General features: G+C 45.9%; 1 protein-coding gene and 2 long non-coding RNA genes across 8 annotated transcripts; 1 reads left to right on the forward strand and 2 right to left on the reverse strand.

Annotated features, from left to right (window-relative positions):
- The first annotated feature begins 84,934 nt into the window (after window positions 1–84,934).
- Window positions 84,935–87,371, forward strand: LOC144097367 (uncharacterized). Its single transcript, XR_013306993.1, has 3 exons — window positions 84,935–85,015; window positions 86,283–86,361; window positions 87,294–87,371. It is a non-coding gene; the product is annotated as an uncharacterized LOC144097367 (long non-coding RNA).
- A 25,211-nt stretch (window positions 87,372–112,582) lies between these two features.
- Window positions 112,583–227,333, reverse strand: LOC144099452 (uncharacterized). Of its 6 annotated transcripts, none has more exons than XM_077632759.1 (5): window positions 227,237–227,333; window positions 225,584–226,175; window positions 116,933–117,526; window positions 113,715–113,880; window positions 112,583–112,920 (listed from the first exon to the last, which is right to left on the reverse strand). In XM_077632759.1, exons 1-5 carry the CDS (start codon window positions 227,284–227,286, stop codon window positions 112,733–112,735), a joined length of 1,590 nt encoding a protein of 529 aa, XP_077488885.1. In that variant the 5' UTR covers window positions 227,287–227,333; the 3' UTR covers window positions 112,583–112,732. The 6 variants fall into 6 exon arrangements, with proteins under 6 accessions (XP_077488885.1, XP_077488882.1, XP_077488887.1 ...); XM_077632756.1 differs by having other exon boundaries at window positions 113,703–113,880; XM_077632761.1 differs by having other exon boundaries at window positions 112,784–112,920; window positions 113,678–113,880.
- LOC144099453 (uncharacterized) lies at window positions 173,460–196,104 on the reverse strand. Its single transcript, XR_013307402.1, has 2 exons — window positions 195,901–196,104; window positions 173,460–173,580 (listed from the first exon to the last, which is right to left on the reverse strand). It is a non-coding gene; the product is annotated as an uncharacterized LOC144099453 (long non-coding RNA).
- Window positions 227,334–272,835: the final 45,502 nt, after the last annotated feature.

A 272,835-nucleotide genomic window follows, 5' to 3' on the forward strand; every position in this document is an offset into this window, starting at 1 on the left:
ACATGCTCTATGTAGAGAAGCATTGTGGTAAACACGAATACGCTTATATGGCAGTACAAAAAGGAGTGAGCGAGCTGTCGTTTAGCGTACGCCATTTTATACATGGGCGTGCGCTAGAGGACAGTTTACTCTCTTCGTTTACTTTTTCATGTTTAATGTGTAGAGCGTCGAAAAGGAGGTAGCGCTGGCCTCTGCCAAACCGAAGCGAAAAAAAGTCATTTGCACTTAAGTCTGCTGATGACCCGAAATGCGAAAGCCTTTCCCTGTCCTCTGTTTCTCGCTGCAATTGTCATTTTTTTCTATTTTCTACATTTTTATTTCTATTTTTATTATATTAATTTTAATTTTATTTTCAATTCGTTCTTGTTTTGATTTTATTTTCTGTTCTTGATTGTTTCTTTCTCTATTTTTCTTTGATTTTATTTTTGTCTTTATAATTTGTGTTTACTATTTGTATTTTTTTTTGCCGTTTTATTGACAGGTGGAGTGGACACTTCTTGCACTGCACGTTTCCTGTGCACACACAATGAGCCAAGAAATGCTTTCCCCTTAATTGCAGTTACATCCGACAACACCGCGGATAGAGCGAATGCTGATCATAGGCAATCATAGACCAGGCTAGGGTGCAATGATTTTCCGGTCTCTTTCAAGGGCAGTGGCTTTAAGACTCCATCCAACGTGGAGTGAAGAGTGACGGTAGGAGTATTGCCGTATGTGGTGCAGATCATGTTAGTGTTTGGATTTACTACCACGAATGCTGGCTTGGACTGCTACAGCTTCCACTTCAGTCGACGGTCTACCTGCACGCCTATTGATGAACTTCGCCTTGGAGTCGGTATTGTTTCATTTTTAATTCGAAAATAAAAGATCAGCATAGCCGTAGATTACAAATCCATTTAAACCGAAGGCTACAGTAAACTGACTAAAAAATGCATGCTGTTATAATATGGTCAAAATCATAAGATGCTTGTCTCCTACCGATAATTCTTTTGGGCGAGGTGGCAAGTCTCGCTCTTGTAATGCTTAGCAAGAACACAGACACCCCACTGCTGAGTGTGCTTATTCTTTCTTGTCGGCTTTCCTCTCGCTCTAATGTTGCAAGACATAGATAAAAATTGGAGAGGACAGCTAAGCTGCGCCCTAAGTGCATGACACGATAGCGTAGCGGGTTAGGCTTTGTACTGTGAACAAAATTTTCTGCAGCATTTTTCGTGTTTTTTCCAATTGTTTCAATAAATAATTGATAACTTACATTGCAGGATTCCTTAATTTGTATCTTCTACGAATAATTTTTCGCTTTCTCAATTCTTTAATTAACAAATTAATTAGAATGATTCCATTCGTTATATAATTTATCATAGCTTACTAATTAACTGTCAATCACTAAAATCGCAAATTGCCATGCTACTATTTTTTTACGCAGCCCCCGATTATTTCCGACACGCGGTGCCGACTATGCGACGCCGACGGCTTTTTGACCGACCAAGCTGTACACGATGTCCTGTAGAATTTGTCATTACGTAGACAGCTAAGCGAAGAATTTTCCCAGGTTTTTATATTCATTCTGTCAGAGAAAATGCGCAAAAAAACACAAGTGGACGGTTTTGATGAAAATTGCGCACTACAGCAAAACATGATATCGATCTTGCAGTACCTTGAAATAAATGTTCGCTGAAATGAATTTTTATATCTCAAATTAAATTTTGCTCTATCAAAATCAAGACGCAGCTACACATTTTGATCAAACAAAACAAATGTCAGGAATGTGATTTGTCAACGGCACCCCATTCCTCAGCCCATTTTCCGGTACAGGTCTTCTGCGCGTTGGGCTGCACGTTATTTTCTCCGCGTAGAGAATTAGGCCGTAAGAGCAAAGAAAGCAAATGCATTTTTTACTACAACCGCTGTAGAAACCTTTGTGCGGAATTTTCTATGCGCGCATTTGCGCGCTCCTCGCTGAAACTCTAAAGCAGGTCCTGGTTTTGTCGCGGTTGGTGTGAGTAACATTTTCTCGTTCAGAAGAGCGACAACGTAATTCTAAATTACAAAGTTATGCTTTCGTTTATGTGGGTTTAACATCCCAAAGCGACTCATGCTGTGGGGGATGCTTTAGTAAAGGTCTCCGGCATTATTTCGGCCACCTGGGGTTCTTTAATGTGCAATGACACAACTAAGTACACGGGCACCTAGAATTTCTCCCACAAGAGGAGAGCTTTTCCTCTATGGGCTATTGCATTTAGGTAACCACAAGTTTCTACGCGCGCATTAGTGCGCTCCTTGCTAAAACTCTATAGCAGCTAGGTCCTGGTTTTCTCGTGGTCAGTGCGAGTAACATTTTCTCGTTCAGAAGAGTGACAACGTAATTCTAAATTACAAAGTTATGCTTTCGTTTATGTGGGTTTAACATCCCAAAGCAACTCATGCTGTGGGGGACGCCTTAGTAAAGGTCCCCGGCATTATTTCGGCCCTCTGGGGTTCCATAATGTGCAATGACACAACTAAGTACACGGGCACCTAGAATTTCTCCCCCAAAAGGAGAGCTTTTCCTCTATGGGCTATTGCATTTAGGTAACCACATACTCAACCCCGCATCTTTGGCTTGGTCTTGAGCTTGCTGCTGGGACTGACGGAGCGACTTAACATAGTGCCGTGGTCGCACACTGATTGGATGCATGTCTCAAGAGCTGGAATGTCGGAGACGCGTGACCCAACGGCACAGTGATCCACCAGGTTCCGCTGAAGGCTGTTTCCATGACAACGACGTGTGCCGGAGTCTGGATCCAGACCTGTAGGAGCGCAGCAATGCAGGGCGCGTGTTACGCTGTATTACAGTTCGTGTTACTGGTTTTACGAGCCATAACGCCTCTAAGCGACTCAAGGTGTGAGGAACGCCGTAGTGAAAGGCTCCGAAAATTTCGACTACCTGGGGATCTTTAACATGCACTGACATCGCAAAGTACACGGGCCGCTAGAATTTCCCCTCCAACGAATGTGACAGCCGCGGCCGGGATCGAAGCCGCATCTTTCGGTTCAGCAGCCGAGCCACCGCGGCTGATGAGTACGGCTCAAAGCGGTTTAAACAGACCTGTGCCAAACTGGCTTCTTCTAGAACCCTCAGGATCGAATGCACCAGCTGAAAGACGTAGATGTGGGATGAAAAAAAATTGGTTGATGATTACGGTAATCTGCAGTGCGTTATTTGAGCACAGCTCTTCACACGTCACCTGCTATCGCTGGCAGGTACCGTGTTACGTTGCTAGCTACGCTGCTAGCTAAGCTGCTAGTTATGCTGCTAGTTAAGCTGGTATTTATGCTGCTAGCCGCGATCTGTCTAGCTCTCGCCTTCATGTTGTGAATTCCTGCGCTCTCTGCGTGGCAGGTTGTGCTTTGCTCTGCTACTACCTGCCAACACGGCACCTGTCAGGTGGTTGGTTGCGGTGAAACTTTCAATCGCGATGGTAGGCAAGTATGTCGGGTTAAGCGTCACGAAGGAGCCCCTGGGCTACTAAAGGTATACTCACCGCAGTAGACGAGTATGGATTCATTTGGACCACGTGAAGTTCTTTAACTTGTATTTGCACATCGCAGTACAACTCTTGGCTTCAGCCAGGTGTCAGGGAGGACGCGATGCTACTCGGCTGTTGGGCATTCGCGGTACTGATTGCGATGAGCATATAAGGATAACATGCTGGATTGCCCCGATGTGCTGGGCGTGTATTCTAATTCTGAAGCTGAGCAGGGAGCCACATACTCACCAACGTCAACTTGCGTGTTGCTGCGCGGGCTGCCGCGGATGGCACGCTCTTCGTGCTGAGCAAAGAGGAGCCTCTTTGTTCGTGAATACGTGGAAGCCGCCAGAATCAGCGTGGAGATTATGCAGCCTGTTTCCATGACAACGGCACCCTTTTCTGGACCTGAAGGCGAGCAGGAATGAATTAGCGCGTTTGTAAGCACAGTAACTTCTCCGTGTCGAAGAAACCGAAAACATAGTACCGCTAGCTGCCGACGAGTGTTTCGTAAGCGAGTATTTCCGCGACAGACAGCAGATAACAGCATCAGATAAAAAAAGACCTTTAACGTGAAGTCTTCAACCGGAAAGCTATCACCCGAAAGACCTTTAACCTAAAGCCCTTCACCCTAGAAGCATTCGCGACATCAGTCTGCTGCTAAATAGTAAACAAATATTGTTAACCAGCAGCCCTCGAAGAGACGCAAATATTTCGCTTTTACAGCACGTAAGTAGTCTCAACTGCCCTCCGTAATTTTAGCGTCTACTGACATAAAAAAAAGCGCCCGTGTTCTGTGCAATTGCCACATGGCCGAAGTTAGTCCGGAGACCACAGCCACGGCATCTTCGAACCCTTAACTCACGGCGTGGTCGTGATCTCCCACAATGAGTGAGACAGTTACTGCAGCTTTCCTCTCATCAAAAGCAATTTTCAGATGGTCACCGAGTAGTGACAAAGTTAATGTGCATTTGCTTATGAGAAAACATTTAACGTCCCGGTGGGTGAATGGTTACACCGCTTGGTTGCTGCTCTTCACACAGCTCTTCACAGCTCTTCACACGTCACCTGCTATCGCTGGCAGGTACCGTGTTACGTTGCTAGCTACGCTGCTAGCTAAGCTGCTAGTTATGCTGCTAGTTAAGCTGGTATTTATGCTGCTAGCCGCGATCTGTCTAGCTCTCGCCTTCATGTTGTGAATTCCTGCGCTCTCTGCGTGGCAGGTTGTGCTTTGCTCTGCTACTACCTGCCAACACGGCACCTGTCAGGTGGTTGGTTGCGGTGAAACTTTCAATCGCGATGGTAGGCAAGTATGTCGGGTTAAGCGTCACGAAGGAGCCCCTGGGCTACTAAAGGTATACTCACCGCAGTAGACGAGTATGGATTCATTTGGACCACGTGAAGTTCTTTAACTTGTATTTGCACATCGCAGTACAACTCTTGGCTTCAGCCAGGTGTCAGGGAGGACGCGATGCTACTCGGCTGTTGGGCATTCGCGGTACTGATTGCGATGAGCATATAAGGATAACATGCTGGATTGCCCCGATGTGCTGGGCGTGTATTCTAATTCTGAAGCTGAGCAGGGAGTTGTGATCGCTTGGGAGAGGAGATGGACTCCAGCCGATTCATTGGTAATGAAAACTTTTAATGAGGAGTTCTGATCACTGGCCAAGGTCAAAAAAGGTTGAACTTTTGACGTTTCAGGAGCACTACAGCTCCCCTGTTCACTATCACTCCCTTGTTCCCTAGATAATGAACAAGCGAGCCGTAGTGCTCCAGTGACCAGTGATCATCACCATGATTCCTGACCAGACGATATGCCGTCAATCCCTCGACTAAATGAAAAAAAATGTAAGCTGGCTAACAGCAAAAAATTAATCACTGATATGAAGAGGCAATGCACCGCAAATAACCCTGTTAAGTGCACTTGTAGTTTGCATCGCTCATAACTTATCTTCACCCTGCTTAAGCTCACGATTTCTAAGCAATTATATCAAAGAAGCGGTTAAGTTAGGACATACTTTTCGTTAGACTTATGATATAATACACTATGCGACACTCAAAGAGCTGATAACAATAGCATGCATGTGGAGGCACAAATTTGAACAAGTGGACTGGGGAGGATAGCCTGTCTTCTGATCGACGTTTGATTGCTAACATCTCGGTCAGGTGAATGCGAAATATCTCCCAGCAACAGTGCGGCTGCTTTAAGAAGGACCCTGCTCTTTCAAACAAATTTTATAATTAATGGAGTCACAATTATGCATTCTTACGGCAACATGTATTTTGTGTTCTGATTCTAAATATGTCATTTACTTTCATGTAAAACATGTCCTCGTGCAATCATTCAAATTTTTATTGAAGTCTTTTGGAGAGAGAGAATTTAAGTAAATCTGCAGCAGGGAACGTGTCGCAATGCATTCACTGGTTTGTCTTAATATCTTCTTCCTGCCTATCATAGAATTCGAACAATGAGGTTTTGAAGTCACTGCTTCAGAAACAGGAATCAAAGTGTGTAACGCCATTTTCTAGAGTGGCAAGAGATTAAGAAATAAAACAAAAAGCGGCAAGATGTCTAATAAAAACAATGTGCTGGTAGTAAAGCGCCGGCTCCTTATCCTAATAATCGTGCTTTTAAACCTCAATGTGGGGGGCAGCGAATTACATAGTTTACGACGCTTAAACTTCCTGAAAAGAAAAATCTCTCGTTAGAGTTTCAAAAGAATCACCAGTCTTATCTTCGGCAATGCGGATAACCTGAACGCATCTCTGTATTATTTGTATCTTTGCCGCTAGAGCTGCGAAGGACTAACATTCTTATTTTCGGGACTCCTGAAAGTGTGTCTTCATTTTTTGTACCTTTCTCTTTGCGCAGGTGAAGGTGTGAACAGAAATCAGAAATTTTTTCAACCGGCCCAAAATCCGGTTGAACGTCTATAGCCGCGATGCGCTAACAGCATTTATGTGGTTTGCACATTATGAAATAACAATGTTTTAATTTTCGCATTTCAATTTCTGTTTATTTAATTTTGATATATACTAAGCAAGCCTTCCCAAGCATTTACATCGTTTATCCTCGAATCACAGAGGCAACACTTGCTTAAAACACTACATTTGTTTTCATTATTTCAGATAATAACAAATTTAAATTCATTAACCAAACTTTTCTCATTTCAAGATCTACTCACGCACTACCTAACCCAGTCAAACTTTTGCATATATATTTATCACCAGAACGACATAATCGTGGGGATGAAATCTGCGGACACTCTTTCTGACGCGACATAGTCGTATAATGCTTTCGCATTAATTACTCAAGGGTGTCAGCGCGCAATAGCAGAGGGGTAAAGGTACTTATACAATCTTTAGCAAAAGTAGCCAGGCTAGACGGCTTGCTTATCAGTCGCTTATTGAAGTCATTATACCAGCCCTCATGCTCTGTATGGTAACAAGAGCCCTAGTCTTCCCCTTCAGATATCTTCTTGATCTTTAGAAAAGCCATAAGGGTTCCACTATTCGAAAGAGAAGCAAACCGTGCAGCCCAGTTACTCTTGGCAAACGCTGTACATGCACTGCTCCAGTCGAAACTTTCCTTACCAGTTCTCTCCCGCCCTATACTCGCCGGCAGAAGGCGGTTCTCGTTGGTGGCGGGATGAGATGCACCCACACGACGAAGGCACCACGGACCGAGCAGGCGGCCCCGTTTTTGCTCCCGACACCGGACTATCTCCAGTACTGGATCTATAAGCAATTAATGAAAAAGAATTAGGGAAGGCTGCCGTCAAGGGAAGTGGAAGGTTATCGCACTAAATTTGCAGGAGGGTGTCTGGAGGTGCGGGTAGTTCAAAACATTCTAGGAACAGGCGAGGCTAAATTCATGCTGTCATTCGGACACAATGCGCTAATAAATTATACATAGTAACAAAATATTTTCATCCTCATTCTTTTCTCGTACCGCCGCCTACTGGAACAACCTTGCAGACGACATTGTGGCAATATTCTCTGCCTCGAACTTCGCGCGCGAAGCCAGCAGCTATATAATTAGAGCACACGACTAACAAAGATTGCAGGATTGCACTTAGGTCTGCTCAAGAGCACAAATGTGAAAGCCTTTCCCTGTCCTCTTCCTACTTTCATTTTTCTTTTTCTTGTTTGTTTTCCTTTTGTTTTGAATTTTCTCGTTTTTATTCCTTACTTAATTTTATTCTTTTTCTTTTTATTTCTGTTTTGTGTTTTTTATATTCCTGGCTTCTTTCAATACATTTACGTTGCTTAAGAACAGTTGCTTAATCAACTTTTACATTTCTGTTTTATTTACCGCACAACTTATGAATGAGAGTTCGTGTCAACAACTTCCGTCTACTACTTCTGTCTACAACTTCCGTTTACAAGTTCCATCCAAGCCACTTATGAGACAAGAAAGCCTTTCGCCTTGTTGCATACAACTCATTGTACCCACCACTTATTTATAGCCCCTCAAAAATGTGCCTTCACGAAAATGAAAATTAATGAATTAATGAACAAATCGCTTAGCCAACCTTTAATGACTAATTCGCATAATACATGGAGAGCATACGGACATACATTCTACAGACTAAGTCGGTTTTTCGTAAGTGACTACTGACTTAGACATTGTGGGGGCTCACCGCATGGGACGGAAGTGGCCGACGGACTATTCGTACGTGACACCACTAGTTCATACAAGCCAGATTGCGTTTCCGCGCTGTCGTATTCAGTGTAAGCAAAAAAAGGAAAGCTGAACTCCGGAAACTAGCGAAGCAGCAAAATCGTAACATAAGGAGGAATCCATGGGTATAATAGCTAGAGCCTTGTTATCGTCAGCCTCAGTTTATATGCGCCATACCAAAGTGACGAATCTCGAATTCAGTGTCATAGAGGGTTGGTGCTTGTCATCATCGTGTTCTGGAACCTAATTTCACTAAGACTTTTCTTTTTCCCTCACCTACGAGGGACTAATAAATAACCCTCTCTTGCCCTGTCCTGTAGTCCAACAGACGGTACTTCTGCTCTACTCCCTTTCTTGTTCCTTGGAAATTCGTTTGGTTAGTGCGTGCTCAAAGTCCCAAAGTGAGTGAGTCTACTGGGGGACGCGGTAGTTGAGGGCTCCTGAAATTCCACCACCTGGGGTTCTCTAACGTGCACTGGCAACTTCCGATAAATTCGATGTGAATGAGACAATCACCTTCAGTGCTGCACGAGATCAAACCAAAATTAAATGCCTGGTGGCATGGCCCAATCTAGGGCTGTATGGCCACGTGATCACATGACTGACCATTAGATGCCCGACATTCACCCCTGACTTTGTCATTTGATTTGAGACATTGGAGGCCATTCTTAACACAGCTTTCTCCAGTGTGACTAGGCTCAAGCCACGTTGAACCCCAGCGATTTTTGGAGAAGCGTAGGGGTGGCACAAAGCTATAGCTTTAACTCACGAAATGTTGCACAGTGCTCAGTGAGAATGTGGGAGTTTTTAGACATGGTGAAGCAGATCAGAAGGTGAACATATATTTAGAATGTGAAAAGTGACCGGGCCAGTCGCTTCCACAACAGTCCAGTGTCAATCCTGCTCACCTCCACCCCATCCCTGTTGCACTGGGGGAGAACCGGTGTCGCACCCACTTGACGAAGGCACTCCAGATGGTGCAGTCTGCCACGGCTGTTGCTTGCATATTCGGCCCCGCTGGTTCCGCTGGTAGAGGACGAAGCGAGCATTATTAAAGCTTTCTCGCTACGACTAGCGCTGTGGCGACATGCGCCGAGCAACATGCTCTATGTAGAGAAGCATTGTGGTAAACACGAATACGCTTATATGGCAGTAAAAAACGGAGTGAGCGAGCTGTCGTTTAGCGTACGCCATTTTATACATGGGCGTGCGCTAGAGGACAGTTTACTCTCTTCGTTTACTTTTTCATGTTTAATGTGTAGAGCGTCGAAAAGGAGGTAGCGCTGGCCTCTGCCAAACCGAAGCGAAAGAAAAAATCATTTGCACTTAAGTCTGCTGATGACCCGAAATGCGAAAGCCTTTCCCTGTCCTCTGTTTCTCGCTCCAATTGTCAATTTTTTCTATTTTCTAAATTTTTATTTTTACTTTTTATTATATTTAATTTTAATTTTATTTTCAATTTGTTTTGTTTTGATTTTATTTTCTATTCTTGATTGTCTTTTTCTCTATTATTCTTTGTTTTTATTTTTATGTTTTTATAATTGCCGTTTACTATTTTTTATTTTTTTGCCGTTTTATTGACAGGTGGAGTGGACACTTCTTGCACTGCACGTTTCCTGCGCACACACAATGAGCCAAGAAATGCTTTCCCCTTAATTGCAGTTACATCCGACAACACCGCTGATAGAGCGAATGCTGATCATAGGCGATCATAGACCAGGCTTGGATGCAATGATTTTCCGGTCTCTTTCAAAGGCAGTGGCTTTAAGACTCCATCCAACGTGGAGTGAAGAGTGACGGTAGGACTATTGCCGTATGTGGTGCAGATCATGTTAGTGTTTGGATTTACTGCCACGAATGCTGGCTTGGACTGCTACAGCTTCCACTTCAGTCGACGGTCTACCTGCACGCCTATTGATGAACTTCGCCTTGCAGTCGGTATTGTTTTATTTTTAATTCGAAAAAAAAAGATCAGCATCTCCATAGATTTCAAATACATTTGAACCGAAGGCTACAGTAAACTGACTAAAAAATGCGTGCTGTTATAATATGGTGAAAATCACAAGATGCTTGTCTCCTACCGATAATTCTTTTGGGCGAAGTGGCAAGTCTCGCTCTTGTGTAATGCTTAGCAAGAACACAGACACCCCACTGCTGAGTGTGCTTATTCTTTCTTGTCGGCTTTCCTCTCGCTCTAATGTTGCAAGACATAGATAAAAATTGGAGATGACAGCTAAGCTGCGCCCTAAGTGCATGACACGATAGCGTAGCGGGTTAGGCTTTTTACTGTGAGCAAAATTTTCTGCAGGCATTTTTCGTGTTTTTTTCAATTGCTTCAATAAATAATTGATAACTTACATTGTAGGTTTCCTTATTTGTATCATGAAGCATTGGCCTTTGACTCTAAGCATTTTGACACCTTTGAACTTCTTCTACGAATAATTTTTCGCTTTCTCGATTCTTTAATTAACCAATTAATTAGAATGATTCCATTCGTTATATAAATCATCATAGCTTATCACACACTAATCAACTGTCAATCACTAAAATCGCAAATTGCAATGCTACTATTTTTTTTACGCAGCCCCCGATTATTTCCGACACGCGGTGCCGACTATGCGACGCCGACCGCTTTTTGACCGACCAAGCTGTACACGATGTCCCATAGAATTTGGAATTATGTCGACAGCTAAGCGAAGAATTTTCCCAGGTTTTTATATTCATTCTGTCAGAGAAAATGCGCAAAAAAAAACACAAGTGGACGGTTTTGATGGAAATTGCGCACAACAGCAAAACATGATATCGATCTTGCAGTACCTTGAAATAAATGTTCGCTCAAATGAATTTTTATATCTCAAATGAAATTTTGCTCTATCAAAATCAAGACGCAGCTACACATTTCGGTCAAACAAAAAAAATGTCAGGAATCTGTTTTGTCAACGGCACCCCATTCCTCAGCCCATTTTCCGGTACAGGTCTTCTGCGCGTTGGGCTGCACGTTATTTTCTCCGCGTAGAGAATTAGGCCGTAAGAGCAAAGAAAGCAAATGCATTTTTTACTACAACCGCTGTTGAAACCTTTTGTGCGGAATTTTCCATTTGCGCGCTCCTCGCTGAAACTCTAAAGCAGGTCCTGGTTTTGTCGCGGTTGGTGTGAGTAACATTTTCTCGTTCAGAAGAGCGACAACGTAATTCTAAATTACAAAGTTATGCTTTCGTTTATGTGGGTTTAACATCCCAAAGCAACTCATTCTGTGGGGGACGCCTTAGTAAAGGTCCCCGGCATTATTTCGGCCACCTGGGGTTCCTTAATGTGCAATGACACAACTAAGTACACGGGCACCTAGAATTTCTCCCCCAAAAGGAGAGCTTTTCCTCTATGGGCTATTGCATTTAGGTAACCACATACTCACCCCCGCATCTTTGGCTTGGTCCCAGCTTGCTGCTGGGACTGACGGAGCGACTTAACATAGTGCCGTGGTCGCACACTGATTGGATGCATGTCTCAAGAGCTGGAATGTCGGAGACGCGTGACCCAACGGCACAGCGATCCACCAGGTTCCGCTGAAGGCTGTTTCCATGACAACGACGTGTGCCGGAGTCTGGATCCAGACCTGTAGGAGCGCAGCAATGCAGGGCGCGTGTTACGCTGTATTACAGTTCGTGTTACTTTTTTTACGAGCCATAACGCCTCTAAGCGACTCAAGGTGTGAGGAACGCCGTAGCGAAAGGCTCCGAAAATTTCAACTACCTGGGGATCTTTAACATGCACTGACATCGCAAAGTACACGGGCCGCTAGAATTTCCCCTCCAACGAAATGTGACAGCCGCGGCCGGGATCGAAGCCGCATCTTTCGGTTCAGCAGCCGAGCCACCGCGGCTGATGAGTACGGCTCAAACCGGTTTAAACAGACCTGTGCCAAACTGGCTTCTTCTAGAACCCTCAGGATTGAATGCACCAGCTGAAAGACGTAGATGTGGGATGAAAAAAAATTGGTTGATGATTACGGTAGTCTGCAGTGCGATATTTGAGCACAGCTCTTCACACGTCACCTGCTATCGCTGGCAGGTACCGTGTTACGTTGCTAGCTACGCTGCTAGTTATGCTGCTAGTTAAGCTGGTATTTATGCTGCTAGCCGCTATCTGTCTAGCTCTCGCCTTCATGTTGTGAATTCCTGCGCTCTCTGCGTGGCAGGTTGTGCTTTGCTCTGCTACTACCTGCCAACACGGCACCTGTCAGGTGGTTGGTTGCGGTGAAACTTTCAATCGCGATGGTAGGCAAGTATGTCGGGTTCAGCGTCACGAAGGAGCCCCTGGGCTACTAAAGGTATAGTCACCGCAGTAGACGAGTATGGATTCATTTGGACCACTTGAAGTTCTTTAACTTGTATTTGCATATCGCAGTACAACTCTTGGCTTCAGCCAGGTGTCAGGGAGGATGTGATGCTACTCGGCTATTGGGCATTCGCGGTACTGATTGCGATGAGCATATAAGGATAACATGCTGGATTGCCCCGATGTGCTGGGCGTGTATTCTATAATTCTGAAGCTGAGCAGGGAGTTGTGATCGCTTGGGAGAGGAGATGGACTCCAGCCGATTCATTGGTAATGAAAACTTTTAATGAGGAGTTCTGATCACTGGCCAAGGTCAAAAAAGGTTGAACTTTTGACGTTTCGGGAGCACTACAGCTCCTCTGTTCACTATCATTCCCTTGTTCCCTAGATAATGAACAAGCGAGCCGTAGTGCTCCAGTGACCAGTGATCATCACCATGATTCCTGACCAGACGATATGCCGCCAATCCCTCGACTAAATGAAAAAAAATCTAAGCTGGCTAACAGCAAAAAAAATTAATCACTGATATGAAGAGGCAATGCACCGCAAATAACCCTGTTAAGTGCATCTTTCATAACTTATCTTCACCATGCTTAAGCTCACAATTTCTAAGCAATTATATCAAAGAAGCGGTTAAGCCAGGACATGCTTTTCGTTAGACTTATGATATAATACACTATGCGACACTCAAAGAGCTGATAACAATAGCATGCATGTGGAGGCACAAATTTGAACAAGTGGACTGGGGAGGATAGCCTAAGTCTTCTGATCGACGTTTGATTGCTAACATCTCGGTCAGGTGAATGCGAAATATCTCCCAGCAACATTGCGGCTGCTTTAAGAAGGACCCTGCTCTTTCAAACAAATTTTATAAGTAATGGAGTCACAATTATGCATTCTTACGGGAACATGTATTTTGTGTTCTGATTCTAAATATGTCATTTACATTCATGTAAAACATGTCCTTGTGCAATCATTCAAATTTTTATTGAGGTCTTTTGGAGAGAGAAAATTTAAGTAAATCTGCAGCAGGGAACGTGTCGCAATGCATTCACTGGTTTGTCTTGATTTTTTTTTCCTGCCTATCATAGAATTCGAACAATGAGGTTTTGAAATCACTGCTTCACAAACAGGAATCAAAGTGTGTAACGCCATTTTCTACAGAGGCAAGAGATTAAGAAATAAAACAAAAAGCGGCAAGATGTCTAATAAAAAAACACGTGCTGGTAGTAAAGCGCCGGCTCCTTATCCTAATAATCGTGCTTTTAAACCTCAATGTGGGGGCAGCGAATTACATAGTTTACGACGGTGAAACTTCCTGAATACGAAAATCTCTCGTTAGAGTTTCAAAAGTGTCACCAGTCTTATCTTCGGCAATGCGGATAACCTGAACGCATCTCTGCATTATTTGGATCTTTGCCGCTAGAGCTGCGAAGGACTAACATTCTTATTTTTGGGAGTCCTGAAAGTGTGTCTTCATTTTTTGTACATTTCTCTTTGCGCAGGTGAAGGTGTGAACTAACAGCGTTCCTTATGTGGTTTGCACATTACGAAATAAAATTTTTTTAAATTTTAGCATTTCAATTTTTGTTTATTTAATTTTGATATATACTAAGCAAGCCTTCCCAAGCGTTTAAATCGGTTATCTTCGAATCACAGACGCAAAACTTGCTGAAAACACTACATTTGTTTTCATTATTTCAGATAATTAACAAATTTCAATTCAACCAAACTTTTCCCATTTCATGATCTACTCACGCACTACCTAAGCAGCCAAACTTTTGCATAAATATTTATCTCCAGAACGACCTAATCGTTGGGATGAAATCTGCGGACACTCTTTGTGACGCGACATAGTCGTATAATGCTTTCGCATTAATTACTCAAGGGTGTCAGCGCGCAATAGCCGAGGGGTAAAGGTACTTTTACAATCTTTGGCAAAAGTAGCCAGGCTAGACGGCTTGCTTATCAGTCACATATTGAAGCCATTATACCAGCCTTCAAGCTCTGTATGCTAAGAAGGGCCCTTGTCTTCAGCTTCAGATAACTTCTCGATCTTTAGAAAAGCCATTAGTGTTCCACTATTCGAAAGAGAAGCAAACCGTGCAGCCCAGTTACTCTTGGCAAACGCTGTACATGCGCTGCTCCAGTCGAAACTTTCCTTACCAGTTCTCTCCCGCCCTATACTCGCCGGCAGAAGGCGGTTCTGCTTGGTGGCGGGATGAGATGCACCCACACGACGAAGGCACCACGGACCGAGCAGGCGGCCCCGTTTTCGCTCCCGACACCGGACTATCTCCAGTACTGGATCTATAAGCAATTAATGAAAAAGAATTAGGGAAGGCTGCCGTCAAGGCAAGTGGAAGGTTATCGCACTAAAGTTGCAGGAGGGTGTCTGGAGGTGCGGGTAGTACAAAACATTCGAGGAACAGGCGAGGCTCAATTCATGCTGTCATTCGGACGCAATGCGCTAATAAATTACACATAGTAACAAAATATTTTCATCCTCATTCTTTTCTCGTACCGCCGTCGACTGGAACGACCTTGCAGACGACATTGTGGCAATAACCTCTCCCTCGAACTTCGCGCGCGAAGCCAGCAGCTATATAATTAGAGCACACGACTAACAAAGATTGCAGGATTGCACTTAAGTCTGCTCAAGAGCACAAATGTGAAAGCCTTTCCCTGTCCTCTTCCTACTTTCATTTTTCTTTTTCTTTGTTTTTCTTTTGTTCTGGTATTTCTCGTTTTTATTCGTTATTTAATTTCATTCTTTTATATTTTTATTTTTGTCTTTTGTTTTTATATTCCTGGCTTTTTTCAATATATTTACGTTGCTTAAGAACAGTTGCTTAATCAACTTTTACATTTCTGTTTTATTTACCGCACAACTTATGAATGAGAGTTCGTGCCAACAACTTCCGTCTACAACTTCTGTCTACAACTTCCGTTTACAAGTTCCATCCAAGCCACTTATGAGGCAAGAAAGCCTTTCGCCTTCTTACATACAACACATTGTAACCACCGCTTATTTAATGCCCCTCAAAAATAGGCCTTCAGGAAAATGAAAATGAATGAATGAATGAACAATTCGCATAGCCAACCTTTAATGACTAATTCGCATAATTCATGGCAAGCTTACGGACATACATTTTACAGACTAGTCGGTTTTTCGCAAGCGATCACTGACTTAGACACTGTGGAGGCCCAGCGCCTGGGACGGAAGTGGCCGACGGGCTATTCGAACGTGACACCACAAGTCCATACAAGCCAGATTGCATTTCCGCGCTGTCGTATTCAGTGTAAGCAAAAACAGGAAAGCTGGACTCCAAAAACTAGCGAAGCAGCAAAAGCGTAACGCATGGAGGAATCCATGGGTATGATAGCTAGAGCCTTGCTATCGTCAGCCTCAGTTTATATGCGCCATACTGAAGTGACGAATCTCGAATTCAGTGTCATAGAGGGTTGGTGCTTATCATCATTGTTTTCTAGAACCTAATTTCACTAAGACTTTTCTTTTTTCCTCACTTACGAGGGACTAATAAATAACCCTTTCTTGCCCTGTCCTTTAGTCCAACAGACGGTACTTCTGCTCTACTCCCTTTCCTGTTCCTTGGAAATTCGTTTGGTTAGTGCGGGCACAAAGTCCCAAAGTGACTGAGTCTACTGGGGGACGCGGTAGTTGAGGGCTCCTGAAATTTCCATCACCTGGGGTTCTTTAACGTGCACTGGCAACTTCCGATAAATTCGATGTGAATGAGACAATGACCTTCAGTGCAGCACGAGGTCAAACCAAAACCAAATGCCTGGTGGCATGGCCCAATCTAGGGTAGTATGGCCGCGTGATCATATGACTGACCATTAGATGCCCGACGTTCACCCCTGACTTTGTCATTTTATTTGAAACAGTGAAGGCCATGCTTAACACAGCTTTCTCCAGTGTGACTAGGCTCAAGCCACGTTGAACCCCAGCGATTTTTGGAGAAGCGTAGGGGTTGCACACAGCAATAGCTTTAACTCACGAAATGTTGCACAGTGCTTAGTGAGAATGTGGGAGTTTTTAGACATGCTGAAGCAGATTAGAAGGTGAACATATATTTAGAATGTGCAAAGTGACCGGGCCAGTCGCTTCCACAATAGTCCAGTGTCAATCCTGCTCACCTCCACCCCATCCCTGTTGCACTGGGGGAGGACCGGTGTCGCACCCACTTGACGAAGGCACTCCAGACGGTGCAGTCAGCCACGGCTGTTGCTTGCATATTCGGCCCCGCTGGTTCCGCTGGCTGAGGACGAAGCGAGCATTATTAAAGCTTTCTCTCTACGACTAGCGCCGTGGCGAAATGCACCGAGCGACATGCTCTATGTAGAGAAGCATTGTGGTAAACACGAATACGCTTATATGGCAGTACAAAAAGGAGTGAGCGAGCTGTCGTTTAGCGTACGCCATTTGCACTTAAGTCTGCTGATGACCCGAAATGCGAAAGCCTTTCCCTGTCCTCTGTTTCTCGCTCCAATTGTCAATTTTTTCTATTTTCTAAATTTTTATTTTTACTATTTATAATATTTAATTTTAATTTTATTTTTAATTGGTTTTGTTTTGATTTTATTTTTTTTTTCTTGATTATTTCTTTCTCTATTATTCTTTGTTTTTATTTTATGTTTTTTTATAATTGCCGTTTACTATTTTTTATTTTTTTGCCGTTTTATTGACAGGTGGAGCGGACACTTCTTGCACTGCACGTTTCCTGCGCACACACAATGAGCCAAGAAATGCTTTCCCCTTAATTGCAGTTACATCCGACAACACCGCGGATAGAGCGAATGCTGATCATAGGCAATCATAGACCAGGCTTGGGTGCAATGATTTTCCGGTCTCTTTCAAAGGCAGTGGCTTTAAGGCTCCATCCAACGTGGAGTGAAGAGTGACGGTAGGACTATTGCCGTATGTGGTGCAGATCATGTTAGTGTTTGGATTTACTACCACGAATGCTGGCTTGGACTGCTACAGCTTCCACTTCAGTCGACGGTCTACCTGCACACCTATTGATGAACTTCGCCTTCCAGTCGGTATTGTTTCATTTTTAATTCGAAAATAAAAGATCAGCATAGCCGTAGATTTCAAATCCATTTAAACCGAAGGCTACAGTAAACTGACTAAAAAATGCATGCTGTTATAATATGGTGGAAATCATAAGATGCTTGTCTCCGACCGATAATTCTTTCGGGTGAGCTGGCACGGCTCGCTCTTGTAATGCTTAGCAAGAACACAGACACCCAACTGCAGAGTCTGCTATTCTTTCTTGTCGGCTTTCCACTCGCTCTAATGTTGCAAGACAGATAAAAATTGGAGAGGACAGCTAAGCTGCGCCTTAAGTGCATGACACGATAGCGTAGCGGGTTAGGCTTTTTACTGCGAGCAAAATTTTCTGCCGGCATTTTTCGTTTTTTTTTCAATTGTTTCAATAAATAATTGATAACTTACATTGTAGGTTTCCTTAATTGGTATCATGAAGCATTGGCCTTTGACTCTAAGCATTTTGACACCTTTGAACTTCTTCTACGAATAATTTTTCGCTTTCTCAATTCTTTAATTAACCAATTAATTAGAATGATTCCATTCATTATTTAATCCATCATAGCTTATCACAAACTAATCAATTGTCAATCACTAAAATCCCAAATTGCCATGCTACTATTTTTTTACGCAGCCCCCGATTATTTCCGACACGCGGTGCCGACTATGCGACGCCGACGGCTTTCGACCGACCAAGCTGCATAGGATGTCCTATAGAATTTGGCATTATGTCGACAGCTAAGCGAAGAATTTTGCCAGGATTTTTTATTTGTTCTCCCAGAGAAAATGCGCAAGAAGACACACAAGTGGAGGGTTTTGCTGGAAATGAAAAGGGTTCAGCTTAAGTTAAAGACAGCACAGCGAGCACTGGAAAGGAAAATGATACGTGTGCTGCGCACACGCGAGGAGCATTGACGTCCATAAGGTGAATAAAAAAAGCCCTTTGTCGAAGCTGGGAATCGAACCAGGGCCTTTGGCGTTTAAGGCGGAGACGGACTCCGCCACGACGCCTCGATGTGTAACCGTAAATAAAGGCGCAAAATATATAAGCGCAAGGTGCATCTTGGAGAGCCGTGCATCCTGGTACGCGTTCCACCAGCTTGCACTGTCAACAAGACGCTTAAAAGTCCTGCGAAAGGTGCGGATAAGATGACTTGCACAGACAAGTGAACGCTTAATATCGGCGACAGGTTCGAGCCATGAAACGCCAGGAGTGGACGAAATCTCTCCTCCTCTATAGGCGCCACGGCACGACCGAACATTTTCTGCCTATTAATCAACAGTCAGGCCTCTTCCTTAAACAGCAATGACATCATCAGAGACCCACAGAAGCCACATTTGTCCGAAGAGCCACATACTCACCAACGTCAACTTGCGTGTTGCTGCGCGGGCTGCCGCGGATGGCACGCTCTTCGTGCTGAGCAAAGAGGAGCCTCTTTGTTCGTGAATACGTGGAAGCCGCCAGAATCAGCGTGGAGATTATGCAGCCTGTTTCCATGACAACGGCACCCTTTTCTGGACCTGAAGGCGAGCAGGAATGAATTAGCGCGTTTGTAAGCACAGTAACTTCTCCGTGTCGAAGAAACCGAAAACATAGTACCGCTAGCTGCCGACGAGTGTTTCGTAAGCGAGTATTTCCGCGACAGACAGCAGATAACAGCATCAGATAAAAAAAGACCTTTAACGTGAAGTCTTCAACCGGAAAGCTATCACCCGAAAGACCTTTAACCTAAAGCCCTTCACCCTAGAAGCATTCGCGACATCAGTCTGCTGCTAAATAGTAAACAAATATTGTTAACCAGCAGCCCTCGAAGAGACGCAAATAATTTCGCTTTTACAGCACGTAAGTAGTCTCAACTGCCCTCCGTAATTTTAGCGTCTACTGACATAAAAAAAAGCGCCCGTGTTCTGTGCAATTGCCACATGGCCGAAGTTAGTCCGGAGACCACAGCCACGGCATCTTCGAACCCTTAACTCACGGCGTGGTCGTGATCTCCCACAATGAGTGAGACAGTTACTGCAGCTTTCCTCTCATCAAAAGCAATTTTCAGATGGTCACCGAGTAGTGACAAAGTTAATGTGCATTTGCTTATGAGAAAACATTTAACGTCCCGGTGGGTGAATGGTTACACCGCTTGGTTGCTGCGCTCAAGGACGCGGGTTCAATCCCGAACGCGGAGTTCGCATTTCGATGGATGCGGAACGCTAACCGCGCCCGTGTGCGGTGTGTTGAAAGCACGCAGTAAAGAACACCAGGCGGTCAAAATTATGACCCCCCCCCCCTTCCGCCACCGCGGCGGCTGCGTTTTTATGGAGGCAAAACGCTAAGGCGCCCGTGTGCTGTGCGATCCCCAGGAGGTCGAAATTATTCCGGGGGCCTCCACTACGGCACCACTTTCTTCTTTCACTCGCTCCTTTATACTTTCCGTTACGGCGCAGTGCAGGTGTCCGCCGATATACGAGACAGATACTGCGTCGTTTCCTTTCCTCAAAAACCAATTATTATTATTATTATTATTATTATTATTATTATTATTATTATTATTATTATTATTATTATTAATATTACTCCCCCTACCCTCACTTCGGCGCTCCCTTTCGAAGCGCGAGTTTTACTACGGCATGTCTCCACGAGTTTCTAAGCTATGCTAACTAGTAGGCTGGCTAACTAATATTGCATAGTCAACTTTTTACCTATTACTGCTGGGCTTCTTAATCACTGAGAGGCATGTAGTCCACCGTAAGTAATATCGATGTCAATTTAATCTCGAAAACGTGGTCACCCTCGGTGGTGTGGCCAAGCAAATTTTGTCTATTTCGACGAGTACGTGCACTGGAGGGGCTACTTTGCCTGCATGGCTTCTAAAACACGAATGAATTTTGGCGTGACGAAGCCAACACCTGTTGAGCCAGAGTGCCGAGTGTAATCGCATTTTCTAAATGCTAAAAACAGATATACATATTACTTACGGCAGGTTAAACGTCTCTCAATTATTAAAGAGCATAACAGTAATAGTTAAAATGTTTACATAAAATTTGTTAACGAGCCTGTAAGCTAGCAAATTTTTAGCAAATTTTCGAAAAAAAACTTGAATAATGGAAAATTGAAAGATGCCGTTACGGAAATTTGAATGTAATAGTTCGTTCTTTTGACATGTAGCAAAATCTGAAGCGTTTTCATAGAACGCATCTAACAGTTAAGGGGGCCATACAAAACCAATGGGGATTGTTTTGGCGACAGCCAAACCGTTAATAGAAAAAAAAATCAACAGTGACGTCTGGTGACCTGCGGATGTATTGTCACAGCGAAATCTTACATATGAAAAAATACCGTTATAAACTGTTTACCGCTTAAAAATGCTTTTGCCCAGAATTGTTATCTATGATACAATGAAAAGACTCTCGCAATAAACGGGAAACAGTAAACTAGTTGGAGCGACACCTTGCGAATGTATACGGACTCCATATTTATTCAATATTTCTTCCCAGCTCGACGGGGCGGGGAAAAGGAACGAGGTACTATAACAACTTATCCAGTGACTCTCCGGTACAGATTAGGTCGCTTTTGCAGCAAAATGCTTCCCTACGCTAGCTACAGCAGTCGTCGCGGAGGCCGGAGAGTGACCTCTAACGACCTTCAGCTCAACCACGTTTAACCCTTCCTTACGGTGCGGTTCGGGTGTCCACCGATATATGTGAGACAGTTGCTGAGCCATTTACTTTCCTCAAAACCAATTATCAAAACCAATGTTCAATTTTCTTCGAATATCTTGTTTTCTTCGAAAACAGAGGAAAGGCGGATAACTGGCCCCCTGGAACAGTAGACACCTCAGTCGCGCTTTAACCTACGTGGCGGTAGCGACAGATTTGCGCTGCATGCGTTGGTGTACACAACTTTGCAGCAGAAACACGGCATTGAAGCTATAGGTCACCTGCGCTCATTTTGTTCACTCTCGTTGGCGTTGGCAAGGTGAACGTTCTAGACCGAGATTGCGCATAACTAGAAAATTGATTTTGGGGGAAAGGAAATGGCGAGTATCTGTTTCACATATCGGCGGACGCCTGAACCGCGCCGTAAGAAAAGCGATAAAGGAGGGACTAAGAGAAGAAGGAAAGAAAGAAAGAAAAAAGAAAGGAAGTAAGAAAGAAATATTGGTTTGGTTTATGGGGGTTTAACGTCCATAAGCTACTCAGGCTATGAGAGACGCCGTGGTGAAGGGATCGGGAAATATCGACCACCTGGGGTTCTTTAACGTGCACTGACGTCGCACAGTACACGGGCCTCTAGAATTTCGCCTCCATCGAAATAAGAAAGAAAGAAAGAGAGAACGAAAGGAATAAAGAAAAAGAAAGAAAGGGGTGCCGTAGTAGTGGAGGGCTCCGGAGTAATTTTGACCACCTGGAGATATTTAACGTGCACTGACATCGCTCAGCATACGGGAGGGAGCCTTGTGCGTTTCGTCTCCATTGAAGCGCGGCCGCCGCGGTCGGGTTCGAAACCGGGTACTCCGCTCCCTGGAAAACTGGACGCCTTGATCGTGGTACGTGGCGGTGAGGTACGTGGCGGCGGTGGAAGAAATGTGGACTGCATGCATTTGCGCTGGCAACTTTGTTGCAGAGACGCGGCACTGCAGCAATCAGCAGCAGCGTTGATTGGATGACCAACCTCTCACGGTCAACGGTTAATCTAACTGCCACCTGACAAGGCGGCAGGGTGGGCACACCGCCTATCCAGTATGATGATGATGATGATGATGGCCTCTGGTTGAATGGCACGTACCCACGGTGGGCGACTGGCCAGGGTACATTGTTGATACAAATACACACATGGGTAAGGAGCGGAATAATTGGATAATTTTGTGAAGAAGGCGCAAATTTGAAGCAAAAGGAAATGTAAAAGCCGTGAATTCGCATTTTAGCATAAGAATCTACCTGATGCAATTATATACCCGTGAATGAAATCGCACACAGATTTCAAGGCATACCCCTTGGCGCTTGCCCCAAAGTATAGTAGTATCGGAATAGATAGAGCCCCAGTCGAGCGAGGGGGATCTCCAAGTATGTTTAACGGAGTGAAGTGAGCCGCCGGCAAAAGAGGAAAAAGTGATCTATAGACTATTTCGCCACAAGACTCACAAGGTTGGTCAGCGATAACCCTGATTGGCATAAATGGAGGTTTAGTCGCGGCATTCTGCAACGCAAGAGAGTCATGGACACACCACATTTCCGCAAAGTGCACATCCGCACTCTGCAAGGAAATGCCAGGTGTTGAAAATCCGCTACAGAAAGGAGAGGCTCATGGCTCAAGTATTGGAGGCGCTGGAACCGTTGGAAGCGCGCTGCAGTCAAGAAGACAGTATTGAGTACGAATAAGACAATAGGTCTCCCAAGGCCGGATTTGGCTAAAAAATCAGCCCTCTCATTACAGACAACAGTGCCCAGAGACCCAGTGCAAATGAACTTCTGTAATATTTGGTGCAAGAAAAAATCGAAGGGAGCGGCTCATAGGGGTATCCCTAGATTTTTAGAGTGCTGTCAAGATGGAAAGGCTGTCCGAAAGTATAATAACCTGAGAGATATTGCAAGGAATCCTGGTTAAGGCCACCTCAATGGCGAGAAACTCGGCTACAAGAATAGGGGTATAGTCTGGGGCCCGAAATAAGTAATTCCAATCGAGGGCCATTGAGTAAATGCCGAGGGCGGCTGCCTTTTCATTTTGTTGGGAGGCGTCTGTAAAAACGGAGATATGGTCAAGAAAGTTATCCAGATACTCCTCAATAAGCCCTTTTAATACACTGGGAGGCATATCTTTCGCATTTCCTGGGAGGGTGTCATCACAGGAGATCACAGGGTCAGCGCGGTGGGGGATAACTGGTACTACAGAATTTATTGACATGAAAATTTTGAAAGCAGGAAATTAGTGAACACAACCTGAGGAATCGTGTACCTAGGCCAAGAAGTACAAAAGAATAAAGATGTGTTCGTTGTGAAATTGGGGTTAGCTAATCTAGGAACATGCTCCAGAGACCTTAGAAACGTCCTCACAGTAAGAAGCTGAAACCTCGAATGAAGATCAGGTATCCGCGCCTCCAAGTACAGCACAGCATTCGCACTGATTTAGGCAGACCTAAGCAAAAGCGCAGAGCACGGCGTTCCATAACAAACAGTGCTTGAAGCTTGTACTTCGGGCAGCCAGAAAAGAGAACAGAGCCGTATTGAAGTACTGGCCGCACATAGGCCATATAAAGAAAAAGCAAAGTGTCCCGACGCTTACCAAATTTTTTGTTGGTGATCCTAACCAACAGACCGAGGGCACGCTCATCTTTAAGCACTATGCTTTTAATATGGGGCCGCCAGAAGAACTGCGGATGTTATATTATACCCAAATATTTAACCGAATCAACTTGTGGGATTGGGAAAGAATGATACGACAAAGAAATGTAGAGAGGGGATGACGGTGGAAAGACAAGAGCGGCACGCTTGTTGACATTTTAGGTGAACATCAGGCTGTCGAGCCAAACTTCAAGAGCATTTAAATTCTCCCACAACAGTTGATACAGGATATGAATATTTTTGGCAGAAGCGAAAAAAGCAATATCATCGGCATATACATAAACTTTGACCTCCAGGTGAATAGGGATATCACGCATTAATATGTTAAACAAGAACGGCGAAAGAACTGAGCCTTATGGGACACCTCTAGACTGGACTTATGTGTTAGAATTTACTGTACCCTTAGAGCAAAAGAAAGATCTGGTCCTTTGGAACTCCCTTATCCACGCAAAACGGTACGAAGGAGGTTTCACATCAGCTAGTTTTTGAAGCAAGATGCTGTGTTCTACGCTGTCGTACGCCTTAGCAATATCTAAAGTAACCAACGCAGATACGTCTTTTTGCATCATAGCAACCCTAATACGGCTCTCCAAGTCTATGTGCGCGGTCCAATTTGAGCACCCACTGCGAAAACCAATCTGAGCCTCACTGAAGCCTCGAAGAGACAGAACATGATTTGTGAGGCGGCTGAAGACTACCCGTTCTACAAGCTTAACCAAATTTGACGTAACAGCAATCGGCCGAATATTGTCGAGCTCATACCTCTTTGTCTGGTCTTTTAGGAATAAAATTATTTTCGCTGTTTTTCAATTTTGTGGAATCCAGGCTTTTCCCAAAGACGAGTTGACTATCTGCAAGAGTTCCAGGGCAAAGTCTTGCGTTAGTATCTTCAGCATGCCAACAGTCACTCCGTCAACCCCAGGGGCAGCAGACTGGAGACAATTTACTATAGACGTTAAATCAGATACAGTGATCTCAGTAAAATCTGCACTAGAATATGATGGGGTCGAAGGAAAGGCAGTGCGAGCATGAAAACGCACAGCAAGGCCCTGAGCTATGGACTCCAACTGTTTTTCATCCCAAGGGGGCAACACAGCGGATAGAGCGATAGGGCAGCACGTTAGTACGTTCCATGTATCTATAGAGACATTTGCGATTGACTGGGTCGGACAAATAAGTGCTCATATTTGCACTGTAATCATCCTTAGCCTTAGATATGGTTCTTTTAAAGATGCTGCAAAGAATTTGTAATTGATCCAGTCCTTAGGGCACTGGTTATGCGCTATGCTCTTCCATGCGGCTTTCCTCTGATAATTTTTTTCGCATGCTTCGTTCCACCAGTTCGAAGGAGTCTTGTTTTTAACGGTTGACTGAACCGTAAAGACTGATCGCCGAGTGGCGTCTAACACTGAAGTTAAAACTTGAGGACCGCGGTCAGAATTATCCGAGGAAACTACCGACGAGAAGGCCTCACCTAGAAGTCTCTTGAATAGTGTAGTATTGAAAAATTTATGTGCGTTACCAGTCGCCCTAAGCGGGCTGCATGCAATAGTGAAAGTGATTGGATAGTGGTCACTTGACGTACCGTGGTCAATAGTAGACCACGAAGATACGCCAATACCATTGACAGCTAAGGTTAAATCAATAGCTGACCGAGAATTTGCCCTCATGTAAGTTATGGCGCGACTGTTATAACAGCACACACCATTTACTGACATCCAAGACCAAAGTAACTGCCCGCTGTAGTATGTCCTGACACCCCATAAAACATGGTGCGAATTGAAATCCCCAGCCATAACTACATTTTTTTCTGTTGCGCAGTAAAGCATCTAGCCCGTCCGTGCTGCGGACACCGGCGGGGAAGTAGATATTCACAACTGTAACAGGGGCACACTGCGGTACAACGATGTCAACTGCAAGAATCTCACAATCAGGTTGCATTAATATATGACATACTTTAGCACGATGGTACAGTTTTGATAAAATCAATGTTACCAAGACGCCACCCCTGCCGTTTGGGCTATCAGCTCAAAAAACAGAGTAACTTTGAATTGCAACAGGACGATTTGGAGAGAGCCACGATTCTTGTAGTAAAATAATGTCTGGAAAAAAATGAAGAATAAGTTGGTGTAAACCTTGGAAAGAAGACGCGATAGATCGACAATTCCACAGCAGAACCAAAATACCCGCCATGATTACTGCATTGAAAATGAGGCAGCAACAGCCTCTTTAAACACATCTGATTTCTCTGCAGTTCCTGACGAACCTTTCTTGGTCTTGACATGCAGATGATCTGATTTAGAAGGAGAAGAGGAAGCACGACGCTTCTGAGATTGAGTTGTCATTTCAATATCTGACTCACAAGCATTAGAGAGGAAGACTGGGCCAGAGACATTTACACTCACAGGCGTGGAGGCAGAAGGGGCAATAGGTTAAATATTATCAGCAGATAATTGGATGGAGAACCGGGTGACGAGGCTAGGTTACCTAACGCCGATGAAACAGCCTGCGCGGAGATTACCTGACATAATGCATCATTGAACGTATTAATCATGCGATCAAGTACTCCAGCAACGGCCTTCTGTATCGCAGCGACTACCGACTTTGTTAAGATTGTCTCCACATCGGCAGCGGTCTTGCGGACAACATCTGCGTACGAGTTCTGCCGTCTGTCAAGAAGGGCATAAGCATCTACGCGTGAGCACCGTTCGCGTTCAATAATGTCCAAGACAGACTTCTCATCAGCGCGCTTCGGGCAGGTGGGATCGTCAGCTGTGTGATTAGAGTGGTAAAGGCAACACCTAAATGACTCAAGAGCAGACTTCGGAAGCATGATCACCGCTGCAAACGCGGCAGCGCGTTGCGGACTTGCAAGATTTCCCAGTGTGACCAAAACGCCAGGAGTTCTTGCATTGTAATGGACGGGGCTGCAGTGGGTCGACACGGTAGACAATGGGCCATACTTTGATTTCAAATTGTGCAAGGGGGCCCCGCAAAAGTCGCTATAACTGACTCAGTATGCGGAACGCACTCAACGTTAAAGACGCCCCAAGCCGTGTATAGTCTCCCGATACTCCACAGACGTTTGCCATATCAAGGATACAAAAACAATAAGAAATAAAAATAAAACATAACTTAAAAATTACAACAAACAAAATGTAAGTAAAACAAAAAAGAACAATGCCTACAGGCGTCGTGGAAAAAAGCCCGCGTTCTCTAAAGTTTCATGGTTTTGCATTCCTGCAAGTATGCAAACTTAAGTACACCCAAAATTTTGAAGATCGCTTTGGGGAGCGTCCACCGCGGAATACCATGTTAATGAGTTAACGCTGGTGCGCGAAAAGTGGTCCGGAAGAACGCCACGTCGCGCCTGCAAATGACCCAGTCTGGTGGGTGCCAAAGTGCTCGAAGGGAGGGAGACAAAGCTCACTGATCGAAGGGTAGACGAAAGAACAGTTACTAGACGCGGACATTCATATATATACCACTTAGTCTCATCACAACTAATAAGCCGATTACAAAAAGTTGCACACGTATATAGAAAAGACAATCCACTAAGCTTAATCTAAGAATGAAAACAATCTAAACAACATGACTATGGTTTGACTATGTCGGTTGCCTTGCAGCCAGACGCACTGCTGACGCGGACGGCGTTGAATATGTCCTCTAAGTTGCACTAGCGCGTCGAACACCCGAGCGTCCGCTACGGTTTGTTTATACCGCGTCACAATACGGTCACCTGTCGAGAATACAGTGATGATCCCAGTACCAGTAGTCTTTGATGGACTCTCTCAGACGCCACTCCCAATATGAAGTGGTCGCAAGGCATCTCTGAGACGCGGCATAGTAGCACGCATTCACTAAGCCCCGCAGAGATACAAAAAACTTGACAATTTTCACCCTTAGCTCTTGCGATCTGCATTTGAATTGGTGCCGCTGGATGACGACATGTGACAACAATAGGGAACATATTTGCTTTAGAATGGCGACCGTAGCTCTTCTCGTCTGGGGCGCATGGGCCCGTTGCGTTCGCCGTCGTTACAGGTGCTGAGTAGCTTTGCGCGCATAATAAATGAACCGCCCTAATCATCGAGGGGATAAATGAGTACACCTTGTGATCAGCTGGCAGTCCTGACCCTCTTTCTAGCGGTCTTTGGTGCCAACTAATGAGAAACCGGGACCTAAGGCTGGCCCGGCTACAGTAAGAACGGCGGTAGCGGCTGCACGTTAATCTCGGTATTACAGTGTACAGAGAACATTTCTAGAAAACTCATCAAAACAGTATTCCCCGAAGAAAAAAAAAGGAAAGTGAACGTCTGTTTTTTTATGAACGCCGACCTTGCATGTCTACTACGCGGCGTCTACATTCACTTGCGCTTCATGTTTACATATTCATTTTGTTTCCCTAAAAAACTATTCTGTGCATGGCCCTATCCTTCTACTCGTCCCTCCATTACGCCTTGAATTAAGGTCGCTTGGTTGTATTTTCTGTCGATGCGAGTGGATTTTAGAACTGGGATCTTCCATGCCCGTTCTCATGAGACGCCATGTTGTGCGCCGTGTAAGAAAACGTGTCCACGGACGCCAGCTATTCAAATGAAGCACTCAATACTAATTTTATGGTTTCCATTGAAAATACTCGTAGCTAGACAGTAGGCTTTGTATATCCTCTCTCTTGATCACTTAATTTATGCTGTAAGCCGGATCTATTTCCCGATGTTCATGGATTTCGAAGTGATGCCTTCGCACCGCTGTTACCGACGCATACGAACGATGCCTGCCAAGGCAACCTCGAAAACGAAAAAAAAACTCCATGAAAAAGAAGAATGCAGATGGGCCAGCTACTTGAAACGGAACATCCCTGTAATGAATCATTTTGATCCCAGCTGAACGGCGACGCTCAGTCCAGTCGAACAAAGGAAAATGATGTGAAGGACTCACATTTGCTGTGGAAGTTGTGCCGACGAAGCTTGAAGTGGCACCCGAAGCAGAAATATCCAAGGAATATTAGTTGCCATTCCAGCGACTTGTGCCGTGCGACCTAATTATAAAACTCGGTACCAAAGTCCGTGATATTCTGAAAGCAGGCCTAGTCAGTCAATGCAGAAGCCTCCGAAGGGACGGCGACGAGGCTCAACTGGCAAGTGATATATGAAAGACGCGTTACGAGACGAGGACAAGGGTGTGACATTCCCGTAGAGCCAATGGGGACGATTTTGAAATGCGACGGTGGCGGTGCCTGGGAGTTGGCGGTAAAAACATAAATTGCTCAAAACTTTGCTCGCTATGCTTGCGCCGGTCGCTGTCGTCTGCTGCCACTGCGCTGCAGCGTTGCCCGCGGCGGCACTGGCGGCGCAGACGCGTTGTGTCATTGACTCCAGCCGCGTTTGCTGCCAGATACCAGGATCGCTGCAATCGTTCCGACCGTGGCGACACTTATGGCGCGGACGCGCAACTTGCAACATGCCACAGCACTGACGAGGACGCCAATATATATACCCTTTAGTCACGTGACTCATTATGAGCCAATTACAAAGTACACACCTACAAAGACAAGACAATCCACTAAACTGAAACAAGAACTAAAACAACCAATACAACAAAGTGAAGAATTTATTTTAACCCTCAATTTTCATCCCAATCTGCTCAAGTCTTTCAAAGTTTCTTATTCATTTTCCCTAGATAAATTGAAATTGAAGATTGTTTTGCGGAAAGGAAATGGCGCATTATCTGTCTCGCATCTCCGAGGACACCGGAACCGTGCTGTAAGGGAAGGGATAAAGGAGGGAGTCAAAGAAGAAAGGAATAAAGAGGTGCCTTAGTGGAGGGCTTCTGAATAATTTCGACCACCTGGGGATCTTTAACGTGCACTGAGATCGCACAGCGCAGGGGCGCCTTTTGCGTTTTGCCTCCATCTAAACGCGGCCGCCAAGGCCGGGTTTGAACCCGGGTATGCTGAAGCTCAGTAGCCGAGCGCCCGAGCCACTGAGCGACTGCGGCGTGTTACAGAAGTAGCAGATAAGATTTATTCCATAAATAAATTAAGCAAAATAGTTTCGAGTTAGGGTAAGCGTCTGTTCTTTGTCCCCGGGTTACCTGTTAGTGTTTGTACAGTAATTTATGTGGGGGGAGAGTAGTTCTGGTTAGTTTCTTTCTTGTTGTGATCTCATTGCAGGTTGTGAATGGCTCTTCTTGGGTAATCCTGGTTGTAAGGGGTGTCACCAGCTTGTCACTGGACCAATGCTTGAAAATCTGCATGAAAGCAGCCGCTGCGGCCAGGATTTGCTCCAGCGACTTCGAATTCAGCAGCTAACCCCTGTAACCACTAAGTCAAGTCACTCCGAAGGGTAACCTTCGAACTAGTCTAAACGCGAAGCTTGAGCGACCTCTCCAGCCATAGTGCTGCTGCATCTAGCCACACTTATTTAAGATCATGCATTCGATCAAGGTTTAGGAGGCTTCGCATAAAAGGAGCGATGGTTTTTACCTGTAACTGCCCGGAAAAATCTGAGTACTTCAAAGCGCAAAGCCACATAAAACTTCTCTCTCACACATTTTAAAGCGAAAACTTTACTACGCCCTTCCGTATCTTGTTCGGCGTGTTAGATTCTCTGAAACACTGCAGACGCTGCAAAGATTCGCGGCAATATGGCGTTGAACCAAGGAGAAGCACGTGTCATCGCCTTGTCGCAGCTATGGCGAAGCAAAATAGGGGGAGCTTCAAAACCAAGCGAAAGGCGCATAACTGGCCCCCTGGACAGTGGACGACCCCTAAGTCGCCCGTTGAGCTACGTGGTGGTAGTGACAGATCTGCACTGCATGCTTTGGCATTGACAACATGGCGAAACGCGGCACTGAAGCTATATTAGCGGTCGGCGTTCATTGTGTTCATTGGCCTTGATGTTAATAACGTGCAATAGACCCCGCTGATATAGAGGATAAGAAGGCGCATAACTGGCTCCCTGGTTCAGTGGATGCCTCAGCCGCGCTTTGAGGTACGTGGCGCTGGTGAGAGAGAGATGGGGGGCTGCGTGCATTAACTGGTGCTGACAACCTTGCTGCAGACACGCGGCACTGCAGCAATCAGCAGCGTTCATTGGGTGACCAACCTCTCGCTATCAACTTTTATTTAACTGCCACCTGTGAGGGTGGCAAAGTTGGCGCTCTAACAAGGTTAAGCAGAAGTTATACCGACCCGCCGCGGTGGTGCAGTGGTTAAGGCTCTCGTCTACTGAGCCGGAGTAAGTAATAATAATAATAATATTGGTTTTTTGGGGAAAGGAAATGGCGCAGTATCTGTCTCATATATCGTTGGACACCTGAACCGCGCCGTAAGGGAAGGGATAAGGGAGGGAGTGAAAGAAGAAAGGAAGAATGAGGTGCCGTAGTGGAGGACCCCGGAATAATTTCGACCACCTGGGGATCTTTAACGTGCACTGACATCGCACAGCACACGGGCGCCTTAGCGTTTTTCCTCCATAAAAAACGCAGTACCGATGCTCGATCCGAACGCGGTGGCCACGTTTCAATGGAGACGAAACACAAAACACGCCCGTGTTCTGTGCACTGCCAGTGCACGTTAAAGATTGCCCCCACCATACGGGTGGCAGAATTCGAGAAATCTCCCCATGTAGCCACAAGAGAGAGACGCTAAAGATCCCAATGTGGGTCGCAATAATTCCAGAGCCCTTCACTACAGCACCTCTTTGGTCATTTCTTCTTTCACTCCCTCGTTTATCGCTTCGCTTACGGCGCAGATAAGGTGTCCGCCGAGATACGAGACAATTACTGCCCCATTTTCTTTCGTCAAAACCTAGCTTTAACGCGACAGCGTTAGGAGCTCGTGTATCAGAAATCCCGGTGTCGGCGACGTTGGCTGTAAGCAAAAAATCCGCCTCCTCATCCTCGCAATGTACGCCACTGCCCTAACAGATAGCGTGGTTCCTTCGCTCACTCTAACCCCCTCAACCCGCAGCGCAGCGCGCGGCGAGCACTAGCCCTCCTTTCTACCCTACTCCTCCCTCCCCGCACAGCGCAGCGACCATCCTCTCAGAAGAGAGATAAATGCACGCTCTCTGTTTCCTTTCCACTCCCAACAAGAATCGCAACTCTCGCGACGGCAGCGCCTCCCGCTCGTCTCTTTATGTAGTGGTCAATCCCCAGATTTTCCATCAGGTTTTCCATTGCGCCTGACCCGGACACTTATTGAAGGTGAGGTCCGGGCAGGTGACGGTACTGACACTGTTGCCTATTCTGGTCGGAGTCCTCAGGGTCTGTGAGCAAATTGTAGCCTGCAGTTTCTGCCGCTTCCGCTAATGTCTTTCCTTTAACACTGAAATTATTGTATCCCCGGCTTTTATCCCGGGCATTAAAATCGCCTAACACGACTAGCGTGTTGCCATTTGACAGTTTGCTGGCGCCTTGAAAAAGCACTTGGAATTTGGCTTTCCTCTGTTTCGGCGGCTGTAGGTATTATGTTGAAAATGGTGCCCCTTTTCCTCTGTTTCTGTAGAATAATTTCTATGATCACATGCTCTATGTAACAATAATATTAATTGGTTTTGGGGGGAAAGGAAAAGGCGCAGTATCTGTCTCATATATTGTTGGAAATTACCTGAACCGCGCCGTAAGGGAAGGGATAAAGGAGGGAATGAAAGAAGGAAGAAGAGGAGCCGTAGTGGAGGGCTCCGGAATAATTTCGACCACCTGGGGATCTTTAACGTGCACTGACATCGCACAGCACACGGGCGCCTTGGGATTTTTCTCCATAAAAACGCAGCAGCCGCGGTCGGGTTCGAACCCGGGAACTCGGATCAGTAGTCGAGCGCCCTAACCACTGAGCCACGCGGCGGGTCATGCTCTATGTCCGTTTCAGCTATCCTGTCGTGGCTTGTGGCTGTGATCGCTTTGTTGGCTAGGATTGCCGTGCTTCCTTTTCCCTGGGTTTCGTAGCACGTGTATCCTGCTAGGGATGCTCTATGTCCGTTTCAGCTATCCTGTTGTGGCTTATGGCTATGATCGCTTTGTTGACTAGGATTGCCGTGCTTCTTTTTTCCTGGGTTTCGTAGCACGTGTATCCTGCTAGGGTTGGGGTGATGCCCCGTTTCCTGAAGCACTATAATGTCGGGTTGCGTTTGCTGTGTGTGAATGTATACTGTAGAAGTAGGTCTTGCTTCCTCCTATAGCCTCTGTAGTTCTATCGCCAAATTTATAGGTTTTCTTTTCTGCTTAAGGTTTTGTTGGCCATGGAGGCGAAATTCTACAGGCCCGTGTGCTTGGCAATATCAGTGCACGTTAAAAACCCCAGGCGGTCGAACTTTCCGGAATTCTTCACTGCGGCATCCTCATAAAAAATGAAATCGGTTTTTGAGGAAAGGAAATGACGCAATAGCTGTTTCACATATCCAGTGATATACCTCACCGGGGACATCTAACATGTGAAGAAACTCATACATGACTGCGGAAAGCACTAACAGTACGCGCATCCAATAGCCCGCGACTGGCAATTATATATATTCTCGGGCACGAAGGGGTCTCGGGCACACTGCACGCAGATGAAGCCACCTAAGCAGTCTTCTCCCGGAAGCCCAACGCCCTACGCGCGAAAGCCCTGACACCACCTGACATGACCTACTCTGAAATAACAAATAAATACTGTGGAGACAGGAGAACCCTTCCCCCCCCCCCCCCCCCCCCCCCAAAGCCAGAATCCTGGACACCGTACCTCAACCACACGGAAAAGACCACAGACAAAGAAGAACCCCAACCTGCACATACTGAACAAGGTGCACCCATCCAATATCCAAAGAAGTCTATGGTACGACGGGAAACTGACCCTAGCCCATGCAATATGGACGTACGGCGAACAATACTGCCAGATGCCACAATAAAACCTACAAGGAAGGAGATGTTGGCCAGAGATGACACTGCCGCCCAGGCCTGCCTAGCGTACAGAGCAGAGCGGCTGGCAGTCTCCAGTGGAGCCCTGGAAAGGTGACCCACCTATTGAGTATTCAGATATCACCAGTAATAAACATTTTACTCTATTTCTCTCTGTGACGGATGTTCGAGAAAAGTGCGCGCCGTAGGATGCTTGTAGGTTCGCCGAGCCGGCAGGTGTGGATATTACTCATTCGGGTAGAAACTTGGGCGAGTCGGTAACGGTGATCCATGGAAAGTGAGAGTAGCGCAAAACGGGACAAAGGGACAGGGAAAGACAGACACAACACAGGCGCTAACTTCCGACTGAAAGAAACCAGGGCGGCCAAGACGAACGTAATCCGTGAGGGGAAACAGGCGCATGCGCCCAGAAAGATAATGAAAAACAGGTGAAAGAGGATCTACGGATGTGCACGATTCAGCGTTTCTTTAAGAAGGCCAGCTCTCTTTTGGACAGGGAGATAGACGGCTTGCTTACACATTTATCGTCCAAGGCAGCGATACGAGCTGCTTCAATAATCTCTCGCGTTAACTGATCCCGGTGTCTGGCAACGATCGAGCACTTGTCAAGAAATGGCACACAACCACACTCCTTGCAGTGTAAAGCCAGATTACTGCCAGTAAAAGTTCTCAAGTTATTTTTGTGTTCGCGAAGTCTCTCATTCAAGCACCGACCTGACTGACCAACATACCGCTTACCGCAAGAGAGAGGGATGTCATAAACAATGCCTTCAGTACATTTCACGAATTTCTTTCTGTGGTTAATGGTGCACTGCAGCTTTTGGGGACGTTTATCAGCGGGCAAAGTTTTTTTGGAAAGCGCACTTAGTTTTTCAGGGGCAGAAAAAACGACACGAACATTAGCTTTTGTCCCAATTTTCTTGAGATTGTGGGACAGGCAATGGATGTAAGGAATAACGGCAATTTTGTCTTTTTTTCTTTCTGAAGGCACGGACGGCAGTTGACCTTCCTGGCGCTTCTTCTTGAGTATGCCTTCGGCGACAGAAACACAAATATCAGCTGGGTAGCCTGCTTGATGGAACCTTGCGAGTTGAGCGTGAAAGCTCTCGCTGATTAGGTGGGGGCATGACTTTTACAGAGCATTCTTCAAGCATAAATTAATAATGCCCCTTTTAACGAGTTTAGAATGGGCAGATATATAGGGGAGTAGAGGTTTGTTTGCCCGAGGTGCATAGCTCCAACACAGGTGGTTGTCCATGAATTTAAAACGGATATCAAGAAAGCGAATCTCGTTGTCGGTTGGCATTTCGTTAGTCAATAGCAGCGGTGAAAAACACTCTTGTACCTTAGCTAAAATACCGGATGCAACTTGCTCTAAGCACGATGGCGTACACTCAACAAGGAAAAAGAAATCGTCAACAAAACGAAAGATCTTGACGACATGAGGGCTGGTAAGCCTCTCTTGGAGGCTCCTGTCAAGATGTGCCAGATACAGGTCACTAAGTACAGGGGCTAGACAAGACCCAATGCATATTCCCTGTTTCTGAATGTGAGCAGCGCCTTGCCAGTTTATGAAAGTGGAGCTGAGATAAAAGTGTAGCAATTCTAAAAAACCACTGACGGATAAACCGGATTCATTCTGAAATGACACAGCGCCGAAATGATGGATCGAATCTTCGACAATTGTAAGCAGGTTATGATGGGGCAAGGAGTAATAAAGATCTTTCACATCAATTGAGAAACCAAGAAGGCTCTTGTCAGAAAGCGATTTCACAGCACTTAACACTTCCTCTGAACTACGTACTAGAAATGGGTCATCTATCGTCAACATGTTTAGTTTTTCTTTTAGAAACACAGCGATTGACTTTTGCCAAGTGTCCTGTTCGGAAACGATTACCCTTAAGGGAACGCCAGCCTTATGCGTTTTTGCGCTGAAGAACACTTCTAGGAAGAGGCGCTTACTACTTTCAATGCTGCTGGCTAGTCTTTCGAGATTAAGCTTGAGACAAAGTTTTTTGCTTGAACCTTAAGTTTGGGAAGTGAAACACTTCTTCCACATTTAAACACTTCTGTTATGGCATGATTGGCTTTTTCATTGAAAACACCGTGGGGAAAGACAGCAAACCCGCCCTCTTTGTCAGAGGGGATGACGCAAAGCGACTGTTCGGCTAGGTAGGACACGACACGATCCACACGAACTTTTGAAGGACGAGGCTTACAGTACTGTAGGGCGTCTACGCCATCGGAGGTGCACCGGCCAGAGTCCTCTTTGTCGGCTAGGCGAGACACACGTCGCACCATGGAAAGTAGCTCATGCGGAGTCTTCGAAGTCTCCCTTGCAAATTTGGGTCCAAGGGACAACAACCGGTTGACGTCCTCAGGAAGGGTGACTCCTTCGGAGACGTATACGCTGTTGCATTTTCTCGACCCCTTAGGTGGGCAGAGGGATCGAAGGGATCGGAGTTGAAGTTGCCACAGGGCTTCAGTTGTTTGGTCCGCTAGAAGCAGATACGCTCGCAGCTGACGTTTAGCGGCGTTAGGTTCCAGTGCCTGTTGGAGTTGCACGGCTAAGTGCTCCCTCAGAAGACGTACATAACGATGACATTCAGATTTTACAATCTTGCATATTCTGCGGGAGTGCCCAGTGGAGGGGTTGAGACCATTGAAGAGAAGTCTGACGTCGTCGGGTAGAATCCCGGAGCGGAGGCAAAAAGCTGCAGCACGTGCTTTGCACACAGTGGCAGCAATAACGGACACGGTCGCACATGGGCCTTGGGAAACACGTAGAAAGACGCCCGAAGCAAGCCGTCTATCTCCCTGTCCAAAAGAGAGCTGGCGTTCTTAAAGAAACGCTGAATCGTGCACATCCGTAGATCCTCTTTCACCTGTTTTTCATTATCTTTCTGGGCGCATGCGCCTGTTTCCCCTCACGGATTACGTTCGTCTTGGCCGCCCTGGTTTCTTTCAGTCGGAAGTTAGCGCCTGTGTTGTGTCTGTCTTTCTCTGTCCCTTTGTCCCGTTTTGCGCTACTCTCACTTTCCATGGATCACCGTTACCGACTCGCCCAAGTTTCTACCCTTGTGAATTAGGTTTCTAGTTCTTCGGGCGTCTTTCTACGTGTTTCCCAAGGCCCATGTGCGACCGTGTCCGTTATTGCTGCCACTGTGTGCAAAGCACGTGCTGCAGCTTTTTGCCTCCGCTCCGGGATTCTACCCGACGACGTCAGACTTCTCTTCAATGGTCTCAACCCCTCCACTGGGCACTCCCGCAGAATATGCAAGATTGTAAAATCTGAATGTCATCGTTATGTACGTCTTCTGAGGGAGCACTTAGCCGTGCAACTCCAACAGGCACTGGAACCTAACGCCGCTAAACGTCAGCTGCGAGCGTATCTGCTTCTAGCGGACCAAACAACTGAAGCCCTGTGGCAACTTTAACTCCGATCCCTTCGATCCCTCTGCCCACCTAAGGGGTCGAGAAAATGCAACAGCGTATACGTCTCCGAAGGAGTCACCCTTCCTGAGGACGTCAACCGGTTGTTGTCCCTTGGACCCAAGTTTGCAAGGGAGACTTCGAAGACTCCACATGAGCTACTTTCCATGGTGCGACGTGTGTCTCGCCTAGCCGACAAAGAGGACTCTGGCCGGTGCACCTCCGATGGCGTAGACGCCCTACAGTACTGTAAGCCTCGTCCTTCAAAAGTTCGTGTGGATCGTGTCGTGTCCTACCTAGCCGAACAGTCGCTTTGCGTCATCCCCTCTGACAAAGAGGGCGGGTTTGCTGTCTTTCCCCACGGTGTTTTCAATGAAAAAGCCAATCATGCCATAACAGAAGTGTTTAAATGTGGAAGAAGTGTTTCACTTCCCAAACTTAAGGTTCAAGCAAAAAAACTTTGTCTCAAGCTTAATCTCGAAAGACTAGCCAGCAGCATTGAAAGTAGTAAGCGCCTCTTCCTAGAAGTGTTCTTCAGCGCAAAAACGCATAAGGCTGGCGTTCCCTTAAGGGTAATCGTTTCCGAACAGGACACTTGGCAAAAGTCAATCGCTGTGTTTCTAAAAGAAAAACTAAACATGTTGACGATAGATGACCCATTTCTAGTACGTAGTTCAGAGGAAGTGTTAAGTGCTGTGAAATCGCTTTCTGACAAGAGCCTTCTTGGTTTCTCAATTGATGTGAAAGATCTTTATTACTCCTTGCCCCATCATAACCTGCTTACAATTGTCGAAGATTCGATCCATCATTTCGGCGCTGTGTCATTTCAGAATGAATCCGGTTTATCCGTCAGTGGTTTTTTAGAATTGCTACACTTTTATCTCAGCTCCACTTTCATAAACTGGCAAGGCGCTGCTCACATTCAGAAACAGGGAATATGCATTGGGTCTTGTCTAGCCCCTGTACTTAGTGACGTGTATCTGGCACATCTTGACAGGAGCCTCCAAGAGAGGCTTACCAGCCCTCATGTCGTCAAGATCTTTCGTTTTGTTGACGATTTCTTTTTTCTTGTTGAGTGTACGCCATCGTGCTTAGAGCAAGTTGCATCCGGTATTTTAGCTAAGGTACAAGAGTGTTTTTCACCGCTGCTATTGACTAACGAAATGCCAACCGACAACGAGATTCGCTTTCTTGATATCCGTTTTAAATTCCTGGACAACCACCTGTGTTGGAGCTATGCACCTCGGGCAAACAAACCTCTACTCCCCTATATATCTGCCCATTCTAAACTCGTTAAAAGGGGCATTATTAATTTATGCTTGAAGAATGCTCTGGAAAAGTCATGCCCCCACCTAATCAGCGAGAGCTTTCACGCTCAACTCGCAAGGTTCCATCAAGCAGGCTACCCAGCTGATATTTGTGTTTCTGTCGCCGAAGGCATACTCAAGAAGAAGCGCCAGGAAGGTCAACTGCCGTCCGTGCCTTCAGAAAGAAAAAAAGACAAAATTGCCGTTATTCCTTACATTCATTGCCTGTCCCACAATCTCAAGAAAATTGGGACAAAAGCTAATGTTCGTGTCGTTTTTTCTGCCCCTGAAAAACTAAGTGCGCTTTCCAAAAAAACTTTGCCCGCTGATAAACGTCCCCAAAAGCTGCAGTGCACCATTAACCACAGAAAGAAATTCGTGAAATGTACTGAAGGCATTGTTTATGACATCCCTCTCTCTTGCGGTAAGCGGTATGTTGGTCAGTCAGGTCGGTGCTTGAATGAGAGACTTCGCGAGCACAAAAATAACTTGAGAACATTTACTGGCAGTAATCTGGCTTTACACTGCAAGGAGTGTGGTTGTGTGCCATTTCTTGACAAGTGCTCGATCGTTGCCAGACACCGGGATCAGTTAACGCGAGAGATTATTGAAGCAGCTCGTATCGCTGCCTTGGACGATAAATGTGTAAGCAAGCCGTCTATCTCCCTGTCCAAAAGAGAGCTGGCCTTCTTAAAGAAACGCTGAATCGTGCACATCCGTAGATCCTCTTTCACCTGTTTTTCATTATCTTTCTGGGCGCATGCGCCTGTTTCCCCTCACGGATTACGTTCGTCTTGGCCGCCCTGGTTTCTTTCAGTCGGAAGTTAGCGCCTGTGTTGTGTCTGTCTTTCTCTGTCCCTTTGTCCCGTTTTGCGCTACTCTCACTTTCCATGGATCACCATTACTCATTCCTATGGGAAAGTTGAAGGCATGTTGATATCCAAGTTGAACTCGCAAGACCGTGCCAATAACCTTGATGCTTGTTTGTGAAGCGGCGAAGCCCAGCGGCCGAACGAGTTCGAAACAGAGAGGCTGGGCCATGTACCTAAACGTGCCCGAAACATAGAGGCCACAGCCAAGTAACTAAACATGCTCGAAAAGAGAGGCAAAGCCAGGTAGCTAAACCTGCTCTAAAGAGAAAAGCAAAATCAAGTAGCTGTTCGTGTGTCAGGTTGGCTCGTCGTGTGCATGAAATGTCTGTAAATATGCTTGTACAGCGCTACAGTCCTTGTTGTTTGCATGCGCCAGATCGACCTTGCGCGCCGGAAACGCCTCTAATTCCAACCAGCTATCGCTGGTTAATACGCTACGCCGGTACGCCGAGCTCTTTTAATTTTTGTCTTTTTTTTGTCTCGATAGTAAAATTCCGGAGAAGCTTCGTCGAGAGAATATTTTGCAACTCTATAGTGTTGAGCTCCAAGGAGCGCGCAAGGCACTGAATCACATCGACCGAATTCACCGCGCACCGGACGGCGGCTCGCTGCTGCAGCGTATGCGCTCGCACCCGCGCTCAGCAGCATGCGAATACCTGTGCACTTGGATTCACAGAACATTTGGTTCACAGAACTGACGCTTGCTCGGTGGACGTGAAGGATCTTCACTCTTATCTTCAGCAGTTTTCCGAGGGCCGACCGTCGCGGACTGCCGTCTTCTTTCGTCGGTGAGGCCGTTCCAGGTGTGGGGATTTTGGCCAGGTTTTTTGCTTTGCTGCTGTTCCGATAGTTAGGGGCAATATCCCGTTAGGCCTCACGGCATGTCGTTAGGTTCCACGGGTGGTGATCCGGCTCACAGGTTCGCCAGTCTGCCGGCCCAAAGTTTGCGCTTAGATGCTTTCAGTAGAAATGGTGTCACGGACATCCCAGTGGCAATTGTACCAGTTGGAGACGGGGCAATTACACTGAAAAATTCTAAATTGATTCAGAAACTGCTGCAGGCTGTCACCAGCCACCACTTAGAAATATCTGAATTGCGCCCTTTCGGCCGTAGAGGCATATTGTGCCGTTCCTCGGATGTGCAGTGCGTGTCAGAGTTGCTACAAAGCACATCCTTCGCATCATTACCAGTAAAACCCTTCATACCAGAACAAATTGCATGTGCGAAAGGAATCATCCGCGGCGTGGACCCATCGGCGTCTCCGCAGGAACTACTTGATGACCTACAGGACGCCGGTGTTGTTAGGATATCAGTTTACCGCGGCGCCAGGGATGCTAGTGGATGACGTGTACCGAGAGAGTCGGTGATCGCTACATTTCAAGAATCAACGTGCCCTCCTGAGCTAATGGTTTGGCCCATTGCGTACCGCTTCGACCCGTTACCTCCTCGCCCATTGCAATGCCGGAATTGCTGGCGATTTGGCCACAGCAGTAAAGCTTCCAAATCTGCGACGCGTTGCCGACTATGCGGGGAAAACCATTCCGCAGACCTCTGTGCATCTGAAGTACCCATTTGTACTCTATGTGGCGGCAACCATCCGGCTGGTGATGCTGGCTGTCCTGAGCGTTCAGAAGAGAATGTTCTGAACATTATTCAGCAGAAAAGCACAGTATGATGCGGGTATTCCTCTATGTGATCCGAGAGAATACCGTATAAAATGTTTGCGAGCATGTGTGTCGCATGAGATGGGAAGATGTGCTCGAAATAGAATTCCACTGCTGCAGGCGTATCATCAACCCACTGCAAAGAACTGAGATCAACACTAATCGGTGTTAAAAGGTTCTGCGTTAACATGATTTCTGGCATTTGATACCGTGGCCAATGATGAGAAAAGAATAAGGCCGGCTGAGGCACAAGAATAGGAGTACTGCCATCAGTCACTGGGTCCGTCGACCTGAGGAAAGTTCGCACCGTGAGTATTTGAAAACGGGAAGTGAGATCACGGTTACGGGCTTCCAGATAAAGCAGGGCGTTTGAAACTAATTTCGGGAGACCAAGGCAGAGGCGGAGAGCCGCCTTTCCAGTAAAATTAAGGGTTGAATCCTGTAGCTTGCGCTACCAGAGAATAGAATGCAACCAAATTCAAGTATAGGTCTTACGTAGGCTTTGTATAGTAACAATAACGTGTCGAGGCGCATCCCAAACTTTTTATTGGCAGTTCTTGTCAGCCGGCCTAGAGCACGTTCTCCTTTAAAGGCATTGTTCTTTATATGAAGACTCCAATCAAATGCTGGGTGATAAGAAACACCCAGATATTTTACGGATTCCTCTAGAGGAATCTGGAGACAGCGATGGACTAATGATAAATGTGCAAAGGCCTGTCTGGAGAAAATACGAAAACTCCGCATTTGTCAACATTCAGGGATAAATTAATACCCTGCAACCATACTCCAAGAGCATCCAAATATCCCTGCAGAATGTGGTAAAATGAGTGGATATCCCTGGCCGAGGCGAAAAAAGCTATGCGATCTGCATACACAAAAACTGGTATATCAGGACGAATGGGTATGCCACTGACCAAAATATTAAAAAGCAGAGGGGATAGCACCAATCCTTGCGGCACACCTCTTGATTGATAATATGTATTTGAAGAAAGGGTTCCCTCGGCGCAGAAAAAGAATCTGTCCTTCAGAAATTCAGATATCCACGCATAAATGTAGATTAGAGGATGTAACTGAGCCAGTCTGTTAAGTAAAATAGTATGCTCTACACTGTCACAGGCCTTTGCTACATCAAGAGTGATCAAAGCTGAAAGTTCTCTTCTGCGTAGCGAGAGCCGGATTCTGCTCTCCAGATCCACATGCACGGACCATATAGAGCATCCACGACGAAAACCAATCTGGGCTGAACTGAGACCGTTGATGTCATGAATATGTTTTGTGAGGCGACTGTGCACTATTCTTTCTATTAATTTGACTAAATTTGAAGTCAGCGCAATTGGCCGAATATTATCTAAGACATATCCTTTTCCTATATCTTTCAATAATAAAATAATTTTCGCCGTCTTCCAAATGCTTGGAATCCATGCATTTTCCAGAGAAGCATTAACCATATCTAAGAGGGCGCTTGTAAACTCCAGGGCTAAAATTTTAATCATACCAACTCTGACACCATCTGGTCCAGGAGCTGCAGGATGCAACATTGCCAGGACTGAGAGGAGCTCTGATGCATCAACCTCGGTATAATCTGAAGAGGGTGAAATTGTGCACAAAGGGACCTTTCTCTGAGTCTGGAAGCGTAACGCCAATCCCCGAGCAATACACTCCAGGCTCTCTTGCGCCTTTTGTGGTGATAATACCGTTGAACTAGTGAGAAGAGGGATGGAAGACCTCTTGTTACGTTCCATGAATCTATACAGGGCTTTCCGATGACGATGATTTAAAAGATATGTGTTTAAATTTTGGTTGCACTCCTCCTTGGCTTTTGCAAATTTTCTTTTGAAAGATGCAGAGAAGAATTTGTAATTTAACCAATTAGCCGGGTGAATAAAGCCGCGACCTCTTTCTTCTCCATTGCCATCCTAATTCTACTTTCCAAATCCAAGTGTGCAGTCCAAATCGTGCACCCCCGACGAAACCTTATCTGAGAAGCACTGAAGGCTTGTACCACTAGAACATGATCTGTTAGACGGGTGTGCACAACTCGTTCAATAATTTTAACTAAATTAGACAAGAGAGAAATGGGTCGAATGTTGTCAATTTCAAACCCGTTTTTTGATCCTTATGAAGTCAGATTATTTTCGCAATTTTCCATTCAGGAGGGAGCCTAGATTTCTTCAGAGAGACATTAACCACGTGCAAAACATCCGAGGTGAATTCTTGCACAAGAGATTTCAACATACCAATAGAGATCCCATCAAACCAGGAGCTGCAGGTTTGAGGCCAGAAACAATAGAAAATAATTAAGAGGGTGTAACCGCAGTGAAGTCTGCGCGCGGAGGGGGTAGTACGAATGGAACCGCCAACCGCGCCTGAAAGCGCAGAGCAAGGCCTTGTGCTATCTGGTCAAGTTGATCTTTTGCATCCTCTGGTGATAAGACCACGGACTGTGTGACCTGAGAGGTCGGAGTTGTATGGGTGCGTTCTATGAATCGGCGCAAAGCTTTGCGTTTATTAGGGCTGGATAGATTACTGTTCAAATTCTCGTTGTACTCCTCCTTCGCTTGACCAATGGTCCTCTTAAATGAAGGCGCTAGAAATTTGTAATTTATTCAATTCCGCGGGCAGTGGTTATGAGAGAGGGTTTTCCAAGCAGCTTTTCTAAGGCGATATGCTCTCTCACAGTCATCATTCCACCATAGGGAGGGCTGTTTGTTCTCAACCGTAGACTGCACCGTGAACACGGAACGCTCGGAGGCCCCTAACACAGAACCGAGAATTCGGTTAGCGCGATCCAAGTTATCCGATGACGCAATGGAGGAGAAAGTGGACTGTACAAGTTTTTTTTAAAAATTGTGTGGCTTACGAATTTTTGTTGAGACGCAGCCGTCCTTGGGGTAGAAGCTGCTATTGTGAAAGATATCTGAAAGTGGTCACTGGAAGTACCACAGTCCACGGTAGACCTGTGCCCCGTTCACAGCCAGTGTAAGGTCAATGACAGACTGAGAGTCCGAACTCAAGAAAGTTACTCCTGGACTGTTACAGCATCGCACGTTCCTTGCCGTCATCCATGACCATAGAAGCTGGCCACATGCGTCCGTCCGAAAACCCCAAATTACGTGGTGGGAATTGAAATCTCCAGCAATCACCACTCTATTGTTGGACCGCAAAAGAACATTTAAATGATCTGTGCTGTGGACACCTGAAGGAAAGCAAACATTAGCAACGGTAAGGGGAGCACACTGTGGAATTGCGATTTCAACAGCCAACAATTCGCAGTCAGGTGTTTGAATTTGGTGCTTTATCTGCGCCCGATGAACAAATTTAGTAGAAATTAATGTTAACAAGCCGCCACCCTTACCGTAATTACGATCGGCTCGGAATACCCGGAAATGTTTGAGAGAGAATGACCTAATAGAAGTAAGCCAAGTTTCCTGAAGTGAAATTGTGTCGGGGTCTAATTGTGAGACAAGGCGGTGTAAATCGTGAACAGAAGATACCATTGAACGGTTAATTCCACTGTAGTACTTTTAACCCCGCCATTGTTATTGTAAAATCAGAGAGACCGTGACAGCCCCCTGTAACAAATCAGCTTTATGTGGAATTTCGTCGGAACCTTTCTTGCTTGGGAGGGCGGACTTCGAAGGAGAAGCAGCACGACGCTTCTGTGAAGGGTTCCCCATCTCTACGTCCGTAGAGCAAGCAGTAGAAGTGCTGGTATCCCCGGTATCACGTACAGGCACAGACGAGGATTTAGCAGGCATAGGAGCCATGGGAGAGACATCAGAGAGGCTATGAGAACTGGTTGATGGAACCGGAATGCCAACAGTTGGATGCGCAACCTGATTTGCAATAACCTGGGACAGAGCTTCAGTGAATGTGGTCAGCACGCGGTCCACAACACCTGCAAGTGCCTTCTCGACCACTGACACCACGGCCTTTGTTAGCAACGCTTCTGCCTCAGAACCAGCTGATCATGCCATGCCCGCATATGCTTCTTACGGTCTAGTTATGCATAAGCATCTGCCCTAGAACACCTTTTCTGCTGAATAATGTCCAGAACATTCTCTTCTGAACGCTCAGGACAGCCAGCATCATCAGCCGGATGGTTGCCGCCACATAGAGTACAAATGGGTACTTCAGATGCACAGAGGTCTGCGGAATGGTTTTCCCCGCATAGTCGGCAACGCGTCGCAGATTTGGAAGCTTTACTGCTGTGGCCAAATCGCCAGCAATTCCGGCATTGCAATGGGCGTGGAGGTAACGGGTCGAAGCGGAACGCAATGGGCCAAACCATTAGCTCAGGAGGGCACGTTGATTCTTGAAATGTAGTGATCACCGACTCTCTCGGTACACGTCATCCACTAGCATCCCTGGTGCCGCGGTAAACTGATATCCTAACAACACCGGCGTCCTGTAGGTCATCAAGTAGTTCCTGCGGAGACGCCGATGGGTCCACGCCGCGGATGATTCCTTTCGCACATGCAATTTGTTCTGGTATGAAGGGTTTTACTGGTAATGACGCGAAGGATGTGCTTTGTAGCAACTCTGACACGCACTGCACATCCGAGGAACGGCACAATATGCCTCTACGGCGCAATTCAGATATTTCTAAGTGGCGGCTGGTGACAGCCTGCAGCAGTTTCTGAATCAATTTAGAATTTTTCAGTGTAATTGCCCCGTCTCCAACTGGTACAATTGCCACTGGGATGTCCGTGACACCATTTCTACTGAAAGCATCTAAGCGCAAACTTTGGGCCGGCAGACTGGCGAACCTGTGAGCCGGATCACCACCCGTGGAACCTAACGACATGCCGTGAGGCCTAACGGGATATTGCCCCTAACTATCGGAACAGCAGCAAAGCAAAAAACCTGGCCAAAATCCCCACACCTGGAACGGCCTCACCGACGAAAGAAGACGGCAGTCCGCGACGGTCGGCCCTCGGAAAACTGCTGAAGATAAGAGTGAAGATCCTTCACGTCCACCGAGCAAGCGTCAGTTCTGTGAACCAAATGTTCTGTGAATCCAAGTGCACAGGTATTCGCATGCTGCTGAGCGCGGGTGCGAGCGCATACGCTGCAGCAGCGAGCCGCCGTCCGGTGCGCGGTGAATTCGGTCGATGTGATTCAGTGCCTTGCGCGCTCCTTGGAGCTCAACACTATAGAGTTGCAAAAAATTCTCTCGGCGAAGCTTCTCCGGAATTTTACTATCGAGACAAAAAAAAAGACAAAAATTAAAAGAGCTCGGCGTACCGGCGTAGCGTATTAACCAGCGAGAGTTGGTTGGAATTAGAGGCGTTTCCGGCGCGCAAGGTCGATCTGGCGCATGCAAACAACAAGGACTGTAGCGCTGTACAAGCATATTTACAGACATTTCATGCACACGACGAGCCAACCTGACACACGAACAGCTACTTGACTTTGCTTTTCTCTTTAGAGCAGGTTTAGCTACCTGGCTTTGCCTCTCTTTTCGAGCATGTTTAGTTACTTGGCTGTGGCCTCTATGTTTCGGGCACGTTTAGGTACATGGCCCAGCCTCTCTGTTTCGAACTCGTTCGGCCGCTGGGCTTCGCCGCTTCACAAACAAGCATCAAGGTTAGTGGCACGGTCTTGCGAGTTCAACTTGGATATCAACATGCCTTCAACTTTCCCATAGGAATGAGTAATATCCACACCTGCCGGCTCGGCGAACCTACAAGCATCCTACGGCGCGCACTTTTCTCCAACATCCGTCACAGAGAGAAATAGAGTAAAATGTTTATTACTGGTGATATCTGAATACTCAATAGGTGGGTCACCTTTCCAGGGCTCCACTGGAGACTGCCAGCCGCTCTGCTCTGTACGCTAGGCAGGCCTGGGCGGCAGTGTCATCTCTGGCCAACATCTCCTTCCTTGTAGGTTTTATTGTGGCATCTGGCAGTATTGTTCGCCGTACGTCCATATTGCATGGGCTAGGGTCAGTTTCCCGTCGTACCATAGACTTCTTTGGATATTGGATGGGTGCACCTTGTTCAGTATGTGCAGGTTGGGGTTCTTCTTTGTCTGTGGTCTTTTCCGTGTGGTTGAGGTACGGTGTCCAGGATTCTGGCTTTGGGGGAGGGGGGGGGGGAAGGGTTCTCCTGTCTCCACAGTATTTATTTGTTATTTCAGAGTAGGTCATGTCAGGTGGTGTCAGGGCTTTCGCGCGTAGGGCGTTGGGCTTCCGGGAGAAGACTGCTTAGGTGGCTTCATCTGCGTGCAGTGTGCCCGAGACCCCTTCGTGACCGAGAATATATATAATTGCCAGTCGCGGGCTATTGGATGCGCGTACTGTTAGTGCTTTCCGCAGTCATGTATGAGTTTCTTCACATGTTAGATGTCCCCGGTGAGGTATATCACTGGGATATGTGAAACAGCTATTGCGTCATTTCCTTTCCTCAAAAACCGATTTTCATTTTTTATGAGGGATGCCGCAGTGAAGAATTCCGGAAAGTTCGACCGCCTGGGGTTCTTTAACGTGCACTGATATTGCCAAGCACACGGGCCTGTAGAATTTCGCCTCCATGGCCAACAAAACCTTAAGCAAAAAAGAAAACCTATAAATTTGGCGATAGAACTACAGAGGCTATAGGAGGAAGCAAGACCTACTTCTACAGTATACATTCACACACAGCAAACGCAACCCGACATTATAGTGCTTCAGGAAACGGGCATCACCCCAACCCTAGCAGGATACACGTGCTACGAAACCCAGGAAAAAAGAAGCACGGCAATCCTAGTCAACAAAGCGATCATAGCCATAAGCCACAACAGGATAGCTGAAACGAACATAGAGCATCCCTAGCAGGATACACATGCTACGAAACCCAGGGAAAAGGAAGCACGGCAATCCTAGCCAACATAGCGATCACAGCCACAAGCCACGACAGGATAGCTGAAACGGACATAGAGCATGACCCGCCGCGGTGGCTCAGTGGTTAGGGCGCTCGACTACTGATCCGGAGTTCCCGGGTTCGAACCCGACCGCGGCTGCTGCGTTTTTATGGAGAAAAATCCCAAGGCGCCCGTGTGCTGTGCGATGTCAGTGCACGTTAAAGATCCCCAGGTGGTCGAAATTATTCCGGAGCCCTCCACTACGGCTCCTCTTCTTCCTTCTTTCATTCCCTCCTTTATCCCTTCCCTTACGGCGCGGTTCAGGTGTCCAACAATATATGAGACAGATACTGCGCCTTTTCCTTTCCCCCAAAAACCAATTAATATTATTGTTACATAGAGCATGTGATCATAGAAATTATCCTACAGAAACAGAGGAGAAGGGGCACCATTTTCAACATAATACCTACAGCCCGCCGAAACAGAGGAAAGCCAAATTCCAAGTGCTTTTTCAAGGCGCCAGCAAACTGTCAAATGGCAACACGCTAGTCGTGTTAGGCGATTTTAATGCCCGGGATAAAAGCCGGGGATACAAGAATTTCAGTGTTAAAGGAAAGACATTAGCGGAAGCGGCAGAAACTGCAGGCTACAATTTGCTCACAGACCCTGAGACTCCGACCAGAATAGGCAACAGTGTCAGTACCGTCACCTGCCCGGACCTCACCTTCAATAAGTGTCCGGGTCAGGCGCAATAGGAAAACCTGATGGAAAATCTGGGGATTGACCACTACATAAAGAGACGAGCGGGAGGCGCTGCCGTCGCGAGAGTTGCGATTCTTGTTGGGAGTGGAAAGGAAACAGAGAGCGTGCATTTATCTCTCTTCTGAGAGGATGGTCGCTGCGCTGTGCGGGGAGGGAGGAGTAGGGTAGAAAGGAGGGCTAGTGCTCGCCGCGCGCTGCGCTGCGGGTTGAGGGGGTTAGAGTGAGCGAAGGAACCACGCTATCTGTTAGGGCAGTGGCGTACATTGCGAGGATGAGGAGGCGGATTTTTGCTTACAGCCAACGTCGCCGACACCGGGATTTCTGATACACGAGCTCCTTAACGCTGTCGCGTTAAAGCTAGGTTTTGACGAAAGAAAATGGGGCAGTAATTGTCTCGTATCTCGGCGGACACCTTATCTGCGCCGTAAGCGAAGCGATAAACGAGGGAGTGAAAGAAGAAATGACCAAAGAGGTGCTGTAGTGAAGGGCTCTGGAATTATTGCGACCACATTGGGATCTTTAGCGTCTCTCTCTTGTGGCTACATGGGGAGATTTCTCGAATTCTGCCACCCGTATGGTGGGGGCAATCTTTAACGTGCACTGGCAGTGCACAGAACACGGGCGTGTTTTGAGTTTCGTCTCCATTGAAACGTGGCCACCGCGTTCGGAATCGAGCATCGGTACTGCGTTTTTATGGAGGAAAAACGCTAAGGCGCCCGTGTGCTGTGCGATGTCAGTGCACGTTAAAGATCCCCAGGTGGTCGAAATTATTCCGGGGTCCTCCACTACGGCACCTCATTCTTCCTTTCTTCTTTCACTCCCTCCCTTATCCCTTCCCTTACGGCACGGTTCAGGTGTCCAACGATATATGAGACAGATACTGCGCCATTTCCTTTCCCCAAAAAACTAATTATTATTATTATTATTACTCCGGCTCAGTAGACGAGAGCCTTAACCACTGCACCACCGCGGCGGGTCGGTATAACTACTGCTTAACCTTGTTAGAGCGCCAACTTTGCCACCCTCACAGGTGGCAGTTAAAATAAAAGTTGATCGCGAGAGGTTGGTCACCCAATGAACGCTGCTGATTGCTGCAGTGCCGCGTGTCTGCAGCAAGGTTGTCAGCACCAGTTAATGCACGCAGCCCCCATCTCTCTCTCACCAGCGCCACGTACCTCAAAGCGCGGCTGAGGCATCCACTGAACCAGGGAGCCAGTTATGCGCCTTCTTATTCTCTATATCAGCGGGGTCTATTGCACGTTATTAACATCAAGGCCAATGAACACAATGAACGCCGACCGCTAATATAGCTTCAGTGCCGCGTTTCGCCATGTTGTCAATGCCAAAGCATGCAGTGCAGATCTGTCACTACCCCCACGTAGCTCAACGGGCGACTTAGGGGTCGTCCACTGTCCCAGGGGGCCAGTTATGCGCCTTTCGCTTGGTTTTGAAGCTCCCCCTATTTTGTTCGCCATAGCTGCGACAAGGCGATGACACGTGCTTCTCCTTGGTTCAACGCCATTTTGCCGCGAATCTTTGCAGCGTCTGCAGTGTTTCAGAGAATCTAACACGCCGAACAAGATACGGAAGGGCGTAGTAAAGTTTTCGCTTTAAAATGTGTGAGAGAGAAGTTTTATGTGGCTTTGCGCTTTGAAGTACTCAGATTTTTCCGGGCAGTTACAGGTAAAAACCATCGCTCCTTTTAAGCGAAGCCTCCTAAACCTTGATCGAATGCATGATCTTAAATAAGAGTGGCTAGATGCAGCAGCACTATGGCTGGAGAGGTCGCTCAAGCTTCGCGTTTAGACTAGTTCGAAGGTTACCCTTCGGAGTGACTTGACTTAGTGGTTACAGGGGTTAGCTGCTGAATTCGAAGTCGCTGGAGCAAATCCTGGCCGCAGCGGCTGCTTTCATGCAGATTTTCAAGCATTGGTCCAGTGACAAGCTGGTGACACCCCTTACAACCAGGATTACCCAAGAAGAGCCATTCACAACCTGCAATGAGATCACAACAAGAAAGAAACTAACCAGAACTACTCTCCCCCCACATAAATTACTGTACAAACACTAACAAATAACCCGGGGACAAAGACAGACGCTTACCCTAACTCGAAACTATTTTGCTTAATTTATTTATGGAATAAATCTTATCTGCTACTTCTGTAACACGCCGCAGTCGCTCAGTGGCTCGGGCGCTCTGCTACTGAGCCTTAGCATACCCGGGTTCAAACCCGGCCTTGGCGGCCGCGTTTAAATGGAGGCAAAACGCAAAAGGCGCCCCTGCGCTGTGCGATCTCAGTGCACGTTAAAGATCCCCAGGTGGTCGAAATTATTCAGAAGCCCTCCACTACGGCACCTCTTTATTCCTTTCTTCTTTGACTCCCTCCTTTATCCCTTCGCTTACAGCACGGTTCCGGTGTCCTCGGAGATGCGAGACAGATAATGCGCCATTTCCTTTCCGCAAAAACCAATCTTCAATTTCAATTTATCTAGGAAAATGAATAAGAAACTTTGAAAGATTTTGAGCAGATTGGGATGAAAATTGAGGGTTAAAATAAATTCTTCACTTTGTTGTATTGGTTGTTTTAGTTCTTGTTTCAGTTTAGTGGATTGTCTTGTCTTTGTAGGTGTGTACTTTGTAATTGGCTCATAATGAGTCACGTGACTAAAGGGTATAAATATTGGCGTCCTCGTCTCGTAACGCGTCTTTCATATATCACTTGCCAGTTGAGCCTCGTCGCCGTCCCTTCGGAGGCTTCTGCATTGACTGACTAGGCCTGCTTTCAGAATATCACGGACTTTGGTACCGAGTTTTATAATTAGGTCGCACGGCACAAGTCGCTGGAATGGCAACTAATATTCCTTGGATATTTCTGCTTCGGGTGCCACTTCAAGCTTCGTCGGCAGAACTTCCACAGCAAATGTGAGTCCTTCACATCATTTTCCTTTGTTCGACTGGACTGAGCGTCGCCGTTCAGCTGGGATCAAAATGATTCATTACAGGGATGTTCCGTTTCAAGTAGCTGGCCCATCTGCATTCTTCTTTTTCATGGAGTTTTTTTTTCGTTTTCGAGGTTGCCTTGGCAGGCATCGTTCGTATGCGTCGGTAACAGCGGTGCGAAGGCATCACTTCGAAATCCATGAACATCGGGAAATAGATCCGGCTTACAGCATAAATTAAGTGATCAAGAGAGAGGATATACAAAGCCTACTGTCTAGCTACGAGTATTTTCAATGGAAACCATAAAAATAGTACGGAGTGCTTCATTTGAATAGCTGGCGTCCGTGGACACGTTTTCTTACACGGCGCACAACATGGCGTCTCATGAGAACGGGCATGGAAGATCCCAGTTCTAAAATCCACTCGCATCGACAGAAAATACAACCAAGCGACCTTAATTCAAGGCGTAATGGAGGGACGAGTAGAAGGATAGGGCCATGCACAGAATAGTTTTTTAGGGAAACAAAATGAATATGTAACATGAAGCGCAAGTGAATGTAGACGCCGCGTAGTAGACATGCAAGGTCGGCGTTCATAAAAAAACAGACGTTCACTTTCCTTTTTTTTTCTTCGGGGAATACTGTTTTGATGAGTTTTCTAGAAATGTCTCTGTACACTGTAATACCGAGATTAACGTGCAGCCGCTACCGCCGTTCTTACTGTAGCCGGGCCAGCCTTAGGTCCCGGTTTCTCATTAGTTGGCACCAAAGACCGCTAGAAAGAGGGTCAGGACTGCCAGCTGATCACAAAGGTGTACTCATTTATCCCCTCGATGATTAGGGCGATTTCATTTATTATGCGCGCAAAGCTACTCAGCCACCTGTAACGACGGCGAACGCAACGGGCCCATGCACCCCAGACGAGAAGAGCTACGGTCGCCATTCTAAAGCATATATGTTCCCTATTGTTGTCACATGTCGTCATCCAGCGGCACCAATTCAAATGCAGATCGCAAGAGCTAAGGGTGAAAATTGTCAAGTTTTTGTATCTCTGCGGGGCTTAGTGAATGCGTGCTACTATGCCGCGTCTGAGATGCCTTGCGACCACTTCATATTGGGAGTGGCGTCTGAGAGAGTCCATCAAAGACTACTGGTACTGGGATCATCACTGTATTCTCGACAGGTGACCGTATTGTGACGCGGTATAAACAAACCGTAGCGGACGCTCGGGTGTTCGACGCGCTAGTGCAACTTAGAAAACATATTCAACGCCGTCCGCGTCAGCAGTGCGTCTGGCTGCAAGGCAACCGACATAGTCAAACCATAGTCATGTTGTTTAGATTGTTTTCATTCTTAGATTAAGCTTAGTGGATTGTCTTTTTTATATACGTGTGCACTTTTGTAATCGGCTTATTAGTTGTGATGAGACTAAGTGGTATATATATGGATGTCCGCGTCTAATAACTGTTCTTTCGTCTACCCTTCGATCAGTGAGCTTTGTCTCCCTCCCTTCGAGCACTTTGGCACCCACCAGACTGGGTCATTTGCAGGCGCGACGTGGCGTTCTTCCGGACCACTTTGCGCGCACCAGCGTTAACTCATTAACATGGTATTCCGCGGTGGACGCTCCCCAAAGCGATCTTCAAAATTTTGGGTGTACTTAAGTTTGCATACTTGCAGGAATGCAAAACCATGAAACTTTATAGAACGCGGGCTTTTTTCCACGATGCCTGTAGGCATTGTTCTTTTTTGTTTTACTTACATTTTGTTTGTTGTAATTTTTAAGTTATGTTTTATTTTTATTTCTTATTCTTTTTGTAACCTTGATTTGGCAAACGTCTGTGGAGTATCGGGAGACTATACACGGCTTGGGGCGTCTTTAACGTCTTTAACCCGGTTCTCCATCCAATTATCTGCTGATAATATTTAACCTATTGCCCCTTCTGCCTCCACGCCTGTGAGTGTAAATGTCTCTGGCCCAGTCTTCCTCTCTAATGCTTGTGAGTCAGATTTTGAAATGACAACTCAATCTCAGAAGCGTCGTGCTTCCTCTTCTCCTTCTAAATCAGATCATCTGCATGTCAAGACCAAGAAAGGTTCGTCAGGAACTGCAGAGAAATCAGATGTGTTTAAAGAGGCTGTTGCTGCCTCATTTTCAATGCAGTAATCATGGCGGGTATTTTGGTTCTGCTGTGGAATTGTCGATCTATCGCGTCTTCTTTCCAAGGTTTACACCAACTTATTCTTCATTTTTTTCCAGACATTATTTTACTACAAGAATCGTGGCTCTCTCCAAATCGTCCTGCTGCAATTCAAAGTTACTCTGTTTTTTGAGCTGATAGCCCAAACGGCAGGGGTGGCGTCTTGGTAACATTGATTTTATCAAAACTGTACCATCGTGCTAAAGTATGTCATATATTAATGCAACCTGATTGTGAGATTCTTGCAGTTGACATCGTTGTACCGCAGTGTGCCCCTGTTACAGTTGTGAATATCTACTTCCCCGCCGGTGTCCGCAGCACGGACGGGCTAGATGCTTTACTGCGCAACAGAAAAAAATGTAGTTATGGCTGGGGATTTCAATTCGCACCATGTTATATGGGGTGTCAGGACATACTACAGCGGGCAGTTACTTTGGTCTTGGATGTCAGTAAATGGTGTGTGCTGTTATAACAGTCGCGCCATAACTTACATGAGGGCAAATTCTCGGTCAGCTATTGATTTAACCTTAGCTGTCAATGGTATTGGCGTATCTTCGTGGTCTACTATTGACCACGGTACGTCAAGTGACCACTATCCAATCACTTTCACTATTGCATGCAGCCCGCTTAGGGCGACTGGTAACGCACATAAATTTTTCAATACTACACTAATCAAGAGACTTCTAGGTGAGGCCTTCTCGTCGGTAGTTTCCTCGGATAATTCTGACCGCGGTCCTCAAGTTTTAACTTCAGTGTTAGACGCCACTCGGCGATCAGTCTTTACGGTTCAGTCAACCGTTAAAAATAAGACTCCTTCGAACTGGTGGAACGAAGCATGCGAAAAAAATTATCAGAGGAAAGCCGCATGGAAGAGCATAGCGCATAACCAGTGCCCTAAGGACTGGATCAATTACAAATTCTTTGCAGCATCTTTAAAATAACCATATCTAAGGCTAAGGATGATTACAGTGCAAATATGAGCACTTATTTGTCCGACCCAGTCAATCGCAAATGTCTCTATAGATACATGGAACGTACTAACGTGCTGCCCTATCGCTCTATCCGCTGTGTTGCCCCCTTGGGATGAAAAACTGTTGGAGTCCATAGCTCAGGGCCTTGCTGTGCGTTTTCATGCTCGCACTGCCTTTCCTTCGACCCCATCATATTCTAGTGCAGATTTTACTGAGATCACTGTATCTGATTTAACGTCTATAGTAAATTGTCTCCAGTCTGCTGCCCCTGGGGTTGACGGAGTGACTGTTGGCATGCTGAAGATACTAACGCAAGACTTTGCCCTGGAACTCTTGCAGATAGTCAACTCGTCTTTGGGAAAAGCCTGGATTCCACAAAATTGAAAAACAGCGAAAATAATTTTATTCCTAAAAGACCAGACAAAGAGGTATGAGCTCGACAATATTCGGCCGATTGCTGTTACGTCAAATTTGGTTAAGCTTGTAGAACGGGTAGTCTTCAGCCGCCTCACAAATCATGTTCTGTCTCTTCGAGGCTTCAGTGAGGCTCAGATTGGTTTTCGCAGTGGGTGCGCAAATTGTACCGCGCACATAGACTTGGAGAGCCATATTAGGGTTGCTATGATGCAAAAAGACGTATCTGCGTTGGTTACTTTAGATATTGCTAAGGCGTACGACAGCGTAGAACACAGCATCTTGCTTCAAAAACTAGCTGATGTGAAACCTCCTTCGTACCGTTATGCGTGGATAAGGGAGTTCCAAAGGACCAGATCTTTCTTTTGCTCTAAGGGTACAGTAAATTCTAACACATAAGTCCAGTCTAGAGGTGTCCCATAAGGCTCAGTTCTTTCGCCGTTCTTGTTTAACATATTAATGCGTGATATCCCTATTCACCTGGAGGTCAATGTTTATGTATATGCCGATGATATTGCTTTTTTCGCTTCTGCCAAAAATATTCATATCCTGTATCAACTGTTGTGGGAGAATTTAAATGCTCTTGAAGTTTGGCTCGACAGCCTGATGTTAACCTTAAATGTCAACAAGCGTGCCGCTCTTGTCTTTCCACCGTCATCCCCTCTCTACATTTCTTTGTCGTATCATTCTTTCCCAATCCCACAAGTTGATTCGGTTAAATATTTGGGTATAATATATCATCCGCAGTTCTTCTGGCGGCCCCATATTAAAAGCATAGTGCTTAAAGATGAGCGTGCCCTTGGTCTGTTGGTTAGGATCACCAACAAAAAATTTGGTAAGCGTCGGGACACTTTGCTTTGCTCTTTCTTTATATGGCCTATGTGCGGCCAGTACTTCAATACGGCTCTGTTCTCTTTTCTGGCGGCCCGAAGTACAAGCTTCAAGCACTGTTTGTTATGGAACGCCGTGCTCTGCGCTTTTGCTTAGGTCTGCCTAAATCAGTGCGAATGCTGTGCTGTACTTGGAGGCGCGGATACCTGATCTTCATTCGAGGTTTCAGCTTCTTACTGTGAGGACGTTTCTAAGGTCTCTGGAGCATGTTCCTAGATTAGCTAACCCCAATTTCACAACGAACACATCTTTATTCTTTTGTACTTCTTGGCCTAGGTACACAATTCCTCAGGTTGTGTTCACTAATTTCCTGCTTTCAAAATTTTCATGTCAATAAATTCTGTAGTACCAGTTATCCCCTCCGCGCTGACCCTGTGATCTCCTTTGATGACACCCTCCCAGGAAATGCGAAAGATCTGCCTCCCAGTGTATTAAAAGGGCTTATTGAGGAGTATCTGGATAACTTTCTTGACCATATCTCCGTTTTTACAGACGCCTCCCAACAAAATGAAAAGGCAGCCGCCCTCGGCATTTACTCAATGGCCCTCGATTGGAGTTACTTATTTCGGGCCCCAGACTATACCCCTATTCTTGTAGCCGAGTTTCTCGCCATTGAGATGGCCTTAACCAGGATTCCTTGCAATATCTCTCAGGTTATTATACTTTCGGACAGCCTTTCCATCTTGACAGCACTCTAAAAATCTAGGGATACCCCTATGAGCCGCTCCCTTCGATTTTTTCTTGCACCAAATATTACAGAAGTTCATTTGCACTGGGTCTCTGGGCACTGTTGTCTGTAATGAGAGGGCTGATTTTTTAGCCAAATCCGGCCTTGGGAGACCTATTGTCTTATTCGTACTCAATACTGTCTTCTTGACTGCAGCGCGCTTCCAACGGTTCCAGCGCCTCCAATACTTGAGCCATGAGCCTCTCCTTTCTGTAGCGGATTTTCAACACCTGGCATTTCCTTGCAGAGTGCGGATGTGCACTTTGCGGAAATGTGGTGTGTCCATGACTCTCTTGCGTTGCAGAATGCCGCGACTAAACCTCCATTTATGCCAATCAGGGTTATCGCTGACCAACCTTGTGAGTCTTGTGGCGAAATAGTCTATAGATCACTTTTTCCTCTTTTGCTGGCGGCTCACTTCAATCCGTAGAACATACTTGGAGATCCCCCTCGCTCGACTGGGTTTCCATCTATTCCGATACTACTCTACTTTGGGGCAAGCGCCAAGGGGTATGCCTTGAAATCTGTGTGCGATTTAATTCACGGGTATATAATTGCATCAGTTAGATTCTTATGCTAAAATGCGAATTCACGGCTTTTACATTTCCTTTTGCTTCAAATTTGCGCCTTCTTCACAAAATTATCCAATTATTCCACTCCTTACCCATGTGTGTATTTGTATCAACAATGTACCCTGGCCAGTCGCCCACCGTGGGTACGTGCCATTCAACCAGAGGCCATCATCATCATCATCATCATACTGGATAGGCGGTGTGCCCACCCTGCCGCCTTGGCAGGTGGCAGTTAGATTAACCGTTGACCGTGAGAGGTTGGTCATCCAATCAACGCTGCTGCTGATTGCTGCAGTGCCGCGTCTCTGCAACAAAGTTGCCAGCGCAAATGCATGCAGTCCACATTTCTTCCACCGCCGCCACGTACCTCACCGCCACGTACCACGATCAAGGCGTCCAGTTTTCCAGGGAGCGGAGTACCCGGTTTCGAACCCGACCGCGGCGGCCGCGCTTCAATGGAGACGAAACGCACAAGGCTCCCTCCCGTATGCTGAGCGATGTCAGTGCACGTTAAATATCTCCAGGTGGTCAAAATTACTCCGGAGCCCTCCACTACTACGGCACCCCTTTCTTTCTTTTTCTTTATTCCTTTCGTTCTCTCTTTCTTTCTTTCTTTCTTTCTTATTTCGATGGAGGCGAAATTCTAGAGGCCCGTGTACTGTGCGACGTCAGTGCACGTTAAAGAACCCCAGGTGGTCGAAATTTCCCGATCCCTTCACCACGGCGTCTCTCATAGCCTGAGTAGCTTATGGACGTTAAACCCCCATAAACCAAACCAATATTTCTTTCTTACTTCCTTTCTTTTTTCTTTCTTTCTTTCCTTCTTCTCTTAGTCCCTCCTTTATCGCTTTTCTTACGGCGCGGTTCAGGCGTCCGCCGATATGTGAAACAGATACTCGCCATTTCCTTTCCCCCAAAATCAATTTTCTAGTTATGCGCAATCTCGGTCTAGAACGTTCACCTTGCCAACGCCAACGAGAGTGAACAAAATGAGCGCAGGTGACCTATAGCTTCAATACCGTGTTTCTGCTGCAAAGTTGTGTACACCAACGCATGCAGCGCAAATCTGTCGCTACCGCCACGTAGGTTAAAGCGCGACTGAGGTGTCTACTGTTTCAGGGGGCCAGTTATCCGCCTTTCCTCTGTTTTCGAAGAAAACAAGATATTCGAAGAAAATTGAACATTGGTTTTGATAATTGGTTTTGAGGAAAGTAAATGGCTCAGCAACTGTCTCACATATATCGGTGGACACCCGAACCGCACCGTAAGGAAGGGTTAAACGTGGTTGAGCTGAAGGTCGTTAGAGGTCACTCTCCGGCCTCCGCGACGACTGCTGTAGCTAGCGTAGGGAAGCATTTTGCTGCAAAAGCGACCTAATCTGTACCGGAGAGTCACTGGATAAGTTGTTATAGTACCTCGTTCCTTTTCCCCGCCCCGTCGAGCTGGGAAGAAATATTGAATAAATATGGAGTCCGTATACATTCGCAAGGTGTCGCTCCAACTAGTTTACTGTTTCCCGTTTATTGCGAGAGTCTTTTCATTGTATCATAGATAACAATTCTGGGCAAAAGCATTTTTAAGCGGTAAACAGTTTATAACGGTATTTTTTCATATGTAAGATTTCGCTGTGACAATACATCCGCAGGTCACCAGACGTCACTGTTGATTTTTTTTTCTATTAACGGTTTGGCTGTCGCCAAAACAATCCCCATTGGTTTTGTATGGCCCCCTTAACTGTTAGATGCGTTCTATGAAAACGCTTCAGATTTTGCTACATGTCAAAAGAACGAACTATTACATTCAAATTTCCGTAACGGCATCTTTCAATTTTCCATTATTCAAGTTTTTTTTCGAAAATTTGCTAAAAATTTGCTAGCTTACAGGCTCGTTAACAAATTTTATGTAAACATTTTAACTATTACTGTTATGCTCTTTAATAATTGAGAGACGTTTAACCTGCCGTAAGTAATATGTATATCTGTTTTTAGCATTTAGAAAATGCGATTACACTCGGCACTCTGGCTCAACAGGTGTTGGCTTCGTCACGCCAAAATTCATTCGTGTTTTAGAAGCCATGCAGGCAAAGTAGCCCCTCCAGTGCACGTACTCGTCGAAATAGACAAAATTTGCTGGGCCACACCACCGAGGGTGACCACGTTTTCGAGATTAAATTGACATCGATATTACTTACGGTGGACTACATGCCTCTCAGTGATTAAGAAGCCCAGCAGTAATAGTTAAAAAGTTGACTATGCAATATTAGTTAGCCAGCCTACTAGTTAGCATAGCTTAGAAACTCGTGGAGACATGCCGTAGTAAAACTCGCGCTTCGAAAGGGAGCGCCGAGGTGAGGGTAGGGGGAGTAATAATAATATTAATAATAATAATAATAATAATAGTAATAATAATAATAATAATAATAATAATAATAATAATAATAATAATAATAATAATAATAATAATAATAATAATAATAATAATAATAATAATAATAATAATAATAATAATAATAATATTAATAATAATAATAATAATAATAATAATAATAATAATAATAATAATAATAATAATAATAATAATAATAATAATAATATAATAATAATAATAATAATAATAATAATTGGTTTTTGAGGAAAGGAAACGACGCAGTATCTGTCTCGTATATCGGCGGACACCTGCACTGCGCCGTAACGGAAAGTATAAAGGAGCGAGTGAAAGAAGAAAGTGGTGCCGTAGTGGAGGCCCCCGGAATAATTTCGACCTCCTGGGGATCGCACAGCACACGGGCGCCTTAGCGTTTTGCCTCCATAAAAACGCAGCCACCGCGGTGGCGGAAGGGGGGGGGGGGTCATAATTTTGACCGCCTGGTGTTCTTTACTGCGTGCTTTCAACACACCGCACACGGGCGCGGTTAGCGTTCCGCATCCATCGAAATGCGAACTCCGCGTTCGGGATTGAACCCGCGTCCTTGAGCGCAGCAACCAAGCGGTGTAACCATTCACCCACCGGGACGTTAAATGTTTTCTCATAAGCAAATGCACATTAACTTTGTCACTACTCGGTGACCATCTGAAAATTGCTTTTGATGAGAGGAAAGCTGCAGTAACTGTCTCACTCATTGTGGGAGATCACGACCACGCCGTGAGTTAAGGGTTCGAAGATGCCGTGGCTGTGGTCTCCGGACTAACTTCGGCCATGTGGCAATTGCACAGAACACGGGCGCTTTTTTTGATGTCAGTAGACGCTAAAATTACGGAGGGCAGTTGAGACTACTTACGTGCTGTAAAAGCGAAATTATTTGCGTCTCTTCGAGGGCTGCTGGTTAACAATATTGGTTTACTATTTAGCAGCAGACTGATGTCGCGAATGCTTCTAGGGTCAAGGGCTTTAGGTTAAAGGTCTTTCGGGTGATAGCTTTCCGGTTGAAGACTTCACGTTAAAGGTCTTTTTTTATCTGATGCTGTTATCTGCTGTCTGTCGCGGAAATACTCGCTTACGAAACACTCGTCGGCAGCTAGCGGTACTATGTTTTCGGTTTCTTCGACACGGAGAAGTTACTGTGCTTACAAACGCGCTAATTCATTCCTGCTCGCCTTCAGGTCCAGAAAAGGGTGCCGTTGTCATGGAAACAGGCTGCATAATCTCCACGCTGATTCTGGCGGCTTCCACGTATTCACGAACAAAGAGGCTCCTCTTTGCTCAGCACGAAGAACGTGCCATCCGCGGCAGCCCGCGCAGCAACACGCAAGTTGACGTTGGTGAGTATGTGGCTCTTCGGACAAATGTGGCTTCTGTGGGTCTCTGATGATGTCATTGCTGTTTAAGGAAGAGGCCTGACTGTTGATTAATAGGCAGAAAATGTTCGGTCGTGCCGTGGCGCCTATAGAGGAGGAGAGATTTCGTCCACTCCTGGCGTTTCATGGCTCGAACCTGTCGCCGATATTAAGCGTTCACTTGTCTGTGCAAGTCATCTTATCCGCACCTTTCGCAGGACTTTTAAGCGTCTTGTTGACAGTGCAAGCTGGTGGAACGCGTACCAGGATGCACGGCTCTCCAAGATGCACCTTGCGCTTATATATTTTGCGACTTTATTTACGGTTACACATCGAGGCGTCGTGGCGGAGTCCGTCTCCGCCTTAAACGCCAAAGGCCCTGGTTCGACTCCCAGCTTCGACAAAGGGCTTTTTTTAATCACCTTATGGACGTCAATGCTCCTCGCGTGTGCGCAGCACACGTATCATTTTCCTTTCCAGTGCTCGCTGTGCTGTCTTTAACTTAAGCTGAACCCTTTTCATTTCCAGCAAAACCCTCCACTTGTGTGTCTTCTTGCGCATTTTTTCTGGGAGAACAAATAAAAAATCCTGGCAAAATTCTTCGCTTAGCTGTCGACATAATGCCAAATTCTATAGGACATCCTATGCAGCTTGGTCGGTCGAAAGCCGTCGGCGTCGCATAGTCGGCACCGCGTGTCGGAAATAATCGGGGGCTGCGTAAAAAAATAGTAGCATGGCAATTTGGGATTTTAGTGATTGACAATTGATTAGTTTGTGATACGCTATGATGGATTAAATAATGAATGGAATCATTCTAATTAATTGGTTAATTAAAGAATTGAGAAAGCGAAAAATTATTCGTAGAAGAAGTTCAAAGGTGTCAAAATGCTTAGAGTCAAAGGCCAATGCTTCATGATACCAATTAAGGAAACCTACAATGTAAGTTATCAATTATTTATTGAAACAATTGAAAAAAAAACGAAAAATGCCGGCAGAAAATTTTGCTCGCAGTAAAAAGCCTAACCCGCTACGCTATCGTGTCATGCACTTAAGGCGCAGCTTAGCTGTCCTCTCCAATTTTTATCTGTCTTGCAACATTAGAGCGAGTGGAAAGCCGACAAGAAAGAATAGCAGACTCTGCAGTTGGGTGTCTGTGTTCTTGCTAAGCATTACAAGAGCGAGACGTGCCAGCTCACCCGAAAGAATTATCGGTCGGAGACAAGCATCTTATGATTTCCACCATATTATAACAGCATGCATTTTTAGTCAGTTTACTGTAGCCTTCGGTTTAAATGGATTTGAAATCTACGGCTATGCTGATCTTTTATTTTCGAATTAAAAATGAAACAATACCGACTGGAAGGCGAAGTTCATCAATAGGTGTGCAGGTAGACCGTCGACTGAAGTGGAAGCTGTAGCAGTCCAAGCCAGCATTCGTGGTAGTAAATCCAAACACTAACATGATCTGCACCACATACGGCAATAGTCCTACCGTCACTCTTCACTCCACGTTGGATGGAGCCTTAAAGCCACTGCCTTTGAAAGAGACCGGAAAATCATTGCACCCAAGCCTGGTCTATGATTGCCTATGATCAGCATTCGCTCTATCCGCGGTGTTGTCGGATGTAACTGCAATTAAGGGGAAAGCATTTCTTGGCTCATTGTGTGTGCGCAGGAAACGTGCAGTGCAAGAAGTGTCCGCTCCACCTGTCAATAAAACGGCAAAAAAATAAAAAATAGTAAACGGCAATTATAAAAAACATAAAATAAAAACAAAGAATAATAGAGAAAGAAATAATCAAGAATAAAAAATAAAATCAAAACAAAACCAATTAAAAATAAAATTAAAATTAAATATTATAAATAGTAAAAATAAAAATTTAGAAAATAGAAAAAATTGACAATTGGAGCGAGAAACAGAGGACAGGGAAAGGCTTTCGCATTTCGGGTCATCAGCAGACTTAAGTGCAAATGATTTTTTCTTTCGTTTCGGTTTGGCAGAGGCCAGCGCTACCTCCTTTTCGACGCTCTACACATTAAACATGAAAAAGTAAACGAAGAAAGTAAACTGTCCTCTAGCGCACGCCCATGTATAAAATGGCGTACGCTAAACGACAGCTCGCTCACTCCTTTTTGTACTGCCATATAAGCGTATTCGTGTTTACCACAATGCTTCTCTACATAGAGCATGTCGCTCGGTGCATTTCGCCACGGCGCTAGTCGTAGAGAGAAAGCTTTAATAATGCTCGCTTCGTCCTCAGCCAGCGGAACCAGCGGGGCCGAATATGCAAGCAACAGCCGTGGCTGACTGCCCCGTCTGGAGTGCCTTCGTCAAGTGGGTGCGACACCGGTCCTCCCCCAGTGCAACAGGGATGGGGTGGAGGTGAGCAGGATTGACACTGGACTATTGTGGAAGCGACTGGCCCGGTCACTTTGCACATTCTAAATATATGTTCACCTTCTAATCTGCTTCAGCATGTCTAAAAACTCCCACATTCTCACTAAGCACTGTGCAACATTTCGTGAGTTAAAGCTATTGCTGTGTGCAACCCCTACGCTTCTCCAAAAATCGCTGGGGTTCAACGTGGCTTGAGCCTAGTCACACTGGAGAAAGCTGTGTTAAGCATGGCCTTCACTGTTTCAAATAAAATGACAAAGTCAGGGGTGAACGTCGGGCATCTAATGGTCAGTCATATGATCACGCGGCCATACTACCCTAGATTGGGCCATGCCACCAGGCATTTGGTTTTGGTTTGACCTCGTGCTGCACTGAAGGTCATTGTCTCATTCACATCGAATTTATCGGAAGTTGCCAGTGCACGTTAAAGAACCCCAGGTGGTGGAAATTTCAGGAGCCCTCAACTACCGCGTCCCCCAGTAGACTCAGTCACTTTGGGACTTTGTGCCCGCACTAACCAAACGAATTTCCAAGGAACAGGAAAGGGAGTAGAGCAGAAGTACCGTCTGTTGGACTACAGGACAGGGCAAGAAAGGGTTATTTATTAGTCCCTCGTAGGTGAGGAAAAAAGAAAAGTCTTAGTGAAATTAGGTTCTAGAAAACAATGATGATAAGCACCAACCCCCTATGACACTGAATTCGAGATTCGTCACTTCAGTATGGCGCATATAAACTGAGGCTGACGATAGCAAGGCTCTAGCTATCATACCCATGGATTCCTCCATGCGTTACGCTTTTGCTGCTTCGCTAGTTTTTGGAGTCCAGCTTTCCTGTTTTTGCTTACACTGAATACGACAGCGCAGAAATGCAATCTGGCTTGTATGGACTTGTGGTGTTACGTTCGAATAGTCCGTCGGCCACTTCCGTCCCAGGCGCTGGGCCTCCACAGTGTCTAAGTCAGTGATCGCTTGCGAAAAACCGACTAGTCTGTAAAATGTATGTCCGTAAGCTTGCCATGAATTATGCGAATTAGTCATTAAAGGTTGGCTATGCGAATTGTTCATTCATTCATTCATTTTCATTTTTCTGAAGGCCCATTTTTGAGGGGCATTAAATAAGCGGTGGGTACAATGTGTTGTATGTAAGAAGGCGAAACGCTTTCTTGTCTCATAAGTGGCTTGGATGGAACTTGTAAACGGAAGTTGTAGACAGAAGTTGTAGACGGAAGTTGTTGGCACGAACTCTCATTCATAAGTTGTGCGGTAAATAAAACAGAAATGTAAAAGTTGATTAAGCAACTGTTCTTAAGCAACGTAAATATATTGAAAAAAGCCAGGAATATAAAAACAAAAGACAAAAATAAAAATATAAAAGAATGAAATTAAATAACGAATAAAAACGAGAAATACCAGAACAAAAGAAAAACAAAGAAAAAGAAAAATGAAAGTAGGAAGAGGACAGGGAAAGGCTTTCACATTTGTGCTTTTGAGCAGACTTAAGTGCAATCCTGCAATCTTTGTTAGTCGTGTGCTCTAATTATATAGCTGCTGGCTTCGCGCGCGAAGTTCGAGGGAGAGGTTATTGCCACAATGTCGTCTGCAAGGTCGTTCCAGTCGACGGCGGTACGAGAAAAGAATGAGGATGAAAATATTTTGTTACTATGTGTAATTTATTAGCGCATTGCGTCCGAATGACAGCATGAATTGAGCCTCGCCTGTTCCTCGAATGTTTTGTACTACCCGCACCTCCAGACACCCTCCTGCAACTTTAGTGCGATAACCTTCCACTTGCCTTGACGGCAGCCTTCCCTAATTCTTTTTCATTAATTGCTTATAGATCCAGTACTGGAGATAGTCCGGTGTCGGGAGCGAAAACGGGGCCGCCTGCTCGGTCCGTGGTGCCTTCGTCGTGTGGGTGCATCTCATCCCGCCACCAAGCAGAACCGCCTTCTGCCGGCGAGTATAGGGCGGGAGAGAACTGGTAAGGAAAGTTTCGACTGGAGCAGCGCATGTACAGCGTTTGCCAAGAGTAACTGGGCTGCACGGTTTGCTTCTCTTTCGAATAGTGGAACACTAATGGCTTTTCTAAAGATCGAGAAGTTATCTGAAGGTGAAGACAAGGGCCCTTCTTAGCATACAGAGCTTGAAGGCTGGTATAATGGCTTCAATATGTGACTGATAAGCAAGCCGTCTAGCCTGGCTACTTTTGCCAAAGATTGTAAAAGTACCTTTACCCCTCGGCTATTGCGCGCTGACACCCTTGAGTAATTAATGCGAAAGCATTATACGACATTGTCGCGTCACAAAGAGTGTCCGCAAATTTCATCCCAACGATTAGGTCGTTCTGGAGATAAATATTTATGCAAAAGTTTGGCTGCTTAGGTAGTGCGTGAGTAGATCTTGAAATGGGAAAAGTATGGCTGAATTGAAATTTGTTAATTATCTGAAATAATGAAAACAAATGTAGTGTTTTCAGCAAGTTTTGCGTCTGTGATTCGAAGATAAACGATGTAAACGCTTGGGAAGGCTTGCTTAGTATATATCAAAATTAAATAAACAAAAATTGAAATGCTAAAATTTAAAAAAAATTTATTTCGTAATGTGCAAACCACATAAGGAACGCTGTTAGTTAGCGCCTCGCGGCTATAGACGTTCAACGGATTTTGGGCCAGTTGAAGAAATTTCTGATTTCTGTTCACACCTTCACCTGCACAAATAGAATGATCCAAAAAATGAAGAGACCCGTTCAGGGCTCCCGAAAATAAGAATGTTAGTCCTTCACAGCTCTAGCGGCAAAGATCCAAATAATACAGGCACGCCTTCAGGTTATCTGCATTGTCGAAGATAAGACTGTTATTCATTTTACAGCTCCAGCGACAAGGATTCAAACAATGCAGAAACGCGTTCAGGTTATCCGCATTGCCGAAGATAAGACTGGTGATTCTTTTGAAACTCCAACGAGAGATTTTCCTTTTCAGGATGTTTAAGCGTCGTAAACTATGTAATTGGATGCCCCCCACATTGAGGTTTAAAAGCACGATAATTAGGATAAGGAGCCGGCGCTTTACTACCAGCACGTTGTTTTTATTAGACATCTTGCCGCTTTTTGTTTTATTTCTTAATCTCTTGCCTCTGTAGAAAATGGCGTTACACACTTTGATTCCTGTTTCTGAAGCAGTGATTTCAAAACCTCATTGTTCGAATTCTATGATAGGCAGGAAGAAGATATCAAGACAAACCAGTGAATGCATTGCGACACGTTCCCTGCTGCAGATTTACTTAAATTTTCTCTCTCCAAAAGAGTTCAATAAAAATTTGAATGATTGCACAAGGACATGTTTTACATGAAAGTAAATGACATATTTAGAATCAGAACACAAAATACATGTTCCCGTAAGAATGCATAATTGTGACTCCATTAATTATAAAATTTGTTTGAAAGAGCATTGTCCTTCTTAAAGCAGCCACAATGTTGCTGGGAGATATTTCGCATTCACCTGACCGAGATGTTAGCAATCAAACGTCGATCAGAAGACTTAGGCTATCCTCCCCAGTCCACTTGTTCAAATTTGTGCCTCCACATGCATGCTATTGTTATCAGCTCTTTGAGTGTCGCATAGTGTATTATATCTCAAGTCTAACGAAAAGTATGTCCTGGCTTAACCGCTTCTTTGATATAATTGCTTAAAAATTGTGAGCTTAAGCAGGGTGAAGATAAGTTATGAGCGATGCAAACTACAAGTGCACTTAACAGGGTTATTTGCGGTGCATTGCCTCTTCATATCAGTGATTAATTTTTTTTGCTGTTAGCCAGCTTAGATTTTTTTTCATTTAGTCGAGGGATTGGCGGCATATCGTCTGGTCAGGAATCATGGTGATGATCACTGGTCACTGGAGCACTACGGCTCGCTTGTTCATTATCTAGGGAACAAGGGAGTGATAGTGAACAGGGGAGCTGTAGTGCTCCCGAAACGTCAAAAGTTCAACCTTTTTTGACCTTGACCAGTGATCAGAACTCCTCATCAAATGTTTTCATTACGAATGAATCGGCTGGAGTCCATCTCCTCTCCCAAGCGATCACAACTCCCTGCTCAGCTTCAGAATTAGAATACACGCCCAGCACATCGGGGCAATCCAGCATGTTATCCTTATATGCTCATCGCAATCAGTACCGCGAATGCCCAATAGCCGAGTAGCATCATGTCCTTCCTGACACCTGGCTGAAGCCAAGAGTTGTACTGCGATATGCAAATACAAGTTAAAGAACTTCACGTGGTCCAAATGAATCCATACTCGTCTACTGCGGTGACTATACCTTTAGTAGCCCAGGGGCTCCTTCGTGACGCTGAACCCGACATACTTGCCTACCATCGCGATTGAAAGTTTCACCGCAACCAACCACCTGACAGGTGCCGTGTTGGCAGGTAGTAGCAGAGCAAAGCACAACCTGCCACGCAGAGAGCGCAGGAATTCACAACATGAAGACGAGAGCTAGACAGATCGCGGCTAGCAGCGTAAATACCAGCTTAACTAGCAGCATAACTAGCAGCTTAGCTAGCAGCGTAGCTAGCAACGTAACACGGTACCTGCAAGCGATAGCAGGTGACGTGTGAAGAGCTGTGCTCAAATATCGCACTGCAGACTACCGTAATCATCAACCAATTTTTTTTCATCCCACATCTACGTCTTTCAGCTGGTGCATTCGATCCTGAGGGTTCTAGAAGAAGCCAGTTTGGCACAGGTCTGTTTAAACCGGTTTGAGCCGTACTCATCAGCCGCGGTGGCTCGGCTGCTGAACCGAAAGATGCGGCTTCGATCCCGGCCGCGGCTGTCACATTTCGTTGGAGGGGAAATTCTAGCGGCCCGTGTACTGTGCGATGTCAGTGCATGTTAAAGATCCCCAGGTAGTCGAAATTTTCGGAGCCTTTCACTACGGCGTTCCTCACACCTTGAGTCGCTTAGAGGCGTTATGGCTCGTAAAACCAGTAACACGAACTGTAATACAGCGTAACACGCGCCCTGCATTGCTGCGCTCCTACAGGTCTGGATCCAGACTCCGGCACACGTCGTTGTCATGGAAACAGCCTTCAGCGGAACCTGGTGGGTCGCTGTGCCGTTGGGTCATGCGTCTCCAACATTCCTGCTCGAGAGACATACATCGATCCGGTCATTGTGCGACTAAGGCACTATGTTAAGTCGCTCCGTCAGTCCTGACAGCATGCTCAAGACCAAGCTAATGATGCACTGGTGAGTATGTGGTTACCTAAATGCAATAGCGCATAGAGAAAAAGCTCTCCTTTTGGGAGAGAAATTCTAGGTGCCCGTGTACTAAGTTGTGTCATTGCACATTAAAGAACACCAGGTGGCCGAAATGATGCCGGAGACATTTACTAAGGCGTCCCTCATAGCCTCAGAGTTGCTTTGGGATGTTAAACCCACATAAACGAAAGCATACCTTTGTAATTTAGAATGACGTGGTCGCTCTTCTGAACGAGAAAATGTTACTCACACCAACCGCGAGAAAACCAAGATCTGCTTTAGAGTTTCAGCGAGGAGCGCGCAAATGCGCGCGTAGAAAATTCCGCACAAAACGTTTCCACAGCGGTTGTCGTAAAAAATGCATTTGCTTTATTTGCTCTTACGGCCTAATTCTCTGTACGGGAAAATGGGCTGACGAACGGGGTGCCGTTGGCAAATCAGATTCCTGACATTTCTTTTGTTTGATCAAAATGTGTGGCTGCGCCTTCATTTTGATAAAGCAAAATTTCATTTGAGATATCAGAATTCATTTCAGTGAACATTTATTTCAAGGTCCTGCAGTATCGATGTCATGTTTTGCTGTAGTGCGCAATTTCCATCAAAACCCTCCACTTGTGTTTTTTTTGCGTATTTTCTCCTCTGGTAGAATAAATATAGAAACCTGGGAAAATTCTTAGCTTAGCTGTCGACATAATGATAAATTCTACAGGACATCGTGTACAGCTTGGTCGGTCGAAAAGCCGTCGGCGTCGCATAGTCGGCACCGCGTGTCGGAAATAATCGGGGGCTGCGTAAAAACAATAGTAGCATGGCAATTTGCGATTTTAGTGATTGACAGTTGATTAGTGTGTGATAAGCTATGATGAATTATAGAACGAATGGAATCATTCTAATTAATTGGTTAATTAAAGAAATGAGAAAGCGAAAAATTATTCGAAGAGGCGGTTCAAAGGTGTCAAAATGCTTCGAGTCAGAGGCCAATGCTTCATGATACAAATTAAGAAAACCTGCATTGTAATTTATGAATTATTTATTAAAACAATTGAAAAAAAACACGAAAAACGCGTGCAGAAAATTTTGCTCACAATAAAAAGCCTAACCCGCTACGCTACCGTGTCCTGCACTTAAGGCGGAGCTTAGCTGTCCTCTCCAATTTTTATCTATGTCTTGCAACATTAAAGCGAGTGGAAAGCCGACAAGAAAGAATAAGCACACTCAGCAGTGGTGTGTCTGTGTTATCGCTAAGCATTACAAGAGCGAGATGTGCCAGCTCACGGGAAAGAATTATCAGTAGGAGATAAGCATCTTATGATTTCCATCATATTAGAACAGCATGCACTTTTAGTCACTTTACTGTAGCCTTCGGTCTAAATGGATTTGAAATCTATAGAGATGCAGGTCTTTTATTTTCGAATTAAAAATAAAACTATACCGACTGGAAGGCGAAGTTCATCAATAGGTGTGCAGGTAGACCGTCGACTGAAGTGGAAGCTGTAGCAGTCCAAGCCAGCATTCGTGGCAGTAAATCCAAACACTAACATGTTCTGCACCACATACGGCAATAGTCTTACCGTCACTCTTCACTCCAAATTGCAGTCTTAAAGCCACTGCCTGTGAAAGAAAAAGGCAAATCGTTGCACCCAAGCCTGGTCTATGATCGCCTATGATCAGCATTCACTCTATCAGCGGTGTTGTCGGATGTAACTGCAATTAAGGCGAAAGCTCTCTTGCATCATTGTGCGGGTGCAGGAAACGTGTAGTACAAGAAATGTCCGCTCCATCTGTCAATGAAACGGCAAAAAATAAAAAAATGGTCAACGAAAATTGTGAAAAATATAAAAATAAAACAAAGAAAGATAGAAAAAGGAACAATCTAGAATAGAAAATAAAATCAAAACAAAAACAAAGTGAAAATAAAATTAAAATTATATATAATAAAAATAAAAATAAAAATTTTGAAAATAGAAAAATTCGCAATTGGAGAGAGAAACACGGAAAAGTCTTTCGCATTTCAAATCATCAGCAGACATAAGTGCAAATGATTTTTTCTTTCGCTTCGGTTTGGCAGAGGCCAGCGCTACCTCCTTTTCGACGCTCTACACATTACACATGAAAAAGTAAACAAATAGAGTAAACTGTCCTCTAGCGCACGCCCTTGTATAAAATGGTGTACGCTAAAGGACAGCTCGCTCCCTCCTTTTTTTACTGCCATATAAGCGTATTCGTGTTTACCACAATGCTTCTCTACATAGAGCATGTCGCTCGGTGCATTTCGCCACAGCGCTTGTCGTAGCGAGCCAGCTTTAATTTTTCTCGCTTCGTCCTCAGCCAGCGGAACCAGCGGGGCCGGTGTGCAAGCAACAGCAGCGGCACACTGCGCAGTCTGGAGTGCCTTCGTCACGTGGGTGCGACACCTGTTCTTTCCCACTGCAACTGGGATGGGGTGGAGGTGAGCAGGATTGATACTGGACTGTTGTGGAAGGCATTGCGTAATACAGGCATTGCGTAATCAGGGGGTAGAAGAGCCTTATGTCAAAATACTGGAAGATATATATAGCAACTGCACAGCTACTATAGTCCTCCATAAAGTCAGCAATAAAATTCCAATAAGGAAGGGCGTCAGGCAAGGAGACACGATCTCGCCAATGCTGTTCACCGCATGTTTGCAGGAGGTATTTCGAGGCCTGAATTGGGAACAGTTGGGAATAAGAATAAATGGAGAATACCTAAATAATCTGAGATTTGCTGATGACATTGCCTTGCTGAGTCACTCAGGAGGTGAACTGCAAATCATGATCAACGAGTTAGACAGGCAGAGCAGATCGATGGGTCTAAAAATTAACATGCAGAAAACCAAGGTAATGTTCAACAGCCTAGCAAGGGAACAACAGTTCACAATTGGCAGCGAGAGCCTAGAAATTGTGCCGGAATACGTCTACTTAGGGCAGGTAGATACAGCTGATCCGGATCATGAGAGGGAGATAACTAGAAGGATAAGAATGGGGTGGAGCGCATATGGCAAATTCTCGCAGATCATGAGTGGCAGTTTACCAATTTCCCTCAAGAGGAAAGTGTACAACAGCATAATCTTACCGGTACTCACCTACGGGGCAGAAACGTGGAGGCTAACGAAAAGAGTTCAGCTTAAGTTAAGGACAACGCAGCGAGCCATGGAAAGAAAAATGATAGGTGTAACGTTAAGAGATCGGAAGCGGGCAGAGTGGGTGAGGGAACAAACACGGGTTAATGACATCCTAGTCGAAATCAAGAGAAAGAAATGGGCTTGGGCAGGGCATGTAATGCGAAGGCAAGATAACCACTGGTCTTTAAGGGTAACAGAGTGGGTTCCAAGAGAAAGTAAGCGTAGCAGGGGGCGGCAGAAGGTTAGATGGGCGGATGAGATTAAGAAGTTTGCAGGCAAAGGGTGGATGCAGCTGGCGAAGGATAGGGTTAATTGGAGAGACATGGGAGAGGCCTTTGCCCTGCAGTGGGTGTAGTAAGGCTGATGATGATGATGATGATGATGATGTGGAAGTGACTGGCCCGGTCACTTTGTACATTCTAAATATATGTTCACCTTCTAAACTCTTTCAGCATGTCTCTAAACTCGCACATTCTCACTAAGCGCTGCAGAAAATTTCGGGAGTTAAAGCAATTGCCCTGAGCCACCCCCACGTTTCTGCAAAAATCGCTGGGGTTCAACGTGGCGCGAGCCTAATTACACGGGAGAAAGCTATGTTAAGCATGGTCACTACTGCCTCAAATCAATAGACAATGTCAAAGGTCAATATCGGGCATTTAATGGTCAGTCATATGATCACGTGGTCATACTACCCTAGCGCAGTTAAGTTTGGTTTGACCTTGTGCTGCTGTCACCACTTCGCGCACTTTATCGTGCGCTCCCAGACACCCTTAGAGCGTGTGGGGGTAGGGTTCTCTCTCACAAAAGGAGATGCCCTCGACTCAGCCTGCCGAGCTCAGCCGGAGACCAGCTACCAAGAGATAAGAGTGCCCAGCGTTTGGTGCCCAGCGTTCACCTGTCGCAAGCCAGATAATGTTTCGGAGCCAAGTATTCACAGACAATACAAAGTTTATACAGCAAAGAGACGACACAGAGGACTTCACAATCACTCGTACGAGCACATACAAAGTGATTAACAAATCCAATGCATCTCGTGCAAAATAACACCTGAGAGAGATCACAATACAACAGAATCTTTTCATCTAAAGTGCGCTAAAGCAAAGAGAAAGAAACAAAACACATTTTGTTCACCAGGCACTGCGACAGTCCGACGATTTGAGGAGCACGACGGGCCGATCCGCAGACTGTCGCACATTGCCTCCGTGGTTCGTGGCTGGTCGACTGGTGTTGTCCCGGCAGTGGAGCGGGCGCGCTTCTCAGAAGCTTAAACAGTGGCACGGGCTTACAGACAGCAGTTGGTGCCCCTCATTTATAGGCGCAGTCCGCGTCTTTTTTTTCTTCGCGCCAAGGTAGGTGCGACATACACGCAGTTTCAACTGCACAAGCTCCTTCTCCTTCTCGCGCCGGGCACGCGACCCCATTGGTCGAGCACGGAGACAGCCTTCGAGAAATTTCTGGGTCCTTCTTCTGATGCGATGATGCCGACCCGATATTGAAGGGGGGAGGGTATTAGTTTACGCGGTCAAGGTCACGTCCCCTCCATTGACGATGATTAGAAACAACTCAGATATTCTAGATAATTCGACGCCGCGCGTGGCTTTGTTTACTTTTGCGCCGCCTGGCCCTCTGAGCGGAAAGGGCAGCCGCACTCGCTAAGTTACGAGGTTTCCGGGACTCCATGCCCGCTGATTTTTTTTTTTTATTTTACAGCGCGCTGGCGCAATTGCTTACGCGCAGCGCCGTTTGTTTTTAGAATATGCGCCGAATTTTGTGACATTGCCCCTTCCTTTAAGAATATTGTGCAACAATATTCACAAGAACAAAAAATTCGTGCGCACATGCATGCGCTCACAAACTCATTGGCGAATGCTAATATACACACATAAATACAATGATGTCTCCAGGTACATGACACTTGACAATGTCAAAATGCACTTAAATACATGCCGCAACTCGGCAACACATTAACGAAACCTTCCATACAGGGAGCACACCACTACGATGCATACTTTCGCCTGTACTTCCACATTGGCCGTGCATGAGCGTGTGACGGGACGGTTTTCTTCAAGATTTCGATCGCGCTTTTGATTCTTTTGCCCGCGACTCTGGCTCTTCCTTCTTTCGCGTGCTCTGCTCTTTTTCCGCCTTCTGCTGAGGCGTCTCTTCCTTACGCAGTTCTGACTCGGCTTTCTACTGGTACTCCTCTGGGTGTTCCAGCTCGGACTTCAAGCCCTTCCTCTTTTCCTGCGGATACTGCGTCTGTTGCGAACAGATTTTACTCCAGTTCGCTCATGACGGCTCCACTTTTCTTGTGTTTCTTCTTCTCGGCGTGCGCTCTTCTGTTTGCGCTTACGCTTCCACACTGGGTCCCTTCTGAAAGCGGGGCTCTTTCGCCTCAGCTTCTTTTCCACTTTGCTGCAATGCTTGTGCAGCTTGCGTGTAAACTTCTCAGCTGTTTTCAGCTTGGTTCTGTTCAATTCTGGTTTTTTACCGACCTTTCTCTGAGGTCTGTCCTGTTCGTATTCACCGGTATCGGCGGCGCACGAATCGCTTCTCCTTCCTTGTACTTTCTTCCCAATTTTTTTAAGGGGCACGCCCGGTTCATTTTCACTTGCATCATCCGATATGGGCTCTCGCGATGAAGCCACTGGCTCAACTCCTTCTAGTTCTTTGAGCACTGAACTTTCTTCCTGAGTTCCTCTCTTGAGCTCGTCACGTTCAGTGCAGTCGTCCTTCATTCCTTGCACTGCGCTTGCACGCAGAGAGAGACAAACAAAACACAATTTGTTCCCTGAGCACTGCGACAGTCCGAAGACCTGAGGAGCACGACTGGGCCGATCCGCAGACTGTCGCACATTGCCTCCGTGGTTCGTGGCTGGTCGAGTGGTGGTGTCCCGGGAGTCGAGCGGGCGTACTTCTCAGAAGCGTAAACGGCGGCTCGGGCTCACAGACAGCGGTTGATGCCCCTCATTTATAGGTGCAGTCCGCATATATTCGTTCTTCGCGCCAAGGCAGGCACGCACATACAAGCAGTTTCAACTGCGCAAGATCCTTCTTCTCGCTCTCGGCGCGCGACGGCATTTGTCGAACGCGGAGACAGGCTTCGAGAAATTTCTGGGTCCTTCTTTCGATGCGAAGACGCCGGAAAGAGAGCGAAGAGGAGAGGGTATCACTTTAGCGCGGTCAAGGTCACACCCTCCCCATCGACGATTAGTAGAAACTACATAGACATTCTAGAGAATCGATGCCGCGCGTGGCTATGTTTGCTTTGGTGCCGCGCCGGCGAGCTCAGTGGAAAGAACAGTAGCACACGCAAAGTTACACGCTCTCTGGGGTTCCTTCCCCGCTGCTTTTTTTGTTTTGTTTTACAGCTCGGCGGCGCGATTGCTTAGGCGTAGCGCTGATTTTTTCTAATATGCGCCGAATTTTGCGACAGCTGCACTGAAGGTAAATGTCTCAACCACATCGAATCTATTGGAAGTGGTCAGTGCACGTTAAAGAACCCCAGGTGGTCGAAATTTCCGGAGCGCTCAACTACCGCAACCCTCAGCAGACTCACTCACTTTGCGACTTTGAGCACGCACTAACCAAACGAATTTTCAAGGAACAAGAAAGGGAGTAGAGCAGAAGTACCGTCTGTTGGACTACAGGACAGGGAAAGAGAGGGTTATCTATAAGCCCCTCCTAGGTGAGGGGAAAAGAAAAGTCTTAGTGAAATTAGGTAATCAAAAACGATGATAAGTACCAGCCCGCTATGACAACTCTAGATTTCCCGCTTCAGCATGGCGCATATAATTTGAGGCTGATGATAACAAGGCTCTAGCTATACCCATGAATTCCTCCATGCGTTACGCTTTTGCTGCTTCGCTAGTTTCCGGAGTCCAGCTTTCCTTTTTGCTTACACTGAATACGAAAGCGCAGAAACGCAATCTGTCTTGTATGAAGTAGTGGTGTCACGTACGAATAGTCCGTTGGCCACTTCCGTTGCAGGCGCTGCGGTCCCTACAGTGCCTTCTTCAGTGATCGCTTGCGAAAAACCGACTTAGACTGTAAAAAGTTTGTCCGTAAGTTTGTCATGAATTATGCGAATTAATCATTAAAGGTTGGCAATGCCGATAAGTTTGTCATGAATTATGCGAATTAATCTTTAAAGGTTGTCTATGCGAATTGTTCATTCACTCATTCATTCATTCATTTTCATTTTCTTGAAGGCCCATTTTTGAGGGGCATTAAATAAGGGGTGGGTACAATGTGTTGTATGTATAAAGGCGAAAGGCTTTCTTGGCTCATAAGTGGCGTGGACGGAACTTGTAAACGGAAGTTGTAGACAGAAGTTGTAGACGGAAGTTTTTCACACGAACTCTCGTCCATAAGTTGTGTGGTAAATAAAACAAAAATGTAAAAGTTGATAAAGCAGCAGTTCTTAAGCAACGTGAATGTATTGAAATAAATAAGGAATAGAAACGAGAAAAAAACAAAACAAAAGGCAAAAAAAACTTACAGAAAAAAAAGAGAAATGTAAGGAGGAAGAGGACAGGAAAAGGCTTTTGCATTTGCGCTCTTGAGATGACTTAAGTGCAATCCTGCAATTTTTTTTAGTCATGTGCTCTAATTTTATATCTGCTGGCCCTGCGCACGACGTTTGAGGGACAGAATATTGGCAAAATGTCGTCGGCAAAGTCTTTCCAGTCGACGGCGGTACGAGAGATGAATGAGGATGAAAATATTTTGTTACAACGTAAAATATAGCGCATTGCGTCGCAGCTCTAGCTAAAAAGATCCAAATAATGCAGAGACCCGTTCTGCTTATCCGCATTGTCGAAAATAAGACTGGTAATCCTTTTCCAGGTCTAATGAGTGATTTTCCTATTCAGGAAGTTTAAGCGCTGTAAACTATGTAATTGGCTGCCCTCACATTGAGGTTTAAGAGCACGATAATAAGTATAATGAGTCGGATATTTACTACCGGCTCGTTGCTTTTATTAGACATCTTGCCGCTTTTTTGTTTTATTTCTTAATCTCTTGCCACTCTAGAAAATGGCGTTACCAACTTTGCTTCCTGTTTCTGAAGCAGCAACTTCAAATCCTCATTGTTCGTCTTCTTTGATAGGCACGAAGAAGATATCAAGCCAAACCAGTTTATGCATTGGGGTACGTTCCCTGGAGCAGAATTAGTTGAATTCTCTGTCCAAAAGACTTCCTTAATATAATGAATGATTGTACAAGGACATGTTGTACGGGAAAGTAAATGACATATTTAGAATCAGAACACAACATACATGTTCCCATAAGAATGCATAATTGTGACTGCATTATCAAAAAAATTTGTTTGAAAGAGCAGGGTCCCCATTAATGTAGCCGCACTGTTGCTGGGAGATATTTCGCATTCAGCTGACTGATACGTTAGCAAGTGAACGTCGATCAGCAGACTCAGGCTGTACTCCCCAGTCCACTTGTGAAAGTTGTGCCTCCATATGCATGCTATTTTTTAGTCACATATAGTGGATTATCTCATAAGACTAACAAAAATATGTTCTGGCTTAACCTCTTCTTTGAAACAATTGCTTAGAAATTGTGCGCTCAAGCAGGATGAAGATATTTTATGAGTGAAACAAACTACAAGTGCGCTTAACAGGGTCATTTGGGGTGCATTGCCTCTTCCTGTCAGGAATTAATTTTTTTTTGTGGTTAACCAGCTAAGATGTTTTTCATTTAGTCGCGGGATTAACGGCATATCGTCTGGTCAGGAATCATGGTGATGAATACTGGTCACTGGCCAAGGTACATAAAATTGGAATTTTTTACTTTACTGGAGCACTATGGCTCCTTTGTTCATTGTCTAGGGAACAAGGCAGTGATAGTTTAGCAGGGGAGCTGTAGTGCTCCCGAAACGTCAAAATTTACATCTGTATTGACCTTGGCTAGTGACCAGTACTCCTCTCTAAAAGTTTTCATTACGAATGAATCGGCCGGAGTCCTTCTCCTTTCCCATGCGATCACAACATCCTGCTCAGCATCAGAATTAGAATACAGGCGCCGCACAACGCGGCAATCCAGCATGTTAGTCTTATATGCTCATCGCAATCAGTATCCCGAATGCCCAACAGCCGAGTAGCATCGCATCCTCCCTGACGCCTGGCTGAAGCCAAGAGTTGTACTGCGATATGTAAATACAAGTTAAAGAACTTCACGTGGTCGAAATTAATCCATACTCCTCTGCTGCGGTGAATTTACCTTTAATAGCCCACGGGCTCCTTCATGACGCTGAACCCGACGTACTTGCCTACCATGGCGTTTGAAAGTTTCACCGCAACCCTCCATCTGACAGGTGGCGTGTTGGCAGATAGTAGGAGAGCAAAAAACTACCTGCCACGCAGAGAGCACAGGATTTCACAACCTGAAGGCGAGAGCTAGAAAGATCCCGGCTAGCAGCATAACTAGCAGAATAGCTAGCAACATAACACGGTACCTGCCAGGGATGGCAGGTGACGTGTCAAGAGCTGTGCGGAAATTACGCATTGCAGACTACCGTAATCTTCAACCATTTTTTTTTCATCCCACAACTACGTCTCGCAGCTGGTGCATTCAATCTTGAGGGTTCTAGCAGAAGCAAGTTTGGCACACGTCCTGTTTAAACCGGTTTGAGTCATAATCATCAGCCGCGCTGGCTGGGCTGCTGAACCGAAAGACGCGGCTTCGATCTCGGCCGCGGCTGTTACATTTCGATGGAGGCGAAATTCTAGCGGCCCGTGTACTGTGCGATGTCAGTGCATGTTAAAGAACCCCTGGTGGTCGAAATTTCCGGAGCGTTTCTCTAGGGCGTAGCTCATAGCCTGAGTCGCTTTGGTACGCTAAAACTCCAGAAACTAAACCAAAATATCACACACTGCTAGTTGCTGGCAGTTAAGGTCACTAAGTGAATTTGGAATGGATATGTTTTGCACAACCCTTCTTTTAAGCAAGTAAAGGGCGAAGATTACTACATACGTTAATGATACGGACAGTACTATTCATTTCCCTGGAAGGAATTGGCTGTTCTCTCAGCGTACTTTTTTTTGCTGGCTATTTTTTAATCAGTCATCTTTACTATAGCTGTTGTTAGCAGAGGGCATGCGTTCTATGCCTGCAACGATACTGAACAGAAAATTCTTGTTAGACCCATGCTTTGATGAGGATCGTAAACTAAGGTTGCATGCTCACCGGCCATCTAAAAATTAATTCGGATTTGAAAACAAACTCTGGTGTTTGTTTGCGCTGCCTTCACTGAAGCAAAAGCTTGAATCAGAACGCAGTTCTACGTTCCGCAGTTTTCAGTCCGTAGGCTCGCTTTTGTGTGTCTACTGGTTTACAGGGGGCTCGTACCGCTGAATATGCTTGGCGCTATAGTTGACTACTGCTGTTTTACTGAAGCACTCGTTTCACTGAACCCGGGAGATAATCAGTAATAGCACGTAATCACCAATTTACGTTGTACCAACTACTTTCTTCTGGAATCGTCGCAGAACTATTGTATCTTCCGATATGGGACCTCGCCAAAGTCCAAATGAATACCGGAGGCTTCCAGTGCCTGAATCTACTTCATAAGTCAACAGTTTTTTGTTGTTGTTGTTGTTGCAGTGCAAGGCATGTTTACGAACTGAAGAGCGAATATCAAAGCGGCCTACCAGTGAGAGGCCCATGCCCGTTTATTGGCACACACCTTAGCGGTAGATCAGCGTGCTGTATTAATCCAATCGCATGACATTGCATTATATCACCTATCGCCTCCAAACGTTTCGTTTCGATGGACGCGATAGTCTATAGGCCCGTGTACTGTGCGATATGAGTGCACGTTAAAGAACCTAATGTAGTCAAAATTTCCCGAGCCCTTCATTACTAAACCCAACAAACCAAACATCACAAAAAATTGATAGAGGTTCTCTTATATCTTTTATCGCACAGCGGTGCCAGTGTGCTCATACACTGACTGTGCATTTCGGGTTGCAAATATGTGGATGTCAGTTTTGCCTCCGGAATGCTCCGAGAAGTTAATCATAGTGAAGTGTTATGAGATACGTTATCAGTTTGTGCAAGTGAATATTGCCAATGTCATTGCCTAGTATGCACAGATATTCTAATACAAACGACCTCTTAGTATTCAACGTTTTCGCCATCGAGACCGCGCGTCTGTCCGTAGGCCCCAATAAGATCAGCGTTGATGGGAGACGTTTTACCGAGTCTATACACACACGTTATTGTTTGTAGAACTTCGCAGATTTAGTTGTGAAAAGTTGGAGGTAAGCACACGTCCTCTGTCCAGAATCATCGACGTGCATATTTGTTGTGACGTGTCATTCAGCCTGCTCAGCCCTCCCGTATTTGTACTCTGAACCCTTCTCCTTTCGTTCCTATGGTACCCGCAAGGTGGTCGCTCAGCACTCTATCTCATTGTCTCAACCCCGTCACGTTAAAGCTGTGGACATATTTTCGTACCAAAGATGGCGTTGTCCTTCCAGGGCGCCTGCAGCAGATTCCCAGCAAAAGCTCTGGAATTTGGAGTGAAGTGTCAGCTCCCAGCCGCCGCGATGACTCGCAACTGAACAAGATCCCTGGTGAGTGAATGCTGCTTAGGGGGACATTGTTATGGCTCTCATTTTTGAAGAAGGGTGCTTCAGGCTTTCAAAACGAAGCGGCAAATCCTTTTTCAGACTTCAAATCCTGCCACGTATGCGCCACGGGATGCATCTAAATGCCGAACCACAAGGCAGAGTTCCTTCGGCATTGCATCAGCGTCTCGTCTACCGGCGTCGTCGCTCAGAGCCCGCAGGAGAGGGCGACAGAATGCATGACGGCATACGAAATGGTATCTCCAGACGAGGGAGGGGAGAGATGGTGAATAAACCCCATCAAATATCCCCTGTCCGTAGCAAATTGTCCTATTCAACGGCGAAGGGTACCTACTGTGGGGGCAAACGAGACAATAGCAAGGGTGCCGTGGAGGCACTACTGCCTTTCCAGAAACGGGCCGTAGCTTTTGGTCTCCCCTGATTTCCACCAATGAGGTATTTCCGGCGTTGATGCTCTTATTTGGCCTCGCAACATATCTGCGTCTCTCTGCGTCGCCTCGCTCCAAGCACCGGAATTTCGCCTCCGGCGACGCCAGTAGCCGAGACGACGCTGACGCGGCGGTGCAGAAACGCTGTCGTTTATGCAATTTTCTAGGGGTCGATTGTGCTTTGCAGTCGAGTTAAACTGCTTGGATTTTAGTGTGCGAACCAAAAACCACCGCTAATCATGCATTACTCACGGGACCTAAAGGAGCCTATTAGGGTTACCAAGAAAGAGAAAACACCCAGTGCAAACTTGAGGTGCTGACCCGGAAGGCGCGGGGGCGATCCCGGCCGCGGAGGTCCAATTTCGATGGCGGCGAAATTCTAGAAGCCCGTGCACTGTGCGATGTCAGTGCACGTTAAAGAACCCCAGGTGGTTGAAATTTCCAGAGCTCTTTACTACGGCGTCCCTCATAGCCTGAGTCGCTTTGGACACTAAACCCAGCAAATCATAAATAAGGAGCATAGTGACTGCAATCTCAAAGAACAGCACTACCGTTTACGTATTCATGGCCCTTTGAAATTTGAAATTGTCACGCCTGCAGTGCCATTTGCCACAAAGTTGACGTCGATTGAGATTACTGCCCAAAGTGGGCGAGGTTTTTCAACTTGACTCACAAGTGGCGGCGTGTTAGGATTAATACCCTCTCCGTGCTGTTCCGGTCATAGTCATACCCTTTGGGGAACAAAATATCCTCCCATAAATACTGCCTATCTACCCGCTCCCAATTGCCCTGCTCCCTAGAATTGACTCACAGAAGTGCTGTGGTGGAAATTATAGCAGTGGCTTATTAGGTTGCAACCTTTATTTTTGGTCATTTTTACAGGATCGGCGTCTTTTTTTGGATGTGGTACCTGGGCAGAGGGCGGTTTCTGAACAGAACCTGGGATTAGAGCGCCTTGGGCTGAAACTCTTCGGTGAGTTCGCTTCTATTTCTATTGTGTCGTCGAGTGGCGTGATTTTCTAGGGCCCAGAGAACGGTTCATAAGAAACAGTAAGATTCACACTCAGATTCTGTGACCATCTGGACCCTAGTGAATAATTGGAATTTGAAAAAAAATCTTGTGTTGGTGAGCGCTGCCTTCAGCCGGAGCAAAAGCTTCAAGCAGAACTCAGTGCCACGTTCCATAGTTTTAGCACGCGTATATTGAGCCGACTGGAGTAAAATGCGCTCGCATACTTGGGCATACTTTGCGTCACTTGACTACCACTGTTGTAGCACGGGAGTACGAGTGCAGCGTCTGGCTTAAACACTCGCTTCATTAAACCCGGGAGATGACCAATATTAGCATGTAATCACCAGTTTACGTTGTAACAGCAACATTCTTCTGGTGTCATCGCAGAGCTGCTGTTTCCTTGGATGTGGTACCTCGTCGCCAACCGAGATACCGGGCTTCCAGCGCCTGAATCAACTTCATACGTAAGTCATCCATTTTTTTAAGTGAGAAGCTTCACTACGCTAGGATAAATCAGGCTTGGCGTAGGCCAGAGAATGACCTTTAACGACCTTCAGCCCAACCACGTTAGCCATGCATGACCATATGTCGTACACTTATGGTGTCGAACCCTTAACCCCTGACCTTGACCCATGACCTTTAGTTGGCCTTTGACCTTTGACATTGGACATTGGATGACCGTTGGGTTCGCCTTCGATTTTAAGAACATCCGATGGGGTAATGTGAAGCCACATGAAGACATACGATGGGGGGGTGACGTATGATCATGTGATACCGCGTCACATCCACGTGGTCATGTGGGTATTATGAACAGCTGTCGCGAGAGTGTAGTGGAGGTGCCATGGACGAGCCTCAGACACTTAGCAAGCGTCCTTGCCTTTCGCTGAATTGCAGAGTGAGCCAAGTCAAGCCACTGCCTAATTTTTTTTTCCACTGTAAGGAAGGTTTATGAACAGAAAACCGAATGTCATAGTGCACGCGCCTACGTGCCCATTGTTCGGGCTGTTTATTAAAGCGGCGTACTGGCGAGATGCCCGTGCCCGTTTAATGACACCCGAGCAGTCGATCACGGTGCTGTATTGATCCAATCGCGTTATATTGCAGTACATCCTATATCACCTACCCACCTGTCTAATAAAGTTCATGAGTGTCTAGAATTTTTCGTCTCATACGGGTGGCTGTGCGCTCAAACGGTGACTGTTCATTTCCTGTTGCCTATGTATGGATGTCTGCTTTGGCACCATAAATCTCTGGCAAGGAATTCGTCACAGTCACGTGTTCTGAGATAGGTTATGCATGTGTGTGTAAATGAATGCCAATGTCATGGCCGAAGCATAGTACGTAGAGAAAATATAATGCACTCTACCCTTTTGTGTTTTACATCTTCGGCATCAAGACTGTGCATCTTCCTGCACGTCCCAAAATGTTTGAAGACACTGCGGCGACCCGCACTGGAGAAATGGAAAAGCATGTGCTGCTGAAATGACGAAGCGCCTCTTTTGTGCGTCTAGGTGCCTCTTTGCCCCTCTTTGTAACTCTGATGTCGTCATCGCTTTGCCAGGTGACTTCAGCACAATGTGCGATTCCAGTACAAGGTCAAGACTGGAAACAGCCCCGAGCGGACGGCCGCGCATGTTGCGTACTAAAACGGCCATATGAACAAACTACACATCTCTTCTGAACATGAACATTTTTATTTGATACTTAAACTGCAGTATGTACATGGCTATAGAGTACATATAAGCAGTAGGTGCAAAAGAACTACAAATAGGGCATCCTCTACCTACACGAACAGAGTTTAATAAACCAGCCCATGCACAACAATTTGAGCTGTAAAAATAAAGGAAGACAGATAAAAATAATGCACATATTCAGTAAATAAATGTGAACGAGAATTTATAAAGGCAAGTACGTGTTATCTTTGTTACTAAGATGTGCTGTTTTAACTTTTTTTTTAATTTGTACAATGCATAAGTAATTTCAGCGAGAGAGGGATTATTGCTCATTGTAAGATAATTTCAGGAAGCCAAATTGAAAAAGAAATTTTTTTTTTGGGGGGGGGGGGGGGGGAAGAAAATGGCACAATGCGAGACAAACGTCATTTCCTTTTCTTATAAAACCAACTTTCATTTTCCTTCCCTTAGGGCGCGGTTCGTGTGTCCATTAAGATACGAGAGACAGGCGTCATTTCCTTCGAAATTTTCTGCGTCCTTTTCATGTGACTTTGATATGACGTCATCATGATTACTTCCGCATAGCTCTTTTTTGCAATTAATTTTTGTTATTGCCATTAATTACTTTAATTAGCAATTACTAATTTAACATGGCATCGTCTCTTTTCATCATGACATATTACATTACAATCACACATTCAGGTTTTCACGTTATAGTGCGGACACATTTTGCAGACACGTTTCGCGGCCATGACATCGAGATTGAGCCATCTGATGCTTTCACATTAATTCACTACATGAGTCGCTTCAGGATGTTAAATCCCCATAAAGCATGATTAGAGTGACTGCAATGTCAAAGAATAGCACTAGCGTTGCGTATTCAGGGCCCTCTGAAATTTGAAAACGTCACGCCTGCAGCGCCATTTACCTAACTGTTGACGTCGATTGAGATTACTGCCAAAAGTGGGCGAGGTTTTTCGACTTGTTCAACAAGTGACTGCGTATTAAGAGTAATACGCTCTCTATGCTGTTCTGGTCTTAGTCTTACCCTTTGGGAAAGATAAAATATCCCCCGAATAATGCCTGTCTACCCACACCCACCCGCCCTACTCCTCTACAGTTGATGACTTGGAGAAGTGTTAGTGGTGGAAATCATAACACTGCCTTATTAGGGTGCAACCCCTGTTTTTTGTAACTTTTACAGGACTGGTGTTTCTTTTTGGATGTGGTACCAAGGCAGATCGCGATTTCAACGCCTGGGACTTCAACGCTTTGCCCTGAAATTCCTAGGTGAGTTCGTTTCTGATTTCTATTGTGTCGGCGAGTGGTGCCATTTTCTAGGGCCCACAGAAAAAATGTAAAAACGGTTCAAAATCACGCGACAGTGCCTGCTAGTACGAAGGAAATAACTCTTGACGAATTACAAATGAACCCTTGATGCAAGAAACACTAGTTGGAATTAAATAAATTCAAAAGTACCTCCTGTGCCAAAAGTAGCCGAGCAGCAGATTTTTCCTCCTCAACAATATATGGGTGCTTTGTGGCACCCTCAAAGATTGAAAGGTGTGTGAACCGGAGGACAAGAATTAACTTACTCTAGACGAACCTAGAGGTTAAGAGCTGCCATAAGTGCGTCGCTAAGCAGCTAAGAAACAATCATTGCTTGGTTACTTTTGGCAAAGATGGTGCATCAAAATCAGTCTGCATCGCAGTGAGTCGAGTAGAGATGCTAACCACCCCATAGGCTAAGCCGTGCGATGAGACCCAACGGGAACATCCTCGCCAGTTTCGAGTGAAAAGAATACAGAGCAAGCTCGCGGGTGGCGGCAAGAGTGTTTCTCGTAAGTTCTTTAAAAAGAAGATTCTGTGAAATTGCACATCAGATGTCACCGCGACAGCCATTTCATTTTGCTCTCACGTCCTCTGCCTACAGACGTGTTTCATAAGGCGCAGCGCACTTTGTGCACAGCGCTGTTTTGGACAGGACCTCAGCAGAGATTCCCATTTTTTGTATTGTTTTCGGGCCCTCTGTTTGTGCATTGTTTCACAGCCTTGCCTACGTCTCAGCGCAACAAAATTGGAAGCATGGTTGCCAGGACAAATCTGATAATTGGTACTGCACGGCTGATGGGACAGTCCACAAAGGCGCCACATTATGCGATAATGTAATTAGCTCGTTGTGGCCAAATACTACGTGACGACATCTCATGTCACACTCAGTAAGATTCCGTGGCTACATGACACTTAGGAAATTATTGGACTTTGAAAAAAAAATCAACTCTTGGTGAGCACTGCTTCACCGGAGCAAAATATTGAAGTAGAACTCAGTGCCAGGATCCGTAGTTTTAGCCCTCGTAGATTTGTCCGTCTACTGGAGTACACTGCGCTCACATACTTGGACATGCTTTGCATTAGTCTACTACCACTGTTGTACCACTGGAGTACGAGCGCAGCCATTTGACTGAAACACTCGCTTCATAAAACCCAGAAATCGTCAGTAACAGTATGTAGTCACCAGTTTACGTTGTAGCAACCGTATTCTCTGGCGTCATCGCAGTGCTGCTGTTTCTTTGGATGTGGTACCTTGCCGCCAAGCGAGACAGCGGGGGCTTGCAGCGCCTGAATCAACTTCATACGTAAGTCATCCATTTATGTTTATGAATTCAAAAGCGAATATCATAGTGTACGCGTCTGCGAGCCCGCGGTTCAGGCTGTTTAACAAAGCGACCTACTGACGACAAAGCATTACTTCATGTGCATGACCTATGCACCAAGGTTTAGCATATGAGCACAATTAAAAAGACTAAAAATTAGCATTTCTCCTGACGAGCAGTTATGCACAACGCCCGTTTATTCGCACTCACCCGAGCGATGGATCAGGGGGCTCCAATCCAATCGCGTGACTATGCAGTACATCTTGTGTCGCACAAATCAAATACGAAAACTGCATCGGGAGTCTCCCAAGTTTTTCTTTGTATACCGGTGGCGGTGTGCCCAAATAGCGACTTTGCATAACCGGTTGCAAATATTTAGATGTCCACTTTGGCTCCGGAAAGCTCTGTTCAGGAAATTCGTCATAGTCACATGTTCTGAAATGTTATCGGTTGTGTGCAAATGAGCGATGCCAATGTCATGGCCTGCGTGCCCCATGTACAGCGACTGTAATACAAACTGCCCATTCGTATTTCACCAACAGGACCGTGCGTCTGCCCTTGCGTCCCAATAAGATAAGCGATGTGGTGAGACTTTTTAGCAAGGCTGTGCACATGTTATAGTTTTGAGCACTTCGCAGGTTCAGTTGTCAAAACGTGGAGGAAAGCACACATCTTCGGTCTGTAATGATACACGTGCATATTTGTTGTGGTCATGTCTTTCAGCTTTCTCAGCCCTCCCGTATTGGTACTTTGAACCCTCCTCGTTTAGTTCCTATTTTGCCCGGAAGTTTGTCACTCAGCACTCGATTGCAATGGCGCCACCTTGTCTCGTTAAACCTCTGGTCGACCTGGCCGATGTCGACCTAACGAAACCCGAGTTTACGAAGTTTGTGATCTAAAGAACAAATTTACAGTGGCCGGGGGATCCTTTCCCGCGGGGCCTGGAGTGCATCATCATATGTGAGGACTGGGAGACCCTGCTGACCTCTGAGGACCCCGTCCGGGAGAAGGACGCTACGGACCGGGCCGCCGTCGTCATCGACCGTAGGAACATGAAAGCTTGAGTGTAGTGGGCTCGTGAGGGGGCGCAGCGGCCTGTGTGGCTCAAACTGCTATGTCATAATAAAAGAGATTTTTACCACCACCATCCTCGCAAAATAAATCTTGACTCCCTTTACTTCATGAATGAAAATTCATCCACTTCAGTGGAAGAATCGTGCAGATCAATGTTCTCTAGTAGGGCGCTCTTGAGGGCTAGTGGGTTCATTTTCGAAGAACGTTAGGACGAGGACAGGAGGTAAAGAAATGAATAAGGCGCCAGGATTGGAGACTGAAACCGTTTATTCAAGGAAGCGAAAGCACAAGCTGTTCAAGGCGGGAACCGAGGCGAGGGACTACCTTTGTCACTCGCACATAATGGAGATAAACACAGAGGGAGAGAAACCAAGCTGGCAACCATAGCCTTTTTCACATTTGCCTTTTTGAGCGCAACCGTCTCACCACTGGACTGTGCCTGCACCGTTCTGATTGGCGGATTTCATACACGCATCTACAGCACATGCGCAGCACACTTCAACACGCACGCGTGCCTAAGCTGTGGGCAGTGAAAAGGTCTATACTTGAGCCAAGGTGAATCAGCATGGAATTCTGAAATCGCACCACATAGCATTCATGTAAAGGAAAAACTGTCAAAACAAAGATGTGGGGATGGCATATTGTCTTTTCACACGCCAAGAAATTGAAGTAAAGGCGAAAGATGACGAAATAAAATTATGCGCCATGGAAACATAAATGGTGAAATGCACAGTCAACAAGAGTAAAGGCGAAAGTGAGGCGATAAAACGCGAGATGACTACGCAGACTGCGGAATGTAAAACATTTAACCAGAGTAAAGGTGGTGGTGAGGCAGGAAAACGTAGCTCAATGTGTAAATAAACAATTAGTGAATAAATGGGCTTACAAAGAAATTGTTTAAACACCGTGTGAAAAAGTTTGGTTTATGTGGGTTTAATGTCCCAAAGCGAGTCAGCCTGATGGCCTCCGTAGTGAAAGGTTCTGCTATAATTTCGACCACTCGGGGATCTTTAACGTGAACTGACATCGCGCAGTACATGGGGCTCTAGCATTTGTCCTCCACCGAAATGCGACTGCTTAAGCTTGGATCGAACCCGCGTTTTTCGGGTCAGCAGCCGAGCCAAAATTTATCTTCCGTGATGTGAAATGCTTCCACCACCTCACTCTCGTTTTGGTCTTTCGATCCGAACAAAAAAGTAGTTTTTTCAAAGATTGGTTTGTAATGAATCTTTTTCTTGCCCTTACCTCTGTAGCCGTTACAATGTGACCTAAGCAGCCGCCGGAGTTATTCGTTACTACCGTGTTATACTCGGATGCCCTTTAACTGAAGCACCCACCCGTTCGTACAATGTAGAACCTGCCCTAGGTGAGGGAAGTTTATACACAACGACCAAAATGGACTCGGTGAACTTCTTGACATGCTTCTTCTGCACTGGGACCTATTTGTTTTTTTTTACTATAGTGTAAGCCTTTTGCGAGCTGCAACAGGGTGGGTAAGAAAATACAAAAGAAAGGCACATTAGAAGAAATGCGCAGAATTCGTTTTTTTTCTCGAAATTCTCGGTTATATCGAGATTGTGAAAAACTTGCGAAATCAGACTATTTTCAAGAATGGTTTTCGGGAGAAACAAGCACTTGATTGATGGCAATTCTAGAGTCAGCAATGGAGAAACTCTGCTAAGTGTACACTTGATGTCAATTCTAGTCGTCAATGGAGACACTCTGCTAAGTGTACACGATGCCAAGAAGACGATCTTGACCCTGTACCGTTATGCAAAACACGATTAATGTAGAGCTTAACCTGCAAGAGATCTTTCTTCGTAGTGCCTTCCTGCTTTTTCAGCCCTTCACTTTCTGCGATAAACTTTCACAAACTCTGGGCATTAAATGCTCAGAGTAAATAGTGGTAGGAAACGCTGGGCATGTTGAATGAAGCTTATTTATATTTTCCAGGGCTTGCTGGTAGGCCAGGATTATGTTAGTAATGTTACGGTTATGTTAGTAATGCGCGCTAAATGGCAGTGCAAAATGGCTAAATGGCACTGGGGGCATCTTAATCCTAGGGTGGTACGACCAGTAAATGTGCTTGACCACGAATCATTAAGGTCCAAGTACTGCAGGCAGTTATCACTTGCCAACTCGTGCGTGAAAGGGAGACTTCTTTAAACAGATGCTTATGTTTCAAGTATGTTACTGACGGCGTCGTCAAGATTATCTTCTGGGGTCAAGTGAAGTATAACTAGGTAATCGTCAACATAGCGAAAAAAACGCGAAACGTGCTGACTAGAAAGGCGTTTTGCGAAGCGCTGATCCAGATCTGATAAGTATATATCGCTGAGAACAGGTGTCACAGAGGTTCGAATGCAAGTACCAGCCTTCGGCACAAAAAATCTGACATTGAAATCGATGGCAGTGGAAACGTTACAGATCGGCAATGGCTTATTCACAGCACAGCCAACGAGTGACATTTGCAGAAAGAAATGATGATGATGGTGGTGGTGGGTATTTTTGCGCAAGGGCACCTGATGCCAAAAAGCGTCAAACACAAGGCTTTTGGCGGCTCAGGCTAAATTATGGCACAAGTTAAAATCAACACCGGGTGTACAGGGCCAAACAGTAATGAGTATGTGTCGAGATGGTGTAAGTCGGGTGGAATGTCCTAGGGTGGCGTATAGCGTCTAAAATATTGTAAGACTCGTTACTTATAAAACACGAAGCCAGGCAGTCTGAAAACCACAAAGCTTGCTTCAGCAAGAAGGGCGAGTCATCTGGCAGCTAAGACTAAGCTCAGCATTCTCCTCAGCAATAAGGAGGGGCTGAGGTTACCTGGAATCAGATTGCAAAAAGATTGGTTTATGTTTTGGTTTATACCCGCCACGGTGGCTCAGGAAGCGCTGCCTCGAACGTCATTGCGACATGTAGGTATATGAAGTAAATAATTAGGCTGAATGAAAAAATAAGGGTAATTAGTGAAAGATTGGACCCCCCCCCCCCCGGCACCTCCCAGAGGAAAGTAAATGGCCCAGCCTGCCTAGCCCTGGATGTATCACGATCTCCTCGTTCCTTGACGTCTATCACTTGTGGGAACCTTATTTTTGTTCGCACTGTACTTGCAGAAACAATTCAAGAATGAAAGAGCGAGTCCATAGCAATGCGAACCTCACGCGGACCCCCGGTTGCTGTAAATATTGAAAGCATGTCTCGTCTTGCTTGCGATGAAGCACGCTTGCATTTTCAGGAACGTTTAGAAGTGTAAGAACAGTTCCTGCAGTTTCAAAAGCGGAATGACAATCGAAGTATCATCTCGGCGCGCATAGCAGCCAAACCACTTTCTAAAGCAAGAGGTTGGAAAGCACGATAGGGCTGCCTCCAAAGTTTAGAAAGGCCAAAAGACCGTGACCGGTCCTGATTTCCACAGGGTTGACCGTTCCCTTTCATACTGTTTCTAGCTGTAGATGTAAGCAAGGCTCCTCGAAATTTGCAACGTAAATGGCGAACGTAGGTCAGTAAAGCAGTGCCACACAACGATCGCTTAAACAGCAGCAGAACAGAGAACGGCAGCAGAGGACAGCCAGCCCGGAAACACAAAGGGCCAGAGACGTTGGGAACTCGGTGCGCTGAGTTGCCATGTCTGCTGCCAGGCCTCACATTCGCGTTGCTGAACAGTTCATCATGCAAGTTTGCGTGCGCGCTCTATGTAGTACAGAGCAGAGTAGCTTGTCGACAGTAACCAAGCGATGCGATGCGGAGTAAATTAATGTCTTGAAAAACACTGTAACGCAGAAGAAGAAAACACAAAGAACAGAAACGAACACCACGGGTGCTTCTGTTCCTTGTGTTTCCGTCTACTGCTGCGCTACAGTGTTTTTCGAGACTATGAACCAACAAGCCCACGAAGCCACACTACTGAAAAATAAATGCGCAGCTGCTTTGCTAGGGGTAAGCTGCTTATATATGCAAGGTACTACAGTCTAGAGTTTGACGAAATGCCATCTGGCGAGAAGCGAACATTGCAGAAATAAACATAGACTCACCAAAATTTTTGAAAAAAAGGAAGCACGACGTTTCAGGGGCCGTACGGGTCCCTTGACCACATAGAGCGCCGCATGGAACGACGGCGGCTAAAGTACAATTAAAAATGCGTAGCGTCCAATCGTAGTTCTCCTGGAAGATTTCCACGTGTCCTGTTAAGAGCATGCTTCGTGTTATGTATATGAACAGATTTTAAAACAAGGCGCGATGATAAGTTTTTCTCTGTGGCAATGACTCAGGCTTCGTCCCCATCGATGGCGTGTCCCGTTCATACACTGTGTTCCGCCAAAGCATTAGATGTGGAGCGGCTGTTCATGACATCATTCCGATGGTCTTTGAGCCTGCGTCTTTAATCTCCGGTTTCGCCAATGTCAGCAGCGTCACAGCCTTGACGCGGTATCTTGTACACCACGCCGTGTAGCTTGAGAGATCTATACGGTCTTTTACATGGACCAGCTGTTGTTTACACTTGCTGGCAGGCACATAAATGTTCACGGCATAACCTTTGAAAATGCGTGAAAATGCCTCGCTTACCCCGGAAGCATAGCGTTACCAGAAGTGTGTTTCCTTTCTGCAACCCGCAAGGTAAGTATTTCTATCTGGCTGTGCTCGACCACCGGTGTTATCACAGACTGTGAGCACCTGCACTACAAATTTCGGCTAACTTCCTGCGCGAAGCACCACCCGAGTGGTCCAGACTAGTGTGCTCACTTCTGGACGAGACCCGAAAATACAGCACAAGGAAAGTTTAAGAAAACGATGCTCCGAACGCCTTCATGAAGCGTGGTGAACGGATAGCCAAGAAACTGCTGCGGAAAGGCAGACGAACTCAGGTGCGGCACACTGCACGCACCGAGAAACAGCCAGAGGCTGAACAGGTTGCTCAGTTTTCACGGCGAACTCAACAAATAAAGGAATACCGGTACAGTCTGAACAAGAAGCACCCAATGTCCGTGGCAAATGCGTGGGTTCAGCCGTTATCGCTGCTACGCGCGACAGAAATAGCGAAGCTGAGAGCACACGACGTAGAGAACATAACAGCGCTGTGTCTCGTTCCCGATGTCCCCCGTCCACGTGTACGAACCAGCCCACATCAGCCCTCTTCCGGAGTACGCGACGGGCCACGCCGTCTGAAGAAGACCGGCAGCAATGACACTCAGCACGAGAAGCGCCAAGTCCAGCACATAGTGTGAACTGTGTGACCATCTGCCTAAGAGTAATGGGGAACTTGCCCTGAAGTTTGAGGTGCCGATTGCAGCGCCACAACACACTGCCTAGCGAGAAGAGCAAGCGGTTTTGGGTAGTACTATTAGTACTTTTCCGCGCCACCTTCAGGCGCTTATTGGCGTGAGCCTCCGCGCTCTGTCGAAGGCGCACGTGCCGTGCGTCAGCTATCTGGGCTACGCCGAGAGAAGTATAGGAAATGAATGCTGTCAGCCAAACGTGGTTATCTAATCGCGCAGAATGTGTTCTCGCGTTTGCAGCGGCCCAAGCGGCTGACAAAAGCAGTTTTGAGTCACCGAATGGAACAATTTCAGTGCCACCTTGGCAACGCAGGCTCCCCATAGTGGCTGGCAGTTTTTAGCCCTACTATAGGGCGACTAGTGCGGCAGCCGTTTATATCTTTTTACTATTTCCTTGTAGCGGCGTAACGTTTTTACGGCCAATGTAGTAACGTAACAGGACCCACACATTCATAACTCGCTAAGGAAGAGGCAAGCGCACTTCCTGTAAAAATACTATCTTAAAGGAAGCACTCACCACAGAAGGAACAAGATGAGGCCTCTGGCTGGTTTCCTGCTCCACGGTTTCTCGAGCAAAGAAAACCTTCGCCGTATTCGTCGTCACAGCCTTCTTTCGTGCTAGACCCTCTACCATAGCGTGATGACCCTCCGAACGAGCCAATGTTAAACTGTAAAAACAAAAATGACGTCTCATTTTTTTTTCATTTGGGAATAGCTTTTTCTCAGTTGGGCCCTGCGGAATTGCAGCTTGTGCAATCGCCCCGTGCTGGTACATGTTAGGAAAGGAGGAAGGGTAGAAAATGGAATAACGATAAGGTAGCTTTGTATCTTACATACAGCTCGCCTCCCGCGGATAAGCCAGTTTCGTTTACAGGGGACGACCCATATGCGATGAGCATCGGCACGATGTTTGACCTTATCGAAATGCACGTGCTGGTCGCCGAATTCATAGCGGTCAATAACTACCGCGTGGTACAGCCGCGCCACCCATACTACCGCAAGTGTCCAGAGAGTTATTTGATAAACGACAATTTTAAAGACAGTTACTGCGCCCTTTTTCTTTCTCTGGAATTGATTTTTTCTCTTCTTTCAGTCCCTCCTCGATCGCTTTCACAGTAGGCGAAACGCAAAAGGCACCCTTGTGCAAGGGGACACCAAAAGAGGCGCCTGTGTGCCGTGCGATGTCAGTGCACGCTAAAGAACCTGGGGTAGTGGAACTTAATCTAAATCCCACAAGGGCACTACAACGGGCTAGTTAGTTTAACATTTCGGAAAGCAAAACGCGTAGACGAGATGACTGGACAACATACAACCACCTCTGACAGACTACGGGGTCGTCATTGTCATTTGTCATAAAGATTATTTGTTTCGAGAAAGCAAACCAATTTTGCGAAATCTCTACCTCAGACACCGCAAATCAAGTTAAAGTACGATAATTCTATCCATTAATGGACAGTTTCTACTCATAAGACACAATACGTGATAGCGTTCAATAAATTCAGATAGGAGTATATAGCACCGCCAGTCGTTCAGGTACCTCATCATCCTCCTTTGTCTAGAAGTGAGTGAGGGGCGGCGGTTTTATTTCTTCGTCCAGATCGCAGCTTTCCGCTGTATTTACTAGTGAAAGGAGCGTACAAAATAAACATGATGCACTATTAGCCATTATTGATTCTGCGCAAATTATTGGCCTTACAGAAACATGGCCCACCTATAACGTTTAAGACCACGAAATTTTTGGCAATGCAGATAACTTTACCATGTACCCATGTGATCGGCTGCTAATCGTGGTAGCGGCTTCCTATTTGCTGTATCTTAAAACAAACCACCCTCAAGCGCCAGTATTAACAATAGCCTTGAAATTTTCAAGGTGTCGTTAATTATTGACCACTACAATTTGGTGTTAGGTGTAAGCTACCGATCCCCATCTACACCGCCTACCGTTATAAACGAATTCCATGACTGTCTCGGTGCAGGGTGACGAATTCGTTAACTTATGCTGTGTTCTTCCACTTACGCAGCTTACTGAACCCACTAGAATATCATTCATTGTTTCAAACACCCTTGCTACCGTCCTTGTAACAAGACATTTTGTATCCGACATCAATCAGCTGCCTGGTATTAGTGATCATTCATTAATTACATTTGATCTCAACGCGACACTCCCCAAACCTTACAAAGTAAAAAGAAAATACGTGACTGTAAGAGAGCTGATTTCTTAGCAGCAAATAGCGAACTGCGTGTTTTCATGAAGTCTTTTCTTGCAAACTTTTATAATAGTTTCATTCAGTCAAACTGGGATATCTTTGTAGATGAGGTTGATCGTACAACAAACCAACATAAATTTCAATTCGCAGCATCGTATCTAACTCGCTCGCGCCATTGTAGAACGTTCATGTAAACAATTATTAAACAAGAAAATACGAGTTAATCGCACCGCAAAACTTTCATCCCCTATTTCGCGCTAGGATGCTTACAAGGCTGCCTCCAATAAAACATATCGGCCGTAAAAAAATGCCGGCGACTACTGCTTATCGAGTACTGTACCGGACATGCTACAAGCAAATCCTAGAAATTTCTGGCCGGTCATTAATTTCATATCTAGCAATCCGATCGCTTTGGTAAACTAGTGTAATGATTCAAGTGATAATTGCGGTGCTATGGTATTAAAAGCTATATTTGTTAATTTTTCATTCCACAGCTACACTCATCTTCCTGATATAGGCCATCATGATTATTGGTGATCCCTCCAGTGGCTGTTTACTCAGCTGGTGTTGTTCGCCTAATTAATGCTTCAAAATACAATTCTAGCCCGGGATAAGGTTCCTGTAATGCTAACTTCTTAAAACAATAATTGTGCCTATAACTCAGTTAATAAAACCTGTTACACTCACGACACAGGCACACTTCATGAATAGTAGAGAATTCAGAAGATCATTCCACCTCACAAATCTTTGAGCAAGACTTTTCCAGCTAATTATCGCCCCATACCTGTCACTAGTAGACGCTGCAAACTGCTTGAGCATACAATTGCCACACGTATCAACTTTCTCAAGAGCAATTAGTTTTTCTTATTTGTACAACATAGCTTCCGCAAATCTTATTCATGTTACACTCAAATAATACCTATCAAAAATAGTTTACAACATATACTGGAGAGGTCGCCAGGAACTGATTGCATTTCGGTAGAAGTTTCAAAAGCATTTGATAAGATTTGCCGTCATTCTTCATAATTTAAGGCACTTAAACATTGACAGTACCTTGTTCAAATTTATTGAACAATCATTTATTGAACAACTCACCATTTGTTAATGCACTTTCTGGTGTTCCACAAGCTTATGTTCTCGGACACTGTTCCTAATTTATATCAGTGATCTTCATTGTTATGTGCCATTTAACATACATTTTTAGACGATGACTCATTTTTCGCGAGATCGAAAACGACAATAATATAAACATCCTGGAGCTCGGCCCTCGAAGTCGCTATTGCGTTACCACTTCATGCGTAGAGTTTGTGTGTGGTTCTGCGGGAATACTCCGGCTTCCCGCATTTCGTGAACGCCCAATGCACACATTTCTCGCTGTGTAGCATCTCGTAAGCTGAGCTCAGAGATCCGTCATTGGCACAGGCGCCTACACATTCGCAAGAGAAACAGCTCGGCAGTGGCCCCGCCGCGGTGGCTTAGTGGTTAGGGCGCTCGACTACTGATTCGGAGTTCCCGGGTTCGAACCCGACCGCGGCGGCTGCGTTTTTATGGAGGAAAAACGCTAAGGCGCCCGTGTGCTGTGCGATGTCAGTGCACGTTAAATATCCCCAGGTGGTCGAAATTATTCCGGAGCCCTCCACTACGGCACCTCTTCTTCCTTGCTTCTTTCACTCCCTCCTTTATCCCTTCCCTTACGGCGCGGTTCAGGTGTCCAACGATATATGAGACAAATACTGCGCCATTTCCTTTCCCCCAAAACCAATTATTATTATTATTATTATTAGAGTCCTGCAACTATAACTTTCGCTCTGCAGTATGGTCACGTGAGAATGACTACCGTTGAGTGGAATCCAGCCGTTGCGTTATATAGGATGCAGAACCTAGGCGCAAGTAGATTATGCAATAATTACTTCCCGCCGAGCAGTCCCTTGCGGCTTTTGTGACGAGAAAGCCGTATACGAGCGAAATTACTGCGTGAGCAGGCAACTATATCGCGTAAGGCACACTGTGCATAGCTCCACTAAGCTCTACAACAGCCGCGCTCCGTCTGGTAACACTGACGAGCACTTATGTCACCGATCCCGGCTCTACTTTTGTAGCGAGAGCTGCACATGGCTACCAGTCGAGCATTTCGCCTTGAGAGGCAAGCGTAGATTGGGGCGGCAGAAGGCTAGGGGGGCGGATGAGATAAGATTGCAGGAATAGGGTGGGCGCAGCTGGCACAGGACAGGTTAACTGGAGAGACATGGGAGAGGCCTTGGCCCTGCAGTGGGCGTGCTCAGGACGACGACGATGGCACCGAAGGTTGCCAGGAATGCTTTTATTCCATCTCGGCACCCGAGCAGAAAAGAGCCACGAAGCGCTTTGCCGTGGCGCTTAAATTGCCCGCGATATCAGCGTTTTTCATACGCGTCATGAAGAACAAGAAATGAGCTATACGTTCCGCGTGACAGAGGGTATCATCACCGGAAGAACATAACCGCCTATCACTTTGCAGACACGGACACTGCCCTTTATATTGTTGAATTTTACTTTATGATATTTTTCTTCTCATTTTTGTTGTAACCTGATTATGTTTCGATTTGGTTTGATGTTTTTTAACAGCAAGACAGCCACGGCCTTCATTTAACCAAGTCGACCGAATGTTCGTGGGGGTCGAGCGTTGGCACAAGTGGGAACGGTTCGAGTGCCGGCTCGATCATTTATCTTTTGAGCGCAGGTTTTCCTTAGCATTGCGTTCCTTCCTGCAGCGGCACTAAGTAATGGTGGTAATGGCCTCACAGTCTTGTTTAACAATGAAGAATCATGTAGCGACATCATCACTGTTGTACATTGTTATCGTTGCGCGATGTTTGAATAACCCGCGCCATATCATGTGTTTATGGCATCATGACCTTCTCGACGAATCTTGATTACTCAACATTATAATAAATAATTTGCTGTGGTTTAACTAAAATGACAATGAAAATGAAAATTGGTTTTTGGGAAAAGGAAATGGCGCAGTATCTGTCTCACATAGCGGCGGACGGCTGAGCCGCGCCGGAAGGGAAGGGATAAAGGAGGGAGTGAAAGAAGAACTGAAGAAAGAGGTTCTGTAGTGGAGGGCACCGGGGTAATTTCGACCACCTGGGGATCTTTAAGGTGCAATGAGATCACACAGCAGACGAGCGCATCAACGTTTCGCCTCCACTGAAACGCGGCCGCCGCAGGTCGTGTTCGAACCCGGGAACTCCGGATCAGTAGTCAGCCACCCTAAACACTGAGCCACCGCGGCGGATACTAAAATGAGAATAATAAGGCGCCATTGTTCTGCGCGATGTCAGTGGACGTTAAAGATTGCCCCCACCATAAGGGTTGCAGAATTCGAACCTATCTCCTCCGAGGACCCGGCCAAGCAAACCATCGCTACAGGTCGGGCTGCCAGCGTAATAAAGAAGCCTTTGGGACATGAAGGTTTGAGTGCAGTGGGGCGGTGTTAGGGCTCAAGGAACTGCATTTCCTAAACTCCCCTGTGTCCATTAAAGTTTTCACCACCACCCACTTACCCACAAGAGAGAGAGAGACGTTAAAGATCCCAAGGTGGTTGAAATTATTCCAGAGCCCTCCACTACGGCGCCTCTTTCTTCCTTTATTCCCTCAGTCCCTCCTTGCTCTCTACCCTTACGGCACGGTTCGGGTGTTCGGCGAGATGCGAGACAATTGCTGCGCCATTTTAACGCGACAGCGTTGAGGACCTCGTGTCGCAGAAAAGCCGGTGTCGTCGGCGTCAGCCGTGAGCGAAAAATTCCTCCTTCTCTTGCTCGCAATGTACGCCACTGCCTGAACAGATAGCGCGCTACGGCAGCGCAAGGAAAGTAAGGAAAGCCTGTCATATATTTAGGTGGACAACCCGGGCCGCGGCGCAAGGGTATAATAATAATAATAATAATAATAATAATAATAATAATAATAATAATAATAATAATAATAATAATAATAATAATAATAATAATAATAATAATAATAATAATAATAATAATAATAATAATAATAATAATAAAGTGGTTTTGGGGAGAGGAAATGGCGCAGTATCTGTATCATATATCGTTAGACACCTGAACCGCGCCGTTAAGGGCAGGGATAAAGGAGGGAGTGAAAGAAGGAAGGAAGGAAGAGGTGCCGTAGTGGAGGGCTCCAGAATATTTTCGATCACCTGGGGATCTTTAACGTGCACTCACATCGCACAGCACACGGGCGCCTTGGCGTTTTGCCTCCATAAAAACGAAGCCGCCGCGGTTGGGTTCGAACCCGGGTACTCCGGATTAGTAGCCGAGCACCCTAACCACTGAGCAACCGCGAAAGGAAATAAATTAAATAATTGATTTTAAGGAAAGGAAGTCACGCGTCTGACATTCCTCTCGTTCGAGTGCAGTAGGGCATTGTGGGCACGCAGGAATCACGCGGTGAGCAGCGAACAACGCAGCGCGCATCCAAAGCGCGTTTACCACGAAGCTTGCGACCCTCGGCCCTCCGCCGCCCAGGAGTGTTCTGCTGTGCGACTCCCGCGCCGTCCTCAGCTGCCTGCAATTTAACGGCCGCGGTACACCACTAGTGCGAGAAATTCGCTCGCGCATCGAGCGCCTCGCGCAGAGAGGTTGTGCCGTGCGTGCACAGTGGATTCCCGGTCACCGCGGCATCGCCGGCAACGAAGAAGCTGACGACCTCGCGACCGCTGCACACCAACTACCTGCCAGCGATCTGCCCCTTGCGCTGGAGGATGTGCGTGCGGCCATCCACGACCATCTCCGAAAGCAGCACCCCGACCCACGCATCGCGGGAGGTGAGCGCATCGACAGTGTCACCGGCTGTCGCGCACTTACACGGTCACAACGTGCAATGATCCTCCGCGCGCGCATTGTCTGCGTGTGGCCCGGGGAACGACGGGTGCGTCACGGAATCGCGACGAGTGATGTCTGTGACGGATGAGGTGCAGTGGAACCAGTAGAACACCTGCTCCTTCACTGTGCCGCGTTCGCCGATGGTCGTCGCGATATGCTCGCGGCCTATTGGGCGCAAGGCATACTACCAGACTCCATCAAGACGCTATTGTGGCCGCAGGGCTGTGCGCGCACTCGTGATCGAACTTTGGTGAGCCTCTGTGCATTCCTCGAACACACGGGTTTGACGTCCCGTCTGATGTCCGTCAGGTAGTTACACGCAGTGACCGAACGCTCCGCAAGTTCTACCTTGAACGATTAATAACTGGACGCCCCACTCCAGTTGTAACCATCACAGAGCTGTGCGCGTGTGTGATTTAATTCCTCTAAAATGAACTAATCACGCGCACAACCTGGACACATTTCTTATTGTGTAAATAGTTTGTACATATTACTTCTCCGCCTATCCTCTCTTCCTGTCCCCTCACCTCTTTCATTTCATTTCTCCATTCTGCCTGCTATCCTTTATTTCCGCTGCCCCAGCTAAGGTGCTTCCGTATCGATGGCAGATGCCGGGGCTAGCAAAAATCTTTTCCTTCCTTTTTACTATCATTTTTAATAAAACCACTACCACCATCACGAAGCTTGCGGCTTGCTGCCCGTTCGTTCGGCGCAGAAGCTATGCTTGCGTTCGTGACATCGGGTTTGTCGAGAACGATGTGCCGACGAACTACGCCTGCTACTGGAGGCCCGCGCGTTTCAGCAAGGCGCCTGGCAGCGTTTCTACGTGCTTTGCCGTTCCGCGCGTCCGTTTCACCACACGTAGCAGAGCGATTTGTCTAACGGGCAAGGCGTCACACCGAACGGGCGATGGCGCTCCGTGGACTCCCTGGCAGTGCTGCAACACGCTGTCACGTTCCACTTTTAAAGGCGAAGCTTAAGCGTCTCCAATTTTTCCTTTCTTCAAAAACCAATTTTTTTGCAACTTATTCGTAATAAAAATAGAATTTTGAGGAAAGGAAATTGCGCAGTAATTGCATCGCATCTCGGCGAATTCACGAACCGTGCCGTAAGGGAAGGGAGGAAGGAGGGAAAGAGATAATTAATTGATAATCGGTTTTTGGGGAAAGGAAATGGCGCAGTATCTGTCTCATATATCTTTGGACACCTGAACTGCGCCGTAAGGGAAGGGACAAAGGAGGGAGTGAAAGAAAGGAAGAATAGGTGCCGTAGTGGAGGGCTCCGGAATAATTTCGACCACCTGGGGATCTTTAACGTGCACTGACATCGCACAGCACACGGGCGCCTTAGCGTTTTTCCTCCATAAAAACGCAGCCGCCGCGGTCGGGTTCGAATAATAATAATAATAATAATTGGTTTTGGGGGGAAAGGAAATGGCGCAGTATCTGTCTCATATATCGTTGGACACCTGAACCGCGCCGTAAGGGAAGGGTAAATGAGGGAGTGAAAGAAGAAAGGAAGAATTAGGTGACGTAGTGGGGGGCTCCGGAATAATTTCGACCACCTGGGGATCTTTAACGTGCACTGACATCGCACAGCACACGGGCGCCTTAGCGTTTTTCCTCCATAAAAACGCAGCCGCCACGGTCGGGTTCGAACCCGGGCACTCCGGATCAGTAGTCGAGCGCCCTAACCACTGAGCCACCGCGGCGGGGCAAGGGTTCGAACCCGGGAACTCCAGATCAGTAGTCGAGCGCCCTAACCACTGAGCCGCTGCGGCGGGAAAAAAGAGATGACGTTGTGGAGGGTTCCGGAATAATTTCGACCACCTTCGGATCTTTAACTTCCCTCTCTCTTGTGGCTACGTGGGGAGATACGCTCGACTTTTGCCACCCTTATGGCGAGGGAAATATTTCACGTGCACTTCCTTTCTTCTTTCACTCCCTCCTTTATCCCTTTAGGCGCGGTTCAGGTGTCCAGCGATATATGAGAGGATACTGCGGCATTTCTTTTCCCCGAAAAACAAACCAAACCAACATCGCATAAAACACAGGCGTCTTTTGCGTTTCGTCTCCTTCGAAACATGGCCGCAGCTTTTTGGATCGAACCCGGTTTTTCCGGCTCAGTAGGCGAGTGCCTTAACCACTGAGCCACCGCGGCATTCGGTTTGCCTGTTGAGCCTGGTTAGAGTGCCCACCCTACCAGCCTGGCAAGTGGCAGTTCAATTAATCGTTGATCTCGAGATTGGTCACCCAATGAACGCTGCTGATTTTTGCTGCAGTGCCGCGTGTCTGCCACATTGTTGTCAGCGCCAGTTAATGCATGCAGCCCCCATCTCTTTCTCACAACCGCAAGGTACTTCAAAACGCTACTGAGTCGTGCACTGGCCCAGGGAGCCACTCATGCGCACTTCCTTTCCTCAATATCATCGGACTCTGTAGAACGTTGTCAACCCCAACGCCAATGAATACAATGAACCCCGACGGCCTATAGCTTCAGTGCCGCGTTTCTGCCACGTTGTCAATGCCAACACATGCAGCGCACATCTGCCACTACCACCACGTAGCTCAACGGGCGACTGAGGTGTCCACCATGCCAGGGGGCCGTTATGCGCCTTTCGTTTGGTTTGAAGCTCCCGTAGTCTACTGGCTTCGCCAGAGCTGTAGCTAGGCGATGTCACGTGATCCTCTTTTGTTCTACGCCATATTGTTCCGAATTTTTACAGTGTTTGCAGTGTTGTAGTGAATATAATATGCCGAAAGAATCACGGAAGGGTGTAGTAAAGCTTTCGCTTTAAAATGTGCGAGAGCCGAGTTTTACATGGCTTCGCGCTTTCAAGTACTGAGATTTTTCCAGGCAGTGAAAAGTGAAACTCCCTCGTTGCTGCCATCACTATCGCTCCTTCTAAGCGAAGGCTTCTAAGCCTGGATCGAATGCATGACCTTAAATAAGAGTGCAAATTTGCAGCAGCACTATGGCTGGCGAGGTCGCTCAAGCTTCGTGTTTCGATTAGTTTGGAGATTACCCGCCGCAATGACTCAGTGGTTACAGGGGCTAGCTGCTGAATTCAAAGACGCGGGAGCAAATCGTGGCTGGGGAGGCTGCGTTTTGATGAAGATTTTGAAAAATTGGTGAAATGACGAGCTGGTGACACCCCTGACAACCAGGATTACCCAAGAAGAGCCATTCACAACCTACAATGAGATCACAACAAGAAGCAAACGAACCAGGAGAACTCCCACCCCCACATAAATTACTGATCAGACACTAACAGGTAACCGGGACACTTGCCGGGACACTATTTTACTAAATTTGTTGATGGAATAAACCCTCTCTGCTTTTTTTGCATCCCGCTGCGGTGGCTCGCTGGTTAGGGTGACGATGGTGGTGGTAGAAACATTTATTGCCAAATACAGAGGGAGGAAAACCCCCTAGCATTGTTAGGTGCTCGGCTACTTTTCCTCAGTATCCAGGTTCGAACCCGGCCTTGGCGGCCACGTTTCGATGGAGGCAAAACGCAAGTCTCACGTGTGGTGTGCGATGTCACTGCACGTTAACGATCCCCAGGTGGTGGAAATTATTTCGGAGCCCTCCACTACGGCACCTCTTTCTTCCTTTCTTCTTTTATTCCCACGTTCCTCCCTTTGGTTAGGGCGCTCGACTACTGATCCGGAGTTCCCGGGTTCGAACCCGACCGCGGCGGCTGCGTTTTTATGGAAGAAAAACGCTAAGGCGCCCGTGTGCTGTGCGATGTCAGTGCACGTTAAAGATCCCCAGGTGGTGGAAATTATTGCGGAGCCCTCCACTACGGCACCTATTCTTCCTTTCTTCTTTCAGACCCTCCTTTATCCCTTTCCTTACGGCGCGGTTCAGGTGTCCAAAGATATATGAGACAGATACTGCGCCATTTCCTTTCCCCAAAAACCAATTATTATTATTAACATTACTGCGCCTTTCGGGTTTCTACCGAGATGTGAGAGTTACTACGCCATTTCCTTTCCTCAGAAATGAATTTTCATTTGTGCTGCTTTTGCGGGGACAATTTAAGCCATATGATATGGGCCTGCTGGCACCAAAGACTTCCGACGACATCCATAACATTCACAGGAACCCCGGGACCTGCTAGGAGGACACGCACGTCAAAGTTATCGAGCGGGCCGGCCGAGCCAGAAGTCTACACGCGATCTGAGGCACAGCCAGCGGTCCCGAAGCCCCCTGCCCCTTTCCTCTCAGTAGAGTTTATTCCACTCCACTCCACTCCACTTCACCACCACCACCACCCAGGTAGCCGAAATAGATAAGTTCAGCAAAATGTAATTACTTTTTCTTCGTCCGGCTGATCAAAGTCTACGGCTCTCTTACTCAAAAAAGTTATTACTCACTCAGTCTCCACCTCCTTCCCGCCGCGGCGACTCAGTGGTTAAGGCGCACGTCTACTGAGACAGAGTATCTGGGTTAAAACCCGGCCGCGGCGGCCGTGTTTCGTTGGAGGCGAAATGAGGCGAAACGCAGCGTGTGTTGTGGGATGTCAGTGCACGTTAAAGATCCCCAGGTGGGCGAAATTATTCTGGAGACCTCCACAATGGCGCCTCTTTCTTGCTTTGTTCTTTTACTCACTCCTTTATCCGCTTACGGCGCGGTTCGGGTGTCGAGCGCGATATGCGAAACAGTTATTGCGTCATTTTCTTATAATTCGGAAATTGTTTTTTTGGGGGGACAGGAAATGACGCAGTATCTGTGTAACATTTCGGCGGACACCTCCACCGCGCCGTAAGGGAACGAATAAAGGAGGGACTAAGGGAAGAAAGGAAGAAATAAGTGCCCCAGTGGAGGGCTCCGGAATAATTTCCACCACTTGGGGGTCTTTAACATGCATTGACATCGCACAACACGGGCGCTTTAGCCTTTCGCCTCCATCGAAACGCGGCCGCCGTGGTCGGGTTCGGACCGGGTGCTCCGTTCTTCAAAAACCAATTTTTCAGTGCAATACAACGATTCTTATATTTCATTGAAAATTCTTCGAAAATATAAGATAATAGCCGCAGAGCATTCCCTTTAAGGTGGGGTTCCTCGCCAGGTAAATGTGAAGCACATTGTGAAGCACATTCTCACGCACACTTAAACCTATTCTTTAAGGCGAACTTGTCCTCTGTCCTCAATATTATTTTTTGAGTTCTTACCGCCTGGAGCGTGGAATTTCGCCTGTGGTGGCGACAGCTCAAATAGGGGACACCTTGTGGGACATCGAATCGTTGCGTATTACCCTACGGCTCTGATGCACGGGCGCACGACTCACCCTCTTCTAAGGCCTGCGTACCGGGGGCGGAGAGGGAGGCGCCTATTTGCTTATGGAAATAAAAGTTATTGCAATCATCAATCAATATGACACACCCTGTTCAAGACACTAACGTTATTTAGGTTTCACGATGCGTTTTTAATGGCCCAAACCACATCTCCTTGCGCACAGAGGCATTCTAAATTAAACAAAATGCAGAGTATTCAAGTGGTTGACGTTGAGACCAAATTCTCACTACAGGAATAGATGAGCCCTATTTTATGGTAACCGTTACTACGAAAAAATATTAGTAAACTAAGGCCGGCTTACGCGAAACAAATGTCTTATTCCTAGAGTAATCGTATCCGTGGTCTGAAACATCTCTCGGATTAGAAGAAGGAAAGACGCACAGCTGATTCACTTCGCCGCCGGGCACTTCAAGCGCTCTTATACCCTTGAAATGATGCCGAGTGTGTGAAACAAAACTTTCAGTAATCGTTTATTGATCATAAGGCAGGTCTGAAGTTCAGTTGAACTATGCAAGGCACAGTATATTTGTAATTATAGGGCTGTTGCACATCAGCATCCGCCAAAGTGCTACTTAAAACGGTTACGCGGGAAATTATGCACCTTGCACCGGAACTTGTAGGTTAAAAAAAATTCTTCCCGAAATGGGGCTGTCACAATATCAAGGCTGCACCCGAGAGGGCTAGCTTATAGTACTGAGAGAGTGGAAACTCGATGTGGAAACGGTGCTGGTCTACAGTATAGGGGAATCCCTGAAGGTGGAGTCGATTTGTAATAATGAGCTACTCACTCATTAGCATCGATCGAAGCACAACCATACATCAACTACAGAAATCTACACATGTTTCAGAGAAACTTGGTATTCCAACAAAAAATGGACCCTATTCCAGGGTTCAAACTTGGGAGCACCGCCTCATCGGGGCAGTTGTTCTACCATATGGAACATATTGTCGCAACTAGCATTAATGAATTCTTAGATCGCAACAACATTCTGACAGATTACCAGCATGGTTTTCGCAAAGGGTTTTCCACAGTAACTCAACTACTTTCAGTTATCCATTCATTTGCGGCATCACTTGACAATAACAGCCAGATTGACGCGATCTTTCTAGATTTCAGTAAAGCGTTTGACAAAGTTCCACACCACAGCCTTATTCTAAAACTAAGAACTAATGGACTTCCGGCTATATTTATTTCCTGGATAAATGATTATTTAACTAACCGGAGTCAACATGTTTCAATCGGTCGTCACCAGTCTGGCTGTCTCCCAGTCACATCAGGTGTGCCACAGGGAAGCGTACTGGGGCCACTACTCTTTCTAATATACATTAACGACATCATCGGTGAAGTTTGTACTGGCATACATATTCGATTATATGCTGATGACTGTGTTTTATTTCGCGATGTTAGCAATGTAAACGATCGGAGTGACCTACAAAATACGCTTACTAATATTGTACAGTGGTGCAAGCGCTGGGACATGACACTGAACGCAGATAAAAGTGTTTCTCTTCGCATAACTAACAAGATAAACGCTCTACAATATGCATATAAATTAGAATCATCACCATTGCAACAAGTAGCGTCCGCAAAGTACTTGGGTGTAACGCTTACTAATAACCTTTCCTGGAACTCTCACATAGATAACATCTGTTCACTCGCATTCCGTAAGCTCTGTTATATAAGGCATAAACTTCGAAATGCCCCCGCTAACGTTAAGCTCTTAGGTTACAATACTCTAATTAGACCCAAGCTTGAATATGCTTGCATAATTTGGGACCCGTATACTAAGTCTAACATAAGAAAGCTCGAGAACGTTCAAAGGAAAGCAATTAGATTCATATATTACAAATATTTACCCACTGACTCCCCCTCAGACTTGATGCATGCTAACGGTATTGAAGAACTACAGGTAAGAGGACGAAATTTTCGTTTAGATTTTCTTTCATTACTTCTTAATAATAAACTCAGACTTGACCCTTCTGCTTATCTTTCCCCAATGCCAACACGGAATACACGACACTATCACAAAGCTCTTTTAAAACCATATTTTGCCCGGACTAACTCGTTCAAGTTTTCCTTTTTCCTACGCACCATATCTGACTGGAACTCATTAACCGAACCAAATCAACCCTGAAAAACAGACGCGTTCCTCAGCCATCTTTGATATTGCGTATTATGTATTTTTTTTTCTGCTTTGTCTTGCATTGCTGTATTGTTGTTTTACTACATTATCTTTGCTGTATTGTTGTATTTTTGTTGCTATACTTTTGCTTTTTGTGCACCTGCCCTTCCTGCTTGGACCTAACCACGGTCTGCAGTATGCACATAAATAAAAAAAAAAACTGGGTTAAGCGGGACGTTTGGAAAGATGGTTGTTGCGAAATTCTGTAAGGGAGAGTAGATTCGTAATAAGGGTAATTACACAGTACATCGAAACAGGCGCAGCTATACGACTAGAAAAGAATGCTATACAGCTTTCACAGAAACGTTGCCATCGTCATCATTCTGACTACGCCGGCGACAGGGCAAAGGCTTCCTGCATTTCTCTCGAGTTAGCCTCTCCTGTTCCAGTTTCGGCCACCTATTCAGCAAACTTCTCAATCTCATCCGCCAATCTAACATTCTGCCGCCTCTGCTACAGTTACCTTCTCTTGAAATCCAGTGTTACTTTTAACGACAATTGGTTATCCTGTCATCGAATGAAATGCCCTGCCCATGGCCATTTATTCTTATGGAATGCCTTTAGGACATCATTAAGCTGCGATTGTTCCCTGGGTCACTCGGCGCTCTTCTTGTCTCTTAACGTTACATCTAACATTTTGCTCTACACAGCTCTCTGCGATGTGATCAATTTATGTTGTGCGCTTTCAGTTAGATTACACATTCCTGCCCCTTAGGCGAGTGCTGATAACGTGCAGCTGTTGTGCACTTTTTCTTGACCGATATTTGTAAACTGGCATTCATAATATGAAAGTGCTGCAAAATACACTCCGCTTTTTTCTCATTCTTCTCATTCTCAGCTTTTCCCTGCCTTTCCTCGCAACTTCAGGTTGCAAAAATAAACCTTGATCTTTGAACATTCCAGCTGTTTCATTCTCGTGGTCTAGATCTGCGGTCGCTACTTGCCTTAAGTAGATGCATTACCTTAGCTCTTTCAATCTATCGCTGCTTGTAGTAAACGTCTGTTCCCGTCCCAGACTGTTGAACATTACTTTAGTTTCCTGCATATTAATATTTAGACAAACTGTTCCGCTTTTCCTGTCAAACTCACTGATCATGCTTCGCAATTCTTCCCTTGATTTGCCTTGGAATGCGATCTCATCGGCGAATCGCATATTATTAAGGTATTATCCATTAACTCTTATCCAGAATTTTTCTGAACATAAGTGCCGGAATTCTTCCTATATTGGCGCTGTGAGTAGCATTGGCGATATCACGTTTGCCTGCCTGGCAGCCTGCTTTACTGTGATTTTGTTACGTTCTTTATGGTGACCCATCGTGGCTATGCAGCCGCTACAAATAACATGCAAACTATTTAAACACGGCTGTTCAACACCCTAGTTCTATAATTCCGGCATTTCAGCTGAGGTTTCATCTGATCACATGCTTTCTCGCAAATTACGAAGGGTCTATATGGGCGTCGGTAGTACTACTTTTGGAATTTCTCGATCATCTGATTAACAGAGTGAGTATAGTAAACTATCAAGTGACTTTTACGAATTCCTGGCTGTTCCTTTAGTTGACTGAAGGCTTCTGTTGTGGTATTTCTGTTCGCGAATACCTTAGTAAATACCTTGTAGCTAACGGACAGTAATCTGGCGATTCGTCATTTTTCAGGTCCTTGATGCACTCTTTTCAGGCAATGAGTATAGAGGGTGGTCAGTATCTCTTGCTCGATCTCCTTCCTCATCGTCCTTCAAAATATCTGCTGTTCGATTATCTTCAAGAGCTGCTTTTGCTCAATTTCATTGCTTCTAAGACTTTCTTTGCTTCCTATTTTGTTGTGTACGGAATGTTCAAATACTGTGCACTGTTCACTTCGTAGTTGAAAGTTTCGTATAATTTGGTTCTACATTAGGTTGTTTCAAGGTTTCTTTCTTAAAACGGCGAATCGTTCCTTCCTCGTAGCCGTGCTTAAGAAAGAATTACGTGCCCATTTGTCTTTTCTTTTTGCCTCTACTGGTCACAGACATGAGGGACCTTTATGAGGTTTCACCGCAATACACTTTTTAGACTAAGAATACAGTCTCTCCAGCACAAGATTACAAAAGTTTTGATGGAGACGTTATTTAATGTAGCAATACATTGGCAGCGTTGCCTCGCCATTCTAGACAACTGTTAATTAAAGCGGGTGGAACGCATGTGTGTAAAATCAGCATCAAAAGCTATGCTTGTTAAACTTCGCACATTGAACTTACCTCACAAAAACCTTGACTTCGCTCTAAGGGACGTTTGTGCCATCGTGAATGAACTGCTGCTCCGTCAGCAGCTAGAGACTATTGATGTGTGCATTTTTTCTGTCTTAAGTTCACGCATAGAGCTTACCTGTATGAACGTGGCTAAGCGTAGAGAGCTGGGCTAGTTGGTTCTGGGTAGCCAAGCTCTCTGCACTTAGCCATATTCTTTCTAGTACACTGGGCCCTGTCGTCTCTTCCTTTATGTGTGTGAATCCTTCCTCGACCCTCGTGAGCCTTCTAGCCGTGACCACATGTGGTGCAAGGGAACGGACGTTCGCTCTCAACCATCGCCTCGTTCTACCCGGTGGTCTTGTCCTGTGCTTTCCATCGGCACGGCATGCCAAACGGATGATGAAGATCTTGCGCTCCGAGCTGTGGAGGCAGATTAGGCATTTACAGAACTACGTGTGTGGTTACTCTGCTTCCGTCATGCCTGGACAGAATGGTGGACCACTTTTCCGGACGATTACTCGTGTGGCGGCAAGGACTACAGTATTGCTCTGGATTGTGTGTCTTGTAAATTTGTGCGCCTTGAAGAAAGGTGAAGTGCGGCAGCAAGCTGCATCTAACATTGTGACCCCATCGCTGAGTGTTCTTTACCTGAAAATATTGAATCTGTACTAAGTCGGGGTCCAAAGCTTTGTACTGAGCCTAAAGAAGAACCATCACGATCCCTGTCTGTTGTCTGAAATGTGGCGGCAGCAGCCAGCTCAGATGACCACGACCGCTGTATTGCTGAAGGCATTGAGTGTTTGAGGAAAAGGGGCGCACCGCCTGCCCCCATGGTCAATGTTAGGGCCACTGTCTTTTAGCTGAAGAACAAAGCTCTAGCCCTGCTGGTTGCGGACATTGAGGGCGGTTTTGTCGTGATGCCGAAAGCATTGCTTAAGCGAAACGTTAGTGGTGTGTACTCTCTTTTTCCTTGTGTTTCTGTGAGCTGGAATTATGTCTCATGATAAAAACTTGGCTTCGTGCTGAGGGACGTCTGTGCCATGGTCAATGAAGTGCTGCCCGCGTCAGAAATCAGCGATGGGGGTGGTGTAAACTTTATTACATAAAGGGGAGTTTAGGACGCACAGGTCCTTGGGCCCCCGCACGGTCCCACTGCACTCAAATGTTCATGTCCCGGAGGCTCATGACGCTGGCAGCCCGGCCTGTGGCGATTGCTTGCTTGGCCGGGTCCTCGCAGCGCAGTAGGGTCTCCCAAGCCTCCCAAGTGGTAAGGTGCTCCAGGCCCCGCGGGAGAGGATCCGCCGGGCAGAGGAAAAGGGTATGATCGAGAGTGGCTTTGGGGTGGTGGCAGAGGGTACAGGAGGGGTTTGTGTGGACTTGGTGATAGCGCGAGCGTATGTAAGGGTAGGGTAAGGTGCGTGTTTGAAGCCGCCTCCAAAGTGTCTGATGATAATTGTCGAGGGAGGGATGGGGTGGGGGAAAAATCAGCGACAATTCATGACCGCTTTGTTTTTCTCGTTATGCGATGTTTACTTATTTTGTATGTGGGAGGGAAGAGACATTTTTCAATCAACTCTGAAGAAGGACGTTGAGATCATAACATATACTAGAAGATTTCTGCGTACTGTAGAAGGCTTAATGTTCCATGTGATATGTTTGTACTCAAGGGAGTGTTTAGATTCTGTAAAGGCCGCATGAAAGATCGCCACGCACAGCCGCCACGTTCATTCAAGTCTCTGTTCAGAGCGGAGTGCGGCTTCGAACAGCTGGTATATGCGGCACGACATCGGCTATTCATTATCGAGCCTTCGAAAACCACTAGGCATCCGCTACAGCGCACGTTAAAAAGTACGATCAGGGTTGGCGATATTGTGCCGACTATTGACATCTGAACAAGATCACAAATAAGGATGTGTATGTTCTTGCGCAAATTGTTGATGCACAGGACTGTTTACACCGCGCCCCTTACTTTTCCTCCATCGACAAACGTGGCTCCTACTGGCCAATCTCATCGACGAAATGGACCGCGAAAGAAGCGCTTCTTTCACCCGCGATGCCCTATACATATTAAATAATGTCCTCTGGCCTTTCTAACGCTCCGGCAACATTTTCACATATGGTGATGGATTTGTTGCTTCGCAGATTTGAATAGAAAACTTGTCTACATGACTTGGACGACGTGCTTTTTTCGCCGCCCAGGCTTGAAAGCCGCCTCGTGCGATTCTAGTCCATCCTCCCGCTTTTACACAGCACCAGCCTTGCGCTTAACGCCATGAAATGCAGTTTGGATAACTGCGAACTTTAAGTCACTAGGTTAATGTGATGCCCTTCACTTCGATTGCGACGAAACTCGCTCCGGCAGTGTCTTTTTCGCTCCATGTTCGTCCAGTGACGTGCAAAGTTATCATCAGGTTATGTTCTTATTTTCACTGGTTCGTCCCCTGTTTCGCGGAAGTCGTCCGCGCTCTCTCCAATCTGCTGAAGACGTCTCCTTGTATTAAGGCCCAGAGCCACGCTAAAGCTGTCTAGCACCTCACTGTTGCCCACATACACCCGCCTGTGTAGGTCACCTTTTACGCATCCGCTCCTACTCAACTTCGAAAAGACGGCAGTGGCCATGGAATTGACGCCATCTTTTTTGAGCGGCAATGCGCCCGCCTCTGTGTGACTGCCACTGAAAGCCACCCCCTTCCTTCGCCGAAAAAGAATCTTTTCATCACAGGGCAGGAGTGGCTGGCGATCGTTCCGACCATCGTGAAATTCCGCCCTTACATGTTTGGCGGAATATTTACTGTTGTTAATTACCAGCACGCTTTGTGCTGGCACTCTTCCCTCAAGGACCCTACTGACCCTCTTGGGTGCTGGGCTTTGCATTTGCAAAATGATGCGTTTTTGTCGTTCATAAATACAGCCGGCTCCACAAAAATGTGCCTGTCCCGTGATCACATCGATCCTCCTTCCTCTACTGACTGTGACTAGGACGCCTGTGTCTTGCCTCTCTCGGAATTACAATAAAATAGTAGAATAGAGTATAATAGAATACAATACAGTACAATACAATACATAATTACTTTATTTCACGTCATTTTACATGATGCAGGAGGCCTACCAACGAACAGCGCTTGGATCAAACGCAACGTTTCATTATCCACCGTCCGCCCGCCCTGACTCTTTCCTTGCCAGTTTCGTCATTAAAGGAAGCACGCTATACCGCCGCCATGGAAGCTGCTTCAGGCTTGCAGCAGTGCGTGACAGAGACGTGGTATGTGGCACCAACTCCACTTGAAGTTGGGGTTAGTCGCTCAAGCAGAGAAGACATGAAGTCGCTCCGAAATGCAGGGCGTTTTTCAACTGGCACCTCGGCTTCCAACTTGAAGAACCGCAGGTAGATTTCTGTTTGCAAAAAAGAGCCAGAGAATAATTGACCCGTACAGAAAATATTTAACACACCGCTGTGTATAGGTCGTCTGATAGCGCGCTTATTCTAATCGGAATTATTTCTATTAACCAGGTTGTACGAGATTTAATTCTTAATCCACTCTAAATCAGTTAATAAATGATTCACCGACTGTTTCATGCCCCCGCGACCACTGACACCGGTCTTTCTAGTTCTCCCTAAAAGTATCAAGATATAGGCGAGGCCAAACGCGTCGACTCATGGTTTCTGCCTTTCAGCCTTTACCTGCATATCATCAATGTGTTTTACTTTGGCCTTAGAAAATTACTTGTTACGTGTAATGAAAGAAATGTCCTTTCGTTGCGCTGAGGTTGCAAAGCTGTCAGATATTGGAAATACACACCCTTAAGATAAATATTGCAGTAGTTCTATCAGTCAGGGGATCAGTGATCAACGTCCGTGCACAAACTCTCCTGAAATTAGCGGCAACAACTGAAGTTAAGAGGAGTAGCTGTATAACGGTCTCTTCAGGCGCAAGCGACAGGGATGAAAGAGAAAGATTGACGTCGTGTGTCCCTGTCAATGTTTTAAATGCTTAGCTCGTCCTTGGCTAACATCTAGCCTAGGTAAATGTGCAGTGACTTCACCCAATCCCACAAGTCATCACACGGTGTTTGCTTAATAGGTCATTGCAGTCACAGATACCTTCAATTACTGTGGTACCGGTAACAATCGGAAAAACAACTACGCTACCTGCGTCGTAACGACAGACACTAACGCTTCTCCCTACCCAAGTACACATCTGCCGTCGGGAAGGTCCAGACGCTTCGGTAAGTACGAAAGGAAACCAATTCAAGTCCTGCTGCTTCGATAGCTCTCCTTTCTTCAGCCTCCAACTCTTCGTGTAGGACCGGCTCGTTGAAGCGGAAGCGCTTGGAGAGGACCTCGCCCGGGTCCTGCAAGAAGCACATGCGCAGATACGCGATGAGTGAAAGCACCAGGCCGTTGTTATGATCTCTTATAATGGCAGTGAAGATGTGTGAACCTGTGGGGACGTCTTTGAAAACGTTATTTTGAGGCAGTGTGGACGTCTGAAAGAAAGCGCTGTTTCGCGCTCATATTTGAAGAGTGCACGTCAAGCGGTTAGCGTACGGTGGAAAGAAATTTCTTAGCATATTAACGCGAACATAAAGGCTCCTATGTATAGGCGTGAATAATGATACGGTTGAAATAAATGACAGACGCTCAGAAGGTGTGAGGCGATAAGCTCCATAAGCAGAGTTCGCTTTTAGATTGACGCTCTTCCAGCTGATTCTCGTCCTTTTTGCCGCATTCCATTGCAGTTATGTCGCTTTACTGCGGCGAGCTTTCATGGCTTGGTAATGATTTTTAATGGTTTTCCATTGGTGACATTGTACACGTTTTGCCTTCCCTGGCATACCGCGGTAGACGATGATGCGGGCTCGCCGATGTTATCCACTGACGCGGCGCACGATGACATTAGCGTTTTTTCTCATTCCGTAATGGGCGCTCTTTTGGGGGCGTCACTGCACCCGCCTCTCCGCTTCCGGAGAAGCAGATTTTCCGCTCTTCTCACTGCAAGCGCCGGGGGCTTCGCTATGCAGCCACGCGGAGACACGCGCCGCCATTTCCCCGTAATAGCATTCACACTGCTCACGCAGTAAAACGTCATTCATATAACCTGATGAAACACGTGTGCACAGATGCTACAAGGCCCTGTTCTCTAGGAAGTGACTCAAAAGAACGTAAGATTGGCTTCCTGCAGTAGGAAAGAGATCTGAGTAATACTTATTGGTGGGCTAGTTGTTGCATGAATCCAAAAAAGGGTTGTAGCGCTGAAAAGGACGACACATAGCAAGCTAGACGGGACAGGCGCATCCCTGTGCCGTCTAGCTTGCTATGTGCTGTCCTTTTCAGCGCTACAGCCTTTTTCTGGAAACATAGATGTGATAGTGCCTCGAATTCCAAAATGCTTTATTGATTCTCAACGTCGCCATTGAGCGCTTGTAATGAAATCGTGGAACCGTTGGCGAGCAAGACGAAGCATTTACAACACTGCATCTAGGAATTAAAAACGCTAACGATCGTTGCACTTCTGTAGAGAGCTATAATGTGGCTTTGCCGGATTCATGGCAATGGTAATCTAAAAGCCAATCGGGCATAACTGAACTGTGTGGGTGCTAATTCATTTGTGCGCACACAGTCGTTAATATGGCGTGCTTTTCTAGTACATTTTTTTTAATATTGCCAGAAATCTTTCTAGTGTTTGTTCATTCTGCAAAGCTCTCGGCGCACCGCTTTATCCCTTTGTGATGCAAAACGCGACCAGGTTTGTCTCGATTGATCGCAGCCAGGCAGAGCTGATTCTACGTTGTTCCATAATCTTGTAGTAACTTTGCACACTTGATCTCGAAAGTTCGCTATCAGCTTTAAATTGAGCATGGCCGAGAGCGGCGGGCATTTTGTTCGACGACCGCCGAGCACTCTTGTTGCTACGCCTCCGCCGAGTGATTCAGTCCATTGTGGGCGCAAGTTAGCCCAAATAATGAGTTTTTTTTTAGACGGAATTTTTGCTGTCGTTCCGCGCTCCTGATTGCAGTCACCACTTTGTGAAAATATATAATTAATAAAATTCCCATATGTGTGGTTTACGGTTCTACAACAAAACTTAGGCTATGAGGGACGCAATGCCAGAGAGCTCCGGATTAGTTCAGATCATTAAGGGTTGTTTAACTTGCGGTCACATGACATAGCAAGTGGGCGCTTTTATATCTCACCTCCATTTCAAATTGAAAATGATTGATTTGGCAAAAAATTGGCAAATTTCGCAAAAAACTTTCAAGCGAACCATCACCGAAAGTTGAGACACGGAACTAAAGTTTACAGAGAATTCATTACCAAAAGACACCCGGGCCACGGAGGTTTTTTTCCAGGGCTACAAAATAAGCAGATTGATTGTTACCACACAATCAACCTGAATTAAAAAATGCGTCTGAATGTTGTAGAAATGAGCTATTCGGAAGCCACGAATTCAAAAGCGCCATGTTGCTGCTTGCAGTAGGCTAGAAGAAAGACTATTACGTTTAGGTTCTTTGCCGCTGTACTGAGAAAGGAAACAGACGTGCACCCTCAGATATTTAATCTTTTCAGCAAAAATATGACACGTGAACAAACACGCTTATTTGGGAATCTGAGAATTCCGCGAAAGCGCACCTGCTTCCGAACGCCACGGAGATAGGTCGCCTGCATTAGCGCGTGCCAGAGTAACTTCTGCCAAATCAGGGCGTTTTCGATGGTGACGCCCCGTGTCTCCAAACACGGAACTTCTGCGCAGATGCAAGATTTCGCGCAGCAGGCGCAGTATTTATGCACTGGAACATTCTTTAATGAACAGAATCCACCCAATCCAACTCTCCCATTGCACCTTAGACTTGGAGTCAGCATGTGCTGGCGGCTCTGACAAACACACCACATTATAGAGATTACCTCGTTTCTGCTATATTACCAGGTACTGCTGCGTCTGGGACGAATCCGCGCATGAAAACAATGGACATTGTAGCTGCACCATGATGCTGGATCGCCTATTCCTTTTTCGTCATCATCTACATTCCTCGCGAGGTTATTGCGCTTGAGCAAAGAAGTCTTAATGGTTCATGATTAATTTACTCTCTCCTTGGGATTTTACAGATATCCGTTTTTTTTTGGAAACGAAATTGACCAAAGAACTTTATATCAAACTACAGTTCACGTACACTATCTGAAAAAGAAAAAAAATATTTCGTTATTAGTTAAAATTTCCGCAAGTTCAGAACGCAACAGAAAGGAAGCTATTAGTGAGCATGACAGTAAATTTAAACGAACTATGATTTCTCTTCGTACTTTAAGCGGATTTTTTTTTTTTTGCGGGAATGTGAACAGGTGAGCTCCAAGGCTATTCTGCAGCCCAAATTACATCGAAACCTTGATGACGTAAAAAAAAACACTTACCGTAATGATGTCCGTCCACGTTTCCATCTTGTAGACCTGTTGCCATGAATCCGTCAGTGATGTACTGACGAAGTTAAGAACCAGGCACTCTCCACCTTCTTTAAGGAAGTTATAAACGTTGCGGTAAGCCTTCTTCAAGTCCTTAACGAAGTGGAGCGTCAGGAAAGCGTAAACGCGGTCGAACAGGCCATACTTCTTCGTGATGGTTTGAGGATCGCCGTGCTCTATATCTAGTTGCTCGTAGAAAACGTCCGGTTGTGGGTGGTGTTTCCTGGCGTAGTCGAGCATCTCGGTAGATATGTCAACAGCCACGACGCGTTTGCATGGCCTCAAGCGTGGCAGCAAGTGTTCAGCGAGGAAGTCAGCAGGACCACAGCCGAGATCTAGGTATTGTCCTTGGCAAGTTGATCGGCGTTTGAACTTCACACTGTCCAGAGCCTTGATATTCTCTCGGAACCTGTTGAGTCGCAAACTAAGAAAGGCTGAAGAGTCCAGATCGCAGCCGCGGGGCTGTCTATGTTCTGACATGGTTTTCCGGCCAATCTTTAAGGGAGAGCCGACTTCGGGCAGCAGGACCTCGATACGCGCACAATGCTGTGAAAGACCAAGGTATGTGAATCAACGTGAGCAGCCGACAACTTAGCTCAATGGAATACTTTGTTTTGTGGTGCTTCACCATATCAATGGTTCGGCCTAGTACTTGAAGTCAACTTCAACCCCTCCCCCCCCCCACCAAAAAAAAGAAAGACAAAGCAATCAAAACTGCGAAACGCGTTTGTGTTCGTTGACATTACACGTCCGGGCATCCCAGTGCAGCCGAACTCAGAATTCGGGGGGGTCGTAGGCTCGGTTCACTTCAGCGGCATGTGGTTGTTTTTGTTCTGCTTTCTAATAAATGATCTTCAATCTTTCAAATAATTACACTATTAATTTCCGATTGATCAAGAACACAAATTAAAAAAAAAATTAATGATGATTACGACAGTCGGTAATGCGAAATTTGAGCGCTGCTCTTCTGCCGTTGCAACCATGGCAGGTGGCAACACAATAGGACAAAGTAAATAACTTAACACGGACGTTCAAGTGTAGGTCGCTGCCTGAGAGTCACAAGTGCGGCCAGCATTAGAGTTTACACCGTACATGATTATGCTTGCACTACATAGACCCTTTTGAAATGTACATTGAATCAGTGCAGAACAAAACCATTCATTTGATTTCCTATCAGTATCGCCGTGACTATTGCCCATATTCCGCCCTCTCTCAATGCAACTAACTACAGTCTGAAACTGCCGGACGTTGGGGTTTTGCATATTTCTGCATTTTGTGCTTGGTTCGTATCGTCGACGATATGATACTTGTTGCAATATACCTGCTCTGCTTACGCCAGCAAGAGCATACCATGGACGTAACAGGACCGTTTGCTTTCCGCGGAGCAAGGCGTCATTTTGAGGATCATTAGAATGCTGAAACAAATTTCATTCGTACTGTGTTATAACGCACCATTTGAAATCGTCGTTTGGTCAACGGGATCTTGTGCCAAAAACGGTATAAGCCAATTCATTTCACTGACGGTGGCTAATTTTCGCAATATTGATGGTAGGTTCTCGCAGCCCGAACTGTTGGAATCGGAATGGTACGAAGTATAGGGACTTTACAGAACATGGTTACATTCAACAAACACGGCGAATGGTTGGAAAAGTGTCGATAGGTTGTTACGGTGGATTAGAAACGCACTTAATTGACTTATCATTGGCCTCATAACATTTGTTAATAGACAATTTCCTGAACGTTGCTAACAATATTTGTAAGCGATCAGAAGCTGATTGTTGGGAAAGAAAAAATTTAACAGGCACACTAGGGTTATGAATGTGACGTTATGGATATTCCTTGCTAGGTCTCAGCTATGGCGGTAATAATTTTTTTGTTTGTACATACTGCAGCCCCTACGGGGGCTATCGCAGGAGTGGACTTAATCATTCAAAAACTAAAGACATGGTAGCAAAAAGCTAAAACAACAAAGTTGAATACATAGGGAAAATTGCACATATTGGGAGCACGGGTACAGTAAATAAAAAGATTAAGAATCAGTTATGGCCTGTATAAATTTGCCTATAGTGAAGGAACGCACTGTTTAGGCAATGTATTCCAGTGTTCGATGGTGCGCGGAAAGCAACTATTTTTAAACACACCAGTGCTAGCAAAGTAAGGTGAAACATCGAGATAATGATAACTTCTGGTTGACGACGGTATAGAACTCGTGATGCATATGTCGCTTCAGAGTCGATAGTGCGAATTAGCAACATAGTGCTGAAATTTTAATGATTCTTGTGGCCGGCGAATAGCAAGATTAGAGATTTGTATTTATTTCTGGGCAGAAGAGGGCGAAAAATCTCTGGGATAATTGTTACATTTGAAGCGAACTGATCTCCTTTGGACGGCCTCAATTTTCTCAATCTCTGTTACCTTGTAAGGGTTCCACACGAAACAAGCATAGTCGAGAACTGGACGGATTAGGGATTTATACAATAGTAACCTGGTTTTTTTCGGAGCCTGAGCTAATGTTCGTCTAAGATACCCTAATTTTTATAGAGCTCTATTGCAGATGCAGTCAATATGTTTGGACTACGATAAGTTGTAAGTACAAATAATTCCTAGATACTTGTACTCGGACACCCTTTAAAGGGGTATGTTATGAAAAGAGTAATATAAAAACTGATGAAGAAGAAATATTGCTGAATGTCATGACAACAGTTTTCTGAAAGTTAATAATCATCTGCCAACTTTCACACCACCTACAGAAGCTAGAAAGAGATTCATTAATGCGAGAGTGATCATCTGAAGAGTGAAAGATATCATATAAAACGCAGTCATCAGCGTACATGCGAATGTTCGAGGTGGTGTTAGAAAGGAGATCATTTATATATAATAGAAACAGTAACGGTCCTAAGACAGAGCCTTGTGGCACACCAGATGTTACGGGAGCGACGAAAGATTTGGCTGAACTGTAGTTAACAAAGTGTAAGCGCTCAGAGAGGAAATTTGAGATCCAGGTCACTATGGTTAAATTCCTGAATATAAGATTTGATTTTAACATTAACTTAGAATGATTAACAGTGTCAAATGATTTTGAAAAATCAATGAAAAGAGCGTCAATTTGACAACCACAGTCCAGAATATGAGCAATGTTGTGCACCAATTCCGTTAATTGGGTAGATGTGCTAAAACCTCGCCTGAAGCCATGCTGAAGATTAGATAGAATGTCATTCGATTCAAGAAATTGTACGATGTGTGTATAGATAATACGATCAAGCATTTTACAAGATGACGACGTAAGCGAGATAGGCCTGTACTTTTCAAGATGTTGCTTATTGCTAGATTTAAATAACGGCGAAATTTCTGCCAATTTCCAGGACTTAGGGACAATACCAGAACTAAGAGATTTAATAAAAAGAACATGTAGATTACCAGGTGTCCACAACGAGTATCTATCGAGGAATGCATTGGCGATTTCATCAGGACCGCTTGATTTCTTCACATGCAAATTCAGTATCATATTAAGAACACCCTCCAAGGAAACTGATACATCATCAATTGAAGATGATTCGGCATAAACGAATGACGGAGTGACTGAATTGTCATGTTCAAAAACAGTCTGAAAGAATGAGTTCAGAGGTCTGAAATTGTCTTGGGATTCTGAATTAATTGATTGTTAACAATAAATAAATTCGATGGAATATCCTTAGGAAGGATCGTGGACCAAAAGTTTTTTGGTTTGCTGATCAATAACTGCAGTTGAACACAAAAATAAAATCTTTAGCTGAATTTGTCAAAACAGGAAGCTCTTCTTTCGCTTTGTTAAACTGGGCAATGCTGTCAGGTTTAGAACATGATCTCGATGATCTTCACCTTTTTAACCGACATGACAGATGCAAAATATCCCGGTTAATCCAGGGAGCGTTCAAGTTTTTCTTTTTAGTTTTAACTGGAGCAAAACGATTCATGCAGGTTTTAACAGTATTCTAAAAAAAGCAACTAAAGTGGCAACGTCACTTGTTTCACTAAGCACAGAAAATTCATCGAAACGATCAGCAAGACAGTCAGCGATCGAAACATGATCGGCACTATTAAAATCTGGAAAGGACGTGAAGGCATATCGCGGCTTATGAATGGGAAAAGTAATCGAAACTAGGAATGCTTTATGATCCGAGATACCGTCTATTATTTCACATTTGTAACCTTTCGCTGTGAGATCGGAAATTAAGAACACTAGGTCTTGCAATGCGTCATTTTGAGTTGCACTACCGACAATTAGTGAAAGACCAAAGGTTGTAGAAATATTCAAAAGCTCAGAACAAATAGAAATGTCCTTACCAGTAGCACCTAGGATTGGCAAATTAATGCAAGGGCCATTAAAATCGCCCACACACAGGAGGCTGGATGCAGCATAATTGTTATCGAACATGAACTGATACAGATTAAGTTGTCGATAGGAGGGGCAGGTGGGCGGTAGAAGGTACAGATAACGATTGAGCACTTTGGGAAAATGATTCTGCATCAAACAGATTCCGTATCCTGGGACTAAGCAAAAGACCAACCTTAAGGTCTGATCGGACAGGCAGAGCAACGCCCCCTCCTCTGCCCATCTGCCTATCTGTACGAAGCGCAGAATAACCGAGTGAATTAACAGCCGTAGACGCCATTATGCAGCCAAGTTTCAGTCATGCCAACAATATTAGGTGAATAGACAGAAATGAGCGAGAGTAGACTGACAGATTTATTCATCACGCTTCGTACATTATTATTAAATATGTTCAGGCTTTACCCAGAGTTACAAGCAGGTCATTCAGAAGGCATAGCGGGCGGGAAAGACTGCGATGAAGTTGATGGACCGGCTTTTGGTGAGAACAATGGAGACATTTTGTACACAAGGATTATCCGGAATATTTGGGGTACTAGACAGCTTAACCAAGCAAGTTGAAGCGTGGTCCCAATCGTACCGAACGTTATCAATAAACACATGGTCAAAATGCAGCCGCACCCGTGAACCGTTACTGAGAAAAGAAGCCGAGGCGTCCTACAGTTTTTGTCGAAAAGAGCGCACCGCAAGCGAAAAATCCTCCGTAATGCAAATTATGGACCCTATTAGTTTATAGACATTCTTCATTACATTGATTTTTTCACGAAAATCAAGGAGTCTCAGGACAACTGGACGAACCCGACCGTTGCGCTTTTTGCCTATGATGTGGCAACGCTCAATCTGAGGGCATTTAATACTTAGTTTTTCGGTAAGGAACTGAGAAACACTGGCAAGCAAAGTGTCGTTGGTTTCCTCTTCTTCTCCAGCCTGGCCATGAACTATGATGTTATTACGTCGCGAGCGGTTTTCCAAGTCGTCCATCTTAATAATTAAGTTTGCTATTGTACCATTTGTTAGACAAAATTCAGAACGCGGCTCTTCTAGGCCCTGACCACAGGACAATGATTCTAGCGCTGATAGGTGGGATTCCAAAGATTCAAAACGTGCCGAAAACTGTGCCTTGATATCAGATACATCAGGAGCAATTTTCATATGATTTTCAAGGAATTGCGAGAAGATGGAAACAACTAAGGTATTCTCAGTAGTATCAACACCAACAACGGCTAGAACATCGCCAGGCGCAGAGCCGGAAGAACCATCTCTAGAGCGTGTTGAAGGCTTATTGTCTGAACTGGCCGAAGAGTTATTTTTTCCAGCGGGCCCAGAGTTAAGATAAACATCGCCACTTAACAAAGGGCGACTCAAACAAAACAGGGCATGCGAAAGTGACACAAGCCTTTGTGGGCAATGTAATAGCAGCAAGTACCGGTCGTCGGATCGGACACAATACGTATGAGTAAGGTAACATACCTATATACATATATATGTATATATCGAAATGAAGGAGAAGTGGTCTGGTTTACGCGGTCTAACCTTTCAAAGCGACTCAGGCTATGAGGGACGTCGTAGTGGAGGGCTCCGGATAATGCGGTTCTTTAACGTGCTCTGATATCGCATAGTACACGGGCATTTAGCATTTCGCCTAGATCGCAATGAGACCCCCGTACTAGAGATAGAACGCGCGTCTTTCGGGTCCGCAGCCAAACACCATAGTTACCGAGCCTTCGCAGAGACTCAAGAAGAAATGTATATGCGCTTACACCTATTGTGAGGAAACAATAATTTATGGTCTGTTGGGCTATCGTAGAAGAGCAGGGTGGGGGGGGGGGGGAGGGGTGTTAGGCTAAATAAGCGTTCCTCGCGCAGGACACAGTTAATTGGCGATGTGTGGGGAAGACTTGTCTTGCAATGGCATAATGGTGTTTGTGATAATAATGACGATGATCAGAAAAATATTGTTGCCCTTAAGCATTTTTACAGTCGGGCGTAGAGTGCCACACCAACACTGAAAACTAGCAGTCTTACTAAGCGTACATTAGAGTAACGAAAATATTTCGCTCGTGCTAGACATAAACAGCTTACCCGTATCGACGAAGCAGTGGAGACAGAAAATCGTAGGCGCTCTGCCAACTGCAACGGGTGTGTTTTCCAGCTGGTGTCGTAAAAGAGTGGAAGAACAAACCCTGATGAATGCCACGAGAACACACAGAGGCGAACAAACGTTAACGCTTTTCTTTTGTACGACTGATGAAAGAGCGCAAAGGACGAGGACGCACAATCGCAGAGCCAACAACGAAGATAGGAAGCGAATGTTGGATTGGTTCCCATTGCCATCGTTGTATAAATAGTAGGTTTTGCGTCGCTATGTTCTCTGCTGAGGGGCTTGGCACGTGACAACGGGGTATTTGTTCTTATCGATACCGACATACTATCATCTCAATTAAGACTCTTATACTGAAGCCAAATTATTTTTCTCAGATTAAGATTCTGTAGAGGAAAGCAATCATACCTGCACAATCTGTAGGCACGTCTCCGAATTATCATGCTAAGTGGTGCAGCTGAATTTCTCGAAGTGATCGTCATAATTCTGTCTTCTTGTGTGTGATTTAACATCCTTAACAGACATTGGCCTCTGAGCAATGCAGGGACATATTTCTAATAAATCTATATGATATCGTAAAAATCATACACCGCTTAACTGATTTATTATTATGTCAAATGTGACAGGCTTAACGCCGAAGCTATATTTAGATATCTTGCTCTATCAAATGTTTTTTTTTACCAATGGACCGGTCCAGTGAAACTGAAGTAGCCGCAATGTTTGTGATATATTTGGCTGTTCTAAGGCGGTAAACAAAATTTTCTCGTGCAAAAATTTTGAAAATTTGAAAATCCAAACAGACTGTTATGTAAATGTGGAAGGCAATGGCCCATTCTTCTGATATGCAGCAAACTCTTTATTTTTAGCTGTTTCTAATAAACGCATTGAACAGTCCCGACTGCCACAGAAAACCAGTAGGAAGCGCTTTTGACGATAGCAAGAACGTTAATAGAAAAAAATTCAAGACTGCCGGCGGGTGATCTGCGGAGCTATTGAGTGTTATACTGAAATCTTAAATTATATAAAAGATGCGTTCGCAAAACATTTACAGCTCAAGAATCCCTTTGTCTAGAATTGCTTGGTAGGAACACGTTAAAAAAATTCAAGGGGGCACTTTGTACCTGAGTGCGGTGAGGCAAAAGCCTTTAGCGTAGTGTAGGGTCTTGTGTCACTGGTGTGTGGTTAAGATGTTAATTAAGTACACAATTGTTTATGAATCTTAAAAGCTGAAGACACTGGAGGGCGCTTGGGAGGCATCCGTCTGATTCGACGCCTTTCCGCAAAAAACCTACAGCGCCCTAGACAAGAAGAACCACATATGCGTTGGCAGGCAGTAGTGTAGTCCTATTTTTGCAAAACTGAGAGGTCACCGCGTGACCACGTGTCCTTGAAGCAATTTAAACAAGAAACAAAAAATATTGTTATTGAAGCCTCAGCAAGATTCGCGTTTTTGAAGAGACATCACCTTCGAGGGCTCGGCCGCACTTTAGTTGAGCTACATGAGTTAGAGAGGGTTAGCCCTGGTGCCTATGTAGAAGATATCACTGCTGTAAAAGCAGAGCTTCAGCAGTTTGAAACCGAAAGATACAAAGGGGCCTTGGTAAAATCTAGGACCCGTAGATTTCTGGATGAGCAACCATCTCGTTGGGTCCTGAGTGATGAAAGGCAGACTGCTCTAGCTAAAGAAATAATGGAAATTCAATATAGCGGCTGCACATATAGCGATGGTCCTGGTGTTATTGAGGCATTCTTTCACTATTTTCGGAAGCTGTTTGGTGGTTGTGCGGGCACTAACGTGACATCAGATTACAGTCACTTATTCTAAGCCTAGCCCCGACTTGACGATGAGCAGCGTGCTGTAGTGGAGGGGCCTATCACTTTGGACGAAATTAAATCTGCCATTTTCGACCTTACGGCTAAGAAATCTCCTGGGCCAGATGGCATTACTAGCGAGTTCTATAAAGCATTTTCCACTTGCCTAGCACCTGTCTTGATGGAGGTTCTCCAGGCTTCTTACGATGTTAAGGCGTTTTGCGAAGCGCTGATCCAGATCTGATAAGCATATAAAAAATCTGACATTGAAATCGATGGCAGTGGAACGTTACAGATCGGCAATGGCTTATTCACAGCACAGCCAACGAGTGACATTTGCAGAAAGAAATGATGATGATGGTGGTGGTGGCTATTTTTGCGCAAGGGCACCTGATGCCAAAAAGCGTCAAACACAAGGCTTTTGTCGGCTCAGGCTAAATTATGGCACAAGTTAAAATCAACACCGGGTGTACAGGGCCAAACAGTAATGAGTATGTGTCGAGAGGGTGTAAGTCGGGTGGAATATCCTAGGGTGGCGTATAGCGTCTAAAATATTGTAAGACTCGTTACTTATAAAACACGAAGCCAGGCAGTCTGAAAACCACAAAGCTTGCTTCAGCAAGAAGGGCGAGTCATCTGGCAGCTAAGACTAAGCTCAGCATTCTCCTCAGCAATAAGGAGGCGCTGAGGTTACCTGGAATCAGATTGCAAAAAGATTGGTTTATGTTTTGGTTTATACCCGCCACGGTGGCTCAGGAAGCGCTGCCTCGAACGTCATTGCGACATGTAGGTATATGAAGTAAATTAATTAGGCTGAATGAAAAAATAAGGGTAATTAGTGAAAGATTGGACCCCCCCCCCCCCCCCCCCCGGCACCTCCCAGAGGAAAGTAAATGGCCCAGCCTGCCTAGCCCTGGATGTATCACGATCTCCTCGTTCCTTGACGTCTATCACTTGTGGGAACCTTATTTTTGTTCGCACTGTACTTGCAGAAACAATTCAAGAATGAAAGAGCGAGTCCATAGCAATGCGAGCCTCACGCGGTCCCCCGGTTGCTGTAAATATTGAAAGCATGTCTCGTCTTGCTTGCGATGGAGCACGCTTGCATTTTCAGGAACGTTTAGAAGTGTAAGAACAGTTCCTGCAGTTTCAAAAGCGGAATGACAATCGAAGTATCATTTCGGCGTGCATAGCAGCCAAACCACTTTCTAAAGGAAGAGGTTGGAAAGCACGATAGGGCTGCCTCCAAAGTTTAGAAAGGCCAAAAGACCGTGACCGGTCCTGATTTCCACAGGGTTGACCGTTCCCTTTCATACTGTTTCTAGCTGTAGATGTAAGCAAGGCTCCTCGAAATTTGCAACGTAAATGGCGAACGTAGGTCAGTAAAGCAGTGCCACACAACGATCGCTTAAACAGCAGCAGAACAGAGAACGGCAGCGGAGGACAGCCAGCCCGGAAACACAAAGGGCCAGAGACGTTGGGAACTCGGTGCGCTGAGTTGCCATGTCTGCTGCCAGGCCTCACATTCGCGTTGCTGAACAGTTCATCATGCAAGTTTGCGTGCGCGCTCTATGTAGTACAGAGCAGAGCAAGCTTGTCGACAGTAACCAAGCGATGCGATGCGGAGTAAATTAATGTCTTGAAAAACACTGTAGCGCAGAAAAAGAAAACACAAAGAACAGAAACGAACACCACGGGTGCTTCTATTCCTTGTGTTTCCGTCTACTGCTGCGCTACAGTGTTTTTCGAGACTATGAACCAACAAGCCCACGAAGCCACACTACTGAAAAATAAATGCGCAGCTGCTTTGCTAGGGGTAAGCTGCTTATATATGCAAGGTACTACAGTCTAGACTTTGACGAAATGCCCTCTGGCGTGAAGCGAACATTGCAGAAATAAACATAGACTCACCAAAATTTTTGAAAAAAAGGAAGCACGACGTTTCAGGGGCCATACGGGTCCCTTGATCACATAGAGCGCCGCATGAAACGACGGCAGCTAAAGTACGGTTAAAAATGCGTAGCGTCCAATCGTAGTTCTCCTGGAAGATTTCCACGTGTCCTGTTAAGAGCATGCTTCGTGTTATGTATATGAACAGATTTTAAAACAAGGCGCGATGATAAGTTTTTCTCTGTGGCAATGACTCAGGCTTCGTCCCATCGATGGCGTGTCCCGTTGATACACTGTGTTCCGCCAAAGCATTAGATGTGGAGCGGCTGTTCATGACGTCATTCCGATGGTCTTTGAGCCTGCGTCTGTAGTCTCCGGTTTCGCCAATGTCAGCAGCGTCACAGCCTTGACGCGGTATCTTGTACACCACGCCGTGTAGCTTGAGAGATCTATACGGTCTTTTACATGGACCAGCTGTTGTTTACACTTGCTGGCAGGCACATAAATGTTCACGGCATAACCTTTGAAAATGCGTGAAAATGCCTCGCTTACCCCGGAAGCATAGCGTTACCAGAAGTGTGTTTCCTTTCTGCAACCCGCAAGGTAAGTATTTCTATCTGGCTGTGCTCGACCACCGGTGTTATCACAGACTGTGAGCACCTGCACTACAAATTTCGGCTAACTTCCTGCGCGAAGCACCACCCGAGTGGTCCAGACTAGTGTGCTCACTTCTGGACGAGACCCGAAAATACAGCACAAGGAAAGTTTAAGAAAACGATGCTCCGAACGCCTTCATGAAGCGTGGTGAACGGATAGCCAAGAAACTGCTGCGGAAAGGCAGACGAACTCAGGTGCGGCACACTGCACGCACCGAGAAACAGCCAGAGGCTGAACAGGTTGCTCAGTTTTCACGGCGAACTCAACAAATAAAGGAATACCGGTACAGTCTGAACAAGAAGCACCCACTGTCCGTGGCAAATGCGTGAGTTCAGCCGTTATCGCTGCTACGCGCGACAGAAATAGCGAAGCTGAGAGCACACGACGTAGAGAACGTAACAGCGCTGAAACGTGTGTCTCGTTCCCGATGTCCCCCGTCCACGTGTACGAACCAGCCCACATCAGCCCTCTTCCGGAGTACGCGACGGGCCACGCCGTCTGAAGAAGACCGGCAGCAATGACACTCAGCACGAGAAGCGCCAAGTCCAGCACAATGTGTGAACTGTGTCACAATCTGCCTAATAGTAATGGGGAACTTGCCCTGAAGTTTGAGGTGCCGACTGCAGCGCCACAACACACTGCCTAGCGAGAAGAGCAAGCGGTTTTGGGTAGTGCTATTAGTACTTTTCAGCGCCACCTTCAGGCGCTTATTGGCGCGAGCCTCCGCGCTCTGTCGAAGGCGTACGTGCCGTGCGTCAGCTATCTGGGCTACGCCGAGAGAAGTATAGGAAATGAATGCTGTCAGCCAAACGTGGTTATCTAATCGCGCAGAATGTGTTCTCGCGTTTGCAGCGGCCCAAGCGGCTGACAAAAGCAGTTTTGAGTCACCGAATGGAACAATTGCAGTGCCACCTTGGCAACGCAGGCTCCCCATGGTGGCTGGCAGTTTTTAGCCCTACTATAGGGCGACTAGTGCGGCAGCCGTTTATATCTTTTTACTAGTTCCTTGTAGCGGCGTAACGTTTTTACGGCCAATGTAGTAACCTAACAGGACCCACACATTCATAACTCGCTAAGGAAGAGGCAAGCGCACTCCCTGTAAAAATACTATCTTAAAGGAAGCACTCACCACAGAAGGAACAAGATGAGGCCTCTGGCTGGTTTCCTGCTCCACGGTTTCTCGAGCAAAGAAAACCTTCGCCGTATTCGTCGTCACAGCCTTCTTTCGTGCTAGACCCTCTACCATAGCGTGATGACCCTCCGAGCGAGTTTGGCCCTGCGGAATTGCAACTTGTGCAATCGCCCCGTGCTGGTACATGGTAGGAAAGGAGGAAGGGTAAAAAATGGAATAACGATAAGGTACCTTTGTATCTTACATACAGCTCACCTCCCACGGATAAGCCAGTTTCGTTTACAGGGGACGACCCATATGCGATGAACATCGGCACGATGTTTGACCTTATCGAAATGCACGTGCTGGTCGCCGAATTCATAGCGGTCAATAACTACCGCGTGGTACAGCCGCGCCACCCATACTACCGCAAGTGTCCAGAGAGTTATTTGATAAACGACAATTTTAAAGACACTTAGTGCGCCCTTTTCCTTTTTCTGGAATTGATTTTTTCTCTTCTTTCAGTCCCTTCTCGATCGCTTTCACAGTAGGCGAAACGCAAAAGGCACCCTTGTGCAAGGGGACACCAAAAGAGGCGCCTGTGTGCCGTGCGATGTCAGTGCACGCTAAAGAACCTGGGGTAGTGGAACTTAATCCAAAGCCCACAAGGGCACTACTACGGGCTAGTTAGTTTAACATTTCGGAAAGCAAAACGCGTAGACGAGATGACTGGACAACATAGAACCACCTCTGACAGACTACGGGGTCGTCATTGTCATTTGTCATAAAGATTATTTTTTTTCGAGAAAGCAAACCAATTTTGCGAAATCTCTACCTCAGACACCGCAAATCAAGTTAAAGTACGATGATTCTATCCATTAATGGACAGTTTCTACTCATAAGACACAATACGTGATAGCGTTCAATAAATTCAGATAGGAGTATATAGCACCGCCAGTCGTTCAGGTACCTCATCATCCTCCTTTATCTAGAAGTGAGTGAGGGGCGGCGGTTTTAATGCTTCGTCCAGATCGCAGTTTTCCGCTGTATTTACTAGTGAAAGGAGCGTACAAAATAAACATGATGCACTATTAGCCATTATTTATTCTGCGCAAAAATTGGCCTTACAGAAACATGGCCCACCTATAACGTTTAAGACCACGAAATTTTTGGCAATGCAGATAACTTTACCATGTACCCATGTGATCGGCTGCTAATCGTGGTAGCGGCTTCCTATTTGCTGTATCTTAAAACAAACCACCCTCAAGCGCCAGTATTAACAATAGCCGTGAAATTTTCAAGGTGTCGTTAATTATTGACCACTACAATTTGGTGTTAGGTGTAAGCTACCGATCCCCATCTACACCGCCTACCGTTATAAACGAATTCCATGACTGTCTCGGTGCAGGGTGACGAATTCGTTAACTTATGCTGTGTTCTTCCACTTACGCAGCTTACTGAACCCACTAGAATATCATTCATTGTTTCAAACACCCTTGCTCCCGTCCTTGTAACAAGACATTTTGTATCCGACATCAATCAGCTGCCTGGTATTAGTGATCATTCATTAATTACATTTGATCTCAGCGCGACACTCCCCAAACCTTACAAAGTAAAAAGAAAATACGTGACTGTAAGAGAGCTGATTTCTTAGCAGCAAATAGCGAACTGCGTGTTTTCATGAAGTCTTTTCTTGCAAACTTTTATAATAGTTTCATTCAGTCAAACTGGGATATCTTTGTAGATGAGGTTGATCGTACAACAAACCAACATAAATTTCAATTCGCAACATCGTATCTAACTCGCTCGCGCCATTGTAGAACGTTCATGTAAACAATTATTAAACAAGAAAATACGAGTTAATCGCACCGCAAAACTTTCATCCCCTATTTCGCGCTAGGATGCTTACAAGGCTGCCTCCAATAAAACATATCGGCCCTAAAAGAATGCCCGCGACTACTGCTTATCGAGTACTTTACCGGACATGCTACAAGCAAATCCTAGAAATTTCTGGCCGGTCATTATTTCATATCTAGCAATCCGATCGCTTTGGTAAACTAGTGTAATGATTCAAGTGATAATTGCGGTGCTATGGTATTAAAAGCTACATTTGTTAATTTTTCATTCCACAGCTACACTCATCTTCCTGATATAGGCCATCATGATTATTGGTGATCCCTCCAGTGGCTGTTTACTCAGCTGGTGTTGCTCGCCTAATTAATACTTCAAAATATAATTCTAGCCCGGGATAAGGTTCCTGTAATGCTAACTTCTTAAAACAATAATTGTGCCTATAACTCAGTTAATAAAACCTGTTACACTCACGACACAGGCACACTTCATGAATAGTAGAGAATTCAGAAGATCATTCCACCTCACAAATCTTTGAGCAAGACTTTTCCAGCTAATTATAGCCCCATACCTGTCACTAGTAGACGCTGCAAACTGCTTGAGCATACAATTGCCACACGTATCAACTTTCTCAAGAGCAATTAGTTTTTCTTATTTGTACAACATAGCTTCCGCAAATCTTATTCATGTTACACTCAAATAATACCTATCAAAAATAGTTTACAACATATACTGGAGAGGTCGCCAGGAACTGATTGCATTTCGGTAGAATTTTCAAAAGCATTTGATAAGATTTGCCGTCATTCTTCATAATTTAAGGCACTTAAACATTGACAGTAACTTGTTCAAATTTATTGAACAATCATTTATTGAACAACCCACCATTTGTTAATGCACTTTCTGGTGTTCCACAAGCTTATGTTCTCGGACAATTACTGTTCCTAATTTATATCAGTGATCTTCATTGTTATGTGCCATTTAACATACATTTTTAGACGATGACTCATTTTTCGCGAGATCGAAAACGACAATAATATAAACATCCTGGAGCTCGGCCCTCGAAGTCGCTATTGCGTTACCACTTCATGCGTAGAGTTTGTGTGTGGTTCTGCGGGAATACTCCGGCTTCCCGCATTTCGTGAACGCCCAATGCACACATTTCTCGCTGTGTAGCATCTCGTAAGCTGAGCTCAGAGATCCGTCATAGGCACAGGCGCCTACACATTCGCAAGAGAAACAGCTCGGCAGTGGCCCCGCCGCGTTGGCTCAGTGGTTAGGGCGCTCGACTACTGATCCGGAGTTCCCGGGTTCGAACTCGACCGCGGCGGCTGCGTTTTTATGGAGGAAAAACGCTAAGGCGCCCGTGTGCTGTGCGATGTCAGTGCACGTTAAAGATCCCCAGGTGGTCGATATTATTCCGGAGCCCTCCACTACGGCACCTCTTCTTCCTTTCTTCTTTCACACCCTCCTTTATCCCTTCCCTTACGGCGCGGTTCAGGTGTCCAACGATATATGAGACAAATACTGCGCCATTTCCTTTCCCCCAAAACCAATTGTTATTATTATTATTATTAGAGTCCTGCAACTATAACTTTCGCTCTGCAGTATGGTCACGTGAGAATGACTACCGTTGAGTGGAATCCAGCCGTTGCGTTATATAGGATGCAGAACCTAGGCGCAAGTAGATTATGCAATAATTACTTCCCGCCGAGCAGTCCCTTGCGGCTTTTGCGACGAGAAAGCCGTATACGAGCGAAATTACTGCGTGAGCAGGCAACTATATCGCGTAAGGCACACTGTGCATAGCTCTACTAAGCTCTACAACAGCCGCGCTCCGTCAGGTAACACTGACGAGCACTTCTGTCACCGATCCCGGCTCTACATTTGTAGCGAGAGCTGCACATGGCTACCAGTCGAACATTTCGCCTTGAGAGGCAAGCGTAGATTGGGGCGGCAGAAGGCTAGGGGGGCGGATGAGATAAGATTGCAGGAATAGGGTGGGCGCAGCTGGCACAGGACAGGTTAACTGGAGAGACATGGGAGAGGCCTTGGCCCTGCAGTGGGCGTGCTCAGGACGACGACGATGGCACCGAAGGTTGCCAGGAATGCTTTTATTCCATCTCGGCACCCGAGCAGAAAAGAGCCACGAAGCGCTTTGCCGTGGCGCTTAAATTGCCCGCGATGTCAGCGTTTTTCATACGCGTCATGAAGAACAAGAAATGAGCTATACGTTCCGCGTGACAGAGGGTATCATCACCGGAAGAACATAACCGCCTATCACTTTGCAGACACGGACACTGCCCTTTATATTGTTGAATTTTACTTTATGATATTTTTCTTCTCATTTTGTTGTAACCTGATTATGTTTCGATTTTTTTTGATGTTTTTTAACAGCAAGACAGCCACGGCCTTCATTTAACCAAGTCGACCGAATGTTCGTGGGGGTCGAGCGTTGGCACAAGTGGGAACGGTTCGAGTGCCGGCTCGATCATTTATCTTTTGAGCGCAGGTTTTCCTTAGCATTGCGTGCCTTCCTGCAGCGGCACTAAGTAATGGTGGTAATGGCCTTACAGTCTTGTTTAACAATGAAGAATCATGTAGCGACATCATCACTGTTGTACATTGTTATCGTTGCGCGATGTTTGAATAACCCGCGCTTATCATGTGTTTATGGCATCAGGACCTTCTCGACGAATCTTGATTACTCAACATTATAATAAATGATTTGCTGTGGTTTAACTAAAATGACAATGAAAATGAAAATTGGTTTTTGGGAAAAGGAAATGGCGCAGTATCTGTCTCACCTAGCGGCGGACGGCTGAGCCGCACCGGAAGGGAAGGGATAAAGGAGGGAGTGAAAGAAGAACTGAAGAAAGAGGTTCTGTAGTGGAGGGCACCGGAGTAATTTCGACCACCTGGGGATCTTTAAGGTGCAATGAGATCACACAGCACACGGGCGCATCAACGTTTCGCCTCCACTGAAACGCGGCCGCCGCAGGTAGTGTTAGAACCCGGGAACTCCGGATCAGTAGTCAGCCACCCTAAACACAGAGCCACCGCGGCGGATACTAAAATGAGAATAATAAGGCGCCATTGTTCTGCGCGATGTCAGTGAACGTTAAAGATTGCCCCCACCATAAGGGTTGCAGAATTCGAACCTATCTCCTCCGAGGACCCGGCCAAGCAAACCATCGCTACAAGTCGGGCTGCCAGCGTAATAAAGAAGCCTTTGGGACATGAAGGTTTGAGTGCAGTGGGGCTGTGAGGGGGCTCAAGGAACTGCGTTTCCCAAACTCCCCTGTGTCCATTAAAGTTTTCACCACCACCCACTTACCCACAAGAGAGAGAGAGACGTTAAAGATCCCAAGGTGGTTGAAATTATTCCAAAGCCCTCCTCCACGGCGCCTCTTTCTTCCTTTATTCCCTCAGTCCCTTCTTGCTCTCTACCCTTACGGCACGGTTCGGGTGTTCGGCGAGATGCGAGACAATTGCTGCGCCATTTTAACGCGACAGCGTTGAGGACCTCGTGTCGCAGAAAAGCCGGTGTCGTCGGCGTCAGCTGTGAGCGAAAAATTCCTCCTTCTCTTGCTCGCAATGTACGCCACTGCCTCAACAGATAGCGCGCTACGGCAGCGCAAGGAAAGTAAGGAAAGCCTGTCACATATTTAGGTGGACAACCCGGGCCGCGGCGCAAGGGCATAATAATAATAATAATAATAATAATAATAATAATAATAATAATAATAATAATAATAATAATAATAATAATAATAATAATAATAATAATAATAATAATAATAATAATAATAATAATAATATAATAAAGTGGTTTTGGGGAAAGGAAATGGCGCAGTATCTGTATCATATATCGTTGGACACCTGAACCGCGCCGTTAAGGGCAGGGATAAAGGAGGGAGTGAAAGAAGGAAGGAAGGAAGAGGTGCCGTAGTGGAGGGCTCCAGAATATTTTCGATCACCCGGGGATCTTTAACGTGCACTCACATCGCACAGCACACGGGCGCCTTAGCGTTTTGCCTCCATAAAATAGAAGCCGCCGCGGTTGGGTTCGAACCCGGGAACTCCGGATTAGTAGCCGAGCACTCTAACCACTGAGCAACCGCGAAAGGAAATAAATGAAATGATAATTGATTTTAAGGAAAGGAAGTCACGCGTCTGACATACCTCTCGTTCGAGTGCAGTAGGGCCTTGCGGGCACGCAGGAATCACGCGGTGAGCAGCGAACAACGCAGCGCGCATCCAAAGCGCGTTTACCACGAAGCTTGCGACCCTCGGCCCTCCGCCGATGGGTGGCGCTGTGAGCGCGCGAAGCGAGTGGACATACAGCGCATCGTCTCCACCAACTTTTGGCTGGAGCCACGGTTCCTCGGCCGGAACCCCGTCAACACAGCCGCGTCTGTGTTCGCGAAGTCGACAGCTACCTGTGGACACCACTCACACACAGGTGGGGCAACATTTACGCATTTTAGGGCCGATCCTCACTTGCGTTTCGTGGCGACGGCGCTAGGCCTAACGCCTACGCCGACGCTCGGCCGTGAGTGAGTCGCCCACCCGTGTCAAGATGGCTGCCCAAAAAGTACAACGCGGCTACGACCCGGACGCCATGGCCTGGTCCGAGGTTCCTTCAGCTCCAACGCCTGAGAGTCCGGATTCTGCGCCCATCGAGAACCCCAGGCTCTTCAAACTAGTGGAACGCCGCTCCCGCAAGCGGGACGCCGCCTCCAAGAAAGCGGACGCCACGTCGGCAGGCCGCTCAACACGGCACAGCGCTGCCGCGCGCGCTGCAGCGCTTCACGGTGGGGCCCAGTCTAAGACCGGACCCTCTTGGAAACCAAAGCCACTGCCGCGTCTTCATCCAGAAGACATCGTCATCATCCTGAAGCCCCGGGTGACCGTCGCTCTCAGGGATGTCTACCAACATGGCGAGCTGGGCGCAGCGTTCGCGGACTACCTGGGCGCCAAGGCAGCAGCATCCCTCAGCCTGCTCCCCACATGGGAGCAAAACCTGATCGTCGCAGGCACCAGAGAGCCGCACGTCGCGGACAAGCTTCTGCGAGATTTTCAACTAACATCACCGAAGGGCCAGCTCTCCATGTACAGCCAGTTGAAACTCACTGGAGACGTGTGCCGCAGCGTCATCACCGTGGCCAAGCACGAGACCAGTGAGTCCCTCCAAAACAAGATCCAGTGGCGTGCTGGAGAGCTTGCCGATATCCGCAAGCTTGGCAAATCCGACGTCGCGTCGCTCACCTTCGTGGGAAAAGTGGTGCCGCGATATGTGCATTACAACTCTGAGGTGACCCTTGTGCGTCCTTACAAGAGAACCATTCCGGCCTGCGTGCGGTGCGGCACTGTGGGCCACCGAGCAGACACTTGCCCCTGCCCGGATGAAAAGTGCGGCCTGTGTGGCCAAACGGCGCCGACCGTCGACGGAGTCAAGGCGCAGCATGAATGCAGTCTGTCCTGTGCAGTCTGTGGGCATGCCCACGCTACCAACTCCCGCGACTGCACGGGAAAATTCCGGCAGCTCAAGGTGCATGGCCCCAAGGCTAAGCGCCCAGAGGTGCCAAAAAACCAGCGACCTGGCAAGCAGCCAAGTCATTCAAAACCAGGTGCCGGTGGCGGAACGCCGCGTGGTGCTCACGGCACCGACCACAAGACATCGTCACCTTCTTCACCGTCGGTGAAACCAGCGCCCGGGAAGAAGACGGCGCCTCCACCGCCCAGCGGCAGAGACACTGGCCACTTCCCGGCCCTCAAGACAATTGGCGCTGCCGACGCCCGGGCATCAGCGCCTCAACACCACAAACAGGTGAGCAGCTGGGCTGAGATCGCCTCCTCTTCCTCCCATCCCTCACCCTCCCCCGTAACCGTCTCCGCACTCGACGCGGAATACAAAAAACAGATAGACGTGCTCCGGGCACAGAATGAGCTTTTGCTCAACAAAATTCAAAATTTAGAATCAAAATTGGCGTCCGCCGCACCGAGCCCGCAGAACTCGGACGCAATGGAGAGCGACGCGGAGATCTCGCCTGCCCTCGTGACAGCCATCTCTGCGATGGAGGAGCGCTTAACCTCTAAATTGCGATATATGATCGAGACCGCCATGGACCAGATCTTGACAAAGGTCAAATCTGCCGTCCCCGCGGTGGCCTCAAAACACATCTCGGACAACCCCCGCCTCCTCCGTCGGACGGGACCCATTAGGGACGTATCCCGCCCTTCAAAATTCACCCGTCTGATTATTGATTCGGACAATGAGGACAACTGCCCCGCTCCTTCCGTCATCACCCCCTTGATGGCGCAAGTAGCTGGCTCTGAGGCAGCCAATCCCTCCTCCTCCCCCCCCCAAGAATTTTAAATCATGGCGAGACACCTTAATCAAAGGAATTCCGCCATCTCCAATTCGGCCATGTCAAGTTCAATAACACAGTGGAACTGTAGAGGCTTTAAGGACCACACTAAGCGGGCCAATTTCCGCCTCTACCTTGAAAATTTCGAGTCCTTACCAGCCGTGGTTGCCCTCCAAGAGCCAGGCCTGGGCGCCACAATTTCAAATTACACGACGTTCCAACAGGATCCCGCGTCTTGTCTTCTTGTCCACAAAGACTACACAGCAAATCTAGTGGATCTCGACCTCCCACTAGAGTACTCTTATGTAATGGTGACCCTCCTACCAGTCCGCCGCAGGGACCCACCGTTGCATATACTCAACGTGTACTGCTCTCCCAAACTAAAGCGAGTGACTTTTGCGGACCTCTTTAGCCGCGCGCTAAGAGTAGCGGGCCGCGATCCCCTGCTTATTGTGGGCGACTTTAACGCTCCCAGTCAGCAATGGGGGTATCGCAAGGAGGAGTCACGCGGGCGTAAGCTGGCGGAGCTTGCGTCCACGTTGGGCCTCACCCTCCACACGGACCCTGTCCACCCAACCCGGCTAGGAAATTCCGTGACACGGGATACGTGTCCGGACTTAACCTTCACTCGCAACATACAACACGCAGACTGGCTCAACACCGAGGAGACCCTCGGTAGCGACCACTGCATCATTAACACTACACTACGCACACGCCCCCTCAAGCGTCCCAGAACACAAGCCCATATCCCAGATTGGACGAAATTCAGGCAAAATTTTAACTCACTTGATAATACACCCATTTCCGCGCAAGGCTACACAGCATGGTCCCAACAGCTGCTGGCACACCTTTCCTCGCATCAAACACACATCCAGCTCTCAGAGGCGGTCACGGACGTGGATAACCACCTTCTACACCTCTGGGAAGCCCGCCGCAGCCTCGTCCGCCGTTGGCGACGCCAGAAACACAACAGAAAGCTTAAAGCTCGAATTGCAGAGCTTACCCAGAAAGCGGCAGAGTACGCGGCCCAACTCGCCGACTCCAACTGGGTAGATAGATGCAACACGGCCGCGCGACAAATGTCCAGCCGAAACACTTGGCGTCTCTTTCGAGCCCTACTCGACCCAACCCAAACACGAACCGAAACACAAAAACATTTGCAGCGAGCCATGCACCATTTTCCTGGCAACGCGACTCAACTGGCACAGAAACTTCGGGACCAGTATCTGTGTACAGCCCAAGACCCCCGTGGATCTGCGTACTCTTATGCAGGCAGAGAGAACACGGACCTGGATCAACCTTTCCAGCTCCATGATCTGCGGGTGGCTCTCGCCAAAATGAAACGGGGCACTGCGCCAGGACGGGATAAGGTCACCGTCAAGCTTTTGACGAACCTGCCCGACTTGGCATACCAGTCCCTCCTGGAATACGTCAATGCGATTTGGCGCGGGGACACCCCCCTGCCAATCGAATGGAAAACGGCTTTGGTGACTTTCATTCCTAAAGCTGGCAAACCAATTGACACAGATAACCTCCGCCCCATCTCTCTCACCTCATGTGTGGGCATACTAATGGAGACGATGGTGCGGGATCGGTTATCTACATATCTTGAACACAAACAAGTCTTTGCGAGCACCATGTTCGGATTCCGCCCACACAGATCCGCACAGGATGTCCTCCTGCAACTCAATCGGGAAGTCCTTGACCCCCTCGAATGCCCCCATAATGACCGGGTAGTACTCGCCCTGGATCTTAAAGGGGCATTTGACAATGTAAAACATGAGATCATACTAACCTAAGTCACACCGACTGTGGCCTCAACACATTCCAATACATAAGCCAATTTTTAATGGATCGTCAATCCTACATTCGAATTCAAGATAGAGACCATGGTTCTTACCTACTCGGCACGCGGGGAGCCCCTCAAGGCGCGGTACTTTCCCCGCTGCTCTTTAATCTGGCCATGATGCACCTGCCGGCCCAGCTGAGTGGTGTCGCCGGCGTGCAGCACGCCCTGTACGCCGATCACATCACTCTGTGGGCCACACAGGGCAGCACAGGAGACATTGAAACCAGCCTGCAAACAGCGGCGACGATAGTAGACCGCTACGCCCGCCGCTGCGGTCTTCAATGTTCCCCTCAAAAATCGGAATTTGTGCACCTCCGCCCCTCACAGAAGGGCACAACTAAAATATCTCTCTCTCTTGAGAGCGGTCCCATACGCGAAAGTGATGAGATACGGGTACTCGGACTCTACATCCACAAACACAGGCGGCCAGACACTACATTGGACAAACTCCGTAAGGTGGGGGACCAGGTGGGCCGCATGGTCCGCCTGGTTTCCAACAAACGCGGAGGGTTACGAAGTAAGGATGCCTTGCGTATGGCAAACGCCTTCGTAACTAGTCGAATTCTCTATTCGACTCCTTATCTCCACCTACGGAAACAAGAGGAGGACGCCCTTGAGGTCATCCTTCGCAAAATTGTTAAACGTGCCCTTGACCTCCCCATCACTACTTCAAACAGCCGGCTTATGGCTCTTGGGGTGGTGAACACTTTCCGGGAGCTCCGGGAGGCGCACCTTACAAACCAATACACGAGCCTGTCGCTAACGGAGTCGGGTCGCCGCCTTCTTGCTCGACTCCATATCCAACACACCCCTCCAATGGAAGACAGGTTTCGCATCCCGGAACTGTGGAGACGTGCCCTCCACGTGCGGCCTCTTCCAGCAAACATGTTCACGAAGACCATAATGGTCGGCGCCTGGCACGAGCGGAAGCGCTAGCCCCATATTATGGCAACAAAACAGGTGTCTACTACGTGGACGCCTCCGGCCCTCACCATGGGGGATGGTACACGGCCGCGGTAGTTCACAACAGCAACACAGTTAACGGCCTAACTTTCAGAGCCCGCAGTGTAACACAAGCAGAAGAGGTCGCGATTGCTCTCGCGGCCTCACATTCCAATTCAAAATACATAATCACCGACTCGTGAGGGGCCTGTCGGAACGTCGAACAAGGCTGCACTCCCTTCCTAGCCTATCGAATATACCAAAATTGCATACGGGATACGGACCCCGCACACCGTTACCTCATATGGGCCCCTGCTCATCAGGGGTTGGCAGGAAACGAGGCAGCAGACGCAGCCGCCCGCGCGCTCTCTCACCGGGCTGTTTTCTCCTCCCCATCAGATCAGGAACCCGACTTTAATCCGGTCTATACATTCAAAGATATTACAACATATTATCAAAATTGTCATCGCCTTTACCCTAGTACATGTAAAGGCCTGAAGAAGGCGGATGAGCGGCTCCTTCTCCGCCTTCTCACCAATACATTGCTGTGCCCGGCAGCGCTAAAACATTTTGACCCCTCCTTTAGTGGCAGCTGCCCACACTGTAGTGCAGTGTCCTCTGACACCCATCACATGGTTTGGGCCTGCCCCTCCAACCCCGCTATTCCCCCCATCCCTAACCCAACCCGGGAGGACTGGGAGGCGACCCTGCTCGGCTGCCACGGCTTACAGGCCCAACAAGCCTTAGTCGGGCGCGCCCGGGCGGCGGCAACCGCCACTGCGGTCCCATACTAGGGACCTCCACCTAGTGCTTGTACAGATCGGTCCCTTACGGGCTGATCCAAACATACCTCCTATTCATCCGTAATAAATGTTTTCACCACCACCACCACCCTCCGCCGCCCAGGAGTGCTCTGCTGTGAGACTCCCGCGCCGTCCTAAGCCGCCTGCAATTTAACGGCCGCGGTACACCACTAGTGCGGGAAATTCGCTCGCGCATCCAGCGCCTCGCGCAGAGAGGTTGTGCCGTGCGTGCACAGTGGATTCCCGGTCACTGCGGCATCGCTGGCAACGAAGAAGCTGAAGACCTCGCGACCGCTGCACACCAACTACCTGCCAGCGATCTGCCCCTTGCGCTGGAGGACGTGCGTGCGGCCATCCACGACCATCTCCGATAGCAGCACCCCGACCCACGCATCGCGGGAGGTGAGCGCATCGACAGTGTCACCGGCTGTCGCGCACGTACACGGTCACAACGTGCAATGATCCTCCGCGCGCGCATTGTCTGCGCGTGGCCCGGGGAACGACCGGTGCGTCACGGAATCGCGACGAGTGATGTCTGTGACGGATGAGGTGCAGTGGATAGTGGATGGTCGTCGCGATATGCTCGCGGCCTATTGGGCGCAAGGCATACTACCAGACTCCATCAAGACGCTATTGTGGCCGCAGGGCAGTGCGCGCACTCGTGAGCGAACTTTGGTGAGCCTCTGTGCATTCCTCGAACACACGGGTTTGACGTCCCGTCTGATGTCCGTCAGGTAGTTACACGCAGTGACCGAACGCTCCGCAAGTTCTACTTGAACGATTAATAACTGGACGCCCCACTCCAGTTGTATCCATCACAGAGCTGTGCGCGTGTGTGATTTAATTCCTCTAAAATGAACTAATCACGCGCACAACCTGGACACATGTATTATTGTGTAAATAGTTTGTACATATTACTTCTCCCCCTATCATCTCTTCCTGTCCCCTCACCTCTTTCATGTCTCTTCTCCATTCCGCCTGCTATCCTTTATTTCCGCTGCCCCAGCTCAGGTGCTTCAGTATCGATGGCAGATGCCGGGGCTAGCAAAAATCTTTTCCTTCCTTTTTACTATCCTTTTTAATGAAACCACTACCGCCATCACGAAGCTTGCGGCTTGCTGTCCGTTCGTTCGGCGCAGAAGCTATGCTTGCGTTCGTGACATCGGGTTTGTCGAGAACGATGTGCCGACGAACTACGCCTGCTACTGGAGGCCCGCGCGTTTCAGCAAGGCGCCTGGCAGCGTTTCTACGTGCTTTGCCGTTCCGCGCGTCCGTTTCACAGTACGTAGCAGAGCGATTTGTCTAACGGGCAAGGCGTCACACCGAACGGGCGATGGCGTTCCGTGGACTCCCTGGCAGTGCTGCAACACGCTGTCACCAGTCTTCGCTATAAAGCCGTCGACCCCTGAGGACAGCAACCTTTTGGCAGCAGCGGTAGCGCACACGGCACATCTGTTGATTGTCGCCTGTCTACGCAGGTTAGTCCACGCCCTGTAAAAATTTGCTCTCGTTCTTAGTGTGTTGTCTATTCTTCCGCTGCTGCCACGTAAAATTGAATTTTTTTTGTTTCTCTGTGCTGCATTTTCTGCTTCTATGCCTGCGCACAATGTATGTCCTGCGTGTAACGAGCCTATTAGCCCGGATGAACTGTCTCTGTCGTGTGGTGAATGTAGCCACTTTTTCCATGTTGGAGCATGTGCTGGAATATCGGACAAACAGTATAAAAAGAAATCTGAATCCGCCAAACAAAAGTGGACCTGCTCTATCTGCAAAGATGATGAAAAAAATGCCGAAAGCACAGAAGGGAGACCGACAGCTGAAGAACTTACTGATATCAGGTCTATTCTAGCTGTTATAAGCCAAAAGTTGGACGAGTTGTTGCCGCTCAAAGAAACTGTGCCAAGCATCGAACGGTCGGTGCAGCTCATGTCGGACAAGTACGACAAAATGTTGACGCGACTAGCTGCACAGGAAAAAGAATCGAAAGAAATACGGAAAAGGCTAGAACACCTTGAACAGAACACTCGCGCTTGTGACGATGCAACTAGAAGACTTGAGGCAGATTTGAACGACTTAGAGTGGAGAAACCGGAAGCTAAATTTAGAAATTCACGGTGTTGGTGTTTCTGAGAATGAAAATTTGCTTCTAAAAGTAAACCCTGTTGCCAGTTTGATTGACGTTCCTGCACTTGCTGAAACAGACGTTGCCGCTATTCACCGCCTCCCATGCAAACCTGGAAAAATACCAGGTATAATCGTTCGGTATATCAGGCAATCTATCAGAGGTCAATGGCTGAATATCCGATCTAAACTAAAAGAAGAGAAATCTAACCTGTTCATCCAAGAAAACATGACCAGTCAAAGCCGGCAACTGCTTCGAGAGGCTAAGGATTGGACCAAACAAAACGAGTGCAAGTACGTGTGGCACAGGAACGGAAAAATCTTGCTGCGCAAAGCCGACGGTGACTCTGTGGTAGTAGTGCGTCACAGGTCAGACCTTCCAACCTAAGCCTGCTGACTATAGACCGTGTCAAGATTAATCTTTGTTAAAAATGGCTAGTCACAGTCATATTCTTCCGCATGAGTTAAACACCTTTGTCTCAAGTCACCATGCTGTTTCACTGAAATGCCTTCACCTAAACGTTCGCTCGCTGTACAGCAAAGAAACCGACATATATGACTTCATCACTGGTTTTAATTTTTTGTTTGATGCAGTCATGCTTAGTGAAACTTGGTGCAGGGATGACCGCGAGCTGCCCAATTTTCCGTCCTACCGGTCGTACAGTGTGAATCGAACAAATCGTCGGGGCGGTGGTGTAATGCTGTTGTTAAGAGAGCATGTGAACTGCGAGTTGCTTTCCGACTTTTGTACCTGCTGTGATGATTTTGAAATTATAACAGCTTGCGTGAATGACTATACGTTTTCTGTTTGCTACAGACCACCGCATGGAAACCTTTCTAGCTTCTTTTCTTTTTATGAGCAACTGCTGTCATTTACTTCAGAAACTGGTAATTACTTGGTGTCTGCCGGGGATTTCAATATTGACATGTTGACCATCTCTGCACCGCAAAAGGCCATGCTAACCATTTTAACCTCAAACGGATATGAAAATGTCATCCGTGCGCCAACTAGGATCACAACCGAAAGCGAAACACTGCTTGATCTGTTTATTACAAATGCCGATTCTACAAACGCTGCTAGTGGTGTAATATCATACGACCTAAGTGACTACCTTCCAATATTTTTTCTGTTAAGAAAACATAATCTTATATCAAACAAAAAGCATCAGTGCGTTTCCCTCCAGACCATTACACAGACTGGTTTAGATAGTTTCAGAGCTGAGTTACAGTGTTGCGACATGAAGGAAATTCTGGAAACAGATAACGTAGACATCGCGTACAGCAAGCTTATTGATGAGATCTCTCGAATATATAAGCGCCATTTCCCAGAACAGAAGTTTAGACTGGGTAAAAAGATAAGAAAGCCATGGATAACTCCCGAATTGTTAAAACAAATAAATTGTAAAAATGCACTCTACCACAAGTTTATTAAGACCAAGGATCCATGCGAATTAAAGGAATATAAATCATTTAGAAACAAACTGAACAGAAAACTAAAAGTGCATAGGAAATTCTATTTTCATGCCGAATTTGACAGCTGCTCGAATAAACTTGATATTTTATGGCAGAAGTTAAATACCCTCTTGAATCGTCGCAGGTCATCTCCGCGTGTAGAAAAGCTACTTCTTGGTGGCAAAGAAATATCGGGAATTGCTCTAGCAAATACGTTTAACGATTATTTTGGGGGCTACTCCAATAGTTGTGCATCGACTGATATTTCGACATTACTGCCTGATAGAAATCAATTTTCACTTTTTTTTCGCCCTTTTACGGAACTTGAGGTACAGTCAGTTTTCCTTTCACTCAAAAATAGCTCAAGTTGCGACGTAGAAGGCATGCAGGTCCGGCCAATCAAATATGTGCTCGATATTCTTTCTCCATATCTCACTTGTATCTTTATTATGTCTTTGGCGAGCGCTATCTTTCCGAGGAGGATGCAGATTGCAAGAGTTTCGGTCCTGTTTAAGAAAGGTGACGTAAACGATATCAAAAATTACAGGCCTATTTCCATTTTACCGGTGCTATCCAAGGGATTAGAGAAGCTAATACATATGCAAATGTCTAACTTTTTTGATAAGCATAATCTTAATTCCTCTGCCCAGTTAGGATTTAGAAAACGCCGATCGACGGAATTAGCACTACTTGAGCAAGAATTTATTCTGTCGCAGTTTGACAACAAGAATTTTGTGCTCGGCCTTTACATAGATTTCACTAAAGCATTTGATTGCATCCATCATTCCATATTACTTGAAAAGCTTGAGACTTACGGCGTTCGAGGACACAGTCAAAATCTCATAAAATCGTACCTAGATCATCGCCATCAATATGTACAAATAGAAAACTGCCGTTCAGATTTGAAACAAATCAACAGAGGTGTTCCTCAAGGCAGTATTCTTGGCCCGTTCCTTTTTATAGTCTATATAAATGACTTAGTTCATATCTACAGAGATGCAAAATACATTTTATACGCTGATGAGGCTAGTATATTTTTTTCATCACCTGAACCTAGTAGCCTTCAGAATAAAGCCAACTCTGCTCTAAGATCCCTTCATAAATGGTCCTCAGCAAACAGTCTACAAATTAATACAAAAAAGACAAAAGCCGTAATTTTCAGACCGAAATCGAAGCAAATAAACAGCAGTCTAATCACCCTTCTTTACGAGAACGAAAAAATCGAAATAGATAGTAGTGTTAAAATACTTGGAGTTATCTTCACACAAAATATGCTTTGGGATGCGAACATTGAATCTCTGTCAGGGAAGCTATCTCGTGTTGTTGGTATGACGGCGCGACACAGAGCTATATTACCTTTCAATATAAAGCTTCTTATTTACAATACTCTCTTTTTTTCTTCTTTGTATTATTGTGTATTGGTATGGGGTACCACGACACGTACAAATCTTGAAAGAATACATATACTTCAAAAAAAAAATTGTTCGAGCACTTTTTAATGTACCGTATCATTCCCATACTTCACAGCTATTTTCGAAAGCAAACATAATACGCGCGTTTAATCTTTATAACTATAAGTTAAGTCTGGCTTTCAAACGGGAGGTGAAAGAAAATCTCAAGTTTTTTCATGAATTATCAGATCTCGATAAAAACACACATTCCTACACCACCCGTTACACAGAACCGTGGAAAGTGGTCACTGCGCGGGTAAATTATTCCAGGCAAAAAGTGTCATACACACTGCCAACCCTTTTAAATTCATTTCACAAATCAGGTATAGATTTGCATACGAGTTCTGTACGAAGCCTACGCCAACATTTCATTAACAATCCTTGCTTACAATAACAACTAAAAGTGTTATCTTGCCTTTTGTTATGTTTACCTGTTGTGACTATCAAGTGTGCGTGCATTAATTTTGAATATTGGGCTTTCTGCGAGTTTTTTTTTTTTGTCCTATCGCTGCCTGCTTTGTAGGGAGGCTGCGGGCTTCAGTCAAGTCGCTTGTTGTCAAGCGGCTTTTATCCGCAGTCTCCCCATCACTGATGGAAATAAACAAGTTATTATTATTAAGGTGCAATTCCTTCATTGCACATGGCGTTGGACACTTCTGATTGTGTAATGCCAAGTGAATTTTTGAATGTTTGCGGATCTCAGAACCCGCAATCATTTAGTGTATTTCATTTAAATGCTCGTTCAGCGGTGGCTAAGACAGCCGATCTCGAGTTGCTTTTTACGCAGTTAGGCTTTGATTTTGATATAGTCATGCTGACCGAAACTTGGTATACTGAACATAACAATGTATTCAAGCTTCCTTTGTATGACTCACACTTTATCAATCGCACGAACAGTCCCGGTGGTGGCGTACTATTGATGGTAAAAAAACATTTTCAATCTGAAGTGTTGCATGAATTTTCTTTTGTCCACCCTGATTATGAAGTCCTGTCTCTTGTTATCGAAAGGAAGGTTGTGGCAGTTATCTATCGCCCCCCAAGCGGAAACTTAAAATCCTTTTTTTCCTTTCTCGACTTTTTCTTATCTTTTATAAGCGAAAACAAATACGATGTCATTTTAGGTGGTGATTTCAATATCAACTTCCTTGTAGACAACCCCACGAAAATTGAATTTGAAAATCTATTAAATTCCTTCGCTGTTCAGAACGTGATTTCCAATCCTGCACGTGTTACACTGCAGTCTGAATCACTAATTGACCTATTTATAACCAATACGCACATGCCTGTCCTGAACGCAGGTGTAATAAATACAGATATCAGTGACCACCGCGCCACTTTTATGTGCATTCCAAAAAGTAAATTTCCTAATAGAAAAGTGACAACTAAATTATTTCGGGATATTTCGACAAAAAAACTGAACACTTTCAAAGAGGAAGTTAATAGTCATGATTGGCGTGACGTTCTCAATGAAACAGCTGCCGAAAGGGCTTACGCTTTGTTTTTAACGGCCTTTTTACGTATATACAACAAGTGTTTTCCTTATAAACATGCAGAGAAACGTAAGAACATTAGGAAGCCATGGATTACACCTGAATTGCTGAAGAAAATTCGTAAAAAGGACAAGCTTTACAAAAAGTTTGAAAAACACGAGACCTTGACATATTTAAAGCGTTTAAAGTGTTTCGAAATAAACTGACGACGGAAATACGGAGAGCGCGCGATCAATATTTTTGTGACAAGTTTTCCTCTATGAATAAGTCAGATGAATTATGGAGGAAACTGAATGCACTTCTGGGCAGGTCTTCAGGTTCAAGCCCAATAACAACAATTCAGAATGGGGGTAAGGAATTGACAGGCATTGACTTAGCTAATGCATTTAACAGCCACTTTACAGATATAACTAGTAATTTCGTCGATTCAAATACTCTTAATACTCGAAACGAGAAATCTATGTTCTTAACGCCAATATCAGAGTCAGAGGTGATATCGGTTTTCATGGGCTTAAATAACAGTAAAAGTGCTGACGCAGACGACATTGTAATAAAACCAGTAAAGTATGTGATAGAAGACATAGCAGGGTGCTTAACTCAAATATATAACCTTTGTTTATCTCAAGGACTATTTCCGAAGCAAATGCAGCGTGCCAAAGTGAGTGTACTGCACAAGAAAGGAAGTAAGAATGAATTTACAAACTTTAGACCCGTGTCAATACTTCCAGTTTTTTCTAAAGGATTTGAAAAAATTATTCTCTCTAGAATAACAAATTTTATTTAACAATGCAATATTCTTCACGACGCGCAATACGGCTTCAGAAAACACAGATCAACAGAAATGGCACTGCTGGAGCAAAAGGAATTTGTTCTAGAATCTCTCTAAAACAAAGAAGTAGCCCTTGGGGTATACGTCGATTTCACAAAAGCTTTTGATTACTTAAATCACTCTATCCTACTGAAAAAAACTTGAAATGTACGGCTTCCGTGGAACTGTGCTATCGCTTTTGACATCCTACCTAAATGATCGAAACCAGTACGTATATTTAAATGGCTACTCGTCCCATGTATTGCCCATTTCTGCAGGTGTGCCTCAGGGGAGTATTCTTGGCCCGTTTCTTTTTAATTTGTACCTAAATGACATCATAAGCATCGATCCCACGACGAAATTTGTCATTTACGCGGATGATGTGACACTGTTGTTCACTGCAGCTAGCGCAGATGAGGTCATCAATAGAGCGAACAAAACTCTTGAGAAATTAGACATATGGGCCCAACTGAACAAATTAAAAATAAACGTTAGTAAAACGAAGGCTGTCCTATACCGTGCGAAAAACAAAATTATTAGCATAGACAGAGACATTAAGTTGAACAACTCAAAGATAGAGATAGTAAACACATTCAAAATACTTGGAGTATATTTCACCAAAAATATGACGTCGGACAATCACGTGAGCCACGTTATCTCAAAACTGTCTTGCATCATGGGAGTAACGTACGCAAACAGATATACTCTACCTCCAAAGGTTAAACTTTTATTGTACAATGCACTATTCCACTCACACATAAACTATTGCCAACTAGTCTGGGGGAATACAACCAAAGGAAATTTGCAAAAAATTCTGATATTGCAGAAAAAAATGTTAAGAAACATTGAAAACGTCCCCAGAAGTCACCCTTCCCACCTTTTGTTCTCGAAATATTGCATAATGAAAATAGACAGCCTATACTCGCACGGCTTGTGTTCGCGTTATAGGATTGAAATAAAAAACAACACTCATTGTCTATTACGGTTGGCATCTCTTTGTAAAAGGACACTAGCTTATGAATATAGAAGCACACAGCCTTGGTTAGAAAAAACGTGCAGGACAGATTATGGACGACAAATGATAAACAGATTGCTACCACACTTGTTAAATATCTGTTACAGAAACGGTATCACTCCCGAGTTAACTTCAAAAAGAGAACTGAAATTACTGTTCATAGAAAACAATTCCTTCATATGATGGGGTATTTCTAGCATTTCGCATATGTACGCTGTACCTTTCCTTGAGCAACGCTTTTCTGATCATGCGCATTGTTTTCTCCGTCTCTTTCCTTTACTTATGTAACGTTCTTGTTTTTTCGGGCTTTTTCCGGCATGTACTTTCGCTTATCACCGATGTATCATACAGTTCAATTAGAATTGTTTTGTTTATTTTCCTTGTACAAGCCGATCTGACTTTGTAAACAAAGCATTTCTGTATTTTGATTTGTGTTGTTATTATGCCGCTCTGCCATTATTTTTTTATTTTTTTTTCCTTGTGCTCTCTTTTGTTTCTTGAATTTTTTGTAATCTGGGGAGCTGGGAACTAGTCAAGCTGAATTTTTAGCTTTTTTTCCCGCACTCCCTCACTTCATGAGTGAAATAAAAAATTTATTATTATTATTATTATTATTATTATTATTATTATTATTATTATTATTATTATTATGTGAGAGTTACTACGCCATTTCCTTTCCTCAGAAATGAATTTTCATTTGTGCTGCTTTTGCGGGGAGAATTTAAGCCATATGATATGGGCCTGCTGGCACCAAAGACTTCCGACGACATCTATAACATTCACAGGATCCCCGGGACCTGCTAGGAGGACACGCACGTCAAAGTTATCGAGCGGGCCGGCCGAGCCAGAAGTCTACACGCGATCTGAGGCACAGCCAGCGGTCCCGAAGCCCCCTGCCCCTTTCCTCTCAGTAGAGTTTATTCCACTCCACTTCACCACCACCACCACCCAGGTAGCCGAAATTATCTGGAGTTCAGCAAAATGTAATTACTTTTTCTTCGTCCGGCTGATCAAAGTCTACGGCTCTCTTACTTAAAAAAGTTATTACTCCCTCACTCTCCACCTCCTTCCCGCCGCGGCGACTCAGTGGTTAAGGCGCACGTCTACTGAGACAGAGTATCTGGGTTAAAACCCGGCCGCGGCGGCCGTGTTTCGATGGAGGCGAAATGAGGCGAAACGCAGCGTGTGTTGTGGGATGTCAGTGCACGTTAAAGATCCCCAGGTGGGCGAAATTATTCTGGAGACCTCCACAATGGCACCTCTTTCTTGCTTTGTTCTTTTACTCACTCCTTTATCCGCTTACGGCGCGGTTCGGGTGTCCAGCGCGATATGCGAAACAGTTATTGCGTCATTTTCTTATAATTCGGAAATTGTTTTTTTGGGGGGACAGGAAATGACGCAGTATCTGTGTCACATTTCGGCGGACACCTCCACCGCGCCGTAAGGGAACGAATAAAGGAGGGACTAAGGGAAGAAAGGAAGAAATAAGTGCCCTAGTGGAGGGCTCCGGAATAATTTCCACCACTTGGGGGTCTTTAACATGCATTGACATCGCACAACACGGGCGCCTTAGCCTTTCGCCTCCATCGAAACGCGGCCGCCGTGGTCGGGTTCGGACCGGGTGCTCCGTTCTTCAAAAACCAATTTTTCAGTGCAATACAACGATTCTTTTATTTCATTGAAATTTCTTCGAAAATATAAGATAATAGCCGCAGAGCATTCCCTTTGAGGTGGGGTTCCTCGCCAGGTAAATGTGAAGCACATTGTGAAGCACATTCTCTCGCACACTTAAACCCATTCTTTAAGGCGAACTTGTCCTCTGTCCTCAATATTATTTTTTGAGTTCTTACCGCCTGGAGCGTGGAATTTCGCCTGTGGTGGGGACAGCTCAAATAGGGGACACCTTGTGGGACATCGAATCGTTGCGTATTACCCTACGGCTCTGATGCACGGGCGCACGACTCACCCTCTTCTAAGGCCTGCGTACCGGGGGCGGAGAGGGAGGCGCCTGTTTGCTTATGGAAATAAAAGTTATTGCAATCATCAATCAATATGACACACCCTGTTCAAGACACTAACGTTATTTAGGGTTCACGATGCGTTTTTAATGGCCCAAACCACATCTCCTTGCATACAGAGGCATTCTAAATTAAACAAAATGCAGAGTATTCAAGTGGTTGACGTTGAGACCAAATTCTCACTACAGGAATAGATGAGCCCTATTTTATGGTAACCGTTACTACAAAAAAATATTAGTAAACTAATGCCGGCTTACGCGAAACAAATGTCTTATTCCTAGAGTAATCTTATCCGTGGTCTGAAACGTCTCTCGGATTAGAAGAAGGAAAGACGCACAGCTGATTCACTTCGCCGCCGGGCACTTCAAGCGCTCTTATATCCTTGAAATGATGCCGAGTGTGTGAAACAAAACTTTCAGTAATCGTTTATTGATCATAAGGCAGGTCTGAAGTTCAGTTGAACTATGCAAGGCACAGTATATTTGTAATTATAGGGCGGTTGCACATCAGCATCCGCCAAAGTGCTACTTAAAACGGTTACGCGGGAAATTATGCACCTTGCACCGGAACTTGTAGGTTAAAGAAAATTCTTCGCGAAATGGGGCTGTCACAATATCAAGGCTGCACCCGAGACGGCTAGCTTATTGTACTGAGAGAGTGGAAACTCGATGTGGAAACGGTATTGGTCTACAGTATAGGGGAATCCCTGTAGGTGGAGTCGATTTGTAATAATGAGCTACTCACTCATTAGCATCGATCGAAGCACAACCATACATCAACTACAGAAATCTACACATGTTTCAGAGAAACTTGGTATTCCAACAAAAAATGGATCCTATTCCAGGGTTCAAACTTGGGAGCACCGCCTCATCGGGGCAGTTGTTCTACCAACTGGGTTAAGCGGGACGTTTGGAAAGATGGTTGTTGCTAAATTCTGTAAGGTAGAGTAGATTCGTAATAAGGGTAATTACACAGTACATCGAAACAGGCGCAGCTATACGACTAGAAAAGAATGCTATACAGCTTTCACAGAAACGTTGCCATCGTCATCATTCTGACTACGCCGGCGACAGGGCAAAGGCTTCCTGCATTTCTCTCGAGTTAGCCTCTCCTGTTCCAGTTTCGGCCACCTATTCAGCAAACTTCTCAATCTCATCCGCCAATCTAACATTCTGCCGCCTCTGCTACAGTTACCTTCTCTTGAAATCCAGTGTTACCTTTAACGACAATTGGTTATCCTGTCATCGAATGAAATGCCCTGCCCATGGCCATTTATTCTTATGGAATGCCTTTAGGACATCATTAAGCTGCGATTGTTCCCTGGGTCACTCGGCGCTCTTCTTGTCTCTTAACGTTACATCTAACATTTTGCTCTACACAGCTCTCTGCGATGTGATCAATTTATGTTGTGCGCTTTAAGTTAGATTACACATTCCTGCCTCTTTGGCGAGTGCTGATAGCGTACGGCTGTTGTGCACTTTTTTCTTGATTTATATCTGTAAACTGCCCCCGCCGCGGTGGCTCAGTGGTTAGGGCGCTCGACTACTGATCCGGAGTTCCCGGGTTCGAACCCGACCACGGCGGCTGCGTTTTTATGGAGGAAAAACGCTAAGGCGCCCGTGTGCTGTGCGATGTCAGTGCACGCTAAAGATCCCCAGGTGGTCGAAACTATTCCGGAGCCCTCTACTACGGCACCTATCCTTCCTTTCTTTCACTCCCTCCTTTATCCCTTCCCTTACGGCGCGGTTCAGGTGTCCAAAGATATATGAGACAGATACTGCGCCATTTCCTTTCCCCAAAAACCAATTATTAATTATTATTATCTGTAAACTGCCATTCATGATATGAAAGTGCTGCAAAATGCACTCCACTTTTTTTTTCATTCTTCTCATTCGCAGCTTTTCCTGCCTTTCCTCGTAACTTCAAGGTGCATTTTTACTTTCAAGCTGTTTCATTCTCGTGGTCTAGATCTGCGGTCGCTACTTGCCTTAAGTAGATGCATTACCTTAGCTCTTTCAATCTATCGCTGCTTGTAGTAAACGTCTGTTCTCGTCCCAGACTGTTGAACATTACTTTAGTTTCCTGCATATTATTATTTAGACAAACTGTTCCGCTTTGCCTGTCAAACTCATTGATCATGCTTCGCAATTATTCCCTTGATTTGCCTTGGAATGCGATCTCATCGGCGAATCGCATATTATTAAGGTATTATCCATTAACTCTTATCCACAATTTTTCTTAACATAAGTGCCGGAATTCTTCCTATATTGGCGCTGTGAGTAGCATTGGCGATATCACGTTTGCCTGCCTGGCAGCCTGCTTTACTGTGATTTTGTTACGTTCTTTATGGTTACCCATCGTGGCTATGCAGCCGCTACAAATAACATGCAAACTATTTACACACGGCTGTTCAACACCCTAGTTCTATAATTCCGGCATTTCAGCTGAGGTTTCATCTGATCACATGCTTTCTCGCAAATTACGAAGGGTCTATATGGGTGTCGGTAGTACTACTTTTGGAATTTCTCGATCTTCTGATTAACATAGGGAGTATAGTAAACTATCAAGTAACTTTTACGAATTCCTGGCTGTTCCTTTAGTTGACTGAAGGCTTCTGTTGTGGTATTTCTGTTCGCGAATACCTTAGTAAATACCTTGTAGCTAACGGACAGTAATCTGGCGATTCGTCATTTTTCAGGTCCTTGATGTACTCTTTTCAGGCAATGAGTATAGAGGGTGGTCAGTATCTCTTGCTCGATCTCCTTCCTCATCGTCCTTCAAAATATCTGCTGTTCGATTATCTTCACGAGCTGCTTTTGCTCAATTTCATTGCTTCTAAGACTTTCTTTGCTTCCTATTTTGTTGTTTACGGAATGTTCAAATACTGTGCACTGTTCACTTCGTAGTTGAAAGTTTCGTATAATTTGGTTCTACATTAGGTTGTTTCAAGGTTTCTTTCTTAAAACGGCGAATCGTTCCTTCCTCGTAGCCGTGCTTAAGAAAGAATTACGTGCCCATTTGTCTTTTCTTTTTGCCTCTACTGGTCACAGACATGAGGGACCTTTATGAGGTTTCACCGCAATACACTTTTTAGACTAAGAATACAGTCTCTCCAGCACAAGATTACAAAAGTTTTGATGGAGACGTTATTTAATGTAGCAATACATTGGCAGCGTTGCCTCGCCTTTCTAGACAACTGTTAATTAAAGCGGGTGGAACGCATGTGTGTAAAATCAGCATCAGAAGCTATGCTTCTTAAACTTCGCACATTGAACTTACCTCACAAAAACCTTGACTTCGCTCTAAGGGACGTTTGTGCCATCGTGAATGAACTGCTGCTCCGTCAGCAGCTAGAGACTATTGATGTGTGCATTGTTTCTGTCTTAAGTTCACGCATAGAGATTACCTGTATGAACGTGGCTAAGCGTAGTGAGCTGGGCTAGTTGGTTCTGGGTAGCCAAGCTCTCTGCACTTAGCCATATTCTTTCTAGTACACTGGGCCCTGTCGTCCCTTCCTTTATGTGTGTGAATCCTTCCTCGACCCTCGTGAGCCTTCTAGCCGTGACCACATGTGGTGCAAGGGAACGTACGTTCGCTCTCAACCATCGCCTCGTTCTACCCGGTGGTCTTGTCCTGTGCTTTCCATCAGCACGGCATGCCAAACGGATGATGAAGATCTTGCGCTCCGAGCTGTGGAGGCAGATTAGGCATTTACAGAACTACGTGTGCGGTTACTCTGCTTCCGTCATGCCTGGACAGAATGGCGGACCACTTTTCCGGACGCTTACTCGTGTGGCGGCAAGGACTACAGTATTGCTCTGGATTGTGTGTCTTGTAAATTTGTGCGCCTTGAAGAAAGGTGAAGTGCGGCAGCAAGCTGCATCTAACATTGTGACCCCATCGCTGAGTGTTCTTTACCTGAAAATATTGAATCTGTACTAAGTCGGGGTCCAAAGCTTTGTACTGAGCCTAAAGAAGAACCATCACGATCCCTGTCTGTTGTCTGAAATGTGGCGGCAGCAGCCAGCTCAGATGACCACGACCGCTGTAGAGCTGAAGGCATTGAGTGTTTGAGGCAAAGGGGCGCACCGCCTGCCCCCATGGTCAATGTTAGGTCCACTGTCTTTTAGCTGAAGAACAAAGCTCTAGCCCTGCTGGTTGCGGACATTGAGGGCGGTTTTGTCGTGATGCCGAAAGCATTGCTTAAGCGAAACGTTAGTGGTGTGTACTCTCTTTTTCATTGTGTTTCTGTGAGCTGGAATTATGTCTCATGATAAAAACGTGGCTTCGTGCTGAGGGACGTCTGTGCCAAGGTCAACGAAGTGCTGCCCGCGTCAGAAATCAGCGATGGTGGTGGTGTAAACTTTATTACATACAGGGGAGTTTAGGACGCACAGGTCCTTGGGCCCCCGCACGGCCCCACTGCACTCAAATGTTCATGTCCCGGAGGCTCATGACGCTGGCAGCCCGGCCTGTGGCGATTGCTTGCTTGGCCGGGTCCTCGCAGCGCAGTAGGGTCTCCCAAGCCTCCCAAGTGGTAAGGTGCTCCAGGCCCCGCGGGAGAGGATCCGCCGGGCAGAGGAAAAGGGTATGATCGAGAGTGGCTTTGGGGTGGTGGCAGAGGGTACTGGAGGGGTTTGTGTGGACTTGGTGATAGCGCGAGCGTATGTAAGGGTAGGGTAAGGTGCGTGTTTGAAGCCGCCTCCAAAGTGTCTGATGATAATTGTCGAGGGAGGGATGGGGTGGGGGAAAAATCAGCGACAATTCATGACGGCTTTGTTTTTCTCGTTATGCGATGTTTACTTATTTTTATGTGGGAGGGAAGAGACATTTTTCGATCAACTCTGAAGAAGGACGTTGAGATCATGCCATATACTAGAAGATTTCTGCGTACTGTAGAAGGCTTAATGTTCCATGTGATATGTTTGTACTCAAGGGAGTGTTTAGATTCTGTAAAGGCCGCATGAAAGATCGCCACGCACAGCCGCCACGTTCATTCAAGTCTCTGTTCAGAGCGGAGTGCGGCTTCGAAAAGCTGGTATATGCGGCACGACATCGGCTATTCATTATCGAGCCTTCGAAAACCACTAGGCATCCACTACAGCGCAAGTTAAAAAGTACGATCAGGGTTGGCGATATTGTGCCGACTATTGACATCTGAACAAGATCACAAATAAGGATGTGTATGTTCTTCCGCGAATTGTTGATGCACAGGGCTGTTTACACCGCGCCCCTTACTTTTCCTCCATCGACAAACGTGGCTCCTACTGGCCAATCTCATCGACGAAATGGACCGCGAAAGAAGCGCTTCTTTCACCCGCGATGCCCTATACATATTAAATAATGTCCTCTGGCCTTTCTAACGCTCCGGCAACATTTTCACATATGGTGATGGATTCGTTGCTTCGCAGCTCTGAATAGAAAACTCGTCTACACGACTTGGGCGACGTGCTTTTTTCGCCGCCCAGGCTTGAAAGCCGCCTCGTGCGATTCTAGTCCATCCTCCCGCTTTTACACAGCACCAGCCTTGCGCTTAACGCCATGAAATGCAGTTTGGATAACTGCGAACTTTAAGTCACTAGGTTAATGTGATGCCCTTCACTTGGATTGCGACGAAACTCGCTCCGGCAGTTTCTTCTCGCTCCATGTTCGTCCAGTGAGGTGCAAAGTTATCATCAGGTTATGTTCTTATTTTCACTGGTTCGTCCCCTGTTTCGCGGAAGTCGTCCGCGCTCTCTCCAATCTGCTGAAGACGTCTCCTTGTATTAAGGCCCAGAGCCACGCTAAAGCTGTCTAGCACCTCACTGTTGCCCACATACCCCCGCCTGTGTAGGTCACCTTTTACGCATCCGCTCCTACTCAACTTCGAAAAGACGGCAGTGGCCATGGAATTGACGCCATCTTTTTTGAGCTGCAATGCGCCCGCCTCTGTGTGACTGCCACTGAAAGCCACCCCCTTCCTTCGCCGAAAAAGAATCTTTTGATCACAGGGCAGGAGTGGCTGGCGATCGTTCCGACCATCGTGAAATTCCGCCCTTACATGTTTGGCGGAATATTTACTGTTAATTACCAGCACGCTTTGTGCTGGCTCTCTTCCCGCAAGGACCCTACTGACCCTCTTGGGTGCTGGGCTTTGCATTTGCAAAATGATGCGTTTTTGTCGTTCATAAATCCAGCCGGCTCCACAAAAATGTGCCTGTCCCGTGATCACATCGATCCTCCTTCCTCTACTGACTGTGACTAGGACGCCTGTGTCTTGCCTCTCTCGGAATTACAATAAAATAGTAGAATAGAGTATAATAGAATACAATACAGTACAATACAATACATAATTACTTTATTTCACGTCATTTTACATGATGCAGGAGGCCTACCAACGAACAGCGCTTGGATCAAACGCAACGTTTCATTATCCACCGTCCGCCCGCCCTGACTCTTTCCTTGCCAGTTTCGTCATTAAAGGAAGCACGCTATACCGCCGCCATGGAAGCTGCTTCAGGCTTGCAGCAGTGCGTGACAGAGACGTGGTATGTGGCACCAACTCCACTTGAAGTTGGGGTTAGTCGCTCAAGCAGAGAAGACATGAAGTCGCTCCGAAATGCAGGGCGTTTTTCAACTGGCACCTCGGCTTCCAACTTGAAGAACCGCAGGTAGATTTCTGTTTGCAAAAAAGAGCCAGAGAATAATTGACCCGTACAGAAAATATTTAACACACCGCTGTGTATAGGTCTTCTGATAGCGCGCTTATTCTAATCGGAATTATTTCTATTAACAAGGTTGTACGAGATTTAATTCTTAATCCACTCTAAATCAGTTAATAAATGATTCACCGACTGTTTCATGCCCCCGTGACCACTGACACCGGTCTTTCTAGTTCTCCCTAAAAGTATCAAGATATAGGCGAGGCCAAACGCGTCGACTCATGGTTTCTGCCTTTCAGCCTTTACCTGCATATCATCAATGTGTTTTACTTTGGCCTTAGAAAATTACTTGTTACGTGTAATGAAAGAAATGTCCTTTCAATGCGCTGAGGTTGCAAAGCTGTCAGATATTGGAAATACACACCCTTAAGATAAATATTGCAGTAGTTCTATCAGTCAGGGGATCAGTGATCAACGTCCGTGCACAAACTCTCCTGAAATTAGCGGCAACAACTGAAGTTAAGAGGAGTAGCTATATAACGGTCTCTTCAGGTCCAAGCGACAGGGATGAAAGAGAAAGATTGACGTCGTGTATCCCTCTCAATGTTTTAAATGCTTAGCTCGTCCTTGGCTAACATCTAGCCTAGGTAAATGTGCAGTGACTTCACCAAATCCCACAAGTCATCACACGGTGTTTGCTTAATAGGTCATTGCAGTCACAGATACCTTCAATTACTGTGGTACCGGTAACAATCGGAAAAACAACTACGCTACCTGCGTCGTAACGACAGACACTAACGCTTCTCCCTACCCAAGTACACATCTGCCGTCGGGAAGGTCCAGACGCTTCGGTAAGTACGAAAGGAAACCAATTCAAGTCCTGCTGCTTCGATAGCTCTCCTTTCTTCAGCCTCCAACTCTTCGTGTAGGACCGGCTCGTTGAAGCGGAAGCGCTTGGAGAGGACCTCGCCCGGGTCCTGCAAGAAGCACATGTGCAGATACGCGATAAGTGAAAGCACCAGGCCGTTGTTATGATCTCTTATAATGGCAGTGAAGATGTGTGAACCTGTGGGGACGTCTTTGAAGACGTTATTTTGAAGCAGTGCGGACGTCTGAAAGAAAGCGCTGTTTCGCGCTCATATTTGAAGAGTGCACGTCAAGCGGTTAGCGTACGGTGGAAAGAAATTTCTTAGCATATTAACGCGAACATAAAGGCTCCTATGTATAGGCGTGAATAATGATACGGTTGAAATAAATGACAGACGCTCAGAAGGTGTGAGGCGATAAGCTCCATAAGCAGAGTTCGCTTTTAGATTGACGCTCTTCCAGCTGATTCTTGTCCTTTTTGCCGCATTCCATTGCAGTTATGTCGCTTTACTGCGGCGAGCTTTCATGGCTTGGTAATGATTTTTAATGCTTTTCCATTGGTGACATTGTACACGTTTTGCCTTCCCTGGCACACCGCGGTAGCCGATGATGCGGGCTCGCCGATGTTATCCACTGACGCGGCGCACGATGACATTAGCGTTTTTTCTCATTCCGTAATGGGCGCTCTTTTGGGGGCGTCACTGCACCCGCCTCTCCGCTTCCGGAGAAGCAGATCTTCCGCTCTTCTCACTGCAAGCGCCGGGGGCTTCGCTATGCAGCCACGCGGAGACACGCGCCGTCATTTCCCCGTAATAGCATTCACACTGCTCACGCAGTAAAACGTCATTCATATAACCTGATGAAACACGTGTGCACAGATGCTACAAGGCCCTGTTCTCTAGGAAGTGACTCAAAAGAACGTAAGATTGGCTTCCTGCACTAGGAAAGAGATCTGAGTCATACTTATTGGTGGGCTAGTTGTTGCATGTATCCAGAAAAGGGTTGTAGCGCTGAAAAGGACGACACATAGCAAGCTAGACGGGACAGGCGCATCCCTGTGCCGTCTAGCTTGCTATGTGCTGTCCTTTTCAGCGCTACAGCCTTTTTCTGGAAACATAGATGTGCCTCGAATTCCAAAATGCTTTATTGATTCTCAACGTCGCTATTGAGCGCTTGTAATGAAATCGTGGAACCGTTGGCGAGCAAGACGAAGCATTTACAACACTGCATCTAGGAATTAAAAACGCTAACGATCTTTGCACTTCTGTAGAGAGCTATAATGTGGCTTTGCCTGATTCATGGCAATGGTAATCTAAAAGCCAATCGGGCATAACTGAACTCTGTGGGTGCTAATTCATTTGTGCGCACACAGTCGTTAATATGGCGTGCTTTTCTAGTACAATTTTTTCGAAGTTAAGGCGGCGAAGCTTTCGGACACCAATCTATAATCATATTGCCAGGGGTCTTTCTAGTGTTTGTTCATTCTGCAAAGCTCTCGGCGCACCGCTTTATCCCTTTGTGATGCAAAACGCGACCAGGTTTGTCTCGACTGATCGCAGCCAGGCAGAGCTGATTCTACGTTGTTCCATAATCTTGTAGTAACTTTGCACACTTGATCTCGAAAGTTCGCTATCAGCTTTAAATTGAGCATGGCCGAGAGCGGCGGACATTTTGTTCGACGACCGCCGAGCACTCTTGTTGCTACGCCTCCGCCGAGTGATTCAGTCCATTGTGGGCGCAAGTTAGCCCAAATAATGAGTTTTTTTAGACGGAATTTTTGCTGTCGTTCCGCGCTCCTGATTGCAGTCACCACTTTGTGAAAATATATAATTAATAAAATTCCCATATGTGTGGTTTACGGTTCTACAACAAAACTTAGGCTATGAAGGACGCAATGCCAGAGAGCTCCGGATTAGTTCAGATCATTAAGGGTTGTTTAACTTGCGGTCACATGACATAGCAAGTGGGCGCTTTTATATCTCACCTCCATTTCAAATTGAAAATAATTGATTTGGCAAAAAATTGGCAAATTTCGCAAAAAACTTTCAAGCGAACCATCACCGAAAGTTGAGACACGGAACTAAAGTTTACAGAGGATTCATTACCAAAAGACACCCGGGCCACGGAGGTTTTTTTCCAGGGCTACAAAATAAGCAGATTGATTGTTACCACACAATCAACCTGAATTAAAAAATGCGTCTGAATGTTGTAGAAATGAGCTATTCGGAAGCCACGAATTCAAAAGCGCCATGTTGCTGCTTGCAGTAGGCTAGAAGAAAGACTATTACGTTTAGGTCCTTTGCCGCTGTACTGAGAAAGGAAACAGACGTGCACCCTCAGATATTTAATCTTTTCAGCAAAAATATGACACGTGAACAAACACGCTTATTTGGGAATCTGAGAATTCCGCGAAAGCGCACCTGCTTCCGAAAGCCACGGAGATAGGTCGCCTGCATTAGCGCGTGCCAGAGTAACTTCTGCCAAATCAGGGCGTTTTCGATGGTGACGCCCCGTGTCTCCAAACACGGAACTTCTGCGGAGATGCAAGATTTCGCGCAGCAGGCGTAGTATTTATGCACTGGAACATTCTTTAATGAACAGAATCCACCCAATCCAACTCTCCCATTGCACCTTAGACTTGGAGTCAGCATGTGCTGGCGGCTCTGACAAACACACCACATTATAGAGATTACCTCGTTTCTGCTATATTACCAGGTACTGCTGCGTCTGGGACGAATCCGCGCATGAAAACAATGGACATTGTAGCTGCACCATGATGCTGGATCGCCTATTCCTTTTTCGTCATCATCTACATTCCTCGCGAGGTTATTGCGCTTGAGCAAAGAAGTCTTAATGGTTCATGATTAATTTACTCTCTCCTTGGGATTTTACAGATATCCGTTTTTTTTTGGAAACGAAATTGACCAAAGAACTTTATATCAAACTACAGTTCACGTACACTATCTGAAAAAGAAAAAAAATATTTCGTTATTAGTTAAAATTTCCGCAAGTTCAGAACGCAACAGAAAGGAAGCTATTAGTGAGCATGACAGTAAATTTAAACGAACTATGATTTCTCTTCGTACTTTAAGCGGATTTTTTTTTTTTTTGCGGGAATGTGAACAGGTGAGCTCCAAGGCTATTCTGCAGCCCAAATTACATCGAAACCTTGATGACGTAAAAAAAAACACTTACCGTAATGATGTCCGTCCACGTTTCCATCTTGTAGACCTGTTGCCATGAATCCGTCAATGATGTACTGACGAAGTTAAGAACCAGGCACTCTCCACCTTCTTTAAGGAAGTTATAAACGTTGTGGTAAGCCTTCTTCAAGTCCTTAACGAAGTGGAGCGTCAGGAAAGCGTAAACGCGGTCGAACAGGCCATACTTCTTCGTGATGGTTTGAGGATCGCCGTGCTCTATATCTAGTTGCTCGTAGAAAACGTCCGGTTGCGGGTGGTGTTTCCTGGCGTAGTCGAGCATCTCGGTAGATATGTCAACAGCCACGACGCGTTTGCATGGCCTCAAGCGTGGCAGCAAGTGTTCAGCGAGGAAGTCAGCAGGACCACAGCCGAGATCTAGGTATTGTCCTTGGCAAGTTGATCGGCGTTTGAACTTCACACTGTCCAGAGCCTTGATATTCTCTCGGAACCTGTTGAGTCGCAAACTAAGAAAGGCTGAAGACTCCAGATCGCAGCCGCGGGGCTGTCTATGTTCTGACATGGTTTTCCGGCCAATCTTTAAGGGAGAGCCGACTTCGGGCAGCAGGATTTCGATACGCGCACAATGCTGTGAAAGACCAAGGTATGTGAATCAACGTGAGCTGCCGACAACTTAGCTCAATAGAATACTTTGTTTTGTGGGGCTTCACCATATCAATGGTACGGCCTAGTACTTGAAGACAACTTCAACCCCTCCCCCCCAAAAAAAGAAAAACAAAACAATCAAAACTGCGAAACGCGTTTGTGTTTGTTGACATTACACGTCCGGGCATCCCAGTGCAGCCGAACTCAGAATTCGGGGGGGGGGGGGGGGGGGGGGGGGTCGTAGGTTCGGTTCACTTCGGCGGCATGTGGTTGTTTTTGTTCTGCTTTCTAATAAATGATCTTCAATCTTTCAAACAATTACACTATTAATTTCCGATTGATCAAGAACACAAATTAAAAAAAATTAATGATGATTACGACAGTCGGTAATGCGAAATTTGAGCGCCGTTGCAACCATGGCAGGTGGCAACACAATAGGACAAAGTAAATAACTTAACACGGACGTTCAAGTGTAGGTCGCTGCCTGAGAGTCACAAGTGTGGCCAGCATTAGAGTTTACACCGTACATGATTATGCTTGCACTACATAGACCCTTTTGAAATGTACATTGAGTCAGTGCAGAACAAAACCATTCATTTGATTTCCTATCAGTGTCGCCGTGACTATTGTCCATATTCCGCCCTCTCTCAATGCAACTAACTACAGTCTGAAACTGCCGGACGTTGGGGTTTTGCATATTTCTGCATTTTGTGCTTGGTTCATATCGTCGACGATAAGATACTGGTTGCAATATACCTGCTCTGCTTACGCCAGCAAGAGCATACCATGGACGTAACAGGACCGTTTGCTTTCCGCGGAGCAAGGCGTCATTTTGAGGATCATTAGAATGCTGAAACAAATTTCATTCGAAATGTGTTATAACGCACCATTTGAAATTGTCGTTTGGTCGAGGGGATCTTGTGCCAAAAACGGTATAAGCCAATTCATTTCACTGACAGTGGCCGATTTTCGCAATATTGATGGTAGGTTCTCGCAGCCCGAACTGTTGGAATCGGAATGGTACGAAGTATAAGGACTTTACAGAACATGGCTACATTCAACAAACACGGCGAATGGTTAGAAAAGTGTCGATAGGTTTTTACGGTGGATTAAAAACGTACTTAATTGACTTATCATTGGCCTCATAACATTTGTTAATAGACAATTTCCTGAACGTTGCTAACAATATTTGTAAGCGATCAGAAGCTGATTGTTGGGAAAGAAAAAATTTAACAGGCACACTAGGGTTATGAATGTGACGTTATGGATATTTCTTGCTAGGTCTCAGCTATGGCGGGAATAATTTTGTTTGTTTGTACATACTGCAGCCCCTACGGGGGCTATCGCAGGAGTGGACTTAATCATTCAAAAACTAAAGGCATGGTAGCAAAAAGCTAAAACAACAAAGTTGAATACATAGGGATAATTGCACATATTGGGAGCACGGGTACAGTAAATACAAAGATTAAGAATCAGTTATGGCCTCTATAAATTTGCCTATAGGGAAGGGACGCACTGTTTAGGCAATGTTTACCAGTCTTCGATGGTGCGCGGAAAGCAACTATTTTTAAACACATCAGTGCGAGCAAAGTAAGGTGAAAAATTGAGATAATGATAACTTCTGGTTGACGACGGTATAGAACTCGTCATGCATATGTCGCTTCAGAGTCGATAGTGCGAATTAGCAACATAGTGCTGAAATTTTAATGAGTCTTGTGGCCGGCGAGTAGCAAGATTAGAGATTTGTATTTATTTCTGGGCAGAAGAGGGCGAAAAATCTCTGCGATAATTGTTACATTTGAAGCGAACTGACCTCCTTTGGACGGCCTCAATTTTTTCAATCTCTGTTACCTTGTAAGGGTTCCACACGAAACAAGCATAGTCGAGAACTGGACGGATTAGGGATTTATACATTAGTAACCTGGTTTTTTTCGGAGCCTGAGCTAATGTTCGTCTAAGATACCCTAATTTTCATAGAACTGTATTGCAGATGCAGTCAATATGTTTGGACTACGATAAGTTGTAAGTACAAATAATTCCTAGATACTTGTACTCGGACACCCTTTGAAGGGGTATGTTATGAAAAGAGTAATATAAAAACTGATGAAGAAGAAATATTGCTGAAATATGTCATGACAACAGTTTTACGAAAGTTAATAATCATCTGCCAACTTTCACACCACCTACAGAAGCTAGAGAAAGATTCATTAATGCGAGAGTGATCATCTGAAGAGTGAAAGATATCATATAAAACGCAGTCATCAGCGTACATGCGAATGTTCGAGGTGGTGTTAGAAAGGAGATCATTTATATATAATAGAAACAGTAACGGTCCTAAGACAGAGCCTTGTGGCACACCAGATGTTACGGGAGCGACGAAAGATTTGGCTGAACTGTAGTTAACAAAGTGTAAGCGCTCAGAGAGGAAATTTGAGATCCAGGTCACTATGGTTAAATTCTTGAATATAAGATTTGATTTTAACATTAACTTAGAATGATTAACAGTGTCAAATGATTTTGAAAAATCAATGAAAAGAGCGTCAATTTGACAACCACAGTCCAGAATATGAGCAATGTTGTGCACCAATTCCGTTAATAGGGTAGATGTGCTAAAACCTCGCCTGAAGCCATGCTGAAGATTAGATAGAATGTCATTCGATTCAAGAAATTGTACGATGTGTGTATAGATAATACGATCAAGCATTTTACAAGATGACGACGTAAGCGAGATAGGCCTGTACTTTTCAAGATGTTGCTTATTGCTAGATTTAAATAACGGCGGAATTTCTGCCAATTTCTAGGACTTAGGGACAATACCAGAACTAAGAGATTTAATAAAAAGAACATGTAGATTACCAGGTGTCCACAACGAGTATCTATCGAGGAATGCATTGGCGATTTCATCAGGACCGCTTGATTTCTTCACATCCAAATTCAGTATCATATTAAGAACACCCTCCAAGGAAACTGTTACATCATCAATTGAAGATGATTCGGCATAAACGAATGACGGAGTGACTGAATTGTCATGTTCAAAAACAGTCTGAAAGAATGAGTTCAGAGGTCTGAAATTGTCTTGGGATTCTGAATTAATTGATTGTTAACAATAAATAAATTCGATGGAATATCCTTAGGAAGGATCGTGGACCAAAAGGTTTTTGGTTTGCTGATCAATAACTGCAGTTGAACACAAGAATAAAATCTTTAGCTGAATTTGTCAAAACACGAAGCTCTTCTTTCGCTTTGTTAAAGTGGGCAATGCTGTCAGGTTTAGAACATGATCTCGATGATCTTCACCTTTTTAACCGACGTGACAGATGCAAATTATCCCGGTTAATCCAGGGAGCGTTCAAGTTTTTCTTTTTAGTTTTAACTGGAGCAAATTGATTCATGCAGGTTTTAACAGTATTCTAAAAAAAGCAACTAAAGTGGCAACGTCACTTGTTTCACTAAGCACAGAAAATTCATCGAAACGATCAGCAAGACAGTCAGTGATCGAAACATGATCGGCACTATTGAAATCTGGAAAGGACGTGAAGGCATATCGCGGCTTATGAATGGGAAAAGTAATCGAAACTAGGAATGCTTTATGATCCGAGGTACCGTCTATTATTTCACATTTGTAACCTTTCGCTGTGAGATCGGAAATTAAGAACACTAGGTCTTGCAATGCGTCATTTTGAGTTGCACTACCGACAATCAGTGAAAGACCAAAGGTTGTAGAAATATTCAAAAGCTCAGAACAAATGGAAATGTCCTTACCAGTAGCACCTAGGATTGGCAAATTAATGCAAGGGCCATTAAAATCGCCCACACACACGAGGCTGGATGCAGCATAATTTTTTTCGAACATGAACTGATACAGATTAAGTTGTCGATAGGAGGGGCAGGTGGGCGATAGAAGGTACAGATAACGATTGAGCACTTTGGGAAAATGATTCTGCATCAAACAGATTCCGTATCCTGGGACTAAGCAAAAGACCAACCTTAAGGTCTGATCGGACAGGCGGAGCAACGCCCCCTCCTCTGCCCATCTGCCTATCTGTACGAAGCGCAGAATAACCGAGTGAATTCACAGCCGTAGACGCCATTATGCAGCCAAGTTTCAGTCATGCCAACAATATTAGGTGAATAGACAGAAATGAGCGAGAGTAGACTGACAGATTTATTCATCACGCTTCGTACATTATTATTAAATACGTTCAGGCTTTACCCAGAGTTACAAGCAGGTCATTAAGAAGGCATAGCGGGCGGGAAAGACTGCGATGAAGTTGATGGACCGGCTTTTGGTGAGGACAATGGAGACATTTTGTACACAAGGATTATCCGGAATATTTGGGGTACTAGACAGCTTAACCAAGCGAGTTGAAGCGTGGTCCCAATCGTACCGAACCTTATCAATAAACACATGGTCAAAATGCAGCCGCACCCGTGAACCGTTACTGAGAAAAGAAGCCGAGGCGTCCTACAGTTTTTGTCGAAAAGAGCGCACCCCAAGCGAAAAATCCTCCGTAATGCAAATTATGGACCCTATTAGTTTAGAGACATTCTTCATTACATTGATTTTTTCACGAAAATCAAGGAGTCTCAGGACAACTGGACGAACCCGACCGTTGCGCTTTTTGCCTATGATGTGGCAACGCTCAATCTGAGGGCATTTAATACTTAGTTTTTCGGTAAGGAACTGAGAAACACTGGCAAGCAAAGTGTCGTTGGTTTCCTCTTCTTCTCCAGCCTGGCCATGAACTATGATGTTATTACGTCGCGAGCGGTTTTCCAAGTCGTCCATCTTAATAATTAAGTTTGCTATTGTACCATTTGTTAGACAAAATTCAGAACGCGGCTCTTCTAGGCCCTGACCACAGGACAATGATTCTAGCGCTGATAGGTGGGATTCCAAAGATTCAAAACGTGCCGAAAACTGTGCCTTGATATCAGATACATCAGGAGCAATTTTCATATGATTTTCAAGGAATTGCGAGAACATGGAAACAACTAAGGTATTCTCAGTAGTATCAACACCAACAACGGCTAGAACATCGCCAGGCGTAGAGCCGGAAGAACCATCTCTAGAGCGTGTTGAAGGCTTATTGTCTGAACTGGCCGAAGAGTTATTTTTTCCAGCGGGCCCAGAGTTAAGATAAACATCGCCACTTAACAAAGGGCGACTCAGACAAAACAGGGCATGCGAAAGTGACACAAGCCTACGTGGGCAAGGTAATAGCAGCAAGTACCGGTCGTCGGATCGGACACAATACGTATGAGTAAGGTAACCTACCTATATACATATATATGTATATATCGAAATGAAGGAGAAGTGGTCTGGTTTACGCGGTCTAACCTTTCAAAGCGACTCAGGCTATGAGGGACGTCGTAGTGGAGGGCTCCGGATAATGCGGTTCTTTAACGTGCTCTGATATCGCATAGTACACCGGCATTTAGCATTTCGCCTAGATCGAAATGAGACCCCCGTACTAGAGACAGAACGCGCGTCTTTCGGGTCCGCAGCCAAACACCATGGTTACCGAGCCTTCGCAGAGACTCAAGAAGAAATGTATATGCGCTTACACCTATTGTGAGGAAACAATAATTTATGGTCTGTTGGGCTATCGTAGAAGAGCAGGGTGGGGGGGGGGGATGGGTGTTAGGCTAAATAAGCGTTCCTCGCGCAGGACACAGTTAATTGGCGATGTGTGGGGAAGACTTGTCTTGCAATGGCATAATGGTGTTTGTGATAATAATGACGATGATCAGAAAAATATTGTTGCCCTTAAGCATTTTTATAGTCGGGCGTAGAGTGCCACACCAACACTGAAAACTAGCAGTCTTACTAAGCGTACATTAGAGTAACGAAAATATTTCGCTCGTGCTAGACATAAACAGCTTACCCGTATCGACGAAGCAGTGGAGACAGAAAATCGTAGGCGCTCTGCCAACTGCAACGGGTGTGTTTTCCAGCTGGTGTCGTAAAAGAGTGGAAGAACAAACCCTGATGAATGCCACGAGAACACACAGAGGCGAACAAACGTTAACGCTTTTCTTTTGTACGACTGATGAAAGAGCGCAAAGGACGAGGACGCACAATCGCAGAGCCAACAACGAAGATAGGAAGCGAATGTTGGATTGGTTCCCATTGCCATCGTTGTATAAATAGTAGGTTTTGCGTCGCTATGTTCTCTGCTGAGGGGCTTGGCACGTGACAACGGGGTATTTGTTCTTATCGATACCGACATACTATCATCTCAATTAAGACTCTTATACTGAAGCCAAATTATTTTTCTCAGATTAAGATTCTGTAGAGGAAAGCAATCATACCTGCACAATCTGTAGGCGCGTCTCCGAATTATCATGCTAAGTGGTGCAGCTGAATTTCTCGAAGTGATCGTCATAATTCTGTCTTCTTGTGTGTGATTTAACATCCTTAACAGACATTGGCCTCTGAGCAATGCAGGGACATATTTCTAATAAATCTATATGATATCGTAAAAATCATACACCGCTTAACTGATTTATTATTATGTCAAATGTGACAGGCTTAACGCCGAAGCTATATTTAGATATCTTGCTCTATCAAATGCTTTTTTTTTACCAATGGACCGGTCCAGTGAAACTGAAGTAGCCGCAATGTTTGTGATATATTTGGCTGTTCTAAGGCGGTAAAGAAAATTTTCTCGTGCAAAAATTTTGAAAATTTGAAAATCCAAACAGACTGTTATGTAAATGTAGAAGGTAATGGCCCATTCTTCTGATATGCAGCAAACTCTTTATTTTTAGCTGTTTCTAATAAACGCATTGAACAGTCCCGACTGCCACAGAAAACCAGTAGGAAGCGCTTTTGACGATAGCAAGAACGTTAATAGAAAAAAATTCAAGACTGCCGGCGGGTGATCTGCGGAGCTATTGAGTGTTATACTGAAATCTTAAATTATATAAAAGATGCGTTCGCAAAACGTTTACAGCTCAAGAATCCCTTTGTCTAGAATTGCTTGGTAGGAACACGTTAAAAAAATTCAAGGGGGCACTTTGTACCTGAGTGCGGTGAGGCAAAAGCCTTTAGCGTAGTGTAGCTGCTTGTGTCACTGGTGTGTGGTTAAGATGTTAATTAAGTATACGATTGTTTATGAATCTTAAAAGCTGAAGACACTGGAGGGCGCTTGGGAGGCATCCGTCTGATTCGACGCCTTTCCGCAAAAAACCTACAGCGCCCTAGACAAGATGAACCACATATGCGTTGGCAGGAAGTAGTGTAGTCCTATTTTTGCAAAACTGAGAGGTCACCGCGTGACCACGTGTCCTTGAAGCAATTTAAACAAGAAACAAAAAATATTGTTATTGAAGCCTCAGCAAGATTCGCGTTTTTGAAGAGACATCACCTTCGAGGGCTCGGCCGCACTTTAGTTGAGCTACATGAGTTAGAGAGGATTAGCCCTGGTGCCTATGTAGAAGATATCACTGCTGTAAAAGGAGAGCTTCAGCAGTTTGAAACCGAAAGATACAAAGGGGCCTTGGTAAAACCTAGGACCCGTACATTTCTGGATGAGCAACCATCTCGTTGGGCCCTGAGTGATGAAAGGCAGACTGCTCTAGCTAAAGAAATAATGGAAATTCAATATAGCGGCTGCACATATAGCGATGGTCCTGGTGTTATTGAGGCATTCTTTCACTATTTTCGGAAGCTGTTTGGTGGTTGTGCGGGCACTAACGTGACATCAGATTACAGTCACTTATTCTAAGCCTAGCCCCGACTTGACGATGAGCAGCGTGCTGTAGTGGAGGGGCCTATCACTTTGGACGAAATTAAATCTGCCATTTTCAACCTTACGGCTAAGAAATCTCCTGGGCCAGATGGCATTACTAGCGAGTTCTATAAAGCATTTTTCACTTGCCTAGCACCTGTCTTGATGGAGGTTCTCCAGGCTTCTTACGATGTTGGTTTTTGCCACCACTTTCTATTCTGGGCATAATATATTAATTCCAAAAAGCACAGATTCAAATCGGTTGAAAACAGTTGAGGGATATCGTCCAATTTCCCGCTGTAATGTAGATTACAAACTTTTTGCAAAGGTGCTTTGCAATCGTATGCAGCTAGTTGTCGCTCACTTAATAGGCCCGCATCAGGTCTGCGGTATCAGAGGCCACAGCATACAAACCCTTATTCATATTTCACGTTCAGTAAGGGAGACAGTATCAGATGAGATCGGACAAGTGGCTCTAATTCAGATTGACCTTGCCAAGGCCTTTCATAAAGTTTGTGACGATTTTTTGTTTGCGGCTTTAGAGCATGCAAATATTGGAGATGTTTTGCTTAGGGGCATAAGACTGTGCTATAAGGAGACCTATACAAGGCTAATTGTTAACCAAGAGCTAATCAAACCTATTCCATTGAAATTATCTTTTCGCCAATGTTATCCCTTATCGCCTTTGTTGTATGCCCTATATCTTGAACTCCTTTGCCTCAGTATTATTAACTGCACATCCATCCGTTGTTTCTCTTTGGCGCAGCGTGAAATTAAGATATTTGCCTATGCAGATGATGTCGCCCTCTTTTGTTCTGAGAAAAAGAGTGTGCTTGAGGCATTGCATTTGACTGAACAGTTTTGCGAGGTATCAGGTGCGGCTCTTAATCTAGATAATTCCAAGGGGTTTTGGCTCGGCAATTGGGGTACAACGCCAAGTCTTTATGGTGACATAAGCTGGGACTTCGGCCCATTTACTACCTAGGGGTTCAACTTCACCAAATTCGCAGCAGTGGCGCCTATTGGGATTCTCAGATAGTCTCCATGAGGCGAAAAACGGAGGTTTGGATGGATAGAAAACTGTCAGTGTTTGCTCGAGCTCAAGTCTGAAACATTTTTTTTATTTGCAAAACTTGCCTATGTGCTGCAGGTTCTTCATTGTGCGAGGAAGAAAGTACAGATGATGCACAGAGTATTTGCTGCATTCGTATGGCGTTCCAATGGGAACCCATGCGTCGCGATAACCTATTTTTTTCTCTAGTGTCTGGTGGAACCGGCCTTGTTTACTTATTCGTGCATCAGCTTGTCTCGCGTTTTTTCTTTTTCAAATTTTCAAACCACCCTCTTTTAGTATCCGTGCTTATTAAGCGTCTCAGTGCTCATTTGCCTTTCCTATTCGCACCAACGGCACACACTCGTTAGAGGCCTTTATGGGGATTCCTAATGGAAGTTCCTGACGCCTTCAATTTCCTCACTGTGCTCTTTTCTTTAGATTACCTGTATAGCCTCTCCAGAAGGCAGATGACTCAGACACTTACAGAGTATTTGTTCCCTGTACCGTTGTATCGGCAACCTTTTCTGGAGTTCCTTGACACCACTGTTTCAAAACGTGTTAGGCGAATGCGCATATCTTCTGCCGCGAAAACATCACTTTTTAAGCTGCACACGCCAACGCTGCCTGTGAAGGCATGGCTTCATGATAAGGAGATGCGCCATGGACGGTGAATTGTCGCCTGTGCAATACACCAGAGACAATTGACTATTGTTTTGTTATCTGCATTGATGCTATCTTCTTCTGAGACATTTTACAACGAACAATTAAGGAGATTGACATCACACCCTACAGTATTCGTTTTTTGCCCGCGGAGAAAAACTATGTTGTGTCATATGATCTATTCATGTTGCTAGGGCTATTTAGTGTCTGGAAGAGCCGCATGATGGACCGCGACGCCGAATCACCACGGTCGTCGAAATCTTTGTTTCGTGAACAATGCGCTTTGGCGCGGGGAGTATATGCTGCCCTGCAAGAGCCGCCGAGCTGGCTCCCCTATCTGAATGCATGTGTGTGCTCCCAGACTTTTGATGTTTTAGAAGGAGGGTTCATACGGGCGTAAGGTGGCCTAGTGTTTTGTTGCACTTTTATTTTCGGCACTATTTTCATGCAATAAATAAAAAAGGAAGTCGTGTAGTCGTTAGCACGCTGGGCTGTGGAACAAAGGGATGGTGGTTCAAATCTCACTATGCACAAGGATTTTTTTTCTTATCGAGTTGCTGGATGTAACGCCGGACGGACGGACAGGCGAATAAACCATCAAAAGGCTTTCGCCTTAAAAACACAGATTTTGATTTCAGAATAGACGCGCACACCGGAGAACACGTCTTTACTAAACCAGTGACAAATAAGAAAAGAATATCTCAAGGTTCAATTCATACGTTTTCTTTTCAATAGGCTTCAAGAGAAATTGATATTTAAAGATAATATTGACTATTTTGATGAAACGAGCTACCTGAGTTTATTATTCTTTTGTTAAAAGAAGCCTGGCCTCACCTCGCAATTTATACTAGGATTAACGGGATCACGTCTGGCCGAATAAGCTGCACACGCAGACGCGGTTTCGAGATACTTGCAGTATTGAAGAATTCCTTTCTTTCGCCCACTCACCACAAAACGGGATTGATGGAAACAGTTGTTCAATCCCATGTTATTTGTCCCAGAAGAAAACCCACCCTTAACTATTTAAGGCCTGTTGACAATGGGTGCTTTTTAATGCAGGCCACACAACATTTCTTAAGAAAATGCACAAAATCGAGGGTACTACTACACTGATTCGTTACCTTTCGCAAGCATTTTACAACGTACATGCTAATCAGGGCGCCTACGCCGCCCAAGGGAGCTTCAAGGAAGCCTCAAGCAAGTCAAAGAGGCGTGGTCAACGCAACAAATGTCCGTCTCTGGCGCAACTGATATGACTGCATTGAAAGGCGTCCGGGTGCTGACGAGCGGAGGGACGCAGATAATGACGGTTTGGCAACCTCTTTGTGTTATTCAGAAGAGGACAAATACGGGCTGGTTGGTACATGTTTTACGAATTGGAAAAACAGCGCAATCAAAGACGAGACACAAGAGAAACACAAAACACCAGCGCTGACTAACAGCCAAATGGTTTATTGCTACAGGTGAGGCAGCATATAAATGAAAAGGCCCGAGTAACAACACAAAATAAGCATGAGAGAAAGATACCGCACAACTACACTACTTGGCTTGCAGATTGCAGACGCCAATATCGAAGGCGCTGATAGGTGTCTTGCTTTCGATTATCTTGCGAGCACATCACAGGTCTTGGTGAGAGCGCCAGGCACGAGGCAACAGAATATTTGCCCCTAGTCTCTAACAACATCCCATGCAGCCACTTGGGGTCTCCAGTCTTATCATGCTCGAGCTGCATTGAAATATTGAAAAATAATACAGCGAAAGAGAAAGCATAGCGTATTGGCGCCATCGTACATATCTTCCATTTTGCCGTTACAAACGATTGTTTGTTTTTCTGAAGTTATTGGAGCCGTCACCATTGCTTACACTCGCTTAACAAGTAAGTTCAAGAATAACAACATTGATTGCTCAACTAACGAACCGAAGGAAGTGATACAAAAGTAACTATGGCGGTCGTTTTCTTAAATATTTAAAAACCACATTTTCTTAGGATCCCCGTCAGTGCGATGATAAAATGGCATAGGATATTTTTCATTATAAACACCCATGGCGTACTCAATAAGTGTGAAGTCAGGCGCTAGCGACAGGTACATTGATGCATCAAATTGAGAAATCAAACATGAAGAAGTAGCAATAGTAGCGCACTGATTTAAACTTCCAAGGTGGGTGAAATATTAGAAAAGAAATAAAAGACGGCATTTTTTTACAGCAAACAAAGTCAGTGCGAGAACTTTTTATTACAGTTTTTTACTTCCAATACTCTGTCACGTGTCTAAAACTGGGCTTTACGGAATTATTTCAAATACAAAAGTATTGCCACGTCAAAACAACAAAAGTGACCTCAGAGTCACACGAGATTTCTTTGAAACGCTCATCCAGTATAAGCACTATAGCTTCACCCACTCATGACAACAATTCCTTTAGACAGAAAAAATAAAACAGCAAATTTTAAGCAAGAAAAGGGAGTTCAAAAGAGGAGGCACAGAAACTTATTTTTTCGAAAGTGAACAATTTCACTGCTGCTTCTCGCTGTCAAAGCATCGTATTTACCCAGCCTAATGTGTTTATCGCGCAATGGAAAGGAACACTGAAGTCTAAATTGCAGTGTTCGAGAAAACGCTGGACGTTTCATCACTGTAGGTTATTTGCGAACAAATGCATCATCCTTCTCTATATATTTCAGCCTTGTTCTTTTTTAGCGGTTTTCGAGCGTGCACGGACCCCCTGCTTCAAGAGGTATACAGACACAGAGTTTCTTGGTGTCCGTTTTTTCTTTTTGCCTTGAAAGAGCCCCATGAGCCTTTAATCAGCAAAATAAGCTCAAAGTAACACTGCGCAACGATAACTATAAAATACAAACAGTTTTGTGCGAGCAGTTTCGCACTCGGTCGGCGCCAGCACTGAAGTGCACTTTGACGTCACTGTCCATCGGCCAACCTGGAGTATACCCTCTCAATGACGTCGGCATCGCTATCAAGCACTGACTGTTATTTTGAACACCTACAAGGTCTGGTGACGTCACAATATTTGCGTCAACTGCACCTGGACGCGTGTGAGGTGCACCTCGATGCGGGATGAATTGTTTTATTCAGACAGTACGCCTGCTGGCATTGAGTATTATTTGCAAAAATTAGATACACACTGGACTCTCGAAGGAAGTCCGGTAACGTCCGGTGGTGAATATATTGAATATTGGCTTTTGGGGAAAGGATATGGTGCAGTCACATGTTGGCGGACACCTGAAACGCGCCGTAAGGGAAGGGATAAAGGAGGGAGTGAAAGAAGAAAGGAAGAGAGAGGGTGCCGTAGTGGAGGGCTCCGAAATAATTTCGACCACCTGGGGATCTTTAACGTGCACTGACATCGCACAGCACACGGGCGCCTTAGCGTTTCACCTCCACCGAAACGGAGCCGCTGCGTCGGGTTCGAATCCGGGAACTCCGGATCTCTAGTCGAGCGCCCTAACCACTGAGCCACTGCGGCGGGTCCCTGTAGTGCAGCCCAAAAATCCATTCTTCAACATCCGGTTGACAGCCTGGGGGCGATCCGCACCGGAGCAGATGTTTCTGCCTAGCAGCATGCAAGGAGAAGCAAGTCCAATGCAAGTGTTCAGTATCATGCGGTTGGAAATGCCCAGCGGCTCCTCTTACAACATTCAAAATCATTTTAGATTATATCCCACTCAATGCCTTCGACTGAATCCTCCTAGAAGGCATCTCCGTCACCAATGAGACAAATACTAACGTTTGTTTGGATTCGGAATTTTGGGGGTTTACCCTTCCGATGACCATGAAAATTTATTGCTGAGGTTAGGAATCATCGGTATATCGTCCGTCACCTGTCAGCACACCACAAAAATCTTGAAGCCGGCTTTATTGGCGCCAGTGATAGCGGTGATAAAAAATTATGCTCCTCTTCTCTTCCCTTAACTCAGACACACCGAAACGGCAAAGGAAGTACTCTTAGGCTATCCTCGTTTGATTGTTTGAATGCGTTAGAGCCAAGGTTCGTTATATCCGAGATTTAGACACATTAGTAGTTATGTCCTGGGTGGCAGACATAGGTTCAATACATCCGAGGTGAACACACTAAGTTCATTGCATCCGGCGTCCAGACACAGAAATTCGTTGTATCCCAGATGCAATACTGTGGTCGTTATAATGTAGGCAACACACCAAAGTTTGTTTTAAACGAGGTTAACACAAAAAATCTCGTTATATCTTACGTGACATAATAAGTTTCGTTATATCGAACGTTGCTTACAGGAAAATAAATTCACCATCAGATGTAACTATCCTGCAGAGCGACCTTGATAAAATAATAAATTGGTGTCAGCGTTGGCAGATGAATCTGAATATTAATAAATGTAATCACGTACATTTTTCAAATAAAAAATTCGAACTTCGTACAAAATACGTTATTGAAAACACGATCATAGAAAGCGTCTCAGAGTGCAAGTACCTTGTTGTTTATTTCATGCATTCTTTTAAATGAAGAAGAGGAAGAAGAAGAAGTTTATTCACATCACATTACATGATGCAAGAAGCCTGCAGAAAAAGCTGCCAGAAGCCAGCTTGACAGGGCCGCAGGCCCCCTTTCATTGGCAGTTTGCGGAATGTCGTAAAAAAAAGTTTATACACAGCATATTTTATCACAACATGTAAAGAAAAAAAAAGTGAAAATACAACATATTACAAGAAAAACGCTAAAACATATATACTGTTACCACATTTCAGTGTAACACGTGCTCACATTTTTAATACATTGATGGGGAAAAATTTTAGACACAAAATCTCGTCTTACTTCGTTTTGAAAAGATCGCGCAGTGCTTTGAAAGTTATATTGTCGAGTTGGATATTTTTAGCTTGCAAACTGTTTAGTAATCGGGATAACTTGTTTTGCAGCATTTGTAGACCGCATGTAGTTCTACTTGTGTTAACCTTCCATGGTTCAAAATGACGCGTCTGGTATGAATCTACATTATTTTCTAGCTGAGCTATGTTCTTAGTAGTACAATTGTTACATTTAGTTTCTTGTTTGAACAACTTGCAAAGCCGGTAGTCATAGTATTTTGTTACTGGAATTACATTGTATTTTTTAAATAATTCATGTGTGTGGTAGTGCATTGGTACGTTTTCGACAGCTCTTAAAAACTTTTTTTGGAGAATGAGCACTCTGGCTATATTAGATTTAGTAGTCGATGCCCACACCAAGTGACAATAATTAAGTCTAGGGGAGAAAAGACCATTATAAATCAGCATCAGAATGTGGCGAGGGAATACATGGCGATTTCGCGAAACAATGCCTACTATTTGTGATAGTTTTTTTGTAATATAATCTATGTGGGCATCCCATGACATTGTGTTTTGAAAAATGACACCCAGAGTTTTAAAACTAGACACAATCTCTACAGGAGTTGACCGTAGTGTAATTGTGTTTTGTGTGTCTATGTTTTTGTTCCTAGTATGATACAAAACTGCTTTAGTTTTATCAGCATTAATCTTCAAGCTATTTTTTTGGGTCCATTCATCAAGCTTAGCAAGCGCTACATTTGCTGCAGCTATTAGCTGATCACTTGAATCTCCTATGAAAAACACGCTTTTAAATGGAACACACACATCCAGCAGTCAATATCTTAGGCAAGAAGAATGTGGTTCTTTACTTGTAGAAATTTCAAAGCACCAAAAGAAACACTTTATTCCTTGCGCGTCAGATCCATCCTCGATTACGCCTCCATTATTTGGGACCCATATCAGGCATGCTTGATTGAAGCAATAGAAAAACTCCAAAATCAGGCTGCACGCTTCGTATCCAATAATTATAACCCCTTCCAAAGTATCACTGAGATAAAACCATTGCTGTGCTCGGAACCGTTAAACATCAGAAGAAGAAATTTGAGACTTCAATTCTTCCACCGCATCTTCTAAAATCGAACAGGAATTGATAACAGTAACTACCTTTTGGGACCAACTTACGTCTCGACTCGGCACGACCCCTCCAAGAAGGTGCGCGAATACAATTCTAATAGAAACAGTTTTTCTAAAACATTCTTTGCCCGAACTGTGAAATACTGGAACTTGTTGCCGGAAGAGTGTGTTTCAGTGTTTGATAATCGCGATTTCTGTTGTAGACTTTATTCCTGAGAATCTACTCCTGTCTTGCTACTGTTCAAGCTTTCTGTTACCTTTAATAATGTTCACTGATTGTTTTGTTTTACTTTGATGTTCGCTTCGCTTAATGTTCTTGTTGCTTTTTCTGTGAAAGGAGCAGGTTGTTCTCAAACTGTCTCCCCTGCGATAATGCCTTCTAGGCGACGCAGATATTCTGTAAATAAATAAATAAATAAATAAATAAAGAAATAAATAAATAAGTAAATAAATAAATAACTAAATGAATGAATAAATAAATAAATAAATATCGTTATATCCGAGGTGGCATACCTTTCCGTTAAATTTGAGGTGCTATAATAAGCTCGTATGTGTAGTATACCAAGTTCAGTGGGCAGGTTTCCCAAGTCTGCCACCTGCCCACCCTAGCAGGTGGGCCACTTGCGACTGTCTACTGACAGACGGTGCTCGACACTTCCACTTTCCCAGACTCATCTAGTGCTAAGCAAGAATACCCTACCTTCTTTAAAGCTTGTAATATTAGCAATTTATTGAATTTACTTTTATGTGATCACTATATAGTATCAACTTATTTTAGGCGATTTGCGTCAGCGTTGTTCTTTGTCGTTTTAATAAAATTGTGCAGAAAAAAATTTTGTGTATACATTGATCTTTGTGGATGATTAGCTTAGATGCTTAAGCGCCACTAAACCCAGCACAACACAAAACACAACACATCATCTAATACTAACGCTATAATACAGAAAACAACTTGGGATTTCACAGCTCGGCGCCCCGTCCGGCCTACGTAACTTCGGTAGCCCAAAAAGACGAGTCACCCCGATTCTCCGTTCCACCTGAGAGTGTGATGGCCGGCTGAAGAACGCGCAGTGGGATGTTACTTAATCAGTTGTGATCAGCAATTTTAATTCGTTAGCATTAGAAGAAGCGTTAACATTAGCGTTAGCATTAGAATACATGGCGGCCGCCTTTAAGCGTTACGTGTTGCGAGCCTTGTGACGTATCAAAACCTGTACACAGTGGCAGGGGGCAGTTATTTCATTGATTGGACGTGAGAAGCTGCTCGCGAAGAGCAACCTGGGCCTCAGGAGCACCATTTGCCGGAGCAGTGGCGCCTCGCTTAGCCGCAGCACCACTTGCTCAGGAGTAGTATTAATACTCTTTAAATTTAAATCGGACAAGGAGCAATTACACATGATGTCAGCAGACTGGTAATGACGTCCTGGGAGTGGAAGTGACGTCATGAAACCACGTGACATGGTGCGCTGGCAGTTGCCAACTGAGCCGGTCACACGGTATTCAGTCACTCAGTCAGTCAATCAATAAATCAACCAATCAATCAATCGATCAATCAATTATATATTCGCAAAAGAAAGAATACAGTGTGAAAAAAGGAACAGCGGAGCACACTGCACAGTAGAACCTTGATAGCGTTCCGGCCACCCAGGCAACAGTGACACCTTGTTCGTTAAAATTTTTTCTTTCATAATTTCATGTAAAGTACAAATTTTTCTTACATACACAGAATGCATATTATAGTTGTTACAAGTATTACATCACCGCAAGTAAAATATTTATTACATATTATGCAATGTGAAAACGATATTACACGCTGTTTCGCAATGAAGACAACAGCAAGCAAAATTAAAACAAGCGCTATGTTGTAGTCTTTTGACACAAGCTGTTTACAGAAATATTCTAGAATATCATTTGCTTATTCGCATTACGGTTACGTGTTGTTTGGCTCGCACGATGGCTGTCTCGTTGTTTATTGGCAGGTGCGCTTTGCTGTGTGCAGACTTGTTTAGACAGTTACGCGTAGGTTGGAATAGAGCCAGAATCAACGCCACGTGTATCTAGCGCAGTTGAAAACCCCTGGAAGTGGAGAAGGCGGCAGCAGTTGTATGTTGCTGAAGGTGGAGTATAAGCGACTGCACAGGCTCAGCGTATGCGGCGAGCAGAGATGACTAAGAACAAGGAGGCCGAGCGCACTTCAGTTTATTGCATCACACTCTCAGCACGTAATGTCATTAAGTGTCGCATGAACGTTTTGTAAAACTTTGGTTCGCACAGAGATTTTAAATTTGACAATAATCCTTATAAAGGCCGACTGTACAGATCGGTCGATTAGAATACGACCATCAAAGCCATTTCAGGGTCCCGTTATACTCAGGAGAGAGAGCACGGCCTCCCTCCATCTGGTCAGAATGCGAGCCGGCCTATGTCAGTTCAATTACAACGGTAAAATAGGAACTGGAGACTCTGGAAGCCGCTACCGGTTGATGGAAGCACAGTCTTAGAATAAAAATCCTTTACACGGAGGAAAAAAATTGCACCTATGGCTGGAAATTTTCTACATCAAGCGTGACAACGTGATGGTGACGCTGCCTTATGTAAGCCATATGGTAAGTATTTTTTTATAGAACAATGAGCTTGCTATGGGCGGCACCGCTAAGATAGTATTATATGTCGCGAAAAGGACTCCGTGTTCTTGCTAGTTCAAACAGAAGTGTCTGTGTGGAAGCACAACTCATGCTTTATATTTTATTCTTCGAAATATTTTGCCTGACGTGGTTTGAAGGTTATAATTTCAGCGCTTATTGTACTTGACTGCATCTTTCCTGTGTAGCGCATTTTTGTTCGAGGGGGGGGGGGGGGGGGAGCAGTATATGTGGTATAATATACTGCGCTTTGAATACTTCGTGATGCAACAGGAAGTGCTCGCATATAAGTTACAGTCCAACAGAACTCATGCCTGTATTTGGGCTCTGACCGCCACACAGCGTTTCTGCGAGATAAGCTAGCAGACCATCGTTAAAAAATTTATTCAGCAGCTCATCGGAAGACGAGGTGATATCCGATCGAAGAGTATAATATTGATTTCGTTGGCTACTATCGCTGGCTGACGGCAGCTTTAGTATACATTCCATTGGGGTCATACTCTGCTGCTCCTGACTGCTGCTTTTGAAGCACAGTATACAAGGACTACTGCGGTGGAACTTGTCGCACTCAGTCTGTTCCGCCTCCAATTTTATTTAAACTAGTTCAGATGTTAGGTATACGACATGCGCTCGTGAACAAATCCACAAACAGTTCTAGCTATTTAAGGATATCTACAACTATAATGGTACATCCTATTTATTAAAAATCGCTTCTGCTCAAATGATTAGTAATAATCACTCAGTGCATCTCAAAATCACAAAACACACGACTGAGTCTGCACCTAAACCTACACACTGAATTTCAGTAGATGGTCGCAAGCATTAACCATCCGATATTCACCCTTTCCTTCTCTGCGTTGTTTGTTTGTAGCCGCAATGGTGCACCTTTTGCTCTTTTCGCTTAAATAAAATTCTAATAGAGCGCAAATATGGCGCCCTTACGCTCAAAGACACATTTTAACCATTAGAACTATTTCTTCGCTCAAAGCAAAATTTTTATTTTACGGTGGCGTTTTGAAGCATTCAGGCACCCCAAATGAGTCATTACTGCGACGCTGCCATTGGTTCCAACTTTAGCACAAAAAAAATAACAGGTAATTCTCAACTGCAGCTAATAATAATAATAAGAATAATTGGTTTTTGGGGAAAGGAGATGGCGCAGTATCTGTCTCATATATCGTTGGACACCTGAACCGCGCCGTAAGGGAAGGGTAAAGGATGGAGTGAAAGAAGAAAGGAAGAGAGAGGTGCCGTAGTGGAGGGCTCCGGAATAATTTCGACCACCTGGGGATCTTTAACGTGCACTGAGATCGCACAGCACACGGGCGCCTTAGCGTTTTTCCTCCATAAGAACGCAGCCGCTGCGGTCGGGTTCGAAAAACTGCAGTTGCCAACTCTATTTTCAGTTTAACTCTATCCCTTGCATATCTTCCGTAGTTGTTACCACCGATAAATATTTGTGTTATCTTCCTTTCTAATCATAATGCAGGCAATGATAGCGGGAACAGCATTACTGTCGTAGTATCGTAATGGGTACCACTAAAAAAACAAAGGTGCTTGATTGATGACAAAACAAAATGTGCGGTACAACAATGGCTCAGAAATACTCCATGTATATTCTTGAATGATTTAGTTTAATAAGGTAAAGAATCGAAAAAAATGCCTAAAGATGTCCCTTCGTTTGGCCAGCATGAAATGTGATGAGCTTGACTCTATAGCAATAACCTTTGGTTCGGAAAGAACAATGATCAAAGAGCGATTATTATTGACTGATTATATGTTACTCTTTATTTTGATTACTATCTCTCCTGCTCCGTGCCGGCAAGCACATCCCGATAATACCTGGGCCGTGGCGTTTCTGTTACAAAGCCCGGGAAGATAGAGGAATGTATAGAACCTAATTAAATTGCTACATTACTTTAACCTAAGAGATAATTCGGAAGCAATTGTCGATAGCTGCCTAATATTTGCAACATTATAGACGTCGACATTAGTTAGAGTTAATCGGCCGTATCTTAATATTCCTGAATAAAATATGTATTGCCTTCTAACTGTCGTCCATTGGAGGGCAAAATAACAAACTATAGCAAACTATCAGTATTCCCGACCTTATCACTCGACGCAAGTTCTCTCGATTATCGTTTTTTCATTCCTTGTACTACGATGGCTCCCCGTTCACAGCTGATCGCATCGCCCCTGCCCATCATGTTTCATCCCGGTCTGATCATTCCCACAAAGTGCAACCCATCTTCGCACGAACACTGAAATATCAAACATCACCCTTACTATTATCGATGGCAGAGTGGAACTCGTTACCGGCTGACATAGTTTCTGAAACTGAGTTATCACATTTGCAAACAAAACTTTCATCGCACCTTGGCCTACAAAATTCACCGTGATATTTTCGGTATTGTTTAAGCATTAAGTCTTATACGCTCAACCTATGTATCTTTCAGCGACTGCAGTGATGTGTACTTGCAATTTGTATATATAGTTATTCTTTGTATTTGTTAACTACTGTGTGCCAATAATCTGTATTGTGTTGTTTTCATGCCCTCCCCCCCCCCCCCCCCCCAATGTAATGCCCACTTGGGCCTTTAGGGTATTTAAATAAATAAATAAATAAATAAATAAATAAATAAATAAATAAATAAATAAATAAATAAATAAATAAATTTAGTTATGGTCTAGGTTCGGACTGTTAAAGCCTGCCCGGAGTGTGTTGCTCACGATGTTGTGTATGATTAATCTATCCTAAGCTTTGAGCGCTAGTGTGCGTTTGGGCAATGAGGAGTTGCAATACTGTTTCATGAAGCGTGTTGGTAGCATATAGTTGATCGGTTACAACGACTTACGACATTCTTGTTGAGCAGACATGAACGGCAGCAATACGGAAGAAAAGCTGAACGCCAAAGTTGCGCCAGGCCATCGTGAGGCAGCTATTCAACATCGTGGTGAAGGGCCATCTTATCTGATGTTAGCAGACACGAAACATTTCGTTGTTCCAGCGAAAAAAAAAATGATATGCTATGAACCGTGAGAAAAAGAGTGCACAAATATATAAGAAAATCTCCAGGCCTGAATACAGAGCGTTTCGTGGTTTTAAGGTGGTTTCTGATTTTGTGCTACGCGTTAACGCGATTTTGTACTACTACATTGAACAATTTTAGCTGTGCCTCCGCAACGGCTTTGCGTGCATAAGGAGCTTGCGCGGACGGTACTGCGCACGCGCAGAACGCAAGCGCGAGCCCTGCGTCTTGCGTACGTACTACGCAAGCTAGCACACAGCTGTGCGATGTTTTCTAGGCTTTCGTGGTTAGCGTTCAGAACATGGTGGCATCCTGCCCGCCTGCTTCAGACCGAATGCTGCGTCGCCGCTGCATTTTTGATCCGATAGGTCGCTCTAAACGGTTGTATTCGGTTCTATTTTGCGCATTCTCACCCCTCTGGAATGATATAGATGAGAAATAGTAACCGTTTCTGATAAACTGATGAATTTCTTGATGTTAATCCTATTTACGGTGTGCACTGTCGTCATAGCAACGACACGAGACGAAGGACTTCTCCAACTTTGCAGCGCAATTTACATTTTGATTTCATTGGAATTATTTGTGCTTTAAAAATAACAAGGTCTTCGAATGCATCCATTACTGTCATTAATAAAACAAAAACATTTCTTCGGCACAGAGTAGCAGCTTTCACTTGCTGTCACTAGATGGCGCCGCAGTATGTTTTCACAATTGACAGTTGACCGCCGTGCGCTGCGGACGCTTGTTTAGGTGCTCTTCGGATTACGCGTGGTGACCGGAACCCGACGGACGGACGACTGCGAGAGCGCCGTGACGACGACAAATAGATGAGTTCTTTCCTTTAATATTTTTAGAGCTTAGATTTAGGCTAGTTTTAGATCTAGGCTAGTGAGGCTAAGTTCTCGCGAAATAGCAGGTCACTGACCTAACGACCGGGCCTTTTCCGGCCGGCAACTATAGATTTCCAGGGCTCATTTGTGAGTTAACTGGTTTAGACAGGTAGTTAGTATTCCTTTCTAGGTGAGTTGGATTTTGCGGTAGGCAAAATTTTATTTGAGCACGTGGTTGCAAGTGGTTTTTTTTTTCTAGCATTTTGTGGTAGTAATAATAGAGTGCTGCTAAGATGGTCAAGCAACTGAAGGTTAAATGCAAGGAGTGTGAGGCGTCGGTGAATTTGAAGGAAACGCGGTTAGAATCTATAGAGGAGGCCGAAGGCGCGGATTTTATGCGCAAAGGCTGCGTATTCAGTGCACGCCTGGACAGGGCTGACGAAGCGAACACCAGCCTAGCGCTACGTATGGGTGCCCTAGAAAAAGAGCTGCAGGTAGAGAGGGCAACTTACAGCAGAGTTAAACAAAAGTAAAGGGAAAAAAACTGAGCATAATGGCGACTACCACTGCCCCGTTTCAAAGGGGACGCTCCTACCATCCATCCATCCATCCATCCATCCATCCATCCATCCATCCATCCATCCATCCATCCATCCATCCATCCATCCATCCATCCATCCATCCATCCATCCATCCATCCATCCATCCATCCATCCATCCATCCATCCATCCATCCATCCATCCATCCATCCATCCATCCATCCATCCATCCATCCATCCATCCATCCATCCATCCATCCATCCATCCATCCATCCATCCATCCATCCATCCATCCATCCATCCATCCATCCATCCATCCATCCATCCATCCATCCATCCATCCATCCATCCATCCATCCATCCATCCATCCATCCATCCATCCATCCATCCATCCATCCATCCATCCATCCATCCATCCATCCATCCATCCATCCATCCATCCATCCATCCATCCATCCATCCATCCATCCATCCATCCATCCATCCATCCATCCATCCATCCATCCATCCATCCATCCATCCATCCATCCATCCATCCATCCATCCATCCATCCATCCATCCATCCATCCATCCATCCATCCATCCATCCATCCATCCATCCATCCATCCATCCATCCATCCATCCATCCATCCATCCATCCATCCATCCATCCATCCATCCATCCATCCATCCATCCATCCATCCATCCATCCATCCATCCATCCATCCATCCATCCATCCATCCATCCATCCATCCATCCATCCATCCATCCATCCACTTCTCCAGCGCTACGCTAGCTAATCTTAACTAAATCTGTCGTTGCCAGAATGGGCGGCGTTGCGCGTAAGGTGCGCCCATTGCGTAAGCAAAGATTTGGCGGACGCACAGATAAAATTGTGGTTTAATGCGATAGCGCTAATGCTACCGTTCTGCACAAAATTCGGCGTCGTCGTCATCGTAGGCGTTGTGAGCGAAAAATCCCCGGTGAAGCAGCGAAGGTGGTCCACCTACTCACGCGGCCTAGTGGCGTCATCACAACCTGCATACCGGATTGTGAGCAGACTTAGCACCGTGGGAGGCAGCGGTCAGATCAATGATTGGTCATGAGACGTTGCTCGGGAAGAGAAACCTGTGTTGCTAATCCCCAACTGTGGCAGCACCTGCAATCGCAGGGTAGGCGCGCATCACTTAACGGCTGCGCCACTAAGCCAGGAGTGGTATGAGGACTCCCTGGGACCTATGAATGTGAAGTCGACAATGAGCTATTCCTTATATATGTGCCCATTTTAGGCCACGTAATACGTTTAAGGCGGAGAGTAAGTGTCTCCTCCAATGTTTAAGATAATGTTTGCTGCGCAGAGGAGTAAATAAGTAACTACTATTTAGAGACCTCACAGAATCCGGTCAAGGTATTTAAAGCAGCACGAAAAAAATGACCCGGTGGGCTAGACACTTTAAGAACGCTCGTGCTGCTGAACCGACTCGAGAAGAAGAAGAGACTAGCCTAATAATGGCCAAGAGAGCTTCGCACAGCCGGCACAACGCCGTAGCCGCGCCGTCAGCTTCAGAAGACGCTGCAAACACGGAACCGGCGGAGCTGGCTGCGGCAGAACCAGTGCCCGAGACTCCGGTGCGCCCTTCAAACAGCCAGCAGCAAGCGACATCATCCGAAGTAGGCAAGGGTCGCCGCCACTCTGCTGCTGCGACTGGCGGTACCAACCACGCCACTAAGCGAGGACGCAGAGGTTCCGTCTCGTCTGTCTCTACTTCAGCCTTCAGGTACGGCTCTCATGGCCGAGCCAATGACGAAGTCATATTTCTCTCGGCGTCGAGTGTGACACTTGCTGTATCGTGTATGCCATCCTATAAAGCACGCTCCGGCACAAATTGGGAATATTAGCTTGCAATTGAACGCACTCAGAGAACGTTTTTATGGTAGGCATAGGCATTAGCAACTTATTGCAGGCAAAAAATTGTAGGTGACGCAAAGTAATTGAACACATTCAGTAATTTTGTGGGCATGGTCTGCGGTTCATAAAAAATATCGTAAATCTTCTAACGCAGGCGAGCTTGCGTTCAGTTGGAGTGCCTGTGGGGGAAATCTCTATGAAGCGTATATTAGGAGTCAAGACGGATGAAGTCAGTGGCTGGTGTTCGTCTTACTGAGTTTTTCTGAAACTAAGGCGCAGGCTCATGAGTGTATTGTCTAGCAATAGTTCTGCGTGATCATTTGTACTATAATTGGTGGCGGCCGCTTCGGTGCACGGTGATGATGCTGCACATCTTGGTCTCCGCTCCAGGCACCCGATGGGGTGTGAACTAGATGGCTGGCTAGCTGTCTAGACACGAAAAGAATTAAGAAGCAACACAAAAGAAAAAACCAACTTCGACACTCTTGCATATGTGTACCAATAACTATTATTGAAAAAGCAGTTGATTTTTTGCCCTTTTATTCGCGGTAGACTGTATTAAATCTTTTCGCCGCTAAAAATCTGAATTATCCCGTATGAATTTCTCGCAGTTCCGCTGAATGTGTTGCGACTCCCGAACTACCTGCGGAGTCACCGACGAGCGAAATCGACTTCACTTCTTCGCTCGGCTTTGCGCCTGCACATCCACGGTCTTCCCACCATCACAAGAAGTCACCAGGGTCGAAGAAAACTAAATCAGAGGAGCGACGCGACGCTCTGCGGGCGGCACAGGCACTTGCTGACGTACAAAACAAGGCCACCAAGCTAGGCTCGGGCTCAGCAAGCGCGAACTCCACTCCAAGCCCCCCTTTATCCACTCCCAAGAAGACGGCCAGAACGACAACCACGCCGCATATGCATCGGAATGAGGCGGTCAAAAACAGCGGTAAATCTGACACCAAGGCACCTCCGGCTGTTCCCGCAGCGCCTCATCAGACCCCAGATCTTGCCTCTAACGAGGACTACGCTAATAAGAGCTCGTCAAATGCTAAAGCGCTTAAGGAAGCACCTCTCACGGGAGGTGCGAAATCGCTTGCTGTTCCTGGCACACAGGCGTCCAATTCTCAGCCTCAAGTCGAAGACGCAGATAAGTGTCCAAGCCCCATGGCTTCTGAAGAGACGCCCTCTGTTCCTGCTAAAACACTGCCGACACAACCAGGTGGATCCGCCCCTGCCAAATCACTCCAGTTGCAGCCTGACAGCTGCGAGTCTAGCAAGTTGTCAAGCACTGCAGTGATGGATCAGGTGTCGCGTGTGTCGGCAAAGAAACAACTCCAGCCTGATGCAACGGCCGTATCCCAGACACCTCAGCAACAGACACTGAAGAACTCAGACAAAGCGTTGCCAAAAGCTGCAGAGACTGGCCAGGCACCGGCCGCTTGTACTAAAGGACTGCTTTTACTACCTGACGCAGCAGGCACAAATGAGCCTCCAGAGCTCCATTCTCAAGCCACTAACTCTAACAGGTTTTCATGCGCGAAAGTGGGCGAGGAGACGACCTTCGCTAAAGCAAAAGGACTGCTCGAACAAACTAATGCACAGGACGCTCCCAAGCCGCATGAGCTTCAAAATAACACAAACCCGAACAAGCTGTCAAACGGCGCTGTGATGAAAGATGCAGCTCCCGCCTGCGTGAAGGCAGCGCTTGCAGAAGCTAATGCGCCATGCAATCTCCGACCGTCGGAGACACCATCTCAAAACAGTGGCCCAGTTGAAGCGCCTTCGTTTCCTGCAGCTCCTCAACAGACACCCCCAGATACAGGTACGCACACATTATATTAATCTGGTTTCTTTGCTTTGGAAGCTGCCCCGGTAAGATTGCATTCGTGATCAAAGCGACTGAAAAGATTATTTTAATTCATAGGTAGCTAGTCAAAATGTTCTTCATAAATCGACTTGCGACACTAAGTAAATCGGCTGAGGAGTATTGTATCATTAAATGCGTGTTGGATGTAACGTATACTCCTACAGCAGCCTTGTCTGCGTCATGGTGTGGGAAGAGAGCTATGCCTGTTCTGAAAAGGTTCTCGCTACAGGCCGACAGGGTACATTCCACCCTTAGCTTTTATTAAACAAAACGTAAACGGATTATGCATTGCATTGCAAGGTAAACTATGTGGTTTTAGCAGTCCTATGTCGGGAGTAGAATTGACTAAATTAAAGCTTAGGTTCCCAGCTTCTAAATTGCAACACTTATGGCGATTCCCAATGGTCGTGGTGGCGAAGCTTTTCTTGCTCCGCGACGAGGAATTCGAGTTCCACTGGTCGACTTGGACCGACCGCACGAACTCCGCTGACCGTTTGGAGCAACTCCGTTCCATACGGTGCGCACTATGTTGATCCGCCGACCAGCGGCGGATCTCACCGCAACTTGTAGTCGGCGATGTCGTCCCTTCCGAAACATATATGTGATTTTTGGTTATTTCTAGCGCGTGCAGGAATGTCAGCGGGAAACATGAGTGCCGTTTCGCGCGCGTTTTGTGGGGATATTTTGTATTGATCACCTGCATCATAGCGGTTACAACTCTTAATTATGGCATCGCATGGAATGGCAATAGCCGTCGCGTTGTATGATGAAAGCTCGCCGGAATCTGAGTCCGTGCACTCGGACAGCAGCAGCGACAACAAAAAGTACCTCTTCGAAGCATTTTTCGGGGAACATTTGGAAGAAGCCCCTGCGAAGGGCAATTTCCTCATTGAAGATTGCCCCGTAAGCACTATGCAGACATGCGATATATATTCATTTATGAACTTACCTAGAGCATAACTGTGCTATGCTCCTCATTGCCTACGAGGTTCAACAAAATGCGGTGCACCTCAGGCGAAAGAAGTGCCTGCTCACTGCTGTACTAGCCGCATCTCGTCGTCTGCTTACGCGTATTTTGGCGCCGGAATTGCCAGACGTCAACTTCCGGAACAAGGACTTCCGCTGCCCTCTCTACATGTTTCGCTGGTCGACAACTGTTGCTGTGCTTGACGGCGGTTTAGGGCGCTCTTTTGTGATTCGAGCGCCTCTCTTCGGATCCACCAGTGGAATTCGCCAAAAGTCGCTTCGGAAACGATGTTTTGAGATATATGTAAAACGTCAATAAGGCTTCTAGGCCCGCTAATTATATTCTATGACATTAAAAGGCAGTCGCGCTGTTATTAGGAAAAAAAACATGAACGTCAAGAACAGAGGTTTTTTTCACTAGTAAAATTTTATTCATTTGTATTTCGTGGTTCAATATGCACAAGGAATATAATTTGGGGGTCTTGTCTTGACTAAATTGAAGAGCTAGACAGATGATATAAAAATCTGGTGATACTTTTAAATGGAATTGGAGTAAAATCAGTAATTCTGCAAAAAGTTCAAAAAATTTGCTTTCATCGTGTCAGTGTTTGCAAGGAGAAGCTACTCGATCGCTATACATCCTCTGTATTTTTTACGGGACAATAAATTTCTTATGTTTATGTTCATTACTTTAAAACAATAAGGAAATGACGGTTGCGCCTAGAAACAGCGGACCAAATCTGATTTTGCTGTTTATATATTACAATAATTTTACCGAGAAACATTATCATTTCCGACGGTGAACTTCCACGTAGTATGCGCTAGGCCGTCTTACTTTTGAACCGTAAAAAAACAAACATTAAACTTCTCAGCGGCCATTTTAAAAGACCAAGACGCTTGCAGCAGGTCGTCGATTGCATGAGTAGCGCTTAACAAAGTGATCCAATTCTGATGTTATGGTATATAGGCTATATGTTATATCGGCTATACATTGTGGGCGGCCTTCATCCTTACGCACAGGAAAGCGAACGCTCTCCAGATGGCGCAATTTAGAGTAGGAATCAGGGTTAACCAGCTCTATACGAAATCTGTTGGCGGGTGGGGGGCAAGGATCGAGTAAATTCTGGTTTATCTGACAACGAAGGACCCAGTGCAGTTTACATATTGCCGGCCGTAAATTATTCGTCAGGCGAATTCACGAAGTTGCTTCCGTGTATTACGTTTGTTCCCTTTAATGCCTATAGCATATGAGGAATGCAAAAATGAGCTGCGAGTGCGTGAAATTTAGGGGTCAAGTTTGTCTTTTGCCCTTGTATATAATAATGCGGAGTGCACTTAGAATACTTAAGTATTTCGAGGTCAAAATCATTAGTTTTTAAATATATGTATTTTCCTTTGCTAATGACTCACCTAACCAATAGCATAGAGTCATAAGGACACGCATACACAAGCTTCACTTTTACTTGCCAAGAGGCAACGCTGTTTTGTGGCCATGGGTTGCGTGCTCGAAATCACTAATCCGGTAGTTCATAGCCTTGCAAAATCGCGTCTTGTATGTGCACCTTGGGACCGCAGAAAAGAGATGCAGAAAAGATTTCCATCAGTAACCACGACTGGGACTCCAACCCGTGGCGACGCGAACAAATAAGCTTTAGAGGCCGCTGCGGAATACCGCTAGAATACCGGCGCAGACGAACGCGCCTCGTGTTAAACTGCACCACACTGGCGCTGTTCATTGAAGAGCGTCGTCTCTATCAGCTTCTATCTGCTCCGTCCGGCGGCACTGCCAGCTCATCGTCGCCTTCTACGTAGCACAAATGTGTCCTTTCGCTCCGATTCGAATGTAGCAGAAATATTTTCTTTGCTGAAGACGCCCCCGGGGGTTTTGTGAGCCATTTTATCTGGATGCCAACAACGACGCAGAGTTTCGTTGCTAACAGGCCTCATAAAGATTTCGCCTCAAAAAGGCACCGCGCTCCACGGCAGATGCCGTGGCTAGCAACATATCTCCCTTCCTTTATTATTTTATTAATAAAAGACCACTAATAATGAATTTATGGGACCTAGTGCTTGCATTTACTGCAGCAACTGTTTTGTAGCTTAAGCCATGCAACCAGGGAGAAATGATTGCAGTATTAGAACAGAGCAGGCACAGTCTTGTCTTCATGTAACCATCGTAACGCCCATCCAGAGGTCGGATGTCTTTGTGAAACGTCAGTTTCCTTTTCCACACTGGCAAGGGGTGTAAACTGCCCCCGTGCCCTGGCTTGAAATCGGAGTTACAAATCCTGATGCCGATCATGGGCATAACGTGAGAATAATGGCACATTTGTACGTGCTCAGAAACGCGAAGTAATGAAGTCTACAGTACAGCGGCGTTCTGCACACCGAGGAGGAGCAGATATGAATTCATGCTTCCTGGATGCCAAGAGCAGGACAACGCTTTCAGATGCATTGCAATTTATCGGGCTGAATCTTCCAATCATCTTTTCGAAGTTTTCTCAGTAATTTTACCAGTTGCAAGCATGAGCTGGTTTACGTATATACGTTGGTGCACAAGGGTTCTAGATATTATAGGATTGTAGTGACCTATATTTCGATTAGACAAGGGTTAATCATTAGGATAAGCATAACTCATAATCATAAGCGTAGAATAAGTCATTAGCATAATCAATATTATGCTACCTTATTACGGATGATGTAACGACCAGTGTTTGGTAAGTGAGGCGCTTCATCAGCCATCTTCTGTGGCAAACAGAAGAGGCGATGCCAACCGGCTGTTCTGTAGAGCAGCTTTTAAGCGGCCCTGTGTGCTGCCCTTCTAACGCGGATCGACAGCAATCAAACCTCGATCTTTGCCACTGGCCTCGCGCAGGTCCTACCACAACGGTCTGCCACTGTCTATGAGCATAAACAGCCCTTCCACACCCTGACAGACGCTGACAACCTCAGTGCTAGTTGAAGTTCAAGTATGTACGTGCGGAAAATATGAGAGTGGTCCATGAATTGTAGGTGTGCGCAAGTAGGTGCGTGCCTCAGTAAATCACAAAGTGAAAAAAACGTTACCAGCTGCGTAGAACATTCTCATTATCGAGTATAGAAATTGTGGAAACTGAGTTTCAGATGAGCCCGTAGGAGCATTATGACTCGCTTGTCTTCTTTTAGCAGCTTCTGCTTCTCATGCAAAGTATTCCGATGCATCTCGTTGTTTGCGCGTCGTCGCAATTTCTGCAAGTACGTATTTCAAGCTTTTGTCTTCGCTGTCGTTCACGTGGAGCTCGAGAACAACTTTTCTCCGAGATCTTCCGGCATCCCGGACTAGGGACGCGGACCAAGAAGATGTCGGCATTCACCATCTGCGCCTGCTCATGCTCTCTATTTGCGTAATAAAGGTTTGCTCTCTCTCGCAGTCTTCTAGACGCGAGGTCGAGCCTAAGGCGTGCAGCTAGGAACGAGCTCTTTTTTTAATATCATCTTTTTATGGCATGCGCTACTGCGCAACGAGCGACGCTCTGTTTTTTTTTTATTGAAGGCGCGAGTAGGAACCGACGCCGCGCGATGGTCTAGGCGCAATTTTTCGTTGCGGCTCCTTGCTCTAGTGCACTGTTGCAATGAAAGCACGTTTTTGATTTGCGACTTTTACATCAGCAAGCCAATAATCCCACTTTAGCAAGAGTGTTCTCACCCGCCGCATTGGTTCAGTGGTTAAGGCGCTCGTCTTCTGAGCCGAAGTACCTTTGTGTGAAACCGACCGCGGCGGCCGCGTTTTGATGGAGGCGAAACGCAAAACGCGCCGGCGTGCTGTGACATGTCAGTGCAAGTTAAAAACGCCAGGTGGTGGTGGTGGTATTGGTTTTATTAAAAAAAATAGTAAAAAGGAAGGAAAAGATTTTTGCTAGCCCCGGCATCTGCCATCGATACTGAAGCACCTGAGCTGGGGCAGCGGAAATAAAGGATAGCAGGCAGAATGGAGAAATGAAATTAAAGAGGTGAGGGGACAAGAAGAGAGGATAGGGCGAGAAGTAATATGCACAAACTATTTACACAATAAGAAATGTGTCCAGGTTGTGCGCGTGATTAGTTCATTTTAAAGGAATTAAATCACACACGCGCATAGCACTGTGTTGGTTACAACTGGAGTGGGGCGTCCAGTTATTAATCGTTCAAGGTAGAACTCGCGGAGCGTTCGGTCACTGCGTGTAACTACCTGACGGAGAACAGACGGGACGTCAAGCCCGTGTGTTCGAGGAATGCACAGAGGCTCACCAAAGTTCGCTCACGAGTGCGCGCACTGCCCTGCGGCCACAATAGCGCCTTGATGGAGTCAGGTAGTATGCCCTGCGTCCTATAGGCCGCGAGCATATCGCGACGAGCATCGGCGAACGCGGTACAGTGAAGGAGCAGGTGGTCTAGTGTTTCCGCTGCTCCGCATCCGTCACACACATCACTCGTCGCGATTCCGTGACGCACCCGTCGTTCCCCGGGCCGCACGCAGCCAATGCGCGCGCGGAGGATCATTGCACGTTATGACCGTGTAAGTGCGCGACAGCCGGTGACATTGTCGATGCGCTCACCTCCCGCGATGCGTGGGTCGGGGTGCTGCTTTCGGAGAGGGTCGTGGATGGCCGCACGCACGTCCTCCAGCGCAAGGGGCAGATCGCTGGCAGGTAGTTGGTGTGCAGCGGTCGCGAGGTCGTCAGCTTCTTCGTTGCCTGCGATGCCGCAGTGACCGGGAACCCACTGTGCACGCACGGCACAACCTCTCTGCGCGAGGCACTCGATGCGCGAGCGAATTTCCCGCACTAGTGGGTACCGCGGCCGTTAGATTGCAGGCGGCTGAGGGCGGCGCTGGAGTCGCACAACAGTGCACTCCTGGGCGGCGGAGGGCCGAGGGTGAGCAGCAGGTCCAGCCCGAGCCGGATCCCTATCAACTCCGCTGTGGTGGAGGAGCCCAGGAAGGCTGCCTGTTGCTGGCTGTGCAGTCGCAGGGCGGGGATGGTGGCCGCCGCAGCAAGGGAGCAGCTGTCGCGGGCCACTGAGCCGTCGGTGTACACGAGGAGATGGTCTTGGAGCTCCTCGTGTATGACGGCTCTGGCAAGCTGCTGCACAGCACAGAGGGGTGTGCTCCGCTTTCCCGCGATGCCGACGATCTCTCGCTGTACCTCCGAGGCATCAGAGCAGGGCGCGCAGGAGCTGTAAGGGGGTGAGCCTTGGGTCAATTGCTCATACTCGAGCAGTGCCGCGCCCATTCGTGAGCGCGGGTGCGAGCGCATACGCTGCAGCAGCGAGCCGCCGTCCGGTGCGCGGTGAAGCCGGTCGATGTGATTCAATGCCCTGCGCGCTGCTTGGAGCTCAAGTGGCCACGCTCCTGTCTCGGCCAACGTTGCGGCGCACTGCGACTTTTTGGGAAGGCCTAGGCACACGCGCAGGGACTTGCGGTGTTGAAGCTCGAGTTTCTTCCAGCACGGCTTGCGCACCGTGACGAGCGGCAGCGCATAGAGCACCGCCCCCAAAGCTGCGGCATTGTATAGCCACAGCGCGGCTTGCTGGGAGATGCCCTGGCCTCGAGCGGTGAGCTTGTGCACGGCGGCGGTGATCCTCATCTGCAGACTGGCCTTGGTCGCCGCGGGGCAGAAGGAAAGGCGCCAGTCGATGTCCAGGCAAAGGTACCGCACCGATTTACGCCAAGTAATCGGAGCCCCGTACAGTAACAGTGGCGCAAGGTGCGCGCGAGCGCGAAACGCAGGCCATGGCCACCGATTTGTCCGCGCTCAGCGACAGACCAAGGCCGCGCAAACTGGCATCGATTGCGGTCAGGGCTCCCTGAAGAAACCCCCGCTCGCGGAAGAGCCTCGCCCGGTGGTCCCCGGCACCACAGAGCTTTGTCGTCTGCATATATGGACATGTACACATGGTGTCGGACGCTCGTGGGGAGGGAGGCCGGCACCACCGACATGGCCACATTAAACAGAAATGGTGATAGGACAGAGCCCTGCGGCACGCCCCTGTCCACCGGGCGAGGCTTGGAGAGCTTACCCCCTACTCGTGCGCGTATGGTGCGCCCGCTCAGGAAACCATGAACGTATCGCAAAAGGCGCCCGCTCACACCAGCCCCCTCAAGCACCGCGAGAATTGGCGCGCGGTGAACGTTGTCAAAAGCGCCCGAGACGTCCAGTAGTAGCAGCAGCGCAACCTGGCCTCCCGCCCTGGCATGCTCCAGCGCTGTAACAACGTCCGATATAGAATCAGCCGTGCACCGCACCCCACGGAAACCCGTATGCCGCTCGTCAAACAAATCAGCCTCCGCAGCCCGCTCGTTCAGACGCTGCAACGCCATATGCTCCATGAGCTTACCTGCCGCCGATGTTAATGCCACTGGCCGGTATCCGCTCAGCTCCGTAGGTGGGCGCCCTGCCTTTCGGATGGGACAAACAACCACGGTTCGCCAATCCCCCGGTAGCTCCCCGCGTTCCCACACCAGGTTGATGTGCTGCAGGAGGATGTGTCGTTGCTGCGCATCCAGGTTTCGCAGCATCTGGTATGTCACCCCGTCCGGTCCGGGCGCCGAGCGGCGGCGGCAGCGCTGTAGCGCATTGTTCAGTTCCGGCGCCGTGAACGGCACATCACATGGACCTTCCCAGGCGACGGGCGAGGGACTGGCGTCGCTTCTGGGGCTTTCAGGAGCAGCTATGTTAGCGGCGTTTGCGGGGCTGGGCGGCGCGAATCGATCGGCAAACCGCTCTGCCAATTCTACAAAGCTGAGCCCGCTGGAGATTGCGAAGGCGGCCAGCGGTTGACGGTTTGCCTGTGGTTGTGTGATGCGCCGCAGGGTGTCAAACAGCCTCCTCGAGTTGACGTCTTCCTCCATCCTTTGGCATAGTGAAGCCCACTGCCGGCGGTATAGCTTGTTGGCGTGGCGGCGCGCTGCCGCGTCCAAGCGGTTGTAGACAGTCCAGTCGGCGGCTCTGTCAGTCCGTCGCGCCCGTCGTTCTGCGCGATCTCTCTTCTCGCGCAGATTGAGCAGCTTCATATCAGGTGTGGGCTGCCCTGCCCTTACCTCTGCTCGTTGGGTGGCTGCGAGAGCGCTTCGGACTAGACTTGAAAAGAAATCTGCGCCAGTGGCCGCCGCCTTGTCGACCGCCCACCTGAACGCACTCCAGTTGGTAATGGAGTAGGCACGTTTGGGGCGCGCCTCCAGCGTAGTTGGTTCGATTATGATGGAGTAATGATCCGAGCCCCAGAGAGATGGTGATCGGCGCCATGTCGCCTCGATGCCTCTGGATGCGAAGGCAACGTCGATGCAGGAGCGAGTTGTCCCGCGTCGTCGAAAGGTGGGCTCGGCGGTGTTCAAGGGGGTGAGTTCCAGCTGCGTTGCTGCGTCGTGCAGGTCGTCTCCACGCGCAGAGTGGCGCGCACTGCCCCACGCACTATGGTGGGCGTTAAAATCACCACAGATGATTTAACGCGGGGCACAGCACGAAGACACAGCACGAAAACACAGCGCGTTCCACGCGACAGCTGGACGCATATAAACACTGGCCACCGTCGTGTCAGCACCACCGACGCGCACTGTCACCACCACGCACTCCTGGGCGTCAGATGCCGCCGCCGAGCCGACGAGGGTGTGCTGGACGTCCTGCCGCACGTATATCGCGCACCTTGATTTCCCAGGGCGATGAGCCAGGTGGTCGAAACTATTCCGGAGAGCTCTTCTCCGGGATTATTTCTCTATTTCTTCTTTCACTGTAACTTCTTTCATTCCCACCTTCCTCATTTTTCTTACGGCGCGGTTCCGGTCTCCACCAATGTATGCTAGACAATTACTGCGCCATTTCCTTTCCTCAAAAACCTGTTTTCGCGAAAGTGTTCTTTTAATAAGGCCACTTCTGCCTGACTCCGCAGGAGCGAGTGGGCTCTGCGAAGCTCCTGCGATTTCTGTTCCGGGTTCGGTCGCCGCCACCGGCCTTGTCCCGAGCATGGTCTCTCTAGCTGCGACATCACAAACGCCTTCAGCCACGTCGGCCGGAATTTCGAGGTGGAAACGCGCAATATTTGGCGCTCCGCCCTCCGAGTTTCGAGAACTTCGTGACAGCGTAAGTTGCACGAAATACATCGTTTCTCTGACGCATGCAACGCACGCATGCAACGCAGATGCCCTTTACAACACGGTACTTGAAAGATGCGGTGATACTGACGCCTGTACTGTCCCAGGAAGCATTCAGACTAGCACAAAAGTTCTTCGTGCGCCCGCGCAGTGTACTTTTGCAATAACCACCCGCAGTAATGTCAGTTGCATTTGCTTACAAATGTTAAGAGATAGTTATACATGCGAGTAGGAGCAAAACGTATTTCAGTTCGCATATAAAGGAGTAAATGTTCTGATGACTGAACTGTCTTCAGCAGAGTGGTCGTTAAATTTCCCGGTGTAAAACAGCACTGGAAAAAGTTGGCGTAATCAAAGTCGCTGTAGAAGCATTTGTTGCTGAGCTGGTTTGTGTATAACATTAGAGAACTACTGCCAACAAATAGACGCCACACAGGATAGAACACGCGTACACAGGCTCGGTACGTGTGTTCTTACCTTTGTGGCATCATTTTGTTGGCTGTATTTGCCTTTAAAATTAAAGTCGCCTGGCAACTGCGGGACTTCGGTACACTTGACGCCGTACAAAAAGAGACAGGTTATGGTGTTGCATAGACATGCTATTGCACTTCTTACTGCCCTGACTGGCTGCGTAAACGTATAGCGCCGATTGCGAGGTAGTAACAAGGTGACAACATTTTATGGATGGACGCTTTCTGTTTGAACACCATCGCTAATCATAAAACCCCACAATTCTGGACAAAAGAATTTTTGAATGAGAAAGCTTGTGAACTCAGTTTTTTCGCATATAGTAAGATTCCGCCTAACAATCAATAGAGAGTTTTAGTTTTCATGTACGTAGAAGCTTCACGTACGTAGAGCTCTTACGGGTGACCAGTGCGCATGCGCAGAACGCAAAGGGTATGCGCGAGTCTCACGTACGTACGTGAGATTCGGATTTTTACGTTGCGGTCTTTGCGTTGCTTGCGTACGTAGCGTTGACAAACATGGCGGCACCCTGCCCGCCGCTTCACGGCGATAACAGCTTCGTCGCTAATTCCTCGAGGCGATATGGTGTTCTAAGCTTCGTATTCGATTTCGATTTGCCCATTCTTACCCTCGCATAAGGTTTCAAGCGACAAATAGCTTTTGTTTTTCAGACAGAAGGGCGATTTTTCAGCTGCTAAGCCTTACGAAGTAGCGTTGGTCGTCGTCATAGCAACGGTCTCGCTATGAATGGCTTGGCTTAAAGACTTGCCTTGGATGATTTAGGCTACAACCGGTGTTTGTGTTTCTTAGTAGATGGCGCTAGGCGTAACGAGCGACGTGTTTCGCGTACGTGTAACTATAAGGGTTTCAAACCCCCTGCGTGCAGGCTACGTAGACTTCTCACGTTTGCGTACGTGAACCCTCTACCTACGTGAAACTAAAACTCTCTAATAGAGAGATTTAGTTTCACGTGCGTAGAGGCTTCACGTACGTAGAGCTCTTGGAGTTTTAGTTTCACGTACGCAGAGGCTTCACGTACGTAGAGCTCTTACGGGTGACCAGCGCGCATGAGCAGAACGCAAAGGGTATGCGCGAGTCTCACGTACGTACGTGAGATTCGGATTTTTACGTTGCGGTCTTTGCGTTGCTTGCGTATGTAGCGTTGACAAACATGGCGGCACCCTGCCCGCCGCTTCACGGCGATAACAGCTTCGTCGCTAATCCCTCGAGGCGATATGGTGTTCTAAGCTTTGTATTCGATTTCGATTTGCCCATTCTTACCCTCGCATAAGGTATCAAGCGACAAATATCTTTTGTTTTTCAGACAGAAGGGCGATTTTTCAGCTGCTAAGCCTGACGAAGTAGCGTTGGTCGTCGTCATAGCAACGGTCTCGCTATGAATGGCTTGGCTTAAAGACTTGCCTTGGATGATTTAGGCTACAACCAGTGTTTGTGTTTCTTAGAAGATGGCGCTAGGCGTAACGAGCGACGTGTTTCGCGTACGTGTAACTATAAGGGTTTCAAACCACCTGCGTGCAGGCTACGTAGACTTCTCACGTTTGCGTACGTGAACCCTCTACCTACGTGAAACTAAAACTCTCTAATAGAGAGATTTAGTTTCACGTGCGTAGAGGCTTCACGTACGTAGAGCTCTTAGAGTTTTAGTTTCACGTACGCAGAGGCTTCACGTACGTAGAGCTCTTACGGGTGACCAGTGCGCATGCGCAGAACGCAAAGGGTATGCGCGAGTCTCACGTACGTACGTGAGATTCGGATTTTTACTTTGCGGTCTTTGCGTTTCTTGCGTACGTAGCGTTGACAAACATGGCGGCACCCGGCCCGCCGCTTCACGGCGATAATAGCTTCGTCGCTAATTCCTCGAGGCGATATGGTGTTCTAAGCTTTGTATTCGATTTTGATTTCCCCATTCTTACCCTCGCATAAGGTTTCAAGCGACAAATAGCTTTTGTTTTTCAGACAGAAGGGCGATTTTTCAGCTGCTAAGTTTGACGAAGTAGCGTTGGTCGTCGTCATAGCAACGGTCTCGCTATGAATGGCTTCGCTTAATGACTTGTCATGGATGATTTTGGCTACAACCAGTGTCTGTGATACTTAGTAGATGGCGCAAGGCGTAACGCGCGGCGTGTTTCGCGTACGTGTAACTATAAGGGTTTCAAACCACCTGCGTGCACGCTACGTAGACTTCTCACGTTTGCGTACGTGAACCCTCTACGTACGTGAAACTAAAGCTCTCTAATAAATATATACGCTGATCTCACGTCTGCAGGCTTGAATGTTGTTTTGCTATTAACGTTTTTGCTGTCGTCAAAAGCTTTCCTTATTGGTTTTCAATGGCATCTTAACTGCTCGATGAGAGCGATGAAAATACTACGAAAAATTTTTGCTACATATCAGAAGAATGGACCATTACGTTCCATATTTCTATACCAGTAACTTACAATTTTATAATATTAAAAGTTTTTGCTCCTAGAATGGTGGTGATCTGTCGTAGCGGAATTCATACAAGTTCACCGTTACCGGAGTTACATCAAACTTCAAACATTTTCAAGAGGTGCACTAAAGGCGGAATTAAATTACACGTCACATTTTCGTATGTTGCTTAACGGCAGACAGAAAAAAACTGGCTCAGTAGATTTCGTTTTGAGACTTCCTTGAACGCAAATATTTGTAAACGTAACTGTTGTAGGGCTTCTTTCAATATTCACAATTCAGTAGGAACTATCTAACCGCACCGGACTGCATGGTGGTTACAGCAAGCGCAAAATGTGACACCAGGCGGCATTTACAGCCAAGTGGCAAAGATGTGCCCAGCACTCTCTCTTCCTCTGTGATATTCGTCAATGATACTTCCTTTTCAGCTGGTTTTTTTTTTTATTATTAAGAAAGTTACCAGAATAAAGCAAACAACAAGTTAATAGAACATTCACTCAAACGACGCCTATCAGTCCACCAGCCAGAAGGTTGTTTTGGACCTTGTGTTTATTAATGCGATAGGATAGGAGTTGTGGCCGCATCGAAACCCCGCCGATGCCCATCGTCACGAAATTCTCTGAGAGGTCGAGACGGTGATGATGTCACAGGTGCAACTTGAGCACAAAGGACCAACCACACAGCATCATCCACTAGATGCAAAGCGGATTACGAAGGATTATGCAATAGCTTTACAGGTGCCATTCCCGAGAGAAAAAAATACTTGTCGCGACTGAAAGAAGGTTGAAAAGAAAAGCGCATGGGACTGCCCACTGGCTCAAGCTGAGCCACAGTCTCTGCCTCATGTAGACAGAAGGAGAGTTAAGAGAGGAAAGATTGAAATACGACGGTTTAGTAACAGATACACACGGTGACATGGAACTCTCGCCACATTGGTGAGAGCTTCTAGATCCCAGCTCCTTAGGACCAGGAAGCCACCTACCTTTCGACAAAAGCCGGCATTGGCCTTAATATTACAAAAAAAAAATCAGCATTCGTCGAGAGAGTGGTAACACAGAGAATATTAAAAATGAAAAATTGTTTTTTTCAGGACAGGAAATGGCGCAGTAACTGGCTCACATATCTCGGTGGACACCCGAACCGCTCCGCAAGAAATTCGATCGATATACTGAATAACTTTTATTTGCATCAGACAAGTCGTTTGTTCCCGCCCCTGACCCAACCGCTGCGGCAGCGTTTCGATGGAGTCGAAACGCATGGCGCCCGTGTGCTGTGCGATGTCAGTGCACGTTAAAGATCCCCCAGGTGGTCGAAATTATTCTCGAGATCTCCACTACAGCACCTCTTCCATCCTTCTTTCCCTCCCTCCTTTATCCCTTCCCTTACGGCGCGGTTCAGATGTCCGCGGATGTGAGACAGATAATAATAATAATAATAATAATAATAATAATAATAATAATAATAATAATAATAATAATAATAGTAATAATTGGTTTTGGAGGAAAGGAAATGGCGCAGTATCTGTCTCATATATCTTTGGACACCTGAACCGCGCCGTAAGGGATGGGATAAAGGAGGGAGTGAAAGAAGAAAGGAAGAAGAGGTGCCGTAGTGGAGGGCTCGGGAATAATTTCGACCACCTGGGGATCTTTAACGTGCACTGACATCGCATAGCACACGGGCGCCTTAGCGGTTTTCCTCCATAAAAACGCAGCCGCCGCGGTCGGGTTCGAACCCGGGAAGTCCGGATCAGTAGTCGAGCGCCTTAACCACTGAGCCACCGCGGCGGGGAGACAGATACTCTGCCATTTCATTTCCCCAAAAACCAATTTTCATTTTCCTTCTCCACCCCTGGCACGTAGACCTGCAAGACGGGGAGCAGCGCGTCCGCGGTTAGAGGCTGGCTGGCAGCCCTCGACTGGTTGCGGCCTCTTCCGCCAAGATGGATGGTGGTGCGCTGGAGCTCAGAGTATGGGCTTCTTAGCAGGGTCGCTATGAAGGAGGGAGTGAAATACAGGTAACATAGAAAGAAAAGCAGTTTCGTTTAAAAGAAAAAAATTCTTGGTTGTTTAGCATTGCTAAACCCGCCGCTGCGGCTCACTGGTTAGGGCGCTCGGCTACTCGGCTTTGACCCCGGCTGCGGCGGCTGAGTTTCGATGGAGGCGAAACGCTAAGGCGCCCGTGTGCTGTGCGATGTCAGTGCACGTTAAAGATACCAATGTGGTCGAATTTATTCCGGAGCCCTCAACTACGGCACCTCTTTCTTTTCTTTCACTCCCTCCTTTATTCCTTCCCTTACAGCGTGGTTCATGTGTCCGCCGATATGTGAGACAGATACTGTGCAATTTCCTTTCCCCAAAAAACCTATTTTCATTTTAGCATTGCGAAGCACGAAACCTTGTGCGAAGGAAAGTGTTTTAGGGGGACACCACCACCGCGACGTACCAGAAAGTGCAATTGAGGTGTCCACTCACCCAGGGAGCCAGTTATGCGTCTTTTCTTTCATTAAAATTGACGAAGTCAAACGTTGTCAAATGAAATGTAAGCACTGTACATGTCTCTACCCGCCGCTGTGGCTCAGTAGTTAGGGCGCTCGACTACTGTTCCGGAGTTGCCGGGTTTGAACCCGACCGCGGCGGCTGCGTTTTTATGGAGGATAAACGCTAAGACGCCCGTGTGCTGTGCGATGTCAGTGCACGTTAATGATTCCCAGGTGGTCGAAATTATTCCGGAGCCCTCCACTACGACACGACTTTCTCCCTTCTTTCACTCCCTCCATTATCCCTTCTCTTACGCCTGGTTCAGGTGTCCAACGATATATGAGATAGATACTGCGCCATTTCCTTTCCCCCCAAAATAATAATTATTATCATCTCTCCTTCACTAACGACATGTAGCTCAATGCGTGGTTGAGGTGTCCACTCATACAGGGATTAAGATACGCGCGTTTTCTTTCCTTTCTTGACATCTGAACCCTTGCCCCGCCGCGGTGGCTCAGTGGTTAGGGCGCTCGACTACTGATCCGGAGTTCCCGGGTTCGAACCCGACCGCGGCGGCTGCGTTTTTATGGAGGAAAAACGCTAAGGCGCCCGTGTGCTGTGCGATGTCAGTGCACGTTAAAGATCCCCAGGTGGTCGAAATTATTCCGGAGCCCTCCACTACGGTACCTATTCTTCCTTTCTTCTTTCACTCCCTCCTTTATCCCTTCCCTTACGGCGCGGTTCAGGTGCCCAACGATATATGAGACAGATGCTGCGCCATTTCCTTTCCCCCAAAACCAATTATTATTATTATTATCTGAACCCGAGCACTCCGGATGAGTAGCCGAGTACCCGGGTTCGAACCCGACTGCGGAGGCCGCGTTTCGATGGAGGCGAAAAGCAAATGCGACCGTGTGCTGTGCGATGTCAGCGCACGTTAAAGATTCCCAGGTGGTCGAAATTACTCCGGAACTTTCCATTACATCACCTTTTTCTTCCTTTCTTCTCCCACTCCCTCCTTTATCCCTTCTCTTACGGCGCGGTTGAGATTTTCCGCATATATGTGAGACAGAGACTGTGCCATTTCCTTTTTCCCAAACACAATTTTCATTATCCGCTCCTGGCACGTAGGCCTACAACACGGGGAGAGGACGTTTGCGGTTAGAGGCTGGCTGGCAGCTCTTGACTGGTAGCGGCCTCTTCCGCACAATGGATGGTGGTGCGCTGGAGCTCAGGGTCCGGGCTTCTTAGCAAGGTCGGGATAAAGGAGAGAGTGAAATACAGGTAACATAGAAGAAAAGCGGTTCCGTTTAAAATAAAAAAAATTCTTGGTTGTTTGACATATGTGAGACAGATAATGCACGAGTTCCTTTCCCCAAAGATTAATTTTGAAATATTGTTTTGCTCATAGATAATAATAATTAATAATTGGTTTTTTTGGGGAAAGGAAATGGCGCAGTATCTGTCTCATATATCTTTGGACACCTGAACCGCGCCGTAAGGGAAGGGATAAAGGAGGGAGTGAAAGAAGAAAGGAAGAATAGGTGCCGTAGTGGAGGGCTCCGGCATAATTTCGACCACCTGGGGATCTTTAACGTGCACTGACATCGCACAGCACACGGGCGCCTTAGCGTTTTTCCTCCATAAAAACGCAGCCGCCGCGGTCGGGTTCGAACCCGGGAACTCCGGATCAGTAGTCGAGCGCCCTAACCACTGAGCCACCGCGGCGGGGCTTGCTCATAGATGGAAGTTGAATATTACGACGTGCAATGCACAGTACGAATGGCGTGGTGCTTGAGGTATGATCGGCTGCGGCGGTAGCATAGTGCTCTCGTGCAGTGACCAGCGAAGCTGATCTCGCATCGCCCCTGGTTCGAAACCAATCGTGCAATATTTTATTTTAAGAGCGTTAGCTCTTACTCATCACGTCTCGAGATTTCGTGGGGCCTGCTACCACCCCTGAGATCCCAGCGTCATCTGTGGTAGCAACTAGAAAACAGCCCAACTCACATTGAGAATGTAGCGCCATCTACAATAACATTGTAGAAACAACCACCTGCCGCGTGCCAATGATGACGTCACGCTCCAATATGGTGGATAGAGGTAGAACTACGTGAGTATATGACGTCCGGGGACGAAATAACAGAAAACAGGAAAGGTAAACTGACCCGTTTCAGGACCACTGTATCGTATGCATTCGTTCCGCTTTATATATTTCGACAACGAGGTAAACCTAACCGGGGACAATGCCGCCGCGGTGGCTGAGTTGTTACGGCTCTCGGCTGCCGGCCCGAAACACGCGGGTTCGATCCCGGCCGCGGCGGTCGAATTTCGATGGAGGCAAAATTCTAGAGGCCCGTGTACTGTGCGATGTCAGTGCACGTTAAAAGAACCCCAGGTGGTCGAAATTTCCGGAGCCCTTCACTACGGCGTCTCTCATAGCCTGAGTCGCTTTGGGACGTTAAACCCCCTAAAACCAAACCAAACCGGGGACAGTTGTGTACAGAATTTGGTAGGGCAATAAAACCCTATGGGTTGTGGTATAGAAACAAAACCACAGTTAAATAATGGGTAAACATTGTATACATGGAGTTAATAATTGAAGCGTTACCATATCGCACCACAAGCCGAATTCTATAGCCCACCGTGACCCCCCAAGCAAAGCAAATTGCGTTTGGGACGTATCTTGAGCGCGTGTAACTCGACAACGGGTAGACGTGCATCGTAATTTCTCTGATAGGTTGCGCTAGACGTCGATTGCTTGGCTATGTGGCGATGTTATGTTACTTTGCCGAACCGCTCAGGGTTTTCTTCACTGGCCCCGCTGGATGCGGAAAGGCTTTCGTTTTAGGCATGGCCAATAAAGTTAACGCTCGTTACTTCAACGTCTTCCAGACAGTGGCGGCCTTCTTTTTGCAGGTGATCTTAGAGGTTTCAGACGAATTTCGCCTTTTTCAGGGTTTCTAGGGAAATAGTGCTTTCGCGCTAAAAAGGAGGTCAAGCGGAATCGAACGGCTTTCCTTTGGGTCGCGAGCCAGGCCCGCAACCTTTACACCAGTGAGGAGAGCTCCATGCGATTCTATCCTTTAGGTTGAGCGTTGTCCAAGTTCCTATGACGTTTTGATATGTGCACAATAAGACAATGTTTCAGAGAATCCTGGCGTTATATTTTTATGTCCGCAAAGGCTTTCGCTGCATTGGCGGACACCAGTAAGAGGAGAACTCTGTTATGCTGTTTCCGGGTTACTTTGATATTTGCATTTTATCGCAGTTATGAATGAATTAATGAATGAATGAATGAACTTTATTTCTCGTCATAGCGAGTGGAGACTGAGACAAAAGGTACCAATGACCTGGCGACGGGTCCCGGCCCTCTTCAGTAAACAGTTTCGACAGCAGTGATAACAGAAAGAAATACATATAAAAGACAAAAGTACAGAATATACATAAGTACAAACTTATTACACTTGTAATACACATTTCACAGCCATAATGCGCACATAGCACAACTGCATTCAATATATTAATTTTGTGAACGGATATACGTACATACAAACAGAAAGGGTACAGAATGACACTGATCAAGAAAAGGAAATATCATCGGCTAGTAGCAACGCTGTAAGCTCTTTTTTAAAAGCGCCCCATGAAGCGCTAAAATCTAACAGTTCCTTAACATTGTTTAATATGTCAGTTCACTAATATAAAATGGCTGCTTTCCATAATTTGTTCTTGTTTTAGGCTTGTGTTGGATGTTTCGCAGTAGGAGGTGCCGAGATGCATCTGGATTGGATGTTTTAGAGAATAATTTCTGTTTGTGCACTGTAAGCCGTACCTTCTTATAAAAAAATTTTGTCTGCGCGAAGAAGTGAATAACGCTGGAAAAATGCAGCTGTTGCAAGATCTGCGTAACGGAAGTGGTAATTGGTGTATATACGAAGAATGCGTTTTTTGTAAAAGAATTACCTTGTTGTCGTTCGTTTTTGTTGTTGTTGTTGTTGTTCCCCATACCGAGATCCCATAGCAGAGCTTTGGATAAAAAAGGGCATTGTATAACTGTTGTTCGAACGAAACAGGAATTAGGTGGGCAATTCTTTCAATAATAACCACGGATTTAGAGATATTGTTGCCTAACCTGCTTATATGTGAACTCCACGATAAATGTTCATCAGACCATACACCTAAGAATTTTTGTTCTTTAACGCGGGCAAATTCCGTGCCATTAAAATATAAGTTAATGTCACTATGCATGTTTTTGATACGAGGGCTGAATAAAATGCATGTTGTTTTTGCTGTATTGAGTTTCAGGCTGTTCTTGCTCTGCCTTTCTGACAGACGATTTAGATAAGTATTTGCGCTGAAACCAAGTTCGGAATTGTCATTGGATGTAAAAATTACGTTGATATCATCGGCATGCATTGCCAAATCGGGTGAGTCAGGTATCCGTACAATGTCAATTACGTATGTAATGAACAAGATTGGGCCCAGTTTGTAGCCCTGAGGTACACCTTTTGTTGAAGGCAAAATGTCAGAAGAAATAGAGTTTACCAGAACAAATTGGTTTCAATTCGTTAAATAACTCATTAAATCACCAGCAATGCCACGAATCCCGTTGATTTGTAATTTTTAATAGCATATTATGATCAATTGAATCGAAAGCCTTTCTTAAATCTAAAAAAAGTTCGAGCGTAACGTGTTGTTTATCAATGCTTTCAATTATTTTGTCTTTAATACTAAGAAGGGCTTGTTCGGCCGACTTATTTTTTTGACAGCCATCTTGGCATTTAAATAGCGCATCGTGTTTAACGAAAAATGACCACAGACTGTAAAATATCAGCTTCAAAAAGCTTTGAGAATATATTTAGGACAGATATTGGTCTGTAATTTGAGACTAGATCCTTCGCGCCGCTTTTATGGAAAAGATTCATTCGCGTAGTATTTAAGGCCTCCGGAAAAATTCCTGAAGATATTGACATGTTAACACTGTAAGCTACAACTTCACTTACTTCGTTTGAGACGTTCTTAATAGGCTCCGGCCAAATTCCGTCGTGTCCGGGCGAGGCAGTACTTTTCAATTTGTCTACTAAATTTCGTATCTCTGCGCTATATGTGGGCTGAGTAAAGATAGTGCTAGTCACTGATGTGATATCAATTGCATGAACCACACTTTCATTATCTGTTCTTGGAGCACATGATCGAGCTTGCAGGAAACTCGTTCATACTTGTCATTTGACTTTTGCTCAGATACGGTGTTTGTGACCTCATACTTGACTTTCTACTTGTTATTTTTTTCACAGCATCCCACATCAGTTTCGGTCTATATCAGTTTCACAGCATCCCATATCCGAGAACAGCGGTTCATAGTACTCTTTTTTTTAGCTTTTTTTCTGTTTGTTTAAAGTTGGTTAATGATTTTTTTAAGCTGCAAACTGTTCTTGATCCCTTGTTTTTACAAAAGGTGACACATCGCATTTTGCTTTTGTATGTCATTATATGGATGACAGATTATCCAAGGTTTTCACACCTTCTTATTTTTGCTTCGTTCGCTCCTTAACGGGAAAGCTGCGCCGTAGAAGCTTTTCATGCATTTGCAAGAAAGGAATCAAAAGCTGTATTAGCATCGCGTTCGTTGTAGACCGCCTGCCAGTCTATTGCTGCAATTACGTGCCGAATGTGTTCTATCGAGCTCTCGTTTATCATTCGGCCGTAAAAAGGCGCACCGGAAGCATGGTTGTATGAAGGGAAATTCGTAATATAAAATAGCAGTAAATAATCGCTTATGTCAATTGCAAGCACAGCTGTAATTATATTCTCATCATTTATGCTCGTAACGCAGATGTCAATTGAAGTGTCACTGTTCTCTGTGACTCGGGTTGGTAATGTAACATGGTTTGTGCAGGCTTGACAAGCTAGGAGTGATTTCAGTTCCCACGCTCATGTACCCCGTATATCACCGTAGCTTCAATGAACTTTTTAGCTAGCGGTTAGTAATAGTCAGAAAGGTTTTTAGAATTTCTACAGCGCAGCGATGTGCCGCGAAAAAATGCTTGCAAAATGGCATAGATGTTGATGCCACGATACAGAAGGCGGTCATCTGCTTACAAACTAATCTCTGCGCTAGCAAGAACTGTGTTAACGACGTCATTAATATACAGCAGGAATAACAAGGCCCGAGGATAAAACCCTGTGGTGGTTCAGAAATGACTGAAAGAGCCTCCGTAACCTATCCATGAATGGAAACATACTGTTTTCGGTTTATGTAAAATTGAGTGCTGATATTAGAATTAATTTGGGATTTGCAAGGACGTGATAAATTATTTTCAGCATGGTGATAATAGCGAGATTGGGCGATTGTTTTTTACCAGTAACCTTTCTTAGGTACAGTGACGATTCGCGTGATCTTCCGACAATCTGGCGATTTCCTAGTTCACAAGGATGATCGGCAGAAAACGCACAAAAACTCAACTAATTCGGCATACCGTCGCAGAAAGACGTTGGGAATTTTGGGATTGTGTACGCAAAAAAATGAGCTCAAACGTGCAAACTGCTTTATTAATTTTTATACTTCACTACCAACAGGTTGCCAATTCTTCATTTATGCAGTGAGCAATTTTTACTTTAATTTGAGTTGAATGGATGCTGAAGGGGATATAACAAAGTAGCACTTTTCATAGTTTACAACCCTGCTTTACTGCCTCTTATTCAGCTTTTTCTCCTTTCAAGCAACCAGTTGTTAAGAACGCATAAAACATTCTGTGCACAACTTACCTCTCTACTAAACTTCCCCGCAGGTTGCCTCGGGGGCGCCCTGCCAGTCTCCGTCAACCATACACGGCACCAGCACCACGGATGCGACAGGATTTAAGCGCGTCCTTCAGTGCTTCATAGTCGTGACCTCGGCGTTTCTGCTACTGCTGCTAGTGTTGCCGCTTGGGAACAGGCGTCAGAAGACGACTACCAGGGCGACGACTGAGTATGCGTCTTCATTCTCAACGTCGTCACTGGTTGATTCGCCGATGACGATTAATGCGACGTTTTGACAACTTGACGCGGCACGACTGCAACAAAGCCTACACAGCAGTCTGCGGAAGGCTAGGACTATTTGTTATTTTTTATTGCTACGTCTTATTTTCATCAGCTCATTCGCGTAATCCTGCGGAAGGGATGAATGACACAGCGATGTTCTTATGCGCTGACGCTGCGTGCTACGCTGTATGCGTTTAAGCGCCCGTTATGCCGCTGGGACGTCACGTTGAAAACGCTGCCGGAATCGGTACAATGTGAACAGCTCCACTAAAATAAACAGATTTGTGTTCAGTGAGAGAGCTCGGCAAGACAACTGCGGACAATGCTGTGGCGTGAGTGACAATTTTTGTTTGTAGCAGCGCACCCCGTAAATGAACTGCCCCTTTGACCGGGAAGTGCCGTTAACATCTATGAAAGCATGGCTCTCAACTTTATCTGCCGTGAATCGTCGTGATGGCTTACCCCGAAGTTGTTTTTAGCTGTGTTCTCCATGCAAGCGCCCTTAGAACTGGGAGCCCAATTGGGGTGCTTGTTTAGGTAATGATTTGTAGTGATTTATTCTTCAGGCTAGGAACGCCGTCTGCTTGCTTAGGCTGATGGTCTCCTCAGCGCTAGTGAAACTCACCTTCAAGTCAGACAGTGGGCTTTATAAGAAGCAATTTCTGTTCACCTTTTTAGCGCTGTATTTGTCGTTTGTGCGCACCATACCAGCCCAATAGCGCCACTGTTGACCGCTTGAAGAGTCGGGCGGCAGACACTGGGTTTCCTCATTAAAAATAGCATGCTTGCTCGGTGGCAGCAATTTACGCAATCCTTGATAGATAATTAATATATTGGGGATGTATCTATTTGCATTTTATTTGTGGAGAACATTTGATTCATCATTCGCACATAGATGTTTATACATAACCGGATTGCACAGAGTCAACCAGAATCAAGTATTCAGCAGAATTTGTTCTTTTGTCAGCCTCAAGATAATCACCGCTCGCATGATACCACAGAGTGCGTTGAGTTGCGTTCTGCTATTTCACAGAAAACGCTCAGAAGGAAGCGAACATGTAATGAAGACGACTGAGCAGAGTACAACCAATTCAAGTTTGTTCAAAACATCGATCAAAATGTGCAGGAAAATTTGAGGCAAAAGAAAAGTGAAAAATGCGTGCTTACAAGACAGAACCTCACAGCCAAAGGTAATGTTGTGACAAGGTTTGGGCATTGATGCCAAAACACGTTTTGCAGATTCTTGCTATTCGTTGTCGCGAGTCTGACTTCCAGGAGGCCGCTGTGCTCCTGATTTAGAGTGATCTGTAGAGGCGTTCGAGATATATAGCATAAGCAGTGACTTGGCTCTTTCTCAAGTAAGAGATTCGGTGCCTGCGCCTTTACCGTCTGAGGAGACTAATTTTGTGGTTCGGTGTTTTATGCCTCATGATTGGTTTTCCTCTTTCTTTAAGGTTGTCTACGTATTTCAAGCCCTCGTTTGGGTAAATTTTTTTTTGGAACTAGCGCTGGTCCCCTTCACTCTGTGTCCATGTCTTTCCGCGCGACACGGCAAAATCTACACTAGACGCACACCTTACCTGTGTTTTCTTGTTCTTGAAAGCGCAGCAAGTATGATGGCCCATGATGTTCAATCGCGTTTTCGGAGCTTTTGCTAATTTATTTCGCGGACACCATGATCAGGAATATTTCCTTGAAGGGCAACAGCACATAATCTTGCTAAGCCCAGCAACGCGGGCTCAGCTAATAACACCCAACAAAAGTGGCATGAGATCTGTATTCTATTTGTATGCGGGTTTTTGAATTATAATTTTGTATGGACGTCGATTTCTTCGTACCGAGCTGTATTCTACACCATGTCGGTAAAGTGACATACTGAATCTTCGTCCGCAATGCTAGAAACGTTGTCGGGCAACTGCATTTTTGTTCAAAACCCTCATCGGCCTTGAAGCTTCGCCGTCATCCTATGAGCCAGGTTCGTACGCTGCCAGGCACTATCGCGACGCGGCGCTAGGTGTCTTGTATGAGTAACGAGCAGACAGCACAGTAAAGGCCTGGCGTTGTTAGTGAGCGGATTGGCAAGTAGTTTTTCCTATTGATTATGTGTGCTGCTACTGTTATACCTGTATTGTTCGGGATCACCGTGGAGGGATACCCTACACCTGCTGCGCACCTGAGTTCCGTTCTAGCTTTTGAGAAACTAAAAAAGGTGTTTTCTTTGCGCAATCAGTATGACATCAGACGATACTTATCTGTTTCTGACCTGGCTGAGAGGCTTAAAATTCAAGATGTAATATTCCTTAACAAAGCATTTTAATCCTCTTTTGTTTGCCACCGACGCTCATTTTTGCTAAAACAGCTGACTGTTGCAGTGTTCCCTATCGGCTCGCGCGTACGTCTTTGGTTTCGTCCTCACCATTACAAGTGGCCATTCTATTATGAAACAAAGGGATCAAAGGTTCATCATAATTAGTAGTGGAAAAAAATTGATTTGCAGCCACAGACATTATAGGCATTTTTGTTTACTTCATTTGTGATTTATAAGTAATGTCGCTTATTTTTTTTTCCAAGGGCAACTGCAATCTTGAATATAAACAGCTGTTTCTTCTGCTTAAGTTTTTACATTGGTTTGCTAAAAACTGCGACGTAGGGTAACCTTCTTTTACGATCTCCTGTGCATTATGTCATACTCCAGTATTTAATTTTCGTTCAGTGTTTGTCGGTACATCTGTACATTAAAATTAATTGATGACAGAGGTGATGAAGGGCGCAAGATGTAGAAGCGGGCGATACCGCGACAGGAAACTGGAGATTTTGCGTCCTGATTTCAGTACATCATTTCCAGCGAAAAGCACTTGTACGTGAATTACATTGTTCGTGTCGAAAAATGGGGTGCCCAAGCCGCCGTTGTTAAGAAGCCGAGCGGGACATCGAAGCTCAAGCCGGACGTAGCACAGGGCGTCCCGGCGTATTTGCCGAAATAAAAATGAAGACCTCGGCCGGTTGGAGATTTAAAACGTCAAGAGCTATTACGTGGGGCTATGAATACTGAGCCAATCTTGTGCAAAGCCTGTCCGACACTAGCTGCTATAGAAAATGGTGCAGAGAATGGAGGGAATTAGCAAGGCTAGACATTCCCATGCACGAAAGGAAAGCATTGATCGTCACGACATTCGTGACAGGGCGCATGCCTGCTCTTCATAAAACAGACTCACCATCACTTCACACGTGACCCGTAAGAATAGGGCACAGTTCAGCGTCCCCCGTTAGCAAGGATTAAAGAAAACGAAGATGATATGAAATCGAGTGAAAACAATGGGTTACTAGTAAAAAGGCGGTAGGCAGCATTTCATTGCCTCATTAAAAGAAATTCCGTGCCGATGTAAGAATTCGAGAGCACAGAGAGAGCGGGAGATCAAGAAGCGTATTAATAACATTGAGTGCGGTTCAGAGCACCTATCGTCATATCATGCCCTATTGGGTAAGAGCAGGTAGGTTCGACCACTTTTTTCATTTATTACTTGCATATGTGAAACTGAACCTGAGATATTGGGATTTCACAGGCACGTGGCTTTGATTTATAGCTTGCATATATGCCGCAAAAGTAAGCCTAAAATAAGCTTCCAGTAGCGAGCAGTAAATTACAGTCATATGGGTGACTACTTCCATGACCAAACTAATCAGAACAATCTATTGCGCAAGCATCCAGGTACTGCCCGTCAGGTGTAGTCGTTCTCCTTTAATAGCCCGAGAAGTATTCATGCAGGAACCACTGACTATGCAGCGGACAGAACACTTAGTATCTTCCTAAAGCCCTGAGCACGGCTCGACACAGGTGGTCCACTAATGAACGAGGCTTCACGTAGCATACTTCTTCAATGTGTTTGCGTTTAGAGGCGAAAAGCGTGATATGCGTGCTCACGAGTGTCGCCCGCTGCACATCTTTGTGACATAGAATTATGCTCGACATTTGCGTACTATTTTTGCGCGTAGTCCTTCGCTTCATCATCAGGCTGGCGCACTGTGTTATCCCCTTGCTTTGTCACAGCCGCTTCACTATTAGAATATTTTCCTAGGACGATTTCCTTTCTCATCCAACAACTGACGCAGCAGAGCCGCAGTACAGTTGTCGGACGCAGATTTACGCTTGAGTTCTGCCTATTCAGTTTAAAATCGAACATATGATAACGAAGTGGACAAAATCTTTAGAACATGCAGTCGGGGAAAGAAAAAAACATCTTTTCATATTGATATTAAATCGCACCGTAGAAATAGCGTGTCTTTCTTGTCACCAAACTTTCCTCTTGAAGTTCTTTTTCTTCCGCCAAATCACATTGAGGTATCGGATCCACACAAAGTTTCTACATGTAACCTCACTTAAAAGACTCCATCAACAGTAGAAATCTTATAAAATCAGGTTTCACAGCTGGGACCTCCACCAATCAACGCCGGAGCCTACGCCACTCCTGTGCCATTAAAGTGTCAGTGGCACACTAGCGGCAGCTCTTCTCTCCATAAACTTTCGGGTGAAGCTTCATGGCAAGTAAAACTACTGAAGTGCATAGTAACAAGAATGTGCGTAGCTGTGACAAACGAGCTAAGCAAGCCTAAAGCCAAGACTGAATGACGTGATGGAACGGTACGTTGTGATTTGATTACACTTTCGTTTTCCCAAACTAGCGCATTCAAGACCACAGTTGCCTGTGCGGCAATCGCCATCATCATCATCATTTACTGAATCCTTAAGGACCCTTCACAGGGTATGGCATAAGAAGGGGGGGGGGGGGGCGACGTACATAGAACAATACATGAACAAAGACAAAGAGTTTGAAACAAAAAAACACAATCTAGTAAAACATATACAATGACAGCAATGAGGTCAACGAATACAATCAGTAAAATCAAATGAAAAGCCAGTTAACACAGTTACAAATAATGCAGTCAAGTAGAGGAAGGGATATTTTATGCCAGGCATTACACTGAATGTTTCAAGTAATAGGTATATGTGCCGTATTCGGAGCACTGCTCAGTCCCACTGTGTCTAGTGCAGACATTTCGCTTAGCTGTAGCCGCGAATTTCAATTGTTTTATTCATTTAGCGATACTGCAGGCCAGTACATTGGCCCAAGTAGGAGGGGTGTTAAGCAAACAAAAAGAAAGCACAGACCGCGTGAATAATGTTACATGGAATGAACATAATGCACAAAAAATGTATAGATAAAAAGTCGACATCTCCTAAGTTACAAACATTACAGCTACAAGTTTCGAATGCTGCTGCGAAATTGTTTAAGTACGTTAACGGGAAATGAAGTGCACTCTCCTACCGTTAGAGGAAAAAAAAACGTATTTACAAGCGTGTATTTTGGCGAAAATTGGGAGAAAATATTCATAACTATGTCGCGTTGTTCTCGTAGTCGGCCGGCATATGCAATTGGGCAGCGTCATGCTATTTTAACCAAAAAGAATATTTCGAAGGAGTGCAAGAAGGCGACTGATTTTCCTGCCTCTCTCTAATCTGTAATCTCTAATCTGTCCTGTAACCTTAATGAGGACGGGAAATTGATCCTGACGTATTTACAATATATAAAAATTTTTTAGCTTTCCTCTGGACTTTCTCGAGTTCAACAGTGTATTAGTATGTGGGTTCCAGACATCAGAAGCATGTTTTAACTTAGATCTCACTGTTGCAGTGTAGGAAAATAATTTAATTCTTACAGGCACGTGTATAAGGTTTCTTTTTATTAGTCGCAAATTTTTTAGCGCCGCTTAAAAATATCCGAGATGTGTGTTGACAATTCGAGCTCAATGATAAACGCAACGCAAAGGTATTTGCATTTTCCAACTTCTAGTTTAGTTCTGATTTTAAGCTGCTGAGAAAATCTGGCGGAAGAGTTTTGCTATGCGTAAAAATAGTTTTATCGCAACGAGCTGGATTCCCCGTTGGCAGCACCAGTCAGCAATTGCTAGAATCTCTGCAACATTTCATGATCACCCTGGGATAAAATTTTCTTCAAGATAACAGTCATCCGCGTGTCGAATGTACGCAATACGAAGAATAAGATTAATCAAGTCATCAACTGAAAAAAAAATGATGGCCCAAACAATCTGTCCTGAGGAACTTCTGATGTGACCTGACGAGCATAACTACAATTTTAAGCGCAAACCTATTTTTCAGATAAACATAAATGCATTGTATAGTACCAAAATGGAGGCCAAATATTTTCATTTCTTACAGTAAATTTTCACGGGGAACCTTATCAAAAGGTTTGCTAAAGTACAGAAAAAGCACATCTATCTGCTCAGATAAATCAGATATTTGGGAAAGTTTATTCACAGTTGGTACTGAGTCACATTGGACTGTCCTATTCTGAAACCACGCTGAAATGGGATAATATGTTACGATGTTTCAAGAAACCCTGTATAAAACCAGAAACAAAGCGTTCCGTTAGCTTGAAACCGTTGTCAGTAACAGAGAGAGGACAGTAGTTGAAAACAGGTAACTGGCCGCCTTTTCTGCAAATCAGCGCAGCACTTGTTTTCCGCGTCTGCCGTTAATCCCTAGAATTTTTAAGATAACTTGATATATTTAGAAATAAATTCATTTATTTGTTCTGAATAAAGACTTCAAGAATCGCTAGGAATTATGCCAGACCGCGAAGAATTTTTTTAGACCGAAAACACTAATCCGGAAGTTGAGAGCCCAGTAAAATCGTCTCTTTCCGATTGTATGTCCGGCAAGCGCGATTGCTCCGGTCATTGTCGTCATCTACGTAGCACAAATCTGTATTTTCGCACTGATTCGAATGCAGCGGACATTCTCTCTCAATTTTTGTGTTTATTTTTAGGAGCGTCACCCGTACACCCTCGACAGTGATTAAAATAGCATGTACTGTCGGGTCAGTTTTATTGGGAAGTTCATTCTGATCACGCTCCGCAAAACGCACTATGAAACTAAACATTGAAGTGCACTGCAATGCGCTGCGCATCCTCTATTTCAGTTTTTGTAATTTTAATGTCACCTGGGGCAAACTTTGACCTCATCTTTTTGTCCGGATTTCAATTTTTTTTAATTTTAAATTTCGCTTTAATAATTTCTTGGTTTGCGCAAGGATCCAGCTGTCGTTATCGAACTGCTTTCAAAGGAACAAAATCGCTCCAAAGAACGGTCGCTCCAAAGAACAATCTCTTACTAGTCTGGGCATGAAGGGCTTAGGGAACATACCGAAAATTCCTTAACATGCGAGACGAAAACTATCAGCCTTATCATTTCATTATCGCTTTACATAAGAAATAAACTTGCCAAGTCACTTTCCGTCGAGCTCACCGCTCTGTACACTTTCTATTTCTACCAATTATCCTGCTGGTTTACGAAGCTCGGAGTACGAAATACAGGGGCTTCAAAGATAAACCAATATTTAAGACCAACTTTTGTACTCAGGGCTGTAGCACGGTGGGAAATTTGCCGTATGCGATTTCGGCTCGAGAGGGTTGAATCATGCTGCCGCAATGGGTAGCTTGATACTGCTGGTATGTGACGGCGCTGTAGAGCACGCTTGTTGTGCCAAGAGCGTAGTCTCAAGCTCTCAGTACAAATGAAGCATTGCGAAAAGAAGTCCAGGTTACAGCAAAGGTCGCAAAACAAACCCACTACAAGATATCCAGGCCACTCTGAAATAATTACTGGAAGAGCACGCCGGCAGCCAGGTAATGTTGCCCATTCTTAAGACTCACGGAGAGTGCCTGTCGACTTGACTTGCTCTTAGTGTCTCGAAATTGTGTTTTTCTGAGAACGATGTGGTGATAATAAAAGATAAATTTCGGTTTTCACACCCACAGTGACATGTGATATTAGTGTCTTGCCAACGTTTCTCGTAAATTGCGTGCGTTACGAATATACAACAAAAACGAATCGCAAGGCATGCTCGATTTTCTTATGGCCGCTAAAATGACCTTCCTGTATCAATGCTATAGGACTAACTATGTGGAAAATTGATTTAACGGGGACAGGAGGTTGTAAGTATTTGGCGCTCTTATTTACAATAACAGGCTGCATATTGCGGTTTCCATCAACATGGATGACCAAAAATTAATACGCCCTGTTATCAGTAATAATCGAGCTTATGCAAATATATAGAATTTTTTTGCAATGCCGCACAAGGGACGATGGGGTAAAATGCTACATTTCGGCAAAGTGACGTTGTAGCGATTTCATTGGGCCATGAATTTGAGGTTCTCTATGTTGTTATCACACTTTCGACTCAAAATCGTAGCGTTCAGAGATGCTGCTAAAGCTTCCTGTTCAATTGCGGAAATTTTCTAAATTGCGAAATTAAGAAAAAATGTTTTTACGGGAGTTGTTTTAATCGAGTACTCTGACGACAGTAAAATTACTGGGAGCCAAATTAACATACACTGAATATGTTTTGATTGTAAGCTTTCGCCAGACGAGATATGATTACAAGAAGAAGTGCGCCATGGGGTGTGGTTTCGACAAGGCGCTCTATTCTAACGCATAGTAAGAGAGAAAAATTTTATTTTAATGCGTATTTTCTGACCATGTTAGGACAGCGCTAGAAGGGGCCATGGGCTTCTGTGAATGTGCAAGCACGACTTCGTGTGTGAGGGCAACTCCACCTGAAGTGCTTATCAATCGCTTAAGAACGGATGATCTGAAGGAAATCCGAAATGCGCTCCGTTCTTGGTCATGCATCCGGGCGTCCAATTTGAAAAACTTCACGTAGTTGTCTGCGTAGGAAAAAATAATCTGTGAGTCGTTTTAATTCCCTCCGCATAGTATAATCCGTGCTTGCGACTTGCTTATGCTCTGTGGGTTATTACACATAGAACTTGTAGAGCTCGCGCTTTGGCATACCACCGACCACATGTGAATGAATTTTGTGTTTATTTGTGCAATAAGCATCTTCTATCAGTATTTTTGTGCTCTTTGCTTGATGTACTTAATGCTGCATATTGAATATTCTATTTCCTATGCTTTTGTTATTATAACTAGCTTTTGCTACAATGTATTCACTGAGCCTGCAAAATACTACTCAAACTGAAATTAAGTTGATTTATTCTTCACATCTTTTTTCAACTGATGTAGCGTGAACGTGATTAGAAAGAACAGTCAGAGGTAATGCATCTAATTGTCCAGATTTCGTTTACGATAAATCAAAAATGCTTAGCTAATACGATGATTTACTGGTTGCTTAGTCGGCCCTTCTTGTCTACCAACGAAGAATCATTTTCCGACCGTCTTTGATGGTGCATACTACGAATGGCAGTAACCGTGATACAAATGCTGCCGACGTAGCAAATCTAGGCGCCGGCCACAGTTTAATAGGCATGAACACTCCTGCTTACCCGTCCACACGTCGACAGTCGGCAAAGTCCACAAGCTGTTATAAGTGCGGCAGGAAACCAACTTCAATCCCGCCGATTCGACCGCCCTCCTCTCTTCAGCCACCACCTCCTGTTGTATTACCGGCTTGTTGAAGTGGAAGCGCCTTGCGAACACCTCTTCCGGGTCCTGTACGCAACAAATGTGCTCTAGTACAAACAAATGAAGAAGGGGTGTAGGAGGCGCAGATGAACGCACTGCATGGACTGGAAAGCATGTCTGACTGTTGCAGACTGTAAAATGTCTTCGCTCACTCAATACGTGTTGCATGAATTCAGACAAAGCACATTACAAGGTTATTATCTAGGGCCTTTATTTGACTATGCGAGGCAACGAACCACATGCGGACAGAGCAGTGGAAATAAGAAATGTTGCGACAAAAACTATTGAGGAAGAGGCTGCTGGTACTTTAGCTTAGCCAGTTTTTCGCGGAACTAATCAATATCAGGAATAGACTGGGTCGCTCATACCAAGATACCAACAGGCTTCTCAGTCGAGTCAGTAAACACATCCAAGCTACTGTATGCTGCCGTTCCGAATGTAGCCGAAACCACACCTGCATGGAATGGAGACAACGTGAGCGGAATAATGTATCTAGCAATCTAACTGACCAGCCAATCTCCTTCATGTGCATGCTGAACCAGTGCATCACATTGTTCAAGTAATGATAGCTGTAACTTGATGATTACGGCATTCTTTACAAACTATTGGGGAAGAACGGTGAAAAATGCGACATGGGGCAAAACGAGGCTTCTTGTTATTCAGAACCGCCTAAATTTCAAAGGAGTCGTCACAACAACCCAATAATTAACTTATATATCCTGCCACATGTCCGCAATAAGTGAGTCTAAAGATGGCCAGACTCAACCCTTCTAAGCAGAGGAAAAAATTGCGAAGAGTGCCTTGCCGAACGATAAAGCACTTCAAAAATGAAGAACTTGTGCATGCCGGATTTTTGAAAACTGTGCAACTCAATAAACCTGAAGCCCCTGATTAACGCAAGTGTTTCATAATTGCAATTGGTTATTTGATTTAGCTTCCCTAAAGCAATTTTTTTCCGCCAGGAGTAACTATAAGAGAGTTATTTCAGCAGCAGGATTTTTCTTTGAGACTTGCCTTTGCTTAGCTGAGATTTTTTCTTTGTTCGGTGCATTATTGTTCAGTTTCACATGTTTCTAGTGTTCGTTTGCTTCAGGTGTCATGCACTATGTGCGAGTATTTGAAGCTCTTCTCCTGACACTGCTTTCTTCTTCGCTTTCGTCGCCGAATTATTATTGAATTGGAATGTTGTTAGTTTGCCTTCTTTGCATAATTTTATATCGGCTTACTGGCGATGATGCTTATTTATCTGGGTTGCCTGATTTCGTTTCATATCTCCCCCCCCCCCCCCTAATGTAATACCCTGTACTTCAGACAAATAAGTAAATAAGTACGGGCGAAACGCGACGTATAGTGATGCTCTTCTGGCAATAAAGTAAATATGTGGTTTATTTCCTCCCTTTAAATGTCTACGCTTATTTTTTTTTCGCTTTCAAGGATAATCTAAGCGTACGAAAGAAAACTATTGCATGCGGAATGACATAAATTGAAGAAGGCTTTTAGGAGGCACAATCAGCGCCAGTGCCACGAAGCGTTTTTGTGTTCTGAATGGCGCCCACCAGAGAATAGCAAAAAAAAAAATGAGGGTACGAAAGCAGAAACCGTATGAAAACTCTTGCGGACCTCAGCATCGCACACTGTTCGGCGGGCACCATAATGCTGTACACCAAGTTTTACAAATAATTTTAACAATCCAGAAAGATCTGTTCGGTCTCACGTTCAGTCGCATGTAAAAACTCTTTTTCAGACGCCGCGAATCGAAACAAATCGACTGTATGTCCGTTTAGCACGGTTTAATGAAAGAAAAACTGGGCCACTACAACAGAAAAAAAGCTGCGGTGAGGGCAGCAAATTAAAAAAAAATCTGGTAGCTAGGCTACACACAGAGCTCGGCGCTAAACTTACATAAACTGTACTGCACGATGTAACAAAACAGTGCTGGGTTCGATCTTACTGCACTTTCCGTTTTTCGAATAGCCCACTTCGCGTGCATTCACTGCAAGGATGGCACTATGATGACTCTGGAAGGGCGTTTCAGTTTGCCGCACGGGTTGGTCCAAAATTCGAAATTTTGACGTTTCCATTCATTAAAATATACTGTCTTCCTAATCTGCTTTACCTTTCATATACAGTGAGCGTTATGCCAGGACGGTAGGGATTAATTCGACGGAATTTTGTAGCAATAGCTACATTACGGCAGCATTTCTAGCCTTGAGCGTGGTGGCGTCGTCACCCTGTGGCTGCGCCGCCACGCTGTCACGTGGTTGGTCACGTGGTGCGGTGCAGCTGCCGGCGGCTCGGCGCCGTGGCTGATCACGTTGCTCTTCACGTGGTTGGTCACGTGACCAAGTTCCACTCAGCCAGCCGTAGCTATCGCGTTACTCCAGGTTTAACCAGAGCTAAACCACCGCCAATTTTTTTATGTTTGCTTAAAAATTAAGGGGGACGGTTTGAAAATTTGAGCCCTGTTTTACCTATTCTCTTCTAGTTTTGAGAATGCATACTCTATTTCGTTAGTTGGAACGGATGCACAGTATTTTTTTTAGACCGTAAGCTCTCCTTAGCTCATTCCACTGTTTGGTGCTGTCGGCGTCGTCGATGCCATCCTTAGCACGCCTTGTAAAGAAGGCGATGAAAAGGGGGAAGGTTCAGATGCACAGCGATCGTTATCGCTTAAAGCTCTTACGTCATCCCTTAGTTTCGTTATTAACACGCGTGAAAAAAAAATTAACATTAGACTCCTGCTTGAGCTGCTCGCAGCGATTGGTGGTTGCTGCCTAATATGCCTTAGCTGCTCCGTGTGCTTGCCTTTTCCTCATAAATAAATCCCCTCTTCATGTACAATAATGTTTTTAGAGCATTGTTTCTACTCAGCCTTTTCTTCAGTTTCGCGACATCGGTGTCGGCGCCGTCCGCAGCACAGATCTTGGTAACATCTCAAGATGCTGCGCGCCACTAACCGCACAGTGTGTTTATGTTTTTGTGGGGTGACGGCGGTGTTGGTTCTTTCAATGAAATTGGAAGCGCGCGAAGACGCTGCTGTGACCGGTTGCGCCAGTGTATATATGATAAGCCAGCGAGACTGTGCGGAAGGGGCATGGGCACGCCTGTTTGCGCACATGCACTCGAGGATCGGAGAGGTGCAGAGTAGTGTAAACCAGAAAACAACCAACGTTCGTTGCTCCGGGACTACAGCTAATGCCCAAGGATTCGTGTCACTCGCTTGTAAGCTTCCTGCTAGTTTTTTCAATTCAATTTGAAGGCACTAGAGGCACGCCGTCCCTTGAGTCTAAAAATTCGCCAAATGTGTAGGAGATATTTCGCGTGTCTTAGCTTAAACTCTTTTCAGGAAGCACTTGGCACTCATTATAGCCTCTGAATTGGAGGTAGTCATTTTCTCGTGGTTTGGATGGACATAAGGGCAAAAACAAGCGGAACAAGAGAGGTCAGAATGTAACTAGAGGTTAATCTAATTTATTCTGTCTTATACGTTGCTTACCTTTTAGACAGCAGAATGCAAGGAATACAGTGAAAACGCCTTCCGGGGGTACTACCGCTCAATATCTGCGCTGACTATGGAGCACGCGTTATCAGGTTGCTAATTATAAGCGTGAAACAGGAAAATGGAACCCTTAAAGGCTACCTGCATAAGACGAAAATGATGAGACAACAAGACTGAGGTCTTTATATCGTGAATGCCTTTCGCAACATTTATCGTAATTTTCTCGTATAGCTGCATACGTTCTTTTAAGGAATTGTGCCTTTGGTCAGCTAAATGGTTATGAAATCTTATTTAAGCACAATATTTTGGCAAAGAAACTCTACGCTCTACGCCACTGAAGGGAAGTTAAAAACCTCGTAGCTCCTACATCGCCCCTTCAATCCCTGCACATGTACAAAGCATGCAGCCAACAAAGCTACCACCTCTAATCAAGAAGGACCCCAACCACATGTGGCAAACGCCAGAGCACCTATACTTTAGAGGGTTTCTTATTAAACTTGATAACATTCCTTGTGTTAATCGCATCCATTACAATTTCACATTTCTGAAGTACGGATCGATTAATGGGAAAGCGGAGCTTGCGTCTAACGTCTGCAACAAATGTCGAACTGCTTTCTTGTACGTCTAGGTGGTAGAGTGAGATTCATAACACTTTAATTTTTCTTCTCACTTGCGAAAAAAGCCTCACGCAATAAATAAACAAGAGGACTGGTCAGAGAGCAGCTGGAATTCGAGTTAGAAGGAGCAGAAAGAAATGACACGTAAAACCGGCTTAACAGATTCTAACGGCACGAATAAAATCACGGAAGCGCGGCACGGGCGTTTAAGATGCAAATAGTTAATACTGGCTAGCGCTTTGTTTGAAACTCGAAGTACGAGGAACACATATGCGCAGTACAGGCGCTAGTCTTCCACTGCACGGCGTGTGGATAATGCGATGTGACTAATGATTCAAGCTGAGAAATTAGGATGCACGACTGGATAAAATACAATGCCGACTGTGCTAGAAATGATATTTACTAAGGCGGAAAGTTGGACAAGTTGGAAGGCACAACAATTGAAACTGGCTAGCGCTTTTTTTTAAACCCCGAAGAACGAGGAACACAAATGCACAGGAGAGATGCTAGTCCAACTCAACTATTTGTTCCTGGCCTTTCGCGTTTAAAAAAGCTCTGGCCAGTATAAATTTTTTGATGCTTTCCACCAAGCTTAATTTTGCACCTTAAAAAAATTTAAATGCTTAAGCTTCCTAATGAACCTCCCAGATTTAGTTAGTGAGATGCAAAGTTAAAGGGACACTGAGGACGAATTTAGCTTGGTGTGTATCAGTAATATGCCTCGCAAAATAAATATGCCACTGTAAAAAAAGTTACGCTGTGACTTAAACGTACCATTATAATCTATGAGGGATCTTTTAAAAGTTATAAGTGAACGCGAAATGAAATACAGGTGTTCCAATCAGTGGCCGATGATGGAAGTGAAGTGCGCGCCTCGACACCGCTTTTTGCGGGGCATCCCGTAGGCGACGCTACACTGCCGGGCAATTATAAGTTTGACTCCACTGGAGGGAGCATTCCTGAAGGTAATTTTCTAATGATAAATGTGTCTTTTTTTGAACAAAAGTTAACATCGCAAGAAATGGCCACAAAATCAATTTTTAATACAATAATTGGATGGAGTGGCCCTCAGTGAACCATTAATATTGTATCCACGTAGGAGAGAAACCACCAAACTGATGAAACCTAGCACGGTTGCCGTCCTGTCCGGGCTCATACAGAGCATCAGTACTTCGTGATGAAGTTCCGGTAAAAGTTGTTCAAGTTCAATATTTGAAGAGCTGCCTTTTCGGAAAAGAATAAATTTTTTTGGCACTGATCGTTCCCAAAGCACAGCTGGCATTTTGAAGAATCAGTTAAGAGGAATGGAACTTGTGGTGAATTACCTGCTTTCTCATATTCCACCGCTCTGCGGATGTGGTTCAGACGGCAACGTGCAGGCATTTCTTCTATCGTACTCTTGACTTTTCGAAGATTATTACAAGGCTTGAGCAGTAATATATGAAAGAACAGCACAATTCTTAGCGTAGGTTGGGAGTCAAAAATCGTTTGCAATAACCGATATTTCACTACTCTCAACTTAATTCTTAAATCTCCAACGCCACATAAAAATAGTTTTCCTCGTCATTAGACTTTCTCAAGACGGAAGGTGGTGAAAGCCAAGATGCTCTACAGCTCGTTGAAGACGTATCAAGGTTAAGGGAATTCGAATCCATGACCTTACAGCAGGAACTATCGGCGGCTATTATCGGCTTATAACGACTCCTGAGGAACAAAGGCAGCTTTCACCAGATGATGAAAAGCCTTTCAATGTGGTGCACGTGAAAGCTCGAGAAAGCGGGTGTTGCTGGTGAATAGTCTCGTGAGTAATTGATTTTATGAAGGACATCGCTGAAAGACGTCATATTTAAATAATAAAAAGATAAAACCGTGTTGATTAGAATAAGCCCTCACCGGAATGAGGTTGGTCCATGTGTCCATTCTGCCCACTTCGTACCATGCATCTGTGATACCTGTCCTCGTGAAATAGACAACCAGACACTCTCCACCGTCCTTAAGCAGCCGGTGAACGTTGTGGTAAGCCCTCTTTAAGTCAGACACGTAGTGGAAAGTCAGGAAGGCGTAGACACGATCGAACCACCCATGCTTGTCCACGATGGACTGAGGATCACCGTGCTCGATGTCCAGGAGCTCGAAAAAAACTTCCGGATGCTGGTGGTGGTCCCTGGCGTAGTCGAGCATGTGCCTTGATTTGTCTGTGGCCACTATGCGCTTGCAAGGCCACAGGCGGGGAAGCAAGTGCTCGGTAGTGAAATTGGCTGGTCCGCAACCCAAGTCAAGGTGCTGATCTTGGTAGCCGGGTTGACGGGTGAATTTCACGCTGTCCAGAGCTTTAAGGTTTTCCTGGTACGAGTTCTCTTTTAACGAAAGAAAGGCTATGGGATCCAAACGACAGCCGCGTCCTTCCTCAAGTTCCACTTTAGGGTTGATCCTGGCGCCTGTTACGATCTCGGCGTGCATGATAGCGGTCGTGTGCAACAGCACCCTGAAAGAACGGCGCCAGTTACAATGCCTGGCTTTCCAGTGTGAACAGATGTTAAAAAAACATGAGTAAAATGTTAATAAAGCAGGGTTAGTTGTGGTGTATTCAGTAATTTTTTATAGCATGCACAACATAAGTACGTCTATGCAATTCTACAAATACAGGCACAGTTTCAGATTATGGGATGGCCTACTGCGTAGAGCAACACAAATTACGCGCCACACCATCAGTAGCCGAAATCTACCTTGAATCATGAGCCAACTAGCCCCTTTTCAAAGGATGCTAAAAAATTTTAAGACAAGCACGGCCTACGTAATTATGCTGTTGTCTAATTTGGGGCACAGAGGTGGGTTGAAAAAATGGTTGTATCGTCTTGTATCGTGCTGGCAACCGCTGATGCTTCCCACTTCTCTGCCCTAAGTCCTGTCGCAAGCTGGTGTTCCTTTTATTCTTCTATATACAGGGCAAACTGTCTTGAACTTCCCCAGGCATTAATATTGTTTTTAATGACCGACGGTATGAGTGTTAGAAAAAAAGCCCTTTCTTCGCATGTTAAGGGCTTGGGGTATGGGCATGGGGCGCAGATAGCATGAAGCAACGTAATAAGTCTTAACAGAAATATCACATATAACGAATTGAATGAACAAAAAGTTAGTTTGGCAATTCATAATCGGAATTTACTAGCGGTTGAGCTGATAGTGCGACACATTTCGCGGAATTCTGCTGACACGCCCGGTTTGGGACGTATCTGCCTCCAAAAAAATCACAGCAGGTTATTCCAATGACTTAACACGGCTTTTTACAGCTAAACACTGCTAGCCATAGGGACGTCAACATACTCTCTACGTCACCACGTTCTGTGTTCCCTGTGCCGTTCGTGGGCACCAATAAAGGAGAAGCAGTCGGACACTGTGATGCGCTTCGGTGTATGATAGCTAAGACACGTTTACAGCGGCGCTCTGCCGCTATCAGTACTGCCTGCGTTGAGAGGTGGTTGAAAGAAATAGGTGTGCAAGGAAAGAAAGAAATGTGCGAAGCCACATTTAAGTAAATAATTTACTCACCTCTCATATACTCCTATGTCTTCCTGCAATCGTGTTGTGAACCGAAGCATGCGGCAGACTGGTTCCGTTAGCAAACCCAGGGACACCACTAAAATGCAAAAACGGCACAAAAGACGACGCGCGTAGAAAACGCTGATTCTAGACATGATAACGAGCTGATATCCTGATAGATGCTTGCCGGTCGTTACTCTGATAATTTGCTGCTGACGTACCGTCTGCCGAAGTGACGCCGTGATGGCATGTCAGCCAATCTAGTCATTCCCGCCACAATTTGGTAACTCCACAAGTACTGCAGACGTTGCCTCATATCTGTTATGTCACAAAGTGGCTTCCAATGCGATTGCCGAGCACGCGCACGAAAAAACGCATGATATCGCCTGGGACAACGCCGCCATTCTTTCCAAAGAGCAGAACCTGACGGCACGGCTTTTGCTTGAGTCATCATTCATCCAGACGGCACCTGATACTATGAACCGGAAGGAAGGGACGATGCCACCCGTGTACATACAGTCATTACGTCATATTCTGGGTATTTAAGTTTCGACCACTGCCATTTTAGCCTCATTGTGAACAAGGAACCCGTACGGGTTCCGAAACGTCAATTTGTTATTACTTTGACTTGGTCAGTGACTGTAATCTTTTGCTTCTGTTAGGTCACGCCTTATAGGGTTGTTTTGAAGGTTTAAATCGATGGCATCATAAAGGGAGTCTGCACGTTTAAATGTATAACAGAAGTCAATCTACATGCCATCTATGGTAAGTGCCACTGTTAGATTAATTATCGTGTAGCGTTCAATTTCAAGAGACATGGCTACGAACTTGCTACCTGAATGGTACATGTGGTCGCACCAGTGTCTTGCTGGTAGCGCAGCATTTCTGGAGAGCAAAATTTCTTTGAAGACTTTGAGGAAAGTTTGGTTTATGGGGGTTTAACGTCCCAAAGTGACTCAAGCTAAGAGGGACGCCGTAGTGAGGGCTCCGAAAATTTCGACCACCTGTGGTTCATTAACGTGCATTGACATCGCACAGTACAGGGGCTTCTAGAATTTTGCCTCCATCGAAATTCAGCCGCCGCGGCCGGAATTGAACCCGCGTCTTTCGGGCCAGTAGCCGAGCGCCATAACCACTGAGCCGCAGCGGCTTTTTTATTCTTTATTGCACTGAGCCACCGCAGCGGCTGATTTTAAGGAAAGTAGTGACCTCTTGAGTGAAATTTCATATGACACTTTCTGACCGTGTTTATTAAATTTTCAGATCAATAGATTAGCCCGGACTCATTGAAATAGCTCAAAGACATGTCAAAAATATTTACTTCAAGAACGTGTGAATATTATTTCTTGTTTAGAACCCCTGCAAGTAAAAATATTCGATTTAAAACATTTTATGCCGCGCGCTAATGTTGATTGACCTTTTATGCTCTTTGGCGATCAAATATTTCGGTGGCCCGGTTACCGGTAACGTGCATATCTAGTAGTATTTTTCTACTCGCCTGTCATCAGCAATATCATCATAATCAGCCTTACTATGCGTATACTACGCGAAAAGCCTTTCTGCGAATGGGGCCACAGCTACAGAGCTGAAACGCGCCCTCTCGTCACAGGCGGATGAATACAGTGCGTGGCTGAAATCGGTGATTTCCTCTTCAAATGTACTGGAATGATGACATTGCTTATTTAAGGTTTGTTTTCGCCATAACTGCACATTTTCACCATTATAGTATCGCTGCAGGCACTGTGTTTGACAACAAACCACTTTTTGGGTACGCCTAGTTCCACAAAGCTTCCAAAGCTGGCGTCCGCTACACCGCCGACGTAAAGGCGCTTTACGCCGACGACGCCGACTGAGCGAAGCAGCCGCGCAGCAGGCAACGCACCGGGCGGCCGTCCTGCGATTGAACCTTGATCGAGGGTTGCACTTCGTATACCTCACAGATGTCACGAATTGCAGACGGTAGCTCCAATTCCTCCTTCAGTTACATTCAGGACGGTTGTCGGCGCAGTTGCTTTATTGGCGGTGCTTTATTTGGGTTTTCGTACGCCCTTTCGTTTTTTTTATTTAATCACATTTAACATTCACATTACTTTGCTGTTGTGGCATGTTAAAATTTGTTGCTCTGCTGGTCAGCAATGGTAACCGCAGCACTGGGTCGATGTACGGAGAACAGGGAACATATTTTCCATGGTTTTATTGACACAAATATCCTTCCCGTTAATTTAAGTCTAAAAGCGATTTTTCTCAAAATACACTATATGTTTTTGTTGAAGCATTTCGTACAATACAGATAATGCGTGTCGACGCGCCATAGCTGCTATGTTTACATCACACGGCGGAGCTTACATATTCAGTACATCATGTGTGCGATCATTCTCTCATACTGTCTACGCAATACAGAAGGATAATTCTGTGCAAAGGGAGTGCACGATATTTAATGCGTACACAATGCACCTTACAATCATATATCATTGAAAAAAATTGTAAAATACTAATAAAAACGCGTGTAAGGAAACCACTCTCACGGCATGGCGTTCACTGTCCATGGTAATTAATATACGTGACACCAATGAAATGCAATTAACATACAGTTGCAAAATTAGTTACCGCGACGTGCCGACTCTTCTGCGGACCAAACAAGATATCTGCTTCGTGAACATCTGTGACTAAATCATAGTTCATGAATCAAGGCGCCGAATTGAGTGGTGGCGCTCGAGAAAGCGATCGCAGGTAGCTATTCCCGTCGTATCTGTACGGCCCTTGCGGCACTATTCGCAATTTCGAAGGTAACGATCCCAAAATCAAATACCACTGTATCTGTCGCAGTACCGACAGCACTAACACATGAAGTAACACGACGCCAATGTATCTGTGGCCAGCGCCGCAAAGTGGGCGACAGCGGCCGAGATAACACGACTCAGAGAGTTCACGAAACACGCAAAGGTTGCGTAGCCGCAGTTACATGAATGCGACAGAAGTGGACGCCAGTCCCCTTTTTGAAGGAAATACCAGGTTTTGAGAAGAAAAGCCGTTACTCGTCCTCTACTCTCTTCGTCGACATTTTGGCACTTTCCCTCAAAAAGTGGGCTGGGGTGGACTTCTGTCACATTCATGCAAAAGCAGCTCGTGACAGCTGCAACGGCCGCGCCGGTTCGAAATTAAAACAAGACAGATCTTTTCTCCTTCCAAAACGTTACGTTCATAGCGTCAGGCGGAAAAGTTACGGCTTCAGCGGAGGTTTCTCTAATTAGCCGGGAGGGAAGTTGCTCGCGCTTTCTTCCCCTGATTGAACTATTGGTGGATGTTTACAATGAGAGACGCCCCGATGCATTACCATTCCCATCATCCCAAAACAACTTCTCGCGGAGTATAGGTTCGGCAACTACGGCTTTACTTGATACGATTAGTTATTCAAGAATGATAAGGTGTATGTTACCGCACACTGTTTCTCTGTTAATGTGATGATGGGGTTTTGTCACAATTACATCTATAGAGTATCTTTGACTGCGTGCAATTGTGCATGCAAATAAAATAATTTAATGTTCAAGTAACAACAATGTATGGTGGTTTGTAGAAAGCGTAGCGCTTTGTAGACATCTACAGGACACACGTCTTATCGACTTCGATCAAGTGCTGCATGTGCTAAAGAAGAGCGCAATAGCCATTGAGTGGCGTAGCATTTAAGATTGTTTATAAGTGATTAGACGAAACAAAATGCAGGGAAATGAAGGAACACAGAGTCCTGAAAAAAGAGAAAGCCCTCGAGTATTTTCTGTGACAAAAGTTATCAGACTAGAATGCTGTTAATCAATTAGTATTCTAGTGGCAACTTTTTTTTTCTCATGGTTCGCATCTGCAATCCTTACTGTGCATAGACGAATGTATTCTTTACTGGACACTTTACCGGTTAATTTTCATACCTTTTTCCTATTTTATTCTACCTCTCACTAACAAAAAGCGAACACGTGTTTTATTAACAATGTTTACGAGCTTTCTCACATTCTTACCGTGAAACAGGCAGCTCCACTGTGAAAGGAAAAAACCAATTTCCGCACATCTAAGAATTCTTCTGTTACTTCGGCGCTGAAGTTGAACATGTTTTGTGCGCGTCACTCATTTAGACGAAAGCTTTTTTACATGAAAGAAGTGTGCTTTTAACTCACGCATGTGGAGGATTTGTTGCTTGACAGCTTGCAATGGGTTCCCTTCTGTAGTGAAGCTGCTGTCTGTACATTTGTAAATTCAGGTCTCTTATCATGCGCAGTTACTCGTAAGCTGAACATTTATTGGCTCAAAGTTGTCTACAATTAAGAGGTGAAAAAACATTTCAGAACCTCTTATCATTAGTACTAGCCAACGAACCACGAATTAGTGCTGATAAGCATGCAGGGGATAACAGTTGAGAGATAGTAGATTCGCTTCCGACACGCTTTCTGTCCGGTAATCTACGATGGTTTTTAGTCACAATAAATTTCCTGCAGAGAGTTTCTATATTGTGCACTGGTGCCGACAAAATTTTTGGAACGCCGTAATCAAGAGCAACGGCATATCTTCGCTGGCTAGAAGTGCAGCCAGGCACTGAGGGGTGCAGTTTGCAGGAGAGAGAGAGAGAGACTCTTTAATGAAGAAAGAGAATTTAGCCGGCGTTTCAATACCGCTGGCATGCTACTCTGCGTAGGGAGGGGAATTTGGGAGATAAAGACTGAAGGAGAGCAGCGTGGAAGAGGTGAAAAAAAATGCAGCCATGAAATGGGTACTAAGGATGCAGTGGCGAGTATTGATGTAACCTATAGAATGATGGTGTGCATAGTCCGACGAATGGGCTGACGAAGTTCACTGCAAGAAGAATGCATGAAGGTAACTTGCAAGGGAATTTAGAGCTTATCGAGATGTCCAATGTCTTTTAAATATGTAAAAAGAAAGTTCATTACAAGTCTCTGTTGCCTGAAGCAGGCTAAGGGGCCTAAAACTTTGTCCATTGTTAGGGGCACTGGGCAGAGCTTCTGCATGCTATGTTCATACTACGCACGCTCGTTAGCATACGCAGGGCACTCAAGCAGGATATGTTCCACAGTTTCTATCGAAGCAAAGTTGTCACAATACGGAGTGTTCATTTGTCCAAAACGGTATCGCAGGCCATTTGTACATGCAGCATTCAGACGAAGTCGGTGATAAAGTGTTTGGAGTTGTCGAGGAATTCTGGGTGAGAGTCTTGATCTAAGATGTGGGTCGATTGAGTGGAGAAATTGGTACTGATGTGTCGGCAAACTCCAAAGCCGATACGTTTCTTCGTACGCAAAACTTTTAGCCATTTGGGACGCATCAGATTTCGTGAGAAAACTTCGAATGTATCTCTGATGTTGATGGCTCTTACGGGCCGCTTCATCTGCTTTTTCATTAGCCATAGTGCCACAGTGAGCAGGTACCCACTGAAATGTTATGCAGTGGCCTGCGGCAATAGCTAAATGATGGATATACCCTATGTCCAGGGAAACTGGCTGGTGATTCGTTTTCTTCAGCAGGTAGGCCAGGATCTGCAGAGATGCTTTTGAATCGGTGAAGATAACCCAACGGCCGGCGGTTCGGCGCAGGATGTAAGAAACAGCTTCCTTAATGCCGTGAAGCTCAGCTGTTGTAGAGGAGGTCCTCCGCTGCAGCCGGTAAGAAAGGGCATGGCCTGTTGAGGGCACATAAAGGCTACAAGAAGAAGTTTCTTTAGTAGTTGAACCATCGGTGAAGATATGGGTGTGCTGCGTATATCTTCGATTAAGTAGGCGAGAGTAGCTTGCAGAATTGCTGCCTGTGGCATGCGGCTCTTTGCATTCACACCTGGAACAGACTTCTTCACCTTTAGAGGAGAGAGTGTCCATGGAGGAAAGGCCAGAGGTAGTAGTTTTAGAGGCTGATTAATAGTAGGAAGGGGAAGAGCTGCACTGCCTGGCCAAATCTAGAGTTGCTGTGAGTTAGGTGGACACGGTGTAGGAAGTGCTTCTTCCCTTGCAGGACATGGCGGAGATGGGTACGCATAGTTTCCTGGGCGGCAATTACCTCTAGTGGGAAACATTCTGCCTCCGCTACTGTTCCTGATGCAGAGGAACCCTTTGGGAGGCCAAGACATATTCGCAGGCAGTTGTTCCGTGCGGCATTGAGAGTCTTATTGCTTGATGTAGATAATCTTTGAAGCACTGGTAGACAGTAGCGCAAGGTTCCTTCAACGTAAGCTTTTTCAAGCAGAAGGATTGATCGGCAGTTGCTACCCCACCTTGTTCCCGCCATGAACCTGAACACTTGCGATGCTGCAGTAATCCTCGCACGGAGTTTTTTGATCCGAGGTGACCATGACAGATATTAGTCGATTACAACACCCAGGAATCGCCGAGATCGTACATATGGCCGCGATCGTCCGCCTAGGAGCAGCGGATATCGGGTCATCGTTTTTCTTGTAAGCGCCATTTCAACACTGTTTTCTGGCGAGAGACGAAGACCTCTGGAAGCCAGGTACATCGAAATGTGCAATAGTGCTCTCTGAAGACGTTGCTGGGTAATATAGCGCGAACGTGACGCGGTCCAGATGCAGATATCATAAGCATAAATTGTTATGCAGACCCCTCGCGGAAGGTGTCTTCTTATGTGAATAAGGACAATATTGAACAGGAGAGGGCTGAGCACCGCTCCCTGTGGTACGCCCCTCTCCACTGCGTGAAAGCGTGTTGGACCGTTTGGAGTGGTAACAAAAATTTGTCGTTCTTTTAAATAATGCCCAATCCACTTGTATAGCCTTCCTCCAATGCCAAGACTGCCAAAGGCTGCGAGAATTGCATGGTGAAAGACGGAGTCAAAAGCGGCCTTCATGTCTAGGAAAACAGCTGTTGGGATGTACCCAGCATGAAGGTACTCCTCAATTAATGAGACGAGGGCGATGATATTGTCAGTCGCAGACCTGTTTTGACGGAACCCGTTCATTTCTTGGGGGAACTCATTTCGGCTTTCTAGGAACCAAGTTTTTGCGCTTGCAGATCATACGCTCCATGAGCTTACCTACGCAGCTCAGTAGGGCAATGGGCCGGAATGATGCGTAGCTTGTTGGCTGCTTACAGGGCTTCAAAACGGGCACGATTTTCGCCAGCTTCCATTCCGTGGGGACCTCACCAGCCATCCAGGAAGAATTGTAATAGTCCAGGAGTCGAAGACGGGAGGTGTGGGGTAGCTTTGCAATGGCGTCATAGGCCACCTCATCATGACCCGGAGACGTGTGCCTGTTTGTCTCCGCGATAGCTGTGGATAGTTCTTCCATTGTGAAAGGCAGGTCTAACGCTGGCACTGCCGCCTTTGGGATGCCTGTTTGACCTTCCGCGAAGAGTGTCGAATGCCCTGACCCTGCCGACAGCAGCTTGCAGTATTCTTCTGAGACTTCTTTTATAGATTTTTGTTCGTGAAGGGAGAGTGCAGCGAAGGGGTGGAGTTGTTGAAGTGGCGTGCGCATACCTCTAACTATCCGCCAAATATTGGTTACTGGTTTGCGCACATCCAGCGTAGAACAAAAGTCACGCGACTTTTGCCGATTGAGTTTATCCATGCAGCGTCGAATGTGACGTTGTGCCCGTCGGCATGCACATAGGTCATCGAGGCTTTTTGTGCGCAGAGCTTTCCTTTCAGCTCGCCTGCGTATAGCGCAAAGCCTTTGGAATGTGTCATCATTTGAAGGTAGGTTATCATTTTTAGCTGTAAGTTGTGTACTCGCCCTCAGGCAATACGCAATTGTCGATGCTAATTCCTCATTGCGAGTTGCCGCAGTAACTCCTCTGCTTACAGCGTCCTTGTATGCGTCCCAGTCTGTAGATTTTATAAGGAATTTCTTTGGGTTCCTCTGCGCATGGAAAGCCGATATGAGGATTGGGTAATGGTCGCTTCCACGTGTCTCCAAATCAGTGCACCAGCCAAAGTTGTGGGCGAATGAACTTGGGACAAATGTCACGTCGATGCTGCTGGTAGTCGTCGGGCCTCGGAGGTAGGTGATGCTGCCGTCATTTAATGGCTGAACTGAATGCTCGGGGAGAAGTTTTGCAAGCTTGGCACCTCGGGCACATGTATGTGAGCTGCCCCAAATTTCATTATGAGTATTGAAGTCTCCGCAAATAATATGCGGAGAGGGCGTCCTTGCTATCAAGTCTTCAAGTCTCAAAGCATCAAATGGCGTGCCTGGCTCAAGGTATACTCCAATCAGAGTGTACTGTTGTCCGGCAATAACTGTGACAGCGCATACGTATTCATTGTCGCTGTGAGGCGGGACATCAACCGGTGAGGCCGGGATATCCTTGCTAAAGCCTATCAGCAATCTGCTGACGTTATGTGGTCGTTGTGAATGATGGAAATAGTATCCATTGAGTCGGAAAGTTTCCTCGACGCGTGATTCACAGATGACTATGAAGGGGAAGCGGTACGCTCGCACGAGCTGTCGGAAATCTGAGAGTTTAGAGCGTAGCCCGCGAGCGTTCCACTGGAAAATGGTGCATGTACGAAAGATGTTGTAGATTGTCAGCTGCGGTGTTCTCTCTGTGGAAGCCATGATTACTGAAGTGTAGTATTACGCCCCTGCGGAGCGTAGGAGACCGACACCAACGGCTCCATTGCAAGGACAGCTTCTACTTCTGGGAGTCTTCCTGACGAGGGGTTTGCACGGATAAGAGCCTTGATGGCTGCAGACAGCATCGGAATCAGTAGGCATGTGACATCTTGTTCAGAGCTTCCGGTTTGCTGCCTGCCGCTGATCTTCTTGTCATGATGTGGCGCCCTAGGGTCAGAGCAAGCGACGCTGTTTGTCGGGTCTTGTGTAGTGCGTTGCAGTAGCTTTGATGAAGGAGAAAATCCAACGGACTTCCCACGCTTCTTTTTTACCGCATCTGCGTAGGTCTTGTCAGCTGCTCTGCCACGCTGTGTTGACTGATTCTAGGAAAGAGTTGCCGTAGTCGTGAAAACCACGTCGGGGTTAGGTGGTGGTTCATGGCGCTTAGGGGGTTTCCCTTGTGTTTGCTCTGCCGTGCGAGCAACTGTGGCTGCTTTCTTTTTATAACACCCTCCATAGGAAGCAGGGTGTGGGCCACCGCAGTTAGCGCATTTAGGTTGCGCTCTCGAAGTGCATTCTTTGTGCGAGTGGGGGCCAGCACACACTTTGCAGCGCACGGGGCCGTTACAGTGTCTTGATATGTGGCCATGCCTCTGACATTTATAGCACTGAGGTTCTGCTCCGACGTATTCAGTTACAGGGTAACTACAGAACCCCAGCGTTACTCGTTTTGGTAGCGGCGCGTCTTTTGCGAATTCCTATATAACTGTGCGACGGCGTACCGCTTTTATCTTTCCACCATCCTCAGGAGTGTAGGCGATTAGCCTCCTTTGCTGAGAGGACACCTTGGTCGCGTAGATATTCCTGCAGATCTTCGTCTGTGTAGGTGACAGGTACATCGTGTATTTTGCCATAGCTTGCCATGTAAGAGTACGGGAATCTGGCCTCTACAGCCTCTACAGCCACTCCAGCCAGCTTAGTTACCGTGAGCAGACGGTTGGCGGCGGGCAGCGTCGATACTGTAACCATCAGGCTCCCATTCTTGTGAATGCGATGGCTGAGGACTTTTTCTTGAGCCGATGCTACAACCGCCGAAGCCACAATGTTGGGGTTGGCTTTCCATAGGCTTCCTCCTTCCTCAGTGGGCCTGAAAACTACAGGAACAGCAGTAGCTCTCTTTTTCTTGTAGGATACAACTGTAAATGATGCTTGGTCCATGTCCTCTGGATGGTCGGTCAGAGGCTCGTTGCTGGCTTGGTCGTCGCGCAGTCTCTTGTTTGGCGGGGCCTGGCCTGTAGCCGCAACTACAGGGGCCGCTGGACCCGCCGCTGGCGCTGCTGCCATCAGTGCAGCATGGAGTTCAGCTTGCGGTGATGTTCCGTGTCGGCGTTGATACGGTGCACAGCGCCGAGGAGGTCGCTTGACGTGCTTTTGCCGGCGGCCAGGGACCCCCAGGTCGACGCACGTCGAGGACACACGCCAAAAAGACTGGAAAACCTCTGAAGTGAGAAAATAAAGCCGAAAATTGCGAACGGGTGTCAGACAGCCGGCCCACTAATCGCCGTCTTCTTCTTCTTCCAGTTTGCAGGCCGCGGTACTAACTACAAAGTTTTCGGAACATGAAAATTGCCACAAAGCCTTATTACCTTTTACTAGAATTGAACGGTGTGCTTTTCAGTTTGCAGGCCGCGGTACTAACTACAAAGCACACCGTTCAATTCTAGTAAAAGGTAATAAGGCTTTGTGGCAATTTTCATGTTCCGAAAACTTTTGTGGGCACCTGTACATGTGCTACCTACTCGCCGTGAACATGGAACTCGTGCACAGCTGACGCTCTAAATTAATGATGTAATTTTTGCTGTGTAGTGCTGAGTAATTTCTACTTTCGATTACTCTTCGCATGATTCTACCTTTTCTGTCTGTTTCACGGATATGCTATAAGTCGCGCAATAAATGCATATCAAGCGACACACAGTAAGAACATAGGTGTACACATGCTCATGCTTTCTAAGAGTTTGTTATTGTGCGGGAATTCCGCAAGAGGCACGGCGTGTATAGATTCGTGCTTTCATTCGTACCCCGAGCATTCTTCAGTTGTTTCGCAAAGTACGCAATCACTGCATTCTTCTAGCCGCCGTCCGTTTGATTGGCTTGTTAAGCTTTTCCTGCTGCTTCTTTAAAGGAAACTTAGCTTGTTTATCCACGATGGTACTATACTAATTATTAGGGGCGTGATTGGAGAAACATTTACCTACAATAATTCTTGCATAAAAAATTTCATGTACGAGCTCTCGCTCTTTGCTGGCGCAGAAATCTGCTCACTCTCATCTCGTCATATTCCTAATATTTTCTCTCCACCTTTGAGCCTGTCCATTCACCTTTCTTTTGTCATTGCTTTGGTTGTTAACCCTGCTTCCTACTCATGAATCAACTTTGACTATTCTGTAATTTCTAACTTGCGACTCGGGTGCAGGCATTTTTTTCAGACCTTTGGAACGAAGACCACTTGATCTTTTGTACCTAGTGAAACTACCTGCGAGTTTGCCTTCTTTTGCAGCCTAGATCTCCTTTCTTTCATATCTCGCTTGCCTTGCATGAACACCCCAATTCGTCTTCGTCGGTAACGTCGAAATAATTTTGACTGACCAAGCTCTTCCACTATTTCACCTTCTCTAAACTCATTTATCTACCAGTCCTCAAAATTACCATACTGTCTTTGAGCTTCTGGCAAGCAGTAGACCTCGTCACACTGCGGACACACCATTTTAATTTACCTGAGCTTTACCTATATCACGTGTGATGCCTGGATGGGCGGGCAACTTAGAAACATTTTCGTCTGCAGCCTACTCACTGGGGTTAGTGCGGTCTACTTCTATGTCCTCTTAGAAGAAAAACAAACTATTCAAACACAGACGTCCCTGTTACTGCAACTTTGGTACGGCAGCCTTCAGAATGACACACCTATGCTTTTTTTATTCCGGGCTAACAATACGATTCTTGCAAATAAAACGCCAAGTATACCAATGATACTGTGAACACGTGACCTGAATCTCCAGCTTGCACCTGGCTTACCACGGCATGAAGTAATTTTGCTGTGCCGCATGTGGTTTGCTGTTGCAGTAGTAGCGAATCACTACGCCTTTGTTACCAGTATGTCTCATATGCCTGCATGTGTTATCGGCAGCAGACTATAGTGCACATTATTTGCATCTCCTGCAAACAGTGCCGGCAGGCAGTCTTTGTATGTGTACTGGAGCGCAATGACGCATGGCCTCGACAAAAACTAAGGTTCGCGTACAGTGCAAGCGGTTATTGCCGGCAGCGTAGACCTGAGAGGCATTTCTCCGTTTCTTCGACAGTGTCGGGCGTGCACAACAGGTGATGACTTTGCCACATGCTATTTGGCCACTGATCTCAATTTTCTCTCTTTTTTTCTCCATCGCCTTTGTATCCCCTTATCCCTTTTCCCCAGCCCACTGGGTAGCAAACTAATTTCTTCCCCTGGTTAACCTCCCCGTACTTCTTTTTTTCTTTACTCCTCCTCCTCCTCCTTTATTTGGATTGTACTGTGTGCATGCCTGCTTGTTTTTTTATAAACATTTGACTTTAGGGAGCCCATTCGAAAAAGTCAATGATGTGTCGCCTTCATTTATTACCTATTTCACAACTTAAATTAATGTCTTGCTTATTTCATCAACGTCGACAGTTATTAAAGTACACAGCTCGATGGCGCAAGTACCTGATGCCAGGGTTGTACTCGATCCCCACCTCTCCCCACCCTTTGGCTAGCTCTTTCTAAATGATGTTACCTGGAATCGCGATGAGAGAGCGAACACTCATAGATTATTGATGGACCTCCTGAGAATTCGGAAAAACAGCCAAAGGAAACAAGGACATCGCGAAAATGCCTTTGGCAACGAATGATACAATGCGCGCGAGCTTTGTGCCTGCATGCCAAAGGCAACAAATAGAAACCGTGAGCCTGCGGTTGGATCTATCAGTGAAACGGGCAGCCACTCGACCCCTGCGGGTGTTTATCAGGTCAACGGAAAAGAAGTGCTCCTAGAGCTTATCTGCGCTTTACTGTGTGCGCATATTACCGTGCTCGGCTCCGTTTCAGCACTTGTAGCTGTTGAGACTTCAGAGCCGCTAAGCGAAGAAGGCGTAGGCAGATTTGTAGGACATGGCGGCTAAAAGTTCCGTGGTACATGAGGTCGATGAAGAGGTTTAATAATTAAAGGACTAGAAAACGACCCTCTACGGAAAACGGTCTCTTGGTAATGTGATGCGTGCGAGCGCTTTATTGAGCTTAGTTGAAGTTTGAAAGAGTAGAGGGGGCGTGCAGGTTGCATTAGTGTGGCCGTTACCTGGTCACTCCACTAGAAGACCAAGAAGCAAATTTTTTTTTTTGGTGGCCGATTCATCACAACGCCATTTTGAGTGCTATTCCCTATGTACAGCGCAGAGAAGCCATATCAATAATTCTGTTCGAGCTTTCTCTTATTTACTTTCGTTTTTATTTATAATTGTAGCGTACGGAGAGTTTTTCCAGTGGGCAACGTCGAAGAACACGATGCGGAACGAAAAAGAAATGAAAATTTGCTTGCAGTAAATATTTAGCAAAACAGGCTTCTTCTGGGCACGTTTAATAATTTCAGTCCTTCGATGCGTCCTATTTTGGGAAAACCTGCAGGTTCATTACTGCATTCTAAGGGAAGAATTTGTGAAATGAAGCTCACTCTTGTGTTTGAAAAAAAAAAGCTTGATGCTGTATCAAATAGGATTGCGAATAAGTCAATATTTGAAATGGTCACAAAAGAGTCGGCTTCTAGCGCCATTTCTCTCTTATTATAGTTTATAACTTAATTATAGTTGTTGAACTAACTAAGAGGTCTTGAGCAGGAGTTTTGTTCCATGTTATAGTCTCTAGGTCAAAAAATAAATTTATCGAGGCAGTAAACAGGGGACTTTTGGAAATCAACTCTGGTCCCCTGTTTTTGTGTTGCTCGGCTAGCTATATCTGTTTGCGCCCTCCAGTGGTCGCCGGCGTTGTTTCAGCACGTTGTTGAGTGCTTGCGGTCTAAGATAAGACGCTTACGCGAGTGTGCTTGTGAGTGCAAGGACCGAGGGAGGGAGGGAGCCAAGAGAAGGGAGTAAACAACTTCGGTGCATTTCACGGATGTATTGACGAAGTGAGAGCGGCGCCATTGTTATGGAGCAGATGGAGGTTTCCATGTGAATATTATAAGCTGTCATATGGTGTGAAAGACAACTCTTATTCAGGTACTGCTGTAAATACTGTCACTAAGCAGAACAGCTTTTTCTTGTAAGTGATGTTTCTAAACTAGCGTTTCTGACCTTTCACTAACAGAACTGGACAATATTTGCACGACTGCGTCGTTGGGAAAACCACATCTTCACAGTGAAGTCCTTGTGCAAAAGCTCCAAGCCTGTCTACTGTAGTTAGCTAGTTGACTTTGGTGACTGGAGCTGAGTTTCAAGAATAAAGCCGTGACCTTCTGAATGTTGCGTTTTTTCTTGTGGCACTGTACTTAGGTTACATTTAGTACAGCAGAAAAACTTCGCGTCAGAGTATTGCAGTGAAAACCACCATTTTGTGAGCGTGACTGCAGTGCTTGGCTACCTGGTGGTTTATGGTTTAAACTTTTCTTTCAGAAACTATATTCCTGAAGACAGGTACTATTATTGCTTCGCAACTTCGGCCAGTACAAACTATATTTTGTTGATGAAGGAGCGTCAGGTGAGAGACAACCTGCAATTCCTTTTAAAGACAGTTGAAGAAAGCACAAACACAACGTCAGAAAGGAGGAAACATGGCTGAGTGCTTTCATTGGAGACATCCACTAGAGCGCTTTGAAGCGAATCAGCGTGTTTATTTCAGACTCTTCTGACAGATAATAACCTTCACTAGTTGTGGGCTATTGCCCCGCGGCGGTACGTGAATTTGTAGGGCACAAACCATAAAATTGTTGATGCAAAACTATGGCTAAATTTACGATATCTAGTAACGAGTTTTTTTTTTTAAACTGGAGTTAATGCGAGAACAGTATCAGTTGTAACGCGAGAGTCTGGAAACGTTTGCTGCCGATGGCGATGTCACTAATTTTGCAACGTTTGGCTCGCGTTATTGGCAAACATTTCGTGATAACTGACAGCTTTGCAATTTTTTCCGAATCAAAGCAATTATGAGTCACCAGTGTCAACGTCTCACATGCGGCCATCACTATATTGATATTAAAAACACAAGTATTTTACAATACCCGCATATTTATAAACCAAATTCATAACATGCGGGTGTAGGGTGGCTTCTACTTATAATATATTTATCATGATGCCATCAGATAGTAGGTTCAGGTAAAAAAAGAAAGCCTCGCCCGACCCTTTATTGTACCGAGAGTCATCAGTAAAATCATAGGCAGGGTTTTCCTATCCCTATTTCTTTTGTCATTTTTCTACTCAGCCCTGGTCGAAGTAACTCGCGAGTTGAATTGAGTGGTTGTAAACTACCGGTGGGAATTAGCCTTGCAGTTGCTGCCGGCAATTGCTCCACTGTAGCGACACTAAAATAGAAATCACAGAAACACTGTCCGCAAAAACCCAAATAGACACTCCTGAGATCACCATGTGGAGGCCAAATCTGTGTCCTGCAGGTAAAATAGAAGAAGGCGAGAAGCATCCCTTCTACTAGACTGGCTACCGCGCGGGAAAACAATGTCCTGAAGAGAACTGTGAGGAACTCCTGCCTTCTTGAGGGATCCGAATAACAGAGCCCGTTCCGCGTTGTACAAAGTACAGCACAAGAGGTAATGTTCTATGTCACCACACACACCACACGTTGAACACAATGATGACAACGCTAGGCCAGTCTTATACATCCACGCCGGCGTACGAGCAGAATCCGTGCGAACGTGGTGCAGCAAAGTGTCTTGGTACCTTTTGAGACCCTTGGTCACACATGGCTGATGAGGAGAGCTCCACAAAGAACTGAAGTGGCACAACACCAAATCTCTGAACATTTGCTTGACTTCATGAGGGACTCCATGTACTGGAATCCCGGAAAGAGCTGTATGGGCGAGGTTGTCTGCTATCTCGTTGCCTAAGACACCTATGTGCGAGGGCACCCATTGAAAACGTATAGAGAAGCCTTTGCTATGTAGATTCTGCACCAAACGTAGGGATCTAAGACTCAAGGCATGAGTGGGGAACCCGTACTCTAACCTTTGAAGGGCAGATTTTGAATCTGTAATTAAGACAGTAGGTTGAGGCGTACAACACCGTAGCTTCTTTAAAGCTGCCTCAATGGCGACGCTTTCGGCCATTGTGGAGGACACGACTTTAGTAAAACGAACAGACCAATCATACTTCAAAGACGGAATACGAAAAGCAGCTGAACTAGATCCTCTGACCTTGTCCACAGAGCCGTCTGTAAAAATCTGAAGATGACTGGCATATTCGGTGTCAAGATGTTCCAGTACGAGCGAACGCATTGCCGCTAAAGGAGAATTCCGCTTAGCGCGAACGTGGGGAATTGTCAAGGAACAATCGAGGCTCGGAAAGGACCAAGGTGGCTTCAACGTCTTAGGTCGATCTCGAAGGTCGAGACCCAGACAACGAAGAGTATTTAAAGCCAAGTCCGCCCGGGACACAGATCTCTTTCGAAACGCTGTAGAAGCGCTCTCCCAGCGCTAGGCCAGTCTTATACATCCACGCCGGCGTACGAGCAGAATCCGTGCGAACGCGGTGCAGCAAAGTGGTGCAGCAAAGTGAGAGTCAACCCAAAACCTTGAAGGTAACTTTTAACTGAAAGAACGGGCTGTCGCGCTAATAGAGCAAAGCGTTTGTGTTGATATCCGGTTAACCAAAGACAAATGTCGTCTGCATATATCGACATATGGACATGCCTACAATGTTTTTGCACTTTTGCGGGAAGACCAGCCATGACAACATTAAAGAGCGTTGGGGACAGGACACTACCCTGAGGTACCCCTCGCGATACCGCCCTTTCGGAGCTCATTGTACTGCCTAACCGCACTCGAAATTTACGATCACTGAGAAATGAGTGAATGAATCGCAGAAGATAGCCCTGTACGCCTATGACCTGCAGACTATTCAGTATTGAGCTCTGGAGGACGCTATCATAAGCCTTTGATACGTCTAGGAAAATAGCTAGCGTTGAAAGTCCAAAAGCACTCTGATGTTCAAGGTGGCTTATCAAGTCCAGGACGCTATCTTGCGCGCTTAAACCTGTGCGGAATACAGTCATGCATGTTGGTAGTGCCCTTCTATCCTCAAGCCACCAAGACAAACGTTTACTTGCCATCTTCTCCATGATCTTAGCCACACACGACGTCAGCGTACAGGACGATACGAGGCCGCGTCTGTCATCTCTTTGCTGGCCTTCAGCAGTGGGACTACACAAGCCACCCTCCATGAAGGGGGAACGTCACCAGACTCCCACACTCGATTGAGATAGGTTAGGAGCATCTTCCGGTGTTCCAGAGGCAGGTTCTGTAACATTTGATTGGTAATGCCGTCAGGACCTGGTGCACAGCGACGCCGCAGGCTGCGGAGCGCTGTCTGTAGTTCTCGAAGTGTGAACGGGGCGTCCATAACAGACGGAGACGTAGCAGGCAGAGCGCAGGGATGAATGCCTGGTCTGGAATTTACAAATGCATCCGCAAATTCCTCTGCCAAGCACACGAGATGTTTCTGCGTGCGCAATGCAAGCGCCTCGAAAGGTTTACTCGGACGAGAGCCACCAGCAAGACTGCCAACGACACGCCAAATTCTCGTTATCGGTGAGAAAACAGTCAAACTAGCGCAAAAGGATGCCCACTGGGACCTACAGAGCTTGTTCGCATGATGTCTAATGGCAGAGTTGAGCCTGTTGAAAGTTGTCTTCAAGGCTCTGTCGTCCTTCCTCCGCAACAGATGTCGCTCCGCCCTTCTGCGCGCTGCGCAGAGGTTCCTGAGTTTTAAATCCGGAGTCGGAAAATGATCAGGTAGCTTGAGCGCCGTGGTAGCAGCCATCTTAGCATAAATCATTTTGTCTGTCACATCACCGGAAACACAGGCTAAGTGCTCCCTGTATTTGACCCAATTAACAACATGGCAAATTTTAGGACCACGCAGAAGGAAGTCGGCAGTAAACACAAATATCGGGTAGTGATCACTTCCCATTCGGTCAGCTCTAGTTGACCACTGCACACGGACGTCAGGTGAATGGAAGGTTAGGTCTATAGATGTGGGTGAGGTTGGAGGCCGAAAGAAAGTGGGACTTCCGTCATTGGCCACTCACAGGTCCAAACTGTCGATGACTTCTACAAGTTGGCGTCCGCGAGGATCTGTGTTCCTGTCACCCCAGGCAAAGTGGTGGGCGTTGAAGTCACCGCAGATGATTCTGGGTGCGCGGTCACAAAGTTGCTGGAGGAACAAAGCCATATCGACCTTCTTCCGCGGGGACACGTATACTGATGCAATGGACAGAGTTCGGAAGGCGAGCCGAATCCTCACAGCCACTACCTCAATACTGTCGGTGCAAAGATCGGTGACGTTCAAAGCCACATGTGGAATCTCCCTTCGTATGTAAAGGACGGCACTTCCTGCGGGAAAAGACTTTATGCTGCAATTTTTGTGGGCGACGTATCCCGGCAAAGACCTCCCGTTTGGCAAGCCAGCCTCCGAGAGGGCCAGTACTGGAACACAGGTCTCTTTCAAGAACAATTTTAGTTCTGCTAATCGATTTATAATCCCAGCGCAGTTCCATTGCATGATAAACGGCACTTTTCTAGGGTTTTTAGTTGCAACACGTTGAAGAAAACTAGCCATCTAGGAGTTGAAGTCCTCTGCGAAGGCGTTGATCAAGGTCTCAAAGGAAAGCACCAGCTGTATAAAGTTCTTCAAAGTGCCAGGCTGCATCGCTTGGCTATATGAACGCAGGACATCAAACAAAACGCGTAGTAGGTCGGAGAGATTCCGGCTTTTGAGCTCCTTATTTTGCTGCACGCACTGGCGCACCACTTCGACAAAAGACGGGGACTGGGACCCACTCTTGGCCACGGTAGCTGGTGTCTGCATCTCTTTTAAGGCAAGGGGATGTCCTCAATGTTGTCGAGTCTTGCTGTGATCTGGTCGCTGAGGAACATGGACACTTTTTGCAGAAGCAGATCGAACAGCCAGCTCTCCCTCGGAGGCCGTTGCCGACTTGCTCGGATCAGGTCGTGCAGCGACGTCGCTTGCTACCACGTCCCGAGCTGCCGACTCGAGCGCAGGGAACTCTTCACTTCCATGTATCGGGTTCTCAGTAGGTTGTGGTTTGGGGCCACTAATGAAAGACTTGCGACGGTGTAAGGCGCTTACACGGAATGTGCAGCCTCTGAAACTCGCTGGATGGTCACCTCCACAATTAGCGCAAGCAAAATATGCCTTGCACTCTTTGTAATCATGGCCACCACCACACCGCTTGCAACGTTGATCTTTGTTGCAAACTCTCGCTACATGTCCAAAACGTTGGCACCTGAAGCACCGGGGAGGAGTTTCAACGAACTCGTGGACTGCATGTTTGGTGAAACCAAGGTCAATTATTCCAGGGCGCTCGGTGTTGGGAGCAAACGTTAGCACAATAGAGTTTGTAGGCTTCGCTGCCCATTGTTGTTCTCCAGGCTCCACCCGGCGCATTAACCGTCGCACGTGCAGAACTCCTTGCGGTTTCAAGTAGACAAGAAGGGCACTTTCCGAATACCACACTGGTACTCCCCTTATTACACATGTGTTAGTCATGTAGGAGTGTGGCAACCGGGCTTGAACTCGTATGCCACCGATCTGAGAGCACCGCCGAAGAATGTCTACTTGCTCTTCCGTTGAGATATCTAGATGAAGAGCCCCTTGCGTTGTGAAGCGACTGCGAATCGGAGCAGATCCCAGTAGTACTTTAATATCATCGAACAGCCTGATAGGGTTCCACTCTCTGAAGTCAACACCTTTCTCTTTTGGCTGAACTATCACTGGGATGCCGACTGTCCGGTGCTTCCGATCACTCACCACTTTGAAGCCATCGTTGTCCATTTCCGCCATGTCAGCCACTTCCTCGTCAGAGGCGGCGATAGTTGAGTCGTCCCCACTGAGCGATGATGACGCACTGTACTGCTGCACGTCCCTGACGACTGGCAGATCCCCGCCATGTGATGCCATGGCCGCCTCCGCCCCACTGGGCTCCTTTGGATGGCGCTGTCCTTTTAAGGATACCGGCGCCGGAGCTGCCGTACCCTTCCCGTAGGGACAGTACCGCCTTAAAGTCGTGGCCGTCTTCCAAGGATGTAAATAACCTAGTTAATAACTAGAAAACAAGGTAAAATTACTGAGCTGAGGTGACAACAGGTCGAGCAGCGTCGTCTTCCTCTTCCTTCCGTAACTCGCGACATCTTACCGCCAGCCGCACCACTTGAGAATGTTACTCGATACGGCGCCCGGAACATCAATTATTTCTATTTCTGAAATCGTAGAGGGGCGCCATGCTCTAGAAACTTTCTACAGGCTACAATGTAAGCAAAAAAGTGCATGTCCCATAAACAATGCTTCGCAAATTGGTTCCGAAGTGCTGGCCGCCATTTGGCTGGTGTAGTCTACATAGTCGGCATTCGAAGGCTGTGCGTTTCGTAGACTCTTACTTGGCACAACCGGCAGATTCTCGCTGTTTTTTAAGCAGTAGTTAAACCCCCAAGATCACATGAGCCGGGAAACATAACTGCTGAACTAAAAATTCTGTCTGATTTTGGCTCTCAAGGAGGCACGCTCAGCGGTGAGTGTCTGCCTAATTGCAAGCCTTGTGGACTGTATTGCTCGCACTGGCCACCACGACTAGGACTTTATAGGCGCTCTGAATGCCTTATTTATTGCCATTACGGACACTTTGTCTGCAGCGCTCGGTTAGCATCACCTGTTACCTGATAACTTTTGTAGTGAAAACTACAATAATGAATGCGGAACTGAACAACCAACAAAATCCAATACGTATCACAGTCAACAAGCCACTAGATGTCCATCCAGTTTGCTCTCTTCCCAGCGTGCCTCGGGCGTCCATGGTGGATGAAGTGAAAAGTGGCCAGCTTTCCCTCTAGGGTACATGAATGAATGAATGAATGAATGAATGAATGAACTTTATTCCCGTCATCATGGGGCCTCACGGTCGGGGTGCAGCAATTAGGAGGGGGTGCCTCCCGGCCGGACGTCAGCACCAAAGACCACGGAGAGAGTCTTGTAGTAAGCTGTCTCCGCCTGACGGATGATAAGTCTTTGTTGATCCGGGTAGTGGCTCCGGATCAGCTCTTCCCAGGTGGCAAGGTCTGGGATGCTTTGTGATTTAGCCTCAGGAGAATCCTGGCACTCCCAAATTAAGTGATTTCGCGAAGTCATTTTGTGGCAGCTACTGCAGAGCTCAGGCTCCCCAGTGTTTTCATCGTGTAGTATAGAGTACGAAAAGAATTTGTTGACCCGAAGCCTCCTCCAGGCCCTGCACTCATTTGGAGTAAGTGACCTATCCGGAAGTCAGAGTGTTCTCCTATCCAGTCTAGGTGTTTCGGTTATTTCTTTATACGTTGAAGGTGGGCCTTTATTCCCACTCACATGCACTTCCAGAGCTGCTGGGATGTATAATTCTCGATCAAAGCTGTGACAGCCTCATTCCCCGGAGTGCCCCCATGAGAAGGAACCCATATCAGGTGGACCCTGTCTGCTTGAGGGGTATCTTCTCAGTAATTTGACGGCTTGACTGGAGACCACCCCCTTAAAAAGCTGTGAACAGCTTTCTTACTGTCAGACAAGATGATCTTGGCTTTGGTACTGACGCACGCTAGGCAATAGCAGCCTCATCTACTACTAACGCATTCCTAGTGTTAATCGATGCTACAGTCACTTTCTCCCCATTCCCATCAACGGCGGCAATGACGCGCTACATGGAGTGCGAGGGACTCTGGCCTGTTGAAATGGTAGGTTATAGACCGCGTCTTAGCACAGAGGACGTTATGTTAAGACTTAAACGTGATATACTAGATGATGCCGACGGAACTAAAAAGGGAAGGACAATCTTGGGGCCGGATCTTGCAAAAGCCTTCGATAATGTGGAGCATAGAGTAGACATCAAGGCCTCAGTGAGGCCAGAGTAGGCATAAAGTGCTTTAGCTATGTCAAAAGATTATTTAGCAATCTAGATACCACTATAAGCTTTGTAGGGCTCTGCTCAAAGCAGATTGGGCTCGGCGATAAGGGGACCTCTCAAGGTTTACTCCTATCTCCAATGCTCTTGAATTTTCCCGTGTGAGGACTGTCCCACAGGCTAAATAAAATTGAGGGGCTAAAGCACGGCATTTATGCGGATGATATAACCATTTGGACAGCAGGGGGAACGAACGCTGACATCTCATACTGGCTGCAGGCAGCGGCAGAGGTAGTTGAAAACTATGCTCTGGAGAGGGGGCTTTCCTGCTCCCCACAAAAATCTGACATCTTCTCGCTTAATACCAAAGACCAGATGAGGAAAGAGACTCGCTTCCCTCACCTATACGGCCCGATAGAGATTGTCGTTGGCGGTAGGTTAGCACCTAGGGTTGACAATATAAGTGTCCTAGGATATTTCTCCAGACGAACGGACGTAACACAACCACTATCAAGAAGCTTAGCGCCTATGTCGCCCAAGTTATAGGTATCTTTAGGCGGATCTCCCTCAAAAACAAAGGTCTGCGAGAGCACTGTCTGCTGAGATTAGTAAAAGCATTCATATTGAGTAGGATTGCATACGCGACTCCATTCTGAATCTTTGTCAGAAAGAAAAGGATAAAATAGACAAGTTAATAAGTAATGCGTACAAAACAGCCTTCGGCATCAACAGAGAAACTGCTTAGTATGGGAGTCCAAAATACCTGTGCAGAGATCACCAGGGCAGTAACAGAAGCGCAAATTTGAAGTCTTAGCTCCTTAATAGCAGGCAGGCAGATCCCCAATGACCTAGGGGAGAGCGAGAGGAAACCCCCTTATACAGAAGAGCTAATCCCCTTAGACATAAGGAAGCATCTCAAAATTGCCAATATACCTAAGAACATACACCCGGAGCATGACAAAGAAAGGAGAAGACAGACCTCGAACAATAATAAACAATATTTCCGGGACCCGCCGGATAACAAAGCCTTCTGCGACGCAGCCTGTGGGTCCGATGGCGCCTCTAGGGTACACTAAGAAACTCTATTGTGTAATCAAAGGGCCCGCGCTTCTCGCAACACTCTCCTCGGCGCCTTGTCATGACGCTTTGCACAGCAGAATACAGATAGCACCACTGCCACTCATCAGCGGTGGTGGTGGTGGTAGTGGTTTTCTTAAAAATAATAGTAAAAAGGAAGGGAAAGATTTTTGCTAGCCCCGGCATCTGCCATCGATACTGAAGCACATTAGCTGGGGCAGCGGAAATAAAGGACAGCAGGCAGAATGGAGAAATGAAATGAAATAGGTGAGGGGACAGGAAGAGAGGATAGGGGGAGAAGTAATATGTACAAGCTATTTACACAATAATACATGTGTCCAGATTGTGCGCGTGATTAGTTCATTTTAGAGTAATTAAATCACACACGCGCACAGCACTGTGTTGGTTACAACTGGAGTGGGGCGTCCAGTTATTAATTGTTCAAGGTAGAACTCTCGGAGCGTTCGGTCACAGCGTGTAACTCTACCTGACGGAGAACAGACGGGACGTCAAGCCCGTGTGTTCGAGGAATGCACAGAGGCTCACGAAAGTTCGCTCACGAGTGCGCGCACTGCCCTGCGGCCACAATAGCGCCTTGATGGAGTCAGGTAGTGTGCCCTGCGCCCTATAGGCCGCGAGCATATCGCGACGACCATCGGCGAACGCGGTACAGTGAAGGAGCAGGTGTTCTAGTGTTTCCACTGCACCGCATCCGTCACACACATCACTCGTCGCGATTCCGTGACGCACCCGTCGTTCCCCGGGCCACACGCAGCCAATGCGCGCGCGGAGGATCATTGCACGTTGTGACCGTGTAAGTGCGCGACAGCCGGTGACACTGTCGATGCGCTCACCTCCCGCGATGCGTGGGTCGGGGTGCGGCTTTCGGAGATGGTCGTGGATGGCCGCACGCACGTCCTCCAGCGCAAGGGGCAGATCGCTGGCAGGTAGTTGGTGTGCAGCGGTCGCGAGATCGTCAGCTTCTTCGTTGCCTGCGATGCCGCAGTGACCGGGCACCCACTGTGCACGCACGGCACAACCTCTCTGCGCGAGGCACTCGATGCGCGAGCGAATTTCCCGCACTAGTGGGGTACCGCGGCCGTTAGATTGCAGGCGGCTGAGGGCGGCGCGGGAGTCACACAGCAGAGCACTCCTGGGCGGCGGAGGGCCGAGGGTGAGCAGCAGGTCCAGCACGAGCCGGATCCCCATCAACTCCGTCGTGGTGGAGGAGCCCAGGAAGGCTGCGTGTTGCTGGCTGTGCAGTCGCAGGGCGGGGATGGTGACCGCCGCAACAAGGGAGCAGCTGTCGCGGGCCACTGAGCCGTCGGTGTACACGAGGAGATGGTCCTGGAGCTCCTCGTGTAAAACGGCTCTGGCCAGCTGCTGCACAGCACAGAGGGGTGTGCTCCGCTTTTCCGCAATGCCGACGATCTCTCGCTGTACCTCCCAGGCAGCAGGCCAGGGCGCGCAGGAGCCGTAGGGGGGTGGGCCTTGGGTCAATTGCTCATATTCGAGCAGCGCCGCACCCGTTCGTGAGCGCGGGTGCGAGCGCATACGCTGCAGCAGCGACCCGCCGTCCGGTGCGCGGTGAAACCGGTCGATGTGATTCAATGCCCTGCGCGCTGCTTGGAACTCTAGTGGCCACGCTCCTGCCTCGGCCAACGTTGCGGCGCACTGCGAGTTTTTGGGAAGGCCTAGGCACACGCGCAGGGACTTGCGGCGCTGAAGCTCGAGTTTCTTCCAGCACGGCTTGCGCACCGTGACGAGCGGCAGCGCATAGAGCAGCGCCCCCAAAGCTGCGGCATTGTATAGCCGCAGCACGGCTTGCTGGGAGATGCCCTGCGAAAGAACAGCGTTTGTAGCGTTTCCGGGCTTCACCACCCACCGCAGCGGCTGCGTTTTTATGGAGGCAAAACGCTAAGGCGCCCGTGAGCTGTGCGATGTCAGTGCACGTTAAAGATCCCCAGGTGGTCGGAAATATTCCGGAGCCCTCCACTACGGCACCTCTCCCTTTCTTCTTTCTATCTCTCCTTTATCTCTTGCCTTACGGCGCTGTTCAGGTGTTCAAAGATTTATGAGACAGATACTGCGCCTTTCCTTTCCCCAAAAAACCGATTACTATCATTAGTTTCACCAGGTGGTCGAAATTATTCCGGAGCCCTCTACTATGGCACCTCTTCCTTTCTTCTTTCATTCCCTCCTTTATCCCTTCCCTTACGGCGCGGTTCAGGTGTCCGCCGACATATGAGACAGATACTGCACCGTTTCCTTCGCCGAAATCCAATTATTATTATTATTATTATTATTATTATTATTATTATTATTATTATTATTATTATTATTATTATTATTATTATTATTATTCAGTTCGCCGACCTCGACGCAGACGACTATGCTTTCGCATCATGTACGGCTGATCTAAGTAAGTAGTGTTGTAAGCCTAGCTACGGTACAAAAGTTACCATATTTCTTAAGCTCGGTGGGCAGTTTCACCGCATATGAGCGAGCGGTTGAGGCGGGGAAATTTTTGATAATAATAATAATAATTGGTTTTGGGGGGAAAGGAAATTGCGCAGTATGTGTCTCATATATCGTTGGACACTTGAACCGCGCCGTAAGGAAAGGGATAAAGGAGGGAGTGAAAGAAGATTTTTGATAGTATTCACGATAAAAACTCACATTACTGTAGGACGGAGGGCGCACTGGAAAAAAAACGTTGCCCTTGTCGTTGGTATGTAATATTTAGCGCGATTAGAAGGTAACTAATTCACTCTTAAACTTCTGAAATTAAAGTGCTATAACACCGCTTATTTTTTCATGAAAGGTGCAGCGCATACATAACCTTATATAGCCGAAGGATTGTTTTATCCGGCACGGACAGGTTTGTTAGAGACTAAGTGTCCGTGACGCTAGGAAGAATTTCTTGGCCAGCTGCAGCCGGAACGAGAGTGGTGACATTCATGCTGTTCTAGAGTGCACAGGGATCTCAGCGGCGCTCTTAATTAGAGATTTTCCTAGATATCAATAAAATTTGACCAATATATGCCATTTCTCTGGTCTCTGTTGAAACTATCTGTGACTGCACTGCATTCGTTGCTAATGTTCTAGGAGTCTATTGATTTTTTTAATCAGACATTCTGCGCTTGCTTGATTACGATAGCCAACGTTCTGCTTAGGAGTTTTCTGTGCAGAAAACTTTGCGCCAGCAAAACTTCTAGTTTACGTTTTCGAAGCGCTCGAGAACAGGATGTCCTGAATCTGCCCGCATGTTTCTAATCGTTCCTCAAAAGTCCTAGCTGCTTATAAACTTCAGACCTAAGCCATTGGCCAGCCCAAGACCTGGCAGGGTCTTTTGAGATCTGCACATTAGTGCTCTGCTTGGTAAATGATCAGAGCGTACGATTGATGAACTCAAGGTGACAAAATCGAGTCCGCAGCCGCATTTTTGTGGCTTAAAAATGGAAAGGACTGCCGTCTGCTTTGCGATTTAGGTTGACGGAATTGAAGCCCAGCTGGTCCAAATTTTTATGAAGCCTTTCGTTTCAGCGTCGCTCGTATCGCACAGGCTGCTTTGTAACATTGAACAGGACCTACCCTACCACTATCCTCAATGGTATCTGTTTCATCTCTCATTCGCGCTTCGCCTGAATTACCCCTCTCATCGCCGGGTAAATCCTTCCTTGTGTGTTTTGGGTATTGCTGTGTTCGGAGTTGTCAGAGTGTTTCGAGGTGGACCAGGAGTTTGCTTTGCTTGCATTATTTAAGAATTGAATATCTGAAACTTTTTTGTGGGAGCTACACTAATTTTCCGCGCTGTAAAGAGTACAGTTCTGTTCTGTTTCAGCTTTGCACATGGCGCCATCACCGTTCATCGCTTCGATTTAAGGAATTTTTTTTATTGGTATTCTTGCGACAACCGATGCAGTGAGCCAGAAATTGCGGTTTTAAGTCCGTGGACACTCTAGTAGCAATTGTCTGTCATGCAAGGTCTCGTGGACGTATATTACGTTTCTCCAAGTGAGGCCCTTGGAGTGGTGTGCTGCCGCATTTGTTGCTGCGTACCGCCGTGCGCCGCTATACTTATCAAATAGCACTGCAGGTGTGAGAAAGCGACCAGCCGCGTTTATTCAGTTCTTCGGCTATGAAAATCGCCGAACTTTGCGTGGCTTCGGCGATATCCTGCAGAATTGTGACACACACAATAAAAGCTGTGTCTTTTCAGCAGAGCGCATTTCATCTAAATATTACTTATTCTACTGTATATTACTATATATTTACTTCAGGTATTGCGCGTGCAGTAACTCCACAAACAGAGTCAAGTATTCAGTGGTTGCCAGCAAAAATATGAAAAGTAAATAATGTTGCTTTACACATTTGAAAAAGAAAATGTTTATCCAATGCTTCACTTTCCCTGCATGCCAATTAGAAAGAGTTTTATAATGAAACATTGTCAGCACATCTTACTCGAAGTTAACGAAATCAAAGTTATGCTAGCTAAAGATGTGATTTCAAACAATAAATACTATTTCATATCTATCTGGTGTACTTAATTACGGTCTCCAATGTGAGGCATTGTCACAACCGTGCACTTCTTGTGGTCAAAGTATTTTGCGCGTCCGATAAAAGATTGCCAGGTTCTGCAACAAGAAGAAAGCAATGAACCATAATTTTGTCACTTCCGACGTACGTGACCATGGGTTCACGTATTTTCTTTGTCGTCTGAAGAGTCAGCTGCAAAGCAATGCAGCTTCATCGTAGCTGTTGGATCGAACTGAAGTCTGCTATTCCGCGCAACGCAAATTCATTACCTCTATAACATGTTCTGGCGCTACTAGAATATGGTCCATTTTAGAGCTTTTTTTGTCTCGAGTAATATTCAAAAGATGATACGTTAACCACTGGAATTTCCTTGCCGCTGGATTCTACGAAGAAGTTAGCTATAAAATACTGGAATTGTTTATCAGCAGCGATTTCGTAACTTGGCATGATCCTGATATTGTCAAATGCCATTATTTCCCGACCGCGGCGGTCGAATTTCGAAGGAGGCGAAATTCTAGAGGCCCGTGTACTGTGCGATGTCAATGCATGGTAAAGAACCCCAGGTGGTCAAAATTTCCGGAGCCCTTCACTACGGCGTCCCTCATAGCCAGAGTAGCTTTCGGACGTCAAACCCCTCTAAACCAAACCCTAAACCAAATGCCATTATTTGAAGTTTTGAAGAAACGCACTCGTAGAATGACGATGCCTACAAAAAGAATGCACTGATTCTTATCCTGGGCTCTTCCCGCAGTCGCTCTTCACGCGCAAAGCTCCTTCAGCGCACAACCTCTCGCCTGCCACGGTTGGCAAGAGTGGCCCAGGTTGTCACCCCCTGAAAAGAAGCCTGGGTGGGCCGCCCAGGTCACGTGACGTTCTCACGTCATCACAACCTGCCCATCAGATTGTGAGCAAACTGCACCCGCGGCAGGTGGCAGTTAAATTAATGACTGGCCGCAAGATGTTGCTCTAAGAGCAACCTGGGTTTCACCATCTCCAGCGATGGCAGCATCTGCCATTGCAGTGCAGCGGCGCATCGCTTAAATGCCGCACCAGATCGTCAGGATTGGTATGAAGGCTCCCAGCAATTTACCACAACCTGCCCATCGGATATGAGCAACTAGCCCCTCCCCCCCCTCCCACCGGCAGGTGGCAGTTAAATTAATGACTGGCTGCGCGGAAAGTTGCTCTGGAGGAGCAACATGGGTTTCACAAGCCCCACCGATGCAGCACCTGCCATTTCAGGGCAGTGGCGCGTCGTTAAAGCACCGCACCAGATCGTCAGAACTGGTATGAAGGCTCCCAGCAATATATGAAAGTAACGCCATACCTGGGCTACCCCGTCATACCTATAGGGCGACGCTTAAGTGTCTCCACTAGTTTTTTTGTCACGTTCGTTTGGTGCGTCGTATAAATTACAGAGGGCACATTTTAACTACCGCAGCCCTCTCTTATTACTAACGAAGGTGGTGCTACCACGAAGACATCTATTGGGGCAAAGGTGGCGCCACTCTGTTAAAGCGAGTGTGGTGGTAAAACTGCGGTGGCGCAACTCAATTAAAGCGCAAAAACAAGGGCTGTATACCTCTCGATTTCGATGAAAGGGGCTTCCATCCCACGCAGAGAACGAAGAGCCCCTAGAAAACTCTTCGCTCCCCCCCCCCCCCCCCCCCACCAGTAACCGCGATGCCAAGAAAATAATTTCATAGGAGGTTTGGAACTGCGATTAACCATCGGCAAAACACGTGTGAAAAGGGCTACAAGGTCAATCAATGTGTGCTTGTGTGTTTCCTGGGCAAGGCTTCTGTGCTGGTAGCTGAAGAGTGATCTGAGCGATATGGACAGTTTGTTGAAAGCTCTTCTGATGCACCTGGCCGATGTTCAGCAAATAGTAATGATATGAGAATTTTGAATGCAAGTCATGTGGTATACTTTGCTAGTCAAGCCGGTCACGGGGCGTACATCACCTACCTAATCGGATTTCGCCTTTTGTGCGACGATTGCACTCGAAGTTGCCGCTCTAACATCAGCTTAGACAGAATTAAGGCGATCAATATTGTCGCATCCTTCAAGCGGCTTGTTTTCAGCAAAACCTTCGACAAGGAGTATATGACTGCTCTGTGCAGCTGGGAAAGCGTCATGGCGAATGGCGCTCACGTGTGTAACGAACTTTTATCAAGAAAAAAAGTGTTGTTTTTGGCTGCTGTCTTGTAAACGTACGTAGTACAGACGTAAGTACGACGAATAGAATCCGAGCGACGGTCTGGCTCGTAATAGGTGCCCTGGACTGCATGTCATTCCTTCCAATTCCACAGCTATGTATATATCCCGAGGGTTGTTTTCACATAAAAGGGGCTTGAGGATTTTTAGTGCTGTATTGTTTCGCAGCACTGCACTAGTCGTTCGAAAGTAATGCTTTTAATTACATTGTCGTCATGCCAAGCTGCATTCTCTGCAGGACAAAATCCTCTGCCACTGTCTTTTAATTAGTGCTGATCTCACTTACAGCTTGCTGTCGGTGATATCAGGAATTCAATGTAGCCTGTTTTTGCAGTGACAGTCCTGTCAGGCTGTCACTGATCTGGTCAACCTGTACTCTCAAACTAAGCAATCTCGTCTGCCAAACTGGCTATGCCGATCCCTGCTACGCATACCATCTCTTGAAAGCCTCACCATTCCGCTAAAGGTCATCACTTCTCGGTTCACCAGAATCTGTGAATTTGTTATGAATATTTTCTCGTTGATTTCTGCTCGGGTATTATTAATGCAGTAACGTTTTGGTTGTCGCCGCAAAGAAAGTTTCCTGCATTGCGGTCAAGACGTTCAAAGGCTGATCCAGAGAAGGCATGTGACCTTGTGACGCCACCACAATCTCCTAAGCATGGCAGGTGATAGTTTAATGGTTAATCGAGAGATGTGATGTGAAATTGCATCGTCAGCCTAGCGTGGCCACCACGGAACGTGCCAACCTGGCCACCGTATTCTGAGCTTCCTGCCCCCCGTGGCACGTAGCAATGAAATTAATTGATATAAATGAACTGCAATTGCCACTTTCCCACCGTGGCGCATGTGCCTTGCAGGTGCTAAGCAAAAGCAACCTGGGTCTCACAAGCCACACAGGCGGTTGTGTTTGAAGCGCACCTCCAAGGGCTATCGCGCATCGCTTAACCGCTGCTGCGCCAGTAGTGGTACGAGAAGTGCCCGCAATGAATGAATGCGATTGGAGGAGTCGTGACGTCGTTGACCCCACGCGAGCACCAGCGGACCAATCATACGGGAATGCGAAATTTGCAAAGAACCCGCCGTGGTGTCTCAGTGGTTAGAGCGCTCGGCTACTGATCCGGAGTTCCCGGGTTCGAACCCGACCGCAGCGGCTGTGTTTTTATGGAGGAAAAACGCTATCGCGCCCATGTGCTGTGCGATGTCAGTGCACGTTAAAGATACCCAGGTGGTCAAAATTATTCCGCAGCCCTCCACTACGGCACTTCTTTCTTCCTTTCTTCTTTCACTCCCTCCTTTATCCTTTCCCTTACGGCGCGGTGCAGGTGTCCAAAGATAATGAGACAGATACTGTGACATTTCCTTTCCCCAAAACCAATTATAAAGAGCCCCTAAAAACCTGTAGTTGTCCCACTCCCAAAATTCTGAAGGACCACTAAGTTTCGGAAGCGGGTTGTCCCCAAAATATTGATGAAGGTGGATCAGAGAAGTTTAGTTGGTGTATTCAGGTGTATTATTTGGTCGTATTGGTATAATCGCATATGAGAAGTCATTGGAAGGTAGTCGAAAATTACCGCACAAAACAGCGGTACAGAACAAGCAGAGATTTTGTTACTTCCCCTTGCACCTGTCACGATTTTTTATTTCTCAGTGAAGCTATCCGTACTCTTCTTGAGGTGGTCATGCAAATATTTTCTGGCACTGCTCACATGCAAGATGCTTTCTGATTTCCGAATTGGCGCTCCAAACATGAACTTTTATCGAGTACCATTTCGAGAAGCAGCCTTCTGTCTTGGCTCATTGAAGCTTCTAATGTTTTGTTGAGTAAATATTTAGTCAATATTTAATCCGCTAGAAGTAATAAAAATTGTTTTTGAAACTTCATGTCTTTTTCCTTCGTACAAATTATTCAGTTATCAAGGCGATCCCAATAAAAGCCTTAAAAGTGCGCTGAAATTTAGAAGCGCTCCACGATTGGTTAGGTACATGTCGCGAGGCCTCTTTGTGGCCCTAAAAACGGCAAGCAGGTGGAGTTGTGCTGGTGGAACGCGGAAGAAGAAAGCAGCGTCTGTACAAAGACCTCGGTTGCACTGGCAGCATGTACCACGCCGGAGGAGCGATCTGTGATGCGTTTTTGAAAATTGAAGGTTCTAATTCAGTTAAAATTCATCAGACGGTAAAAATCGAGTAAACTGATTGGTGTGTGTCAATGCAGAAACTCTATGAACGGAGTAGAAAGTACAAAAGTTGCCTAATTTATGTTGTGGACGCCACGCTACCGGGCCAGGCACAACGTTCTGACGGGCGAGAACATCTCAGCAGCGGAGGCGCTTTTGAATGAAAGCAGGCGTATTTAGTGTGGACGAATTGCAGCTTATCTGAATATTGTCCATAAGGTGCTGGAATTCAAGAAAGAGTCCGCAAGATAAGTGCCTTGTCAGTGAACTGCAGAATTGACTGTTGCTTCGACACCTGTGAAGAGCTTCTGCACCCTTTTCAGGTCGAAGATGATGGGTTTCTTGAAAGAATTGTGATGCGATATAAAACTTGGGTGCATTATTACCAACAAATAATGAAAAAAATGTGCTGAGAGTAGCGTCTTAGTTCGTCGCCAAAAAAAAAATAATGTTTCCGCACTTAATCATAAGCAGGAAAAGTCAGGCTTGTTGTTTTCCCGGATGCAAACAAAGTAAGTTTGGAATATTACGAGTACATTAAGAGAGTGATTGGGGCCAGTGAATGATATGTAGATGTACTAAAGAAATATCTTTTTCCTGCAGTCAAGGTTAAACGGCGAAGACTTCTGTTTACAGCTGTCTTGTTACTAAAAGACGACAGACCCCATACATTCCGTTCAACGGTTACGACAATTCGGAACATAATGCTACCGTACTGGGCATAACATTCCAAATGTCTGCCACATCCACCTCATTTGACTGACCTGGACCCGAATGGCTTTCACGTGTTCGCAGGGTTCAAGCAAGCGATGAGGCTAGCATTTCCGGAGCGACGAAGAGGTGAAAACGGCGGTGTAGAAGGGGCTGCAGTCACAATCGAAATAATTTTTCTCACGAGGTATTCCTGCACTCCGGAAGCATAGGAATGCATGCATTAAACGCCATAAAGACTAAGTTCAAAAGTGATAAACGTAGATTTTGTGTGTCGTATGATTTTCCTTACAATTAATATTTAAAGTTTTCGTTTCGATGACCGCGTTTAATAGCACTCTTCATGCCATAGTACGCTGGAGATCACGAGACATTGTGTACGTGTTGTGGTAAGTTTCTCTAGAACTCGCTGTCCACATTTCTGCAAGTCAGCTGTATTAGTTGATCCTGAGCTGCCGTCCCTGACATTTGCATTGCTTGCTATGACTATTCCACTTGCACTTTCTATATAGCAGGAATATTTGCATTTGATCAGCAGCGCCGACGCGTCCCTCAAGAGCGATATAATGGTTTCGGCATGTTCACAAAAATGTTATATTGTTTCTTGATACCCCAGAGGCTCTAAACAAGTACTGGTGAGGGGCGAGGCGGCAATGGACCAGTGTTTATTTTCTGACACGGTAACAACGAAAGCGGTAGCAACAACAGATAAAAGAATATATTAGTACTGAGCTTCACTGCCAGTATTTTATCTAAATTTGCAATTGCAAATCTTTTTTGTGTGATCATGTGTAAACTGCATTTTTTCACATAAGTAATTTTCTCTGTGCTGCTTGAAGGTAGCTCCCTGCATCAGGGGCTGCACAAACTCTTCTAAGTTTCGCTTTCTTACGTCAATTAAGATACACTGACCTGTGAGCTCATTGTACAGAACAGATTTCGGCGTTATATTTCCAAAGAAGAAATGGGCGCGCGCAGTGCATGTAATGCGAAACGAAGTTAAACAGTGGTCAGTTAATGCCGATAAGTCCAGTCCAGATTTTTGAAATAACAGTGCCAAGTGCGTAAACTGGGCCGTTATGTTCCGCTACACAAAAAATCACAGCCAAGCGCGGGCTGAAAATTGGTTGAAATTAAAATTCGCGCTCTCCTGTGACAAATACAATCCCAACAAAGGTTTGCAGATTATTGCTTTGAAATGGTGAGAGGTAGATCGGAGCGTGGAGTGCAGGTGTATTTTATAGAGAAGTGAACATTATGTACAGTCTTGGTCAAAAGTTTTAAGGCCAAAGGCGTTTCGCTTCAGCCGCACAACTGAGCCATTACGGCACTAATAAAGAATGAATGACCTTGAAATGCTAGCAGAATGTTTCTTAATGATCCGCTATACAGAGCATTATAGGAACATGCATTTCGCTGTAGATGAATGCTGTGGCTTTAAGACTTTTGACCACGATTGTGATACAGATAACCAGTTCGATGATAGTGAATGATCAACTTTTTATCATTGATTTTGACTGGCAGTCAACATCGACCGTAGGTCTAGCTTTTCCAAGTCTTTATGGGCACAGTGTTCTTCCAAATACAGAACTCTAAAAATAAACATTTTAAAGCTTATCAGGTTGACTTTCCGGCGTTCCACATTAAAAAATGGGGTCGTTCGCAGTTTCATGCACCATAAAAAGGCGCCGCTGGTCTATTTTACGACGCGGGTGTGGTTAGCGTGACTTCGGCGATAAAGCCACGCGCAACAATTTGATACATAATATGGATGGCACCAAAGCAAACCTAACGTGCTGATAATCGTGTTTTGACGTTAAGCATTTAGAACCCCATTGAAGAAATAGAAAATTTCAAAATGGGACCAATGCTCGATGATGCAGGTCATCAATTTTTAATAGATTTTTGTTGCCTTAAATCAAATAAACTGGTCATTGCTTCTTTGTTATAACCGTGCAAACGCAGAGGTCTCCCACGTACATACTGTCCGTCTTGCTCTGCAGTTCATCTACAAACGCTCTATACGGCGTATCTCTCACAGCTCCTAACATATATATATCTAAACATTAAAAATATTTACCCTTTATATTTACCCATGGAAAGAAATATGATAGGTGTAACGTTAAGATACCGGAATCGGGCAGAGTGGGTGAGGGAACAAACACGCGTTAATGACATCCTAGTCGAAATCAAGAGAAAGAAATGGGCTTGGGCAGGGCATGTAATGCGAAGGCAAGATAACCGCTGGTCCTTAAGGGTAGCGGAGTGGATTCCAAGAGAAAGTAAGCGTAGCAGGGGGCGGCAGAAGGTTAGGTGGGCGGATGAGGTTAAGAAGTTTGCAGGCAAAGGGTGGATGCAGCTGGCAAAAGATAGGGTTAATTGGAGAGACATGGGAGAGGCCTTTGCCCTGCAGTGGGTGTAGTAAGGCTGATGATGATGACCCTTTACACTTCGACGAAGAGAGAAGGAAGCACATATATAGAAATAGTCATTCCGAAGACGGCGACAGAGATGTTTTGAAACCGATTTATTTTGGTATTTTTGATGTCATATGGTAAGCAGGTCTTCATTTTTTTATTGTTATCGAGCTCACTTGATATCATTTTGTGCTGTGTGGCAGCTTCTATGCACTCGCTAAGCTCTGAAAGGCGTATGGTCTGCTTATATGACAAGAAATGGAATGCTCTTTAATTTACTGATGGGCACTTGGCTGTAGATTTGATGCCTTTCACCAGTTCTTGAGAAACTTCACATGCAACTCGAGTTCGCGGTTCTGATCAGCTGTTCGCTGTCACGAACGAAGAAATATTGATGACTCGGACTGACGTTGGGTAAACAACCAGCCAACTAATTAAGAATAGAGATTCATAAACGAGGTTAACCGAAGGAGTCGGCCGAAGGAAGCAGCTCCTCGTTCTTGGAGCTCCTATTTTAGTGCATGTGTTAGCAGAGGCCTTTCCTACATTCTTGGTGTGCACATGTACACTACTAGCACAGAGGTATATCTATACTGCCTCCTGGTGTTCCCAGGTGCAAAACCAACCATTCATCGCAAAACCACTGCCTATCACCCACGGACGAACGGGCTCACATGGAGACTCAGCAGCACAATCTCCAACAGCATCGCAATGTACATAGACTCGCAGCACAAAACCTGGGACGAGATTCTCCCGTACGTCACATACGGCTACAACACGGCCACCCAAGAGATGACCCGCTTTAAATCATTTCGTCTGGTCAACGGACGTGACGTTCAGACTTGTCTGAAAAGCTGATGTGCCGTTATTTCGGACCTTGCAGAGTTTTTCGCCGGGCCACGGAAGTGACCTACGCAGTTATTCCAGACGGGACTGCGCAGCTTCAGCGTCGCATGAGACCGTACTTCACGTGGTGATGTGCAGCACGCTTTGCGTTCGTCTAGATGTCGCGTAGGACACCTTCGCCCGCCTCCCTTGTCCGTTCTGTTCTTGTGCTAATCTTTGGGAGCGGGAGTATATGCCACCTGGTGTTCTCAGGTGGCGCTGGAAGCCGACGACGCCGAGGTGTATCGCGCGGGCTAGCTGTCGAACTCTGTCTTTTTTCTGTCTGTGAATTTTGTCGCTCTCTCTTCTGTGATAGTACTATGAAAATTTGTTGGAGGGTATATAAAGTACGTTGAGCAGGCTCGGAAAGTATGTTGAATATAAACGATCGGCAGGCTTGTTAAAAGCCTAAGGTTTCTTCCGCATTATGACCATAGAATGTCAGCCTGGTTTTACATTCAACCGAGAACTCTATTCTTGCAAAGTTAAAACAAACATTATTCACCTGTCCAAAGTCAGGGATTTTACTCTGCATGTTCCCCGGTCCACTTTTCGCAATTTCGGCAAGGATTGTAAAACAACGCATGTCAACAACAGCACCAAGAAAGACCGGAGTACGCATCATCCCTAATGCAGAATGTCGCCAGCGGCAAGCAACTTGTTTTCATGATATTTTATACCTTGGACAGTTATGTCAAGCACACGTGGACACACTGGATATTTTATCCTTTTTATTGCAGGCACTCTCTGCTTAGCGAGCAGATAGAATTGGCTGTGCTATGCTAACCAGCTGCAAGTGTAGGAACAGTCAGAGGTACGCGTAGAACACTTGTCAAGATAAAAAGCGATGTCTAACAGTCACAGCAGATTTCATGTACTTGCTATACTTCTTTCAATAAATGAAGTAAAAGTAAAAAATTAATTAACATTGAAAAATCATACCCTTATATAGCAGACAGCGTTCAAGGATGGATTATCTTAGTGCTTCACACAAGGCAGAGCAAGAAAGTTGATAAATTGGACCGACGGTACTAGATGACAGAGCAAAATATACGGCGACCGATGCCAGACCAGTGTACATGCGTTGCACATGTACGCGTCGTAAGTTCGTAAAAATAGTTGATAAGAAAGTACTAGGGCTTGGTTCGGGACACCAAAGTTATAAAATATAATTCGATTTGAATTTAAAAGTGGTAAATGAAGCATATAACGTTGAGGCTATTTCTTTAAAAAATGTCGTAAAATACGAGTCATTCGAGGATCGTATGTGTGGCATTACGGAATACTAGTTTTAGTTTTCCTACGTAGAAACGTGGCGTTTAATGAAACCCGTTATAGTAGGGCGCTTGCTGGGAGAGCAAATGCTGGCACGAATAAAAAAAATATTCTTAATTACGAAATACCTAAGATACATTTGAAAAGGAACTACGCAATGAATTCTGAATTTAACATACACCAGTGTCGTGCACAGTATCAGCTAGATACTATAATCGCGATGCCACGACTAGAATCGAAATCATTACGTTATAGTTGTTTAACGTGTAACTACGTTTTTCTCCCTGTTTGGTGCTTCCTGTACAAAGAGAAATTGAGGCCGTGGTTGAGAGACACTTTCAGAAAGTGTACCGAAAGTTTTCACAGGCTCTTGAGAGGTTCCACTGATATTCTGAACATTGATGCGCACTGTGACAAGAACTAAATCTCCTTGCTTCTTCAGTGCTTCTGTTCTTCAGTACTGGAGTGCGTTCTGTTTGTCCCTGCACTTATAGAGCACGTGTTTGCTTTTGGATGCCCAGCTGTAGCTTAAGAATACCTGCCACTATGCGTCAAAGAACTGCTGTAATGTCCAACGGGACAGGAAACGTAATGGTTCTTACTAAACATATATGCCAGTATGTGAAGACACGCTCCGGGAAAGATAGCTCGGCTCGTTAATATTTACAGCAAGAAAGAAGTCAAAAGAGGAGAATCACGGAGTTCACTGCATTGGTCAAAGGGGGACTTAGCCGATCTCGGTACTGCTTGGCTACTAGTCTAAGCGTAGTATATGACACGCAATAAACGATGAGTATGAATCATTGTTTATTTACTGGACCGAAATAATCAGCGTTAATTAGTTAACCGCAATTAAAACAAAACTTCACGCTATACCGTCGAGTGATAAACCAGAGGAAAGCTCAGGTCAAGCGTAATAAAAGCACTGTGCTAATTAGCGACCCAAATAATTAATGTTAATTAGTGCATTGCTGTTAACAATAAATTTGCACTATAGCACCTAGTAATATACCTTTTGAAAGCTCAGGCCAAGTGCAAATGCACTGTGCTGGTTAGTGATCACAATTAAGTAGCGTTAATAAGACAATTGAACCTAAAACCAAAACCAATCCTAACCACAGAGCTGTCGCTCTACTAACTAGCGCTTTACCAGAATTTAAGCGCGTTGCCCGATTTTTTCTACACACTGGTGTCCCTTATTGGTCATTAATTCTCCGCACATGTCCACAAACACATTAATTTAGCACCATTTACTCATGAGTTGGTAGGCGGGGGGTCATACGAACCAAATATGGGGTACCCGAGTTGCGCAGGCCTACTCCCGACCATTGCCTGTTCAGTGGCTCGTGGTCGGCAGCTTATAGATCAGCGGAACAAGATCGGCAAGTGATCGGGCCGTGAGCACATCCGAGGCTGCTTGGCTCAAGGCTGGCATGAAAAGTCTGACGAGCCTTCAGCAATGACGAAGAGCCAGGCATCCTTCAAAAAGCTTGGCATATGCAGATGCCCGATGTGGAGCGTACATGCACCACCGGGCTACATTTACCACGGCACCTGTATACTGCGCTTCGGTTTTATTCATGACTTTTGGCGATACATTAAGTACTTTTAGTGGTTTATTATCAGAGCTTGAAAAACAGTAGTCTTTTTGCCAGCGTTACTATGAAGCTGGTTTGGCTCGAAGCGCCGATTACAAAGTTTTGCTGTTTATGGCGCAAGTTTAGATGCGCAAAGGCAACCGTGCGCCCACCCGCCGGAGAAGCTCGCACGCCAAGCTCACATGCTTCAACATGCGCTGCTTTCTTTTGACAATTTGCCGCAACGATGCTGCAAGGTCAGTATATGCCTGAAACTAAATTTCAGTTGCGTGCCTGAGCGGTAAATGAGCTCGTGAAATATTACAGGGATGTTTAGTTCGTTCTTGACGGTTTTAGCACTGCTGTGGTATCATGCAACGACGGACAATCGCCTGTGGGCGCCTAAGCGTCTCTCGCTTTATTAAGGCGCGCTACGGTATATTTTCGATATCTTTTCGAACAGAAGAAACGGTGACATGTCATATGCCACCGCATTAAGGCAGAGGCGGTTGTGTACTCAGGCCTAGCAGCCACGCCAGCATGTCAGTATCAGGTGATACCCGTTTGGGCGCAGAGTTTGTGATTCTTTTATGACGGTGACAGCCGATTCGGTGACATTAGAGGATGCAGCGTTGCGCGCAAAGTCATGGGTGTGCTTCCCAGTGCGCAGGTGCATTGGACAGCCCGGCGCCGGTCAACAGTTCGTGCTATCATTCTGGTGTTGCGCGGCAATGTGTGCGCGCAGCTTTGGGGCCAAGCTTTCGGCGTTCGTATGCCAGTGCATTCGTTTGCCGTGCGATTTACAATGCTTACGCTTGTACTCTGGGCTCCTCACATCTGAGTGTGAATAGCACTTCGTGCGTAACTTTCATTGCGTCGTGATTTAAACGTGGGCGACATTTTATCACTTCCTGAATCACCCAGCCGCGGTGGCTCGGTGGTTACGGTGATCCAGAGTTCCCAGGTTCGAACTCGGCCGCGGGGGTTGCGTTTTTATGGAGGAAAAACGCTTAGGCGCCCGTGTGCTGTGCGATGTCAGTGCACGTTAAAGATCCCCAGGTGGTCGAAATTATTCCGGAGCCCTCCAGTACGGCACCTCTTTCTTCCTTTCTTCTTTCACTCGCTCCTTTACCTCTTACGGCGCGGTTCACGTGTCCGCCGATATATGAGACAGATACTGCGCCATTTCCTTTCCTCCAAAACCAATTATTATTATTATCACTTCCTGAATTAGCAAGTATTGAATTGAGACAATGTTTTTGCGAGGTGGTCGTCAAGAACTGGTTAACGCATTCAGACTGCTATTGCTGTCAATGTGCCGCTCAACCCGATGCGCTCGCAGGTGAAGGTCTAGCTGACTGAATGCCCTGCATTAAGGCATTTGTATTCATCATGGAGGCAAAATGAAGAGAAACATTTGCGCTTGCTAGGTTATTAAAAAAGTCCTTTGATAAGGGTTTCTCTAGTGGATTTTACAGAAATCGTGCAGACCTATGCAAGATTATACCAGCATGAGTTGGTTTCCCACTATATGCAACAGGCCATTAGTACATGGAAGCCATTTGCATCTGACTTGAGCCTTTGATGTCATATTATTGGCTTCCAGCTCATGGTCGCCGGCTACTTACAACTCGTTACTACTCTGTGCATTGTGACACATTTGAGTACTTCGTCATCTGGTACATTTTTTTACTTCCCACCACGCTACATAGGCTTAGAAGGAAAAATTTTCTCGCATGCTCCCGACACATGCACTTTTGCGGCTCCGCTACGTATGTCTCGAGCGCTTCAGTTCACAACGTATATATACATCGGCCACTTGCAGATTGGTCATGAAAATAATTTATTTGCATCGTTCGTAAAGAACGTAATTGTTGACGTGCTGGTGGGATTCTCAGCTGCGCCTGCCTCTTCCACTGTTTGCAATATGATGTGCCAAAAAATGTGGGCGAATGTAGTGGAATTGTGGTTCTTGAATGTATTTAAAAAAACTGACACCTATGCAAGTGCAGCTTATAAAGACATTTTCATTTGATTATATGACTGGTGGGCAGATAAAAATGAAGTGGTTCCTTTTGTTTTGGTATAGCAAGTAGGAAACTGACGATTATTTATTGCCACTGCATTTCACTAAGGGAAGGGTCTAGAGCATACCATCCACTGGTATCGTATTCAACGTAATATTGTTATCCTACAGTGCACGAAGCACACTTACCAGCTACATTCGACGCATCTCAATAGAAATCTGTGTCGTCACTTTCTAAGATCAGGTTGGAAAAGCTTAGCCGTCTCGTGTCATGGCACAGTGTACCTTTGAGTAATACAAAAAAAATCTAAAACCTTGTATTGGAATTTAGAGGGCCTATTTATTCACTCTTTTCTTGCAATTTACATTTTTATGAATTATGCATTGCTAGGGAGTCTATTGTAATGGTTATATTCAGTATAATTGAGCTTGCTATTCCTGATCCTTAGAATTCGTCCAGTGTTAATGTGACCTTGAGTACCGCTTATACAAGATCACATTCATGTGTAAGCACCAACATAATGCTCTCACGCAGGTGTTCACAGCCTCGTTCTCTTAGAAAAAAAAATTTACTGCTTCAAGTAGCAGCGCAGCACACGGGACAAGGCTCCTGCAATATGGAAGTGAACTTTTGATTTAGAACTGAAGGGTTGAAATCCTTCATCACCTTAAAGCAGTTTGTTTTGGTGGTGTTGTTATCTTATCCGAAAGCCATGCATTTTTATTGATGCGGTCCTGGCAGCCACTAAGTCCTGGGGTAACATTTTCTGTAGTGTGAAAATTTTTTCCATGACCAAGGCTCTCGACAGTAACCAAGTAGTCGACTCGTTACTGCAATAATCGCAACAAGTGTTGTCTTTTAGCTGTTGCTTATCTAGGTCAATGAAAGGCTAAGCCGTGCAGCCTGCGTCATGCTTGAGGGTTCATAAATCTCCAGAACCGGAGCCTTTTCTTCATGTCCGGATATCATAGAGCGCATGTTTGTTTTCAGGAATCTAAATGCGCTACTATCATACAGTGACTGAATTTAGAAGAGTGCAGACACCTAATATTAGTTGCATGCTTGCTTCTTTCTAGTGATGCTCAAGACATTAAAATGCATGGATCACCACGGTGTTTTTTTTTGCTTACGGCTGCTATATGGTCAATAATCAAATTTCTTCCCTCATGCTGTTCCGGTTTCTCCAAGCGAACGATTTCTGTGATTTCAGAGGTGGCTTTAGGTTATGTGAGGTATGGAAAAACTTCAGTATTCAATATAATGGTTGGTTCGTTCGTTATCATTTCAGCTCTTGTAGACAGTTAAATCTATGCCAGAGATTCTTGTGTGACTTTTATTACATGGAGCTGGCACAAACGGTCTATTCACGGAGAGTGGCAGTATGAAAGAGAGATCGCATCGGGAGATAAATTCCTGCGTCACAACCGTATTGCAGTGGTTTTATTGCGTTGGGTTGGATTATAGCGATTGTATTGCATTTTTTTCGTGCCTCAGGTGACCTAAACCAACCTTTCACATCACAGCTATTGTTTCTTTGTTGAAACCGAGACAGCACCAAGATGAAATTCAATAACAAGTAATTTAGGTGCAACATAGGAGTACCAAGGTGTGGTCCCTGCATACTACTGTCTAACAAATCATTTCAAAAATGAAACCTGAAAGCAACATTTTGATGTCTATAATTCTTTAAGCTAGCTGTATCAATAAGTACTCGAGCAGCGTCTTTACTAATTGTGTGAGGAAAATCATAAAAAGAAAATTAGTATTACTATCATGGCCTTCCATCTCTGTGAAGGTGTATATTAGTATGTACTGCAGGTCTCTTAAGCTTCTTCCCCACTACACTGTACAGTCTGCGGTACCCATTGTGTAGAAGTGTCAAGCAGTGCACACCAATTACTAAAAACTGAAATTAAACAATAGCCTTAGAGTTAAATGACCATTACGACTTGCTTTGTTGTTCTAAGCTGGTTTAGTTTTGTGCAATGATTTCCTATAGAATATGGCAGCTCCAATGAGGTTTCCTTTTGCTAGCAGGAAAATGTGTGGCTTGAGAATTGGACACCAGAGTTATGCAGATTGTACGTATTGCTGTCGCGCTGGGGGCGAATGTGATGGGAGCAAGTTTTTTGGGCTGTGTTTCAGTGCTGCTTCTTCACTCACAGATACCATTTAATTCTGTTTAACGCTTTGAGTAGGATGGCCTTATAAAACATTTCGCAGTGACCTTCATCAGGCGTGCTGCTGCCCAAGAGAAATCTCCTAGATGCTCAACAACCTCAAGGGCTGTTTCAATCCAAAATGCTGCACGCCCTGCACCTAGCACTTGGGATTGGCATGGAAGGGCAGAAGCGAGTTAGAACATACGCCCTTAAGCCGTGTTTCACATAACGAGCCTGGACTTTCTGCTTGGGGGCAGCAGTTATCAAATTTTGAGTTGGACAGTAAAGACTTACCTTTAGACTAACTCTGTAACAATAGGGATCAAAAGTAATATATAATGGCAATAGTTTGCGAAAATTATAGCCATATTGCTACCTAACGGCACATCAAAGAACTAGACGTGATGGACAGATGGCGATGATGTAATTTAAAGGCTGCGGCCCTAACACGAGCGCTGCTGCCCGCGCCACTGCCCACTTCATCGCCTTTAAGTCCATCAAGTAAATCAATGCAAGTTGCCACCTGCCCATCTTGGAGCAGAATATGCTCCTTACGGAAGCTCGGGAAGAGCATCCTGTGTCTCACAGGACCCACCGGTGGCTGTGTTCGCAATAACTGCCAGACGGAGCAGTGGCGCACACCTTAAAGGGGCACTGAAATGGGCTCTAATAAAGTCGCAGTATGGCTGGGATGTTAAAGCACGCCTTTTCACGAATACTGTCCAGGAAGAAATTTTCTAATGCGTTTTGTAGAAACTAACTTATCTGCAGTCAAGATATGAATTTCAGCGTCTTTGCGCTTTTCTCTCTCCTCTCGTCACTTTTTCCACTCTGGAAGGTCAGCGCTCCTCCGCCGGCTGCACGTCCGGGGGAGAGCTTCCTGGCCCGCCGGAGATACGTGGCTAATTGGCCGCGGCCTTGGTAGCTGCCTGACGTCGTAAAGAATCTAACCAGTAACCACCTCCGAACCTGTATACGTAGATGTGAGCGACGGAGGAGGGCGCGAGCGTGAAAAAAGTCTCCGGGAAGGGCTCGTCAACTGTCGCGCATGATTGTGGGTCCTCTGCGGCGTGTACAAGTGTATTATTTGGCTCAGGTTTTCAAGACAACACAATGCAGTCATTAAGCGAGTTGATGTGCTTTCCTCGGAAGGTAATTCAGAAACCCCTTTAACAGCTGCACCACTCTGATATTAATGGTATGGGGACTCCTAGCTATCTGTGAGTCTGATTGAAAGGGTCGCGACGTAATTAGCACCAATAGATCAAGCATGGCCCAATCATAGGGCGCAGTGAAATTTGAAAGTCCGACGACCCGCAAAAATTTGTAAGTTGCCTACTGAGCCGGAGTACCCGTGTGCGAAACCGACCACGGCGGCAGTGTTTCGATGGAGGTTAAACGCTAAAGGCATCTGTGTGCTGTGGGATGTCAGTGCACGTTAAAGATCCCCAGGTGATCGAAATTATTCCAGAGATCTTCACTACGGTATATCTTTCTTTTTGTATTCTTTCGCTCCATTCTTTATCCCTTCTCTTGCCGCGCGGTTGTGGTGTCCACCGATATTGTGAGACAGTTACTGAGTTATTTTCTTTCTTCAAAACCAGTTTTCATATTTGGCCCATCTCCAAATTTTCAAATGACCCCCAAAATATTGGGAGAAGACCCATCATAGAAATGAATAAAGGTGGATTAGTTATGTTGAGTTGGCCGATTGAGGTTCATTAGTGGGTCGGATTAATGTAATTTTATTTGTTAGTATCTAAGGGCATTGCGACCGGTTCCAGCCGGACTTTTGGCGGTAAATGCTCAAGAATAGAAACTCATTGCAGACTACATAGCAGGCGACCAAATGCTACCCCGCATTTGCTTCTTTGAGAATGTGGTTATGAAGACTACCATGTTTTTACCTATCATTGTTAGTCACAGCGTTTTGCAATCCGAATTCACAGGTTTCCAAATTTATCTCAAGCCTTTTTGTTAACCTGAGAGTTTCTGCTGCATATTGATACGGGAATAAAAGAAGAGGCGGAGAGCGAGCGCGAGCGGCGAGCGCGCGGCTCTAGAACGAGGGAGATAGAACGAGAAAGCTTGGCCGCCGCCGGTCGTGCTTCGCCGGCTCTCCTCCGTACTGCTGCTATATTTCTCTGGGCGGGCCCGTGGCCACCCCGTGGCATCCCACACCATAACATTTTGGTGGCAGCGGTGGGATCATGCCGCTCACCCGCTCCCAGAATCAAGCACCCGACGTGCCAGACGACAGGAGTCCACCACCAGCCGATAGCGCCGACGACGCGGCGGCCGGCGCCGTTAGACCTAGGCGCTCGGAGAGGCTCGGGCTCTTCGCAGCAGCTCGGCGCGGGTGCGTCTCTCGCCGCAGTGTTCGTTGGACGTTGTGGAATTGCCCACATTTGACGGCACCATCTCGTGGGATGCTTACCGCATCCAGCTGGACGGTATTGCGGCGGGCGAGAGGCTGGGACGAGCAAATGAAGGCATGGATGCTCGTTGCAAAACTGAGGGGGCCGCGCCACCGAGCTGCTGCAGAACGTGCCGCCCGACCAGCTGGGCTCCTACCACTGTTCTGGGCGGGCCTCCCTCGCCGACCACTATGGTGCCTCAGGTCAACCCCCGTGTGCAGTACCACCGCCTGCGAGCCCGCCGTCAAGAGCCCGGGGAGGACGTACCAGGACCTCGCCGCCGCCATTGAGCGCCTGGCTCTGCAGTCGCTGCCGGGAGCGCCTCAGAACGCCGTGGCCCTGGTCGGCACCGAGGCGTTTGATCGACGCCATCCGACTCCCCGAGGTGCAGCG

Source organism: Amblyomma americanum, chromosome 7, assembly GCF_052857255.1.
Source record: "Amblyomma americanum isolate KBUSLIRL-KWMA chromosome 7, ASM5285725v1, whole genome shotgun sequence".
Classification (NCBI taxonomy): Eukaryota; Metazoa; Arthropoda; class Arachnida; order Ixodida; family Ixodidae; genus Amblyomma; species Amblyomma americanum.

Excerpts from the sequence above, each read along its gene's own strand:
- LOC144099452 (XM_077632756.1), bottom strand. The coding sequence starts at position 227,286 with ATGCTTCGGTTCACAACACGATTGCAGGAAGACATAGGAGTATATGAG. Across the intron at positions 117,527-225,583 it reads CATGGACCAACCTCATTCCG|CATTGTGCGCGTATCGAGGT; the intron begins GTGAGGGCTTAT and ends GGTCTTTCACAG. Across the intron at positions 113,881-116,932 it reads CGTGGACGGACATCATTACG|GACCCGGGCGAGGTCCTCTC; the intron begins GTAAGTGTTTTT and ends TGCTTCTTGCAG.